Genomic DNA, 288,358 nt, shown 5'->3' with positions numbered 1-288,358 from the left:
TTTTATGTCTACATTTTCTTTCCTGGGATAAATCACAGGTTAATCTTCCAGAGCTTGCTTTTTTTTTCCCCCCAAGTATATTTGGACAAAGGTATAATTGATTATCTTTATGGCCATTTATACTTTGAAGTGGTATTTAAAATATCAGTATTTCTATGGGCTCATTTTATTTCAATGAACATGGAGGATTTGTATATAATAGATATACTTGGCTCCATGCCTGCAGTGCATTTTGCACAGGTCCTCTTTCTCTTTCTAAATAGACCAACGACACAGTACCACTAAATTCATTAAGGAAGGACAGACAACGTTATTCAAGTGAAATGCCACACGAGTGCTTTTAAAATGCAATGTTTACTGTCTTTTTCCAACAGTTAATAACAGGCTGATGAGAATTTAGCGTGCAGGGAGGGGAGACCTGCAAGACTTCATAAGCGCTATTGATTTTTCTTAAGTGCTGAAGCTTTTAAAGGGGTTCCTACAAAGGCACTTGCTATATGGAACAGGACTCTGTGCTTTGTCAATTTAGCCAGACAGCAGAAGAAAGATATAGACTGAAAAAGTCAAAGAAATGGAGAGACCTCTGGGGCCAATAAAAGTGAAGCTAGGTTCCTCCCAAATTGCTTTGTAAACAATTGGAAAGGCATCACAACCATTCAGCTTCACTCCGATGGAGAATCTTATGCAGGAGGTGTTGTCAGTCCCACTCTTAAAAGGTTGCAGAGAGAGACCCAGGTTAAGTTATACTTCAAAACTCCTCAGAAACTGGAGATACAGCCAGTCACATTCATAACCTCAGACCAATATCAACCATATGCATGGCAAAAATCTCTCTCATAGAGCCAAATTCACAAATAATGCCACAATGCTAAATTATCTGGTTCAACCTCCCATTACACTTGCTGTTCCCTTTCTGACAGATTACTGCATGTGGCACTTGGCTTACCATGAAGTGTATACTTTCCCAAGGCCAATTGGTGAGCAAGAGATCCATCAAGGCTCCTGAAATGCATTTTCAAAGAGGTTAAAGTGATCTGGTGATGTGCTGAATTTGAAGTGTTTTTCTACTTAGAAAACCAAAGTCCAGAAGACAGCAATTTAAAATGAGGTTAGGAAGTTATTTACAATATATTTGTTCTTTTTACATGGTCAAAAGCATGTTTTGAGGCTTTTTGTGAATGTTTTGACAATGTGAAATGAAGTATTAATAAATTAAACTGAGCTAGTTCAAAACACTTACTGACCTTTTAACTTTTCATGGGGTAAGTACAGATCAGATATCAAAGCTGAAAATCAGAGTATTTGTTATAAACAATTTACAGGGATGTTAGAGATGCAGCAATAGGCCAGAAATGTGGTACTTATGTAGTCTATAAACAAATTCTTCACTAGCTGAAAACAAGCCCAGATTTTTGCCTCAAGCATGCTTTAATCTGTACAAGGAAAATAGTTTCTGCTTTGGTTTTGCATAAAATTACAGCACTACAGAAAGACATATTTGTTGGGGAAGATGAAACAGGAAAGCCTTATAAATATGATTGCCTGACAAAAGATTTTGGGAATATGAAAACTACAGGCGACATCGAAATGAAAGCCACTTTTGAAATACCAAGTCTTAGTTACTGAACAACTGGAAAACAATGGTATGGCCGACTGAAGGTAATCCCCTCTTGATGGAACAATACCCTCTGCTTGCAAACAGGTCCAAGGGTCAGAGCAGACCCTACTAGCTCAGCAGAAGGGGTCCAAAGAGTAGTTTTTAGAAGTTAAGATGTAACACTCTATGGTAATTATAGGCTGTATGTAAATGCTATAGGATTTGTATCTTGTATTAGATTGGTTAGTGACAATTAGAATATTCAGTACAGAAGATGATTTATTGTATTGTAACCAGGACTTCACCATTCTATTCCATTCCATTCTATTCTCATCACTTCTTCTTCACTCTCATTCCTCTCGCCCTCTCTTACCCGCTTACTCTCTTGCTCTCTTGGGCCTGCTCAGAGCTGCCAGCTGCAGCTCTAAGCAGTGCCCCTATACCCACACCCTTTGCAATAAACCGCATGCCCCAAGATCTGCTTATAGAGATCTCCCGACCGAACCCACACCCCAAGCTCCCTACACATATTGGCTGTGTATAAATACATCTATCCTAACCTTTGAGGGTTTAGGCAAGATTTGCATGTATCGTGAAATTTGGTCTTTCCAATAAATCAGTAAACATCAGGAACTCTCACAGTGCTTGCTTAAGTTTCGTTTTAATTTTGAAAGATCGAAATTGAAAATTTTTAGAAGTGAAGTTTTGTGGTAAAATCTAAATCAGGAAAGCAAGGCAGGGGCTGAAAAGACAGTTTGCCACCTAGATTTTTTTTTTCCTTAGCAGCTGTGGGATGTTGTCAGAGCTATTCCTGAAGTCTCCAGTCTCTAGTAAGGTTATGTAAACTTTAATGGACAAAGTACTAACTCTCCTAGGCTCTCCTTGCTTTTGTTACATAAATCATGTTACATTGAGGGACTAGGAAACCCAAAAAAGATTAGTGCAGTGTGGAACAAGTAACATAGGATCATGGAGCTGTAGAAAGTGAATACAGCAAAATGCAAGACAGGAACAGGAACAGCCTGTATCCAGTAATGGAGGTAAAGAAGAAGGCAGAAGAAAAGTTCATATCCTCAGGTAAATACTATGACATGTGGAACTCCTGCTGCTTTTTTGAGAAAATTGATTAAATCTTACCGAGTTAAAGCACTCAGAAAAAAAAAAAAATAATAAAAAGGCACCTCAACTTTTCAGACAGATCTGTTAATAAATAACCTGAATTGCATTGGAAGTGGTTTTTATTCTCATGTAAATAGTAGTGAACAGTCTTTTTCAGAGAAAAAAAGACTCTTATGAATAAAAGACTCTCTAAGATCCTGCGAACCAAAGTGTGAAATTAGCATTATAGCAGCCTTTCAGGACCTAAAGGGGGCCTACAAGAAAGATGGAGAGAGACTTTTTCCAGGGGCAAGTAGGGACTGGACAAGAGGGGATGACCTTAAGCTGAAGGAGGGTAGGTTTAGATTAGATATCGGGAAGAAATTCTTTACTGTGAGGGTGGTGAGGTACTGGAACAAGATGCCAAGGCAAGTCATGGATGCCTCATCCCTGGAAGTGTTCAAAGCCAGGTTGGATGGGTCTTTGAGCAACCTGGGCTAGTGGAAGGTGTCCCTGCCCATGGCAGGGCATTGGAATGAGATGAGTCTTTATTTACAGTCCCTTCCAAACCAGACCACTCTATGATTCTATGACAAATTAAGTTTAACTTTTTAGTCTAACTTTTTCCTTTTGCCAAAAGCTTTGCCAACAAAATGAACCCCCTGTTGCCAACATCCTCTGAATTACTGTAGGGAGTGTACACATATACTTGCACACTTCTACACTTGGATATTTTCAATTACCTGATCTGTACTTCAGCTTTTTGACACACCTACCTTATTTTTCATGGAGAAAAATAATTATGAAATTATTAAGAGAGTTCACACAGAAAGGACTGCCAATCAAAATGTAACATATTGAAAAGGTCAAGTACTTCACTTTAATACATTCAGAGTCAGAGCTCTCTTTGTTCTTCAGTTTCTTCAATGCTACAATTAATTCAATTAAAGTAACTTTAAAGCTAAGAAGTGTTGTCATAGATCATAACCTTTAGAAATGTCTGCATTCTTTCTTACACGTTTACCTTACTTAGCATATTTTAATGATATCTCAAGGAAGAGCTGTGTTAAGTGCTCCTGGCTTCTAAAATAAAAAGGTAAAATTAATAAATAAGGAAGCTGTCAAAAGCATGCAGAAAGATTTAGAGGTATTATATTTAAAGATCAATACCCATTCATACAGTGAACTGGACACAGAAAGATAGAGACATAGGAAAAAATACAGTATTGGGAAAAAATTAATACAGTAAAGTGTTTAATATATCTCCCATCAGCATCCCTGCACTTTCTGTCAAGAGAGGATGATGGCTGTAGGGTGGGTTAAAGGAGATAACAGGATGAAAAGAAGGGAGGAGGAAGCATATACCTGGAAATTTGGGTGACTGCCCTATGTGAGGAGCTGAGCAGCTGACCTCCTAACTTTGGTCTGGGTGATCTGTCAAAACATCTGAGGAAAACAACGTTGGGTCATTCCATCATTTTGAACAAGACTGGCATGGCAATGTTGTATGACAATCAGCACCGAAAAAGGTGGTAGAATACCCTGTTAGGCAGGCAACGTGTCTGTCCTGATCCTTTCACCCTTATGGAGCTATCTCAGGAAATGGGAATGCTGCTGCCATCCACTCTGCAGGAGGACCAAACTGGTTCCAATGGATCAAACCATCTCCAACTGGCCTAAACCAGATCAAATCAGTCCCAACCTGTTCCAACAGGTTCAAACACATTTAAAACAGATCAAATCAAATAAAACCAGTTCAAACTGCTCCCAACTGGTTCAAACCATTTGAAACTGGTTCCAACCAGAACAGGCCAGTTTAAAATGGACTAAATTCATTCCAACTGGATAAGCCAGTTTCAACCAGCTTGAACCAAATCCAACCAGTTTCAACTAGATCAAACCAGTTCAGAGGGGTTCCAGCCAGTCCTAACTCATTTAAACCAGATTAAACTGGTTCCAACCAGTTCCAGCCGGTTCAAACTGGAACAAATAATCTAAAACCAGTTTAAACTGGTTTAAAACCAGTTGAAATGGGATTAACCTGGTTGCAACTGGATCAAACAGGTTCCAAACAGTTTAAATCAGATAAAACCAGTTCAAACCTGTTCCAAACTGTTGTAACTAGTTTAAACAGGGTTAAAATGGTTCCAACCAGTTCACACCAGTTCCATCTGCTTTAAACTAGATCAAAACAGTTCTAGCCAAATTAAACCAGACTAAACTGGCTCTGACTGGTTCAAACCAATTTTAACCAGATCAAACCAGATAAAACTGGTTCAAACGAGTTCTATTCAGTTCAAGCCATGTTACACTTGACTAAACTCGTTCCAACCACCCACCTTGGTGACCTCCAAATCTGGGAAGCAAAAAACACCTAAAACAGCCAGAAAAGCCAACCCCCTCTACCTCCTGTCACTAAAACCAAGCTACTTCCAGGAATCAAAGGCTGTTACCCGTGAAAGCATTTTCAGCCGGGAAACAGTCACTGCTTTCCTCAGCTCCCTTAAACGAACAGAACAACTGGCAACAGATGCGACATTTTCCAACCTTTTATCATCCCCTTGATCCCTCAGAGGGGATGGTAATTTCCAGACTGAAAAACACTGGTCCAAAGAATTTTTTTTTCAGATTATTTGCAAGAAGAACTTAAGAATTACAGTCAAATACTTTATAAACCAGGGTTCATCTGCCTCTTTTTTGACCCCACACGTTACTGGCTCGTGCTAAACAAGAAGGTAGAAGGTAAAAACACTCTCTTCTCATATGTGGACTCCTCCAATCAAGTGTCACTTGGTAGGTTATGTTCTGCAGGTTAGGAAATGCGAGTTTAAAACAAAGTGGATTTTTATGTTCCTTGTACCACCCTGGGACAGTCTTCCCTGCCATGTTGAAAGGAGTGGAATAAAAAGACCCACCTCAAAAAGGAGTCATTCCTTTCTCCAAAATACTGATGCATTTCTTAGGCAAGAATTACACCCAGTTGTATTTAGATATAGAAATACTTTTCCCTTCCCTCCTCTGTGTCAAAGTCTATAACACCCCTGAATACCAAAATAAAACAGCAAAACAAAATATGGATTATTTGTGTTCACACTCTGTATTGTTTAGAAGCAAAAGTATTTTTCAGAGGACCCTTTTTTTTGGTGCAATTACTAATAAAATTTGCAATTTACACAAATATACCACTGTTTGTTCAAACATGGCATCTCTGGAAGGCATTAGTTCAAAGATACTGTATTGATTTAAATTGAAATTAATTACCTTTCAGGGAAAATGCATTAACTTCAGTGGAGAGACATGGCAGTGAATATAAATGAAAAAAAAAATTATTTCACTAGACTATTTTGGCCTCTGTTCACATGATTTTTTTCTTCTTTTTTTATTTTTCCTTTCGTAAAATAAATTGAATCCAAATCAACACTAGCTTGTGACATTGTATATGTATGACTTTCAACAAGGATGAAAAAAAGATGGAGAAATAGAAGAGGTATGAAATATGAATCAGATGGCCTTAAGGTCCTTCATTTCCCCAAGGATTTTGCCTACCTACCCTTATTTATTGTCTGATTTAATAGACACTTGAGGAATTTTATTTTATTATTTTGGGGGAGGGAAGAGTAAATCAATTTAAGCACTTAATGGGATTTCTGCTTTAAATAGTCCTGTGAGCAGACTGATTAATGTATTTTATTTTGTGTATCTTCCAGAGCAATGAAGCCGTGTGATTTTTGTCCCACATTGCTTCTCATACATAATATTTTTATGAGAGTCCCCACTAAAGAATATATACTTCAAGTCAGAATTTTTCTCTACTTCCTGAAATTGAATTTGCATCTTAATCTTGCAAATAAGACTTGGTGTACCAGAGCTAATAATTTGTATTCTGAGGATAACATAACAAGAAGATGAACAACAACCACAAAAAAAGTATATGTGTGCATGTATATATATTTATATATACCTATATGTATTTATATAATCGTTTTAGGTAAATCTGTTTTACTCACAAATGTGAAGTCATTATAATACATGGGAAAATGTGGACTAGTCAAGTAAGATGTCAGCGTTAAGAGCTTTCATCAAACTGAAGGGAGGAGCTGACATCTTTTCTACAACTCAGGTCAGTATTATACAGCCCCTGCATTAAACTGCACTTGTATTAAATTGTGACTTTAATTGGAATTTTTGTATCAGTATATTTAAATTCAAACAAACTCCATTCATTATTCCCTCTGTGCTTCTCGGCTACCATTTTGGCAATATTGTGACGAGTTGGAATTCTGTGGTTCCTCTTTGGTCAACAGAAACTTATTTTTTATTGATTTCATTTTGAGTCTTTATTCTCCAGCTAATCTTTCTTGGAGGTCATCCCAACAAGTGGACTCAAGCCTTGAAGCAGGGAACAAGCTCTGCTCTGACATGGAAAAAGGAGGGTGAGTGATTGCATTGGTTTTGAGAGTCCGAGGGCAGCAAAGAGAAGGAAGAGCTGACTGTAGGAAAGACAATGGAGAAGTCATCCCATTAGGAACGTGAATGTAAAAACAAGCTGGTAAAGAAAATGCAGTCACTGGAGACTCTTAAAGTGTATGTCTTCGTACTCATGAACCAGTCATGGTATGGAAAGTGTTGAAAGTGGAAATTCTGACAGCAGAGAATTTTGAAGAAACCAGCCTGCTGAAGAGCAAACTGAACTTCATTTGTTACCTTGATGAGGCTGTGTTCATTAAACCAGAAGATGCAATTAAAGCTGTAGATAATAACTTGTTAACTCAATCACAAAAATCTTATCAGAAGATAATTCTGAGCCTCTCTATTTTCCTAATGAGTGCACAGCCGCTGACTGAGTCACCCAGAAATGTTTTAGCACAAGGTAAAAGAGAACAATTTGGGTGATTTTGTATTGAGCACTGTTTTTCATCTCAGCATCAGTCTCTTGCCTTTGAACCCTGTCTCAAGAATGAAATACAATGGTTTGATTTTCATTAATGGCATTTAATGATACACACCCTGATGATACACCTAAAATTAAGATTTCAACGCATCACATGGAACTAACTGGAAGTTCACTCATATTTCAAAGAGGTGAAATTACTTAATGGTAGTTCCCCATTGGTTTCTTCTCCAATGTCTGGAGCATATATCCATATATTTGCAGGGATCGTACAGCCAGCCACTTGATGTCACCATAACTCCACAGAAATAGTGCTCTTCATGCACTAACAGGGTGCAAATAAGTGGCTGAAGTAGAAATGTGCTGGGAATTAATGTTTCTGTCACTCGACATATGGGGTAGATAGACGATGTGCATCATCACATTTATTCTCCTCTGCACAAAGAGAAAGGGTAGCTAAAGAAAAACTCCTTTTTGTGTTTGCACTAAAGATTACTTTTAATTAGGAAACTTGTCTGAGAGAAATTAGATTTTTTTTTTTTTTTAAGAATGAAAATTATTGGTGAGGAAAGAATACTGGCAAAATCAGTAACACTGTAATAAACTGAAAAAGTTAAGAGCCTTCTTTGGGTCAGAAATATTTGTTGTTGCTGAGTACAATTTTTCTTTGTTGTTATTAGACACTGAAAAAATATATTTTGGACTTTTCTGGAAATCCTTTGTATATGTGAAAAACCCCAGGTTTTTGAATCCAATGTCAGGATTCAGTTTAGCAAAAGGATTTATGCCTTTTAATATTGCAACAAAGGCCAGAATCATACCTTACTTGAAAATTGCATTTATTAAAAATGTGATTTTCATGGGTTTTATTCAGTTTATGATGCAAAAGTGCAACTGATGCACTCAAGATAATTCATCTTTAGGTCCTTTATAAAGGAAAAGTAAAAGGCAGTCTTTTAACCTGAAATTTTAATAAATTAAGGATAAGCAGTGGATGTGCTTGCTAATATCCAGCCATCTACCATAAAATAAAGTCAATTTGAGCCATATCAGTTTCTACTCAGCTGGTAACTTGCTTTTCTCTCCAATATATATGTTATGTTTCTACAAACAATATATTTAAGCAATAAAAGCAGAGGAACAGAGCTTCTTCTGAGAATTAACAGCCTCCTGGGAGCCAGTGATCCACAACCCTGGAGAGTGTCATTAAACCCCAAAGAAATGTTCAGTGCTGAAGTTGTTATTGATATGAGCTGAAAATGTGTGTATTTATCTGCAGAAAAGGACAGGGCAGGCAGAGTATTTGGAATTTATATTTCTACATGTGACATTGTCTTTAGCAAACCAAGTAAATGATGCTACTATTATAAGACGAATGTCATTGGTAACTGTCCATTCCAGAAATTTCAGTCCTTGGTAGAACATGATGAAATGTATTTGGTTATGTGGTTCTTGGAAGAATCTACTAACATGACACTCAGAAAAGACTGATAAATTGTTCTGAGGGAAGAGGATAAACAAGCAAAACCAAATGGATTATAAAGCTGCCTGATAAACTGAGGAGTCAAGGGCAGAAGAAAAAAGAATCGGGAAGAATAAATTAGAGGCAGCAAAAAAGTTGGAGAACAAGAATAAAATAAATCTGGCTTCACATTTTGGTAGTTTTCTCTGTAGATTTGTGTGCAAAAACAGAACTACTCTAACACCAAGATATAGACTTGCCTAATGGATATATTTCAGATGAAGTTTCCTTTTGGATGACTGACTCTATTCCAACATTATCCATGTGGATAAATTTAATATGTTGTTTATTTATTTATTTTCCCCCAAGAGTGGTGTTCTATCTTGGAAAAGCAGAAATTCAGCAATTTCTACAAGAAATTGGAAACTACGTTAGACTTCATGGATCATTGACTTGAAGAGGCTAAGCAGAGTAACAATATGCTTTGTAAAGGACAGAGCACTTTCAGAGGTATGGTTTTCCTTCTTTTTCTGATTTATTTCTCTTCTCCCAGCATCTGAGGGGCTTTTTAGGTATTCAGCTGCAACTACTTTCCCTCTACTGGTTTTTTGAATTTAAAAAGTACCCAAACTTGTTTTCTAAACAGAAGTTATGTCTTGAAAAAAAGGATTTAATTTTAATTGTTGATAATATTAAATCTCTTGACAGAGATCATGACAGGATATTCTGGTGCAGAATAAGGAGCTAACATGGTTTTATTAATTAAATCTCCCTTGGTAGCTATGGGGCATTGCTTCACCTATCCAGACCAGATTTAACTTCTTTGAGGACTTCTTTAACTTCTTTAGGGCTTTCTTTGAAGTATTACTGAACTTCAAAACTTAGGAGCTTGTGTCTTCTCTAGTCTTGAAGTATATCAGGTACTGGATGCCAAGGCAAGCTACCCAGTATGAGAGAAAAGCCTGACCTTAGATTTTTCATTCAGCCTAGGGCTATCTGAAGGTGGAAAAGAAGGCTCTGAGACTAGATGGAGATGTAACAAAAGCTATTAAAAAAAAAGCCCCTGGCAAAATATTATGTTCAATATTCTGAAATCCAAGTCCTTAACATAAAGCTTGAAAAAGATGCAGCAGGAAAGAAGCTATACAAATGGCAAATGTATTCCTCTGTACATAAGAAATATGGGCATTGAAAGTGACTGGTTTTTTATGCATTCTACGCACTACTGTAGCAAAACATATGATATTGGGGTAACATATTTTACAGTCAAATCTTTTTCATTCAGCCTCATACAGGGTTATGACCATCAGTACACATATATATGGCTATAAAAGTGTCCTGTAAATAAATTGTAGTTTTAATTTCTATTCATGGTAAGAGCAACATATATTTTAACTAATATATAAAATACCAAGCCGTGGAGACACTATAAAGGACCTTAGAAAAAGATAAGCTGTTCAAAATCCTGAGTTTTTTATGGTTAATCATAAACCATGAATAAGTGCATTCATGTATATTTCACATTGCTTATTGATGCCTCACTACTGTTATCAGTTAAAGTTTCATATCAGCAAAACCATAAACATAATTCAAAAAGAATAATCAGGAATTTATTGCCACTAATAAAAAAAATTCAAAACAGAAAATGCAATTTTCTATGATGTCTCACAGTGCTTATAATTAATTTGAGATAGAAATTGAAATTAAATTACACATTATATCCAATAGAGGCTTTTTGGGGAACCCATCAATAGGTCATTTTTCTGAAGGGTATGTTTACAATTGCACGTTGATGAAACACATGCATTAGAATGCAAATGCAAGGAAGAGAGTCTGGAAAAACGTGCAAGGGCCATGTTCCCCTCATGGTAAGAGTACTCTGACTTTTGTGCATATTCTTAATCTTTCTGGCATCTCCTTCCTGAAAACATAATTCCACGTGCATTAAAGCTCTTGGCAAGATTATAATTACCATCAATGGTTTTCAAGAAGGCCCCGAGATACTAATAGATTCTTCTATTAGCAGGTGTGAACGACTCTTCCCATCCTATTTGCTCTAATTTTACAGAATAGTTAATAACTTGAGGCATAATCAAATATAATTTTTCCTGATTTTACACTTGAATCTAATCCCACTGACTTGAGTGGAGCAGATCCTGATCTATGCTCCTGTGAAGGAAGTTATCAAAATCAGATTCCAACCTTTTTGACAAGGTTTTTGCTAATGTCTCTACTACCAATTACCTTCTAGTTTTTCTTACCATATATTTTTCATTTCACAATTGTACTAAAACTACCTAGTAAAATATTTACATTTATGAGAATATTAATTATGGTCCTGTACTTTATTATTTTTAGAAGATACAAACACTCTTAAACTAATGTTTATATTTTCTTTCTAAATAGAAATGCTTTCTTAAATATCATTCCTTAAGAAGTCTTTAGATTAGATTACAGTCTAGTCTTTTTGAAAAAGATTTTAAAAAAATGTTCAGAACTAAGGTTTTCTGAATTGCAAATTAGGGTCACAACGTTATAAATAACTGAGGTAGTATCTGTTTCAGTAGGTCTCCATGCTTTCTGTGCTGGAATTGCAGTGTACTCATCCCGGAAATTCTCACTTGTGTACCATCAATCTGCATAGTTTAGTCTGTTTTGAGAAATGGAGTCTCTACCGGTCTATCCATGTGTGTGTGTACTTTTATCTTCTGCAAGGAGACGTCTTGAGTGCCACGTAATCCTTATGCCTTTTCCTGGTCTTAAAATCAAGAGTCAAACATGGTTAGAAGGGAAAAAGGGATTTTACCTTGGTATTTATTTTAAGGATCCTTAGGTGCATACATCCAGGTTGAATGCACCCCAATGCCCACCGCAATGCACACCCCCAAAAGATCAGGTATAACATTATAGGTGTTACTAATTAGCATAGCTATCAAAAATTCCCCAATGAGAGGCTCGAATGAGTCCCCCTCCCCAAGGAAGCTTCCCCTGGATGGTTCTATCTTAGTTTGCAGAATGTGTTCTGGAGAGGACCTTGGGGTCTGGGGCACACTGATCCCTAGCTGTGACGCTTCTAAAATGTTTAGTCTCTCAGCTTGACAAACAAGTCCAAGAATGTAGGCAAAAAGCACTAAGAATACAGAAGTTGTAAAAAGGTATAACAGGGGTATAAAAGAAAAGACAAATAATCTTAATGGCATCAGTCCCACAAAAGTTAATTTTATGGTTCAATGAATTCTCAGGCCACATTCTTCCAGCCCTGCGAATAGCAGCTGGCCTGTTTGCATGAGCAGGAATTGTGCTTTCTAGAAAGGAAGGAGGTTTTTCATGACCAATTTAATCCCTCAATTTGGGGGAAATTGGGCCAAATTCACAGCTCTCCAAGTTTCTGAGATTCTGAAGAGTTACAGAACTGCTGATTACTGCAGATCAAGTAACTTTCTTTAGCAGAGAAAAACTTCAATGGTCCATTCTGCCCCTGTGATTTTCTTCTAGTATTCCTTACCCACAGTCATCTGCTTGGCATTTCTTCTAGTTTTTTACTGCTTATGTGCATTTTCTCCTCATAGGAATAGCATCTTCACTTTTTCTGCTTAATGCCATTCTCATTACTAATCTAGCACCCCGGTTTGGAGGCCTTGCACATGATTAGATTTTGTGAGTAGGCACTTTACCAAAACGCTGTCCAAGTTCCGATAGCATGAATCTCTTAAAATGCAATAGACTAAAAAGCATGCACTTGTACTCATTAATATAATGCTATTCCAGCAGAAAAACTCTAACATTTTCTTAGGTTATGTTCATTTGTGTAGTTTCAATGAAACTAATTCAATTACACCTTATGACTATTTAATGGAATCTATTTTTCTAACGCTCTTTTTATATTTTCCTCACTACTGCAGGTGTTAAAAAGAAGAAGACTTTAATATTTTTAAAGATTTTTAAGAACGGATAAGTACTTTATTATGTGTGATGAGTACTACCTTTTCAACATGGGCATCTTTTAGGACCTTTGTAGTGACAAATGCCACTTTCTGACAAATGTCAGAAATAGGACTAACAGCACTGTGACTATTACCAACTCATACGTGTAACGATAACATGCACAGAGATCCACAGAACAGCTTTTTCCTTCCTTCTAACTAACATTTATATAAAGAAGATAAAGACCTCCCTCACGTCTCATTTTTCTCTTGAACACCTCCAAACTTCCAGTATTTAATTTTAAGCCATATTTTCTTGATCACTGATCAGCCTTTTTGTTATTCTCCTATCACTGACTGGCAGGTCCGAATTTTTATTCCAGTGCAGTCGCAGAGCCGCGGGCAGACAATTTATGATCTGCGTGGTGCAAAGGTTATGCTCCATGTTTTACTGACAAACTCACACTTTATATCCCAGTAGCGTGCCAGTCTTTCTGAAAACAACATGACATTGTCACACTGAGTTTTCAATATATTCCCTTCCTACAGGTCTTTTGTGGACAGCCAGTAATTTTGAGGTGGTGCCCATTCACAATGTAAGAATTCATTACATGCCTATACAAGGGGAGACTTTTTAAAATCAAACCATGTGCTTCTGGTTTTCTTTTTTTGACTGATTTCTCCAGACTGTCAGAATCATTTTACATTTGAACCCATCTCCTAAAGGACTGCCAGCTTTCCAGAATGGGTGGCATCTCTAAAGTCAACGTTCCTACTCTCTTCTACTGGTTGGCTCATTAAAAGAAAATAGTACAAGGCACAGAACAAACTTTTCAGGAATTATTAACATATTATTCCAGTTTGGTAATGCATAATATTAAGTACCCCTTGAGTATGTTTTTCCATCTGTTTATTTTAGTACTTTCTACCTATTCTTTTTCTACCTATTTCCACACCGCACACTTTTCCCCTTTCTTGGTGTTGATAGTGTGCATGACACAGAGTTGACCACTGAAGAAGTGTGATTCATTTTTGATTGATAATCTAATTTTCTGTTTATATTTTCTAGACAAAACTAATATGTTTATGAGATTGTTGATTTGAACTTTGACCCATAAATTTTAATGATTAAATAAATAGGGCCACTGTACATATGGCATGATTTAATGTCAATTTTTGCTACTTAACATATCAGAATGTTCTCCTAATTTAAACTTAATGAATGATGAAAATCACACTTTTTGGACAAATGCAATTATTATTATTACTTTAATATGAATCACTTTTGAGACTAGCTTTTGGATATAATCTTTGGTTACTTAACAACTCTTTTTCAGTTCCAGCAGATATGGAAAGGTATTCTCCACTTATCTGCATCTAATATGGGTCTTAATACATTTTATTAGACCACCAGAAAGAAGAGTCACACCAGTCCTCTTATCTGATTAAAATATTCTGCATCTGCTTTGGCTGCTACTGCTAACTAAGGTACAGTGGAGAATTTTCCATCCTTTTTTGTTCAAGCAACACACGAAATTTGTAAACAATAAAACATGATTTAAACCTGATTTTTTTTCCCAGTTCTGCAATTCTACCAGAAAATATTTTGTTAGTCAATTTACCCTCTTTTTTCAGCCTCATCTCAGCTTTCTCTTATTCTCTCATTTCTACTATGTCATTGTACTCGATCCTTGATAACAACTTTTTAAAAAAAATTCTGGTAACTTTTGATGAACTCACTGGAATGAAGTATTCATGTATTCAAGAAGGTGTCCTCCAAAATAAAAGATGCTCTAGTTTTGGTAAAAATAATTTTCAGTCCAGTAAAGACAATTTGATATATTGTGCTTAATTTTTCATTGTAACCATAGAATCGCCTGGATTGAAAGGGACCATAAAGATCATCCAGTCCCAACCCCCCACCATGGGCAGGGACACCTTGTGCTAGACTGCACTGTTCAGAGCTGCATCTGACCTGGCCTTGGACACTTCCAGGGATGGGGCATCTACAGCTTCTCTGGGAAACCTGTGCCAGGGCCTCATCACCCTCTTAGTAAAGAAATTTTTCCTAATATCTAATCTAAACCTACTCTCAGTTTGAAGCCATTCCCCATTGTCCTGTCACTCCAGGCCCCCATAAATAACCTCTCTCAATCTCTCTTGTGGGCTCCCTTCAGGTACTGGAAGGCTGCAATTAGGTCATCCTAAAGCCTTCTCTTTTCCAGGCTGAACAGCCTCATTTTTCTCAGCCTTTCTTTGTAGGAAAGGTGCTCCATCTGCCCAATCAACTTGGGGCCTCCTCTGAGCTGGCTCCAACAGGTCCCTGTCCTTCCTGTGCTGGGACCCCAGAGCTGGATGCAGCACTGCAGGTGGGGTCTCAGCAGAGCGGGGCAGAGGGGCAAAACCAGCTCCCTTGACCTGCTATTAATAATAATGCTTTTGAAAACTTAAATGTGGCAAATTGTATTCTCTTTCTTCCCACAGCAATCACATTTATATTTTCTTTCTTCTACAAGTTATTCTAGCAGTGAAACATGATAACTCACCATTGTTTCCTATGAAACTATATGAAATGGAAAGATACACCCACACTGCTACAAAGCTGCTGCAGAGCATGGGTGGCTCTCTGAGAAGTACCAGGCATGTAAATAGAACTGTTCATTTTTGGTTTGGATTACTGTAAGCCTTCCCAGACTCCGATAAAATGCCTTGAGGCAATTCTTCAGAAAACAGAATAGAAAAGATGAAAAAAAAATTATAAAATATTTCCACAAATGTTGGAAAGTGAAATAAACTTGTCCAGCAAAAACACTGAACAAACTCTGGACTGATCCACCACAGATCAGAAAACAAGAACTCTGCCTCTCCCTCTCTCTGGTGCAGCCTAAATTTAAACTTGATAAAACTCTACTGAGGGTAGTAGCATTAAAGCAGAAATTTGTTCCAGTACTTCCAGTCTCCTTGAGAGAGAAGAACATTTCTCAAATGGCCAATCTATTTGAATTAAATTAGGTGAACTTAACATTCATTTCAAAACCTTTTGTTCCTCCTCTTGTCAGCCTTGCAACGCAGGGAGCATAACTCCTGTCTTTGGGGAGCTGTTGCTACCAATGTAATTTAGATCAGCCTAGGTGACTGCTGTTAAGATGCATAAATGAAGCTCAGCCAGCCCCAGGAATAAGGAATCAGACTGCTCCTTTCAGCACTTTGCCTCTTCTTCCTCCCTTATTATAGTCTAAAATCCAATTTTAAAACACCAGATGCAGTAACTTTTATCATTTCTGGGTTTTTTATGTCTATTCCACAGCCTCCATAGGCTTTCATTCTCAATTTTATGTATTTTCATAAATCCTCCTTTCCTCTGCTGTTTATGCTTTCAAGTCATTCACAAGTCTCTCCTTCCATTTTGTGTTAAGTCCCTTCAAACACAGAATTTAAAGGTTTCTCCATCATCCTAGCTCCATTTTTACCCTTGGAAGCCTGTATGTAGTTTGCAGTTATGACAAGTGGCTGACTGTATGCATCATAATTTATTGTAAGTCACTTATATTGGATTTCAGAGTATTATTATACAATAAATTACGGGAAGTTCACAGACTGCTCGCAGAGGCAGGTGAGCTGTGGGCAGAAGGTCTTTCCTACCAGTTCTGCCACCAGCATGGCAATCTCCAGTGGAGCAGACTGATAGATATTTACCCTAAGCAGCTGAACCCAGATGTCCTGGAATTAATTTGTCAGAGTCCAGTTCTACATGAAAAGCACAAGATTTATACATTGGGCTTCTGTGTATAACAAATGGGAGGAGAGTTTCTGCAGTGATCTGGAGAACTGGTTAATGGTGACAAACAAAAAACAAAATGTCACCAAAGCACTATGCACAGAATTTTTCACCAATGTAGAAATGGTTCTGAGTCAGAAAACTATGTGGAATAAAGCAAAGTCTTTAATTTATCTGAGCAGTTAATTTAAGCTGTCATAATTAACACCTATTGTGTTTGAGAAATTTCTTTGCTCAGGGAGTCATACTTAAAAGTGCTTAGACAGCACAAGTTTAAAAGAGGAAAATTTGCTTGAAAAGATTTAGAGCTAGCTCTTTAGCTGTGACAGACTGGAACAGTTCCATTATTGCCTGTGGAGTTAGCTGGATTTATACCTGGCAAGGTTAGGGCTGACAGTGTCTAACACATCATTTTCCAAGACAAAATTGTGAATGGTGATCCCTGTCTTTTCCCACATTCCTTTTTTCAATATCAGTAGTTTATTATTTTAAACTGCTATTTATTTTAATTGGCTTATGAGCTGCTTTTTTCTAAATCAATGCATTCTTGTTACATTTTTAAAATCTTTTCAGAATATCTGTCATATGCAATTGCTTATCAAATCCATCCAAGTACTCTAAAGCCAAATCAACTTGATGACTTGGATGAGTAGAAATAACCTGAATCATTTCCACAGCTACAAAGCTAGGACTTGAAAAAAACACCAAACAAATATTGGAAATAATTTATTTAAATATAAATTTTAATCACAAATGTTTTAGAAAGAATATTTGCATGTGTGTTTTCATACACATATAGGTAACTTCTATGCAACAAAAAGGGAGGGGAATTTCACTGGCTTATTGATTTTAGCTCCATGGGACTCTGTTTGCTAAATGGATAGTTCTAATTAACTCAATTTGTCTATCACATGCAAACATTACCTGTGGATACTAACATAATCTGATAGATTAAAGTACATATTTAATCTTTATAGTGTCACATTTTATGCTATACCATAGATCCTGTTTGTTTATGGAAAATGTCCACGATATCCTCTACTTCATCTTAAAGTTCAAAATCATTTAGTATAAATCCTTCATATTAATCTGAGAGGAGTCCAAAGAGTGGGTGAGTACAAACTTCAGGAAAGTCTTTGTGGTGAAAAGATAACTAATACTTTAAAAAAAACATGTAAATCTGTTTCCTTTTTTAATAATGAAAAGTTTTAATGTGTTTTTAACTTATTTTTATTAGTTGAAGTATAACATCATAATTACACTTTCTCTACTACAATAAAAACTTGCCTCCTGGTCCACAAGACACTGAAATGATTTTACCATTAAAAACATTGGGATACCATCAGCTTTGGCAAAGTGTTTTGCTAGAAAGGCAAAGCATTTTAAGGACAATGTAGAATTACTATGTGCTGTGCTACCATATCTAAAATGTTCATTGTAATTTTCTCAATTTTGAAAGTAATTTCCCTTCCATGATGTGTTAGGTCTACAGATCTATCAGTTCAGGTGGAACAGAGAAAATCAGGCTAAAGACAAACTCAGATTTTATTTATAAACCCTAAGAGTGCTTTTCTCTTTCCCATACTTTAAGAAATGCAAACAATAGAGACCAGTAATTGCAAAAAAAAACCCCAAACAAAATGAAACAAAAACCCCCTCCTCTTGTCTGCCATTATATGCAAGAAACATCATAAAGCATTTTTTTAAACATGATACCATTTGATGATATTGAATTAGTTTAGGTTCTCCACTGAAAATCAGTGCCATCATATTGGTCATAATTTTTAACTGCTCTGATTCCTGTCATTTTAGAGAGAGAACTTCATAGTGATAAAAAGCTGTTCCAGATGTGGCAGAACTTCAAGGTGAGGTTAGGCTAATTAATGACTAGTTTATTCATACATAGAAAGAAAGAAAAAAAGCCTAGATCTCAGATCTTGTATAAATATTTAAACATATGAACTAAATGGTTTTTTTTGCTTCTGATGTATTTATGTGTATGCATCGCATTTAGATATAGTTTGAAGTATACACAGCTTAATTTCCATTTTAAATGTCTGAAACATTCTGTGGTGGAAAATTTCAATATTGGAAATAATGTTTACCTTAAGTAGTTTCTTCCTGTACTGAGAGACGAAGAACTTCTTATTGATATGAACTTTACTTGTATAAAGAAACCAAGAAAAATAATTAAAAGCCATATTGCAAGTACTGGACAAATGCTGCCACACCATTTAATTCCCAAGGTTTTGCAAACCAAAATATGGTGTGCATGAGAAAGAATGTAAAAGAAATAATTAGATGCAAAGAAATAAATGGAACTGCTAAAAAAATGAGTGCCTAGCTTATAAATGCAAACCTCAGGAAGGTATCATGATCTTTCTTTCTTTTATTCTTTCTTTCCTGCAACAATCAAAAAGAATGTCATAATCTTAAATAAATTAAGCAAATGTTTTTTGTGCCTGAGAATGCTGAAATATATGGATAAAAAGATTTTATTCTAGTTTCTGAAAGGCCTGGCATGAACTATCTTTAGGAACTACCTTTAAGTAGTAAGTCTGTTTATAACAGCCAGCAGGAGATAGAAAATTGATTAAATACATTTCAGGGCTTCAGTGATTCTTTATCTGTCTCAGCTGAATTTAAATGTGTCTGTTTATAGAGACAAGTGTCATAAGTGGCTATTTTTTTTTGTTTTCTTTAGTTTTGTTTCTCTTTTAGCAGACCAATTATCTGAGAGATAATTATGTAATTTACAATCTGTGAGTTGCCTGTTTTTCCCCACAGAAAAATCAATTTCACTGAACTCTATTGTTCAGGCAGCAATTTAAGTCTTATTCCACTGCTTCATAATCAAACATATTTATTGTCATATTCAAGTCAGAGGAATGTTAGACATTCATCCTTCTTGCCTCCAGCTCATCAGCAATAAGTTTTGGTCTTACAGCTATTTCTGGCAATGGTGCTTATTTCTTTTAGGGCTCCAGGTACGCTCTGCTATAAAAATCTCCTTATCACTGGCAAGTCTTGGAGTTTCTTATATTTTTGAATACACATCTCAAATTGGATTTCTGACCTTGGGAGGCATCCTCTCCAGCAGAGACCATCCAATATGTGCTATTAAAAAAAAAAAAAAAAAAAAAAAAGAAGATGTGACCATGGTCGTTTCCTCACTTACAGGGTAAATTTTTAATAAGCTTTTCCAGCAAATCCCTGGGAACATCTTAGCATGTAATTGCCAGGTGGGCCAGCTGGCTGGAGGTAGAGAAGCTGCATCCACTTGGCTGCCAGCAAGATCTCAGGAGAAAAGTGCAAGCCAATTTTTCCACATGAAAATTCAGGCAACTTTTGTGGCTCATCCCTGGATATGAAACCAGCAAGTGGAGACTGCACAGCACTGCTGGCAAATCAGTGTGTTCTGCCAGATTTTAACTGAATTTAGGGATGCTTTTTGGATTGAGAATCAGAAACAAACCTCAAAGAGGAGCTACTCCACATGGACCAATTTCTGTTTTTCTGCTTTCCTCTGAGTGACAGCTTATACATAATCCATGTAAATAAAAGAGTGAAAAAAATCTTGTTTCTTTACTAATTTCCTTCATTACTGTTTAGCCAATAAGTGGATAACTGACACAGACAGATTTTACTCTCATCTTCCCATATGCAGGATAGGCTGTTGCTGAATCTAATGGAAAGGAACTTGTCCTTTAGGTTTAGCATTGCAGTTTCTGACTCTACTCTCAGGTAAGAGATTAATCAAATATCAGTTTTGAGTGACTAGGGAAAAAATCTGCAATGTGTAATTTGAAGAAATTGGCAGATCTTCTTCTAGCATTGTTTGACTTAATTAGAATATCTAGTTGGAGTTGATAAGAGAAATAAGGACACTTCCAATGAAATTCTATGCTTATAATCCTTTAAAAATACCAAAATTCAGAGGAAATTTCAATAGAAAAGAAAGAGAAGAGTTAAGATCTGTAACTGATGTACTAAATTCCAGAAGACGCTTCTCAAAAAGGTGCTTGCAATCCCATTCTCTATATTCCTGACTGTAGAATAATCCAAGAAAACAGATTTGGAAATAACAAATAAACAACTTCCATAATGCAAGTGTAAAAAATTGCATTTTTAGAAAATGGAATAACCACACTATTGAACACCTAGAATTTGAAAATCACTTTTAGTTTTGATGGGCAATTTGAATAGCGCTGTTGACTCCTTATCCTTTAGTGAGTTCATATTATGAACAATTCATACAAGCCAAAAAATGTGGGCTGAGGCTCCCGGCTGAAACACGATTGCAGTCAAGATTTCCTTTCTTATTCCCTCTGTCCTGAATTTCTTTCCCTATTGAACAAATTTTCCATGTCCCCAAGATGCAGACAGAAAACTTTGGACAGTTAAAGGGTCCATTACAGTCCTGAGATGTTTGGGCCCATCAGTACTAAGGGTTACACTTATACAGGGCTATCTCAGCATCATAAAAAGTAAGATTTGAAAAAACTGGATGTGTTTCTCAAAAGTATTTAGATAGGAAAGAAGAAAATATCAACAAAAATTAGCAGAATTCTGTAGATTTGGAGGATGCTAAGTAAGAAAACAAATAGCCTTGAAAAGTTTCTGCTAAGGAATACAGATGTTTACTTTCTAGGGAGTTTTCTAATGAAATTTCTAAAGTCAGGTTATGCCTAAAAAAAAAAATTGAATCTTTTTAGCTACAACTGAAGAATTTATTCAGAGGATTTGGTCTCTTCAGGAATCTTATCAGGGAATAATGAGATGTAATACCTCATAAATTATAAAACAAGCATGGATTTTTGAAGTGATGTGACTTTTGAAATATTTGTAAGCTGTCAAAAAACCTTCCTAATTCTAATCATTTACAAGCAAAAAAGAAAAACCAAAAAACCAATCCAAAAAAAAAAAAAAAAAAAAACCCAAAACCCCAAACTAACAAACAAACAAACAAACAAAAAAAAACCACTAAAAAACCCACCAAGAACCAAACTCACACTTCAGGAATCATTTATGAATAGAACATTTGGATCCTGTGTGGAGGCACAGAGTTTTGCAGATCCAGGCAAAGACTAAGGGTCCTGTAGTTCTCAGCTATTAACATAATACTTCAGCCCTTTAGTCCAAAATTTCCAGATGTTCAGAAAGACTGTCAGGCTGCTCAAAGCCCTTCTGTCCTGAACAGATGGCAGAGTTTAAGTGCCCAGTGTGTGCACAGAGATGTGCTAGAGTGCTCTCATTCCCCTGCGCAGCAGGGAGTGGCTCAGTGTGTGATGGAGCCCCTTGAGTTCCACTGAAGATTACTTGTAGAGTCAATCTACGACCAGGATGTGTCAGAGTCGCTGTGTTTGTGCTGGCTGCTTGCCCTGCACAGCTCTGGTATGTCTCTCCATGCCAGAGTGTGCTGGATTTCCCAAATGTGCAGGGTGGAAGCTGTCACCACACAGCCCCTCCAGCAAATCACGTGGCACTGGGGTTTTGTGCCACTGTTCAGGGCAGGGGTTGTCTGTGCTTCAGTATTTTCACTTTCATCTCTTCTGCCTCTGAAAATAGAATCCTGAGGACTTCATCCATCCAGAGACAAGCGGGTATTTTATTGCTACTATCCTTTGACAGAGTAGTGCTAATTATGAGGGTATGTCAAGCTTAGAATAAGTAAAAGAAAATCCAAAAGCAATGTGCTAAATTAATATGGAAGTGAGGGCCATGGAGTTTATTTAACTTTTATAGACAATTAAGGACATGCCATTTGAACTGAGATCTGAGTAGAAAACCAGACTTAGAGCCAGGCTAACAAAAGAGCCCAGTAAGATGAGAGAGGCCATGCTGCAACCAAAGAAGAAATCTGAGGACCACTTGCAGTGTTTTAAAACTGCATCCAGGGATAGTGCCTTAAGAGTCAATTGATACCTGGAAAGATAAATATTGCCGTAGGTCAGTTGTGTTTTGACTGTTCCTGCTAAAATGCTTTCAGGTGAAATACTGGTGTTTATGTCTTGAGTAAATGAGTACATCACCCACTGCTCAGAGTTGTCAGTTCCATTTCCCTGTCTTGGAAAACTCTCTGTTTTGTTCAGCTTTCAGCTCATGAGAAAAGTTAGATTTTGGGCCTATAATAGAGCACAAAGCCATGACAATGTGTGAATTTTCCAGATGTGGCACACACAGATAGCAAGTACACATGGGACACAATGGGCCTGCTTCTTTGTATAATGGTGTTTATGAAAAAAAACCTCCAACAATTAACATGTATGCTACTAAAACAAAAGAAAACTTCAGTGCCAACTCTGGAAGGTGAAGAAAGACCAAGACAAAAAGACCTGGAAGTTCCACAGATTAGGTTGTCTAAGGCTGAGCTGTTATTTTAACTGTAGTCTCCAGATCCATAGAAACAATCTTTGTGTGCCTATTCTGTCTAACTAAATTAAGAAATTATTTTTTCAGAGCTTCTGTCCCAGGTTCTATAAGAGAAGGCTGCTAAAGCATGTGGTATCACGTGTATTTATCATACAGACAGAAAAATATGAATATTCATTTCTTATTGCAAAACTGCTAAATTTGTTTCCATAGTTTCTCAGTATAGAAATTACATTGTTGTCTTGATGTTTGTTTTAAGTATGACCATTTCCTTTAGGAAAATCCTTATATGAAACTATGTTTGTTTCTTTTTTCAGCCTTTTTTTTTTCTTCTCAAGCTTGTTTCCAAGCTACAGTTCAACAGACTATTCAAGAAAATATAGCCCACGCTACTAAAACTTATTGATTACTGTATCAATTATAAACTTACAGTCAGTTATCTGGTCTAACAGATTTCTCTTTTCCCTACCAGCTCAAGAAACACTAGGAAAAATACCATGTCTAGACTGTGTGGATCTCTGTGAGAGTGGGGTTTAATTTGGCAGAAGCTAAGTGTATGTGGTAGTACCATCTGCAAGTAGAGAAAGAATAGTCTGTCCATGCATAATAAAGTTGGTCACCCAGATCCTATAGGACAGCAAATATTTGTACCTCTGAAGAAGTAAATAGGGTTGAAAAAGCTTCTGAGAGAGGTTCATAGCTCCCTTGAATTGTACAATTATTTCTTCTTGCATGGTTTGTTCTGCATCCAAACCATACTTGGATTTCTGCACTCACTAGATGCTCAGCTGGTGTAGGTTCATCCCCTCAGGAGAATATTTGCATGTTGCATGCCCTTACTTTTCTGGCTTGTTTTTACTGCAGTGAAGCTGCACCTGATTTACATTGTATGAGAGAAGGCAAAACAAGCACAGCACACACAACTTACTAAATGATTCATAATCACATGGCAGTGTTCTCTGCGTACTTAGTACTGCTCTTTCAGAGTGCTCCATTCCAAGCAGAAAGAAAGAATTTATCTTCAGAAAGACACTCAATAGAACATGGTTTGTTCATTTGCCAGCAAGACTCTGGGCTGATCATGTACACAGACCTTCAAGTAATTTAATAGGAAGAGGGAAGACCTAAAACATGCTTTTTCCCCTTTGATTTCAGCAGCAGTTCAAGCAATATATAAATCAAGATTTGCTTTAGCCAGTTCCTGTTTGCTTTCTATTCTCTCTCTGAAAATTACTTTTTAGCTGTATATGTCCCTTTGGGTTCCATTGTCAAAGTATGTCATTACAAAGGAAGAAATGCAACCAGTGGAAGGAAATGCTCAGATGGCAAAATGATTTTGAAAGCACAGATTCAATATATGTAAACACAGATAGAAAATATTCCCCTGAATATTCCCCTGGAAACCTCCTGGAATTGGAGGCCAATCACCTGCTGGAAGTGGAGCCTTGCAATGCTGTCATATCACAGAAAACAAACAAAAGAATAACCTACTCCCCAGTCTCTGAGACAAAACACAACTTAACAGAAAACTGTGTGAATACCTGGTGAAACTTTGCAGTCTTATTCTGGATTTTCTATAAAGCTTCTTGACCTGCTAAATTCAGCCATAGGATTAAGTGCATAACTGAATAAGCACAGAAGAAAAGGGTCCACAAAGAAAAATAGAACTACTGTAGAATTCAACCTATTACTTTAAATGGCTCACTCTCCAGTCTCAGATTAACACTTCTTTCATTGTGACATCTGTAATTTGCAACACTGGATATGCAAAAGTAATGATATATGTTTTTTAAAGAAATATTAGCAAATTTGAGTCAGACAGATACTTCCTTTCCTTAAACAAGGGCTGCTTGGGTGCTATGGATTATCTGCTAACCCGAGGGTGCAACCAAGGGTGTTCAGGATTCCTCAGGTGTGCTCAGTGTGGGACATGGGATCCCCATGTCCCTGGACTCTTGGAGAAGAGCCACCAAGGGCTGCTCTCCTTACACTGCTCCTGGGATGACTGCTGTGTGCCCACGGAAAACCTTGAACACTTTAACTCTACATCACCAAACTGCCGAGCCCCTAATGAAAGAAAAAGCTCACATGGTCAGAGGTAGGATATTTTTTCCAACGGGTATTTTTGGAGCTGGGTATATCCCAAATTCAAGATGCCCTTTGCCACTAACCACAGGAACATTCCTCTATTACTGCTTTAAATAGAAAAAGGCACTGTGTCAGTGCATGTGCATCAAATAACACCCTGTTCTCATCACTCAAAAGGTGTGTATTACACCATAAAACGACTGCAATACAGCATGAGAGTTCACAGCCACAGACTGGTACTCTGTGTGGCAGTTTGTACTGTAGTTACTCAATTTACACATGATTCCACACGGTGCTATCATCAGTCATTTCCTCCAACAATCACTAGCATAGGCTAGGAAGAATAATTCTTTCCTCTCCAGAGATTCAAAATCTAACTACAATTGGTGGAGTGCCAGTGCCAAGAGAAAGCCTGATATTTGTTTATTCCATCTTATATTGGTTATATTGCATCTCACTACCTGTTCTAATTATTGTTCTATTATGTATTCATCCATTATTATTATTATTATTATTATTATTAACTACATCTATTTTTATTATATAACTTAGATTCCAATATATGTTTCAAGACACAGGTAAGTACTGCTAAGATGAAATAGGAAACAATCCTTCAATTATTAAAATGGGTACAATTACCTTATAAAAGATCATTACTTCACTATTTCACTGTCTTGGAGAATCTCCCCATGTTTTATACTTTGCTGGGTTTTTTGCTTTTTTGTTTTGTTTTGCATTACTTTTTCTGCATTACCGGTTTTATTACCAAAGTCTCTCATAAATTCTACTTTCCCATGGGCTTTTGATGGTCCGGGTCAGTACTTCAAATTCTAAACCTGGTTAGATCAGGGTTATGTTAAGGGCATTGAGCCATTCATTCCATCAGGATTAGGAAATGATTGTGTATTTATGTAGAGTCCTAAACCAGGGCCCGTTAACTTGAGTTGAAGTGCAACTGGTTATGGACATAATCCAGTGCTGTGCTCAACTGAGACTTTGTCAACTTCCATGATCAGAGCAGAAATGAAAACCAGAAAAAAGGTAATGGGATGAAAACAGTGAATGATAACAATTATGTTGGGAATGTACCGTTAAGGAACTTGGAGTTATGCTCATCACAGAATATCATATTTCTGATGAGAGTTAATTAGAGGTTGATCTGTAATTCTTCAAATCTCTCAAAATGTTAATATTTTATAGGGTCCTTTCCTACTGAAATGCCACAAACCCTTTTCACTATTATGCAAATTAAGAATATACAGATTTCCAGCAAGGAGGCAGCATACTGACTTTCATTCTGTGAGTCTGTGGGGAAACAAAACCCCCAATAATTATGTTGTGTATGGAAAAGAGGGTAAGCACAGAAACAAGCAAAAAAAAAAAAGAAAAAACATCAAGGAAAATACCTCTGGGTACTAAATAATTCCTCTTAACATTTTTATTACTTAGAGAAAAAACTAACAGACTTAAACATTCACCCAACTGCAAGATGCACCTGATTCCTGCAAACACCTAAAAGCTAATACATTTCAGGTGAACATACTTATAAAGTACATACACAACAAACAAAAATCAGATCCATACTCACAAGCTACTGCTAATATACAAGCTGTTTGATCATATATTTCACTCAGGTCTTTGAGGCTTTACCTTTGCACAAGCAGGAGTTGATTTCTTCACTTTTAAGCGATGATATGTTTAATCATATTTACCTTGGTCTCTCTCCTCTTGTTTGTCCCTCCACCCATGCCCAGGACTGGCACCGTGATCTAACAGCCTTTTGGGGTTGAAAACCAAAATTGTAGCTTTCCAGCTGCACATGGAAGACCTGTCTCCAGCTATTTTTCTAATAGTCATCAAATAACTGTGTGGTGCATGGCAGAAGGATACAGCTTCCAGCAAGGACAAACCTCTGTACCCACAGAGAAAAGAACAGTTTTCCCTTGTGCTGAGGGCTTGATGGTATTTTTACTGCTACTTCCCATACATTTTTACACTGCAGAATCACTCATTTGTATGAATAGATAATTTATTAAGACTGGTTTTTTGTTTTTTTTTTTTTTACCAAGAAGCAACTTCCACACTTGCAAATGGTCTGAAAATACAGGTTATTTGAAAAACAAGAAATGTATTAAATTTCAGTGGTGACATAATGCACTGTGGAGTAATTCAAAAGATGTCTTACCTACAATGTGCAGGTAATAATGTCTGTACCACAGACAGAACCAGTCTGGATGTTCTTGAATGCACAGGGCATTGACCTTGACTCAGAAAATTACTTCAGTACATGCAGAACTAAACCACATGAATAAAACCTCAAGGAAACTAATCATAACTTTGAAATTAGACATCTATTTAAACTGCTAGTTGAGTCTCCCTAGAGAATTTTAAGAAAGAGCTTTTAGTTCATCACTGCTTTTCTTATGTAATTACTGCACTTACAGAACAGGATATGAGTCTTTTTAGAATGATAATGTTTAAAAAAGTCTCTCTCCTTGCTTCATTATTGTACAGTATAGATGCCAACATATTTAGTAAATCGAGATTAAAATCAAAACTCCTGGTGTTTCCATAATTATGTCTACCGATATTTACCAGAATTTCTGTGCTTTTGCCAATGTTACGAGGCAGAATAATGGACAAGGATGTAGAATCAATTCTTTCTGAGCTGCAGCAGTGTGTATCTACTGAATAATTTGTTTAGGCCAGCTTTACTGGCAAGTCCTTCTCATTCTGCTCTTCATCCCTAAGGAAAATGAAACTGTTTCCACTTCAAAAAAACTATGGAAGTCACTCCTGGGTTTGTAATTAATTTCTGGGTTTTGTTACACAAATCCCAAACTTTTTACCAGCTTTTCAAAAGCCAGATGTTCCTGGCAAAGGAGTGTGTTCTCTGAGCCCACAGCTGATTGAAGGCATGCCAGGATGTTATAATCCTGTTTTGGCTTGCTTTCCTAGCCAAAAGAGCCCCAGAGTCACTAACTGTCCTGATAAACAGCTCTTCTGAAACTTTTATTATGAAAGCAAATAATAAATAAAAAATGACCTACCATCCTAAAGCATAAAACAATGTGCAATAGTGCTACTGCTCATTAAAATTCACTTTGGCTTAGATCAAATGGTTAATCATTAAATACAGTTATATGATTGCATATAGATAAACAACAAAGTAAAGTTTGGAAAATACAGGGGGAATACACTTTGTTCTTAAAAACTAAAAGTGCAAGATTAAACCATTATCCAAGTAATACAGCAACCATAAACTTGCTCACCATACATCTCTTCTGAAGACTTACATGGACAAAATATTTTTCATAGTATAGACACATTTACAGCCTAAACCAGGAATTGAAAATAATAGTTATCAAAAAGAAATGTATCTTTTATAAAAAGTAGAAGCACATCTACTCTCTCATCAGGGATAGCATATCATGTATGTTGTTTTATGTGCACCTATTTCACTTGTAATTATAACTCACGGGTCTGCTTTCCCATTCATTTTGTATTGCTGCAGCTAAAGGTTCAGCCAGCCTAAATGTAAGTAAATAGAATTTATGCGTATCTAATCTGGGTGATAACCAATTTTTCACTGGAGTGAATATCACACAGGTAAGTGTACCCACTTTTTTCTTTACCACTGTGCCAGTGGATATGACTATCAATTTAAATATTAATGAAATGAAAAAATAAAATGTATATAGTGAATAATGATTTCATTATTTTAGCAGTCTAACAGATCTGTGAAGCCGTAGGTGCCTTAAAGACACGTAGACGTCTCAAAATGAGACAGTTCTCATGTATCAAATTAGTTGTGTCATGTCCTTGGCACTTCAAAAATCTTGGGATAGGGCTGCTGTCCTACAAATGCCAATGCAATAAGGCTAGCACTGACCTTCTGCATAAACCACGTCAGCAGAAGTGCGATGGCTTCGCGAGAGAACCCCGGGAGAGCCCTCCAGGGGTGATTAATACTGAGTCAGGAGCCATAACTCTGATGAGCCTTTAATACAGTAAACCAACAGAAGCAGTTAAGGGCATTGTCTGAGAGAAACAGAGAGGAATTTAATCAAGTTGCTAATATACTTTGACCAGGACTCTCAGGTGCTCTTAAATGGAAAGACAGTCTTAGAGGGATTGAGACATTTCAGCTCATGGCTCTTAGGGGGCCAGTTTCTCTTACAGCCCTGCTGAAAACAGAGAGCAGTGCCTTGGTAAGCATCCATCACTTCTGCAAGGCAAAATGATATTTTGCATTCACGTTACTCAGTTTGGGTTACATGGTGTGATCTGCTGAAGGACAGAGGGCAGAAAGGCTGTATTCAGAAGACTAATGTAGTTTAGCAAAGTAAATTTCCCCTCCTACAGTCAGTATTCCATGGAGAATCCTGTTCAGGGAATATTCAAGCTACAGCCTCCTCCCTATTGTTAAAAATATTTTGCAACTGAACAAAAAATACCAACAGGGACTGTGCAGGCAAAGCATTGCCTCCAACACTGAAAGCATGGGAATCCTGAAATGTGACAGCACTGCAAATCCAGAGCCCTGGCACTCATCTGGGTTGCCAAAAGCTTATGGGCTAAGATAATGGCTGCATCCATTTATACTTATTAACTAATTGTACTCGGATCTTAATGCCAAAAGATGAAATACTCTCATATTATTCCATGCTGGCAACAGCATAGTGGCACAGGAAAGGATTCAGATCTATCAGGAGCACTGAATTACATTAAACCAGACATATTTTGTAAATCTACTGACATCTCTACACTAATTCAATGAGAAAATGTACTCAGACATGCAAAAGCAGCCAGCAGTCACTCACTGATACTGCAAATATATGAACAGCAGGCAAACCTAGAGACACTTTCTAGAGCATTCTATGCCTTTTGTTAGAAGATGTTATTGATCTCAATGGACTGTAAATGAGAAGGGGATTTAAAAACAGTTCTATTTCTGTTCTTGGAGTAATTTTCTAATTAAATTGGTATGTCTTAAAAAAATTCTTTCATCCTCTTTTCCAATGAACACCCTGTTGGTATCTTTAGAGTGCCAGTGACTCACTTCTTTCTAAATACAGCATTGTCTCAAAAAATAACTTTGCATATTGCACTATGAAAAATGTACTGAAGTCAGTAAGTCTTAAAGTCATTGGCAAAATTTTCCACTAAGATCTACATTAATTGAGCTCTGTACAAGCAGTGACTTCCAAAATACTCCAATATTATTATAGAAAGAGCTAGACATTTGAAGGTAAGTGTGTGCTCGATACAGAGCTTTTCAATATGCAATTAATAGTGAAGAACTAACATTTGTAGTATTTTCCTAGTGAAGTAAACTGTATTCTGCACTATTCAATGGGAATTTTCTCGTTTTTCCTGAGGATTTCCAGTTCCCAGTTGCAAGGAGATGAAGCTTAGCACTGCAAGAAGAAATAGTCTGGGACTGTGATGGATGGCCTATTGAAACATCGGCAGATAATGGGTTTGTTCACCAGGTAAGTCCAAATCCTGAGCAGATAATGGGTTTGTTCACCAGGTAAGTCCAAATCCTGAAAGCATTATATGAATATACAACTTCTCTAACACAGGCAGCCTCAGCTGCTGTAAAACAGGTGTTCACTGGGGTAAATCTAGACAGAGATAGAAATACTCGGGTGATTACACTCTGACAGACATGCTAAGTTTTGATGAATGTTTTCCATAGATGTGCCAGTGCAATAGATGTCTGTGTTGGCTCTAATGAGTGCTGACTTTTCAGTTTCAAATAGTTTTTAATGATATTTTACTTTTATGTTGAGCAATATGACACATAAAATCAAAGTATCTGTGAGTGATTTCCTCTCATTTTGCATTAGGAAAGGGAGAGAAAGTATAGATCAGGTTGGTAGGACCAGTAGTTTCTGTTCTGCAAAAAATGAATTAAAATTTGTTGAAATGAATTTTGGATTAAGTTCAGTGACTCCATAAACCATCAAAATGGCATGCAGCATCAGCAAGAATGATTTCTGCTGAGCAGACTGCTAAGAAATTAGCAGAGATTCTAGAACTATATCTTTTCAAATATACCAAGATTAGAATAAAATCTGATTCCTGCTGCCTCTGTGCAGAAACAAAAGAGCTTCTCTTTTCATCTCCATTGAACAAATAAGGCCATGAAAAATAATTTAGTTTGAATGCTTATCTTCCCACTGTCCGCACAAATATTATTTTATCTATTTTGATTTTTAGAGGTAACAGGCTATCAGATTGTGTTTAAAGCATACAATTTTTGCAAGGAAAAGTTAGACTGCAGCCAAAATGGATCATCTCTTAATCACGCCTATCCAGGGGTATACAAATCATTTGCAGATGGGTTCCTTGATCTCAACACTGGAACCTGAGAGTAACATTATACGTAATGGTATGCATCATATTTCTACATGGGATTTCAGTTTCCTGAATTATTTGATCACTTAAAATTTTGGTCCCACATCTAACTGTCCATCCGATTCCTTCCATCACAGAAATGCATCTTCATGCCCTATCTGAAGAAGCCCCGTACGTCAGAGGAAAATAAAGAAGCCTCTAGAAGAACTCTGGTCTGAAAAGTAGGGAAGTCTAAGGACTGCAGCCACTGGTTTTGAAGTAGATAAATCCTAAGAGAGTGGTCTATGTCCTGAAGTTTTCTAACACATGAACTTGAATGCGGTGGGACTCTCCAGTTGCTGGAGATGCATCTGCAATCTCTGCATCATCTGGAATGATTTAATGTGCTGCCTGGTCAGCCACTGTGGATCCTGCTGTGGCAACAGCTGCTCACTCTTGTTGAGCAGGTTCTGCAGCCATGTCTAGGGGAATGCTGATCATGACAGCTCTGTCCCTGATGCCTGCCTGACCTCCTACCTCTGGATTTTCCCTGCCTGGTCAATCCCATCACGTTCCTTCTCCACATTCCTGCATTCCTGTTGGACATCCATGAGGTTCTGGACTAATGCTTCCTTAAGTCTTTGGGAATACTGATTGGAAGCAAGTGAATGGAGACTTCAACCATCTTTGATTATCCAAAGCAACTGGTGTTACTCAGTACTGCCAACATGGATTGGCATGTTTGTGTGGCCGGGTAGACAAACAGAAAGTTCACCATCATGTCAGTTTGACAAAATGGACAGCAATGTCCTTGCAGCTCTTCCACTGTACTACATATGCTCTGCAAAAGGGAATCAGCATTCCCAAGACCAGAAGAATAAAGGAAATGGATTAAAAGAGAAAAAAAAAAAAAACCCTCAAAGCTTCAATAAATATGGCCCATCATGAGGGTATAAATTCACAAGGACTAGCATGCTAGCAACGCTCTTAGCATGCTCTGGAGCACTGACCTACAGCTTGCCTTTCCTCTAGTTTATTTTACCTAGAGATTCAAAAGAATATCCATGTCTGGAAGCAAAAAATATATGAACCTGAAGAAAGTTATAGTATTCTGCTTAGCACAACACTCATGTTATGCTTAGTATGCAGATTAAAATAAATCTGCTCGTCAGTTTTATCAGTCACTTCAGGCATGACTCGTGTGAGGAACCTACTGAAATCAAACATAACATTTCATTATTTTTCAGCTGGCTATGGTTAGGGAGTAATTCAAATATCACTAAAGACCAAAAAAAAAAAAAAAAAAAACCCCTTCAAACCAGCCAACCAATCAAAAAAGAAAAAAACCCCACACCCACCACATCCACCTACATGTTTACACGTATCCATATTTATATGTATGTATGGCTATGTATTCAGAATCATGTATATGAAACTAGATTTAAAATAAATATTTCCTCAGGCTATTGGAATCTCTAGCAATTAATTAGCTATAAAGCTCTCTAATCTTGCACAAAACAGGAAAAAATTATGAGCCAAGATGATTTGGACAACTAAGCCAAAAGAGACAGGGAGAAGAGAAATGAAATTGGCAGGACCTACATTTTAATTTTCTTGATACCATGAGTGAAATTTCCGCTGTAAAAAAAGAAAATAATTTTTTAAATGAGCTATTTAAATTAAAACATGACTTGGTCAAGTACCAGCAACTAAATGAAAAATTAAGTGTGAGGGATCTGAGGAAAAGCCATTTAAGTGACACAGTCTTGTTTCCTTGTCACTTTTCTGGGCTGATAAAGGCACTCAGCATTTCAGACATTACAGAGCTTTTCCTTTTTGGTGAAGCTTTTGGGCACAGCTGCTGTCAGGTGCAATTTCCCTAACCCTTCAAACCTAAAATAAAAAATAATTACATAAAGAACGGAAATGAATTTCTGTCTTAAGTGCAAGTTTCTGCAGAATGCTGAGCTCAATTGGATTCTCACTGACCACGAGCATGAGCCATGAGGAGCACAAGTAGTACAGAGACTGAAAACAGTGTAACCAATATAGTGCATGGTGGGACAGATGTGGTTTGGACTTTTACTTTCCTAAACCACAAGTGCATGCAAGTACAGGCATTTTTCATGAAGCAACACTTAAATATCTAAAATACAGACATATATATATAGTTGTGTATATACATAAGATTCATAATGTATTTGCCTGTTAAAAATGGCTTTCAAGTTAACTATTAGTACTTAACTTCCACATATACACCTACTGATTTTGTAATTTTTCTCTCATTCATGTACTTATATTAACACTTCACAATTTCTTTTTTTTTTTTTTCCCCCCATGTATTGGAGGTGTTGTGACTTGAATACAAATCTTACCTCATCTTTGAAAGAAAACAAGGATATTGTTCTTCTGACACTTCGATGATAATATTTCTCAGACTGGAGACACACATCTTTCCATATGATTAAAGATATGTGAACAACATTTATTTAAATGTTATCACTACATTAGGCTGGCATCAGGATGATAGTTAGGTCTGATTTACAGAAGCATGACATACAACCTTTTTCAGGAAGAGGTTTTCTCAGCAATACCATACAATACATCATTTTAATGTGTACAGTTCAGTATATATATCTGTCCACCAACACCTTGATACTCTAGGTAGCTTATTGCAATTAATTCTACCCATTGTTAGGAACGGTAATTAACTAATTTGCAACTTTCAGCTACTCAAATCTATTTTTATGTAACTCTTGTTACAGTATGAATAAAAAATTAAGCTGGATTCATGTGAAAATTTGCATAGAAAAAAGATGAACAAAATTAACATCTAATTAAGGTAGACTTCTGAAGGAAAGAATGCCAACGTTTATACTTTAGTTTATTCTGAAGTCTTAATCTGTGCTCTAAGGCTGCACTGAGGTCAGTAAATATACTTCCCTGTGTGTCCCAGTAATTGAATCCCCAGTTGTTTGGACAGGTGATATGGTGAGAGGTAGCTTTTTTCTCATCATTGACAAACTGGGTGCTCTTCCATCAGCCACATTGGATATGATCTAAACAGTATCAGGGACCAAGCTGGCACTGCTCAATCAGAAGAAATAAATGCTTTATCCCTGTAGAAAATAATAAATATTTTTCCTCTAGGTACTTTGGCAGTATTTCCTGTTTTTTCAGTTGGCTTATCTTCTATGCAAGCAATAATATTTGCAATCTTTATTTGTACAATGCCTCCTTAACACAGTGAAACGTTGACCTTGGTTCTTCTGTCAGCAAAAAAAACCCCAACATGATAATGGTGAACAATAATGAAATAATTAGCTTGTCTCTTGAATTACAAGATAAAATACAGATGTGCCTCTCTTATTTGATCAGGACAAAGTTCAGAAAGATTTTTGGAAGTAAAAGGAACCAAGCTTTTTATTGTGTCTGTCTGAATAGAGACAGAAAAGTGAGAATCTTTACTAAGGAAGAGCCTGTCCTTTCCTCTTCTCCATTCACCTTCCCCCTCCATCTACTGTCTAGGTGCAGGTTGGACAATATTAACATAGAAATCAAAAAGTCCACTTTCACTTCAATACAGGTGACTGGAAAAAGTTATGCTAACCAGCAGAGCTGTGACAACGTGCTGTGCACAGAGCATCTTCACAGAAGAAGAGAAAATTTGGATGTTCACTGCTGAGATGACTTAAGGAATACATGAAAACACATATATGCTACTGGAAATTGCTTTTAGGACTGTGGCTCCTGAGTGGAAATGTATAAAAATAATATGATGAAAATGAAGAATGTGAAGGAACAAGAAGATGAAACTGTGTCTGCTTACCCCCCACCAAAAAATCCCCAAACAGATTCTAAGTAAATGGCACGGCAACACTCGGCAGAAATATGGTTTAAGCACAACCCATATTCTGATAGGAACTAGAAACCCTGACTTTGCCTCTCATTCATGCAGAGAATGAATTCTGATGACTGACTGGTTTTTTGTGTTCCATTGATCATTTCAGGTCCATCTGTCTTTTCCCTCTCATCTGTGCAAAGCAGGGATTTTGCCATGCTTAGCAATTTCTTTAGTATACATTTACAAAGGCAGTGAGGGACTTCCCTACTGCCTGCCACTACACATCACTGACTTTTATCAGTCACATAAGCTTATTATCATCTTTGCCATTTTTTTTTCCTAAAATGGAGCCTTCTCTGCAACAGCATTCAAAGTGAATATTTGGTAGTTTATAATTTACTCCAAAATTTCCAGTTTTTATTTCTGGGGCAGCATCAGTCTATCCAAGCACTACTGCATATAACTTTTGCTCCTCAGACGAGATGGGCTTCTAATTAGAAGTCAGAAATTGCATTTTACCTATATTTCCTATTCAGGTACATGGGAGGACTGTCTGCCATGCAAAGGACCCCAAACTGGAGCTGTAGGAAGGAGTAGCAGAGAGAAAGCATCATGAACTGACCTCCAGCCCCATTCCTCACACCTCTGTGCCTCTCAGAGGGGAGGAGGAAGAAGAATAGTAAGTGAAGTTGAGACTGAGAAGGAGCAGGGCTGGGGAGAAGGTGTTTTTAGTTTTGTTTTTATTTCTCACTCTTGCACTCTGTTATAAATCGGCAATGAATTAATGTTCCCAAATGGAATCTGTTTTGCCTGTGATGGTAATTGGTAAGTGATCTCCCTGTCCTTACTTTTATCCTTGAGGTTTTCCATCATATTTCCTCCCCATCTTGCTGATGAGAAGGTGAGAGCGTCTCTGGCAGCCAGCTAAGGTCAAGTTGCCACAGCTGAGAAACATCAGGATCTGATTACAGTAAATGAAATTTCTGGAGACACCTAAACTTGTGGTTGATGGAAAAACTGAGATCTGATGAGAAAAAAGTGTCTGAAAACTGTGTGAGAAAGCTTAGGTAAATTTGAGAATTGCTACTAGAATTTGCAAACAGGATGTCATAGAAAAGGAGTTTCCAAAATGGATTGTGAGGTTAGACTTTTTTCCTGCTTCTAAGGGGAAAACTGAGTAAATGCTGCAAATTCCCTGACTACCTCTTCAATTTTCAGTGTTTAAATGTGTGAGTTTTGCATGTCTGCTGCACTATCCAGGTGGCTTTAATTGTAAAGGAAAGCTGAGAGATATTTGCCATTCAGTCAAGGGGCTGTAAGGGCAGCAGGTATAAACACACCACATTTCCAAACAAAGGAGTGACCGCAGATTTAATGGCTGAAATTCCTCAACTTCCCATTCGTGTCACTAATTTCTTTAAAATACAACCTTTACATGTTTAACAGTGTGATAGTTGGGGTTTGCAAAGGAGTTTTTCACAACTTAAGCAATTCACCGTTAATTCAGCAAGAAGTATGCAGCATTCTCAGGATTTCACATTTCTTGGCCTGGACTGTGGGGATTTGAGGCCCTGGCTGGTCAGCTGTAGTTAAAAAAAAAAGCTTTTTGCTGGTTGGACAGTGAAATAAGGATCTGATTCAGCTGCAGGGAGAGCCCCTGGCTGGCTGGCTGGATGGTGACAGAAGTGCACTAGACTATTTTTAAGAAAGGAAACATGTTTCTTTAGCATGAACAGAGGATGAGCTCATGTTATTTGACTTGTGCTGGTCTATGCCACATGTAAATTATGACATTTTCTTCTTCAGAAGAAAATCCTAGTTAAACTCTGAATACCACAAAATTTTAAAACCTAGAAGGAATACACATGGTGCTTATGAACCATCTCATGGTTGATCGTGACTTACACATGTTTTAAATTGTGAAGGCTTTAGTCTTGCAGGTTGGGAGTGTCCCTTAAAATTAAACAAGAGTTGTATAGAACATTGTGGAATTCTTTAGAAATTAGAGCAAGTACCTATAGATTAAGAATATTTTGGTGGTTCTTGAGCTATTTTATGCCACTCAATTTAAGATACAGGGAGCTATAACCTCAAACCTAATAAGGTCACTTGTATTGGTGGAAAAGGAGAGCTTCAATCTTGTATTTCATGAGAAGACAAATTCACCTCTGTGTGATAACAAGCCTGGTGGGCAAATTAGTTGATTGACCCCAAGTCACTTCTGACTTCTGTAAGAGTTAAAGACAGTGATCTCTCTCTTGAAACCAACATTCAAAAATTTTCTGCTTTAATGTTTTTTTTTCCTAGTAAAAATAGCTGTGACATGAGTCTTGTGTGTTTCAGATAAGCTGTGCTAAATACCAAATCCAAGTATGATGAAACAACATAGAATAATCTTGTCTGCTTTAAGATTTATCAAAAGAGGAACTTAAAATTAAGTTTAGTAAAAGCACCACCTAATTTTCAGTATTAAAAAGAGAAATCTTAGAGGCACACTGATTAGGCTTTAAGCCTCGTCATATTATTCTTAAAAAACCCCCTATGCAAGTAGACTGCTTGTTTCATCACCAGACATGCTACTGATGAAAACCAGGAATAGCAGAGGAACTACTATGTAAAAGCCTCCATTTCTCTGTAAGGCAACAGAAGCCTTTGGTCTGTCATAACTCAGAATATACAAATGTGAGCACTTGCAGCAAAGAACCTATTAACTGGCTTGAATTTCACCACAAAATTTACTCAGCATTTAGGGGAGACTCTGAGATTTGGGTTTTTTTCTCATCTACTCTCCCTTCCCCAATTTTAAAGAGATTAGCCAAAGGGTGGCATTTTACAATGGTAGTATTGACAAAGGTTGACTGTTTTGCTTTAGAACTCTAAATTTCTGTAATCTGTTTTTAAACAGTGGTTAAATAAGCAAGAATTTTAGTACAGATCTCCAGATATTTGATCATGCTTAAAGCCAATTAAACTGCACACTCAAGATATAAAATAGAAGTAATGTTATTAAATTCAAAGGGGAAAAAAATCTGCTCTGCTCATCCCTGAATTGGTCAGACAGTTAGATTAGGTGACTACTGTAGGTCTTGATAGCCAAACTATCCTATCCTATCCTATCCTAGCCTATCCTAGCCTATCCTATGCTATCCTATCCTATCTCACATAAAAGGTATGGTGGATTTTCACAAGTCTACAAAAAATATCCTCATTGCAAATCTTTCCTAAAAAAAGTATTTCTGTGATTAGTAAATTGCTGCTACAATTTTCAATTATACTACTGGATTTTTGAATCATAAAATTAAGGCTGATGTCTTCTCAAATGCGTCAAGGTCAAGCATTATCTAAGAGTTTCAAAGAAGCTGCTACTCTAGGGGGGCAGTGCATAAAGATATGCTGTAAGGTGTCAGACTACTTTTGTGAAGTCAGAAAACAATAATGGAATTTGTACTTTCTGTAAGGGCAATACAATCAAACTTTCTGAAAGTGTGTCATTAACAGTTTTGGACAATCATTCCAAATTGACTTTGACAATCTAAATAAGGCAACTTCATCTTTTAAAAGATTTCTAAATCGAGACCTACTTTTGTCTGCCTCCCTTTATTCATTTGTTAAATGGTCTTGTATTTGATTTCAGGCCAGCTTAGCTTCTGTACCCACTTTCCACAAAATGATGCTGAAATTTTATTTCTTTATTAATTTTATTGCTTAATGTGAGAACTTGCAACATGAAAACTTCTCTGCCTGAGACCTCAAGCAGCCACATTACTGTGGGGTGAGAAGTTACCATGTGCTGGCAAATCCACAATAAATATCTATTTGAATGCTCTTAGCCTGTGGCAAATGCAGTGTAATTTAAGTTAGCATGAAAGAAGGCTAAGCAAACTCAATTTATTTTACATTTGCCATGGGCTAAACGAATTCACAGTGGACAGTTGCTGTAGATCAGCTGCGGTATTTATGAAAGCAATTCTTTTGTCAGTAAGACTGGTGTGAAATCAGGGAACAATCAGGATAGAAATCTGTAATTCTGGTATTGCAGAATACAAGTATCCAGGTAGTCTATGAAGTCATCATTCCCTCAGTGTGAAATACTAGAACAAGTATACGTGATGGGAAGAAGAAGAGTTTTGGAGAAGTGATGTTTGTGACAGGTATCGTAAGGTTTTTAACTGGAGCCAGAATAGTTCTTTCATTGCCAAGCAAACATCAGAAAAAGAAAACCAAAACCAGAGACATCACTTTTGCCATTTCAAGTAAAATTACAGATTTAAAAGTATAAGGAATGGAATTATACAAAATACCAACTTTTTCTTCCTGGAAATGAATGGAAATGTGCCAGTGATTCTACTGGGAGCAAAGGTGTGTTCTGTTCTGTGTCTGTTTCTTGGCTTCTGTTAGTTTTGCTCAGCACTGTACAGCCACACATTTTAAACATTGACGCTGTAGCCTCCTGAAGTGTAAAAATAGGACTGTTGTCACCTTTCTTGCTGTCATGTAAACACCTTCTTAATGAACAGATTAAATAGACTATTCTATAGAAAAATTCTACAATGTGAGGCAATGTAATTTTGCTTGTAGGAGGCCATGAAGATGCTCAGAGGGCTGGAGCACCTCTCCTGTGGGGACAGGCTGAGAGAGTTGGGATTGTTCAGCCTGGAGAGAAGAAGGTTCTGGAGAGACCTTATGACACCTTCCAGTACCTAAAGCAGGCCTACAAGAGAGCTGGAGAGGGATTTACTACAAGGGCATGTAGTCATAGGACAAGGGCTAACAGCTTTGATCTGAATGAGCAGATTTAGGTTAGTTATGAGGAAGAAATTCTTTGTTGTGAGGATGGTGAGGCCCTGGCACAGGTTACCCAGAGAAGCTGTGGGTGCCCCACCGCTGGAAGTGTTCAAGGCCAGGCTGGATGGAGCTCTGAGCAACCTGGTCTAGTGAAAGGTGTCCGTGCCCATGGCTGGGGGCTTGGAACTAGAGGATCTTTAAGGTCCCTTTCAACCCAAACCATTCAGTGGTTCTGTGATTCTATGATAATGAAAGAGATTTTGGCAAAAACCCCTTTGGCTTAATAGTTTTTCTCCTCATCTTTTTCATCTCCTTTCTCTAGTGTACTTGCAGTGAAACTTCCTTTGATGCTTAAATGTGGATCAAATTTTCAAATTAACTGATAATGTTCATCTATCACAGCAGGCACATGCAACCCTTAGGTGTTGGTCTCCTCTATTGCCTCTGTTGGAAATAGAGCATATTGTATACATACACTAGAAATTTAAGGAGGTTTTAAATACTATGAACAAAGAGCTGATAAGGTTAGAGAGACAGATAGGTTAAGAACATGAGAGATGTCCCGCACCTTCTGCAAAGCTGGTAGGCAAATTCCTGCTGGACACCCCCACACACTTGTCTGTAAATTATGTTTGGATCAAAGGTATTTAAACTTCAGCCAGCTTAAGGAGTGGGCAAAATCGGTTCAACCATCTGCATCTAGGATTTGTATCTACAGCATACTACTAATCTCTCTGCCTTTCAGTTTCCTACTCTGTAAAAAGATGGTATTACTTTCATTAAAAAAAAAAAAATCAAACCAGAATATTTGCTATGAAAGAGCAAAATGTTCAATGAAAAAAGATGATCCTATTCAAGAATGAGAAGATAACTGCTAGGCTGTAGAGAAACAGTCATTTTTCTGTCTTTTTCTGCAGCTATTTATCATTCAGTGTGTGACAGCTTCAGCAGGACGTAGACAGTGCCCTCAAACTGCAACATCCATAAATGAATGTTTGCAGTACTTTCCTGGATACAAAGATTATCCTCGAGCAAGGAGAAATGATGACTGAGATAGCTCACCTCCCGATGTGAGTAAATAAGCTATTTGTCACTTGAAGCAAGGACTAGTTGGGAACATAATACAGCAGCAGGGCTGGGGGTTGGGAATAGAGGGAAATGCCTTGCTACAATTAAATTACAAGTCCACAGAGCAGGGAAAAATTAAGTAAACCTGCCCATTTCAAATCTCCTCTTGGAAACCAGGAGGCTGTTTTCACCTGCTGCAGGTTGTATTTTGCAAATTCCTACTTCTTTACCTAAATCTTTTAAAATAGTCTTTAAAGGACTCATGACACAAGTTTAGACATAGGATTTGAAGATAAGTTTGAGGACAGTCTAACTACCAGTTAATCATGATGACATGGTGGCTGGAAAGTAGGAGAAGATCTAAACATTTTATATGTTTTACATGTATTTCTTCTGGTACAGTTTGCTAAAAGGCACTGGCAAAACCAGGATACTGGAAAGGATGATATTCAAGCTTGATTTTTTCTGTTTTTTCCCCACAAACTTCTCCAACATGAGTCCTTCCCACAGGCTACAGTTCTTCACAAACTGCTGTGGTACACATCCTTTTCCTTGGGCCCCAGTCCTTCAGGAACACTCTGCTCCAGCATGGGTCTCCCATTTTTGCTGCCAGAAAACTTGCTCCTGTGTGGGCTCCTCTCCATGGGGTCCCCCTCAGGCTGCATCTTCCCTCAGTGCACATCCACCGTCTCTGGCGTGGGATCCACCAAAGGCTGTTGTATGGATATCTGCTCCACTGTGGTCCTCCAGAGGCTGCAGGGAAATGCCTTCTCCATCCTGGTCTTCTCCTGGAGCCACAGGGGAACCCCTGCTCTGGCACCTGGATCACCTTCTCTGTGTCCAGCATGGGTCAGCTCCAGCCACTTCTCAGAGACTGCTCAGCAGCGCCCACCAGACCCTGAGCACCTTACCCAGTACTCTGCTGTCCAATGATGCCCTGCCTTAACAGGTCATCTGATTGAAAACCATGAAATACTTGTGAAATAGGTTTGGGTCTGCATTTCCAAATATATTTATACAGTAGATAATATAAAGATAAATTCCTCTCTTTAGAGTAACAGAGAAGAGCACTTTGCTGCAAGATAAATATCACTTAAGTCAATGTGATTATATTTTAAGATGAATAAAAGCAGTGAAATGTGGCCCTATACTAAATGAACAATTTTCTTGGATAAAACTATAAATATATTCTAGGGACAAATCTAGAAAACTCTTCACATTTTTCATCCTCTCCCATCTCAATCCACAATCTACCTTTGGTGATCCTCAAATGTTTATTGCATCTGATAGAGGTTCTTTAAAAAGTAGATGATCATCTCTTTGGGACATGTGCCAGACTAGCAATATCCCAAAAACTTTAGTCCATAAGCCTTAAGAAGTGTTGCTGGCACTGGTGGCTGAGGCACTTAATTTAATGAGACGGGCTTGCCATTGCTGAAACTGCTAAATGTGTTTTCAGCAGAGCCAAGGAAAAATCTAATTCATTAGACCTCTGACTGTGTTCAACTATTGTTATTGTGCTGCAACATTTTGAATATAAATACAAAAGGCCCACAGAAAGCAGTATTTCACTGCTTGAATTTGCACATATTGCTGAAGGCCATTTCAGTTCTCCTGCTGATGTGCTGCATTGCCTTCCTGGCTGCCACAGCAGAGCATATGATTATATACCTGAAGCCTATAAAACTATGACAAAACACACAGTTGTTAGAGCATGTAACTATTGTCCTCTGTAATGACAAATGACAGCACACTTTTGCAGTAGGGTGGCTTGTCTCTGCTAATACAGACACTAACACAGTTATAAGAAAAAGAAAAGCAAAAAATAATAGTGCCATCATTAATAATTGAGTCTGAAATAGGCAGAAAATTAGATCAGAGCACTTGCAAAAAAATTGTCAATCCCCTAGCACATGTTTTGCCTTTATTTCTTTCATAAGAACAAACAGATGTGAAGGAAAATTATGACTAAGACAATGAGGAATTAAAATCTGAATATTTCAGCTATTGAATATTAGCCTATAACACTTCTGGGTTAAGATATGGAATTTCTTCATACAGCAGTATAGTATTTCTCAAATAAAGTGAAGTGAAAATATGTATCTAGATTGAATTTCAGTAAAAAAATGACATTTCTTACAGAATCCCGTAGCATCCCAGTCATAACTGATCATACCACCACCAGCTTTATAGTAGTGAACTCTACCAGAAAAGATGAATCATGTGAACTGTTCCTGCAGCTTTCTCAGTTTCTGTCACATTCCAGTTTGTTATTCATTTGCATTTTATCTTTAGAAAGACAAAGGTCAAAAGTTCAACATCTTGTATAAGGGGATGCAAGAGGTGTGCAGCTAGATTTCAGTAAAATACAACCCCAGGCCTCCTCCTTCTTCAATGTTGGCAAAACTCCCATTCCTGCCCCTCTAACCTCTCTGATCTTGATTCTTTTCCTCCCTTGCACAAATGGTCCTTATCATAGCAGACACTTGACAGCTCTCTGGAAAGAGGCATCCCAGTATGCCTCCCAGAAGTTGCCACAAAACTCCAGATTATTGTGCAGCACCAAAATGTCATAGTTATTAGAGCTCATTTCATTATTAACTGTGGGGAGGAATTGGTTGTTTCTTCCTTAAAATCCTCATGAATGACTCATTTTCAAAACTGCTTGTCTGCAAGCATTACAAACTTTGTATCTATAAGCTAAATTCTCACTTCTGTCTCAGACTATATGCAGGCTATGGTATATGTATAATGTATAAAGCTTACTGTACTCTTTATTTCCTGTCCAGCTAAACTATTTAGAATAAAAATACAGAAAATAATCAAAACAAATAATTAATTTCCACATTTCTGAGATCCTGTTACTGACACCCAACTTCATTCCTCTATGCTTGGAGATGTCTTTATTTTAACAGAGGCTATGGCACTGACTGTGGATGCCAGAAGTGGAACTGCATAATGTCTTTATGTTTCAGTGTGAATGGCCTTGTTAAAGAGTCCTATCAGTAACAGCCTTGTGATTTTTCCAGTGCATTATTTGCACACAGTTCTCAAACAAATTCCCCAAAGGAGGTGCACAGATCTTGAAGAGTTCCTGTCTTGTGTCTTCACTTACCACTTAGCTGCTTAAAAGCCAGTCCTACCTGGAAAGAATATCCTTTTCCCATTGCCATTGGAATCAGAGAACTCGTACAGATGCCACAAAGCTCTGAGAATTCTTTTATGACATCACCAGTGAGTAACACTGCAGAAGACATTTTGTGGCAACTTCTATGCTTCTTCTTCCATTTTTGACATGTGCATTGTACTGTCTGTAATATTGCCTTGAAAACTTAAAAGCTCCCTGATTGTTTTATTTTTCAAACCTCTCAGTCCAAATATATGTACATGCAAATCCAAAAGGTTTAAGCTCAGAATACTACATAGAAAGACCTGGTTCAGATCTGGTTCGATGGTTAAACTCCTGACACTGCCATGATACTGAAATGATTACTTTCTCAGTACTATACCATGGTGGTTTGTAGCTATTAAATATCTTCCTTGGAATGAACCTTTGAGATTCATACTCCCTCTCAGTCCCTGATTTAGAATATCATTGAGTTTCACTGTAATTTTTGAGATACACTAAAATGTTCTGCAGCAATTATGAGGGGCCAAAGTTGAACAAACCCATGGAATTTTAATGAGTTTCAGTGGTAATTATTTTTAATTGACTTCCATCTCATTAGAGTACCAGGTGGCAGCTATGTAACCTCACCATGGATGCTGATTGTCTACATGGCCACGTATTTCTCTGCAGACACTAATGAACAGACATATCCACAGCCTCTGTAGTGGTCTGCTAGCAGCAATTTGCCTGCTCCTTTGAACAAGAAGAGTCTGACTCTGACCTCACCCACACTAAAACTAGCTGCAAGGATATAACTGCTTCATACAGCTTCCAGTGCACCTTTTTTAACAACAATCAAAAATAACATACACAGGTGCAAATATATTAAGTTCTGTTTCTACTGTGAACTGATTAAACTTTTACTTACCACTTTAAAAACAGAGAATCATCCCAGTTCCCTGTTCACACAGCAATATAGCAAAAAAACCAGAACGTTCCTCTACACTTCCCTCCCTTCTACAAGAAGTTTTTATTAATATTATTAATTATTAATGGTGGCTTTAAAAAAGAGTCAATTTTTCATGTGATGAGAAGAGAGAATTTCAAATAGAAAAAAGCAATAACAACTGAGGTTTGCCCTATGTGTCTGTTGATTGCCAGAGGAATTCATATGTTGTTATTTACTGAGGAAAAAAACCCAAACCCAAGAGAAACCAAAACCAAACAACCTAGCTTTGGTTTAAGAAAGAAACATAACACTGTGAATTTAATTCCACAGTTATAGAAAAAGGTTCATCTTTGTAGGATCAATACTTTTTAATATAAGCAGATTAGAGACTTGCATATAAAAACATACACTACAGGAAAAAAATCTAATCTATAAAGTAACCTCTTCTTCTTACTTCTGTAATAAAATGATTGTTCCACCCTGTTATTAAGGCTGTTAAAGAGTTCTGGTGTTCCAGATGCCTGAAATCAAAATTATTCCTATTTAAATGATACATTACCAATGACAAAGTTCTAGCTGCTATCTAATAACTTTGCAATATCTAACAGCCCATGGTGAAATACATGTAAAGTTTTTTAACTGCTGTTAAAAACTGCTATTAAAAACTGATGGGTTTTAATAGAAAGAAGCTCTAGGAGGTAAGACATGTAATGAAGTATCATAAGGTTCTCTTCTTTCTGTCCAGATAGATGGTGACTTCTTTATACTTTCTCTTTTTTAAGAACTAAATTCTACAGAATAACTGATCAATGTATTTCATGTGTCTTTTTTCCTTACCTGTATATTTTACCTTCTTCTCAGGTATTTATTTCAGACCCTTCCACTAGAGAGTTAGAAAATTTTATGTTTCATATTAATAATATACATATATCTGGTGTTGGTTTTCTGCTCCTAATTGAGCCTTAAAGCCACTGTTTCTTTTAATTAAAATACCTTCTTCCCTTGGGACAAGGCAGTGAATAGCCCAAAGCATTGTCATCTCAGAAAATGTCTCTTACCCTAGATATCATTAAGAAAATATGGATTTTATCATGACCTGGAGCATTTTGTCAGGCTCTAAACTGGTTATCTTTAACTATATTCTTTAGCCAAAAGTTCCTTCTGCCTTCGAGTTCCTGCACTATGACATGACTAAATAACCAATGGTCTTACTAAACCTACAAACCATGCTTCTGGAAATCAAGGTGTTGCAAGCTGGGTCTGTTACTGCTTGAAAACCTTGGATTAGAAAACTTTTTTTTTCTTTTTTCATATTGAAATTGTACAATTTTTACTCAAAACCCCTTTTAATTTCTGTATATGCTGGATTTTTTTTTACAACAGTCCTATTAGAAAACTAATCATAATGAACTTTCTTGGTGCTTGACAACGGATTCATGAGAGAGAACAGTTACGTATGTTCCTTTTTATCCAAGAGGCTATAATAAGTACTGCAGATTAGATTAGTGTTCACAGCAACAATTTTTCCATTCATTTCTGAGGAGTTGGGATAATTAAGAGAAAAGAAGAGCAGTAGGTGTCTGAACTATTGTTGGAGTCAAAGACAGACTTATACAAGAAAGAGTCAGAAATGGATATTGCCTAAAAAATGCAAATGAATTCAACATCATGTCCTCTGTCCCCCATGCAACGTGAGTGGATGACATTTAGTTGGTGTCTTCATGGTTTAGAAGAACAGCCTGGTCTATTCTTATGACCTACATCATCATCCAAACATAATTTATCAAAATCATTCATTTGCAGATACAGATCACAAATAACTCCAAACTCAAAGAAATGTTGCACCGCGCTTCAAGCCATACAAGCAAAAAAAAAAGTAAATTTAGGAATAATCTCACTTTAAGTAAAACCAATTTTTATAAGCGTAAGGAGACTTAAAGCTTGCCCTGGAATAGTCTACAAAAGAAGTGTGGAAAATGCAGTAAAGCTTCTACATGAAAGGCTGCAGGTGAGTTTGCATTAATCAGGGAAGGTTTTGCAGTTCAAGCAGCACTCTCTCCTTTGCAAATGTGTATTTCTTCTGTTATTACCTTACAATTGTGTCAGGACTTTGTGTATCAGCACAGCTTGAACTCATCAGTAGCTAAGCTTGTTATGGATAATCTTATTTATTCTACCACCTCTCTGCAAGATAATCACATTATGGTTCTCTCAAGGGCTTATCACCTTGAATCCACCCAGGACCTGCAACATGCACACAGAGGGAGAAAGAGATGCACAGATGAAAAACCCAGCTAAATGTCTTTTCTCTGTGTTTGCAATGATTACATCCAGACTGAAAATTATTACTGCTACTATTAAGTCTTTCTGAAGAACAGAATTAATTGGCATAACAATGAAATATAAATGTTATGAATGACACTTTTGATAAGGAATGAACATTTACATTTTCTATTAAAAGTATAGAGAGCCTACTATATTAAAAAATGCTCTTATCTGTAATGATTTAACAATAATCCCAAAGACTACAGATATGATTTCTCTAAGAAGACCAAGATAATATTTGCCATTCGATAAGGCACTGTATAAAAGGGACACTTCCCTCCAACCTTTTAATAAAGGTATGAAAAAGTGCAATACATTTGTTGAGTAACTGAAAACTGGACATTGAAATGAATTTAATGAAATTCTGCTAGACATTTTGCTCAGTGCCCAAATATTTGAGGAGACAGAATTGCCTGTTATTTCATCACTTGGTGTTCTAATCTAGATTGGATTAAATGCTATTATGTATTGTGCTTAAATCGATCTTCCACTGGCAAAGAGATGTATTAGTATGTTCCTTTTTATAGAATCCAATATTATGCACAAAAATATAATTGTTATGAATGTAACAGCTTTTTTTTTCCAAAAGCATGCCAAATAAAGGGATCAGAGCCTGTCCTTTAATATGCTTGGAAAACACTTCACAAACCAATTCATCCAGGGAATTCATATTATCCATTAGGACTTCCCTTTGAAGATGGACTTTGACCCTTTGAGTAGTTTGATCCTATTTGATCCAATATGATGATTAAATCAGTAAAATTAAGCAGCAGCTCTGTGTCTTCATTGTGTTCTCAGACTAATTTTCCTCTCACTTGTGTCTATTAAGACTCTCTTAAATACATGAGTCTCACTGCACACAGTTCAATATGTCTCCATTTTCATATGTTGCCAGTCAGCAGAAGTTCTGTAAAATACGGAACCAACTTCTGTCTCCAGAAGCACTTGTGTATTAGTAGAAATTTGGTGTCCCTGTGGGCAGAACATAACCCTAAATGCCAGAAGCTTTTTATTTGGCTGTAGTCTTGTGTGGCTCACGCGGGTATTAGTTTATATTAGTAAACATCAAATACTTCATTCCCATCTATATAACTGCTCCTTACTTAAGCACAAACGTTAGCACACCCTGTGCAGTGTGGAGGGTGATTAAGTGTGAAGTGCTATTTTGAATTTCAAGTAGATCCTTCTGAATGAAGTACAACACGCTGTGCAAAGTAAAAAGATCCAAGTGTTTGATTGGGTCTTCCTTTCTTTTCTGCATAGAGAAGAATTCTCTGTGTTGAGAAAAGAAGACACTGACATGTCTTAAACCAGAAAAAAAATCAAGCCACAGAATTTTTCAAAAGATATTTTGTGATTTAGATGTAATTCTTTTAAATGTTTGTTTACACAGTACTGTTTTGTGACATAACTCTGCTGTGATATACAGCAGAAAAAACGTATGGCAATGAAATGAGATTGTTATGATCTACTTTTTTTCTAAATATTTTCCAAACATAGAAAAGCATATCTAAAAATTCACCAAAAGTTCACCAAAAAATATCGTTTATTGAGGAAGATAAAGACACTTGTTCACCGAAGCTAACATGAGTAGTACCAGAAAAAACACATGTTACAGTCAAGGAGCCAAAAAGAGTCAAAGTTATGAGATTCCAGTATAGCTTTACTTCACCCTCCTCATGGTCAAACATTATTAGACTTTATTTTCATATGTAGAGTTCCTCATTGTATTTTCCACATAACCCACCCTTCATTTACAATTTGGAAGGGGTTTTAAACACTGGCAAAGGGGATGGTCTAGGCACCAGGTCCTATTCGTAAGGCAATTTAATATGTCTCTCCTGAAATTCCTAGAAGAGAATTACACAATGTTTCGTTCTCTAAATAACCTTTCTGGATCAGAAAGCTAAGTAGGACAAATGATGGCTTATTGGGCAGCTAAGGATCAAGCAAATTAGTTTTTTGTTTGCTTTGTTTGAGCTTGCTTTTAACCTCATTTTAAATACCTGGGGTAGGGGTGAATGATAAAAGGAAAAATGCTAGAGACTGGGGGGAATATAGGAAGTGGGAGCCAGAGAAAGTACAACCATTTAGGCTGGAAAAGACCCCTGAGATCTTCAAGTCCAACTATTAACCCAACACCACCATGTTCACCATGAGACCTAAGGGTTATGAGGAAATCGATAAAGAATATTTTGGGCTTTGTTCTTCTATTTTACCTATAATTCAATCATTCATAGATGCTTTAGCTGGGTCATTCACTGACTGTGCTATGGTAACCACCCAGAACGTCGGAGTGCTCAGCATGCTCAGTCCCACAGGACTGGCAACAGACCTGAGCTGGCTGCCTCAAGCATGGCATGGAGCAGTATTCCTTAACTGAAGCTTTCTAATTAATTTTTAATGGTCCCTGTGCATCTCACCTTACCCTCATCAAGGGCTTTTTTATTTGGTGTACCCCTGCTCCTTGTTAGTCCAAGAAGAGGAGAGCTGACCCATCATCAAATATTTATGTTTACAACCAGATGCTCAACAGCTTATTTGAGAAAAATGTCACGGACCCCTCTGCCCCTCCTGTGTGCACAGAAATCAGTGATCCCACATGCAGGTTACTGAACTTTCAAAGTGTGGCTGGTGACTTGCACATAGCACACCCTGTGAGAAGGTAGGAACTTAGCATCTTTTAGAAGACACATCTTGGCTTTTCATCACAGAAGAGAGATTTTCTTTCTAGACTTCACTACTGAGAAATGAAATGATAAAAAGAGCAAATCTCATTCTCCAATTTCTCTCCCTGTGGCAGTATCTCACCGATTTTCCTTGATGAACTAGAAAGTCTTAGATGACTTATAGGAGTTTTAAGGAACCTTCTATTTTCTCTGCAGTGTAGTCACCTTTTTTCCAGATTTCAACTTTTTGCTTAGAAATAAGAATCCCAGATATAATTCTAGTAAAGAAAGTCTGTGTTACTCATCAAACCATCAATACAGCTCAAAACTAAACACAAATTGTTTTCTTTGCTTGGATCTCTCTGCTCACTGATTTAAACCGACCAGTTAAAACAAAGAGGTGTTTCAGGCCCTTAGTTCTTCTTCAGTATTTAAGAATGTTGCTTCCTGTTGCTAATCTGTATATCCTATAGCTTCTTTTAGTTACTGATCCCCTGTATCTGTAGCAAATGCAAAAGTTAATAAAATACTGCAGACAGATTTGCCTTGTAGCAAAGTCCGGACTGCTTATTTTCAATCCAACATTCTCACAAACTCAAACTTTTTCTTTAGTGGCCATTTTTTATTTTTTTCCATACTGCAATCTTTATTAACACAAATCTCAAATATTGCCACTAAGTGTACTTTGCTTACATGCTGATACACATTTCTGAAGAGAATCCACAAAGATCAATAATTAAAAATAAAATGGTCTATTTTAACTTACAATACTCAAGCTAAAAAGAAATTTATAAAATTAAAAGGGTAATTTTTACAGAGATTTTAATATATGGCATTCTATGATTTCAGATCTTTTACTTGAATATACACTTTTGTATTATAAAGGCCAGAACTTCTGCCAGTGTAAATAATAATAGTTCCCATACTTTGGGCATATGGTTTATTGGAACTAAGAGTCTGTGCTTATAAACTAAAATGATTCTTTAATGAAATTCAAAAGACTTATTTTTTCTTGGGTTTTTGTTTGTTTGTTTGCTTCTTTTTGTTTAGTTTTTTCTTTTTTTTTTTTTTAGTTCGGGTACACATGTGGCTGAAACATCTCTGCAAATATACATACACATCAGTGTTTACAGGCAATCCCAGGGAAGACCAGTTAAAGAAATATCACTATGTTAAGCCCCAATTTCTGACACCCACAACCGAAAGTCTCCAAGGAGTAGCTCTCTGACAACCCCAGGAAACAACTGCAGTTGCTGCAGTGTAATACACTGAAGCAAAATCAGTTAGAAGCTTCAAATATTTCTGTTCTCTCCTACAGATAGGAGAGCCTCCTGGCCCCTTCACACAAACATTGTCACATAAAAACAAGCAATAGGGGTCACAGTTTAGTCTAGAAGCTGTGAATTTCTGATGGATTCTGTCTAACAGAGACAAAAGTCTCCTTTGCTTCCCTCTTCCCTTCAGGCACCTTTGGATAGCAGCTCTAAGGCTTGTCTAGTCCAACCTTGTAAGGGTAGACATCCAGGTTCCAATGTGATCAATCATCCCACATACTCTTGTAAATTCTGTGTCACCAGAATAACCACTACCTAAATAAAACAAATGAAATTCCCAGGCTGTTGTTAAGGTGAACCTGGATCCTCTGGAGCTGCCCCTATGTACTGGTGGAGTCTCTGTGACTCTTAGACTCTCTTAAGGAAGGAATTGTGTCTTTCCTTTGCATCTTTATACAGCACTTAATACCCTATCAATGCTTGCTATGTAATTAATAGAAACATCAACTAATTATATATCTTTATTGAATTTGTTATGCTAAATACATGGATAGAATGCTTTAACTGGTCACGCTGGACGAATGATGGGTGAGTGAAGCTCCTACTTTGGAAGTTTCCACTTTGTCAAGACTGACAACAGTTCTTCTTGTCTTCAGAATTGAAGGTACTTAGAGAAGAAGTGCATTTAAGGCTGATACAGTAAATTCATTAAATTTATTATATCAATAATTTCAGTAGAAAACATTCCTGTACTAGCATACAGATGAAAAATATATCTTTTTCATACATTTATTCTTAACTGCACCACTCTTTCTCACCACTGACAATTTTGCTGGGTAAATAATCATATTGTTTCTATGTGCCCGTATGCAAGTTACTCAGAGCATTATTTACAAATACTGAATGATTTAAATAAAAAAGGCAAATCAAAGCCTACCAAAAAAAATCCAGGAGAAGAGACCAAGCTTTAAAATATCCCTTAAAATTCTACCCAGTAGGAGGCTGAAATTTCCACCTAGTATCAATGTCTACACATGTCTACACATGTCTACATGTGTCAAAGCATACCAGAATGAAATATAAGAATGAAACATCCCTCAAGAGCAGTGCAGCCCTGAAATCCAGGGACAGATGCAGAAGAAAACAGAGTAATTCTGGCTGTGATCCTTGTTTCTCTGGGAAAATATTCCAGAGTCTCCTCTCTTGTTCCACTGCTCACTGCTGTCATGGGGGTAAACAAAAATTACTCCATGCATATAACAGACTCAGACAAACTGTAATTCACATCCAAAACAAAAAGCAAAAATTAACAAACAGTGGGTTAACCACGGCAATGCTCCAGTGACATTTTATAGGATATAGGTCCATTGTTGCCAGTCAGGGACATTATTCAGTTTGCTTCACCCAAAAGATTGAAGTATCACCCCAGGGCGTCCAGCACAAAAATAGTCACTCACCTGAGCATGGGGGAATGAGAGGGTGGGGGGCACTCAGGCATAGGAAGTGTCTGGGGAGAATCCCAATCCCACGGGAGAGCTTCCAATCATAGAGCCACTGCTTCGAGGAAAACCACTTCAGGGGGTTTCTGCCAGGGGCATTGTGGTGCGCACGCCACAGCCAAGGTGAGACAATAAGGCTGTGAAAAGCTGGTGGGCACCATGACTCTATAAGCTCCACAGTGGCCTGAAGGAAATAGTGCATGAATAAACGATTTAAAACTAATAACCAAATATTATTTATATTGCTTTACAAATATTGCAGTAAATGAAAGATCAGAATCCGCCAGAATTTGATAACAGTCTCAAAACTAGATCCGCTATGCACTAAAGGGTTTACCATCAGGGATTATACCTCTTTTTTCTACTTTGATTCATTAGTGGTTTATTGTATCTGATCTTTTCATTCTCTGTGTTTTAGCTCTCCATGAATCTGCTGCTCAGGTCTACTGGATGGCTGGGCTAACAAAGACTACAGGTATCAGTGTGTGAATTCCTAGCCTAGTTTCTAAAGGCATACTACAAGACAAAATTTTAAATATTGTCTGTTTTGCAGCTTCTTTGTTAGAGACATTTCTATACTATAGGCACCCATATACAAATGCATTAAAAATTTAATCTTTCATGAAATATTTTTTAAAGATAACTTCATGTTACAATATAATTAAATTCAGTTTTACAGAAGATAAACTGTATACAAACTGCTGCTTTTATGATTCTGTGAACTAGGACATAATCCATGTTGCTTATTAAAGGGTGTTTATTGAAGCCTGAGCATTTATGTTGCCAATCTGCCGTTATTTCTTTATATTTTTAGTGAGAGAAAACTTGAAGATTGAAGAGGATCTGTAAACAAACAGGCAAACTAATAACAAATTGCAACTTAGGCTAAGCCTAAAAGGTTTGAAAGCTTTCAGTAACTTTTTTCAACAAAACCCACTGAGTCACAACCACCTACCCAAAGAATCCAAAATCTATTACTAGAGTAGAAAAATACACCAACCAAAATTTTATTGCTGTTTATGACAGTGGCTCACAGATTAAAGTAGTAACAATGAAAACTAAACCTGAAGTGGTTACTTGCACAGCCTCCTAGGATAGATCCCTAACGAATATAAGCCAACATAAAACTGCTCACTAAAACAGGAACAGGCTGCTAGAGATCAGCCTCTGAGCTCAAAAGATTAGGGATTTTCTTCCTGTATCTGTGATTTTTTGGTACTGCTTACAAGCAAGCTTTGCACTTGTGAGGAAAAGTCTTGTAACTTGCACTTTATCGTTGTTTCTGCCAGGATGGGAATTTTCTAAAAGTCTTTTGTACGGAGCCCTAACAGAAAAACCCATGCATCATTCAGCTTGCCTCATTCATAGAAGTAGTGCATTTACTATATTAAGATAACCTTTTAAGGAACGAACTAATTAAAAAAATTGAATGAAGGCAAAACAAATCATTGGCACTTTAATCTAATTATAACAGAAAACGCTGTGTTAACTGCTGATCCTCAGAGAAAACCAAAACCAGCAAGAGGAAAATATTACCACTCAATAAAAGTCTTGGCAACTTCCCACTGAGACCTGAAGTACAATATATACACATCAAACACTCACCAACTTATTGGATCATTAGGTAAAAGCCAGAGTCAGTTGAATAGAGTGCTGCTCTCTTTAAAGCTGAAATATTTCCTGGTACAATAAATAAAGCAGGCACAAATAACTCCACATAATAGGAATCATTAGGAATAACAAATATTAGAAAGGAATGTGCTAAACCATCTCGCTTTGAAAAGTTTCACTGTGAAGCTAACTTTTCTTTGTCATAATGTTCAAGAAATAATAGCAGTCCAAACAATGTTACTTTCCTTCTTCTGTAAACACAGAAACCAGAATGTCGAGGACATGAAATTCAAATGTTTCTCAGTGGAACTGGAAGAATGCAGATGGAAAGGAAAATGGCATCTGAAGATGTTATTGCAAGTAACTCCCATTGCATAAATGTAGAAATAATGGAATAGTTTTTCTTAACTTTCTGTTATTTGAAAAAAATTTTTTATCCCTCCCCTTAAACTACTACTATCCATCTATCTACCTATCTATCTTCCAGAAATCCTTCTGATTTTGCTCCATCCACACCTTCCAGAGCCCCTTGTTCTTACTTCCCTTTCCCTTTATAACAATTTAGCACATCTCACAGCAATTCTGTTTCTGCCTCCTTTAGGGAGTCCTCTCTTCGCACTTCACCACCAAACTGCCTTCCCTGACTAATCCCTCAGCTCCATTTCATGATACTCCTCTCATGCCTTGTTTCCCAAGTCTCCTTTTCCCTCTTTCCACATCCACCCTTCCTTTTCTCCTTGCTGTTTATGACTGGGAGGTGAAGACAACCTCTGCACTGACCTAATGAAAATAACTCCTGAAGATCCTCTCCAAGAAGATAGGCATATTCCAACAAACCAAATACTATCTCAATGGAGACAAAATGCCCTTTTCCATTACATTCACTTATTTTTTTTTCCTTTAAACTCTTTTAATATTCTTGCTGGGTATTTTCAAAAAAAAAAAAAAAAATCATGCTTGGAAAATTGTAAGAACTAGATTAATCAACTATTAGTGACTGAGAGTGAGTGAGGAGGTGTGAATTCCCCTGACTTCTGCAATGCACTGTCTAGGTCAGCTGCTATCAACAGCTGCAGATCTGTTGACAGCCAGGGACTTAGGAGGATTTATGCCATTTAGAGAACTACTCCAGTATTTGGAATGCAAGAAAAATTGTGAGCCCATCTGAGTCCTGTGTGGAGCCAAAGTCAAACAATTTATTTTCAAGCATTTGTTCATGACAAACCAGGAAAACAGACTTTTTAGCAGCAATCAATTACATTTTATATATTTTTTTCTTCTTATACAATGACCAAAAGTTACATAGCTTTCATTTAACCATTGTTTTTACTTGAATAGTTTAAAATAGAATAAAAAGACACAATGAAAATACCATCTTGCATACATTTACTTTCTTTTGATAACAAAACCTATTTGTTGTTCAACCCTCTCTCACTGTTAAACTCCTTGAAAGCCATAAGGCACAGGTAACAGGCAAGCTCTAATATTATAGCATTTGTAATTAATTAGATTTGCAGGACTTGGAAACAAAACGAAAAAAGAAATGTGCAATATTGTCATTAACTATTAACTGGACTGTCTTTATGTACAACTGTGAGTATAGTTCTTTGCTTTATGTTCTGTCTTTTGCATGAAGCCTTATTCAACAAAACCTCTGTCACATTCAAATGATGAAAACCAGTTTTCTTGCACTCAGTATTGTAGAAAATGTGTTCATCTTCTCATCCAGAATGAAAGTGTTGATGGAACATGAGGGAAAATAATAGATTACTTGGACAAAAATCTTTTTTGTGGGATAATTTTCTTGATCTAAGTTACAGTGGTTGTGTTCATGAGCTCCAGAGGGGGTGGAATTCAGAGATAAAGAAAAGAGATTTGAGCAAGGTGTCTTCTTGTATCTTTGAAGCCTGTAATATGCACAGCTCAAACTCAGAGACAGCAATGAAATTTGGATGGGAAATACTCTTTTTTTTTACTTAATTGTTGTTTAGTTCAAGAAATCAGAGAGTACCCTCTTGAAATAACTTAGGAAATATTGGCTTCATGTCTTTATCCAGAATATACTACCAAAAAAAATGATTTAAAAAAGTTAAGTACACTTGCAGACGAGATTTTAAGATAACACATTATGTTTCAAAAATCTGCTTTCCCACAAAAAAAAAAAAAAGAAAAACAAACAAAAAAGAGAAAACAAACAAAAAAGCCCCAAACAACCAAAAAACAACCCCAAAAACCCCAAAAACCATGCCACTCAAAATCAACAATGTCCTACATTTCAAAGGCTAAGCAGGGGTCGAAACATCCAAGCTTTAAGGTACCTCTTCTTAATAGGCAAAGTGTAGTTTTCTGTTCCATTTCTTCCTGTTTTCACCTGCTTGTAGGGCAGTACTGTCTTTGTAACACAGTCAATTATACTCTGTAGGCATTCTCTGGGTGTTTCAGCCCAAATTCTTTTTGTTAAAAATGTGTTGTAGCGTTTCAGTGTCCCAGCACCTCCTGTAGGTGTTCAGGGTGGCAAGGATGCTTAGTATCCAGCAGAGCTACATAAAGAAAATTCCTCTGGAATGCTCTGGTTGTGGGTCTCCAGCAAGGAGATCAATAGACACAAGCATTGCAGCCTCCTTGCCTTGGGGAAAAGGAAAAAATTCACATAAGCAGAATCAATGGCAATGTAATATGGATGGACAAGAATAAGATCAGAATATTTACCAAAGCTCACAGCCAAATGGATTTTGTTTATTCCTCACACAATACAACATCACTACCATTTTTACTGTGCAAAGTTATGGTTTTGATAAAATTTTCTCCCCCGCACCCAACAATCCAAAGAAAATCTATCTTCCTTATCAAACATTGGCATGTGAAAATGCTTATAAATTTATGGGTTATAAAACATGGATGTAAATTCATAGTTCAGAAAAATCACACATTCTCAGAATGCTTTCTAGTTCCCCATCTGCAATATAAAGTCAGACTGATCGTTCTAAATCAAAATTGCATTTTTCTGACACTTCATCTCTTTGTCATGTTTTCTCCTCACAATATCTGTGCTACAAAACTCCCTTTCTTTATCCATTTATAGCATCATAGGACACACATCAATTTTACAGGTAACAAGACTGATACATATGAAAAAAAATCTTATAAATCACATTTGTGAAGGGAAAACTGTGTTAAACACCACAGTCATTTAAAGAAAACCAATTTGTTTTGCAATTTTTTTCAGCAGATGTGTAATATTTTGAAATCAGGCTCTGTCGGACATACTTATTGTGATGTTGTATATGATGTGCAATGCACATAAAGATGTGATAGGGTGTATTTTTCCTCAGGAAGGTAAGCAGCCTGGCTATTCTCAAGTGCTGAAATACCTCTAAGTATTCTTTTCTTCTCTCTCATTATAAATTTTCTTACATGTTAAGCAACTCATTTGTCCCCTCTGACAACAGACAAAGAGTGAGTATCTTGCAATTCTGACAACTGCTTTCCTCCTCCAGTGAATTTGGATCCCAACAACCTTCCTAACTGGGCATAACATCATGAGTGAATGGGTCGCTCCAAACACACTCTGATCTCTTCCTGCTTTCTGCTATACAACAAATGCTAGTTGTCTCTACATATCTCTACTGAATTTTAATAATCCAAAGGCAATAGTTTCAGTGATTTTGAGAACTGTTCATTCAGAAAAGTTTTCACCCCTCAGAAATGTTTGCTTTTGCCATTACCATAAACAAACACATAAAATGGATTGTGGGAAAAAAAGGCTGGGGGTAAAATTAAAGAAAAATGGCAAGTTACATAGTTATAACAGTACAGAAAATGTAGTGGGAAATGTGGTTGCTACTTCCTCGATGGAAAGTGTTGAGCATGCCCAACTTCCCCACACAACACGTGCTAAGGGGGAATGAAGCAGAGGGGTGGAGCAGAGTGGAGACACTGTGGCCAGGCTCTTGAAATCCTCGCAGAGAACTCAGTGCTACCTTTTAGCTGACAAGCTACAGAGCAGCTGTGAACCAAGGGAGATAAAAGAAGATCAGCAACCGTGGCAAAATCACTCTCCTGGGATGTAATACTGATGCACATCTCCATCCCAAGGTTACCTGCCTCCAAGGTACAACCACACCTCACTGAGCATTATGTGTGACTAGAGTCACTCAAGCTCCACCTAATCGTAAAGAAACACTTTAAAAGTAAGTTAAGAATGGAGAGGAGTCAGAGTAGACTCCTTCATAACTTCTGGGATCGAGCTGAACTTGTCTTCTCCCTAATAATAGGGTTGCCTGTTGGGTAAGAACCATCCTCTATGAGCACTGAATGATTACCTGGAGCTAGATTTTGTTAGGGATTAGAGCTGGTCTGTGTGTTGCTTTGAATACATTTTTGCAATCAGATACCACCAGCAATCCTCAAACCTCAACCTGTCACAATGTTATTAATAAAGATCGCTCTTTCATGAGCTGTGAGTCCTTCAAGGGAGTTAGCACTTGTTGGCAGCTGGGAACACACACAAATAAAAATATGGAGAGAGAAGGGGGTTGCTTTTATGCTCTGTGTGTGTGCCTGAATCAGTCAGTGAAACTGCCCTCCTACTCAGTGGGCTGCTCAGTGAAGGGTCCCCAAAAGAGGATGCTGACAAACTGATTGGCCACAAGGGGCTTGGCTTTCCTGGGGTGCTGACAGACTGATCAAACACAAAAGGTTTGGGGATCAAAATTTGCACTGTGTCTCGTTTACTTGTATGCTTAACTAAATCCACAGAGATGACTGTGAGGTGGAGTTAGCATACAAAACAATCCATCCCTATTTCCAGAATATTTCAATTAGCTAAACTGTTTAATGTACTCAAGTGGTAGTTCCATGTGGATAATGATTCCACAGAATTAAGTGTCTTTTTAGAGAAGTCCCTGGATTAATAAGAATGAGGAATAAAAACAACCCTTGGCTATCAGCAGCCCATCCCAGATGAGAAAAGACAATTCTGTCCCTTTACATTTCAACAAAACTTGATAGACTTGCATCTTGAAACACTTCATTATTCTTTTCAGGAGAAGCAATATCTTTGATTCCTTATTCAGTTTGACACTCAGCTTTTCATCCCTTATTCCCCAAGGCTTGCCTCAGAAAGATGAAGAGAATATTTTCCCATTCCAGTAGTGACCAGCATAGAGTTAGACAAAATTCTCAGCAACAATTAAAGGAATATCAGGCTGGGGCTTGGGGTCTAGTAAATTCACCTGTCTCATTTCATTGTACCTAAGGTACCTCCTGTTTCTACTCCCGCTCCTTTAACAACATTGCTTTGCATGAATCACAGATTTTTTAGGGCTGAGAAGAACCTCTGGAGACCATCTGGTCCAACCCTTCTACCAAGGCAGTAACCCAGAGCAGGTGACACAGGAATGTGTCCAGGTGGGTTTGAAAGTCTCCAGAGAGGGAGAATCCATGACCTCCCTGGGAGCTGTTCCAATTCTCTGCCACCCTCAATGCAAAGAAGCTCTTCCTCTTGTTGAGGTGGAACGTCTGGTGTTTTATTTTATGCCCTTGCCCCTCATCCTGTCGCTGAGCACCACTTAAAAGAGTCTGGCACCATGCTCTTGACAACCACCTGTGAGACATTTATATGCATTGATGAGACCCCCTCTCAGGCTTCTCTTCTCTAGATTAAAGAAAAATATATATATAATGAAACTATACCTGCTTTTTTAATCCCCGTTATTGCACCTCTGGAAATCCTACGCTGATATCAATCAGCAAAATGAGCAATTAAATTCTGTTATTAAGTAATTTCAGAAGCTGAGGATCTGTCTTTCTGAAGTGAGGCTGCTGCTGGTCTGGAGTTTTAACAAGAGGTTGCACTAACATGCAAGAAGTATGTCAGAACATTAATTTTAAAATGATGAAAACCCATAAAGGCTATTGAAAATGGAAATTTTATTCACACTCAAAGTCAATTTATGCTCTGAGTTAATAATGAAATCCAAAACCTGAAGAGTCTTCTGATGTTATAAGTACCCTTTAGATCTTTTTGTATAGCTGTTACATCCTGTGGAGGGGAAATCTATTTATTTTGATATAGGTGCACAGCAAAATAGCACAGTTAACACAGCGCAGCAGTGGTACAGGGTCTTCGGAGTGATTCTCCACCCTTCTCATACCAGCCTAACTCTATTGACATGCAGGTCATTAAAGCAAAATTCACACCCCTGCTCTTGGCATGCACAGGCCTATGCATCACTTAAATCCCTCTTCAACTCCATAAATGGGGCTTTAAGAGGATTTATGGGGTGTGCAGCCTTAGGAGCCTTCCAGGCTGGCAGGTGAACGTCACCACTAATTTGCTTCACCTCTGGAAATGCTTGAAACAAAGTTTCAGCAACTTCTGTTGTTTTGTTCCTTGAAACAGGTTCAGCAAAGCTTGGCAGGACTCTTTTGCTCCTGTCTATGCTTGATCTCATTTCTGGATCCTGGCATGAAACTACGGTTCAGGCTTTATAAAAATTGTGAAAAATCAAGACCTAAAAGAGGTACAGGTCATTTTTAAACGTAAATAAATTAATTAAAAAGTCATTTGTGGATACTTATTTTACTACCATGCTCTTCAGCTTCTGAAGAAGAACTCTTCCAAATATTCTTAAAGATTACTAATTAGATCATACAGCATCATGCTTTTTTATTGTTTAGTCAGAATTTGTGGAACGCAGTAGCTTATGTAGTCTTTGCCAGTGGATGATGGTTTGGCCCTTTCTTTACATTTGCAAAGTTTGCAATCTTCCAAACTCACTTTATCGTGCTTTTCATATTTTACATTGTTCTACGAACTTTTTGTTTAAATGCATCATTATCCTTGGATTCTGTCTTCCTTATTTCATACAAGACATGAACAGTCGGATGGGCAGTCATATCCTGTTTTGCAAGGGTAAGATAGACAAATATTTTTGAAATCTGCCTTGCCTAATAGAATTTGTCTCATCTTGAATGTGACCTGACCCCATGCAACTAAATACCAATATTTAACACCTGTTTGGGTCCTGCAATTTTGAATTGGCATATTTTGATCTGGCAAACTGTGAACTTTTATCACCAAGATTGTCAATCAACTTTTCCCTTTAGCAAATAATAAATTAAAAAAAAAAAGTCCAAATAGTTCTTTCATAGGAAAACTTCAAAAAAAGAAAAAAAATTAACCATTGGAGTGTCAGGTCAGATCATGACCCTTTCTGCTGAGGAGCTGTTCTGCGCCTTAGGTGCAGTTCCTTGGGGTCATTAGATCAATCTGTCAATGCAGTTGTTACCAGTAACATGAATCAGAACCTGGCACTACCTAAGTGTGTCTATCTTTCTATACAGTATTTTGTGTGGACCTCTCTGCAGAAAATCAACCTCCACTGATAACTGAGTTTCCACTCTTTTCTGTATTCAGTCTTTCAAGAGTGTGATGCCACTAATCACTGGTTTCCAAAAAAATGTCAAACCACTCTACTATTTACTTCCACTTCTTTTTAATGAAATGGCATCTGCAACAAGAAAGAGGATATTTCAGAGCTCGTTCTCTGAAAATATGGTATTTATCAAGTGAGAGATTAAAAAAGCTAATTTCATTCCTTCTTTTTTAATCACTGCTACTGGGGCTCTGGACCATATCAAGAGGGATTCTGACAGTTTAGTATTAGTGGGAGAAGGAAGGAGAAAAATCTATCAGCAGTGAATGATTGTATTTAAGGTTGACAATGATGAAATAGTAGAGGCCGTGCTACAATTTCTGCTCCTTCATTTGTCTTTGTTGATAAAATGAGCACTGTCAGAGGCTCAAGCTCACAACAAATTTAACGTGACTCTGTTTATTCCCGCACTAAACAAGGTTTTCACATGATCAGATGATAAATGCAAAGCTCTGGGATAACCCTTCCTTCTGTTTAACAGAGACATGCAATTTTCTCACTTTATTTTTTTTCCCCATTAAAGGAATGAAGATGGAAAATAGCTAAGTAGATTTTTTCAGCAAGATATTTCATAAAATAGCATAAATTCTCCAAAAGTAATACTAGAGTATAATATAACCAGTCTTTGAACACCTTTTCCAGAACAGTCTTCTGCCCTTGTTAAAAAATATATATATTCATTATTAATTCCTACTGTTTGATAGACTTCTCACCTTGTATTTCAAAGGTGCCTCTTCAAACTACAGGTTGAAAGAAGTTTGCTGAGAAAAATGAGAAGGATAAATTGAGAGGGAGCTGAAATAATGCAAGCCTGTTAAAACCACTTATGGGATTGAACTCAGGACAGCTTCCTCATCATACAATTGGCTTTTGTTCTGTGCAAAACTGATTTGCCAAATACCATTCTATACAAAAATACATCATGCCTAAAAGAGACACACTGAAAGGGTTGAAACACCAACCCATGTTCTATAAAACACATATATAAGAGCACACAGGGGATGCTATCCAGTTTCATTTTAAAAATAAGGATATAAATCTAAAAGTAGTCCTTATCAGATCTCTATGATATTCTGCAAACCTTCCTTGCTTTATGCTGATCAAACCATAGCATGAAGCTGACTTGACAGACTATTCAATAACCTCAAATTCATATTTCATACACTCAGTGTCATTTTTTCCCAGCATTTTTCAATACCAGAACATGGTAAGAACTTTGCTTCTGTCTCTCAGGTGATTTCTGGATATTATTTCAGTCAGCAACTGGTTTCCATGTAGTAGTAGTAGTAGTAGTAGTAGTAGTTCACTCATTGAAACTCCTCTGAACTCAAAGTCTCTTTTCTGCCTTTCAAGAGGGGTGTGATAACATGGTATTTAAAGTGGGGAAGTTCCTTGGTAAAAAATTAAATATAGACCATTGCTTTTTATTATCAAAATTCCATTACATAAATTATTTACTTTCACAGTTTCATTCTGGGTGGAATTTCTGTAAGAACGTCTGAATTTGTACAGAGGTACAGGTGAGAAAAGAATGAGAGAAAGTGCACTATTGTGTTCCTTTTTTTTCATGTTACATTGATGATAGGGGCCAGGGGATGAGGGAGCTGGAGAATAAAATTTGTATTTGCAGAAACTTTATTTTCTCACACACAATAAACTTTATATTAATATTTAAAGCAAGCATGACAAAATTTGTGTTATGCATTATCTACCCTTTGTGGAAAGCTTAATTTTTTAACAAGGAACAATGTCCATTCTAGGTTGTCACTGAAAACATGACATGTTTCTAGTTTTTATATCTGATTATCTATTTCTTGTAAATATTATCAAGTATCTTGATAATGATTAAACATTGTCTTAAGTAGAAACAGAGTCCCTTTTGAACAGCAGTTTTCTAGCTATATTTCTGAGCTGTGCTTTCTAGCCCCATAACCACACTCATACAATACCTCAGGTTAAATTAATCTGTCGTTACCTTTTCTTTTTAGTGGATGTGTGGGCCAATCTATTTTTGCATTTGCATTACTTGCTATGATATCCACTCAATTCATTTTGGAGGTATTAAATTAAATAACAAATCTGACTAATCTGCATCCCTTTAAAAATACCCAGTACAAGTAGTTCATAAAGGAGTCTTTATAACTCTCTTTAAAAAAAAAAAAAAAAAAAGTAATATTAAATTTAAAAAAATCAGATAAGTAGTGTTTTGATGATGAGGGAAACATATTTACCCTCCAAACGGGTAAAACCACCACACTAATCTTTATCAGGAAGATGAAAACCAAACACCTAACCAAATAAACACCACTAAACAAACAAACCACCATCAAACCCTAATTTATTACTCTTATCACTTCCAATACCCTCTCAGCAATATTATTCCTGATGCAAGAAATAAAATTACTGTATGGCTTAGCTGGGCAAGTTTATTGGGAGATGCAAGTTTGAACGGAATAAAAATGTATACCCAACCACTGTGCTTCAATGACATTCTACCTACCAGTTTTGGCTGTGTGAGCCACCTTCCACAACCCACCGCAGCTCACCAGGCCTTTCGCTGTGGGCAGCTGGTCTGTGCTAAGTCGGGTTGACTCCAACACTGAGCTGAGATACATCAATGATGAAGTTTGCCTGTGTTCTTCAGAAGCCAGAAGCTGTTTCACTGTTCATTCACCATTTACTTTGTTGTGAAAAACACAGTTAGTTGGCGGTGTGTGTGTTTATAATTACATGTAGCAATATTCCTTTGATTTATAGGATTTATAGAGGCACATTTGCAGATGGAGATGAATCAAAGGACATATATACGGTTTATATATGTCCTGTGATTCATCTCCATCTGCAAATGTGCCTCTATATATATGTATATATATACTGGATTTCTAAGACAAAGCAATAAGTTGATCTGCCAGTTAAAGGCTTACTTCCTAGGGTGACACACTGAGCACTGGAAATAAAACTAAAAAAAAGGAAGCTCAGGACAGCTTCAGTGGATGAAATTAAAGGAGGAATTCCAGGCACTTTCCTAACTAGGTGGGTGTTACAAACAGCACCCAAGGAAGGCTCCCGAGGGTGGATCTGTTCCGGGATTATTCCCACCCGCCCCCGCGGGTGCGCGGTCCCTCCGGTGGCTCATGGATCCGTTCCTGGATTCCCACCCGGCATTCCCACCCGGACCCCTCCCGCGATTCCCGCCCGGACCATTCCCGCGATTCCCATCCGGACCCCTCCCGCGATTCCCGCCCGGATCCATCCCGCAATTCCCGCCCGGATGTCCCCCGGGATTCCCTCCCGGATCCATGCCGCGATTCCCGCCCGGATGTCCCCCTGGATTCCCGCCCGGATCCATCTCGGGATTCCCTCCCGGATCCATGCCGCGATTCCCTCCCGGATCCATCCCGGGATTCCCGCCCGGATCCATCCCGGGATTCCCGCCCGCTCCCGCGGCGCCGCCGGCGCGAGCGCACAGCGCCACCTGGCGGGGCCAGCGGGCTCCGGCCCCTCAGGCCCTTCCCGCCGCGAGAGTTTCTCGGGATAATTATTTTCTCTAAAATACCGATCTTCGGGCTGAGGAATATTTCTGCTTTTGGAGATGCCGTAGTTTTCCTGCTTTTTACGGGTGATACGTGTCTGTGCCAGCAAAGCCGATGAACGGAGTAATTTACTTCCTGAAGTTTTATCCGTGTAACACTGAAGGAAGGCTCATTACATGCCTTTTCTGTTCTCTTAGAAAATTTAAAGAAGCCAAAAGGGCTTCCAATTCATGTAAAATGGTTTTGTGCACCTAAAAGTTTTGGGCAAAGCAGGACCCAGGAGCAGCTCCATCCCTCTGGATGATGAGCAGGATTTGCTCCTGGAAAAACCTTGTTCCTTTTGTTGTACCTCAACTTACCTATATGTTAATATTGCTTAGAGAGACCACAGACAAATATCCAGCATAATTAAAGCTCACCTGTCAACTTTAAACTCTGGAAATTATCACATTTCATTTCCAGCATAATCAAAGGGATTTTTTTTCCCAGGGTGAGTTGTCTTGAGTTTTTGGTACTGCAGACAACTTTTGATTATGAGGGTAGCACGGTGTTTGAATTTAAAAAGCAAACACGAGATACAATCTGTGTTAAACAACATCCTCTAAAGCAAATACAAACCAACCAGAACAAACAGCTTCAGGCAAATTAGCAAAGTAAACAACAGAAAGCAAAGAGAGCAAGAGAAGACCAGAGAGAGGCTGTGTTGCACTTTCTTTGGAGGTCTTAAAGGGTTTCAGCAACTCCCAGCTCCATCTGTCTGCAGAAAATCAGGTTTTTGCCACTGGCACGAGTATTAAAATTCTGCCATGGGACTGGGAGAGATGATGCTCATGGTGCTTTGTAACTCCCTAATTAGTTTCTCTCCTGCCAAAGAACACAACATCAGCATATTTTAGTACAATAACTAGTCTCAGACAATTTCTCAATCACTCCTCAGGATGTGACTCTGACATGTAATCCACTGACACCAGCTCCTGAACTGCTGATTTCACTAGAGCTCCACTAGTGCAGAAATCATCATTCATTGATAGCTTTGCACAGACAGAGTGTTCTGTCTAGACTTTGCTGGTGGAGGCTTAATATTCTGCAAAGTAATTTCACTCTTTCCACAGATATGTGAGTATTGGTCTTATGTGCTTAACCTAGCACTTACCTATCTATTAGTTAGATTTTTTCCTGAGGCTCTGAATTATCAATTTTTACTTCATTATTGTCATTTTTTTTTCTCCAATAAAAAATTAAGCCAAGATGAAAAGCTTTTTCAAAAGGTGGACTGCCTTGCTAACTACTTGCAAGTACATACTGTTAAAGCACAGTTGTGAGTTAGACTGGATAATTCATGGGTTTTTGTTTGTCTCTGAACACACTACTTCAGTTGTGAAGAATTGGGGGAGTAAGATACACTGCCTCAGTTCCCAAGAAATTTTGATGTAGGACCATTAGGTTTTTAAAAAAAATCTTAAACAGGTACTGAAGAAAATGCTACTGACTGTACAAATTATATTTTAACAGAAGAATTGTAAGATGTAATTTTCTATGTGTGTTAATCTGAATGATACTACAGATAAGGATGCAATGTTCTTTAGTTCCAAGAGACACTCAGCATCTTTTAGAAACACAACCAATCCTGTAACAAAAGGCTCCATTATTTTTCTACTTTATGTATTTCCCTTTCAAATCTAATGATTTTCAGAAGTTGTTAGGGTTATGGGGTCAATAGACAGTGTAAGAGTCCAGTAGGTGTATGAGAAAGCAGAGCTATGAAAAGCAGTCATGAGGAAGAACATAAAAAACAATTGCCCAAAAAATGTTGGAACTATAGTTATGTGTGGTTGTTGTTTCATAAAACAGGGCACTCAGACAAGGAAAAGCATCCTCAGGCTCTGCAATGGCCAGTCAGGACAATGTTTGTCCCTTTTAGGGCTGTGGGAGAAAGCTCAGTGCATGAATACCAAAGACATCTGTTTACAATCAAAATTCAGAAGGCTTGTGAGAGCAGAACTAGGCTACACCCACTATTTCATATTGCTGTTTTCTCTGGGCTCTGCAACCTGGCTTTAGAGCTTGCTTCTGTGATGGAGGTGCTTGGTGCTCTTCCTCACACCTGCAAATTGCTCTAGCCCTTTCCTATAGCTAGGCACTATCCTTTACAATTAGAATTACAAATTATTTCCTCAGTGGTGGTGGGTTGTTCTTGGCCAGCTGCCAACTGCCCACCCAGTCACCTTCTCACCCCACTCCTCAACAGGATGGGACAAAGGGGAGTAAGACTGGCAAGCTCATGGGTCAAGATGAAGGCAGGGTGATCACTGTCACAGACAAAGGCAGACTTGGCTTGAGGAAAAATAATTAACTTTATTGGTGGTTAAAATAGATTTCAATGGTGAGAAAAAAAGACAAAACTAAAACTCCTCAACTGCTTTCTCCCAGCCTCACCTTCACTCCTTCATCACTGATCCTCAACCTGTCTCACTGTGAGTGGTGTTGGGAGGATGGGGAATGAGGGCTGTGGCCAGTCCCTGACAGCTCCTGTCCCGGTTTGAGACAAATCTGGAGGAACGTCCGAAATGAATGTCCTCTGATAGAAGGCAGGTTACAGCCACCCCTCCCCCACCAGGTTCAGAAAGAATCTTCATCGGAGGAAAGTGAAAAAAAGGTATTTATTCAACAAGCAGAGTGCACGGAGGCACGGAAAAAGAATAATGCTAAGTAATAAAACCTCTCACTATGGAGAGAACCTGGGTAGATTTCAGAGTTCTTTGTGGGTGTGGCTTTCTCCTCTCCGGAGCTGGCGTTTGGTGTGGGCCCCTGAAGAAGAAGAAGAAGAAGAAGAAAGAAGAAGAAGAAGATGAAGAAGAAGAAGAAGAAAGAAGAAGAAAGAAGAAAGAAGAAGAATAAGAAAGAAGAAGAAGAAAGAAGAAGAAGAAAGAAGAAGAAAGAAGAAGAAGAAGAAGAAGAAAGAAGAAGAAGAAAGAAGAAGAAAGAAGAAGAAAGAAGAAGAAAGAAGAAGAAGAAGAAAGAAGAAGAAAGAAGAAGAAAGAAGAAGAAGTAGCCAAAGTTCCAGGAAAAATCTCTCTTGCCTCAGCTAGCAGACTAGCATAAAAGCAAAGGAGTTTAATTCTCCGTCTCTCCTGAGAAAAGGAGCCAAGAGCTGGCTAAAAGCTTCCTCTGCTCTGTAGCAGCAGGAATGCAGGCAGGTGTATGTCTGTGTCCTTGAACACGAAACCACTCATTTGGGATTTTTTTTTCTCCCTTTCTCTCAGACCCAGCTTAAAGACACAGGAAGGCACAGGATTCATGTCTGGCATAGGGCAGACAATAGGGAATGGAGTATCATACAGGCACCCCATGACACACCTCTCTGCCACTCCTTTCTCCTCACACTTTTCTCCTGCTCCAGCCTGGGTGCAGTGGGGATACCTGCTCAACCATGGTCTCTCCAGGGGCTGCAGGGTAACCCCCACTCTGGGACCTGGATCACCTCCTCCTCCAGCTCACCCTGCTTCCTTTGGGGTCCACAGGGATGTCTCTCACACCTTTCCCCTTGTTCCACACAACCTTTCTGTCCCTACACCTTCCCCGAGGTGTCACCGTCCTGGCTGTGGGGCTCAGTATTTCTCAACAAAAAGTGGTCAGAAATATTTCAGAGATGGTAAATCAAAATCAAAAAAAGCTGCACTTTAATATCCTTTTCAGCAAGATGAACTGCATCAGTCAGATCACTTTTTTTATGGGACCAGCTTTAGACATTTCCAAACCCAGACTTCAACAGTTTTCAACATACTTCCACCTCTGGAGCTGCCTGTGAGCTGAACCGAGGAGCTGGACAACTGGTGAGGAGAATTACTGGGGAGGAGAAATGTGTGGCCTTTCGGAGGTGACAAGGGTTCTTGAGCTGCTTTTGCTGCAAAAGCCACTGATGTCTGAATCTTACAAACAATTTCAAGAAGAGTTTCCTAAAAATTATTCCTGGCCTAATGGGAAAGGACACAAGGCCATGGGGAGCCATTCGATGGCTCACTGCTGCTACTGGCTCCTCCCCTCTTCTTTTGCTCTCCTTGCTCTGGCCACTGCTCCTCCACATCCCTTGCCAGAGTTCTTCCCAAGCTGATTTGGATCATTGAAGATTGCAAAAAATTGTTTGAGAATTAGGCTGCTTTAATTCACTAGTTCAGAATAAAGAGATCAGTTTATAGTATGGATGAAGGGAACATCAGATGCAGAGGAAAAAATGGGACAGGACTGCTACCAAAAATTTAGAAAATTATGTAAAATAGAATGGAGAGAAAGGCACAAAATGAAGGGAGAGAGCCTCCCCTTCTGGGGAGGAGGAGCCATTAGGCTGCCCATGCTGTCCAGAGACCATGTTCCATCCGCACTTTTCTGCTCTTCCTTGAGTTGGCAGCTGGATTTTAAAAATGCTTAGTCATTGCCAGCTTTGCAAACATATCACTTAATCCTTTTGTACACTAGACAGAAATTACTTCCCTGTAAAGAGACATTAAGATCTGTCTTCACTCACCAAGTCAGGTATCAGTAGCTGAAAAAGACAAGTTTTGCTTGGAATTTTCTCTTTTTGCTGTTTCAAGAAGTGCTATTTTGTATTGATTTTGTGAAAAACAAGGTAGCATTCATTCAAAACAATGACTTGTCAAATAAATCTGAAATCACACCAGCACACTTCTCAGACTGTCCTCTTCAGATTTCTACTCACACATTTGTGAACTTTGGTCATCCTGGAAATGTTGGAAAGTCAAACCCAAGACACATTGCAGCTCCTGCTGGTGGCCCTGCCATGGTTAGCACTTCTGCACATATCTTGCACTGCTGTCTGTCAAAAGACAAGAGGCATATAAAGACATCAGATAAACAAGATTTTCAGCTTAGCAGATGTAAATTCTATGTAAAAGAGTAATTAGAAAAATAAAAACAAAAGCCAAATTCAAAATGTTTCTCTTCTTTTTTTGGCCATTTGTTATAATTTAAGTGAGATCTTTCTTTTTGTGAACTGATTACTGCTTTCCTGTACAATCCTCTCATGCCAAAATGACAACCAAGGATGGATGAATCCAAAACAGTCATATTTTTTACATGCTTTAGCTTCAACAGGGCCAGATTTCTGAACATTAGGAATAAAAAATGAGAAGAGAAAAACAGACTTTTTCATTTTTGATAAATTATCAAAATGGACATCTGAGACAGTCCATTCATTCTAAAAATTCATTACCAAGTACTAGATTAATTCTCACTTAGAACTGAGAGGACCAATGCACACCAAACTCTCACCTGAATTTAAAGCTCTTTTTTTTTTTAAATGCTCACCCTTTATTTTTCATTTCACTCGTGCTAGTTTTGCAGTGCTTAAAGCTCCTGGTGGCTCTGGAGCCTGAACACTGAAATACCATTGAGCAAATGGTTTTTTTTATCTTTCTGGGCAGCTGGGTGTGGGATCCACCTGAACAAATTCCTATAAAATACTGTATGTCCCAGGAGATTTATGTAGATTGGATAAGCTTCAGGTAAACTTTTGAACCAAATTTTACGTCTTTAGAGGATTACCTGTAAGCTATTTTTAATTATTTCAGTGACATTATTAATGCATTTCATAACACAGTTAAGTTCTTTTGTGCTTTTATAACGAAAAATGCCACAAATTGCTTCAGTTTTGGGGAATGTTGTGATTAACACAGAAGTATATATAGAAGAAAAAGTAGTATTCATTGTCATTTAAAACTGGCTCAACTATCAAACAATGGTATTTCAGATCACAGAATCAGACGTTTCCCAAGCTTGGAAAATTTGAAATCTCAAATATTGACATTACTCTGATGTTTTCAAAAATTAAATAACAGGTTTCTGTTTCATTCCACTTTACTATATTTCTGCAAGTAATTAATATTCCAGGTAACTTCTGTCATTGGAAAGGTAGTAAGACCTTAGGTTTCACTGTTATTGTGATGAAATTAATTTGAACAAGAGATGTCTTCAATGCTTGTGGTAAGGGTGACCATGGCATTTTAAATGCTTTGTATGGCAGAAGAGAGGGTCCCAGCCTGTGGAATGAAGGTATGTGTAAGAAACTGTAGTAATTCCATATTAACCCCAGTGTTATTCTTGAAACTTGGAAAAGTCCAGATATTTCATCTGAAATTCTCTCTACTCAGTCTGTTTTCTGATCTACAAAGGAACAAGCACTTTCTGACGAAGGGGGTTATGCACTTACACGTCACAGAGCATCTGCACCAGGGTGCTGTGTCCAGAGCAGTGAGACAAACAGGTAAAAAAATCAGTGACGACCTTGGTTTTAGGGAATCTTGGCCAAGGGTATAGGGTGATTTCAATCATAGTTTTCAGTATCTGAAGCACAAAAGGAGAAACTATGTAATATGCTAAAGTGCCTGGATATTAGTCATGTCACACAGTTGAAAATCACTGTCTTAACAACTCACTTCCATATGGGTGGTTAATTAGGTCAACAGTGTACTGTGTTTTCAAGTTAAGCACTTTGTAACTGGATAAAAAGGTGGCTTTGCCTGTGGGTTATGTTAGTTCCTGTTGCTATTCTAGAAAATAGTTAGATCAGAGAGCTGAATACTTATCAGGCAGGATGCAATGTAGCCAGTTCAGCTCAGCACCCAAAATATAAGGGCTGAATTTGAACAGTGTTTTACCCTTGAGAGCTTACAGCAGCAAAAGACAAGCAGCAAATGTCATCTTCCCACAGCAGCAAATATTTTCAACAGATCTTGTTCTAATTTTGATGACAAACCCTCTTGGAAAGCCCTGTTTCTTCCAAAAGTAGGTGCACTGAAGTAGGTTGATTTTTTTTTTTTTTCTCCCCTGAGCCAACAGCCAGAACATTCACACAAAAAAAAAAGTTGGTCCAGATGTGTTAGACATGTTTTTAGTCTGTTATACCTGCACAAAGATTTAAAGGAAGATGCTATTGTACTGTAAAAGAACTAGAGGGTAGCATTGTATAGAGTAGTGGAAGCTATCCTAACTAGAATGCTTCACATCCACTTATAGAGCTGCTGAACTTCAAAGAAATCAATTACAAGCCCAGGATTCCCATGGAAACCTAATGAAAACAAACACAAGATACAAAAGAAAATTAGGCTTGGAGGGATCAAAAGGAGAGCTCTAGTTATAGAAGTAACACATCATTGGAGGGAGATGTTAAACTGTATAAAGAGTCAGCACCCACCTAGTGTGTCTCATAAAATTCTACATTCTAAGGGGGAAGTTCAACTGTCTAACCTGCAGATGTGTGTCTCTGACAAGTGATTTAAGTAAAGCTCCTTGTGGTCTCTGAAACGTTAAATGTATTCTCTTCAGGAATCTTTTAGGCTCCCAAGCATACTTACCTCCAGACACAGTATTCAGCTGGTGTGTCCTGGAGAGAGTGGAATTTGAGTTAAAAGTGTTAATTTTAGCACGATTCTTCTTATTTTCCCCATCTGATCTCTTCCTCCCTTCACCTCTCCTGCTGTTATCGCAGGAATAAAAGGAAGTGCAATAAACCAGGCTCCGTTCTGGAGCAGCAATCCTATTGTGCTTTGGTTTTAAAAGCAGTTATATCCTGATATAACAGGAAAACTAGAGGGATACCAGAAGATGGAGATGTATCATTTTAATGCAGAGAGAAACAAGAAACGACATGATTTTACCAGATTTTACCAAGGACTCTCTCATTATATTGCTGAGAGATACTGGTTGTTTAGAATAAATCAGTTTTAAGTTGAATGAGTTACACTGAGTTATAATGCTGTGTGATATAGAATGTAGTAGCTAAAACTTCAGGCTGCAAGCTGAGAATTAACACCTAGGTATGTTTTCAGATAGAATAGAGTTAATTTTCTCAGTAGTTTTCCTAGAAGCTGGTATAATGCTGTGTTTTGTCTTTAGTATGAGAAGAATATTAATAACACACTGATGTTTTTGTTGTTGCTAACATTTATCCTAAGTGTAGGCCTTCTTTAGTTTCCCGTGCTCTGCTGGCGGGCAGGGGCACTGGAACCACAGAGCAGAATATAAGGAGGATACAGTTGTCAGCAGAAGCTGCAACTTGACAAGGTAATTACAATTAATGGCCAGCCTGCATGGACACAGAGAAAGAACCCAGTAAGGTGTTAGAAGATCAGAGGCTAAAAATTACCTCTGTGCCAAGAGGCACTTGAAGAGTGTGTGAGGGGCAGGTGTAGAAGTTTTAAGGGTATAATTGCCCAGGGATTTCTTTGTTCTGGGTCTCCCTCCAGAGGCACCCAGAGCAAGCTGATCTGCTGGTTGGAACCGTTTTGAACCAGTTGGAGCTGGTTGGAATCAAGCTGAACCGGTCAGAACTGGTCTAAACTGGTTTGATCAAATTTAATTCTGCAGTGAGCCAAGGACAGGTAGCAGAAGCACGAGCACTTGGCAAGGGTGAGTGCACAAGGAGCAGATTGAGTATCTGATGTGTGCAGCACATCTGGGAAGAGGGGAATGAGTCAGAGAGACCTTGGCAAATTAGAGGGATGCTGTGGCCCTGAAGGGTGGCCAGAGTGAAAGGCCAGATTTGATGGACCCTAAAACTATGTGTGAGAAGGACTGCTCACCAGAGGTAAAGAGACAATGGGAAAAGTGAGAGGAAACTCAAAACAGTGATGGAATATGAACAACTCGGGGAAAGCCAATTCTGCCAAAGAATATTTAGCAATTTATGCTCCCAAAAAGGGAATCATAAACTGTTGCCCAACATGCCAGAAGTTACCAAGTATCAGACTGAGCTCAGAGTTAGGAGGATGGCCATGGACCTACTTCCCTTTTCAGTGACTGTACACAAACTCTGCAGATGTGCTACCTATGGCTGGATTCAAACATTTACTGGTGATAATAGAGCAGCTGTCAGGCTGGCTGAAGCCTTTCTAACAAGGAGGGCTGACACAAGAGCAGTAGTAAAGCCTTGCTGAAGGAATTCATACCTAGACATGAGGTTCCAGAGTCAACTGAATCAGAGGCACTCATTTTAGAGGGAATATAATCGATTAGGTGTATAAGATTTTGGGGACAGAGGGGCTCTTCAGAAGGCACCTACCAGGAACTTATATCCCAACTGAGGCCAGCTTGTTGGATGGAGTTGGATGCTTGACCCACTATGAGTAGTGAATAATCAGTTTGTAGTTACTGACTTGAGAATCCTTTGTGATTTTACATTGATAATAATTTCCCCACCTTGACAATCTTGTTAGCCTTAATTCTGGAATAGTTTATTACTTGTAATAATGTATGTAAGGGAAGTGGTGAAATGCCTTGAAAAGCTTCTGTTTTCCCTTTTAGTGTGTTAGCAGGTGTGCTCAGTTAAAACAAAGGGAGAAGAACTGTTGAGGAGCATTCGGTGAGGGTAGCTGGGGTAGCTGCAGATCAGGCTCTGGGCGGGGCCCGAGAAAAGAGGCTGTGAACCACCAACACTTTGCACAGCAAAGGGCCTGGGGACAGGGGGACAGAGGGACACTGAGAGGCATGGCAGAAGCCGACTGTCCCCGAACTTTTGCACACTGAGGCCGTGAGGATTTAAAAGCCCAGAGGTTCCTTTATTCAGGAATAAATGAATTTATTTTCAGTCACCAGCTCAGGTGGTACGGGTGTGACTGCCAGAGTGCTCCTGCATGGTCGGATAGGGAAGTTTCCTTAACATAAAAAAAGATAAAAATTATTTGAGTATATTACTCCCTACCTGTTACTCACTCAGTTTCATTTAATCATCCAGCCTCTGTAGGTGTCCAAGGCAACCCTTCAAAATTTGATTTATTTTTGGTCTCATTTAGAGGTTGTCATACAGTTGAAATGTGTTAGTTCCAAATAGCAAGAGTTCCAGAAATGCACAGAACAGAACATATCAATTCAGTTGCTCTCTACTGGAAGAATAAAATACTCTAAAATGATATGTTGTGATATGTTTGAAACATGAAAGACTGAACATGCTGGAAATAAATTAAATTCTTTAAAATATTCCTACTGTTCCAGCTCTCCAGTTCTTTTCTGATTCCCTGCATTTAGTCTTGTTAGACATGAATGAGAATTCTTATAATACCAAAGAATTTTAGTTCACTAAAGAAAGAGGTGTTTTTCCCCTTCATTGCTAAACTCTGCCCAAAATAATACTTTCAAACTTTTCCTCAAATGGAACAGCAACCCCATTTCAATGATACATAGAGGGTTTTTTTCAGTTTCTTCTCCCTTCTATCATCTCCACAACTTTTCATGCTACACTTTTTAGCTGGAGTCACAGACCTGAGACAAGTAATTTAGGAAACGCAGAGGGTCAGGATGTACCAATTGGACTCGGAGAATTCGGTCTAATGGGTGCAAATTTGCTTAAGCAACAAGGTCACCAGATCTGATTTTTTTCCTGGGTTTTGTTTGTGGGGTTTGCTGTTTTTTTGGTTTTTTTTTTCTTGCTGATTTATTTTATCTTTGGAAGTTTTATCTGAGTTCCAGACTTTGTCTTTTCCTCTGGGTTGCTATACAGGCTGTATCCCTGATTGAATGAGTTCCAGAAATCTCAGTCCAATACTCAACAGGCTTGTAAAGATCGTGTGTCTGTGCAAGTGCAGATCTTCTCCCTGGGCTTCTGCTCTTGTGCAGTGGCTCTAATCTGTCTGGAAAACTATGAACAAATTGCACATGTATCACACAGCTGGCTTTCACATGAGCTACAACCCTTATGTGTTTGGAATGGATCAGATAATGCATTAGCACACTGAAATTCAGTAGAGAAATATGGAAAATATCAATTACTTTCCTTCTTTTCCCTCAGTAGATTAAACTCATATATTCCCTTTCCAGGAAAACACCTTTACCATGCAGTCTTGTTTTGGAAAGCAGGGCAGAGAGCAACCCTTTCATCTAGTCTGCTATATTTTTTAATTGTCCTTTTCTAATGCATTATATGCAGGATGTAAAACTGCAGAGAGATAAAGCTTGCCTAAAAGGAATATTTTTCCCCCGAAGACAGTGGAATGATAGCATTAATCTAAGGGGATGAAGTCTGCTCTACCCAATGAAAGGGCTTTACTTTTCAACAGAAGGCTGAAACTCACACCCTGAACAGTCCCCAGCCAGAACTGCTTTGTGCTGCATAATTTACTCCCACATCACTTACTCCAGTGAGCAGGATATTCACTTGAGAAGCAAGTTACAATTACAAGTTACAGGGGATTCCAGTTTATGTTCCCTGTGAGCACTTGTGCTACAGAACAAGCCAGTGCCAGCTGGAGAAATTTATGTTGGCTGGATGAGAGTAGCTGGGATGTCAGTGGCTAAGGGAGCAGCCACAAGCAGGGGTGGGAGAAGAGGCCTTTTTAAAACCCCTCAGGCAGAAGCTGGAAGCTACTTTCACTTCCAGGGCTGGTGGGAGAGGCCACAGTCCTTTTTGTCTCACTTGAGCTTTAGATTTCAGAGGGAGGGAAGGAAAATAAAGATATTAGGAATTTACCCCCTCAGAAAAGAGCTAAAATTACTCTTTTTTATGTAGGGGGAAAAAAAAAAAAAAAAAAAAGAACAACAGCACTTCAGGTTTTTGTTTAGGGGGAGAAGGAGAAGAGGTAAATTCTATTTAAATTAAACCATGCTGGAATGTTTTTCCGGTGTCTGAGTTCAGCTACCAACCCATTGCTTATTTGCCTATTACCGGGGTTTCCTGACTTAGGACTAAACAAACTGTGTGAAAAAAAAGAACATAAAATCTAGTTAATTCCATTAGCAGCATGGAATATTGCAACTTTGACTTCTTTTATGGCATGGCCCCAAATATTTCAAAATTGCTACTGGTATTTGATGAGAATAGAACATACACCTGACTAAATAATGAAAAAGGGTGTAAAGCTGACAAACTGTAAGCTATAGCTCTTAGCACAACAAACAGAGCTATAAAGCAGTGGGAGATCAAATGCAATAAACCAAAAAAGCTGTTCTTACTGGTGCTGAATGTGACGTGCATAAGGTCCCTGAGAAAGATATGTATGTTTGCAAAAATCTTACACTAGGGACTTTAAGTACTGGGAGTCATCTTCTGTGAGCCAAACTTGCCTGGCTGCCACAAAAGGGGTTTCAAATGCCTTCTATCATCTGTGAAAGAGCCAGCATAGCTGGTAAGGTGAAGGCAAACCCCTGGTAACTCAGCCCAGTCCCACTGCCTCAAAGCAGGAGTCTGATTCTCTGGTGAACTTCCTGGCCTTGCTTATGCCAGCTCAAATTTGCATTAAGTAATTTTACATTCAGTTTATATCTGCATGAAGAGCTGAACAAACTTTCCCCATCACATATCCCAGATACATCAGCTCACTGTGTGATGTATCAAAAAAACCAAAAAAAACCCCAATCAAATAAGTGAAATATGTTTACATGGTGGTCAGAAAGAGTCCATTTCAGAGCTGAATTTCATGCCACTTCTGGCAAGGGAAAACAAATTGTGATTGGGAAGCCACTTCTTGGCCAAACCAAGCTTCTTTTGAGGCTTGACCATCTGCAGCAAAAATGGAGATCTGGAACAGAGTAGATTTTAGAATGTGGAACCAAGCCAATAGAGAGTCAATTATACATTCTGGCCCATAAAATATGTACTTTAAATTAATTTTAAGAAAGCAGCATGCGTGTTTTTGACAGTGGCAAATTGCCCATATGTGTTAACATTTGGGTGCCACTAAAAGCACCTTGAGCTTTAGCAAACTTGAAAAGTTTGGACTATTTGCTAATACTTCAGGAAATTTCTCTCCCTCTCACTGGACCTTCATTTTTGAAAGACAAGATTTAAGTTGTTCTCCATTTCTTCAGTTTGAGAAGATGCATGACACTTAGTTTCAAGATATGGAAACATATCAGAAAAAAATATGGCTGATGTAATAATGTGATTTCAAGTAATTTCAGTTCATTCTTAACAAGGAAAATACCTTTTGGGAGGGAGCTGAAAAGGAGTCTAAAAAAGGAGCACATCCTTCTCATGTGAGTAGTGAGGATTTTTGCCCTTTCCAATTTTTGAGTCATTCAGAGGAGAAATATGCCCAGCTAGACCTGCCACAGTAAATTTTCTAAAACTGTTAAGTTAAAACCAGGCCTATTACTCTCATATTTATTCTGTAACATTGTGCCTATAGGGGCAGTGGCATACAGTTTTATCTGCAATATTATTTTTCTGGCATTTGTGACAAACTATAAACTATAGGACTGAATTTTTAAATGGAGACTTTTCCCATTATTAATCAAGTGAAAGTAGGATTTGGCTCTTGTAAACTAGCAGCAAGCTTGCTCTCAAGCCATATTTCCAGTAGCTCTCATTTTGCTGCAGATGTAAATTCAGAGAGATATATGTTTCTCTCATCCCAGTGCTACCACTGAATTAAAATATCAGCAATATCTATGAATTAAATGAGCTTCATCAACACTTTTTACAGCAGTTGAGATAGCATTTTATATTTTTTGTTTACAAACAGCAATAAATATACTCATGTCTATTGATCTTTATTATTGTTAAGATTTATCAAGCAGCACTTATGCTCCTGGCCTTGCACAAAAGGTAAAGCAAGAAAAAAACCTATGAATCCTCTACATGCAGTTTCTACAAAATAGATTATCTAACAAATTATTAAAAAGGAAGAGTCAAGAAATCAGCCCGAATCAGAATTTAAACATGTAGCCCATAATTATACTTTATTTTCTTCTTTCCCTCTTCCCTGCCACCATGTGGAATTTACTCACACCCACCTCGAAGTCTGGCAGCATTAAATTGAAGATCTATCTACATATAAAAAACCTAAAGCCTTCCCTCTTCACCTGTCATCTGGATGAAGTCACACCTCAAAAAGACCAATGCTTTTCAGAAAGGCAAAGCTTTGGCTGAGGGTTGTTTTTCTAGATGTAGCACAATCCTACTAATTTTAATGGAGCATGACAAGTAACTGGAGGCAGAGTCTGATCATTAATTTGGGGTTAGAACCACTTTATTCTTACATTTAAGCATTTTATTCAGTGTTTCCTGTCCAAAACATTATACCTGCCCAAATTAAATTGCTTCAAGATTAATTTAGTTAAAGTGGTGTGAAACTCCTGTGTAGACACTCTTATATTGTTTTAAACCTGAAACATCAACCTTGGTTAAATTGATTTCTCACAAGATTAAGCAAAATCAATATATCACCCATTTTTAACTTGTTTAGGAGCATCCACTAAGTAAATTAGTTTAAAAACCTAATAATTTAACAACATGTGCTGAGACCAGTATTTATCATCATGATCACTATTGTATTCTTGTTTCCTTTGAAGCTGGTAACTCAGATCTTGTACCCAATCTGGCATAGTGTTGTCATTGAGGCACTCCTGGGTACAGTCACAGGGATTGTAGCATTAGAACAGAGCAAGTCTGCATGAAAGTGTGGCCTTACTTTGAATTAACAGTCCTAAATAGTGGATTGACCACGTTTGGGATTTTCTGTGCATAAATGTTAAATTTTCATTTTTCATTTAAAAAGGTCCATTTACACTGAGCACTGTTTTGAAATGGAAACAGTGAAAACATTTCCAGGGGAAAAGGAGGTTCGGAGAGACGGTGCTACAACTACTTGAAAGGAGATTGTAGCCAGGTGGGGTTGATCTCTTCTCCCAGGAAATCAGCAATAGGATGGGAGGAAATGGCCTCAAACTGCATCAGGGGAGGTTTAGGTTGGACAAATTCTTGTCAAAATTATTTTTAAATTGCTGTCCCTAATGTACTAACCCATATATGGTGAAATGACAAAGGGAAAAAAAAAAAGTGATACAAGAATCAAGATGAAGACTTGAGCTTCTAATGGATTAAAACAAACAAAATTAGGAAAGGCAAAAATATCACCAAAACCAAGTGCCTTATGTGCAGAGATAATGAAATTATAAGTAGCTGATACACAGCTTCAAACAGAGCAGCATCTTCCCAGTGAGGTGCAGGAAAACATGTTGTTTCTTTTTGCTGATTCTCAAGGTCTCATTCCTTGGCAAGTGCAAAGGCACACCACACCAGGCAGCTCCTGTGGAAAGGAGCCATGTGAGTTTGACAGCTCCACTAAAGAAAGAGAAAATCTCTTTCTGGGTACCATGCTATAGCCAATATATGGCACAAGCTTGAGAAGGGAAAAAGTAATTAAATTCTTATGATAAAATCTAAATTTGATTTTACTGTGGAATAGGTTGTGATTTAATTGATCTAATCTTTAAAATACCACTGTAAGCAATGAGTTATATCTTACTTATTTCATATTTTTGCAATCAAGAAGCCTTTTGAAGATATGCACCTGTCATTTTCAATATTGAATTAGGAAGCTCTTGTCTTTGATAGCCACATAATATATGAAGGATAGTGAATCCTTTTCCGTTTTATTCCAGTAAAAATCTACCAGTCCCCAAGAAATTCATACCATCAAAGATTTCTTTTGTGTTAAGATTTAAAAATGAACAGAATCTTTAAGGAAAATGGCAGGACATTAAAATAGGAGGAGGAAAACAGGATTTCCCAGCTAAGTAAATCTGTACTTCTTGTAAACATTATGCAGATTTTGCATGAAGATGTCTCCTGTCATAGCACAGTATGATTGACAAAAATGATCCAGGATCCAGACAGAAGAGCACAGAGTAAAAAAACATTGGGGCGGGGGACAGGCAGAGGGCAGGAATCCTTTTAGATTGACCTTTAGCTGATAAATTGGTGATGTCCTCATTAGCAGCAACCCTGCTGCTTGCCCTCAATAAAAGATAATGTCCTGTTGTTAACACTATTCCCGTTTCTGTGATTTAGAGCTGCTATTACAGTGCAGATTCCATTTAAATGGATTAAGGTTTAAATGAAGACAAAATATTTTTGGGTCTGCAGTGTTTGTCTCTGAACCAAGTGGTTCACTTTCATTGCCTGTGACTGGAAATTGGCAGGCTATAGGAGAATTTACCAGATCACATTAGAGCCAAGGTTTTCACAAAGTATTACCTATACAAAACCCAGTTTAGTTAGTATGCTCTCAGTAATATTTCACAGGCAGTTAGTCTGCTTATGATAAACTTTTTAATGCACATAATAATAACCCACATCATCATCCTTCCTAAGGAAAAAAAAAAACCAACCTTTACTAGAATTCCAGTAATATCTTAGTATGCAAAATTTGTGACGTTCAGAATGTAGCAAGGTAATGAATCAGATTAACTACTACAGGCAACAGATACATGATGCTAAAAATACAGAAAGAGATGCCATTACTGATCTGTGACTTGACTGGGCAAGTCTTTTGTTGCTTTCTGAAGAATTGTTTTAAACAAAGAAGCTTAAGCCTTCCAATTTGCTCCCCAGATGTGCTTACATTTCAATACTGTACCCTGGGAGTCAATTTGTATTTTCAAGACAAATGACTGAACTTCTACAGAACAAAGATGTTTAGCACTCTCTCTCATCAACTGTAATTATAGAGTTATTTTAAATACACACTGAGATAGATTATAGAGTCCTTTATTAACAATAGCTCTTAACATAACAAAATTCTTCATGTTGGTTGAAATCTAATGAATAATGGGAAGTATCATGACACAACAGAAAGCAATGTTGTCACAGGAAAGAGCAGATGATTTTAAAAATCTGATCTATTATTTCTGTGTTCTTTGCCCTTTTCACTTGTATGTATGATCCACTGCACAGTCCTCCACTCAGCTTTGATCAAATGCACACCAACTAGCTGAAACCATCCCAAGAGCAACTTTCCATTGCAGGGATGTTCCTACACATAAAAATCTATTTCCAATTCAAGAAAATAAATACGAAAATATTTTTGTTTCCAGGTAGGTGAAAGCAAATGGACATTGTCCCGATCTGGTGAGACCCAGTAGCATGGTCTGTGTGGACACCAATCACCAGTGTGATCCTTTGGAACTGCTGGGACCTGAGCCCACCTGTGGGAATTACACTGGGGGTAGGCAGGAGGCAAATTTCCCCTTTTCACTGCCTGGAGGTTGGAGATGGGAGAAGAGGCTGAAGCAGCACAACTCCATCATCTTCCCTCCCTCTTTGGAGCAGGGCTGCACACAGGCAGCAGCACCCCCAGCCCAGAAAATACAGTGCTGGAGGACACCAGATCAACCACCTCCAGAATTCTGTTGTGAACGGGCTCTTCAAATCCCAAATCTCTCAAATGGGGGACTCCCATTCCCCTCAGCTTTCTGCATCTTCCAGAAGAAAGAACAAGTGATCTCCACTCTCTCTTCAGGCATGTTTTCTGCAGCTTTTTGAGCTCTCAGTCCCCCAGGTAATCAGTTCTCACATGTGCCATTTCTCTTTCACTATGCTAAACAGGGCTTTAATTAAAAGGTTTGCTGTTTCATCCTGGATTGTTTTTCCAGAAAAAAAAAAAAGCACACAATTGCAAGAAGCAGCTGTCACTCCACAGAAAGATATGCATGTAACAGATGGGTGGACTTGAATAACAATATCCAAAAGACTTGAAAAATGTGAAATTATTCAAAGCGACTTGCAATTGGAACTCGTTTCCTTTGAGAAATTTGGTTGGAGAGGCAGGTGTGAGGGACGGTCCCCTTTGACATAAATTAGTTTAAATAATGCTTTAAATTAGTTTAAATAGTGCTTTCTTCCAGTGGTTTCTATCTGACAGTAGAAAAAAATCCCATCTCTGTTACCCTGGAGAAAGCACAACCTCGATTTGTTGTCCCAAATATGGGCTGTTTTGCCTGGTTTGCAAGAAGCCAATCCACACACAGAGTCAAGATATTTATTTCATGTCTGTGCTGAGCTGGGTGCTAGGTGGTAAATCCACGCAGCTGGCACAGCCTCAGCGTGCCAGCTACTTGCTTTCGTAGGCTTCCAACAGGGAAGGTTCAACATTTCCCACATATGCAACAAGCTAAAGCTCTAAGCAATGGCTACAGTTTCCTTTGTTTCCATTTCATTATCCTGATTATTAAAATCCTCAAGTATTTTACTGTGCATCCGCTATGGGGAAGGAGTTTATGTGAGATGGGGGATTCTACAGGTGGGTATTTCAACGTGCTCATGACTAAATGTTAGCACAAAACTCAAGTAAAACTCTTCTTTGGCTCTATCAGCAGCTTGTTATGGTGTTATCTCCTTTCTTGATTAGATTTCTGATGTGATCCTATTATTGCTGTTCAAGTCTTGGCTCCTAGTTCCTACTTGCAGAGATAAGGTGTATTATGTATGCAACAGATTTGCTAGAAGCTCAAGTTTTTGCAGGATTACTACTCATATCCAGAGCTTCTGGAACTTTGTTAAACTCCATTTTCCCACTTTCTGGGGAGTATCATATCTGCATTAAATGGTCCAGCACTGCTACTAGATGTAGGATAAATTTGTCAGGAGAAATGACTGTCTGTCACTTGGTGCTGAAAACCTGAAATTCAGAATCTGCACAATTTTAATTATTCAAAGTTATCATTGAATAGTCCTGCCTTAGTTTTGTGGTTGTTTTTATGAACTTTAAGTATACTTAGATGAGGACAGAATTGTATCTTTATGTAATTTCATAAAAATTAGATTTTTTAAAAAAATATTATTTCATGATGATCACAGCTCTTACAATGACATAGTCCCTGTCATGTATTCACATTTAAAGAAAAAAATATTTCTACTTGTGACATCCCACCCTTAGGGGGAAGGGAGCACTCAAGACTCATAAATGCTTGTGGTTGAAAGGAGTGGCAAAAGTAAGAGGATCCAGAAAAAATCACAAAGTTTTATTAGTAAATTCACATTTGGCATGAAAATTTATGTTAGTCCCTGACCTACTCCATAAGCACATGGCAGTGGATTTTGGATAAAAGGGAAGAGAGAAAGGAAGAGAGTAATGAGAGAGAGAGATTGAGAGGGGTTTTTTTTTAACTTCCCCTCCAAAAAATTAAAGATCACTGTTTGACAAGGTGCCCTTTGAAGACATAATTCAGAGGATTAAAGATGCACTTACAATTATTCACTTATATATATGTGATTTCTTTCTCTCTGTATTTAACACTAGGAAGTTACTTTATAATTTTATGAATTTAGCAGGAGTGAGAAAAAATCTCTTTAAATTAATCATGTAATAACTTCTACTGTCCTATTCCTATAGTTACCCTTGTTATTTTGATTACCAAAAAATAGCTTTAAAAATGCAAATGTTTTGGTATTAACTTCATAGAAGCAACAGAACTGTGTTGGAACAACTGAAATGCAATATAAATGTCAAATGCTATCAAAAATTAGAAGTTTTAAAAGGCTCTGTAAAACAAGTTTTCAGTGTTAACCTGAACCTCAAAGGAATATTTTAGTGGTGGATTTTTTTTTTTTGAAGTTGATCAATATTGCCATTAGTGATAATTTTGGATTATTGCATGAAAAAATCAACTAGTGTCAGTTAAATTAATAATAATTTCTATCCCTAAGCTTTTCAGGAAGTATTGCTGCCTTCAGCATATTCAGGAACTAAAGAATGCCTAAACTTTTTATGATGATCAGAGGTATGTCCTGGCTTACAGAAACCACTGGCAATATTCCCACTGCCTCTGGGTATGTTTTCCTTTATTTCCCTAATTGTTCTGGTGTTGGCAGTTTCTCACTCAAAGTGTTCCTCTTGTTCTCTCAAGAAGAGTTGGATGTAATCTAGATTTTTCTTAATATTTGGTTAACAGCATAATCTACACACACTGACACTCTAAAAGCCATGAATAGGACTAGACCCAATGCAGAATTATGGGTTGGGAACACGCCATCAGAGCTACTGAAAGTCTTCAAATACTGTGATGTACTTTTTGTCAAACTGTTTCTAAAAAATAGTGTCAGATAATTTGGACACTGAGAGTACAATGGCTGCTTGTACTACTAAGGGACATAGAAAAGTATCAGGGGAAGGCCAAGTCATTCCTACTAACATCTGACACCCTGCCTGTTATGATCTGGTTTAAACCCAGAAAAGCAAAGCAAGCTAAGTCTCTGTGCATAAACCGGAAAGAACTTAGAAGGTTCAAAATATTCCCAGAAATGAGACTAAAACCAAATGAGGTTAAATGTTGATGCCAAAAAATTGATGTATTTTGTTTAATAGTAGAGAGGCAAAGAGAGGCAAAGAGAAAGAAAGAAAGAAAGAAAGAAAGAAAGAAAGAAAGATAAAGAAAAGAGGGAAAGAAGGAAAGAAGGAAAGAAGGAAAGAAGGAAAGAAGGAAAGAAGGAAAGAAGGAAAGAAGGAAAGAAGGAAAGAAAAATGGGGGGTGGGGGAACAGGGAGAGGTGACAGGGGTTAGGTGGAAGCAGATCACCCATCTGAGGGTCCCAATGACACCTCGTTGCTCCCCTCCATCTGCTCTGCTGGTGGTGAGGGTCCCCTGTCGCTGCTGTGGCCACGCTGCCACAGAGCACAGAATCCCGTGGATTAATACACGCTGTGGGCCAGGTGGGAACGCCCACGTGTCTCCCTTGCAGGGGCCAGCTTGACACTGTCCCCTGCAACACTGAGGGTCTGTTGCATCATCTCTGGTGCTCTGGGGCAGGGTCTGGGCACCCCTTTGAGGGGGGCCCCTGTGATGGGCCATGTCACCCCTTCTGCTGTGGATGAGCTTCCCCCCCTCCCCCGGTGAGGACCCCTCAGCTGGGCTCCTCTGCACAGGGGAGGATGGGCAGTCACTGCACCTCTGACCAGAGGCTTTTCCCAGACACCCAAAGCCTCTCCTCCCTGCACCCCTTGCTACCCCAGGTCTGTTCGAGCCTGGCAGCTGATAGCCCTGGGGCTGTGGTCTCCACCTTGGAGGTGTTAAGCCTGTGCTTTGTGAATGTCCCCAGCCCTGAGTTGTTACTTTATCTTATCTTCATCAGTGAGCGGTGTAAGGCCTCAGTCAGGACCTCATTCAGGGTGCGGTAGTCTTCTCTGCAGCTTTTGTAATACAGTTTTAAAAGTCCTTCAAGAAAATGTTTAAGTCATAAATTATAATATTTCAGTCTCTGACACTGTGCCCAGATGATTATGGCGTGTCCTTGGCACTACCTGCATGCAGAATAAAACAGAACCCTGCAAAACCATCTCAACAGAGCAAAACACTAAGAAAATACCAAACAACACTCCCCCAAACAAACAAACCCCCAAACCAAACAACAAACCCCACAACAAAAAGACACTCCCACCCAAAAAATAAATAGTTCTTTCAGGTCCCTTTTCTCCCTCAACCACTTTTCTAATAAGAGGCCGTTTAATTACCAGCTTAATTTCAACAAACCAAATAGGTAAAGAATAAATTATAGATTTTTTCAGGCAATTGATCTCATTTTAGACCATAGGCTCCTTGTTTCCTTTTTCTTCTCCTCCAACTATTTGCTGCTGATATGCGAGCTGAATTAAGCAACTTAGGAGTTTTTTGTTTTGTTTTGTTTTTTTTTTTCTTTTAAAGAAAATTGGGGTATGACAGTTAGTATTGGATTCTGTTGACCTTCCTCTGCAAATAAATATCTTGAATCCTTTCTGGATTTCTCCAGTGACATTAGTCTACTAATTGCAGCACTTGATTTTCTATTGTGATGAATCTTTGAAAAATCAGTTTTACATGTATGCCTGTATTTCACAGACAATACGTGGAAAAGCAGCAGTGTAATAAAGCTCAAAAACAGAAGTTTAGTTTTTGGACTGAGAAAAAAATAAAGTGGAAAAGTGGAGAAAAATCACCTGTGGGTTTGGGAGGTTTTTGCTTGTTGGTTTTGTTTTTCAAACAAAAAGAAGCGTTGTTCTCGACTTCAGCAGAATCATGAGAGACATAGGGTCTTCTGGTAGTGTTACACAAGTGCAGGTAAGAGCTGAGCAAGAAAGAGCAAGCATTTCTGGAGCTGTAAAGGTGCTTGATTCTTTCTCTCAAGTTAGTCTTGAAGGTTTAATTCTGAAGTGTTTTAAAGGTCACAACACTGGAAGAAAAAGCAGCAATCCACATGCAGCTTTTTCCTAGCACTTGCAGTGAAAGTCTAACCTATGGTTCACACAGGCTTGTGAACACTCACGGAAAACCCCTTGCCTCGTATGTGAGCAGCTCCTGAGGGAGAATTAGTCATTTCACACAGCACTAATGATAGCTTGCCAGTGGTAAATTAATGGCATCCTTGGGGAAAGAGGTAATAACATTTTTTCTTATTAACCTAACTGGCTGCAGGACTCTGCTCTAGTTCTGTTCAAATTCATCAGCAAAACCATTTTTTGTACATTGCCTTGAGTTGGAAATTTTGATTCTCAGAGCTGAGAGGGCAAAAGGCAGTTTCTGGTGTTCTGCTGGTTTCTGTAATTACCTGTGATCACAAACTACATTTATTCTCCTAAGATGTAGCTTTAATATAGAATCCAATGATATTCCATACATCCTCAAAATAAATTTTTCCATCAACAAATCATTCACTTAGCTTTTTAAAGTCAATCATTCATCTCCATTATGAAAAACACTGTAGAAACCAAAGCTGAGTTAGGAAAATGAATCATAAAGGAGCATCTACAGGTTAGAACAACACAGTTCTCCAGATAAAGTCTTTATAGGCTTATGCATTTAATATGCACTGCCTTTTCAGCCATGGAGAACAATACTTTGCCTCAAAAGATTGAGTCCTATGAGAAGAAATTGAATTGAACAGAAAAGAAAATGAGAGTATGGACGTTTTCTTTTAGAAAACTTTGTTCATTATACAGTACTATGCTACATGCGCACTCTTAGAAAGGAGTAGGAAAATGTTCCTGGGAAATTCTGTGCAGTATAATGTCAAAATTCAGTGGAATTGAAAGAAGTTTATGCTACCTACCAAAAAAATGCACTTAGGTTTCCAGAATAGAGAAAGGACACATTTAGTCGTGCTTTCTCTAAAGAATCTCTGTAGTACAGTTCTTTAACACTATCAACTAAATTTTGATGTGTTACTAATAAACGTGCCTCAAGTGTTGAAGTTTGTTATCTGTAGCATTCTGAAATTACTGCCTCATATGAAATATGAATTTTACCAACAAACAGCAATGCTACCTGTCAGACAAAGGAAGTGAAGATGAACTTCATACAAAAGTTAAATCCTGTTTATTTTTCTCCTGAGGATGGATCCTCTGGGCCACATCCTGACTCTTCATTTGTGTTTGAGATTGTAAGGCTTTGCCTATGTGAAGGTGAAATCACAAGCTTTAGGAATCAGTCCACTTGTTTCAGTAATTGCTGTAATTGAGCTAAGATGAGCAATTCTTGGTCCCCACTTAAAAGCTGAGGGAAAATTTGCCTTGGTGAATTGCAGCACCACTACTTAGGCTGCAATTTGATGATAAGAGTGTCATGAGGGTAGGAGTGTCAGCTCTGAGCAACATCAACTGTGAGAACAGAAATTAAACTAGAATGGTATTGCAAACTAACTCTGGAGAGGTGTATTTAGAAAATTAATTCTCTTATTAAGCTAATTCTCTGTTAAAGCACCTCGCATTTTTCTTTATAAGTCAATACAAGTCACTTCACATCCTAATACCCATGAGAACTTTAGAAAACTCCATTTAAAATTCATGTGAGACTATTATCTAATGATTCATTTCATTAATAACTCATCTCCCTGGTTTCTAGGCCACAAATGCTCCAGACTCTGCAAGCTTATCCCAGTTGTTCATAAGAACATTTTAATTGCCTTGTTTTTGGCAAACATGGAAGGCTGGATTAGTCTATGAAATGCATGACAGTAGTGCCACAGGAAGCTTTAAGCACATACAAAGGAAATCCACATGTAATAATGATGCAGCATAGCTCCTGCTGCTATCCACAGGAAACCAACCTCTATTTTAACCATCTCACTTTTTAAATATATAGTAAGAAATCTAGCAACAAAAAATGTATAGCTACTACTATGAGAAAATAAAAGCTGATAACTATTTAAAGGATGATAAAAAAGGAGGCTAAAGACAAACTGAAGAAAACCTTAATTATAAATTCTCAAATTTCTTCTTAGGTATGTACTTCTAAAAGCAGAGCTCTTAAATGCATCAGGAACTTGGTATTACTTACAACTGTTCTGAGTAAAATCTCATGTAAGGAGTTGATACATCGTGTCAGCAAGAAAGCTCCAAGTGTTTAACAATGCCTCCTCCTGCAGATGGATAATCCCATAAAACACACAGTGCTCTTCCGACCCTCTCCTCAGGGAATTCTGTGAGTAGCAGGAGTGGCTCCCAACTGCAGAACAGGTTTGGGTCTGCAAATACATCTTATGTGGGTGAGGTGCAGGTAAGGACATTTCTTTTTTTAGTAGATGTTTAAATAAACAAGTCAGACTTAGCTACATGTTTCACATCTGAATTAACAGTAAAACTGGGCTTAGTGAAACTAATTATACTGTCCTTTCTATACCAAAGATAGGTCTCCTGCTTTCTCTGCAAGGAAGCACAACATTCAAAGTTTTTTTAAAGATAAAGGTACAGAAAGCAAAGTTCAGTCATACTGAGACAATCTCATACTTGAAGTTCCACTGATAGCTGGATGTAGAATTGCTTCCCCCCTGCATACACAGACACGCTTAATGGAAGCCCAGTCTCTTTTGAGCTCATCCAGGGACTGCTGCAGCACATTTAACATCTCATAAACCCCAGTTTGTCAAGCTGCCAGAAGAATGGACAGATCTCCTGGTGGCATCCAATGGATGCTCAAATACAGATGAGGAACAGAGAACCGGTACACAATCCCTCCTTTCCATCCCTGTACTTGTTTTAAAAATATGACAAGATCCATTTGAGGCTTTATCCATGAAGCTTTATGTCTCAGAAATTGATTGAATAAGAAGTGCTGTAATTTTTTCAAGTGGGTGCCACTCAGATTTTCATTGGTGTTGAATGGAGCCCCAGCACTTTGTGTTTGGTCAAGAGTTAGATGTGCTCTGCAGACTCCTCCTCCTGTCTCACTCCACATGAGTTTCTGCAGAAGATTATCTAACTCAATACGAAAGTTGTTCAGGGAAAAGCAGTTGTTACATTTCTGTTGTGAAAACAGCCTGAATAAAAAGCCTTACATGGTAAATGTACCTGAATGACCTGGGAACAGCATGAGGAGCATTCATTTGCATCTTACATATTTAATTGAAGCATCTCATAGTGCTTTGGACCCCTATAGTAATTCAAAAGTGAGCTAAACCCAAGGAATTACTGTATTTCTAAACAAATCATTTTGAATAGACAGTGTCGTAACCAGAGGAGAGTCATTAAGTTGAAAATCCATGCTGAGCTGTAAAGTGCATTATATATTCCTTGATGTATTACCAGAAAAATACTTATTAAAGCAAAGTAGGGTAGAATATTCAATTAACTCTACATCCATACAAATTGATTTTCTACTGATATTGAATATTTAGAAACTTTTTCAAATATATTTAAAAGGTTTAATATTAAAAAATAGAGTAACCACAAAATCCCAAAACCAAAAACCAAAATACAACAACAAACCACAGAAAGTAATTGTATATTTTTAAATGCAATACAGGCTTTGTTAGGTTCCCCCAAATCTCACAAAGAAAATAGAAAGTGTTGATTTCTAGTAGTACTTCAAAGAAACTGATAGACTGTTTTACAGCAGGATCTTATTATTTATTGATTTTTCATTTAATTAATGTATTTAGTTAAAAAAAACCCCAAGTGATTTAGGTAAAATAAGATAAAAAGAGAAAATGTTTATTCTGGCTTCCATAGTTTGCCTCTCAAATATATTCTTCTAATAAATTAATCATACTAGTCCCAGTGCAATATTACCTCACCTGAAACTGTTGAAATATGAATAAAAACATTTCCATTGTCACCTGCTGGAAAGAAGAAAATGTCTTTAATTTGTCACCCCCCTGTTGAGCTGTGTCCACCTATTAACTGAAAGTAACACTAAAAGATACAAGTATCAGGTGTGTATTTCTTTTAAAATAAGTTGCAGTCACAAAATTACATATAACTTTTATATTTTCCCTAAACCAAAGAAGTATTGTTCACTAAAACCTTTCCTGTGGGAAGAAACCAGTGGCCTTTGCAATCCCCTTCAAGTCCCAATGGCCATTTGAGACTTTTAAATGGTTTTAAATGATAGCTTAGAAACCATGCGCTGTGAAAAGCACAAACCTGTGTTGTTGCTTTGGTTTTTTTCCAAATTTTAAAAACTTGTTTCCAATTCCTAATTAAAGATCTAAATTTTTATTTCATTAGAACGGATGGGGTTTTTTTATGGTGTTGAAGAGTTTATCAGATCTGGCTGCTGAATCCAAAGCTCACTTATGTGGGGTTTGCAGATTCAATTGCAACATTGGATGCTGTAACCTTCTTTAAGACTAAAGTGCCTGTGTAAGCTGCAATGTAAATATATACATTTTCAGATACATATTTTGAAATAAAATTAATTGAAGAAGTGAAGAGTTAGAAACCCAAATCCAAGTGTCTAAACTTTATTTAAACATATTACCTTTGAGTTATTTTACATTTCTGTTTAAAGAAAACTGCCTAACATTGCCATCAAAGCTGGTGAGATAGCTACATAAGAGAATCCAAATACTAATTTAGAAACACCCAGTTCTATAAAGAATTTAACTTCAGTGAGCAGAATTCTTCTAGCCCATGTGTGCAGAATCTGAAGCCGCCCTTTTACCCCCAGCAGCAGACAGGGCACACAGAGCTGCCTCTACACCAGCAGCAAAGAGGCTGCTGAGCTATTCCTCTTTATCCCATAGAGCAGGGGTCAGGAACGTCAGCACAGACGCTCCTCCATTTCACAGGTCTTCACTCTCACCTGATATTTACAGAGCACTTAATTGTTTCCTAATTTACACCCTTTTCCCTGACTCATTTTGTACGTTTTCCTGAAATGCGTTTTCTATACATGGCTATAATTTAGAGTCTTTTATCTCCTAGCATTTAAGGTGCATTAAGATTTATTAAAAAAACAGAATAAATATTTAGAACAATTAAAGGAGGCTCGGAGAGGAGGCAAAGTGAAAGGAAAAAGACAAACGGCATTTCAGGGATTAGTTTTGATTTACAGTATGAAGAAAAAATGAGTAAATACATGCCTTTGTTTTGGAACGTTGACATGGAATTGTAGAGGTGAATTTTCAACAAGCAATCCCTCAGTCATCACTCAGTCCTGGCTCAATCCTCAGTCACCTGGATAGGTATTGTTATTCATAAAGAATAATCACAAACAATGAATTATCTGAAGCTCGAACAGCGGGAATTGGTGAAAATATTTATAAAAAAGACTACATTTTTATTTTCATGGGTCAGAAGGTAAAGTCTGACTCTTTTTTTTAATATAAGATTATAAACATGAGTGGCAAATAGACGTGAAAATTGTAACACAATTCACTAAACAATTTCAAAAAGCATCTAAGCTCTTCAGAATATTTTTTACCTGGTGGAATTTTTCCCTGTTAAACAAAGTAAAATTTCTCCATCAGTTCAGGATTACGTAATCAATATGGTAGAGTTTGTGCTGAGATGCTCCCTGGATATTATCTGAGGGAGGAAAAGTCAAGGTCCACCTTTCAAGCTTCAGCAACCAAAAGAATTACAAAAATTGCAAGTTTGCCTGTATCTCACCTACCCTAGTTCGTTTACTGTATCACATTTCTTCACCTTTGGGGCTGATAAGGATTAAGCAGTAAAGGTAAAAAAAATCAAACGGCCTCAGATTAAAAAACGTTTAGTGACACACTGAGAACACCTCATCCGTTAAGTCTGTGTAAATCCAACAATATTTTTCCATCCATGTTCACTTCTGTCTAATTAAAGAAAATCTCACCTTGTTCAAGTGCAGTAAATACCAATTTAGAATTGTTTGCTTGTTTGAAGTCCCAGGCTAGCACAGGTACGCAACAAATCATATGACTGGACTGTGTTGGACTGCAAAAACTAATCACAAGATTCTGCCTCCTTTGATTGTCAGTGTTAATAAAGGGCATAGGGAAAAGCACACTAGAGAAAAATAGTTAAGAAGAACAGAGAAGCATAAAGGGCTTGTGTTCAACTCTTCTTTACCATTTGCAATTAGCCTGCAACTATTGGTGTTGCCCAGGACTTTAATGCTAAAGATGACACAGATAAGAAAGCAAAAAAACCTTAACAAGCTAGAATTTAATATTGGAATTTTTTGTATGTTTATTTATATGTTGTAAAGAGCTTGGAGAAAATCTTAAGAGTCTACAGAATGACTGGTTTCTACTGAGAAATAGGTACTCCTGTTCCCCATCAAGTGACACAAAAGATATTCATGTTATTTGTACAAGGTGTAGAGAGGAGCTTTATGGGGTTAGGGGAGACAGAGCAATTGAAAGCAACTAAGATAATTAGATTTCACCTCTCTACAGTGGCTGTATAGAAAGTAAACATTAATTCCATACAAATAGGTGGTACTACCATGTCCCACAGCTGCAAAAAACACACTCATAGTTCATTTGGACTGAAGAGTCTTCAAATCACCAGGTGGTTTAAAAGATGCTGTAAAAGCTGCCTATGATGAAACATTTTTCTTCAGTTTCCCAAACTACAGAATAAGTAACCAGCAAAAGTTGTGACAGTAGAACAAATAAATATTCCAAATAAACATTCTCTTCTCTTCTCTTCTCTTCTCTTCTCTTCTCTTTTCTCTTCTCTGATTGTGAAAAGAGTATAAATATCATTGCAGGCATGTAACTACGAGAAAAATATTTAAGAAATGCCTTCTGTGAGCTCTGTGCTAGGCCTAGTATTAAGTGTTTGGGGTTATAAATACCTGTGATGAGATACCATCATGGAGGAGGTAGCTGCATTAAAAAAAAAAGGCTATTTATCAATAAGTAAGAGGAAAATAAATAAACATTTACTCTTTCCATAGGAAGTGAATAGTAATTTTACTGAACACCAGAGTTATAGAAAATATAATAAAATGAAAGAAAACAAATTAACATAATATGTATTCCAAATCTAGCCAAGCTCAGAAGAGAATAGGAGGTAATTATTTTCAGATTGCATAGTTGATGTGGAAAACTTCAAATGCAATTGTTTATTTATTAGTTATTTATAAGATCAAGGAACTGCAACTTCATCTGGTTTAGGAAGAAAATCTACCTTCATTATCACATTTTTCTTTTTGTGAAATTTTTCTAGCATCATGCATATTTATATTCATCATATTTGTATTGATGTCTTTATTTGTAAGGGAGAGTAATGGAATTTTTTAATACATTTTTGTCTCATACATTGAATGCAACATATTTAAATTGTTGTGCTTCTAGAGAATATTTTATTATACACATTAATTTCAGTAGTGTCTTCATGCAAAACCCACTTAAATTTGTCATAAATTAAAATAATAGCAAAACTTACTTAAAACTAAAAAGGTTAAAGCTGTTCTTGAAAGAGCAATGATTATTAGTTTCAAACATATGATTTCCATCACAAGATTAAACCTATGCAAAAGACCTGAAAACATACTTCTGCTGCTAGTAAATAACAGATCAATCAAAAAGCAATATAACTGAATGATCAAGCTGTAAAAAAATCCAAAACAAGAGAATGTGGATGCCACTTTGTCTAGCTCATATTTTTTAAAAACATTAATTTCTTAAAAGGAAGAGCTGACCATTTTATTGACTTTTTCTGTAACTGGGGAGGTTTGGCTATTAGAACCCTTTTTTCAATAACAACCTTGAGATGAGACAGTGCTTTAATGGTCTCTTAATACATTTGCCTAAGAGAAACACCATAATGGGATCTGAAATAACCAGTATAAAAAACCAAATAGGTATTCTTAGGGAAGCACAAACCCAACTGTCCAAGAACATATTTCAGGGGGCTAAAAGACTTGTCCGCACTAAAATCTCCTAAGGAGTGTGAAGGTGTATTATGAAGTGTGAGGGAGAATTGATTTTCCTTTTTGTAGCTGTATAACACAGAAGGCCAGTCATTTAATTTGTTACCATAAAGTCAATAAGCCCTGGTTTTGAACCAAGAGTAATGCTGGAGAATACACAAACAGCTGCAGAGGAATGAGACAGTGGGGAAGAATATTTCTGGTGAAAAAACTTTACTTTAAAGATAATCAATATCTTTATTCTTTTAATTTATAGGGTTTTATTTCTAATAAAGGCTCATGGTGGTAGGAGCACTGGTAGCTTCAGAAGGTTCCATCAAGCCCTTGCTGTACTGTATTATTATTCCATGCAAAAAGCAGAATATTGACAGGAATTTGCTAGACACTGTGGTAAGCAGCCTTGATTAAGCATTCGATTAATATTTCCTGTTCCTACTAAAGTTGTGGATTTTTAGATGAGTGAAAAATTGTCGAAGACAGTGCATGTAATTGCTGAAGTAAAGAAGGAGAGAGGAAGCAGGAAGAGGTTAGTCCCCCATCTTAGGGCAAAATTAGTCAAAATGAGAAAAGTAAACTGCACAAATTGTGTGTATTAAAGCGTAATAAGTAAAATATAAGTTTGGAGTTTCTTTTAAGTGCCACTACTGAAATTAAGCAGTCTGACCAGAAAGAGTGCTACCAAACATCAGCCGGGGCTCACATGGGCTCAAAATACCTTTCAAAGAAGAACAAAGTAAACTTTATCTTTTCATGCAGGAGTTCCTAATCATTGCTATTACAGGTCGTTTTGCAATAGCATGAAGACAGAAGAAGATTAGAATTGAATGGCATTTTTTTTTAAAAAACCCAATCCCTGCTATAAACATTTAAAAAGCTGCTAAATTGATGAGGAATAATCTTCTCAACAATCTCCAAAGATGCAGAGATTGCAAAAGAGCTGTGGCTTTTTTCCTTAAGGAAAGAAAACCCCCTAATGACACAAATTATCTAATTAGCAGATCTTTTTTAAAACCAGGGGGTAAAAAAGCAAGAGTGCTTCGTATTGTTTTACAATAGCTGTGGAAAGACCAATGAAAACTCCAATATATAGTCTTCTGACAAAGAAAATTAATGATTAGCAGCATTTACTATTGATGACACCCACTGCTTGCCTGGGCAACCAAAGTCACAATTATTTGACCCTTTGGTTTTGTAACACTGTCTTCTCTTGTCTCTTTTTCCTCATAGACCTCTTCCTTCCGAGTCAAAGACCAGAAAATATCGTATATAGTGTGTTAGCACAAATGAAATCAGTTTAAAAATCCCAATTATGAGAGGTTTTCCATTGCCCCTCAGACATCAGAGATTAACTACAAGGTTCATAGGTCATTTCAATCCTTTCCAAATGTGTCATGGCTTTAATCATCTTCCCCAGTGTCCCAAGGAGGAGGGCGAGGGATGGATAATGATATAGCAAGGGATTAGCTTGTTGCTCAGTTTATGCTTCAAATTGTGTGGTTGAATTCACAGTGTCACAGACTGGGTCAGCAATAATTAGCAGTATTTTCATAGTGCTCACTAACAAAAAAGAAAAAATGGTCCTTGGAGCATTGCCCTTATGGAGGCACAAAGGGCATGTGCTCTGGTTATGTTTTTGGTGACAGGTCACATGTACTGCAGACAGCAGAGACATTTTTTGTTTTAGGGGAAAACAAGATAATAATTTATCAGGCAGGAAGATATTAACTGCGGTATAACAAGAAAATTATATTTTCCACCTTTATATTTAATTGCATTAATTTAAAACCCGGGCTAGACTATACGAGCCACTGAATCTGTTGTCATATTAAAAAAAAAAAAAAAAAAAAAAAAAGACTGGATTTTGAGAGATATATGGTCTAGAGAAACAAGTCAAATTATATTTACACAAATGACAAAGAGCAAAACAACAAAGTATTTTTAAATGCTGAATATGCCAGAAATCACTTTTAAAAATAAGCCGCTTAGATAAACCTGCAGGCAAGCAAAATATAAAAAACAATAAAGTGATGTTCCAATAAGAATTTTTACAGATTTCCCTATTAATAAAATAGTAATTCTGTGATTGTTTTCTCCTTATAGTTTTTTACATGAGTACTACAAGCAAATTATTTTATTCACAAACATTCCAGAAAAATTTTTATTACATTCATCAAGCAATTTTGTCTGTTTTAAACATCTAACTGTTGTAGGTTATGGGTGTGGGTTCGGCAATCACGGTGGGCGCCAGACTGTAGGTTACGGGGGTTCTGGGGTCCAGTCGGGACGGCCGGACGTAGACGGTGACGGATGGAGACGAGAGATCTCTATAGGCAGGTCTTGGGACACAGTCGGTTTATTGTAAAGGGCGTGGGTATTGGGGCACTGCTCAGAGCTGGTAGACTCAGCTCTGAGCAGGCCCAAGAGAGCAAGAGAGTGAACGGGTGAGAGAGAGAGAGAGAGAGAGAGTAGGAGCAAGAGTAGAAGTGGAAGAGAGGAATGAATAGAAGAGAGAATGAATAGAAGTGAGAATGAGAATGAGAATGAGAATGAGAATGAGAGAATGAGAATGTCTGAAGTCCTGGTTACAATATAATAAATCATCTGCACTGAATATTCTAATTGTCACTAACCAATCTAATACAAGATACAAATCCTATAGCATTTACATGCAGCCTATAAGAGTTCTTATATTACCATAGAGTGTTACATCTTAACTTCTAAAAACTACTCTTTGGACCCCTTCTGCTGAGCTAGTAGGGTCTGCTCTGACCCTTGGACCTGTTTGCAAGCAGAGGGTATTGTTCCATCAAGAGGGGATTACTTCAGTCGGCCATACCATTGTTTTCTAGTTGTTCAGTAACTAAGACGTGGTATTTCAAAAGTGGCTTTCATTTCGATGTTGCCTGTAGTTTTCATATTCCCAAAATCTTTTGTCAGGCAATCATATTTCCAAGGCTTTCCTGTTTCATCTTCCCCAACAAACTGTGAGTATTTTTATTGGAGAGCTGAGCTATCTGCTTACAAGAAAAGAAAAAAGACAGTTCCTTGCACTGAATTAATCCAGCAGCACATCTCAGGTTCTGATTTTCAGACAAAGAGCTTGAAGTGCAGTTGGTATGATTAGACATTGTCATGCCAATTACTCACATGGAAAGTTCAGCACAAAAACATTGGAAAGCAAGAATTCTGCTTCACTTTCTCAGTTTTATCACCATGTCAACTTTGTCTCCACCACACCAAAGTAACTTCTGCTGCTTTCCTTCCTACTGCACCCCTCAGTCTTCCTCTGGGAGGACTCTGGGGCAGGAATTATTCACCCCTCTGCAGCTCAGGGCTCTTTCTACCTCTGGACTTTGCTTTAGCACAGCAGAACCCTGAAGTCTTCCATAAGCCAATGTAGTGAAGAAAAAAAGGAAAAAAACCCATGTGTATGAAAAGGATAAAAGCAAATAAACAAACAGAAACCTAAGGTCTGCTTGGGAAGTATTCAGTATAATATTTTAAATTTGTCTCATCTTTCAAATGTGCACTAGGGAAATAAAATATTTCTTCCTGACTCCGTGTATTTTGTCCAGCTACCTTGAGTCATGTTATTTTGTGAATCCTTTCAGTGAAACTTGAATTTGCAGCAAACCATTTTATGGGCACTCTGGATTTTCTCATTACTGAGTGTAGGTTTGTAGATTTTCTTTTACCTGGGGTAAAGTATTGTTGGCAAATTGGACTAGGAAATATATTCTGTGTTCCTTCTAGACCTCCTCACGTTCTTGCCCCCAGCAGATCTCAGGTGGCTCTGAGTCCCACTGAAAAAACCCACAATCAATGTGAGTGATGGCTCAATGCAGAAACTTTCAGGGCATTTGAACAAAAGAAAAAGGAAAGATCATGCTTTGGGCACTTTCAAAACCTTAGAGCAAACAAACATCAGAACTTTCCCTTTCTCAAATTACATTTTGCTTTCAATTCTACCGACTTAAAAAAAAACCCACTGAGATGATCATAAATTTTGAATTAAGAATTGATTACTATTGACCTAAAAAAAGAAAGGCTAAATTTTATTTGCAGTACCAAAAATTGTCAAGGAAAAAAAAATATTTCCCAAAAAAACCAAAAGACATTTAAGCTGCTTTTGATCTTATTGTCATAGATTAATGAACAGTGGCAGTCTAAAAAGCAAAAAAGGTATCATTAGAAAAAAATATCAGATTATTCCATGGACTTTCTTTCATGCACAATTGTTAATGCATATTGTGGGTGTTGAAGGACACACTAACCTTATGCAAAAATGCTTAATTAAACTGTTTTTATGGTATGTTTTCTGCAGGTTTTTTTTTTTTTGATAGCTCAATTATATTTTTCTAAATAATTTCAAGAAGGCAGGGAATGGTTATCAAAGAACAGCTGTGGCAAAGTGATTGGTTGATGATAGGAGCAACCATAATAGATTAAAATAAAAGTACTATTAATGCACACAAAAGACCATTTAGATCTTTGCATGCAGGAATATTTTACATACCAACTATGAATATTCTGGTGAAAGGACAGAACGTCCTGCGCTTGAATCTCTGCGAGATTTACTGAAGAATTTACTTTGAAATGGCAATGGTAGAAAACCTGAAAATAAAGTTTCCTCAATATCATGTTGCTGCTCATCTTCCTTTTTGGATTAATGGTCAGCTACACCTGTTTTCTTCAATAGTATTGGCATCAGCAATGGGTTAACCTATGTTGTGGAAGAGAATCTCAGGTGAAGACCATAAAATTTAGGCTGCAGTTCCTTGTACTTCTGGAATTAAGAGAAAATAAAAATGAACCTATTTTTTTGGCATACAAAATTTTTGTAATTCTACCCCAGAACATGGTAATTATATTTCTATTTTGGAGCACCCTGTTTCACAAAATCTGTGTTCCAGGGTTTTGGTTTTCCAGTATCTTCTACAGAAAGATAAAATGGCTATGGCTTACTTTTCATATATCTTTCTGTAAAAACAAAGTTACCCATGCAAAATTCAACAACAATAACAAAAAAAATTAAAGAGAGTGCAATGGATGTTCTGCTTCATTACACTTGTAACAAATCATTATCATATAAAAATGAGGAAAAGCAAATTGCATTAAGAAATCAGAAAGATTAAGACACCAGTGATTTTAATCAGTTTTACAACTTTTCATGTCACTTGTAGACAATTCAAACTGTCAAGCATATCCCAATAAAGAAAATCTAAAATGGCAAATTACCTTTTAAGATGGAATTTATTACTAAGAAAGCATAATCACATAATATTGCTCTCTGTTATATTAAAAATTAATTGAGAAATGATTCATTTGTTGCAAGTGTAACACATGCTCAAAATCCAAAATTAAATATAGCTTTAATTTATTACAGTTGAAATTAACTATTTAGGTTATATGATGGAATAAATATTAGTGGTGAATTCTTAACTTATGAAATTATATGTTCAATTCTACATTGAAAGAGCTATGAGGAATGAAAATCTTCAATATTAATGCAGTTAAAAGTAATTAACTGACCATAGATTTTATCTTAACCTTCTCTATTGTATATACACAGTTTGGGCTTGGGTGGGAGTATACAGAAAACAGCTATTCTTGTCTCTTTTACCTGTTTTGAGTTCTCCTTGCTGAAGGGAATTAAGCATAGGAGTCAGTTGATTTTGATTATTCTTTAAAGTATTTGCACAGTTCAAAACATCATTTTCTCTCCAAGTGTTGCCTGTGCTACACATATCCAAGAGAAGTAGAAACTTCAGTAATGCTCCATATCATGTCTCCATTTAATGACTGCTCTTTTTTTAGATCTCACTTATCAGTAGAGATTTATTTACCATGGATAGGAATAACTCTGTTCACTAATTCCCAACACAACTGGAGGATTAATTTTTATTTGCTGATTTGTATGGATACATGACAGAAAACTGTAGAGGTAATGGAGATGTTAATCTGGTTATATCTTCAGCTTCTACAACTTAGACATGAATTGCAACAGAAAAAAACCCAAACAAACAAACAAACAAGCAAAAAGAACTGAAGCATTACTGACACTGAACTGCACACAATGGAATTGTGTTTTACAAGCAATTACCTCAATAAGTATTTAGTAAGAGTTTTCAATCAATAAATAATTGTGGAAATGTTGAGGTCTTGAAATTTCCTAAGTTCTCCACAAATTATTTGTTCTTCCTATTCCACACTCAAAGGAAAAGAAAATTAAAACAAAGCATTTATAACTATATAAACTAGTTTGCAGATTAAAGACTTTTAAAATAAAGGATACCTAAAATAAGACATGAAGAGGTCTGTAATTGATTCAGTATTTGCACCAGTTTAGTAAAATAGAAGTATTTTAAAAACATTTGACTAAAGTTAAATATTAAAACATCCATAGGGAAAACAAAATCATTTGGAATTTATGTAAAGCACATGGTTCTGAGAGGTATTTTTTCTGACTAGCAGCACTCTATTAAGACTAATTTCCTTTACACTTTACAAGAAGACTGAAACCCAAGAGAAACAGTCCCTGACACCTTTTATCTGTTGCCACTTGCTCTCATGACCTTTTTATCCCCCCCTTCTTGTTTCAGCAGAAGTGTCTGGGTGGCCACGGGGTAATGTGAATGCAAGTTAAAACTAGCCCAGAAATAAATAAATAGAAAGAAATAAAAATTCAGAATTGCTCTTTTCAGTAATGATAGTACTAGCAAAAGGTTCATGAAAGCTATCCTGCACCCCTTACAGCTTCTTTACTAATTTTTCTTGCTTTGGGTTTTTTATTTTCTTCTTATTGTTCTGTTAAATGTTTAAATCCTTATTTAAGCAGATAAGCTTAAGTGAGACTGACAGGCCTGTAGTTTCTGGGGTTCTCCTTCTTTGGGATAGCATGAACCAGCTTCTGGTCCCAGATGGGACCTCTCTGGTTCTCAGGACTGCTCAAAAGTCATTGAGTCCTCAAAGATCATCTTCATCATCTTTCTGTATCTATATGTAGCACAATTGCTTATCTTCTTGAAGACAATCAAGAATAGATGGATTTGGGAAGTTGCTCTGGTCTGGCCATAGTGAACCAGAAATTGCATTTGAGCAAGAGGTAATGCTTTGATATCAGAGTCCCCTATGCACAACCCTGTGCACCTCTTTTTCTAGAGAAATGAGGAATTAATGTGAGCAGAGAGACTGAGAATGAGGGTGCTGAGCAAAGACTTAACAGCTGTGGGTTCAAAGCTCAAAATCAACCCCCAAAAAACCTCTTACCTTGAATGACTTGATTTTGTAGTCTTTGAGGAGCTCTTTTGGAGGAGAAAGGCAGAAAAAGGTGCTTTCCATTGTCATCCCTGCAGAAAGCAGGCTACAGAGGACAAGGATTGGCTGCTCACAGAAGAAGAATGAAAAGAATTTGATGATACTTTTAGCAGAACACTGATGTTCTGAGTTAGTGCTACCATGGCCAAACTCTTGTTTCTTTTCATTCAGATTTTTTTTTTCTTCTTTCCAGCTAAGAGTTATACCCAAGAATTAAAAACAGGTGGTTTTTGAGGTTCTGAGGGAGGATAGTGACCTCCACTCTCTGTGGCACCTTGAGGATCACACAGATACTGACAACCAGATCAGTATTAGGTTCTGGTATGAAATATCTCAGCAGAAAACTTTGAGCTCAGCAGTGAGTGGATGGCTTATGTCTGACACAAAAGCTGAAGGCAGAGGTGGGAAGGGGTTTGGAGTTGATAGTTTGAAAACAACTTCCCCCAGGAAGTTTGTCTTGATTAGAACCAGATGGCAGTTGAGCCTTGGCCCAGATGAGAGGAACTCTGGAAAGGTCTCCAACTAGAACTTGTAAATGTGACAAAGAAATATTGATAAGGGTGACAGGGGATTGTGAGGATTAATTCTGCAGAGCCCTTTAGAGGGGCTTGTGTGTTTTAGGAGCGCCTGGAAACCTCAGAGAACTGCTGAAAGGAAGGATGGAGGCAGCTCTTTGGAGTTACTGACTCACCTGGACACCTTCATCCAAAACATTGCTTTGGAAGTGGGCCACATCCTGTCCCCTTCCACATCCTCATTTGCTGTGAGAAATGCAGTAAAAGACACAGAGTTCTCACTACTCTCCCCTTAAAATTTTATTTCTAAAGTATTCAAGCAGTGACTAGGAAGTGGATTAATTATATCACTTTAACATCGTGTGTCCAAGTAAATATAGACTTAGTATCACGAATACCTTTCTCATTTCTACCTCTACCTTCCCCTAAAAACCCAGGAAGCAGTGTAAAAAAAATTAAAAAAAACACAACAAACCCAATTTTATCATCTTTCTTTCACTTAATAAACATGCTATGGTTTGTTTTCTCATTAATTAATTGCCCCAGAGTTGGGGTTTTTTTGCTTTTGTTTTGTTTTTTTCACTTTCCTGCAAATAGAAAAACAAGCACTCTCCTGCTACTGCAAGACAGCATCACTGTGAAGGGTTTCTGGAAGCACAATCTGCACTGAATTAAGCTTGAAGGGGAATTTCACCAGAAACAGGCTGCTCTCTGGGATTAATAAAAGCTCAGCCCCTGTTCTGTGGTATACAACAGTCTTATTCAACAGCAGTGTTTCAAATTATTATTCACTATTTTGAAGACTGAATTGACGTCCCTCTGACCCAAACCGAACATTTCCTTTCACTGGAGTTTAGCTCAGAAGTGAAAAGTTCCATTTCAACACTGAATTTCAGGCTCTCTGAATTTTTTATTTTGCCAATACTAATGATTTTCATACTTTCAAAAGATATACAGCAGTTTCTTCTGCTAAAGCTGCTCCAGCAGAATTGCCTTTGACATGTCATCTTAAAGTACATATTGTAAATAGAAGAATTGCTAAACAAAGCAACAGCAGCTCTGTTTGAGAGCATAAAATCTGCACGAAGCTGTACATTTCATACCAGGAATCTTTACTGTGGGAGTTGCAGCTCCTCAACTAATTCAATTTGTGAGCATAATATTGAATATTAACATGAAGCTAAAACATTGTTCTGGTGCATACTAGAGCTTTATAGTTCAAAAAAGCTTCAAAATATTCAAGTGAAACCAAATCAAACTGTCATTTTAGAATGTATAGCTGAATAATATCCATAATGAAATGAATTGTATTAAATAAAAAGCACTCTTATTTCTCTATTGGCAACATAGAAGTTAACTTGAGGGAAGCTATAATATTTATATGCAGCTGTAGTAGTTATTTTACTTTACATTTGCATATTAAAACCTGCATTCCAGCAAAGCAAATGACTTTGATAAATTGCCTTATATGTAATTATTGAATATTCTTATGCATCTTAAAAGACTTCAAACACTTTTAAAATTAATCTGAAATTTCACACAAGGATAATTTTTATACCCTTTAATTTTTTTAAGCATTTCTCTTTTCTCAGAGAGAATTGTCAATGAATCTTGTCATATACTTTTAAATTAAAAAGTGTATGAAATGAAAATTTGGTTTGTTTTTTCAGTCTGTTGTTCCTTCTCATTATTGACTGATATGCCTTCAAAACTTGTTTATTTTTATACATTTTCAAGAATGGTGATTCCTGAAATAGCAGTATTTTACAGTCCTAGGTTTGTGGTACTTTTTCTTCCCTTGAACACTGGAAGCTTAGGTTCTGTATTATTTTTCAGACTAGCCATGTACAGATGTATGTCATGGGAGTATTTCTGGTATTATCACAGAAAATTTCTTCCATATCATTTGCTATTTCTGGGAATATGAGCAAAAAACACTCTCTAACCTCATGCTAGGAGAGAAAATAAATACCATCACCATCCCTCTCATGGTTTTATAAACGAAGACGTCAAATATCTGCCTTCATGTGATTTATATGGACTTTTTATCACATTTTGTATAATTTTCTTTTTTCCAGCCATCAATATCCTAGTCGAAGTAGTCAGCCCTCCTGGAGAAGCTGCTCCCTCCCTTTTGCCCTTTCTATTTTAGCAGCTCTGAACGGGGAAATCAGAACTACATATGCAGAATGGCCAAGATATGGGGACACCATGGGTTTATGTAGTGTCCTAATCATGTCCTAATTTGTTACTTATTCCTTTACATCCCAAAAAAACTGTCATTTATTGTGTTTTCTTGGCCCTTACTGAGGGCAGACATTTGTCTCTTGGTTTACATGGGTGTTACTAAGGGCACTACACAGCTCCTCCATGATCACCTTTCCTTGTCCCAATCCCCTTTAGAAAGTGGCCCACAGCAGAACAGATACCAGCTGGGTCTAGCACACAGAAACTACATGCTGTGCTGATATTGTTGAGTAATTACTTGCCTTTGTGGGCAGAAATTCCTACCAAAATGCACAGTTCTTTTCATAAAGATCAACCTTTGGAAAACTTCCTCTGCTGTGCCCAAACAAGGCACACTTCCTGTGCCTCCATGAAACTGAGCCAAAAATTCCTCACCAGAAACCATTTGCTCTTTCATGCATCCTCTCTACATGATGGAAATACATGAGAGTTGGGAAACTTGGCAGTAGTTGAAAAAAGGACTTGTCTTATGTTGATATTCTTTCCAGTGGAGTGACAATATCTCAAAGCTGAGCCAATATCCCAAATCTGGTATTAATCTCCATTGTAAAAAAATGAAACATTTATTCAGTGAGCAATTTAAGCCTGGCCTATGTCATACTCAGGGAGACTTTGCTGTGCTACATGTCAGTAATAAGGAAAAGAAAAGAAAAAATAAAAAAAAATTCCCCTGAATATTCTGGAGTGATGATGGAGGTTTTGCACAAACTGGCACTGCTTCTGAGGAAAAGTCTTTAAGGTGAAGTTCCTGTTGTATATCACTGTAAATATCTTTCTTTTTCTTTTTAAATCCCGCTTGTTTCTCTGTCTCAGCTGATTTTTTTTCCTGTGGTCTATGGATTTCAAGAATTATTTCTTTTTCTTTTATCGTTACTACATACCCTGTGCCTTAAATACACTGAGTATAGATTCTGTTGAGTCTAAACGCAAGACAAATCTAAGTGGGAATATAAATGAATACAAGGTAAGGACATTTAGAGAAGTCTTTTAAAATAAAAAGTAATATTTTGAACTAAATGCCTCATGCAACAGAATTATTTTGCTCTGGATGCAAACTAATCTTCAGAGGGTTTTTTTCTGTTTTTGTTGTTGTTTTATTCTTTTGTTGTTGTTGGTTTTTTTTTTTAATTAACTCGTCAACTTGATATTTGTTTAAGCTTTCATTCTTTTTAGGTTTTGACTATGTAGTCAAAACTGCTGCCAGTAGTAATTGTACGTCCTTCCTTAGTGATACCCAATAAATCACTAACATCTTCTCTCTTTGCTGAATATTAAAAGGTTGTTGCCAGTATGGTAACAGATTTGCATTTCAGATATCTGTTTAAAACAGTCACCAAAATACAAAATTTTATGGTGTCAAACCCACGACTTTCTGGTTCCTTTGTCTATAGCAAGCTGAAACTCTTAGCCATTTTAGGGTGGTATCATTTTCCTCTGAAGGTCAGATATGTATTAATCTTCTAAAGGATGACTTTAAGTCTTGATTGTTGTAAAGGAGTTTTTTATTAAGTTCTTTCATAGGCTTTGTCTGACTGAATCTGACAAATGTGTCTAATGCAAAAGCTAGTACATTCTCACACAAAAAAATGCTTAGGCCACAGTTCTTCTTGAAACAAAAAGCATAAAATTGTATTTTCCAATAATAAATACTAATTCTAGGGTATAATTTTTCATTGAAAGAGGAATCCATAGACAACTTTGTGCTTGCAGAATAATTTTTAAAGAAAATAAAAGTGAACTAAATGGTGTCAGTTTTTCAACTTTGCTGATTTATTTCTCCTGTTTCTCCCAGAAACTTGTTTTCATTCTTCTTGTAAACTTTCCCAAGACCAAGAATAAGCTATTCTGTATTGCTCATTAGACTTACCAACTTTCCCAACAGATAACCAGGAAAGTCCTCTCCCTTTTTAGAAAAAACATCTACGCCCTAACAAAATCAGTCAATGCAACAGCCGTTCTCCTCTCCTCTATCATCACAATATATATTATTGTCTATAGTCTAAAAGTAGATATCCATCCTTAATTTTAGCAAATAAATCAGTTCTGAGTAGAATAACAGGGAGAAGAATGAAAAAAATGCAACGGATGTGTGCCTCTGGTTTATAATAGAAGCACTATCTGTTTGTTAATTTACATTGATTAAAGTGTCTGTTAAATATCCCATGAAGCAATTTAGAGAAGGCCATGAACTAATTTAAGCGATATAAGTTAATTTTGAATAGAACTTGATGCAGGTGTCAAGATAGAAGAGAGGCTGGAATGAGATGGTCTTTATGGTCCCTCTCAACCCAAACTGTTCTAAGATTCCATGGTCTTGTTCCCTCTACTGAACTTTCCCACACCTGGGACCCATGGCCATGCTCCTAGAACATGATTGCTGTAGACATATTCTGAATAGCTGCCCACTAGGGAATACGTCCTCATCTTCTTAATAATACAGAGGATTTTCCTATGCAAAGAATTTAATCCCTAATTTGTTGTAAATGCTCTAGAAATTACAGGCTTTCACACATGTGCTAATGAAGGCCTGTGTCCTGAGAATAAAAAGAAAACTGAGTCTTCTTATACAAGAACAACAAAATTTACCATCATTTGCCATCTTCACCTCAATCAAGCTCTGCTCCACTGAAGAAGCTCCATTAAAGACTTCTGATACTGGCTGTGTCACCACAGGGCAAGGCTTTAGAATTCTGCAGAAAGACTTAATCAGAATGAAAACATATTTGGACAACACCCACCAAACAGCTCCATGATGCTGGAAGGGAAGGAGAGAGGTGGTTTGCTGTCAATGCTTTCACTGCTTCTTGTGGAGGTTAGGACAGAGATGCCAGCAAGCCCTGGTGTTTCTGGGACAGGCATCAGACCTAAGGGGAGGAGAGCACAGCACTGGAACAGAGGGTTGAGTCCTCTCCACAAGCAAGGATATACAATTACCTCAGAATAGCAAAGAAGAGATTAATTAGTGTATCAGCACTCTTCCCAAAAAAGGGACATTTTTCTTTGTGTAATGACATTTCTTCCTCAGCATCTTGGGTGCCATTTTTCATGGTGACCTTCATGAGGAGCACAAATCTACAAACTCAAGGTTTTCAGCAAAGATTTTGGCAAACTTCCCCTTCAAGAGATATAATACACCCCATCTATTCATTTCTTGCTTTGAATATGCATAACTCTTGCTTGCCTCCATTAGCATGACTCCTTAATAGTCAATGCTATTTATGCAATCTATATGTTTATGCAAAAAAGAAGAAAGTGCTTTTTCACAGAAGAAAGTAGACTTAATGAAATGTAAATCAAACCCACAAAGATAAGAAACAGTTCAAGTCTCACTGCAGAAATACTGATGGCAGAAGCACAATGATCCCAGGCTTTATTGCTGTTATTTTCTCTGTGACCAACACGTTATTGTTGTAACATGAGGATGGGCTATGGTAGTGCAAAGAAGTCAACATCCAGTGTTTGCATTTAGAGTACAACATTAAAATGCAGGAGAAAAATCAAGTATTTTATCATCAGGATGAAGATTTGAGGTGGTTTTCCTGCTCTGCTTTGAATAAGAAGGATGATGGTATGACACCAGAGGTGGGGGGATGGGGAGGGAGAAGCTTATACTTACAGATTATATGTGACAACCAGATAATCACAGAATTATTCAGGTTGGAAAAGACCTTTAAGGTCATTGAGTCCAACTGTAAACCCAGCTCTGCCAAGCCCACCACTAAACCGTCTCCCTAAGCAGCGCATCCACACATCTTTCAAATGCCTCCAGGGATGGTGGCTCCACCACTTCCTTGAACAGCCTGTTCCAATGCCTGTGAATTCAGTGAAGAATTTTTTCCTGATATCCAATCTAAACCCCCCCGTGGCACAACTTGAGGCCGTGTCCTCTTGTGCTAAAGTAATTCTGGGGGGTTTTTTTGAGGGGGAGACTTCCTTTAAATCCATTATGTAGTCTGACCCATTTATGACACAGGAATTCTCTTTGGACCATACTTTATGGAAACAGGGAAAAGAACAGCACAGCCTAACCAGTGAAAAAAACCCCAAAAAACAGAACACCACATTGGTAATATCTTTATATTATTAACAAAATATATTACAAGCATCAGGTAGGCCACAGCTTTACCTTCCACAAAGTTAAACATTTTATTGGAAAGAGTTTTCTCCAGTTGTTGTTGATCAGACATTTAAGTGTGCATCCTGGACGCAACCCTGATATTTTTAGTTCCTTTTCATTTTAAAATCAGTAAGAAAAATAGAGAATTTTTTTTAATGAACCCAGTGATTCCATGGATCTTTTCTAGGCTGTAGGATGACTGAACTCCAGTTCCCAAGATAAACTACAGAATAATTTTTTTCAAGAAAATTATGATTTTCTGTAAATCACAGTTCCCTTCAAAAGCCAATCTGACAAAATCAGCTTTTGATGAGCTCTGAGCACCATTTCTTCTTAGCCTACTCTTTCTTTGTTCCTCCCTGCTGTCTGTTCTGTGAAATCATGCCTGAAAGCTGTAAGTGTAATACACTTACCAGTCATACAATTTTAAACAGAGTTGTGCTATCTAACAGCTTTGTGAGCTTGGAGTGTGCCCATGATTCCTGAGATACACAGAGCAAGAGACCTAAACTGTGCCCTTATCTTTGCATGACTGTTATTTCTTACTAAGGTAGGTATTTGAAAAGAAAACTAATCTGGTGATAGTTCTGATACCTATTTCTGATTATTTCTGATAATAGTAACTCTTTTACCCAATAGTAATTTATAATTTTATTCTCTGGCATGTGGACAAATATTTCTCTTCTTAAAAAGTATTTTTTTTTCTCTTTTTTGTCCAAGACCTAAAACTAACCAAACCAGTCTTCTCAACCATAGTGCATTTTGCCTGTCACAGAGAGTGAATTTAATTGTGCTAATTAAAGCTGAAAATCAAACACAGATCTGACCATATAAAGGCAAACAAGCCCATTCTTGTTAAAACTGAGAAAATGTGAAGGTCACAACTTACATATTAATATATTCTTCCATGTGACCTTCAGTTGTAAACAAAGAATATTAAACGCTGTTATTCATCTTCTGCTAATGAACATATATTACTCTGGAGTCTAATGAATAGATAAAGCATCTCCGTTCATCAAATATTTATAAAAGTAATATTTTCTGTGCTTACCAATTAAAAGGGTATTTTATTACACATTTAGAGCACACCAGCTTCAAAGTCCTTGGAGACTAGGTGCTTGAGAGTGGCAGGAAATGAAGACTGGTCTTCAAGTCATTATCTTCACATGGCTATGTTCAATAAACAAATAAGAAAATGTAATAATAAATATAATATTAAGTCAAATGAATAATCAATGGGTTTACTTATTCCTCACTCAGTCCCTGGTCTGGCAGTAGCTGATGATTTCATTATTCTCTGAAGATGTCTAAATAGTAATCTACATCAAAACTATTTGCAAAGAATTTGCCCCTACTCTCATTCCATTAGAGATCTTTAGATCACCATCATCGAGATAAACACAATACATTAATTTTAAAGTATATAAATATGTATCTCTACACCTATAAGCAGTATTTAATATCATGAAAGCATACAATATAATATTTACATAGAACAAATAAAAATATTCACATGCCTACGTGGCTTGCAGAGGCCATCCCAATCCTCGTACCTGAAAAAAGTGGAATATCTCAGGGGCACGAGGTCTCCACAGCAAGCTGAAATACTTATGGTAGGTGGTATTCAGGCAGGCATGTTAATACAAAATAAGTGCAATGAATAATCTGTGTGGATCTTAAAGTTTGTAAACATGTCACCTTCAGTTTATGAACATGCCAGGAACTTCTGCATAGATTTCAGCAGCCTAATATTTTCTCTTCTGTTTCTGTTAGCTTGCATGAAAATAACTGTCACATAAATCACAATTTACCCAGTCTTTGAAACTTTTACATTACTAATATATAGGGCACAGAATATTTTATCCGTGCAATAAATACTTTTCTTGGAAGGTGAAAGGCTAAAAATTCCCAAGCAACAAGCTTTTATGATTAGATTACCTTCAGCGAATGTGTGAGCAATAAATTTCATAAACACCAGTTTGGACATTTTTCTTGTTTGTGTCTGGCATCAGATGGTGGAAGCTGCCTTTCCTTCACAAGCACATACTTGGAACACCCAAAAGAGTCAGCCCTAGGAATCTTTTAAAATTGAAATATTGCTTCGGCTTTTGTTGCATTAAGCTGGTAAGAGCAAACAAGGATTTATTGGGCAATTTACAAGGGAAAAAAAAGGTCATTTTCCTCCAGTGCAGGCCACTGGTGCCCTCTGCTGTCACTCTGCCGAGTATCACGGGTTCGCTGTGTTTCTCTCCAGTCCCACTCAAATTGTTTCCAAACCTCTGTTATTCTTTCACAATTACGCTTGGAAGCTACCGTGCAAATGTAAAAATTAGTGGCTTCTTTTTCCCTTTCAGCTTGTGCTGCCTCCATCAAAAAATAAATGTTCCAGACAAAGAGTTTCATAATTTATCTGCCCTCTGTGGTTATGGAGCATCGTACCCACACACAGCAAATAGCTGAACACAGAGTCTGGAATTTTTCTCTGTGTCCTGAGGTTTTTCTGCAGCCTTAAGAAATCAGTTGGCATCCTGTTCAAAACTTTCTCAGTCTGCATTCCCAATAAGACAACGAAAGCATTTTTAATGACCTTAACACACTCTGCAGCTGCCTCAAAAGCCACTGCTGTCTTATGGCTGTCTGCCCATATATTAACACATCTATGGTTAAAACTAAAAGCCTTCAAATCTCATGGCAGCCCCAATGCTAGATAACTCCTCAGGAGGAAAGATGTGCATAGCAATGAACAGCTTTATCCAGAAGTCTTTAACTTCAGAGGAAATTTAAGTAAACTTCCCCATCCACATCAAAATTCAGAGGTGGCTACAGGCCACAGCTGCCACCTCAGTAAAAGCTTTTCTCTGATAATGAAGCTGATCTATACTGGTGTTCAGACAGCATGATGATGAATGTGTCAAAGAATTCAGGTCCCATTATCAGCAAGGTAAGAAGAGTTAAGAAATAGGCACAAAAGTTTTGTTGATGCTCTGAAGGCAGCATGTTACACCTGGTAATGTTCACTACATCTGCTTGTCCATGGCACTGAGTTTCTCAAAGATCTGAAAGCACAGCTAATCCCATTCTTGAAGAAAATTATGCAGGAGGGTGAGAATCAGAAGGATGATCTGAGTCCAGGTGTACATATTTAACTTTTAGCCCACGGAGATTTTTGAAAAATGCAGGAGATTAACAGAGATCGCTTCTCTATGAACTGTATTATTTGAGAGTTTGTATTACTTCCTTTTTACTGGGTGGAGTTCTCCCACTCTGTGTTTGACTAGAAATAAAGACCATTGACCAGGAACAGTGTGTCAGAGGCACTGAGAGTTTTGGCTTTCAGAATATACTCACAGTCTACAGGCAAAAAAATCAAAAGGGAGTAACTTCTTGAGTCATGAGTATGTATGACCCTTTTTGTGGCACAGCCAGTTGTTTTTTATTTGTCTCAAAGAAGAACATACTGGATCTTTTGCATAACTAGAAGTAAATGAAAGGAATAACAAATACAGAAATAGACTTCTTAAATTTTGGAACATTTTTTATACATTTCATTTGAAAGTATCCCTTAAAGGCTTTTCTGAGTTCATGTTTATCCTGAGACATGTTTGCACATGAACCCTTCTTTTCACCTAAATTCGGAGTTCTTCCCATCCTTTATACTTCATTCAATTTATATTTTAATATATTTATGATTAAAAAGCAAAGTCTATTCAAGAAGAGCTTCTACCTTTAACCACCTTACCTCAGAATCCTCACTTTTTCTGCAGAGTGCAAACATCCATAATATGTCTCTCCATATGAAGAGGCAAGGAACTTGAATTCAAAATGCCTGAAATAAAGGACAAACTAAATAAAACCATCCTTGTGTCTCAGCAAAACTAATTTAAATTTCCTAATGTAACAAAGCAGCTGTGAATCTCCTGCCTGGAGGCACAGGCACTGTGCACACTTAACAAATGGCCGAGCAGATGCCCCTCTTTGGATCCTCAGGAGACAGGAGGTGTTGTTTTTTTGTGCAACACATTGCTACCTTTGGTGCCTCAGAAAATTACTACTGAGATCCCTCTGCATAATAGCCAGAGCTGCTTAGGTATTCACACTAAGAGCTACAAAGTTTTATGTATTCTAGTCTGGAGCACAGCTGCCTACTTTTCATAGCGTCCATCCTTTTTGTGAGTCTTAAATTACCCCAAAATTGCTACTTACTTCAGGATTTGCCATTCCTGCAGCTTCAATCTAATTTCCTCCCAGTATAGAACAGGCAGCCATCTGAAATGGCTGGAGCACTAGTTGGGCTGGCTAAAAATATTTTCACAGGTGTGATATTTCCTGCTCCAGAAGCTTAAAGCATCTTAATGCTGGAGGAGTGCTGGGGGGAGTTCTCACTGGCAGCTTCCCTGGTGCCATTTTGAGATCTCTGCGATCTCTTTTCTAAGAAAAGTTGGTTCTTACTCACAGCATGAGAGAGTGACCTTTTTTTTACTGCCAGGTCAATAAGAAAGGTAAGGTCTGTTATCACATCTAACAGAAAGGTTTAGGGGAAACATAGCTCACTACAATGGACTTCCTCTGTCCATTGGTAGGAGCATTTCATGTCCTGTTCAGCGAATTTATGAGCAGTGTGACCAAATAAACCTGCAGAACACATTTATGACTCCCTCATTGGTGCACTGTTTCCTCTCTCATATAGGTGTATATTTATATACATGTATATATATATATATGTATATATGTATATATATGTATATGCCCACATTAGTCCATATTCCATGTTCTAGAAGAAATGTAAGACTTTGTTCTGTTGATAAATCACTGTCCACTTTTGTCTGCATTATTTTTCCACCCTTTTTCACAAAATGAGCCCTATCTTAAATACACCTTCCAGGGCTATATATGCAGTTCACATTTATTACTCAGAATCCTGCTTAACCATTATTGGACATGTGGACTGAACCATTTCTCCTTTAGAGACTGAAATATATTCCTTTCCACTATTGTTGTTCTTGAGAGCTACAGTTATTGGACGTGGGGCTTTGTGGTTTGGGTGAATTATTGACTCCTTTATTACTGCATCATAAAATCTGTAACTACACTTTCCTAAATGCTCTCACGTCTCTCTCACTGCCCAAACAGCTAAAATACATGAGGCAATCTGTGATGAGAGAAAACGAGGTGTGTGAAGGACCAGAACTAGAAATCTCATTAGGTGCCCTATAGTTCAGGGACACAGCACACAGTTTATGTTTTCTTTCAGAACACAAAATTTGAGATACAGTGTTCCTTCTGAATAGAAATGAGGTATTTTAAAGTTCTAGGAGGCTTAGGGGAAGGAGGTTGTTTTTGTGGGTGTTTTTTGGGGGAAGGGAACAACATAATATAAGACAATTTCAGCCTGTTGGATCTTTAATAAGCAAGAAAGTCCGTGAATTTTGGATCATTACAAACAGAGAACCATTACGCACTTTTGTTTTGCAAGCTGAGATTGCATTCTTGTCCCGTAGCTCATTAAAATGATGAAAAATCAAACTATTCAAGGGGAAAAAAGAAGAAAAAAACAAGAAAAAAGAAAAAGCAAATTTTCTGCTGTACCAGCTCACATAGAGATTAGGTAATAACCGGAATTAATCTAAGACTGAGGGTGAGGCCAGAGGGTGAAATGTTCCCTGATAGTGTCAGCAAGCAGTTAGATCATCTCATCTCAGCTGTGAAACCTCACCTGAGAAAAAACCCACAACACAAGCAGAAGTCCTGCGAAAATAAAAAAAAAAAAAAAGCATTTTACAAAGAAGCAATGGAGCAGTGGACAAGAAAGAAACAAAATTTTAAACTTTTCATTTCAATCTTCCCTGCCCAGAGCTTCTGATCATCTGCATGTTAACGAAACTCCCTTAAGAGATCAAAAGTCCTTTTGCATGTCTTGCTATTCTCATGTTAAAAAAAAAAAAAAAAAAAAGTAATTCTGATCAACAAGAAATCCATCGCATCCTTCAAATTATTAGGAAATGGATAGTGGAATTTTGTGGGTGCTTATTCAATTAACATAGAGTAAAATGTATGGATGATTTATCCAGGCAGGTACAGCCATGCTGTGGAAGTTCCAATTATGTATAACTGCAATCAGTCTCCTTCAGCATCCTCAAAATGAAATGATACTTTTGAGTTTAAAATAGTAAACATCTCTAAAAATTAAGGTCCTATAGAAATGTTATAAAGATTGTGTTGGATCTTGCTAGTTCACGGCTGAAAGTTTCTGAACTTGCAGATTTAGATTTACAATTGTTGAGCAGATGAGATCAACACACTGACACAAAGGCACAGAACACTTTTCAAGAAGCTGATTTAATCTGAACAATGTTTGGTACAACCAGATCTATGTTTTATTATGCTAAACTTAATTCCTGTAGCAGAATGCCTGATGTCGATAAGAAGTCCTTTTTTTGAATCCTATCAGTTTCTGGCTGCTTCAGACATTATGGCAAACTTGAATTCTCCTACTGCAAGAAAATAAAATGAGAGTGGAATTGTGCCATTTAATCTAGTTGGTTCCCAAAAGTTTAAGTCAACTTCAGAACTTCCTCAAGAAAAATTGTGTGGAATTTTCACCTATTACTCTTCTGGCATGAGTTTAACATAAAGAATTTCCTTTTTGCAGCAATGGGAAACTAAGCAATAACTAGTGATAACTTAAGCTAGCACAAAACCAAAAGGTTTATCTGGTAATATGAGGACTTCAGGGGAAAAAAAGCTGTCAGGATATTCCTACAATTTACTGAATAGGCTTAGAGGGAAAAAAGAAAAAAAGACAAATGCAATGATCAGAATAGCCGTGAGAATGTGAATTTTGAAGCAGAAAGGATATAAAATGTGCCAGACCTCAAATCGAGAGACCTGACCTTATTTACTGATCGAGTTTTGTAAACCCAGCATGAAACCCATGGATACAAATCAGTTTGGAGGAATTTGCCTTGCCACCCTACAGCTGGGGTGATGATGTGAGTGGCAAGCACACACTGCATTGCATGACAAACAAAATTTGTCTTTTTTGAAGCACACGGACACGCTCAAATGTAATGAAACATCCAGGGCCAGATCTACTGAGATCAAAAGAGTGTGATACTTGCTATTAGACTTATTTATACAAACCTCACACTGACCTTCAGAGGAACCTCTGTCTCAGAGGTAGCACAGCACTCTCTGTGTTTCCTTGTCAAATGCTTTTAGTTAATGATGGTGATTTGAAAATATCTAACTCATAGTATGGACTGAAAAATAACCTTTCTTTCAGAAGTAGCATATGAGTAATTGTACTCTGTGTGATATACCTAAGACTGTTTCTTTTGGAAGACATTAGCTTTTCTTTAATTTTTCAGAGCTCAGCTAAGCAAACCCTCCAGTTAATATTCCTCCTCTTCCTCAAGATTTCATATCTTATGAAAAATGAAATTCTAGTATAAGACTTAATGAGTAAAAAACTAATTATACTTTTTTAGTATGAATGTTTTTAAGCTTTGTCACAATTACTGCTGACATTAGGTGAAAGAAAATTGTCTGCATGCATCATAGCTTACCCCAGTTCATCTCATAATCACCTTCAAGCAAGTGACTGAACATTTAATCCTAATAAACTGCTAGAGAGTGAGGTGGTAGAATCTTTTGGCTTCACTGCTCACAAGTGATCTCTGGGTAGCGAGGTTATTTCCAGCTATCCTGCTGTGAAATGTACTGCTATTAAATCTTGCACATGAACATCAAGGGAAAACACAAAGAGTGGCGATGATTTTTCTTTGAGATTTTTAAAACTTTGGGCTAGTTAAGACTTTTCCTTTTTTCTACTTATTACTTACTGTAGCTGCAAAAATGTTCATAGTTTACAAAACAAATTAAAGCTCTTAGCTGCTTGCTTTTTCATAGTCCTGAATGACCATCAACCACTCAGCTCGTTTCTTCTCTTGTACAACGTTAATGATCTTACTTCTTTCTCTCGCAGAGCTGTCCTTTTACATTTGTGCAGATAAAGGACCCCAAAACATAGAAATGTGCTTTTTCTCTTCCTTTATTACTCGTATCTCCCTTCTACTGCGTGAAATCTAGTTCCCATCAAAAAAGTTCACATTAAAACAGCACAACCTCAGAAGGAAAACCTTTGGGGGTTGTTTTTATGTTCCAGATAAAGAGTTTTAAATGGTATGCTTTTATCCATACCACTCCAAACATCACTGAGAAAATCTGCCAGGACTTAAGTATTTTATGATCTGTCTACTTTAAACTAGGAAGTGAAAAAACATTGAAATTTATCACTGTTTTCAAAACTTCAGTTTTAGTTATTTTATGTCTCAAGCTTTGAGTGTTCTGAAGTCTGTATCAGTTTAATCACTTGTCAAAACTTCTCCCGAAAGTTTTAAAAAAGGGCAAGATACTGTAGAGTTTGGCACTTTAGAAACTGTGCAACTTAGACAATTTGACAATTTTTAGCTCAAGCTTTCTGCTGAAGACACAGATGTAACAGACACTTCAGAAGAAGATGTCTTACTGAAAAAAAGGACTGATTTGCCACAAATAGTAAATTTTGCTGAACTATTTCACTTTGATTGTCTTCTTAGTTGCCCCACCATAAGTCAAAAGCAACCCTGCTGGAATTCCTGTCTTTCAACGGAGAGAGGAGAATCAAGTCCAAACAGTAACTGGAGAGGTTATAAACACAAAATCAATTGCTGAAGTAAATAATAAAATAATAAAAAAGAAAAATACACAGCACTGTCTGCAGAAAATGGAAGTTTTGCCATAGTAAAGTTTGGACTTGGCAAAATTTGAGCAGAACCTTGTAAAAAAGTTACAATGATGTTTTCTTACTTTTCAAATAATTGCTGAGTGGCTGGTTGTCCTTTATCAAAAACAAAGGTCATTACAGATACTAGGAAAAAAAAAAAAGGCATCTTCTCGCTTCGATTTTCCATCCAGAAATGTCCCTGTTTATAGTTAGTGAAATGTGGAAAGGCAGGTCTAGAGGAGAAAGAGGCACAATGAAAGGACGGAAGTGGCATCAGCCCTAGAACAGAGGACATGCGAGTTTAGCAAAGGCACGTCATCCCTACCATCAGAAGAATCCAGGAGATCCTAAAATCTAGAGCCTGTTGCTAAAAAAAAGCAGTTTTCATTTGCAAAAAGGAAGAAGAACAGTGCAACCAAACCTACAGTGCCAGTATTCAAAAGAGCAAATATGTTACTAAGGGTGAGATTTAGAAGAATATTGTCAAATTAACTTTAACGATACAAACAGAGTGATGAGTTAATGTCACAAATTGTGGTCAGTTTTTTGTTTGGTTGGTTTGGGGTTTTTTTTAATTTGTTTGTTTGTTTGTTTATTTTTTTCTTTTTTTGGGGTTTTGGTTTGGTTGGTTAGTTGGTTTCTGTGGTTTTTTTGTGGTGTTTTTTTTGTTGTTGTTTTGTTTTTTTGGGGGGGTTGGGGCTTTTTTTTTTTTTTTTTTGGTTGATTGGCTTTTGGTTTTTTGGGGAGTATCCTCTAGTAAGAAATTTACTCAGTCTTAACAGCACATGATGTTAAACCAATATTTTACAGACATCCATCTCACCAGGGCATTGGAGAAGATCTTGGATTTTGCCTGGAAGATTCCAGGGGCAAGGAAAAGACAGAGATAAAATTTTATGATCTGTATTTTAACGAATAGAGCAAGCTTCCACTGACACTTGGGATTTATAATCCTTAGGACATGAGCATCTTTTCCTGTGCACTTTCAAAGAGAGGATATTAGATGGATTTTGCTGTGGGTACAGCTGAAAGAGAACAACTCTGAAGGTCTGAGTCACACCACAAATGATGTAGAAGTCATTCCCAGCTGAGTAACTCTCTTCTCATGTGGGCACAAGCATTGATATACAATGCACATGAGAATGACTATTTAATTTAATACAAATATTGCATGAAGTATATTCAACCTTTTCAATTTTCTCGTTTTCAGGCTCGGCAGAATCACAGAATCATTTAGGTTGGAAAAAACCTCCAAGACCACTGAGTCCAAACTTTGAGCAATAAGTGGTTATCTAATTAGCCAGATATTCTTAAATAAGTATTCATGCTTCATTAAAATAAAACTAAATTATAAATATACAAAGAATTTATTTTTTCCCAAAAAAAAATGCACTTAAAAAGGAACATTTCCAGTTTGGACCTCTTAATGATCAATAGATTTGAAGGTTAAGTTGTTTAATGAAAGAAGGCATTATCCTAAACCAGCAGAATAATTACTGTGTTAGGAAATCTACCAGGCAAAAAGGCTACTACTAAAAGTAAAAGTCAGAATTTCATGTAGATACTATGCAACAGATGGCTGAAACCCAGGCTAACTGAGATAATTAGGAAAGGAGAAGATCTCAAGAGTTTGGTAAATTGGCTCTTTTCTTCCTGTTGGATATACACCAGTTCTGATACTGTGGGAAACTGATGAGCACCTCCTACAATGAAGATGCTCAAAAGCGTCATTTTCTCTACTACTTCATGAGAGACTGAGTTTTGTCTGTCTGGAACTGGCAGGTAGATACAAATGAAGCCATCAAACCCAGCCTGTGAGCTTCACACTACAATCAATCTGAATGTAAAGGTGAACTGAAGTCAATATTGATAAATATGGGAGAAAAGCACTAAAAGAATAAAAAAGGAAAGGATAATCCTATTTGGTCCCCATGTTACTGGTCATATGTTTTATTCTGTATGTATATTTTTACTTTAAAGGTGTGGAAGGAGGAAAGAATGTAGAAAGTAGATAACAAACTGCAAACTAAAAAAGGAAATACACATGAATATAGATGAAAGATATCTGTAAAAACAAAGTGATAGGATCTAAACCTCATTATTTTGGAAAACACTCACACATTTGGATCCTGAATATCATCTAAGCAGTTTATTAGAATATACATCTCCTTTCTGCATCTTGCTTTATCAAAATGCTTTATATACTGTTTTCTGGAGCAATTCATGGTTAGATAAGTTTTGACTAGTTATTACTAGAAAAACAGAAAGGAGAAATAATTGATTGTCAGAGTATTCAGAAAGTAATTTCTATGCTTATTGCAATAATACAAAATGCTCAGGTTAAAAATAAAAAGATGAAAAATAGACAATTTTTAAGCTGATAAACATTCTATGTGATTCTGTAATTGTTTTTTATCATGCAGTGTTTTGACAAATTATGATGGTTTCAGACCAGTACAGAGCAGTTAATGGAAACTTAGTTCTATCAGAAAGGCACAAGTACTCAATGTATCACTTAAAATGACAGTATTTCTTCAAGCAACTTGTAACGGAGGCTCAATTGCTAGTTTTCATATGTTCTTACTAATGAACAGATAGATGTATTCACATAATGTTTGCTCTGTTGCTGACATTTGTAATAATGCCCACTATTCTTCAAGCACAATTTTTAAAGCACCTCTTTGTATTTTGAAGCTTGCCAAGGACTGTGGTGTTTCTTTCGCCCAACCCAGAACACAAGGTTTTACTTGAAACAAGGTTTTGGTTCAAATGTTGAGATGCTCTTTTCACCACAAGTCTAATGAAGACAACTAACAAAGCAAAGCCTTGACATTTTGCAGCTAAAGCTAAAATGATCTAATGGCTTGTTGTCACTGAAAAAGTCCATTTATGTCCTGGTATTTCTGCCATTTTCATTTCACCAGAGCTGTCCCTGAATGATATGATGCAGAGAATCGGTGCAGAGTGCACTTCTCATTTCTGTCATGTAAAATTGATTTTTGGCTTGCTTACCTCCCTGACTCAGTTCATCAGGGAGTCCAAGGAGCACCAGGGGTGGTTCAAAGTGCTGAGGGCTGCAATGACACCGGTTAAAAAAAAATACAAATAAAAAATGAGATAAAGGATCAGTTTTAGAGTGGGCCAAGTAAAGCAGAATGTTTTGCCAATATTTCTTCATGAAAGATACTTGAAATCAGATTTTTTAAAAGTCAAATGTTTGTTGTAACAGCAATCAAAGAAGCAAAAGGGGTAAGAAAAGTGTAACTTGCATGGAAAAAATTTACAGGACTGGTTTCTTTAGCAACGTGGTTTTGAACTGTCACATAAAAGAGCTTTTGGAGACTGAATTACAAATGTGTTACTCTCTTTCTTTCTGCCCTTCATTTCCATCTTTACTAAGTCCCACTAAGCTATGTGCAGTTTTGTCTGGGTGAGAACTGTACAATAACAGAACCAGAAGCAACTTAAAACTGATCCATTCTACTTAAAATCCTTTACCAAGCCTGAGTTTACCTTTTGAGAGCTCCTGCTTCTGTTCCTGACACGCACCTGTTTCCTTATAATCCTAAATTCATTCACGTTGGCATGGGGAACAATTCAGTAGGGACAAACATTCATATGTGAAGCACATAAAGAAGGAAATTTCTAGTAGTTCTAAGAATATGTTGGGAAATTAAGTTAATTCATTTTTGTATGCCAACAGTTTTCTGTGGTCCTTATTACTTCAGAAACAATTTAAAATATATTCTGCTGGGAGGAGCCTTTTGGAATATGCTCTCTTTTAGCAGATGTATCATAAGCTTACAAAAGAATTCTGTGTAATGAGAAATTTGGTTGAAAAAAATCAAAATCTAATAAATTAACTACAATTAAGTGTGAACTCAGGAGTTTTCTGCTATTTTAATAAATCTTGCCATACTGGTGGCAAGAATTGAAAATCAGAGTCAGCAGAGTTAAACTGATGGAGCAGCTTTGACAGCAGCAGCAGGGTTAAAATAGAACCCTGTAGTCACAACATGGCTTTTACACATGGAAAAATCACAGTGGAGGAAGATTGATGGGAGGCCTGTGCAAGACTTCTATTCAAGGGATTGTTCATTTTCTGTGCAATGTAAAGTCACCTGAGGAAGAGAAAAGGTGAGGAATTTACTGAAGGAAAGGAATGAGACAAGACATGGAGAGATGTAAGGGAAGAAATTTTACTGGATCATATATGGTGTTAGAAATGAAAATGGTGGTTCATAAGTAAACCCCCATATCTCTAATGAGGGTTACTTTTTTTTCTAAATTATTTTAGGCCTATAATTATATTTATATTAACTAACTGTATGGGTTTTTATGAAGCTGTTTCAACTCAGGTCCTTCCTGCTCAGTGTTTGCACAATGCACGGGCAGAACACCACTGTTATACATTTCTACATTCAGGGTCTGCAGACCTGACTCCTCTCCACCATAAGACGAGGCCAGTCCCATTGGAATCAACCAAAGAGCTGTATAGGATCAAAAGCTCCCTCTCTTTCCAGCCTGAAAGATCATTGCACAAAGGACTGTGCACCATTACCTCCCATCCTTTATCAGTTTGAGCACCCAAGTCAAATGCTTTAAGAAAGCCAAGCGCTGTTTTAGCAACAAAAAAAACAGATTTTGAAAAGTCTTTAGCTGAGCTGGGCTACACCTCAGCTTATGTTGGTTCTTGCATCCTGTGGGATAAGCTTTGGTTTTCTCCTTATGAATCAAAGCTAAGGAGCAAGATTGTCCCAAGAGAAGTTTTCAGAAAAAAAAAATATCATATGGTCTTCCTGTATTCCAAATCATGTTTAGATGTTAAACCATAACAATGGTAAGTACTTCAGTTCTTAAAAGTGCTAACCAAACATAAACTCATTTCTTCAAAAGTAGGAATTCATTGGCCATTGGGAAGTCATTGATTTATGATACTGTAGAAATTTCCAGTGTAAGGTTTGATTTTGTGCTTGCCTTTAAAAGCAAACAAAAAAGCAAAAAAACCCAAAAAACCTTAAAGATTCAAGACTGTCAGAAGCCTCCTAAAATGGCTCTGTTTAATCTGTAATCAAAAATTAACTCACAACATATTTCTGTCACTTCAACCTGCACGAAAAGTATCCAGCCATTCTACCTTCTCAGGAGTGTCTCATTTATTTCTCTGACTACAGATGAAAGCTTTCTACAAAGTTTTTTCCCTTCTAAAAACATGAGTTTATGACTTCAGAATTAAATCAGATCTGAAAATCACCATGAAGGTAGAAGTGTATCTTAATAGATGGTTAAATACAGATATAATGCTCTTTTCTAGGATTTATTTTCATAGCAATTCAACAATCACATACCGTACTCAGTCTCTCTGTGTGTCTTGAGACTATATTGTTCCTACTTACATTGATTTTGAATTATTTCTTAGTCATTGTTTAGCCTGCCACTGGTAAATAAAGAGCCCAGAAATTACGATGGAAATTGTGACATCAGTTTTTGTATAAAATGCACAGGCCATCTTGTTCTCTTGCACTGCAAAGGAGGTGTTGATTTCTCTAATTCTCAGGAGGAACGAGAGCTAAGAGCTATGCAGGTGTTAAGTGGGAGTGACACAAACACTATGAGGAGCTGGGACAGTCAGCTTGTACCTCACTGCCAACTGTCTTGCTCCATTACAGCCTGACAGCCTTTAATAAAGTCAGGTTCTTGCTGTATGGGTCTTAGCAAGTTCAAAGAAGTTGTGTAATTCTTTCTTGACAATGGCATTGTAGGCACTTGTCTTTCCTCCTGCTGTGTCACTGATGAAGTTTGATGTTGCCTCTAAACTGTGTCAAGCTGTAAGATACTTCTCCCAGGGCTACAGCTACCTAATTCATCAGCCTGAGTTACATGTGTTGTGTCAGTAGAATTTAATTCCAAGTATTCCTTTTTAAGAATAGGTTTCCTGTATAAATACAGTGGCCATAATTTGGAAGTTTCTTCCATTAAAAAAAAAACAAACCACAAACAAGAAAACCCACCCTGTCTGAAAGATATTTCCATACTTTCCAAATATTTGTTTTGAATTCTAGTGGGGAAAACTACTGAAACTCATTATTTTGCAAGGCAGGAAGAAATGTCAAGGAAACATCTTCGTAGTTACAAAAGAAAGCTACACTCCTCTATTAGTAATTACAACCACCAAACAATGATTTTGATAAATAAATAATGAAAAAGTGATTACTTTAAAATTAAATTCATTTACCTGACCCAGGTTGACCCAGGCATCTACCCTGACTTTTATGTATCCAGCTTCACAAAAACAGGATGTAATTGCTGGCATTTATTGCAAATTTCTATCAAGGGAGCTCAAAAAAAGGACATGAGATTGGCTTATGAAACTGTCATGAGCAAGCTAACATGTCACAGAAAACATGTTTTCCAGGTAAGTTGAATATATGTAAAGCCATTCTTAATTCTTCAAAGTTTAGGTTTTTTAGTTTTTTTGTATTGCCTCTGGCTGATGTGCTGTTTTACCTTGGTAAAATCCAATCCCCAAAACATCACATCTGACTTGCAAGAGCATGAAAATAACAACCTTGGCAACTAGTTTGGAGACTGAAACCCTTCACACCCTAACGCTCACTTAAGCAAGTGTTTCTTAGTTATTTGCTCTCTAGAGCAAAACTGTTGATACTCAAGCTGCCTTTCCGCTTTTATCAGTACACAACTAAAAACAATTTACTTCCAAAGGTGTGTATTTCATATAATTCCATGCCCATGTTGTACCACTTTGAAAACTTACATAAGAAAGCTGAAGTTATGGGCTACTGAAAATCCAAACCTCTTCTCTACAACAAGTTAGCAAACCATTATCAGATATCTATCAGTAAAATATCAGTCATATAAAGTATGAATCATAAAATTCATGAAAGGTGCACAAACATCATAATTTGCTTTTTCTGTTCCTTTTCATGGCTCATAACAGCCCTTCAGCTCAACAAGATGCATGACTACATGCTAAGGACAATCACAGTGTGCATGGCAAGGCCAACCAGAGATTTCAGCTTGCATGGAAAGCAAAGGCATTTTTTTCCAAAATATGCACTAGCAGTATCATTACAGTCTGGACTGGAAGTTATCTTGATTTCATGTTAAGAAAAAATAAAGCTTTGTGGTTTTAGGCAGACTTTGGGAAAGGAAATATATTTTAAAGAGATGTTCTGCATCTGTGGAAGGAGGAGTGAGAGGAGGGAAGTGAAGGAGAGCCTGTGAAGAAGGGAAGTATGGGGGGAAGCTGTTCTATGATTCGGTTTAAGTCTCATTACTCTACTTTGATTTGGTTGGTAATTAAACTATTGCCCCCAAGTTGAGTCTGTTTTGTTGGTGACAGTAATTGCTGAGTGATCTCCCCCTGCCCTTATCCCGGCCCACCCATGAGTCTTTTGTTGCATTTTCTCTGCCCTGTCCAGCTGAGGAGAGGAGTGACAGAGCAGCTTTGGTGGGCACCATGGCATTCAGCCAAGTCAGTCCAACCCAACATTGCCTGCCCTTGGTAATCTCTTTTCTTCCCCAAGAAAAACAGAGAGTTTTCTGAAGAGGGGAGAGAGAAGGATGAAAAAGGGAAGGTAAAAATCTCTTTATTTCTTTTTCATGCACACACGTTTAAAATCCATCACTTTTGAGTGTCAGAGGAGTGCTTGTCAGTAATAATCACTCTTATTTTTCTCTCCCCTCAGATGCAAAATTCTTTGGCTGTTGAGTTGTACTCTCTTTAAATCATAAGCTGGAGCAAAGTTTGTTTTAATTCTTCAGTCATAAGAATCCTGAGGCACTTCTAGGCAATATTAGTAATCATTATTGACAATTTTCCTGAATTGATCAATAAAGAAATAGTCAACCATGTTCAGATTGACAGCTCTAATATCAAACTAACTTGTTGATATTGGCAAGGAATTCTTGCAGGTTTTATTTCTGGCTGAAGATTTAGACTCAAATATCTGAACTCTATTTACATTTCATTTAATAGTAAGAAAGAAGGCTCATAAAAATAATAAGGAAAGAAATTAATGGTTGCTTTGTTTTTGAAGGGAGAAATCTTAAATCTGGAAGGACAATTATACAGCTCATAGAGCTGAATGATCACACCACACAAAATGCATTATGTATTTTGCTCTGATGCCTTTTTTCAGAGCAAAAGCTAAATTTGTTTCTCTGATGCCTCATGATTTAAGAGGGATGAAATCACAGAGTATGACAGTTTGCTACACACCAGGAGAAATCTTCTTAGACAATGCAAAAACTTACCAGCTTGAAAAGAACAAAGAGATTCTGCCTGCACAGGAAACACAATAAAACATTTATATTTGTCTCAATGCAAAGTAGCTTTTTTTCACCGTACTACAATTTAAAATCCAAAGTCTTTGGTTCACTTGCTGAGAAGGTGCAAAGAGAAGGATATTATCCATAGGTTATCAAGCTGCTGCCCCTTGTCTGTGCCACGTTTACTGCCTTGTATATGCTTTTACCTTGTGGTAAATGCAAGTTCTATCATCACTACTTTGAACTGTAGTTTCATATACTTACATTGTGTTTCCAAAACCAAAAATGGCCTGTGCAACACAGGCAAATATTTATTTTCTGATGTATTCTTAGCATAAGTATGGTAACAAATAATCAACTCAAACTTTCAGATTGCAGGGAGATGAGAGCAAGGATGGTTTTCTTCCTTGTTTTGGGAAATACCCAGTAGGGTTACAAGTCACTGCTTCAGGGAATTTTTCACACTAGCAATCTTTATGCATCATTGAGTAGACTTCATTTTAGCACCTGTTTCAAGCCCAGGAAATACAGCAGTAAACCAAGTGTTTTAAAATACCTATTTTTATTATTATTTCAGATTTGTCATCATTCATGCTGAAGCTCTTTTAAAATGGGAAAAAAAAGTAATTGAAATAGGTCATTTATAGTGGTTGCAGGAAAAGCTATACAGGGCTTATTGTGATTTGTTTTGGTTAGTTAGCTGATGGCAAAGTTCCTTGGGAATTAAGGAAGGAAAGAGAGAGAGAAAACCAGAAAAATGCTTGTTTTAAGACAAGGACAAAACATTTAGGTACCGCTTATTTTGTATTTACAGATTATACCTTTAGTACTCGGCCAGTTATCCTGTCAACTCGAGCTTTAGAACATAAATTTTGAGCTGAGATATTCAGAGAAGTAACTCAATATAATCAAACTGAACACACGAAATAATGAGACTAATTATTCTTCTTGTGGGCCTAATTTATCATTTGTGTCTGGTCATGTCAGGTTGCATCGGTTTGACTGCTGGGATGCTCTGAAATGTGTGGAGTTCAGGTGCCGCTCACACCAAACAGGCACCCACTGAAGTGTGTTTGTCCAGAAGGGAACCACTGGTTCACCTCCAAAGAAATCAAGCAGTAGGATAAAAATCAAGGGTGATGATGATGAGTAATCAAATCTCAATCCCAAACTGGGATTAGAAGACAGGCACATCTGCTAATACAGATGTACACCTTCTTTCCAGGAGAGATAGCAGTTGAGGGATGATTTAGGAATTTTCCATCAACTCTGAAAAGCAGATTTTATACTTTCCCTTAATAATCAAATACATTAATATGCATATTTGAAGCAATATTTTGCTTTGGTTAATAATGTACTGGTAATAATAAATGCTGCAAAGCTCAGCCTCCACAGGTTGTTAGCACATATGTCAGTTTTGTACTAAAATTGAGATTTTAATGTCATAAACAATTTAAAATCTCTTGGACACCTAGAGTAAATATACAGTGTTTGAAAGAAAGGGCCAAGGAATAAGTCTGAGGACTGAACTCATGACTATCCACCATGTTTCCTTGTTAGCTCAATTTCTCACACATTTTTGGACTCCTCTAACTAACTCTAAGACCAATTTCCTACAGACAAAACTAGCCATAAACTGTCTGAAGACAACTAGCCCATGCTAATTATTTCCCTAACCAGTAACTGGTACCCTGAGCTTCCTTTCAAAAAAAAAAATTACTTAAAACAGGCCAAACAAAAGACCATAAAACCCCAACTTTGCACATGTATGTGTTTATATAAATATGTATTTTGCAGATATATAGTACAAGCATTTTCCTCTTTATGTATACATATTTTAATTTTAAAATAAAATAACTATTGCCAGACCTACCTCTCTTTTATTTAACAATTATCAGAGATGCCAGGTGTCTCACACTGTAAAGTTTCAATTGCTTTTAAAGACGTTCTCTTCTTCTGGTTATACTGAGATTAAATGAAGTTAAAATATGACACACCTTGGAAAGCAAAAGCCTCAGAGGACCTTTTTTCCATCCCACTTATTTTTTTTCTTTCAAAGGGCCTTTCCTTCTCTCTCATTTGCAATAAATGCCAAGCACTAAGGCCTGTAGCACTCATATACTTGCGCCACTACTCCTAAGCACTTCAGGAGGGTGACGTGTTCTGCATACTGTCACATCAGTTGATTCTGTTAATTTTCAGAGGGACTAACTAGACTAATGGTTAAAGGGATAAATATGAGATACATTTGAGACTGATGCCTCAATAAGCAAGCTTTAGGAAAACTGCAAAGCCATGCAATACACTAATAAGAGGCCACCTGCCTGACTCCTGTGGGCCAGCTGCACGCTCCAGTGATTTTCCAGGGTGGGTATGATGTTAACTACATGGCAGAGAGCATGCTGGGGCCATCACACAGAGAGCAGTGATCCATGTCTCTGTTGTAGCAGGAGAAAAACAAAATAAGAAAAATGACATTTCAAGTCTGCGAGTGCCCATTCTCACCCTTGACACAGTGCTTGGTGCACTGTTCTAAATAGCATTTTAGAGCTAATGGAGTTCTCTGAATCCTATTTGCAAATTTACTTTAAGAAAGAAAAATTACAGGATCCTGGTCATAGTTGGATGAGTGGGACAAACCAATACAGCATTCAGACAGCATTTTAATGCTTGAATTTTGTGCTTTTGAAGGTGTTAGGCATCTGCTGCTGCACCAGTATTTTAAAATGCAAAAGAAGCGGAAATAGTATTTTTTCTTCTGGCAAGTGGCTACTGATGTTGTTCATCTTAGTACCATTTTCTTCATTTGCATCAGTAGATAATTATTTGAGGAATTATCTTTCTTATAATTCTCCTTTGAAAGCAAAACCTAGGCATTTACTTTCCAAACAAAACACAAAATGTTGTCTCCTGTAGTTTGGCTGCAAAGTCTTAGAGAGGAAGTAATTTGCATTAGAAGCAGGCTATTCAAGGCAGTTCTTGTTGGAATAAACTTTGGAAAATAACTGCTCTATACTTCGGGGGATCTGCTTCTAACAGATGGAAGGACAGTGTTCTGATGTTTCTGCTACCTCTGATGGAGGTGGTGGAAATGTCCCAGAACCAGAGGTGTCCACAATGAGTGTCCCCAGTTACAGCTGCTGGGAGAACCTCTGGAGGCCTGGAGGCTCTTCTCTCACCTCTGATCCTGGCTAATTGCTATAATCCTTTATAATCCCTCTTCACAATTTCCCCCTAACAGCAGAAGACAATAGGGAAGAATATTCCAGTAGCTAGAGTAGTTGTATTAGACCAGTAAAAAATAACTTATACAGAAGTCTGAGCAGGGTGCTTACAGAGCATCCTTAAACTCCTCTGGCAGGTGGGGCCTTTGTGCAGATTGAAAATCTGTCCAGTACTTAGTCATCTGGCAATCAGGTCATTACTAAAATGTGAAATGCCAGCAGGAGGATTATGGAAGTACTGGGATAGATTCGGACATCTTTACAAGTTGCCTGGAGAAGAGAACAACCCCCACCTGGCTACAGACTCCTCTCAGGCAGGTGTACAAAGCAGTAAGGTGTCCTCTGAGACTCTTTTTCCACAGGCTAAACAGCCCCAGCTCCCTCAGCTGCTCCTCATGTTCCCGACAATTCACCAGCTCTGTTGCCCTCTCTGGACCTGCTCCAACACCTCAATGTCTTTCCTGGATTGAGGGGCCCAGAACTGGACATAGCACTCAAGGTGTGCCCTCCCCAGTGCCCAGCACAGGGGGACAATCACTGCCCTGGTCCTGATGCCACACTATTGCTGATACAGGCCAGGTGCCATTGGCCTTCCTGGCCACCTGGGTGCTGCTGGCTCATGTTCAGCCACTGTCAATCAGCACCCACATTAATCAGTAGCATGCCCTCATCCAACAGGTCATTCAACTATCTTCCCTCCTAAAAAAACCAAACCAAACCAAAAACCACAAAAAAAAAAAAAAACCTGCAACACGCGCACACACTGCCCTCCTCTACCTCTTTTGGCCTGTCCTGTATGTGCAAAACCAAGTATTTTAATGAGATATGCCTAGAAGTCTTAGCCAAATTAACACCCCTACCTGATAGGGCTTTTCCCCCACCCTTTTAGTGTAAGGAACAGTGTTTCCTCTTTGTGATTCATACAGATGAGATTGATAGATATGGAGGGGGAAAAAATGTGATATCTCTACAGACAGCAGAAACTTATGGAGATTTACTTCATGTTCACTATGACATCTGTTTGGGACATAAAAAACACTTGCAGAGTTTCAATCCAGTGTTTTTAACATGTGATAATAAATTCTTTTTTTTGTAGGTTATATTTCAAACCTTAAATATTTCAAATTCCAGCCCACTTCTTTCCAAGAGTGAGAAGTACTGAGCAAACTGCAAGAGCAGACATTCCAAAGATTTAGGGTACTTCAAATGTGGTACATCCATTTTTACAGTAGTTTTTATAGCAATTAGCCTGACATTCAGCTGGGTTTAAAATACAGAAATTCAATTCAGGACACTCGTCAATACAAAACTGAAAGCCAAAGTGTAAGTGATGTTCTGCAAGATGATATAATGGAACCTTGCCTATCAAATCATCTGAACAGAACAGATCTTTCTGCTGTAGCTACAGTTTCTTCAAGGCCTTTGGCATAACACCATGATTCAGAACAAAAGGTACACATATAAAATTTGGCCACAACAGTAATGTAACCACTTATCAAGTCTAAACTTTAAAAGGAAAGGAAAAAAAAAGAGATATATGCTGAAGGGAGCTTCCTGCAGAGTCCAGTCTGTTCATCAAATTTAAAGGAAAATTGAGAAATGATTGAGAGCTTAGCTGGAAGTCACCATTGGAATGAGATGGTAAAGTCAAGGAGAGAGTGTGCAGGAAAAGATGTTAAGATCTTTAAAACAAGACTTAGGGTCTTCCTAAAACACTGAAATTGAAAGGTCATGGTTATGACTAGTGAATCCTCTGGGTCTATTTTTATTTCTCATTGTCTGTACTATCTTCAGTATTTAATACCTGTACTATATGATAATATTTTAAATCTCATGTTTCTTGTTTTCAATTAGTTGATTTTACTCTTTTCTTGTGGTTGATCAGAAAAGATTTTCAGTTAAAAGAAAAAGCAAAACCACAAAAAAAACCTTACCAAAGCACTTGCCATTAAAACAAGAGACTTTGGATATGAAATACCTCTAGGACAAATCCGTGCATTTAGTCTTCATTGCTCATGAGATTCAGACCCAGCAGAGGTGAAGATTTATGGGGAGCAGCTGCGGTCACTTGGTCTGTTCAGCCTGGAGGAGACTGAGGGGAGACCTCACTGCAGTTACAAATTCCTCATGAGAGGAAGAGGAAGGGCAGGTACCAATCTCTTCTCTGTGGTGCCCAGTGACATGACCTGAGGGAATGGCCTGAACCTGTGTCAGGGGAGGTTTAGGTAGGATATCAGGAAAAGGTTCTTCACCCAGAAAGTGGTCGGGCACTGGAAGAGAGTCCCCAGGGCAGTGGTCACAGCACCAAACCTTCTGGAGTTTAAGAAGTGTTGGAAAATACTCTTGGGTTCATTGTGTGACTCCTGAGGATGTTGTCTGCGGGGCCTGGAGTTGGACTCAATGATCCTTGTGGGTCCCTTCCAACTCTGGATACTCTGTGATTCTGTGAAAAGAGTCGCTTAGTTTTCATGAGCACCACTTGAAGGGCTATGGTATGCATAGATTAAATTATCATATTAAATGATCAAAAGGTCCCTTAAGATCTCTTAGTTCTTACATATAATTCAGTTACATACAAATGTAACTGAAAAAATCAAAGTCCAGGGCAATTTAAATGTTTTAAACATTCAGGTTCTGATTGACAGGCTTGCAACTGTCACTAATATTTAAAACTCAAGTAATATAGTTCATCACATCTGAAATTACACTCATGGATAAACCACATTTATAAAACTGATGAGCTAAATTATCAATTAACATCCAAAAACTACAGGATCTGAATGTCAAATGTACAATAGTAGAAGACTGTCACAGGACTACTGAGGGATGACTAATGGAAATATTTTGCAAGTCTTGGCTAACAGCTTCCCCTTCCTATCTGTTTCAGGGCTAGGCATCACTGCACTGACACACTGACTTCTCCTTTGCCCAGACTCCACATCTCCCTGCATTACCCAGTAAGTTTTAGAGATAATATTTAAAGGTTCATTCATTAAGCTTTCTTCCCTTAAGGGATACAGACAATTTTTGCAAACTCCTAGGAGAGTTTAGGGATGGTATTTTTTAGTTCTGTAATAAGGTAGGGTTAAACTGTTTTCCTCACTGCTGCTTCTCAGAGTGTATCTGCTTAAAGTGCACAGTAATAGAAAAAGGGTTGTATTACTCAGACTAGGAAGAAGGCCACAGACATATCCATCATTCTTAAGCCAAAGGCTGAGAGACACAAGAATTAGTCCATCATTTTTTCCAGGGGTAGCAGGAAAGAAATAATGCTCAAGGCTTTTTTCCTTCTAATCTTGCAGGGAAATTTTCTATGAAGCTTCATTCGGAGTCTGTAAGTATGGACACGACATGGAATGTCCCTTAATTTGAAATGGGATGCAACTCATACCAGCAGATCTTGACTGTGGACAACAAATGAAATATGCTCTACATACTGATATGTGGTGGGAGAAGAGAGGCCAGGCAGGGAATGGGGTAAGAATTTACACTGTGACAAACAGCCAGCAGCACATTCTCTTCACATCTTGGTGAAACCATAGGGAGAAATGCACAGCACTGTTTACCTGTGACACCATTTGCTTTCTCCTTTCCACACAGAACAGGGCTTTTTCTTTTTTAAGGCAAAAAAGCACATTTCAATTGGATCAAGAATAAAAGTGATTGACATTAATTTATTTTTTAAAAATGCAAAATAATTTAGGCTGCAAAGAGTGATTTCTTGATGTCTTGCTATTAACTTTGTGTGAGAAACAGTAGTGCAGTCCAGGCAAATCACCAAACTTAAATGGCAACATGTAGTAGTAATTTTTCCATTGGAAAAGGGGAAATCTATTGATTTGCCTATTTTTAAGAGTTTTCATTCTTCCCATGAACATGGGGATAATCAACCAAGTCCATAAAGCTCCCTATGTTCTGAACAAAATTAGGATGTGAAGAGATGGTCTCTCAGCAGATGTACAAAATGGAACACTTTCTAAAATAAAAACTAATAAAATTTAAGAAGTATAAACATACTTTCCATTTCATAGCTTTGGAAAAAAGTATGAACATTGTACATTTTAGCACCATGTAGGGAGATAAGATCTGTGCAGTAAATTAATTTTCTCTTTTTGTAACAAAAAGAGCATAAACCCTGCAGAGAATGTTTGAGAGCTGATGCGATGGATCACAGTGCACTTGCTCTATTATGACTGTATTATGCAAATGTTTTCATGCAGCCTTTTAAAACGTATATGACAAAACCATTTCTGATGATGCACTGTACATAGAGACAGATTCTTGACTTCATTCAACCCCAATGACTTCTGTAAAAACATGTGGGTTTATTAAGTAAATAAATACTTCTAAATAATTCTATTATAAAAAGAGAATTACTATTTGTAAAAATATAAGAAAAGGCAATCCAACAAAAAACCAGTAGATATTCTTGAACACTAATAGCAGTGTTTATGCTACCATTGCTCATTCTTTTGTTTGCATAAGTAAATAGAAAATTAGGAGTAAATAATGCAGAAATGGGATCAGCCACATACAAATATCCAGAATTATCTTCAGATTGTGTCTCAACACAATCTCATGATCAGCAAAGCCCTTTTGAAAGACTGATCAGGTAACCCAATCCAAAATTAATTTGTCTCTCCCAGACTTAAATATCTTCTGTTGGGAAGACAATAATTAAACACATAAACACATTCAAGGAAACTTTACTGGGAAAAAAAGTTGTATCAGTCCTAATTTGTATTATTAACTTTTCATCTCTGTCACCTAAGTTTGAGCATACCACGTGCATTCTCAAAACTCAGAGCCCCTTAAAAGTATTAGAGAAACAAATCTGGAAGAAAAACTCAAATCTCTTTGGAGAGATTCAAGGAAGAGAACTCTGTGCTTGACTACTGAACAAAGCTGATCAAAAGTTCTTCAAAATTTGAGGAAGTGTTGAAGATCAAAATGCCAAAGTTGTATGAAATATACTAGAGGAAATAAGGGGAAGCAAAACTACTAAACAAGCTATGGGGTTGTACAAGAAACCGGATGGAAGAGAGGACTCAGCATTAGTGCAGCAACCTTGAGAGAGCTCAGGGTGGTGATGGGCAGTGGCTCTTGCAAGGACCAAGTAGCAGATTTTTCACTTGCCCCCTGAACCCAAACTAAATTGTAACTTCAGCCCTTTTAGCTGTGAAGGGCAATATTATGCAGGTCCTGCACAAGGGTGAGGGCAATCCCAAGCACAAGCACAGGCCTGGTGAAGAGTTGGTTGAGAGCAGCCCTTAAGGAGAAGAACTCAGGGCTGTTGGTGGAAGGGAAGCTCCACGTGAGCTGACAGTGTGCACTTGCAGCCCAGAAAGTCAACTCTATCCTGGGCTGCATCCAAAGCCCCGTGGGCAGCAGGGCAGGGAGGGGATCCTGCCCCTCTGCCCTGCTCTGCTGAGACCCCACCTGCAGTGCTGCATCCAGCTCTGGGGTCCCAGCACAGGAAGCACAGGGACCTGTTGGAGTCAGCCTAGAGGATGCCACAAAGATGCTCAGAGGGCTGGAGCACCTCTCCTAGGAGGACAGGATGAGACAGATGGGGCTGCTCATCCTGGAGAAGAGAAGGTTCTGGGGAGACCTTAAAGAAGCCTTTCAGTACCTATAGGGAGCCTACAAGAAAGTAAGAAAGGGACTTTTTACAAGAGCATGATAGGACAAGGCAGAATGGTTTTAAACTGAAGCAGGGTAGGTTTAGAGTAGCTTTTAGGAAGAAATATTTTACTGTGAGGGTGATGAAGCTCTGGAAGAGGTTACTCAGAGAAGCTGTGGTTGCCCCACCCCAAGGCCAGGTTGGGTGAGCTCTGAGCACCTTGGTCTAGTGAAATATGTCTGTGCCATGGCAGGGGGTTTGAAATGAGATGATCTTTTAGGTCTCTTCAAACCCAGACCATTTTATGATTCTATGATTACCTATGCTTCTTAGGTCCAACTCAGATCTGACAGTGCCCAGTTCCCAGACACTTAGGTGTTCCCTGAACTGAAAGGGCAGGGAAAATATCATCTTTAGTTAACATACTTTAAAGTTAGCCAAGTACTGGATAATCCAAAAAGAACTGAATTTAGTGAAACCTGTTTGAACTTCTGAGTATGGTGCAGGAAGAAAAACAAAGAGACCACCTTTTCCCCAAATATCTACACTTATTCACAATACAGGTGGTAATGAATTTTCTGTCACTATTAAACTGAAATAGATTTGAGTAGCTGAAAGGCTCCATATTCCATTACCAAGTCTTCCAGCCCATTCTAAAAAGCAATCTGCCATGTACTAAATTGAAAATACTGTCTGATTTGCTGATACATCAAAACTTCACAATTCCAAAAAGTTCTCAGAGTGACAGCTGTGATGAGTTGTTTGCTGCAGTGATATATTGCTGTAGAGAGCAGAGTGAGGAACAGGAAAAACAGGACAAAAAGAAGGTCACTAAGCCAAGAGCTAAAGAAGTATTTAGAAAAACAAAGGTTTCCTTTTAAACTTCAGTTTACTGACACCAACTCTGACAGCAAATATTTAATAAGGCATGGCCACAATGCAGCTGGTCATTCCTTCTATGCCCAAGCAGTGTGTGCATAGGAGCATGTTGCCCTAAACTGATACATATAATTTCAGCTGAAAACTATGATTTTCTGACCATTTGCTGAAGAGAACTAACATATCTAAATTGCTGAGTCTAAGAGATGCATTCAAAAATCCCAGCTTGTTTTTTTTTCACAATCAGAGGTGAACATTTTAGAAAGTGAACATGTAAATAAGTATAAAACAGATGTACATATTTGTACTTCCAGGAGCTAATTGAAGTACATTAACACTAGGCAGGATGCTCAATAGTACTAGACAGGATGAATTCTCAGCAGCAGAAATCACTCATCATGGGGCCTGGAAGCAGCAGCATATTCAAACCCAAATTAGTGTTTGTTTATGTCTGAACCACTTAGGCACATTCCACCATCATTTATCTTCTTGCTTTCTTATTTAAAACGACACCTACAACGTTTATCTGCAGGGCTCACTGGAGTGCTTATATTTAAGAGGATAACCTATTCTAGTCCTTTCTTTTCGGTCTCTTCTGTTGTGTGGTGCCATTGCTCTGGGAGCAGAGGTTTGTGTTGTGGGCAGAGTCTTCTTGTTGAACAGACCCTTTATTCCTTCTCCAAAGTAAGCTGTAGCCTACTTCTGGAAAAGGTCTTTCAGAAGCAATGGATATCCCTTAATACTCTTTTGCCAGGCTGTGGTTACTTGATTTAAAAGTAAGGTACTGAAGAGTCAGAGAGATTATGCAGTTTACACAAGGTAACACACGGTGAGTTTGTGCTACAGAGAGAACTCAGGCGTTTCTCCGGATGGTATGTGTTCAAGAACAGCTTCTAGCTCTCACACAAAACACAATTAAGCACATCCCACACTGAGTCTGAGCTTTCTTTAAATTAGATGAGGAATTTCCAGGATATTTCTTCTGTGAAGCCCTATCCTAGACACAGAACAGGAAAACAATCCTTGGAGGGCATTTGGAGGCCTGTTGACCACACTGGGTGAAACAAAGATTGGTGTTTCAATCAAAAAGGTGGTGTGGGGTTTGTTTTGGGGTTTTTTGGTTGGCTGGGTTTTATTTGTTGGGTTTTGTTGGGTTTTTTCCCTTCGATCTGGAGTAAGTAAAGTCATGGAATTAGTTTTTATGTTTTAGATGACATTGTCATGGAAACACAAAGAAAATAAACCATACCAAAAGAGTCAGAGAAACCTATTTAAGACATAAGAGGAAAATATCTTCCTCAACATGTGGGAGGATTTGCTAGTGAACAAGAAAACTGAGCAAAGGGGATTCTCTGTGAAGGGCAGGAGTAGTCAACACTACGGCCTTTTAATGAGGTGTGAAAAAATAAGGAATGAGCTTCAGGGAGTTAGAGGAAGCATTTTGTACAGGTACTTGAAAATCCCTGGGAATGAGATCAGGGTTAGTTGTACATCTTCAGGCTGTATGTTGGCGTCTATGCTCTCATTTCTTCCTTTTTTCCTTTCTTTCAGATTAGGAAGAAACTAAGGTTTCTACCCTTCTCCAGAAGAATAAGGAACCCTAAAAATGTACTAGGTTGTGTTTGTGTTCAGTACACAGAAATATACATCTGGCAGAGCAAGAGTAAAAATTACTGCAGTACTTAACTGGAAGAGACTTGCATTGAAGGACAACCTTTCTCCCTACTTGGCTTGGATTTTAATAATGTATGGTTAAACTTCAGTTTTGCTACCTGCAAATTCCTGCAGTATTATTGATGTTCAATATCATTGATACTGATATTTTCTGTCCCAGCAGGTGTCATGACAGTAACTGTGATCTCTAGAATTGCCTGTTTCAGTCTGAGAGTGAGCTTAACAAAATAAAATATTATGCTGGATATATAATTAAAAAAATAAATTATCTCTTCCACTGTAAACTAGGCATCATTTTCCATTTTTCCTTCAGCTTCATAAAATCAAAAAATGGGCACACATTCTCATAAAAATGCCTCTGGAGGGAGACACAGCCCAAAAAGTAGCTTATACCTGATATAAGAAGAATAGAATTAATGTGTTCGCGAAATCTGAGGATATCTACTTTAAAATGTACATCAAAACATACAAAATAATCTAGTCTGGCTGGGTCTGAATTCTGCAGAATTTCTTTAACTCTTTATCTTACACTTCATGAAAAACAATTTGCTGCACTGAGTTAGTTAAATGCTGCATTTAAAATAAGAATAATGATTAAAAGAATTAGAATGCTTCCCTTCTACTTTTCCAGCCTTTTCATAATGGGCTTTTGACATGTAAGAGATCCCTGTTTTGCTTGATTACCTTCATTTCTTTGAACCCTGCCACTGATCATATAAAATCTGATATTCACTCTGTATGAGACCAGCCTCTTACTGATACAAAGTCACAGATGATCAGGCTCTTTTGCTGCTTTCATTATCATATATGCTTTAAAATATAATAAGTCAGCACAGATTTTTGTGGGCACATGCAAATTACTGAACGTGCTCATAAACTTTTTGCTGTGAAACAGGAAATCACTAGGTTTTGGGTTGGGTTTTTTTGGGGGGCAGGGTTTGAGATAACTGTTTAGTTTTCCTACTATAATTAGAACCTTTTTGTCCTATACCATGAATTTATACAATGACAATGTCAGAATTTTTCCGGTCTTGTTAGGTACATTGTGTCCTGTCTGTCTGCATCAGCACAAGCATATATTGGCTGACAGAACAAAGACAGATAAACTATAGACAGGCAACATTTCCTCAGCAAAAATAGCATGGAAAGGAGCAGTTTAGGGCGTGATTCATTGGATCTGGAAGAACTTATGTATTAACATTTTCACATATGTAGTAATTATCTAGATTTCACACTGAAGCCCCTTTTTTCCCCCTCAAACAACCAAGACCATATGCAAATAATTCCCACGTCATTTGGCCAATTGGATACCACTGAAGAACAGTAATAGAGAGAATAGCAAAAAAGAGCTGCATTATCATGCAACTAAGGTGCGTAAAGGTGTTTCCAAGACATCTATCTTGTGGTGAGCTCACTTTATCTGGCTGCCAAACCACCCAGCTGCTTTCCCACTGCCCCTCCTCAAAGGACAGGGAGGAGAAAAATAAGATTGAAAAGCTTGTCTTTGCAACAGACTTGACTTGAAGGCTGTGGTCAGTTCATGACAACTCCCATCTGCAGTTACTTCATCCTCATAATTTTCTTCTGCTGCAGTGTGGTTACAGATGAGCCATGGTCACCCCTCACAGCCCCTACCAGACCCTGGGCACCTACAGTCAATACCTCAGATTTCCAGATTTTTCTGAGAGCCTTAAAATCAACCAAGATCAACTGGTTTTTAAAGTGTCTTTATTTTTTCAAACCAGGATGATGGAAAAGGCAATACATTCCTGGCTTAGAAAGATACATTCCCATTATATACGCAATAAAGACAAAACATTCCTGAGAACTCAAGTCATTCACCCAGAAAGGAAAGGTGTTCTTGTGCAATGTACCCAAATTTGTGCTTTCCTACAGAGGTGTCCTACAGAGTAAGATGAGAACACCATGTGTGAGGAAACATGGCGTTTATGATTCTCTCAGAACAAATACAGGATTCAGACTAAGATTCCAGTCCCTCTACCCTGCTCCTTTTTGTTGAAAGGTCAAACTTTTTCAACCTCTGCCTGTGGCTGAAGCGCACTGGGCACAGTGGCAAGGCACATCTGAACACATGTGAGCTGGAAACTCCTGTAAACTACAGTGATTTGCCCTTTTTGAAGAACCCTAGGAATGGGAGCATGAGAGAACTGCCACAGTCCTCTGGATCAAAGCATTCCACAAAGCACACATTCTCACTATGGAGGTGATGCTGGCATCCCATGGTATCCATACACCAAGATGAATTTCTCCTGCAAGTTTTCAGTTCCCCGTCAGTGTTCAGAGAAGCCATGATCATAAATGCAAGAAATAACTATATAGTTCTATTTAATACACAGCACTGGGCTTCTTTGAGGGGGATTCATAGTTTGACTTCCTAAATGCAGAAATTATGCAGACCTATTCAGTCCTGAAAAACAGAAGCTAAGTGGGCACTTTTAGACAGCTATGAAATAGGCACTGCATGATTCTACACACCACAAGGCAAAGGGCTGCTGATTCTTTATCACCATGCTTTGCAAAACAGGTGTAAAATGCTAATCATTTATGTAATACTTCATTACACTTCTTTTGCAAAAATGAAATGGCTTCATAGCACAAGGTTCATCTCATTAAAAAAAAAAAAAAAGAGGAAGATCTAAGATCAAAGGGATCGATTCCTCCCTATCTGTGTATAAATATTTAATCTGTTTATAGTAAAAGTGGGAAAAAATAAATTATTTCAAACCCTAGGAATAATGCATCACTGGTAGGCTGCACAAACTCAGAGTAAGAAAATTACAAGGCAACTCAGAGTAGGAAAATTACAAGGCAAAGGGCAGCAGAGCATCAAATGTGTTCAAGAAAACAAAACCAAATTAATCAAACAAAAACCCCCAGCCAAAACCAAAACAACAAAACCAACCAAAACCCAAGATACCTACCCTCCAAAGCCCAAATACAGAGAGAAATTGAATTTTGACCTTGTAAATTTAGACAAGATTTCCTGGTATCATGCTTAAAAAGTATGGACATTTACTCCAAATTCTCTGCCTAGGTTTGGGTTTTTTTTTCAATTGCAGTTACTACATATCTCCCCACAGGATCTGGAGTTTGTTGTAATATGTGGAAGGAGGTTCAGAAATAAAACCTACCACAGAGAACAATGTCTTTTTTGTATTCCAAAGGGTTTTCCAGGCAAGGATAACAGATTTAGTCTCTGAAAAAATATTGCTTTTCAAGACAGTTGCATTTAGGAGAGGAAGGAGTAGGTAAATGCAAGCTACAATCAATATCCTCAAATATCCCAGGGAAATTTTCCACTGCCACCAGCTCACCTGCAGCAGAGCAGCACCTCTGAGCCTGTACCATGGGGCATACAGGATCACAGGTTTTGGAACTGAGTCTAATCCTTAACTCAGCACTGCCAGGCCCACCACCAAACCATATCCCCAAGTGCCATGTCTGTGCCTTTTGAACACTTTCAGAAACAGTGATTGCACCACTTCCCCGATCAGCCTGTTCTAATGCCTGACCACCTCTTCAGTGAAGATATTTTCCCTAATGTCCCATCTAAACTTCCGCTAGTGCAACTTGAGGCTGTGCCCTCTTGTTCTGCTGTTTGTTGGTCAGTATAAGATACCAACCCCACCTGGCTACAAACTCCTTTCAGGCCTCCTCTGAGACTCCTTTACCTCAGGCTAAACACCCCCAGCTCCCTCAGCCACTCCTCAGCAGACTTGTGCTCCAGACCCTTCCCCAGCTCTGTTGCCCTTCTCTGGACACTCTCCAGCCCCTCAATGTCTTTCTGGTGGTGAGAAGTGCAAAATTGAACACAGGGCGCAAGATGTGCCCTCACCAGTGCCCAGCACAGGGGACAGTCACTGCCCTGGTCCTGCTGCCACACTATTGCTGATACAGGCCAGGTGCCATTGGCCTTCTTGGCCACCTGGGCACTCCTGGTTCATGTTCAGCCGCTGTTAACCAGCACCCCAGGTCCTTTTCCACTGAGCAGCTTTCCAATCACTCTGTCCCCAGCCTGGAACACTGCCTGGGGGTGTTGTGACCCAAGTTCAGGACCTGGCACTTGGCCTTGTTATACCTCATACCATATACAACACACCACACCAAGCAGGTCTTGATCAAAACCAGGCCACTGAACCTGTTCTATTAACAAAAATCTCTCTGCAAGTTTTCTGTAAATGTAGTAAGTGAGGCTCTCACAGCCTAATTTACATGGGTTTCATATGATCTTCCGCTAATATGGATAAATGAGAAACAATTAACTGTGTGACAGAGCCAGAAGATTAAAATCAGCCAAGGAGGAAGGTTAGCATAGTGATACTTGTACTAACCAGCAGGGCTTCAGTTCGTTAAGCAGTGGGATATCTTTGTGCACATTTGCTCCAGATCAATTATAAGGTGTTTGGAGGAGGCCCAGTGTACATTCGTCAGCTGCTGAATAGTCACATGAGGCTGTGCAGGTACATCATTGATCCTGGCAGAGAAGCATTTGCAGCAAAGAGTTACTGTGCTGTGATCTGTGACACATACACCATTCCCCTCCCTCCCCCGCTGCCACCTTCACAGTGTAACACCTGCAGGGTTTTTGTCACATGGAATTAGTAGGAATGAAGATTAGAGTCCTTATTTAGAGATGGATCCTAATGTACTGGAGAATGTGTAATCATATATTATATTAAACTCATATCCTAATCATAGCCTAGTCAAAACATATAGATAAGGGGAGGAAGGGAGGGAGCAAGGAAATGGGAAGATGCGGAAGGAACATGCAAGAATCAGCAATGAAATAGCTCTGTAAATATCTGTACAGGAAATGCAATTTCCTACTCCAAGCCTCTGCTTTTTAGGCTAAGAGAATTTCGCTGGCGAGACTACAGCTTTGAGAAATTCAACACATCTTTCAGAATTTGTGTTAATTGTTTTATTCCTTTGATCACCTCTGGAAATACTTGCTACGCCAAATGACATGCTGAACTTTCTCACTCTAATATAATGCAGTATTTACTTTGCATGTATATACATTACCAAATGTGCCTGCAATAACTTCTGAAGTAATTTTGTTGTTTCTAAATCTTTGTTTGCATTTCTTATTCAGTATATGAAATCCACCTTTTCTCTTCCTACTCTGACCTTATCTTATCCCCAAATATATCAGCTGACAGATGAAGCTCTCATACGAATTCCCTGTGCAGGAACAGAAGCCTGGCAGTTATTGTGAGAGGAATTCAATATCTACAGAGAGGAAGATTTCAAAAGGATGAATGAGAATTTTTACCTCAAATTGCATTTTCTATTAAATACAGCAGTCCCTAAAAACGGAATGGCCCTGAATACAAGACAACCTCTGGTTTTTGCATGCATTTATTTCACTGCATGAAGATTACTTCTTACCTCCCCTCACCACCCCCTACCCTTCTCCTCTCTCATCTACTCCCTACACATTGCATCCTTCAATCAAGAATTCCATCTCAGATTTCTTGACCTTGCCTCCCTCCTATTGAACATCTCCACTCATCCCACTTTTAGATAAAACGTGCTCTGTGTCACACCTATCCTATGTCTGTATCTATCCTATATCCTATCTGTCTCACACCTATGTCTTAAGCTGCAGAGTGTTATCTTCCCTGTGTTAATTTTCTGACTGTGCTGTGGAGGAGGTGTTGGAGGTGTCTATCACTGGCATATGCTTTGTCTGTGGGCTTTCCTGAGCATGAGTCATCATCTCCCAAATCACCTCTTCCTGACTCTTTCAGCAAAGTGTGATTTCTCTTTTTAACCATATTCAAAACAGATGGGGCAGGAAAAGGGAAAACAAACTGAACCGATAAATAAACTGGAGCAAGGACTGAAATCCACTGCTTTATATATCCTATGGCCATTTGATAAAAGAATCTGCTTCTGCCTCTCTCATTAACCATTTTGTAACATAATTTGAGTGGGAGGAGTGAAGGAGTCCCATCTCAGACTGTTACCCTGTTGAATACTAGGAGATGTACATTCTTGGAAGGACAGTATTTGATAAATACAAATTAAACAGCACCAGAGAACAACATCCCTTCTCAGAACCCCATTTTTCAAGAGCCTAGGTCTTGCTGGAAGAGTTTTAGTCCCTCTGAAAACAGTTTTCTAATAATTTTACCTTCCTCTTCTCTTGGACAGTTTTACTGGAGTGCAGTAAGAAGTTATCCTTTCTTAATCACAAAAGTAACTTTCAGTTGATGGGGCAGAGACGGCTTCACTGTGGATCTACAACATCTCAGGCTGTTGCTTGTAAACTCTGACATTTACAGGCTTTAAGGTTTTGTAGAAGCTGCATTCGTCTCTTTGCAGATCTGTGTCTATTCAGATTGATAATAATGAGAATTCTTAGGGTTATTACAATCTCTAAATAATATATCTGCTGTGGCTAACAAATAGCTTCACTGTAGTCTATTAGCTATTTATTAACATAACTAAAATTAATTAGGAAGTGGCTTATTCATGCAATCAAAAAAATCAGTTGAGAAAGATGAATAGAATTTATGTTTTACCTATTTTCTTGAGAGATAAGCAGATACATCATGACAATTAATGTGTCTGTTGCTAATTAAAAAACAATCTTCGCAATGGTAATTTCTGTTGTAATTTTACATTTGGGTGGCTCGTACTAAATTAGGCAGGCTTTCAACTCTGTGAGCTAATTTTTGCTTACCTTGTTTTTCTCTCCTCCTCCTTTATGTTTATGATTCCTATCATCATCATTACCCTGAGCTATTTGCCATGTAGCACTACTTTTTACTGTACAAAGACTTATTTTTAAAAGGCACTTTCGTATATAATGCTCTATGCCACATTGCTCTACAATGTAATTTCAGACAACAATACCAAAGCTGCACAGCATGAAGGAAGGAAAACAGTGAATTATGGCATTTTCTGCATCTGACTGAAGAAGTAGAAGGATTAGGCTGGATGCCAGTAGGAAAAATAAAAAAGTTAAAGCCACAGACTAAGGAGAAAAGATGTATTTTCTGATCCATTGCTGCATAGCAGATCACAAAAAAACAGAAAGAGAAAATGTGGGAGTAGCTCTTTAACAGTTTCTGCCCCTAAATTTGGGCAATTTACACTACTTCCAAAAAGCCTTCAGTTTGCTTATTCCAAGGTTGATTTGCAGGTCTGAGGTATCAAGAGACACTAAACTGAGGATTAGCAATCCTAACCAGGATGGAGTGGTTTATAAAATAATATTAGTCCTACTTAGACTATAGATTTTCTGGGTAGATGATATCAGAAGTAAAATAGCAAGAAAAGGATTAGGGCAAGATCTTCTGGGTGAAGGGGAATGCTGTTGAACTCTCAAAGAAACACCAAGGAGAGAATAAAGTTGAAAATTTCCAGTCACAGATTTTTCTTCATAGAGATGGTCCAGATGGATTCTGTCTAGGTCTGGTTGTATGTAAGTTTAGCCTATGGAAAAATTCATAACTTATAAGAGGACTGATGCAAAGCATGTGAAAATGATTTGGAGTGTTTCTATTGACTTTAATTGGCTTGGATGAACTTTTAAAAACTCAGCAGTATTTCCCAGCTGACAAGCAAATGGTGCATTACCCTTTTCCAAACACAGTGTATCTCCCTGTTTATCCTCTTCTCTTTTTATTTCTATTTCGTGGTAAAAGATATTTGGTGTTGACACTTGGACCACAAAGCTTGCAGTACACCAGAGAGCTGGGAGGAAGGAAACTCCTCTGCACAGCTCTGCCATTCAGACTCTTCAGTGACACTCATGACAGCTTTGCTAACATCATGGTTGGGCAGAAACTTCACCATGTAAAACTGTGAAAGGAATAATGTAATGACTGAAATTGTATAAACCCAGTTCTCAGAGACCATGTTCTGCTCTTGTGTTTCCTTAGCAAATTGGATGATTGTAAAAAATAATAACACTTAAAAGATGAACCTGGACCTAGTTCAACCTTTTCCTACTTGCAAACCTTTTCAAGAGATGGGGTTGCACTGGGTGACATAACAGCACCTTAATGATTCCATGATTCTATGAATATTGCTAGTGGTCAGTAAGGATGCGTAGTAATTCCCTTACCTTGAAATTCAGGTTAAACTTGAGGACATAAGTCCCTTCTATTTTCCTGAAGAGGAAAATGGACCTCTTGGAATGGACCTTAAAGATCACCTTGTTCCAATCTCCTTTCATTAGATCACATTGGTCAAAGTCCCATCCAACCTGTCTTTGAACACTTCCAGGGATGGGGCATCCACAGTATCCCTGGGCAGGCCGTTCCAGTGTCTCACCAACATTTGTCAACTCTTCTATATTTGTATTTTCTACAGTAAATATGGCATACCAAGTCTGAGCATATTTGAGCCAGAAGCCTAAAGCTGAAACTATGGAACTCTGGTAGTATAAGCAATTTTTTTAACCTCCTTTTTTTAAATTCCAAATAGTTTTCCCAAGTAAAAAAGGAATGGAGGACACCAAATCTCTCTGGAGCAATGGTGAGCTTGAGATTCAAAGGAACAACAACCCTGGGACTTCGGGCTGTCAGAAAAAAACATTGATATATGATCTCCTGAGAAATACAATAACTTCAGACTACCAAGGTTCTGACTTTTTTCCTGGCCCTTAGAACCCTTTGATTTTTTTTTGTTTAATTTTTTATATTTAATTAAATCTCCCATGCTTCCCTTTCAAACATTTATTTTAATAAAACTTTCCAGTTCTCTGAGTTTTCCAAATGCTCTCAACTTTGGCTTAATATTATAATGGAAGTACTGGATGAACACTGAACTCCAGCAGTCTGAAGGGTGACGAGGATAAATATGGAACTTAATGGTGGATAACTGACTTTGATGCAGTTTCATCAATCAGAAAGAGATAAACTACTTTCTCCTCTTGCGGTAACCCTTTTTAAGAAAAATGTATTGATTTTTTTTTTCATCAGATAGACATATTAACCAGCAAGGCAGACAATGCATTCTTCTGTCTTCAGGGGCATTTCGAGCAGAGATTGATTTTTTTTGGCTCTATGGGAAAGCAGTCACTATTGAATGATAAACTCCAAAAAAAAAGTCTCCTTCCTCTTGCACTCCTGCCAGAAGCACAGAATTAACTTTCACAAAATTTAATTTATGAAAGATAAGAAAAAGAATGCTTCTCCCCTCCACACCCCTCCCAGTAAAACTTTTGATTTGTGGGCACAGGAATGCATGGTAGGAGAGTAGATATGCTAGTGTAAAATTAAAGAGAAGCATATTTGATTGCTGTAATCTTCCATTAATGAGCCTATCTGTACAGTAATTGGGTGATACAGCCCACTCAGGTCCCTTTGTGACAGATCATTAAAGATCCCATGGCACTCTTCACAAGGGTAGACTTACCCTCCCTGTCCTTGCCAAATTCAATCACAAGTGATAATTTTGTTCTGCCTATCTATATTTTCCCTGCCGTTTTATCTGGATAAGACTTTGCTTTTCATTTCCTGTACAAAAACTGTTGTATAATGTTTCTGTGTGCTATTAGAGAGCTGCGGTTTTCCATTCTGAAGATTACAATATCAGATGAAATTATTTCTGTATTATGGATATGACAAAATGTTACAATAGTCTTTTGAACATTCGTGTTACTTACTTAGGTGCATAAGAATAGGTCTATTTAATTCTCAGCTGAAAAGTGGGGCTACAATAGGACAACTGCTTTCCCCTGTTTTGATGGCTCCAATTTGGAAACCTTGTAGAAAAGAGCAGAATTCGACCTGCAGAATCAGCATAATTTGAGAACGTGATTGAGCCGAGAGAAACAAAATGTTTAAAAAAATAGTGGTTGCAGAGGAATTGCAGTGCTGCCAAGTGATCTGAGCACCATGGATGCATGAACTTTTGATGCACCTGTACACTTGCAAAATGACATACTTCTTATATTGACTTCCATAAGTTTAATACATAATTATGCCTAGAAAAGTTAACTATGTTGTAGAATAAAATTGTAGTTGGTGCAATGGTAGTTTCTAAGGCAAGCCATGTGGTCTTCCTGGAGGAAAGACTGGAAACTGTGCTCTAGTCCTGACTCACAATAAAGCCTGGTTGTTGAGAAATTCTTGACTTCAATACAACTTCATAAACCATGGTAACTGTTCTGGTAGGAAAGTTGTAACTAATTAATGTGTAGGGTTTTTTTTTTCTTTTTGGCTACTCACCCACTGAAGAAGGCAGAAATTTAAGTTCTGCTTTTAAAAAAAATTGCCTCAGAAGTACAATAAAACACCTTGTGGTATGATGGGTAACCTTGCTTGTTTCTCTTTGCAAGGAGTTTGCTAAAAGCATATTATAAAAAAATGAATCTGTATAGAGCTTTTTTTCCCCATGTTTTCAGGCAAATTATCCCCTAACTTTCTATCCAGTGGTCTTTTCTTCGCGGAATATTCACTGCATACCATCTTAATGAAAACATCTCTAAAAAATTTGTGTTGAGCAGTCACTGTGGTGCTATAGCAATGTCTTGGATTTACATACCAAAACCCCATCCCAGTCTGGAATTGGCATCACATGAAGAGTTGCACAACACAGCTGTGAAAGCAGTGCAGAAACCAAAAGCAGGAACAGCTTGTCTTAGTGTTTCCACCAAAGAAATGCTGTCAAGTTGTGTGACAATTTAAGGGCCAGATTATGAACAGCAGCCCTTGAAGCACAGGGAGATGTGGGATGCTGAAGAGAAGGAACACAACAAAGCAGAGCTGCTATTGCAGCTTCTCTCTTCTTTCAGATTATTGGGAAAGGAGGCAGGTCCAAAAGCCAGGCTCATAAGAGTAAGCAACCCCAAGGGATGTGTGACAAGCTCCTCAGCATTATTAAGACTTTCTTTGCACTGTTTTTATCTGCCCACCTACTTGCATCCTAATTCCACTTTCACATGAGCAACACGGGCTACAATACCAAACTTTGCCACACTGACTGGAATCAAGTGACAGAGGATGGAGAGGCAGAAGGAAGGGAGGACTTCTCTGAGACCTTTCAACCTGTTAGAAAGATTTAGAGGGCCCCAGTTCCCTTCTTCATTAAATCACCTTTTCCACCAATCTTTGCATAATAAGTCAAATATATGTAACACTGAGACACATTCCAACCTAGATGGAGATTTTATAATAATTTAAGAGATGGGTGCTGAAAGTGCATTTTTGAGAATTGGAAAAATTGTATAGTACCTTAGTGCTGCAGAGATGAATTGAGGAGCATCTTTGAAATTTCCATATCACCTGTGAAGAAACCCCAAATCAGAAAAAGTAAGTTATGAAAACAGCATTTTCTCATAGGTTTTTTGCTTCCTTTTACAGGCAGAATAACATAAGGGAAGTCAGTCTTTTATAAGAACAAAATGTAAAGAGTTTTGATTACAAAAGAACTCATAAATTCAAGCCTGCTCATACCTCAGTGGATTATTCAACTCTAATTAGGATATAATTTAAGTCATTAGCAAGACAAATGTTCAGATTGAAATGGAAAATAGCTTATGTTTATACAATGAAGTTTTAATATTAAAGGTTCTTAGAAATGAAATGCCTAAATTCCCAGTTGGGAAAATATGTCTTTTTTTGCTGTTGGACTGTGATCAGTTTTTTAATTTCTCAAAGATCATACAAGTTTAATCAACTCTTGAACTTATTAGAAAGCCATGAGATCATGACATTTCAAACCTTAAACTAAAACTGTACATTTGTTTGCAAATTAAACAAAGAATTCCCAGTCTCAAATATTAATCTCCAAACATAGATTTAAATCAAATGATGCCTAATTCCTTTGGTATTTGGCCCATAACAAATTGCTAAAAATTTAATAAGCTAGATTTAATGTCTGGGAGATTTTTTCATAGCAAACTATATTAAAAAATATAACATTTGTCATACACTTAGACTTTGAAATAGACATTTTCTGAAGTAAATATCCAAAGGTCTTTTCCTATTGTATAATCTTCTAGTCAGGGAAGAGTTCAGGGTTTCCTTACAGTCATACCTCTCTCTCAAGACCATACTTTCTGTACTTCTACATTTTCTTAAGCGTAGTTCAAGCTATAGTTTTGTTTGAATGAAACTCTAACACTTGTGCACAGTGTCTATATGTGGTTTTAAGTTCCATCTCATCTAAATATCTCAGCCGAGACTATGGTGATAATCTCAAACACTGAAGCTTGAAGCTTACTGAAACTGATGGAAGCAGACTCTCACCTTGCATACTACAGCCTAAGAAACCACGTTTCAGGTGAGTATTACAAAATTATTTCCCTGCTTTTCAGTAACAAAATTACTTTCAGGAAGCAAGTTCTTTAAAAAAGAAAAAAAAAATCTACCAGAAATATTCCCCTCCTCTCTTCCCTAACCCCTGATATTATTCATGTCTAGAGGAAAAAGAAAGGGAAAACAAACAAAAAAAAACCTCACAAAAAAACCAACTATATTTCTTAATTTTTGACTAACTAGATTCCTACTTTCTGAAATCTTTCCAGGAGCATAAATCATACGGATAAAACTATAAATCAGTGATACATACTAGTTTATCACTTGCATACAATTCTGTTGACTACAAGCTAAGAACTCCTGTCCTGTTCCTTCTTCTATTTGGTTCCAAAGGGGACAATCCAGATGACCTCCCACACAGAGAAGAGACTCTTCATGATATGACAAAATTCGTGTCTGATTTTTTGGTTGAGGTAAAAGCTGTATTTGATCAAAATAACATTATGCATGGTTTTTGAAGAAGGTAAATAATCCATAGTTAATAGAAAAAATCTGAACAAAAATCATAGTCATATTGAAAAGCTGTAAATGCAGTCTAATAGGTGCTCTTTACTTTAGGATTTTCAGAGTCTGTTACAGATTCTAGGAAGTTCACTCAGCATAACTTTCTCTGCAGAAGTAAAGGGCCTGAGCTCCAGGCACAGAGTGTTGGAAAGGAGCCGTGGTTTCACAGTGAGTTTCCAGCAGGAACCGTACCTGCTTCAGAGGAAGTTCCCCTCCACCATACTTGTGCAGTTGCCCATACACTGCACTGGTGAGACTGGGGTGCAATACTGAAATAAATGTTTTCTTGAGATGCCTCTCATAAACTATTAGTGAGAATAACTTCTCACCTTTGTTCACTCTTGTTAATAAGGATGATGAAGGAAGTTCAGGCTCTGAACTCTGTATTTCCCTCAGTAGGTCTTAAGTAAATTTTTCTTTATGGATTGACTGGATTAAAAAATGCTACTTAGGTGTCTCACTCAAAAACATATATTTGAGCTAAAGTTGAGTTGGATACATACTGTGGGATCTTACAGCTCAAGGTCCGTCCCTGCTGGGATGTTTTTTGCTGGTTTGGTTGTTTTGGTTGTTTTTTTTGTTGCCTTTTTAAACTGTACACTGGATTATTATTTGCTGTTTTTTTGGCCTCTGCAGTGGCTTGAGAAGTAGCATTAATGTGTGAAGGTAAATAAGAGAAATTTATGCACACAGATCTTCCAGCTTGTTCTTCAGCGCTCTGATATAATGCACATATCAACAGAAAGTCTTTGCATAGTTCACTAACTGATTTTTTCCTCAGGATCATCTTTACTATCCATATGGTATCAGCAATGGCTAGGAAAGGCTGCCTGTGGAGTCCATCCTGCAGTTTCTGTACTGGCAGTATTGTATCAGGCAGCAGTTTGATTTTAAGTGGAGTTGAATAAATGATGCCAGGAGTGCATTTGCTCAGCTCCTTGCAAGTGACCCCCACTTAAGGCTGTTATTTCTACCTTTTGTGCTCACGGGCTGGTGTTACTTGAATTCACTGAGACAGAAGTGGTTAACTCTCCAATCCACTTTCGAAGACAGATATTGAATGACCTTTAAACGCTACCTTGCTGCCATGTACACATTAGGAGAGGATTAATGCTTAAAGCTCACCTGCTGACCTGCAGGGGCAATACCTACAGTGGCACCTGCAGTGGTCTCTGTAGCTGACCAAAATCACTGGTACTTTGATATTCTAGCAGAATTTCCCCTGCTTCTAATTTATAATCTATATTAAATGCTTTTTGATGTTAATAAAAAGGTACAATGAAGCAGAAACAATGGAAAGTTCTCAAAAACCCCCTGTAATTCAAAATTGCTTTCCAAAAATCACTGAGATTTGTATATGTACACAAGGAAAACAAATACTCTGAGATACTTCCTTACTCTTGTGTGAAATTCTGACATTCTAGCCAGAAAAGAATAAATATGTGAGACATAAAAATCTTTTATTGTTATGTTACTCTGTAGGAGAATACAAGCATTGGATTTTTTTTTCCCCATTCTTGCTGAAATGAAATTCATCAGACTAAAATCCAAACACTTGTCAGAAAGGATAGCTTTTACATGTTTGTGTCTGGGAACCACTGAAGCTATTGATTTTTAAATTTAAGAGTCTTGTCTTTTTGGGTGCTTGGAAAGGTTTCAAGACTGCTGGAACTTACTAGTCTCAGCTTAAGCAGAGAGTAGATTGTAGTACTATAATAATTTTATTTAGTTTTAGAAAACAACGATTTCAGAGCAGTCTGTGAACAAAGCACATTTTGCGAGTACAAGAGGAAAAAGAAACCTCGCCAATGCCCAAGAGTGTAACTCACCAGTTCCACTGAGATTCTTCCTTAAATTATTAAAGTGCTCAACAGACATGAGTAGAGGAAAGGAATTCAAACATTTGATTGTTTTGCAGAATTTTAGGAAGGGGTGGATGCGTCTTTGAGAGATTCTTAAGATGCTCAGGAGAACTTTCCTCACCTTGAAAATCTACTCTGTATCACAGGTGGTTTTTTCTCCAGTTACGTCTGATTTCCCCAGTCACAACTTTCCACTCACAGAAGAGGGTTGGCATCATGCAGACCCCAGTGCAGCAATTGTGAAGTGTTTCCTGGTAATTACTACACACTTTTTGTGGTTTTACTTATATAAGATCATCTTCAGAATCTTTCCACGCAAGATCAAGCTCCCCTAGGAGCTTAACCTAAGATTAAAATTTAGTCACAAATAGAAGCCATTAAAGTAGGACTGAGAAGATGAGATAAACTCCTCTGTTTGTGGCAAAAGGGAAGTCACCGAGAGGTCAGATTTGCACTATATGTTGGCTGACTCCCCCCCTCAATTTATCATAAGAAAATAAATCAAGTCCCACTGAAAAAGATTCAATTTACATGATGTTGTGTTCGTAAAATGGTAAGTTTGCAAATTAATTATTTGACTGGAAGGGAAAAATGTTGAATAAACTACACCAGGGAGTTTTGCTGCTCAGGTACACCACACCTAGATTTAATTTCCAAAGGAAGCACTTAACACAGAAAAGGCAGCACTTCTGCACCAGTGCAAATCTGTGCCATAGATATCTGAAGAATCAATCAGGACTGAATTCTTTGCTTCAACTGAAGCAATTTTGGAAAATGTTTCAAATGAGAAAGCTGCATAGAATTGGTTTGCTCACCCAGTAACAAACTGGAAAATTCCTTTTCGTTTGTGTGGGAGCCAGCAGTGCCTGTCTAAGGTTCAAATCAACTTCTGAGGGTAAAGATAAATTCTCCAACACATCAGGTCTGCTTTAATAGTCTAATCAGTTCCATCTGTAACAGACTTTAAACAATATCAATTTCTAAAGAACCCAGGAATGAAAATCAGACATCTGGCAATGAGGACTTAAGAGACACACACCCCTCTTCTGCAGAGACATCTGAAAACCAGGCAAACATGGGGAAAAAGGGTTATTATTTCTTATGTTTAAGGTTGTGTAATTGTTCAATGTGGTATAAATTAGAACATATGAAAAAAGTTAAATCCTCAATGCTAGAAGGGCTTGAAAGTGGAATTCAATTTAGGACTTAACAGTCTGGGAATTGAATAATAAGTTTGTCAAATATATGGTTTATGGTCAATAAAAATAACTTGTTTTATGACGAATTAAGCAAATGATGAGAAAATTAAAAATTAAAGTATTTTGGTCTGATCCTATTAAAAGCTATTTAACTATCTGAAAATTCACACCAGTTTGATGTACAAGAAGAAAGCAACACTAACAAAAACATTTTCAAAGTAAGCAGTTTACATTATATTATTTAGATAGAAAAAAAAAAACGCCTTTCCACTTTGACTAGTTACACATCCATTTTTTAATTCGTAGATTTTTCTGGCTAACAGCCAAAAATATCAACCATTATCCCAATGCAGCTTTTAGACCAATATGTACTTTCCAATATTAAAGAGTCCCATGAGCAGCAGCACCAATAAATCTGGGGGTCTACTAACGTGATTATTAAATTTCTGTAAATTGCTCCAGTCTAGCTCACCCAGTTGCCCATTTCTTAATGTTGGGAATTTCAGTCCAGTAGCATCCTCAGTTGCAGCCTTTATTCCCCAACATACTCTTTCCTTCTTCACCCCAATGACACCTTTACCTTTCAGTGCTCCCCACTGACCAGCTGAGGAAGTCACAGCACAGGCTTGAGGGATGCACTTGCAGTCTTTATCTTCCCAGCAGGACAATCACTACACACAAGTGGATTAGGGAATTTTTAAGCCCAGACTGAAGATGTCAGTTTAGTGAGGGCACTTGCTCTAAATCTCAATTTTCCTCCACCCCAATTTTCCCTCTCACACGCAAATCCTTGCTCCCCTCTTCCCTTTGTGAAATTGCTTCAAAAAGGGGATGGGGACAAGAGCATTACACAAAGTCAAGGATATCTGATAAAAAAGACTCATGTCTGCATTAGAAATTATTAGAGAACTTCAGTTTGCAAAACACCACATAAGAAAACACACAGATGATAAACAGTATTAAAACCAAAATTAAACTAAAGTAACACACTGCTTTTCAAAACACTTCCCTGAACTGACTGGCAGAATGAAAATTCATTGCATAGGTTGTTCAACCTATATTGCTGATCACTGTCAGACTGGCAATATACCGTTCAATTAATAGCTGCAATACATTATTCAGCCTAAAATACAGCTGCTGAAAAGTGGAAAAGACCCCCAATGGTTTCTAAATGAATTTTCTAAATGAAATTCAGAAATATAATTCATAACATATTCAACAAATGCTGTCTAAGTTGCCTTCTTATAGGTGCAGATATTTATTTGTATTCCAGATACCTATGCTTTTTGTTTCCTAAGAGGAATTCTCAGAAACTAACTTTCCATGTAATCAGTTGTGTTTATTATTATCAAAAGAATATTAATTTTAGTCCATTTTGAAACAAAGTTACAAAATAACCCCCACAATAAAGAAAAACTCAAAACCAAAGAACCCCCACACAGCAAGAAACACAAACAAAAAATCTAACTAACTAACAAAACCCCAAAACCCAAAAAATCTCTTAGAATACAAACCAGAGAAGTGAAATGGAACTTTCTCACTGCTTTGGACACAGACCAATCTCAACTGAGAAACCCTTAATGTTGTGCAAGCACTTTTAAAACTAACCAAAACGTTGGTGTGTTATCAACACTCTGATAGCCAAAAATCCAGAACAACACAAGAACAAGATGGGCTGCTTTGAAAAAAGTTGCTTTGCACTTGGCCAAAGAGAATTATTTATGTGTTTGAATCCAGTTGTGTCCTGATAAATGCTAAGGCTAATGCAAAATCCAGGCTGACATGTTAAAACAAATATCACAACAATGAGAGGCAAATAACAAGGTTAAAATGCTGGTGGTCTGTTGACCTTACAGTTTTGACTTTTAACAAACCACCTGGATTTTGTAAAGCTCAGGACTGCAAAGAAAGCATTCACAGTAATCAAACACTACACAGAAATTATGGAACCAAGGCAAAAACCCAAAATAATCTTTAGACTTACAGCTTTCTTTCCACAGGACACCTCCAGCCCTGCTTAGTCCTTACTTTGTTGTTTGAGCAGCGGGGACAAAATTAAAACTCGCTCAAGCAGTTTCAACACCCAGGTGATATCAGGACTTAGGTTACTGCTGCAAAGAAGCCTTTGAGCTGAGCACTGCTTTGATGAGACAATTTCAGTAATATTCTGACCTGAATGTAGTCCATGGGAGTTTTACCACTGATTTCAGCAGAGCCAGGATTTCATGCAGTGAGTTACTATAATTTAGATTAGTCTTGCAACTTGCTCAGAAGCTGATTCAAAACACAGTGAAGCCAAAGAGAGCTGTATTTAATCAAGTTTAATCCAATTAGTTAATTGAACTTAATAGTATTTAAAAATTTTAATCAAAGCTAAGCAGATTTCTAAGGTTTTCCTAGGGGGCAAAACCTGTTCCATTCTAAATAATGTGTTATTCAAAGTCTGATGATTTTATGAAATACCTTTTAGCTCTTTGTATATAAGTTTATGGCAAGGGGCTATTTTTGGGTTTTTTAAAGAGTGCTTTTAGTTTTCCATGAATAAAAGGAGAAAAAAGACTAACAAACCTAATTTTTAAGTTATAGAAACTTTATTGGGTAGGATTTCCAAGACGTCTGTCTTCCCATATTGAATAAACCAGAAGAACCAGAAAGAGCTTGAAATGATCTTACAAGATATTTGCCCTTTATTAGAGTAGGATGTCCCTTACAGGTCTAATATCTATTTTATTAGATTTATTAGATAAGATTTATTAGATTATTATAAATTTTGGCAGTAATTAAATAGGCAGACAACCCAATTTTCAGTTACTGGACTTATATATTGTGTTGCTCTAGCCTCCCTATTGTATTCCTGTGCAAAGCAAACTTTTCCTTTTATTTTTTTTTTTAACGGAGACACTGTAAATTAAACCATTTGGCTAATCATGTGAGAAAACAGACTATTCTGAAGGTTTTCTGAAAAATGTGTTTCCTATAATTATGTTACAGAAATCATGCTATAAAATAAGATTAAATGTTTCTTGTTTAAAACCACCTGATACTAAAATACTCTCAGCTAAAAAGGAAATAATTTGAATCTGTGTTCCACAGAGAAGGCTCTAGTTGGACAATGTGACTTAGCTCTCATTAACAATTTAGTGAGTGTATTTAAGAGACAGCAGCTCAGTATGGCCGTGGATGTAGAGTAAGAACAGAACACTCCCAAATCAGAAATACCCTTCTGCTGATTTCTTTACCTCTTCCCATGCAAGTTCAGAATCTGACTTTTCCATTATTACTTCAGCACTGGGGACATCAAAGCATGAAGCAAAGAGTTTTGTCTTAGTGTACAAACTTTTGCTTTCCTTCTTCCCTGTGTGTATGAATGAGCTCATCACCAGAGACATCAGTTGTTTCTGGAGGCTTTGAGGTTCTGTAGCATTAAGCAATAATAGAGATAGTAATATCAGCTCTTGTATTGGATATCTACCATACCATTTATTCAAAAAGTAAATAAAGCCATATAAATTAAATAAGCTTTTATGATTAATAAAAAATGCACATATGGCAGTCTTATTAGTGTGGTGAAAGGCAGAATTTAAATTTCACAGCGAATGAAATCAGAGAGATTTATTTTCAGATTGAAAGTAAACAAATGGGTTTGATTTTTCTCTGCTCATGTAAATTGAAGTTCCTGAGCTGTTCAAAAATTAAGTTAACATCTGAGTCAGCAAACTTGCAAATCAATCCTAGAACTTGCTATTATCTTTCAGGCCCTGGAAGTGTTATACCTGGAGGTCCTTGGGCATTTTTTGCTTCTCTGCAGCACTCAAGATGTCATTCACTGTTCCAGGAGTTTACTCATCCATCCTCAGGGGCTTCCTCTCATCTTTGTCAGTGCAGGATTTTACTTCCCATTTGAAGACCAACTGGCCTAGGAAGCTGGTTTCAGAAGGAATAAAAGGATGAAAGGAAAAAGGACAAAAGTCTTGTGCAGTGTCATTTGGGGAGATCTGTGTCAGAAGAATGGGAAGAAACTGAGCGTCATCAGGCATTGTTTGCTTCGAGTCTCAGAAATTAGCATCACTTAGTAGGAAGTGTTCACTTCATCTGCCACTACAACATAACCAATAAATGTATTTCTATCACGAGCCACTAATTTCCTTGTACAAAAGCACTGAAAAATCAACCAGCTTCCAAACACAAAATGTTCCTGGATGCCTTAGTAGAGAAAAATCACCAAAGCTGGATGGTTGCTTTTTACAAAGCTTCATTTGAATGACATTGAGAAAGGTAAAGTGTTTATCACTATTAAATAACAATTATGGTTATGAATTAAATTGGGCTGTTTTACTAACATAGCATACTATGTCATGTGTCTGTCTACTGAGTTTAGAGAGTATTATCCTTTGATCACATTTTATATTAATATGTTTAAGAAATAATTCCTTTTTTAACAAGTATCAAAATGCTACTTAGTCTATAGAAAAAATAGTTCTTGTAAAGATGTAAATTCAGTAATGAATTTCTAGCATTTCTGAATTCACATATTTGCATCCATTCCAGGACTTTCCTCAGCTTTTCTAAAATAAAATAGGAAAAAGCAGTAGGGGAGAGCACTTCCTAAAGCAAGATTGCCTTCAAAGCCCATTCTGATTTGATAATTGAGGTAGATAATCTTATTCCATTCATCTGAATAGAAAAAATGTAAATTTAAATTAATATTCAAACTAAATAATTTTAAAATTAGTCAGGACATGTGGAAACAGTACATGCAATATTATTATTAGTGTCTTAATTTGCTAAAATGGATTTAAAAGAATATGATCAAACCTGATTAAAAGCGTGGCAAGTTAACTGCAACCATGGGTCTAAGTGCTTTCCTGAGTTGGTAACGAATGGAACACATAATAGCTCATGCTTTTTGCATCCACCTATTATCTTTAATTAATTTGTTAATAGTTTCTCTTAATAAAACTGAAAGATGGATAGGAACATTCCCATCAAGAATAAAATAGAAAGTACAATAATTTACACTACTTAAACATTTAAAATTTATCGTTTGTATCTTAAAAATTTATTCATAAATGTTCCCACACACTGCAAGCTCTAAATGCATTTTCCCATTATTATATCTCAGTAATGAAGCAGACATGAAAATATTATTGATATTATCCAAAAGAGGATGCAATATTTTTTGAAAGATTTACTACAGTAAGGCCAGCCACAGACTTCACATATGATCTTTACACTGTTATTAGATCCAAATCTCAGAAATTACTCAGGCAGCTGGTGGCTGGTAAAATCAATGTGAGACAGTTGCCTAAAAAAGGAGCCGAAAGTTTAAATATCTTCATGTTTCTGACCCTTAAGCTCGGTGAGAAAGTTCATCTAAAAATTACACATTCAGTTTAATCTAATTACCAAGGCTCCTTTTTTAGTTCAGAATAAAAAGTCAGATGAAATGGCTCCCCACTGGAATTTCTATCCATTGAACCCGTGAATAAAAAAGTAAAAAACCTAATTGGTCCAATTCTTTTTGAGTGCTTTTGGAGAAAGGCAAGATGAATTTCACCCTCAGTGCTTTCTTTTTCTGTCCTTAACCTAGGATAGTAAGAGAGGGGTTCTGTGCCTGGCAGTCAGGTGTGGAAGAATCCTTGTCTGAGCAGCGGAGGAATCAAGGGGTAGGAGTCTTGTACCTATCCCACAGCAGCCTTCTTTTCTACAGATGGAGATGTGTTTGGAAAATGTGTGAGGTCCATATACATTCCCACATGCTAAAAGGAGGAAAGGTTTCATCCAGGATCTCCAAATCAATTTATCAACAAAATTTTCTAGGATAATCCACCTGTGGAGGACACAGACTAAAACATTGGTCCCCAGAATATTAAATGAGGAAGACACAGCTTCTCCCCTCACATCCTCTCTGGTACTGAGCTCATGCTTTAGAAAGTGTCAAGGAGCATGACCCCTATAAAAGCTGTGACTCCTCATAATGCTCTCCTGATGGGAACAAAGTGCTGTGACCATTTTTAGGGGATTCTGTGCCACTTATCACAAAACTACAGCAGATGTTTTCTGATAAGGTACTCCTCCTCTCCAGTTCATGACCAATTGGTCCTCCATGACTCTATTCCTTAAAAATGTTTTTCTCCTAGGCAGGTCAACCAAGATGGTTATGGAACCTCCATCCTGAGAAAAATTCAGTGCTTAACTGTGTATGACTGAGCAAACTGATATGACTTGAGACTTGCTTCTAACTTCAAAGCCAGCTGTGCCCTGAGTGGGAGCTGGAACCAGGTGACCTCCAGAAATCCTTTCATTCTTTTTTTTTTTTTTTTTTTTTGGAGTTATATATTTGTCTTTGATAATTGTTGGTCAATTATCCAATTCAGCCCCCATTTTAATTTATCAAGTAAAAAATGATGAGAGCTGTTGATGTTTGAAATCAACCAAGAATCAAATAATATTAAGACCACCACTGCTTGATTCTAACACACATAAACCTTAACTCATACAAAACTGCTATGACTGTTTCAGGAAGGAGCATATAATTTCTTCTTTCTCCCAACCCCTGCCCATTCATGCATTCAGCTGATCCCTGTGGTGACTCAGAGTTGCATAGGATTTCTGGCAGTGAGTTATTTCAGAATCTCTCAGTCATATGGAGAAATTCCCCTATATTCTTTATTTCAAACCTATCAAAACAATTGTGATTTTACTCCCATACAAACCAAAGCATTCTTAGTACCTCAAACTCTTGCAGAATTAAGCCCATAATTTGACATGGAAATGCTTTGTTGGAATTTTTGCTGAGTTTTATCTTAATTTTTTTTTAAATACTTTTTTTCTTTTTTTTTTGTCCTGGCTAGCAGGACATGTAAAGTGAATGAAAGCTAAAATAGACTTTAGTTATCATAAAGGCAGAGCAATTGATTTTCAGGGACTGCCAATCAATGACAATTTTAAATCTGCCTAGTACCTCCAGTCATTCAGGTGTTTAGGGATTCTGAGTTTTCCTGAGATCAATGATTAGAAATATTAATAGGCTTTAAAGAACTTTTTAGTTCCTATGAAATTGTCACTAAATTGAAGCAATGTGGAAGTCTCAAAGTAAAAAAGAAAACCAAACCATTTTCCATCTTGCAAATTCAGTATACAGCCAAAAAGGAACTGAATTTAATCCAAGAAAAGAGAGATCTGTTTTACTTTGGACACTGATTAAACACCTGTTTAAAATATCAAGTATTTTACTCTTGGTCATTAAATAATGACAAAGAAATGCTTCCTTTTGTATTGCAGTTTGGAGGTTCTCAGTGCAAAGTGATGACTCCAGAGACAAAATCATTTTAAAGCAAGTTCTGATAGGGCTTTATCCAAAGAAATAGGTATTTTCCCTCTCCAGAACTTGTGAGATGCTATTGAGTTTCACTAATGTAGGACTGCGTAACTAAGAAAATGAGACTGAAAATTGAGTTTTTTAAAAGGACCAAATTAGATATTCATTAAGCCAAAATTCAAAGAAAAATATCATATCAAATACTAAAATTCCATCTTCATTCCACAGCAGAACTCAGAAATAAAAAGTAACAGGAAAAAAAAAAAAAAAAAAAAAAAAAGCGGGATTTCCTAGGTTTTTTTTTTTTATTATTTATATTGATTTTTGCCTATGAAGTATCTAACTAAGCTAAGGAAAGTCAAAAGCACAGAAAATACACCACTGGTAAAGTGAGGAAGACTTAAAGAAGAGAGTTATTCTCATAATTGTATGTTGTATGGGACCATAACTAGATAGAAATAAAATTCTTTTAATGGGCATACTAGAATCTGTACTCTTAATCACTGATAATGATTTCATAATTTCATAATTTCAAAATTGAAAAAAAAAGTATGATTTTGTATTCACAAACATTTTAATCAGCCAATATAAAAGATTTTATCTCCTAAGATGTACTACCCAAGGTACCTGTTTATGTCTTGGAAATATTAAGAGACATTTCTGAAAGCTGGAACAATGTCTTTAATGTTATTCAAAAGAAGAAAGAAGGATGATTTTGTTGCTAAAAGCAGACATTAATATTTGAAAAGTCTTATAAATTCCATCCATGAACCTGGGAAGATTTTTTTATTTATCTTGCAATTTCTGGCGAAGTTAACATGAAGAATTATACTCTCTTCCGTCCCTCCACTTCTTCTCACTTAATGTTTCCTTTCTATTTCTTTAACGTCTTCTCCTTTCCCCTGGTTGTGAGGTCCCTGTGAACTGTATCATTTATATAGAGGAAGTTTAGAAATATTTCCAATTCTGTGGAAGTCAGCATGGCAAAAAAGCATAATCTCAATGTCACTTGACGCTCCATTTAGCAGGACCAAATGGATTAAAATAGCATTAAGGACCGTGTTAAAGATTTATGAATTGACTGACAGATCATGCAAAAAGCTTTTAAATGAAGAAATCAAAAAACCTCCATTCCCACTCCACATTTTTAGTTGAGCTTTGTGGATCTGATATCTTTTTCTTCCTTTGGTGATCTGGATGAATAAGATTAATAACCAGTAAAAGCTGTCTGTAACAAAGGTAAATTGGAAATAATTGAGAGGATATGACAGGTATATAAGATGTAGCTTCATACAGAGATAGATGCTGTCCTGGGAAGCAATTACTCTGGGAAGGATTTAAGGGCTGTGAGGGCAGGCAGTAACTAACACGAGTCCCCAGTGGAATAAGGCTGCACAAAGGGCCAGAGATGGATGGAAATACAGACCAAGTAATGAGAGGGATGGAGGAATAATTTTACCTCAGTCTGTGGCATCAGTGAGACAGCTGATGTAACACTACACATCACTTTTGATCCCCATAAATAGTGACTATTGAGTAACAACCATAACAACAATTCAGGGCCTAGGGAAAAAGCTGTTTAGTGAGAGACTGAAAGACCTCAGTCTGTATAATTTCTAACAAAAAATAATGTACCATTACTCTATAAGTGTCTGCACGCATACACACACAGAGACAAAATTAATGGATATTAAGGAGCTTTTTAACCCACATAACAAATATAATTTATAAATTACCTACTAAAATAAATGACAGTGCTAGTAACTAAAAAGCGAAAGGTCTGGAGCCTTCATCCTTCAAGAGTTTCATAATCAGACAGGAACTTCCTGAAATGTATGATATAATAAAGCTTATTCTATTGGATTTCAGATAAAGATGATTTTCAATGGTCTAAGCATACAAGAATAAGAGAAAAATAGTCCAGGTCACCTCTTTTCTGTTCTTAACCACTATGAAGCTGAATACCTTCACACATTCAGAACATTTTTAACGCTTGCCATAGACTTTGTTAGAAAATGCCTGACTTAAAAGAAATAAAAGGTAAAACATGGACCATATTTAACTGAATAATGTGAGGTAGTGTGAGACTCATAATGACTGACCTCACAGGTATTTCTGGGGAAAAAGTAGACATCACTGAAAAATATGTGTTAATAACCATGAAAAAACCTTCAGCATTGAGGCACATGATCCACTGAGGAGGCAATTTCCTCCCCAGAGCTCCCTGAGGCCACTGGAGGCTGGGATTGCATGGGTTCCATGCCACCTCAAGCCAAAGTTAGGGAAGGCGGACCCCTAGGATTTGTTGTTCTTCCAGATCACCTACCTGGCACCAGCACTCACACAGCATGGAAGGAAAACATGCCCCAAGAATTTAATGTGACATTTGTTTTGATTTCATACATGCTGAAAGTCAAGTTCAAGGAACCTGCAGACACCAACCTCATCCATCCTGAAACTTAAAGGTCTCTTTGGCCCACTATTTAGAAAAAAGTCTCCATTTTTCCCTGTATTCCTTTTGGGTCTTTTCACAGAAGCTCAAACCCCTCTCTGGTCTTACATGCTGAGATACAACCTGTTGTTTCCCCAGTACAGAGGCCTGACACAATGACTCATAGCTGAGTCAAGCTATGAACCTGATTCATGAACAACATTGATTTAAGAACAATTACTACTTCTCTTTTTTTTAATTTTTTTTTTTATCCTGCACGTTGCTACCAGAACTCCTCTCCTATCTTAAACATCCAGCACTCATATGAATGTTATCTTTTGCTTGATCTATAGAAACTTATTTAGCCTCCAGACAGAGACAAACCAGAATAGAACAGAAAATGGTCTGCTAAATTCTGTGAGATACTTTTCCCTTCTCCCTACTTACCCAGGGCCCTAGAATATAACTAAACCTTTGTCCTCAAAACACCAGTGTTGTTTTCCTTCCTCAAAAGGAGTTAGACCCCTTTTTTAAGGAACAGCAAGATTGGTGTGAGTTAGGCAATGCAGTTGGATTATGCAGTGGCCCTTTTCCAGCTGTGCTGTATCCAGTCTCTTCACTACAGCAGCCAAGATGAATTACTGAAGAGCAGCAACACATCTTCTGCCTTTTTCCAGCTCTGACACTTGTAAGTCTTTCCTCACTGACTCACTAACCAAGCAGAAATCTACCTGGTTATTCCACTAAGTAGATTTTTCAATGGGCTAATTAAATTAGCTGATGGAGAGGTCCCATGGGCATAAGAACCAGTATAAAATCATCACCTGCCCATAGCTGACAAATGGTGGCCCATCCAGGACCCTCCCTTCCAGGAGTAACAAGAGTAAAATTGTCACTCTGCATCTCGGTGAATTATATTCCAAACACGATTGATTCAAACACAATTCCTTTATTTGTTCTTCCTGCAATCTTAAGTGGCATTTCTTATTCAGATCATTTAATTGATCTGAGGCGATCACTGACTCATAACAGCAGTCATGCAAGCAGATCCCACTCCCTGGTGCTCTCTCAGTGATTCTTTTCTTTGGCAGGGAAGAGAAGTGTCACTGATAAAAGACCTGTAATAGAATGAAAACAAGGGTGGTTAAATGCATTTGTATTGTTGCAGCCTTTTTAATACTGACTACACTTAAGTTTGATTCTTACTGAACTGATGCCAGTGATTTCAGAAATATTGGAGGGAGGGGTGGAAGGGCAGGAAGGAAAAAGAAGTAGAGGTGTCCAAAGCTGAATTTTTTCATTTTAACAGTGATAAGATTAGAGGTTAAAGTAAAGGTTTTCATCCTGGTATCCTTTTATTGCATATTAGTTCTCTCCTGAAGAAATATACCCAAATGATATTCCTTAAAAATAACGTAGCATTCACTTCATATTTTGTTGTGAATTGATAAACTACATAAGTAAAAAGTCTTGGTTGACTTCTGATAACCAGAGAGTAAAGACTAAATTAGATTTCAGCTTATCAGTCCATGATGAAAAGTCTTAGAAAAGTAAGCACTGTTTTAATTAATTCAGACAGCATTTTTTTCCAGTTTCTGGTTGCAACTGGAGTATGTATGCATGTGGATGTGGATATCTGTGTGTATGAGAAGGAAAAAGGGAAATAGAGTCACTTTATCCTGTGAGCTGTGAAATATTTCCTGCTGAGGGTCAGTGCCTATAGCAGACCTTCAGGAGCTCAATATGCCAAAATGGTCCTGTCTGAACAAAGCACAGGTCTTATCAGCCACCCATTCATTTTTCAACTGCTACTTCCTACCTTCAATTGATTTTAAAGAAAAAAAAAAAGCTTTAGTTTTATCTTAAATATACTGTTAATTTACCTGTCTTAGAGCAAGCAGGAACTAAAAACCTGACGGATGCATCAGTAACCCCATGGTTCAGCTGATTGTCAAAAAAAAACCAAACCAAAATGCATTTGCTTCATATGAACAGTCAAAATAATGAAAGCCAGTTGTGAAGACTGACAGATAAAAACGATAAATTGTGGAAGTAATAAAATTGTCACAAGGGAAAGACCACAAGGAAGATTTAATGAGACAGAAGAGACAAGTAAGTAAATTATTTATTTGAAGTCTCCATTCAGACATGACATGCTTCACTATCTTTCATTAAGCTTATGCATAGGTCTGACCTGCTGTGCTGGATGTAGTCACTGTTCTGTCTTCTTCCCTAAATTCATGACATTTATTGCAGACTAATCATGAGCACTTGTTTTACTGATAATTTATTGTCTTCATGGTGTTGGCCAATACAGATAGACTCAGCCTATACTCAACAGATAATTACCTAATGAAAAACCACTCTATAAAAATGATAAAGGGAATTTTTTTCTGCATAGACACCTGAGGCCCTCAAACAGCATGGTTCAGGTGGTGGGCATACAGTCTGAAGATATTATACCAGATTTCAATTATTTTCACTCAAATTATTTATTCTTTGGTAAAAATATATCCATCTGGATTTGATGGGTCAAATGCATGCCAGCAACTCCACAAGCATAGGGAAGCATATAAATGGTTTATACTTGGGTTACTGAGAAGTCATGGAATATTTGTGCTCTTGGACTTTTTGGATGGCAAGATGGATAGAGATTGATACTTTAGATGCAATTAAAGCAGTGGTCTTCAGGCCCTGTTTCCTTTTCATTTGGTTCAGATATATGATGGGCAACCTTTCATTAGCAAAAGGCTGGAGTGATGAGCTTGGCTTTGGGATGTTTAACAGAAGAACTCATTCCCCACTTTAGATTCCCAAGCACCAGAGTGTTTTTTCCATCTAGCCTACTGGGGTGTGAGAAGGAAAATGTGGCAAATTATTTTACAGACAGGGAATAATTTTAATGAGCTATAACTTATTGCACAATGAGTGTTCCAGTCACCTAGACTGAGGGGACAGGCCAGAGAGAAATTTGCTTCTTCATTTGATTATTGCCTGGCTCTTCTTTGTAGCTCGGGGAGCTACTCTGTGAGACAATTTGCCAGTGGTTTGAAGGATAGTTGGGAGCATGAAATCTACTGAGCAGACTGAAGCCTCATTTCAAACATATCATGGAAAACTAGTGGCCATTTTATTTCTGCAGTGCTTCTTCTCACAATGATTTTGCTTAGAACACCTTTATGAATTAAAGCAATTCCAAGCAATTTCCTTAGCCTGGAAGCACAGTGAGCTGCCAACACAGAATATACCACAAATTTTACATAGCCTGTTGCTGGTCTTTAGTGAACCAACTCTCAAATCAATTACCTCTGCTGGCAAGGAAACCTTAACACTCTAAATAATTTAAAGTGCAAACTGTGTGGCATGCAATTCCTTTCATCAGCAGTAAGATTGATTTCACCTTGTGGTATCTCTGCCCTGCAGAAATGGCCTTTTTTAGTTAAGTTTTCAAAGTTATCACAATAAAGCAGTAAAGTCTGCAACGTGCAACACAAGTTACATCTGTTCTTCTCAGATCAGATAGGCAGTCATTAGTCAAAGTAAAAAATGACCAAAAAGGCAGCACTGAACAATTTTTTCCATTCCCTGTTAGACCTGCAAAAGGAGTTTATAGAAAATACCTTATTTTAAGCATTGATAATGTTTAGCACTTATTCAGGATGACTTTCAGAAGGAAAAGGAGATTATTTCAGAGTGCATGTAGAGTTTAGTCACAATAAATTCATTTCATGTAATTTTATAAATATGCTTGCCAAAATAACCTAAGCAAATCTGATGTTCCAAACAGATCTGTACTGGTCAGCTACACAGATGTGCCTTTTGTGAAATTAAGGGCGGACTGTGAGCTCCTTATCTAACCCCACTTACCTCAGGATGGTTACGAAAATTTCTCCATTCTCTTTCCCAGATCCATTTATCAGAAAAAACCTCAAACTAAGAATGCCTTTCCCACTGTTGTTTCCCCATGGCTTCACTTGGCACCCAAGTGTTAGGAAAGAAAAGTTTCACAGCTACTACTTATTTATTTAGAATATTCTTTTAGATTAAAGCCAACTTTCTTTGGCTACTTTGACAAAATACTGCACTAGCAGGGTCTGCTTCCTACAACAATCTCAACAGATTTGAGGGAAAAAATCCCATTCTTCTTTAACAAAAATGAAAAATTGCTGCTTGTTATTAAGCCTATAAAAATTGAACTGCCTTTGCTGTAATAGAATATTCAATTGGTTTCAGCAGATAAAGTACAAATTTAAAAAAAGGAAAAAAGAAGAAAAAGGAAAAGATTAGTTTACTTACTTAGCTTTAGGATTACAGTCAAGGGCACTCTAATAAAGTACACATTTCTCTGCTTATGGAATAGCCTTTGAAAGCTGAATGGTGAATGTGTTTTACAAACACGATCTGTGGGTTCAGAAAGAAAGAGGTTTTGTACAATTGAATCTGTATGGCTTCCTATTCCATTACTGATATTGTGTATGCATAGGGTTTTGGTTTTTTGTTTTTTTTTTAATTAGGATTTTTTGCAAACCTTGCAGATGTAAAAAGAAGTCCTTGGACAAAATTAGGCAGGAATTTTAACAGAGAGAATTTTGCCTGTGCTATGTATAGTGGTCTTAATTTCTAGACCAGCTCGCCTGCAGAATCAGGCAAGCTGATCAAATCTGAGTTATCACATTGTAGATGACCATTTTTCCACTTACTTCAATCTTTGAAGTAGGACCTTTTTCAGTAACTTAAGAGTAGTTCAAATGAATACAAACCTGAATGTTTCACAGAACACCCCCAAACCAAAAAGGTCATTCAGTCACTTTTTCCAGTTCTATGAATACATGGGAATTACTCAAAACTGGAAGTTCAAGTACAAGCCAATGCTTCCATCAAACCATGTATACCAAAGCTGTGCTGCAAGATTTCTAGCTCTACTCACTGTGCTAGCTGAACTGTGTTGTCTGAAGGCCCACGACCTCTATTTATTCACCAGAATTACACAGTTCTGTGTAAAGGGCCAAAAGGTAACATTGTTAAACAACAGAAAATATGACACTGCATGTATTTACAGTTTTAACCTTTGAATAAACTGACCACTTAGATCAACGCTTTGCTCTGCTGCCACAGCAAACCAGAGTGCAAGTTAGAATCTAGCTTCATATTCAAACATGATTTTTGTCATGTGTATCCCTGGGATTGCAGAAGGAAGAGATGTTCTCATGAGGCCTCTTTATGAGGCTCTATTTGCCTAGAGCCTCATAAAATTATTGCTACTGTCTTTTGGTTTTCTGAAAAAAGGGAGACAGCAAAACCATAAAATGGTCTGACAGATTCAACTTCAAAAGACTAAGAACCTTTTCAATTGCATTTTGGATCTTACTTAAGTATATACTTACCAAGAAAAAATTAATGCCTTGTTCCAAGTACTCAATTGCTCTAAGGCAAAAGACATTATTTTTAGCCAGTTCTATAGAAACATAGTAATTTTGAGAGATTCAATTTGATAATTTAGGTGCAAATTTTGCTCTTCTTGCTGTGTACATATTTTTGCTGTGAAGAAAGTGATTTAGCTAAATTGAATTTTTTAAATGGGTACTTAGATTATTCAGGTGATAAGACTAGCATATAATTGATTTTTTTTAATTTTTTTTTTAAACAATAAAATGTTGCCAAAAATCTGGTAGTGGACAACAATTGAAGGGGAAAATTTCATCCTGGTTTTTACTTATCCACTATCTTATGAGACAGTTGAAATTAGACTCTTTCTATCATTTCTAGAATATATGTTTTCCATATCCATGTAAAAGTTCTCTTTGTGAGAACCTCCCTAAACTTCTGTAATAAACTTTCACAGCAGCAACTCTGACAGGCTAATTAAATGTTTCGTGCCATGGATTATTTTTTTCAATTTGAATTGTATTCTGTTTCAGTTTCATCAACTGTTCTGACAGTGTATAAAGCAGCATTGGATTTATCTTCTTTATCTCACCCTCCTTTAAATTTATTTTCATACAAAGCCTGACCTACTCACCAGTTGCATTAAGTAGAAGGAACTGCATTTCAAAAATCATATAGACTAAATTTGTTCACACGATGGATTTAGGAAGTCTTACATGCAAATAGTCTTTTATTTTCTTTCATACTCATGATCAGCTTCCTGGAGATTTTAGCTCCTGTGACATCATCACAGTCCATAGGAAGAAGACAGTGAGTTGTGCCATCAACATTTACAAACAGACAGTTTCTCAAAATACTGATTTTCAGTGAAATCCTTCTGCTTGTTTGCTTTCAGAGTAAATAGTGTTGCAAACAGTATACTCCTATAACACACGTGACTAAGTCAGTAGGTACTGTTCTCTTCATTCACTCTTCTGCTAATTAAAAAAAAAATTCTATATTTCTCTTAAAATTTACAACTTAAGTATGTGGTATGGACATTACTGAGAGCCTTTCTCACAAATTACAATGTAGAACAAATGTCAGGTGCAGCAGTCAATAGGGGAAAAAATGAGGTAAGACCAAATCAAAATAAACTCTCATGTAAATTATTAATCAATTGCTTTAGAGCTTTGGTGGTTTTACACTTACAGCCTATGCTTTTCTCACTGGGGATTCACATGAGGTTGTCAGAAGAAGGCCATAAATGCAAACCGACCAAATACCTGTGGTCTGACCTCAGACATATTAGTAAAATTAGGTTTCATAGGAATAAGTTCCCCTTTAAATGGGAACTGTCTATATCTTTTAAGTCAATAAACTCCCTCAGGCTAACACCACCTCTGCTGCCCAACCTTCAATTCTTCTCTTGAACTTCAGAGACCAGGGATGTGAATTACTGCACTGATGAATAATGATTATTCACCACAATGGTCTTTCCTAAAAAAGCAAGTTGTCTCACTGGACAGGACATAAATATTAATAAGTGTCATCATTGTAGGAATCAGTGGCAAGATCAGAGAACTAAGAAGTATCCACAACCTCTGTAGTAGAGCTTGCCTAAGGGGAAATGATACTACCTGGTCCTTGATGAACCTGTGTATCTACAAAAAAGGTAGAAAGAGAATCTCAGAATTCAAAGAGGAATAATTTACAAAGGTTATACAGTTTGCATTTGTGGGGCAACCATTTACTACATCCTCCATTTTAAAAGTAAAACAGAGTTTTAAACAAACAGAACACTCAAAAATATTTTGGTTCAGTTTGTTGGAGTGAAAGAGGACTTCCACTTTAAAGGCTATGCTGAGTTTAAATTTAGCACAAGACACACCTTGCACTGTGCCCAGATTGCAACAAAAGGAGCATAAATGAGTGGCTCTCTATTGCCTTTCATCTCCTCTCATCACGTGCTCACCTCTCCTTCTCTAGGCTCTGAATCCTGGGAAATATTTGGAAGCTTCTCAAACCACGATACAAGTGAGAAATTCCCTGAACTGCACCAAATATCTCCTCCCCACCCCTCTTCATCAGAATGCTGAAGGCTATGCTGGATACTCTTACGGGTTTCCCCACAGGAAAAAAAAAAAAACAAGGAGGTGCTACTGAGTACTTAAAATCTGATTGATAAAATATTATTCAGGGAATTAAAAGACCCAAGTTCAAATCTTCACTGTCTTTTTTGATCCAGACATTTAATCCCAAACTTTGTAACCTGAATCAGTTCTGGGACTGAAACTTCCCTTCTCTACATCTGGAGCTGTGTGATCTAGTGTATAACTGATACAACTCTGGATAATTTTTGAAAAATAAGTGAAATACCAGTTACCAAAAGGTTAAAAAATTTCCACCTGGAATCAAAGAGATAGGATCAGGCCATATATTCAGTCTATTGTGTAATTCCTTTAGCCCCACAAACTAGATATTTAGTGGGAAAAAATTGCACAAATGTCCATCATCAGAGAGCCACAGTAAAAAAGTAAGGGTTTTTTCGTGATGTATTTTATTCCATTCACTGTTAAAAGTTTTCCATGGACACAATCAAAGGTTTTAGATTTTGGACCCATAGTTTGTCAACGTTTCATTTAGGAGAATTCTCTCTAATCACCTCTTGGGGACCACAGCAGCAAAACCAAGTGTTAGAAAAAAAATGAAAGAATGAGAGCTGAGACCTAGTATTGAGAAGACAGGTTTGAACAAATGAATTACTATAGTTAATCTGAGATACACTTCTAAAGCTGAGACAAGTTTTAGAGACAGTGGGGGAAAAAAAAAAGGGCTTTAGAAGAAATTGTATTAAAAATCTAATGCTTTCTGGAAGAGTTTTGAATGGGTTTAAAGGAAGGAAAATGAGAGCAAAAGAGTATCAAGTCATGAAAAAATAACATTTTTCTGAGGTGGTTTAGCAATACTTATTGTTTTTTTCTTTCAGCTGCCTTTCTGATTTCCTGTGAAATGTTGAATACTGTGTAGGCAATTAACCTTTTTGATGAATGTCTAATTTTGGTAGTTAAATTTAGTTCTACATTTCCACGTTCATAATAGGTAATATCACATTTGTTTTCTTCTCATTTTTTGTTATATTTTATATGAAACTGTGGTCAGCTTAGTGTACCAGAAACACTTGCATTTCCATAATATTTTTGCAGATGCTAAAGTCAGGTATAATGTAAGCCAAAATACAGATTCAATACATGTGTCTGGATCTACTACCTATTCTTTGTTTACTTATGTATCTACTCTTTGCTTACTTACATATGCATTTGCTGTGAGGATAAAAGAGAGATTGATCCAAATGTTTTATGTTTGTGTTGAATTTTCCATGCATTTACACAAATACACCCACTGACTTACCTGTGTTTATTTCTTGGTAATCCATGGTTACTATTTCTTAACCCATTTGCTATTTAAAATGAGGAAACATTATTAGGGTTCCTTGCAGTTCTTGTTTCCTAGCAACAGAATTTCTTCTTAAATTGACCATTGTATTTTCTGTGGATTGTGTAAAGCTCACATAGGCTTTTTACAGAATTCAGATATATCTTAGCACTAACTCAATCTGTGTGTTTGAATTTTTATCAGATATTAATTTAGTTCTTGAATTGGCCAAGTGATTATAGCATTAGGTTTAATAAAAACTAAGCTCTTTACTATATTAACATTTCAATAATCTATTTTAATCAAGAAATGAGAAAAAAAAGGTATTCCTTTGAAACTTTACTGAAATATCATTTTGACAATGTTTTTAGGCATGCTTCTGAGTACCTATTTGCAGGATGGTGGAAGTTATTGTTTCCCTCCAGTTTCCCAAAAGGTCAGGTCAGCTTAATATAAGACCCTGATTCTTGGTCTAAAACAATATTTTGCTAATAAATCAACATATTTACAGCTAATGCTTACAAATGATGCAAGGAACACACCATTTCCAGAAGAAAGAGCCTTGGCAGACCCTGCTGGCAGTCATTGTGGAGGAAATTCATAGGAATCTTCATCTGGAACAGTCCCAAAGGTGCACTGTGTGGGCTAAGTAGAGTTCTCCTCACTAGCTGTGTAAATCTTAAATTCATAATGAAATAAAATTACATAAAATTAAGATTATCAGCCTCTGACATTAATGTATGCTTTTAATATATGGAAATTTTTAACCTATCCTATGGTACAGTAAATTCCAACAGGTATTCATTGACAGCAAGAGGTTAAGGAGTTAGACACATGGTATTAGAGAGTCCAGATTAAATGCTATACTGGACCCTGTCTCTCCTTCACCTTGTATGAAACAACCTGAGACATGAAACACTAACTTTCCTATTTCACTGGTATTTATGTAAAAAAGAATTGAGTGACACTTGAGCTAAATTAATGCACTCAAGTCTTTGCCTTCCTAACTGACTTTCTTTCAAAATATGTATTTTGTTTTATTAGTTTGTTTTTTTCTCATTGTTGCTCTTTGGTCTGATGGAACACATTATTTCTATCTAATTTAAATATACTTTAATTGTACTTAAGATTAATGCTTCTTTTCTTTAAACATATCCTTAGACCATCAGTAAGGTTAGACCTCTTCTGAAAAATTCTATCCAAGAACTTACAAAAACCTATTTGACTACCAATCTTCTTATTCAGCTTTGTGCAATTGTACTGAAATAAATTTGAGGAAGTCTAAGCCCATAAAATGCATTAAAAATTTTTAAGGAGGGGCCTGATATACAAGAAAAGCCCAGGGAGAGTTCCAGAAGACAATTGTGTTGGTACTCCTCTCTCTGTCAAAATACAGATTGTTTCATTTTATCTGCTTGGGGGGGGGGGTCCCTCAGTACAAACATGAGTGACCATAAAAGTGTTTTTGGTGACCTGTGTGAGTTTTCCCCATTGCTTCTATATCAGCATTTAATGCCTGTTTGTTAAAGAAAAAAAATAAACCAAAAGACATACGCAGAGATACAGAGAAAAAGAGAAAGAGAAAGAGAAAAAGAAAAAGAAAAAGAAAAAGAAAAAGAAAAAGAAAAAGAAAAAGAAAAAGAAAGAAAAGGAAAAGGAAAAGGAAAAGGAAAAAAGGCAAAGAGGAAAAGGAAAAAAGGCAAAAATGAAAAGGAAAAGGAAAAAGGAAAAGGGAAAGGAAAAGGGAAAGGAAAAGAGGAAAAGGAAAAGGAAAAAGGAAAAGGAAAAGGAAAAGGAAAAGGAAAAGGAAAAGGAAAAGGAAAAGGAAAAAGGAAAAGGAAAAGGAAAAGGAAAAGGAAGGAAAAAGGCTGGATTACAAACGATGTACAAGAATATCTGTCACATGATTCCACTTTTTCTTCCATACAACTCTGAAGGTAAATCTAAAACAATGGCAAGCATTAGAGATCATATTATCTAGAAAGCTCCTGATAGCTGGACAGTCAGAAATAACAGGTTGCTAAATGCCTCCAACCTGAGGAGTAGACTGACTGGACGTTCCAGTTTCGACATACAGCTGTGTTTACAAACGGACTCACAAGTGTAGAAATGAAAGAGAAAATTCAAGAGGTGTTTCTAGGCTCTTGTTGCTTATGAGACCAGTTCTTTCATCCATGTATTCTGAGCATCTGTCTTATTCTTTGTCTCCTTGAAAGGAAATATTAAGAATTTTGATGGAAAAAGTGAAAAGAATGGGATAAAAGAAAATAGAGCAGATTTCTTAAAATATAATTTAGGTGTTGACCATTGCCCTGTGCTCGCATTTTTCTTCCACCTTCAGTACTAATAAACACAAACATATTCAATGTAATATAGATGTTTATCCATGTTACAGCTGGATGGATTTGCATCAGTATGATCCTCCAACTTGTGGTGAAAACAACTGGAAAACATTAATTCCAATTTATTTCAATTCACAGGATTTATTGCCATCATAGAGAAGCAACAAAATGTCTACATAAGCTGTCAGCCTAAAATATAGTATGGTGACTACACTTCATAGAATATATGTGTATTATGTGTCATGTGTCACAGTTTGTTTGATTTTGTCCATTTTCCTTGCTAATGGGCAATACAGATAAATTACCCACAGGTGTAGCATAACCCATGGAGTCACAAGGGAAGGAAAATAAAGGAGTAGACCTGCTTTCTTTGGCCCTGACTGCATATAACTGGTAATAGAGCCAATATGGGAAAGTAAGTGCTCTAAAGCTTTAATTTGACAACATGATCACCATTATTACTTACCTTATATTCACTTAGTCATATCTTCCACATTTTCAGGGATGGGTCAATACTTCATACTTTTGGTTCACAGTAGTCTTTACTCTCAATTTACTCTCAAACTGGTGACTGAAGAGCATTTCTTTAGGTTACATGTTTTGTAATAAATGTAAATGGCATGGTTTTATTCTTTGTCCATGAAAAAAATGGTGAGCTGGATGTCTCATGACTAACCTTGTCATGACTAACGTTGTATTAAAAACCTAAATAAACAACACTGTTTGAAATTTATTCATAACCCACTTGCATAATAAGCTTACTGGAGCATATGCTTTTCTGTACTAATGTGCTCAGAATACACCAAAGGTTCAGTTTGATTGATTTCTGGAGTTTGAAAAAGCCGAGACAAATTACATCCTTTGTAAAGCTCCTTTTGAATCCCAAATAGTATGGAGCTGGATAGCACTGTTCTGGGGGATCGGACAAGGGTGGCCTAGTTAAAAATTCCATAGAAATGAATGGCCTTGGATCTTCTGAAAAACCCTTTTCTTTCAGATTATAAACAAAGGAGATTGGTCTGGGGTTTTCCTTGTTTGTTTTGTTGTGTTGTTTGGGTTTTTCTTTGTTTTGTTTTCAAATTAACTCTAAAATGCTCTATTCTATAATTACTGCTGCTTCTGGAAAATCTGTATGTTGGTTGTTGATGAGCAGCCTGTTCAGTGGGACAGAGAGTTTGTAGAATCATAGAACAGTTTCGGTAGGAAAACATCTTAAAAAGTCATCAAGTTCAACCCTGTAAAAATGAGCAGGGACATTTTCAACCAGAACATGCTCATCTTCAAGCTGAACAAACTGGGGAGAGTCCGGACAACAGCCACAGCAATGGCTCTGGGGAACATACTGGAAATATTGACTTTGCCTAATGTGAGGAAGGAAAAGCTAACAGAGCGTCTCTACAGTCTCTCACCACTCACAGGGTGGCTGTCTGTCAGGATCCAGTTATTGTGGTTCTTAGAAATACCTCTGCCCGAATTAAGGTGCAAATGAGACCAGTCAATAGTATGGGTTTTATTTGATAGTAAATATGAGAGAAAGAGAGAAAAAAGAAAGAAAATAGGATAGAAAATAGGTGGGGGGGACAGAAAGAGAGTGGACAGAATAAGGAAAATATCACCGCTCCGTGGATCCCCACCATGTTCCGCTGATCCTCTCCAGCTGGTGTTCTTGGTGGTGAAGGTCCCCCCAGAAAGCACAGAATCGGATGGGTTTATATACCCTCGAGCCAGGTAGCAATGTCCAGGCATGTCCCCCTGGGGGAGGGGGGCAGTCTCTCACTGCCGACTCTGGATCTGTTGCATCTGGTAGTGCCAAGCCTCTGGGGAGCACTTTGAGGGGTCTTTGATGGATTGTGACTCCCTCTTGGCTGTCTCTCACAGGAAAGTCCCATGGATGTGCCCTGTGGGGTTGGGGGTTCCACAGCTGGGCCAGTTTGTGTAATGGAGGATGGGTGTTTATTGGCTCTCACCAGAGGTTGCACCGTGCACCCAAAACCTCCTCCTCCCCCCTCGGTTCAGGGAGAGTCTGTGTAAACCTGGCTTCTGTGAGCTGTGCTCTCCCCTCACCCCAAACTCAGCCTGGGATAGTTGCAGCTGGTGGCTTTGGCCTTTTGTGGATGCACACCTTTCCCTCAGCCTGAGATGATTGAACAATGCATTTCCCTTTATCTAATCAGCAGTGTGACTTTCAGTTCAAAGTCCGACTCTTCAGGGAAGCTTCTTTGGTTGTAGCTTCTTTATAAGGAGAAAAACTTTATATCAATGTTTGAGGCATGAACTATTTTCAGTCTCTGACACTGTCATGGAGAAGATAGAGCCAGGCTTTTCTCAGGGGTGCACAGTGAAGAGGCAACAGGCACAACTACGCACTGACACTATATAAAAAGACATTTCTCCTTATGGGTTCCAGCAGAGCAGTGGAACAGGCTGGCTAGAGAATCTGTGTGTTCTCCACCCTCGGAGATTTTCACAACTCAACTGGACGAGGCTTGGACCACTCTCTCTAGCTTGAGTGTTGGATCTAAGTCCAAAATTAGCCATGTTCTTTGGAGGGGGATTGACAAAGTGACCCCCAGTGGCCACCTACAAACTCAATTATGCAATGATTCTGTTGAAAGTGTTTAAATTTAGAGCACAGTCTTTTGGTATATGATAAGTTAGACAGATCAGGGATTTGAATTTCATTTCACATATGCCAGATAACAACCTTGTACCACTGAGAACAGAGTTGCTCAAGGTAATTATATGTAAATGAATTTTTAAGCAGCCTGAATTACCTGCTTTAACTGCTCATGCTGGAAAAAGCCCACAAGTGAGATTAACTTTTTTTTTTTTATATAATTTTCTGCTCCCACAGCAAATTGAGACAGGTTTTTATTTTTATAAGAAGACCAACTGAAGCCCTCACAAAGCTCATCTCCTTTGAATCTGAGAGGAACTCCAAAGTCCAGTTGTATTAGGCCTTCACCTTTTAGACCTTTCCACTTGTGAGAAAAACAGTATTTGCACCTTGATGGTGATGCAACCTGGGCACACAGCTGTGAATATTTTTAGTGTAGACATAACCTACATGATTAGCTAACAAGGAGAAGTCATTGGAGTTTAATGATCATTAAATCCAACACACAAACACTTCAGATCATGATTAGACTTTCTGAAATGGGAATAGCCTCAGAGTGTTGCATCTGAGTATTCCTGACTCAGATGTTTGAGTAAATGGCCATGTTCTCCTGCACTGGACCTCAGGGGGCAGCCTTTACTAATTGCCTCTTTTTCAACCAAAGTTCCTCATTCATAAAAACAATGATGTAAAAAGAGGAGGCATGAGAGTGAATTAATGGAGTTTCACACTCCAAAAGATAAAAATAATTGGTTTATATATTTATACTATTAGGAATTATTTCTAAATATTGATTATACTGATATTATTAAAATAACAGACATTATTACATAACTATTCCTATAATATTCATAAAGGCTTATATACTTATATCATTTAACACTGTTGAATTAATTTTAGTCACTCTCTATTTGCAACATTTGCACTTCCAGCAAAGATAATAAAGGAAAGATAGGAAGTGCACTTGCAAATGCTATTTGCCATGCAGAATTTACTGGAGGATTTTGTATTCTCCTTGTTAACTGTGACTAAAAATAGGAATGCTGCTGCCTTTCCACTGTGTGGATTTCAAAAGAGGTTTGAATTTTTATTCTGTTGTCTTTATAAGAAAGGAACATGTAATGGATAACAGTGACTAGGATCAAAAGGAGAGCTGTGGGTTTTGTTCTCAGTAATAATAATCACAACTGCAAAGCAGATGACTGCTTTATAATTCTTTCACCTGTAAAAAACTTGGTTATGGCAGCAAGGCTCTGTTTCTAAGCCTCATTTTTGCTAGTTCATTTCACCATAGCACATTTCAGGCAAAACAGGGAAAATAAAATCCACTGAGTTAGGAGAGTTCCACTACTTTTTTTTTTTTTTTTAATTTAATTTGTAGCTCAGGTTGCTGTTATTCTGAGAAATTACAGGCAAACAAAACTCATGCATACTGCAATAATCATAAAATGTCTTGGGTTGGAAAGGTCTCCACCACCCACACAGGAAAGAATTTCTTCCTAATATCTAATCCAAATATCTCCTGGTTTAGTTTGAAACCATTCTCCCTTGTCCTAATATGACGTGCCCATGTAAAAAGTCACTCTCCTTTTTTTATAAGCCCCCTTTAGGTACTGGAAAGCTGCTATAAGATCCCAAGACAGAGCCCTGAGGGGCTGTCCAGTCTCTAACTGGGCATAGAGACACTGACCACAACTCAGTGGCTGCATCCATCCAGCCAATTCCTTATCCAATGAACAGCCCACACCTCAAATCTGTGACTCCAAATTGGAGGTAAGTGTCTATTATATACCATTAATGTTTGATTAAAGAGTATCTAATGTTTCTCTACTGCTTCTCTTCCTCCTTAATTATTAGTTGGGCTGAGAAACTGCTGCCTGAGCTCAAATCATCAGCAACATAGGAAGAGATGGAGAGGCACACTAGCCTAGATTTTCTTGAGAATATGATATTCAGTGTGAATTTATTGCAATCTACTCTGCTTCCAGGAGTCTCTTAATTTAATATTGCCTTTTCTTGATGCTGTCTTTTCTGTGTATGTCTCATTAGGAGCCTATGTGTTTGTTTTCTAGTCCTGCAGTTATTTGGTAATTGTCTTGTAAAGGTCCATTCTTATCTTTGGTAGATTATCCCCAAAAATTATGCTTCTATTTTTCTTCTGGAATGTCTATTTTCTAAATAAACCTGTTACTTGCTAATAAGTAAGCAAAATATTGGTTTGTTTCGCTTTCTTTATTTTGGTCATTATTTTTCCTTGGTTTCCACTTTGAGGTTTACTCAGCCTACTTAGAGACTATCAGCCAACTAAATTTTCTTCATTTCCTCCCTTCCCTTCCTCCTCTGTTATGGACTTTCAAACATAACTACACGTGGAATATGCCTAGTTTTTCTGTTATATATCTTGAAGAACAGCTTCAGCCACCCTTAGTTCCAATGAGGAGCATTCACTTACAGGACAACTTGGGGGAATATGTATGTCTGAGTAACTGTGAACCCTTTAGCCCCTCTGGTAAGCAATCTAGCCCTTAATCTGTTCCCTAATTCCCTTAGTCATCATTACAGATTCCTTGGTTTTACAGACATCTCAGAGTGCTGCAATCTCATGTACCACAGATACAGAAATGGAGTTTTTTAATCGCTGAGATGTGAATTTAATAGTTCCTTCATATTTTGCCTTCCCCGCTAGATGTAAGAGGCTGATAATTCTTGCAAAGTTTAAATCTATTTCAGAGGCAATTTATTTCAGTAGACTTTATTTCTTTTTTTATTAGTCTGTGGCAGTTTAATTTAAGATTTAGAAGCTGAAAGTGCACTTTTTGTAAAAACAGAAGATAGATATCTACTATACATCACAACATAGCCATTAATAAAACAAATATGTGTATTCACATGTAGAAATCCCCCTCTAAACTTAATTTATTGTATATTCACAAATAATAAACATGCACAGAGCTTTTATACTGCTATGTAAGACTCTCACAAAAATGTAAAGTCTGTATCAATATGATATATTCAAGTAGATCATTGGTATTTACTGAATTTAGGCTTTCCTGGTTAAAGCCAAATCATCCACCTACTTTGGCTTAATTTTATGTTATTTTTACCCTTGAAAATTATAGAAATATTTACAATACAATATTCCTTTATAAGGAAAGATTCCAAAAAACAGGGGGTATATAAATTAACCACAAAAGACAGCTCTGTCTCCTATAACATCTTGTCTTTTTGTGGAAGAGGGGAGAGAGCCTGCATCAGCACTTTGCACAGCGGGGGGAAAGCTGCTCCAGGGCTAAAGGACAGTTTCACACATGTAACTGCACAAACCAAAATGGTAGGATTTCTATACTAGCAAACTGATGACACAGTCTTTAAGTGAATTATAATGATAGGCTTTGTATGCTGCAACTTCTTGCTTTTTCTATTTCAGTGGGTTGGGTAAACATCATTCAACTGTATTTCCATAAACTAGAATTTCTCTCCTCACACATATTACAGTAATTTTCATCTGCGTTTCCTTTGTTCCATGGTTTGAAAACTGTCCATTTTATTGCTATTATCTTTAAACAATATTTTTTCGTACAATTTTCAAAGCTAAAATGCAAATACTTAGGCAATATGTCTGAAGAGAAAGACACACAAAACCCCCTAAACAACTAAGCCATGCTAACAAACATCAGCTTTGAAACTTTCTACTTAAGCAAATTTCAATAACCAGCTGTGTTTTGGTACAAATTCATTCCCTAAATATAGACTTACAAGACTGGTCACCCTTCTCTAAACTAGAAATGTTTATTCAGAATGAAAGGATGTTCTGTTTAGATTTGCTCTGATTAGATAACATATATGGAAATTATAGGTAATCAGAACACTTATCTAATTCATGTATTATGATACTTTTGTAATTTCAAGCTTCTATCCAGATAGCAGCTATCAGCTGAAACACCAAACTATTCCAGCTGTCACAAGAGGAATCACTCTAAGACATCTTCAAATCAAAGAAACTGGAATGTGCTGGTACATGAAAGAGAAAAACTCATAATAACAGAGAGCATGCACTGAATCCATAGACATCCCTGTTCCAGCATTGAGCTTTTTTCTAGACAGGTTTGGGAGGCAATATGAGGACAACATCTTTTGAAGGAGCTGCAGAAGTACTTAAGATTACATAATTTGTGAAATTATTGAATTGTTCATAGATTTCCATTTTCAAAAGTTTGTCTTTCTTTTGAAGTCCCTGTATGACTTCTTCATGCCTATATTTCTTTTCAAAGGGTCTGAAGTCTGCCAACTCGCCTATTGATGCCATCTGGATTTTCTTCAGAGCAAGGACACTGACACAAAACTTCACATGTATTTATCCAGTCTGGATGCCTTAATTTTCCATACTCTGTATGAAGAGCCATAATGGGACCTGATTCTTGTTGTCTGTCTTCCAGTAGTCAATTTCTTTTAATATTCATCAGAGATCCCAAAACTGAGGCAAATAAATCCCTTATTTTTTTATGAGGTTCTCAGTCTAGAGAGTCCTTGTGTCTCTAAACTTCATACTTGCAGTCTGTCTATCCAAATTCACAGCCAAGTTTCAAACTGGATATGGCTTTCTACTTCAATACCTCAATTAAATAACTCCTATATAACACTGGTTAAAAGTGAAGTTATATACTCCTTTTCTCTGCTTTGCAAAATTTTTCTGCAATTGAAAGTTTAAAAGGACTTTGAACCTGTCAGTTCAAAGGTGACATAGATGAACGAATAATATTCCCAGACTGCAGAGGTTAACATCTGCTGAAAAAGAGTGAGGAAAATTTTACATTTCTCTACAAAAATGCTCATGTAGGACAATATAACTGCAAGTGTTGGAGATACAATCCCGAGAGGCCAAAAAAGAATTTTTGTTGTGTCTAAGAAAGGAGTTCTGTTTCCGACAGGAAAATATCTTTCTAAATGTAGCTTGAAAAAAAACTATAACATCTATAGAAAAAAAGTGATTCTTTGTATTGATTTCTTTAACAGCAAATCAGGTGAGAAAGGGAAGAACCAGTACCTTGTATATACTTAATCTATGAGCAATTTAACTTAAAAATTTCTGAGCTATGTTAAAATAGGCAATTCTTTCATACACAAGCTTAACTTCCATTTAATTTAATGCCACTTCTCCTAGCTGCTATAATTAGGAAAATCAGGAATAGAATAACTTGAGAGACTGCAGTTGTCACATTAATTGTTGCCAGTTTCTCCCCTAAAGAGACACAAGAATTTTAGTTTAACGAGGAATTTTTGTTTGATTGGTCTTTTATTTTTTAGATCCAATTTATGTAGCACCAACATGTATACAACTAAAATAGCAGATTACTACATCACCTGCTAGATTGTTCACTTCAGTTCTTTTCTCCCATTTTGACTGACCTAGAAAATGAAAAATGGAGTCCCTCTTTAAATACATGATGGAAAAATACAATGATACACACTTGTTTCTTCTTTACAGAAAGGGTTGTATATATCTCAGGCCTTGTAAATGCATTTGTATACAGCCCCAACTACATTTATTAAAAGAAAAAACAAAATCACATACAGTATTTTTCGAGCCTAACCATGACACGAGCACCAAATATACAGTATATTTCAGCAATTTAATATTAAGAAATTACTCATCTTCCAGCCTTATGCTTCAGGTAGCATTTTGACAGAAGAAGCTACCAGAAAAAGAGTTATGACAGGCTTATTCTGTTATCAAATAACTTATTCTGAAAATGCCATTAAGTTTAATAGGAGGCAGCAACTTTTCTACCAGATGGACTGGAATATTAGAGGGAAATCTGCCCCATTTTCTTAACCACAGAATGAACATTTCCTGAAGCACCATTATACATAATTTCTGATAAAAGGTTACAATAGCAGGCTAAAGTCTGCTTCTATTTGTGGTGCCACCTTTACCTCTAAAAAGTTAGAATCAAAAAGATTCATTCTTTAACTCTGATTCGATTTATAAATGGTCTTACCTGTTCTTTCTTCTCAGCAACTTACACTACAAATATGAAACTGCAAATGTCTCATTCTTAAAGTACTTCAGGTGCTGTGAAGTAATGAAATCACTGCGTTACTCAGGATTCACAATGCAGATCTTTTAAAATTTGCTTATCAACAAACTCTTACTTATTTAAGGGGTGTGAAGGAAACAATTTTTAGTGAGACAGTATTGAAAAAAGATTAAAACTTTATAGTAATATTTGTAGTAATTTTCATAGAGACCTTAGGAGCGTATATTACATTCCTCCTATGTTTCATCATAAAATAATACTTTACATAGTTCTTTTCTTGCAATAGTTCCCAAAATAACACAAATGACCCTCTCTTCATATTACCCAACAAAATGCAGGTCAAATTATTACATCAACATTTAACAAAATACATTATTTTAAAAATAAAAAAATCTATACTCACATAATTCTTATTGACTCACACGTAGTAGTATGTAACATATTATGAAACTCAAACATGACTGATTGCTTACATATCTCTGAAGACAAAGCAGATGTTTAGCTGTGGTAAATTATTCCTGTTAAGTCTTGATAACCTTCCATCGACTTTCATGGGTAATGCATCAGCCCTTAAAAGAGTGAAAAGAGAAAAATTTATGGATCCCACAACAACAACTGTGAGGTTAGGTGAGATTATTTCCGCTGAACATACTTATAATGAGCAGTGGTCCTTTAATCCTTTCCCTCTCTGCAAAAAAAGAAAACAAGCAGGTTTTGTTGTTGTTGTTGTTGTTTTTTACTTTAACAATAGGTTTACAGTGTTATTTAAACCAGTGTTTAATTGTCAAATTGTTATCATGATCACAAAAAATGTTCAATATTGTGGCTTTAGGCCACTTACTGGATTTACAATGGAGAGTGGTCCTGAAGGATGGACACATCTGTAGAGAACAAGTGTAAGGGATACAGATCTTTGAGTAAAAATGTTTGTTTGTAAGGATGTAATTCCTAGTTTTTCTCTTTACATAATATTTTATTTTCTGTCAGAAATTTATGAATTCTTTTCACTGAGTTAATCTTCATAAGATGTGCTGTCTGATAACACTTCCAGCTAGGGGAACTTTTTCCTTTGCTCTTTTTAGTGTAGTGTTTAATAAGAGAAATAACACTTTAGTTGGTTTATTTGGGCTTTAAAATATATTTCTAAAAGCAAACCTTCCTTCCAGTTTTATAGCTATTATTTGCACCATGCACGTGTTGAACCCAAACCCTCTATTTCTGGGAGGTTCCCACTTGTAATGAGGTATTTTCATTGCCTCTTAAGTCCCTACAAACAATAATAAAGTTAAGTAATTTACTAAAGATTCAAGATCTGTTAGCCAGTGGTCGATGTTATTTGCTTTAATTAAAATTTCTGACAATGTTTATTGGAGAAATATATTGTTAAAGCAAGGGAAAAAAACGTTTGTGGAACAGTGACCCAGCTTGAAAAATCACATTATAAGACCCTCCTGACACTGTAGGAGGGTAAATATGCAAGTGGCAGTGATTTACTAGTGTTTGTCTTTCAGCTGGGAAATTAAACAAATGTTACTGGATTTCTTCTTTCTTAAGTATTCTGTTTAGTGGTAGGAGAACAGCAGTTTAAAATGATTTTTCTGCATCCCCTACCCAGTAGTCTTTAAATGTGGGGGTTCATTTCAATGTAATCAAATGTAGAGCTTTAAAAAAAAAAATCAGGCACTTTAGAAATGACAAACACGAAAGGCAACAGGCCAGTGAGACACTCATCCTGAGGGGGTACAGCACCATCCATATAAATCACTTACATGATTTCCAGGGCAGAACAAGAAATTTGCAGCTGAAGTCATTGTCCCTGATCCTGGCCAAGAATTATCATCTTCTCACTCAAAGCTACCAACCACTCCTAAGCAACTACTCAGTCACTTGTACTGATGCTTCCAAAATAATTTCCATCAAAATTATTGAAGTTAAGTTTAAATACATTATATTTGCAAACCCTAAAGCATTTTGCTTGGCCTTGGCCTGAAAGGGTTTCAATAAGGTTGTTAGCTGATAAAGATACTAACATCTAGAAAGAAAAAATGATAAGCCATGGTGGACAGGCTGCAGACTGTCTTCATTCAGCACAGAAAGATCTGGAAGGAAAATTGTGGTCAGCAATAATGTAAGACTCAATGCTGGAGAGAGAAAAGTGCTATTTAATAAGAGAGCTACATCACAAACACGAAAAGATACTCTGTGGCTAGGAGGCAGGAATATGATTTGGGCAGGCCAGATTCTGATTCAGGCTTCACATCTTTTTTTCTCATTTTGACCAGCAAAATTACACTAAATCATGATTTTTACCTTTTCATATTGAAATTTCCTTTGGAAAAAAAAAGCGAAAAAAAACCAAAACCAAATTTTTATTGTGTCTTTTGACTAGACAGATGCTCAGGGCTTGTTTATTTTTCTTTTTTTTAAATTTCACAACCACAGAACAAGCATGGAACAAACACCTATAAAATAATGGGACTCACACAAAGGAATGCAAAGGATTTCCTACCTTTGGCTCTCTATTGCTACTGTAGAGCATACTAACTCTTGGGATCTGTCTTATTTATGAAAGAAGATCTTCAAAACCAATAAAAGTTTTATCAAAATTACCTTTGTATCAGAGATTTACACTGTGTTCTTCACACAGCTTTTAATCAGCTAGATATTAAGCCTAAAATATTATAAGTCTTTATGGAAAATTTCTCAAGCATTTTTCACTATCTTCAAGTAAATATATAATGAAAAGTGTTCATACCATTCATTCAAGAATAATTTACGTGAGATTTACAAAACATGCAGTTATGAATGAACATTTTTAACCAAAGGATCAAATGATGTCATGCTGAGCAGAATCTGGAGCTGGGGGAGTACTAGTTTTGCACTATAAGATGGATGCAAAGGAAAAAATGTCATATATAAGTGAGAGGAACTATTATTTTTCTGTATCACCGTTTTGTATTTTGTCCCTTTTTCTGACAAGCTGCAAGTTCCCCTCACTGGCATGAGGTGCACAGATCTTTTACTAGGATGTTCAAGACTTAGAAAGGACAGAGTGGCAGGACCTGGGAAACAAAACAGGCCAGGAAAGGTATTTTGCAACAGAAAACCTAAAGGATACTTAAAAGTTTGAAGATATACAGGGACATTACTGATAAGTTTATTTATATGTGTGTCTTTGGGTTCAAACAAAGGAAATTCTGTCAATTACTGTTCCTTGTAAGTTGACTTGCAGAAAATACATTCTTCAAAGTGACTGTACACAAAATCCCTGAGCAGCTCAAACTGAGTCACTGCAGCAGTCCCAGGGAAAGAACCCTCAGAATTTACAGGTGTGAAGTCCTGAGACTAAGCCCACAGGATAGTATGCATTTAGCCCAAAAAGTCCTCGAAGGGCACTTTCAGAGGCCTACAAAACAAAAGTTCATCTTGTTTCAGGTTTACCTGATGACTTAAGTGTTATTTATCAGGGCATTGCCCAAACACAACTGCCAGGGTAAATAAAGTGTTCTCACTGACTTCTGCTGAAGTCTGTAGGAATTGTGGGTATCCAAGCCTTTCCCTGCAACAAATAAAACCTAGCATCAGTCACTAAAGATCATTAGAAACCAGGTAGCTATGGCAAGTCCATCTCACTAAAATTATTTTCCTGAGAAACAGTTTTACAGCAGCCAAGAAGTGATTGCAGGGCTAACTGATTGCAATGGTAACTGCCAGCAAAGTGGATTTGTTTGTAAATACACATCCCAGAGGGGCCAGTCTGTTGCTGGAGCACAGAAAATATACATGTTAACTCCTCTTTATGCTAAATCTTACACATATTATGACTGATCTTCAGTTTAAAGGTATTTGTGAAATGGTAGACACGGCACAGAGTAGCAATAATGGAATAAAATGCCTCTGCAATATTCATTTGCTGTCTACAAGAGGGGATCTATGCAGTGATTCATCTTTCCACGAGTTACATGCAAAGATAATTTTAATTCCCAAAGCAAAGCAAGTACATCAGAGAGGAAAGTAGCTGCTTGCAAAACAACTCTGCCCTAACAATTCTTTATAATGATGTGAAATTTCAGCGCTTAACATCATTAAGTGAGCAATTTCCCAACATGACCCTTATGGGTTTTTTATGTTCCCGTTACTGAGGAAACTACTAACTTCAGCTGTAAAGTGAGATAGTTATCTTTCATAGCTCTGAACAAATATGAATCCATAGAAGAATCACTTATAAGATACAGCAGGAAGATATGTCATCTAGATAGACTATGTTTAGTGTGAAGTGAGGAAGGGAACTTCCAAAATCAAACCTATGGCTAATCTTAGTATTTAAAACTGAGATTTTCTAAAAGAACAAACCAAACAACAACAAAAAAATCCCCTATCAAAAACACACAAAACAATTAACATTTTTTTCAAGAAATTCCTATTCCCCCAGTTTCACATGACTTCTAGTCCTTCAGAGCACCCACCATTATTACTAATACCTGAGATCAGTATTTTTCAGCAGATTTCCTTGCACATAGGTTGATTGGAGATGTCTTAATTTTCTCAGGAGTGCAGAACGACCTCACCCTGGTTTATGACATCCCTGTGAAAACTGAGTTTCCTTTGTTAAACCTGGAAATTATTCCTTTAGCAGAAAGATGAACTGCACTACATTCAAATGGAATGCTCTGCTTATTGTATTTCACAAGAGTTTTGAAAAGTTTTCTAAGGAACAGCTAGAGAATCATATGATCCATCTTCTAATCACTTCTGACATTTGACAGAGATGTGTGGGAGAAAGGTGGGGTGGTGGAATATACTCAGATGCTGCTTTTAGGCTAAATATCATTTGAATAGTAATTACTGGTGCTTAAGGTGGAATATTAATGGCACTCAGACTATTAGGATAATGTATAACATTATGTGTTATACACAAATGCCACACAGGCTTGCAAGACCATTAGGACTTGCTGCATTAAGGGGAAACCCACTCACTCAAGAGCTTGTTCGTGACCAATTCATTCCTCTTGCCTTTGACTGTGGTCTGCTGGAGACTGAAAACATTTAAAGAGAAGCAGTGGAGAAAAACTGTGCTTGTAAAAACCATGTACTCAAGAGCTAAATAACATGCAATATCATTTGAAAGATTCTCTTAATCTAATTTCCTCTGTTTCCATACATCAAAAGTAGATTACAATTTTAAGTTTCATGCTACAATTACTCATAGGGCTTATCTGCAAAATGAAATTCAAGAACATGACATGAACATAATGTGCTGGCAGAAGACACCGAGATGCAGCTAATCTGCCTCATATCACACTTTATGTCACTGTCCCCATTCATAAGAGGGAATGCATTTGCTGGGAGATATGTTGTGAGCACAGTCATGCTTTCTTTGCAATCCTTGACAAGATCTCCCCCCCCTCAGTGTAAAGCTGTACATTAACTGTTATCTTCTCTGTTAGAAGTAGGACAACCCAAACAAAAGTCTGTCTGGAATATGTTTTTCTTTGCAGCTTTTATCAGAAAGGCATTGACATGTAAATGCACAACAAAAAAAAACATGACCTCAGGTCTTGCAGGTCCTCAAGTCCTTTGTTATCCACGAAAATAGTGTGTGAAAACCTTAGTTCAAATGGCACCAGATTAACTTGTCTTGTTTAAACACAAATACTACAAAAAGCATTATAAAGAAAGTTTACCAGATGCAATTTCACAGAAATATGAGATGAGAGCACAGACTGTGATAGCATACCTGCATTTGTACACTAAATAGGATGTAATAAAGAAGGGCAGGGACCTGAGTTTTATTATGTTTAGAAATCTTAAGTACTTTCAATTTTTTTGAGACTTTTTGTTCACTCTCTTGTTTACCAGTGCCTCCTGAAATACCTAAATCTGTGTTCTTTAAATGGTGTAATCAGAAATTTTGGAACAAAATGGAGAAAAAAAGTGTTCAAATTATCTCCTTTCCAACAATTCTAGTTTAAGGGGATACCAGCCACTGCAAGTATTCTGCTGGTGTCAAGGATATGTTCTGTTCACATCCAATCCAGGAAACATTATTTAGGATTTTACAGAAATCTACCATTACCAGAAGCTCCATTTAGAAGACAACAAGAAGCCAAACCTCATTTATGCAATGTATTCTCAACAAGCCAGCTGTCAAGTTGTATTTCTATTTCTGGTATATGTCAGTTGTGCAAGAGTTTAACAGCAGCAAAACCACAGCAGAAATAGCAAATGATAGAGATCAATCAACTTTTTAAAATTCCATGATGTACATCTGTGCAATAAACACCAATCAACCAAAATAAACTGAGGTATTTTCGTTATATCTTGCAGTATGAGCTATTCATAGAATAAAGATATTTTCTTAAAAACACCCCAAACTAAATATTTCTATTTTTCATAATGAATATTCCACCATCAGTATCATAGTTTAGAACCTCTCAATCGCCATTGCTGTCATGTAATATTTAAGTCAGTAAGTTGTGTTCTTGGTATCTGGAGAAGTAAAGAAATGCTAACTGATTTCTAACTGACTTTTTTTCAAAGGAAAATTCTTGTACAGAACAGAACGGAATTTAAGTCTTACAATAGTATTCACTAGACTAATCTCGCTTATTTGGTAGGGGGTTGCTATTCTCAGGTATTGTAAAAAAATTGAGGAAGTTTTGAGGTTGGTTTAGTTTACACCAGGTTTCAGAAAATGAAATTATTAAAAAATAGATTATTACACCACATGAATACACTAATTTCCCAAGTTAACTGTATCAAACTATATATATATTTCATTTCTTTTCATTTGCTTCCTGGTCTTCATTCTGGGTTTGCTTGTTATGCGTATTTGTTGTACTACAAGTAGGTTATGGTAAAAAATCTTACCTAATTAGAGAAATTGTACTTCTTCCCTTCAAGTAAAATGCACAACTCTTCTTGTGGCAGGAAAATGGTTAATGGTTTTTTTTAAAAACAGGGGAAAATTGTGAGATAAGCATCCAGGAAATTACCTTGCCTCTTTCAAATACAAGTATAACAACTGGTCCTCCACCAAAACTTAATTCTATGCTGCCTTCTTCAAATTAACAGTATTTACTTCATTCTTTTTTGTTCTTGGATTTTGCAACAGGACTTTAAAAGGGAATTATTGCCTTCAGGATTGTGACCTCCTCTGTCAAAGTGCCAGATCAGAGTATTTAAGTAGAAAATAGAAGACATGCAGAATTTGATTCCCCATTAGGATTACTGGTTATATGGGGCACACAGCAGGCGTAGATGGCATCAAAATGCACCGTTCACAGTCTTCCCAAGTGAGAATTGCTCCTGAGTGATTGGAAATATGTTACTGATTATGGCAGGAGGTTTTCTGATTTCCATTGTCTCTTCTGAGAAAAAACTCATGTCCTGTTTTTTTGACTAAGGACTACACACTCAAACTGCTTGACATAATGGTCTCTTCTATACAGACAACAATATTTTAATTGCCAGATCATTGAGGCACTTTGGTTTAGTACAGATGTGTATAATTCTTCTTGGCCAGTTCCTCAGTTATTCCCCTAAATTGCCTGTACTTTCCTGGAGTTAATTGTGCAGAGTATAATGTAAATTTGGCTGGTTTTGTCATAGCTCACCATCACTGGAAAATCTCCAGTGGCTGAAAAGTGGGTTTAATGAAGCACCTGACCTTTCACTAAGTCATCTCCAGGCTTGTTAGCTCTCATGTTAATGACAGAGTTGGAATAGATACTTTGTTATGTGCCAGGGGGCACATGTACACACAGCATTATACGAGAACAAAACATCGCTGAGATAATCTTATAAAGCATTCCTTAGCTTGGAACTTGCAGAACTAAAGGCAACCTTATTTGCTGTACAGATAGAAAAAGAGGTGAATTACAGTTTAATTGCTGTATTATTCTCCATTTTTACCTACAGGAGCCAAAGGCATTTACTCGTAAAAGTACTTTTATTGTATCCCCCAATTACTGTGTAGGACTAAACATGATTTTTTTCTCTTTTTTTTTTTTTGTGGTTTAACCTTGGTAGGCAGCTAAACATCACACAGCCACTTACCCCACAGTGAGGTGGGGAAAGAATTGGGAGGGCAAAAGTGAGAAAGTTCATGGACTGAGAGAAAACCAGTTCAACATGCAAACAAAGTAGAATAAAGAATTCATTCACTGCTTGCCATGGCCAGGAAGGTGTTCAGCCATGCCCAGCAGAGCAGGGCTCCATCCCACATAACAGTGACTTTTTCAATGCCTTTTCAGATCACATGCTGAGAAAAAGTTCAGTGATTTTCTGTGTCCACATCAGACTTTTCAGGATGTAGGTTGTTCTTTTTTCTATCAAAATAGGAAGCAGGTAAAAATTTACTTTCAAATACTCACTGAATTCATTAGCATGCCTGTAGTTTGGCCTCCAAAGTGTTGAAATTCTGTTGGAATTAAAGAAACACCTACGACTCATCGAATATTTAAAAACTACAAAGAGCTATGGTACATTTGTAGAAAGACTCAGGTGAGTTAACTGGAAACATATAAAAGATGCCCTTGTTTCAGTCTCTCCCTAACCCACTTTGGTTCCTGTGTCTGGCTCTGTAGAAGGAAATTGTGCCTTGCTCTTAGAAAGCCCTGAGCTCTTTTGGCTCAAGTAATCTTGGCAGACTTCAGCCTGAGGCAGAGATCAGCTCAGGAAATTTGAGGAATGAACAAAGGGCTCCTATTTTACAAACCGTTAGTGAGGCAGCGTTACCAGCCACACATAATTAGAAGTCTGGGGGTTTTTTTGCCTTTCTCTGTTTGATTGCTTCTCTTTTCTGTTCTGTAACATAGAGCAGCTATTATCAACAGACAGGGGATGGGATCTTTAAAACGACATTGTCTGTTTGAAAGGTCTATTAATTTCTTTTTACAAAAGCTATCAGCTTTTGGCTATCTTGTGCGGATTTTCACAGTTTTGTTTCAATTCCCTTATGTCAACCACATTAGTTGTAAAGCTAACCTTGAAAGCAAGTGATAAAAGGTAATAAAAGTCAATTAATCCAGGTAGTTAAAAACCTTCATTTAAAAGGCTTTTAGCTGCAATATTTCTATAATTTAAAGATAAAACTATTAAAATGTTTTTCCAGATTTGTTGTTTCCTGAAAGCTTACACAAATAGGGATTTACATCATAGAAAAAAATGCTTGCCTTACTTAATTGTATACTATGTTCTCTCTAAAGTAAAAATTAATTGCACAGAAATTTTAAATAGGCTCCACATAGAAATTTTGCATGTACATTATACTGAGCAAAATAATACCACACAGATAAAATATGACTATTTCTTTCCTTTGAAGTTTCAAGTATACTCACTGAGACATAAAAATTCCTGATTTAATAAGACCAAAACTAATTCGGTTCAGTTATTTTCAAAATCAGGAGAACCAAATATTCGTGTGTGACCATCCTGAACTTGCCTTGGCAAACCAAACTGTCTTTAACTGAGTGAGGGGGAAAAATTTTTAAGGAACAAACACAAGAAAATCTACTAACTTAAAAAAAAAACCAACAAACTGAGGACTAGAATGCCAATTTTCAAAACTGTCACCCTGGTCAATATTAGTTTCAAAATTATTCCTAAAAGATCTCATTGTTAAATAGACAACCACCTATTTTTTTTTTTGTATTTTTAATTTGTTCATTTACATTTGGCTTTAGATGTCTTGATCATAATGAAATTACCGAAGTAAGAAAGTATTTAAAATGAATCATGGAGTTTTAAAGTTTGATTTCACAATTTCCCTTTCTAGAGGTTCAGGTAAAAGAAAAGTTAAATTCATAAATACATCGATGCTCGCATTTTGAAATAGAAAAAATGAATGGTGCTATGCTGATGAATGAGAAAATCCTGCACCAATATTTCACAATTTGTCAGGCCCTTATTGTCATTAACAAATGAAGGCTTTAGGGTATATTGTTCTTCTAAGGTAAACTCTGCATAACAGGTGGTTTTCCTCCTGATATGACTAGTATTAAAATGTCTAGTGAGCATCATGGTATTTCTCAGTCCTCCTAAACTAAATATGTCAGACATAATATGGGCAGAAGGCCCTTAAATAGAAACAACATAGGCAGCTGCATCTGAGCAGGATCCAGATCTCAGGCTCACACTTGGCTATGACACCTGCTTGCTCTGGGACTTGGGGCAACTCATCCTCATCTCATTTTCTTTCACCGTGTAATTGTTCTTGTCTACTAAAATTGTAAAAGTTCTTTGGCCCAGGCTTTCTCTTACAGCATTTCTACACTACTGAAATCAGAATGCATGTATCTGTACTGCTGTCCAGTACTGAAATGCATCTGACATCTCAGAAAATACATAACTCATTTATATAGTGTGCTGAATCACTAAATCTGAATGTAAATTACAAATTCACCACAATTATTTTTCCCAGTTGCGTGCCATCATCCTCGAAGAATGTATATGATGCATGCCCACAGTGGCTCTCCAACACAGGTTTTTATTTCAGTAGTTCTTAATGATCTTTTAAACTTGATTTATTACATAAACATGTAATATACCATTTACAGAAGTGATATATTTCCCACTAAATTTGGTTAAACTCCTTCTGAGTATAATAGAAACTGAAGGAACATGGCACCTTGTAATTATGCAGCCCTTTTCTAGCCTGAAACCTGGAATAACCTTAGCAAGTCTCTCTGATTATATTTGCTCTGCTGGGAGGGAACTAACATTGGGAAATGGAAGTTTTTGAAGTCTGTCTTATTTTTTATGATGTTGCTTGAACCAGGCATACAAAATATAAGTAATAGTAGTAATCAGATTTAAAATCAGCAAAATATAGTGTGTATATATATATATACACCCCATGAGGTTAAAAACTCCACATAATTTATACATTTACTCGAAATATAAAACCAGAGAAAACAAATATCTACACACACACATAAATATAAATAAAACATACAAGTAGTAAGCAGATGATTAATTTACATTTTCCTCTCTTAACCATAGGGTTGTTCATCTCACAAATCATATTTCTGTGGGAAATGAAAGGTGCACTGCTGCCAGCATTTTGTAAGAAATAATGACACACTTTACTACTTGTAAGTGCTGACTGAGTGCTTCTGCTTTTCCTTCCCAAGGTGACTGTAACACAGATTGATGAAAGATTTGGGAGGACTGCAAAGGTTAAAGATGCAGACCTGGAGCTAGAAGGCAGCCCTGACACTGATGGAATACAATACAATGAGAGTAGCCACATTATTGTCCCATCCTCTGATAACCAGTGTAATATGAAAACTGACTAGAGGAGAAGGGAACAAATTAAATCCATTAATCAAGCATATCTGTGCTAAACAGTTGCTCTGAAGAGACGAACAAATGAAAAATTTACTGTTTGTTTCTATGCTTGCTACCACCAGAGAAAAAAATTAATTATAAGGCTGTGGCTCAACTATTAGTTAAGTTTTTTCTTGAGAAAACTATTTATTGCTTTGTCAAAGAGCAAATGAACCTCATTAGGGAGATTAGTTTCAGCTGATCATTTTGCATTAGGACAGTCTAATAATATACCCTTTAAAGATACATTCAAGGAAATAGCTTCAAAGAAATAGAGTCCATTCTGTTGTATGAGACTTCAATCAGAAATATATGATTTGTCACTAGCTAAAAGTCAGCTTAATTTTCTTCATATTGCCCTGGTAAAGTGGTTATTCAGTTGTCTGCAGTCAGTTGTTTGTCAGGTATTCACAATGGAGTCTCTCTAGTCAAGGGGTCTCACAACTCACTCACAAAATTCCTCTCTTGAAGTGCATTATCTGAAATCTATCTAGTTCTTGAAACAACCCAAAACCCCTAAATAGGGATTGAGGGGCAGGGGGGCTTGGGGTGTGTGTATTTTTTTACGAAAATAAAATTACACTCTGATTGAAATTCAGTTAAATTCTTCCAAAAATTTCTTTTTATAAAGTGAAGGAAGATATAAGGAAGTTCTCTAATCTACAGAGCAAAGAGTACAGGCTGTTTTCATATATTGCTCTGTCTTCCTGCTGGAAACTTATGAAAGCAGTCCCTCCCTTTTGGGAAGAAGACAAGCCAGCTCTCTATGAACTGGAAGCCTTCAAGGCAAATTATTACCTGCAGAATGTCAGAGAAGTTATGCATCTACCAGCTGAAATGGGTGAGGGTTTGAAGTGCAGCATTTTTGCCAAAGTTTTTAATCTCTTTTTTCAAGAAGGAAGTTCTTCACAGTGGAAGTCTCTGGTTTGCAATGTGTTCTGCTGCAGTGCTGGGTTCCTCATGATGTAAAAGCCTCCATGGGGGAATTGAACTGAAATCATGAAGATAAAACAGCCAGATTTCACACTATAATTAGCTTGTCACTACTCAATTGACCTGATTCCCACTGGAAGTCTAGAGGCAAAGAAGCAGTTGTCAAATATCACAGCTAAGGAAGTCTGCTTCCATTGTTTTAAGGTCTCATGAGTATTAGTTTTGATGAGCAAACCTAGAGGAAGAGCTTACAAAGCTCTTGGTACATTTGAGAAATGCTTTCTTCCCTAGGGAAGTGTGTCTCATACTGCAATAACAATCTGCTATTAGTTTTCACATTGCAACACTGATAGTGTGCATTTTCCTGCCCGGAAACTTATTTTCAAAAACCTTGAATAAAACTATGCTTTGCCTGTTCTGCTGGAACTGAACAAAAGGCTAAAATGTTACTGATGGGACGGAGAAGGAGGAGTTATAACAGCACACGGAAACACAGATATGCTGAACTCCACGGGCCTGATTTTCTTAGACCAACTAAGAATTGCTCTATCCCATTATTAGTCATCCATAGAGCAGCACAACATGGATTCTCAACTGCTGAAACCCCAATATTTAAAGACAAAATTTTGTTCAGCTATGAATGGAGTCATTTGCCAGCGATCTCTGACAAACGGTACGGCAGGCCCGGACAAGCGTTCCAGGAGCTTTTATTAGTTTATCAGTCTCACATCCAGAGTTGAGACAAAATTGGTACAGAGCTCATGCTGACACAGAGACATCCCCCTATTTCCTGGTTGCAAAGCATTCTTAAAAGCCTTTTGGCCAATAACGTGCTTCTAAACGTTACAGACATCTGTCTTAACCTATCTATAATACCACACATACCTCCATTGTACACAATAGTCACTTGTTATACCTTGTATAATAACGTACAACATCCCATTATTAAGCTTAAACTTATCTCTCTAACTAAATATACTTTTTGCAACTTCAATATCCATCTAGGCCAAGCCTAAGAACTAACCATTGTCTTTTAATGTCCTTGCTGCTTATAACTATCTTCTTCTAATTTTCCCAGGCAAAGCTGAATTCTAAATCACTTGCTTTATTTCCTGAGGCCTGCTTCTGTTTCTCACACCTAAAATCCTTTTGACTTTTTGTGATTCCCCACAGTCATTCATGGTTCAACACCAAACTCCACCCAAAAACCAAGCACCCCTCCAAAAAAAACCCCCTCTACTAGAAGATTAAAGGACTTAATTTCAAATACAGTTTGTTTAACTATTAAAAACCATCCGGAGCAGAACAGAAAGTCTGGCCTGGAGTCCCCATTACCTTCTGACGAAGTCATTTAGCTGAGTTTCTTTTTACAGATTAAAATTCAGTAGACGTTAACCCAACAAAAGCAGCTCTAGAGATCCCTGATAGTCACTCTTGAAACTTACATTCAGTTGCAAAACTGCTTTTCATACAATAGGGGCTGATGATTCCTGGTGGTAATGTTCAATACTATCAAGATTTAACTGCAGACCTCACACTCATATTGTAGGTTCAGGCATTCCTGCAGTTCAAACAAGACGACCTTGTCTGTACATTGTTTTAACTCCCATTTAACTCCATTTTGCTAACAAATCCATCCAGCCTCAAGCTATTTTAGCAGGAAAGAATATATTCAATAGAAGTCTCACATGGTGTTTCAGTGCTCACCTTTCATAATGCACCTCCGTGCTAAGTGTCCAGAGGTTATCTTTAACCATATTTCTCTTTTGGGTGCATGGCAGGATAAAATCGTTGATATTATGTCCTTAGCAGGAGATGGCTGCAGTAGCCTGTATTCCCCATGGTGTCGTTTGACAGATTGAAGTGTGAATGGTGATATCTGGAAGGTAATGTGTCATGGGCATAAAGGCCCATGATTCAAAACCTCCCTTGTTTTTTTTCCCACTGCTGGAGCACTTAGACATTCTTAGTAAGAATTCAAGTCATCCTTTGTGGAAACAACACTTTAAAGGTTATCCTGAAGAGCTTTCTCTTTTTATTGCAGTAAATCTTCTGTGAGTTACAGGCAACCGACTACCATAAAAAGGCAATATTTTCTGCAGTCTGTACAGCCTCTGATGATTCTGGCCCATAGCTGCATTCATGATTTTGAATGATAAAAGTAGCTTCCACTTTCTGCATGAAGAACATGTTGTATAGATGATGCAAACGGAGGTGGCATGTAATGAAACTATCTGAAATATCTATTACTGTGAGAGAAGTTTGCAAGTCAAGGAAGGTGACTAGAGAAACATAATAATGGCAACAGTAAGTATGAGTGAAACAATAATTTGGACTACTGATGCTTAGCCACAAATGATAAAAAGCATGTTTGGGTTTCCTCCTAAATGATACGGAAGTGTGTGTGTGTCTAAGTAAATGAACTAGAAAATGGATAGTGGATGCTATTATATCTACGGCATTTCATAGACCTGAATAGCAGCAAATGATGGATTCACAGAAAATGTGTAAATAAAATGGAAATAACACTTTATTTACGCAGATGTCTTATTGAAATTGAGAGATTAATGAAGAATGAAGAACCTGCAAGCCCAGGATATTTGAATTTTGAAGAATCACAATAGATTACATATAAATTAATAATAAATATTAATATTTAATAAATTAAATATTAATAAATATTTATATTTAATAAATTAAAGGTTGCTTTAAAATGAGATTGAAAAGACAGATTTCAAATTAACTTTCCACTGACAGTACTGTTGTCTATGATGTGAATAGTTGGAGTTGGTAGACTGAAAAAGGCAAATCTTGAAACTCAGTGTATCGTTTTAGAAGGTAATTGTTTCACTTTTTTTCTGTGTCGGATGAAGTATTTTCTGTTATTTTTTACATGAAGTGCTCATAAAAGTCTCTATATTTCAAGGCAGAATAAGAAGATAAATATTGGGGGGGTATGCATTCAAAAATATTAATTGACATTTTTTTTCTCCCTTGATTTACAGAGTCATGGCATATTAGATTAGACTTTGGACTCACTGAAATGTTTGCATTTTTGTCACCTGCCTTACCAAAACAATCTGTTGTAGTCTCATTTCAGAAAACTATGTTGACACAAACTCTTTTTACAGGTTTGTTGACTGAAAACTGAAGTGTTTGTTTTAGATTTCTTCAATTTGTTCTGGTACAATGACATCTCTTGGGGCTTTCTTCATAGCTTTCAAGATAATTTTGTATTTCTCAACAGGTTAACCTGATATGCAATGGGTTTGACTGCCTGCTAGATATGGAGTCTTCAAAAAATCGTTTATGACTAAATTTTTGAGACTATCATCTGACAAATGTGCTTGTATGAGCATTTCATCAGAAAGCTCAAGTGACACCTAGAAGCATAATCCATCTTAATTCAGAGATGCACCTTGAGGTAGCTCCACCACTCTCTCCCCAAACATGCAAACCTAATCAGGTTTGAATCTTGAAAGATTTTAGTTCGCATTAATCAGTTAGAGGAGAAAAAGTTAAAATACCTCAGGAAGGTCTCTGGAGAATTCATCTTCCCTGAACAAGGAGGAGATTTTATTGCAAAGGGCACAGCAGTGTCTCTGGACACACTCCTGGCACTGCTGCAGGCATCTCTACAGCCACAGTCACAAGATTTCTCCTCTTTCTGCTCTCAGAGCTGTCAAGAAACTCTGTGAGACACCAGCTTTGGTCACATTAAGTGAATTAATAACCTTAAACTGCAAACACACTGTAATCCCTTACAAATTCCCACTCCTGCCAAGATCAAGTTCAAGCTTCTTCCCCAGTCAAGAAATTTGACCACTAAACTGTTCTTTCTTTATTACAAACAAATTAATTTCGGCCTTCAGGACTCATTAACTTTTCTTCCTTCAGAAACAGCTGATTCCTAATGGTGCTGACCTAAAATATTTCTAATTTTAATAAACTCATGTATCTCAGTGAGGGCTGAAAGATTAATTTCTTACAGGAATTTATTAATAATCCTCTCTTTCACATAAATAGTTTGCTTTATTAATTTGTTTATTTTTAGCTTTGACCAGTGAAGGCATTTTGCCCTGTAGTGTTAAACCTAGAATAGCGAAACATTATACAAAACCCAAAAATTTCTTGAGTCTCATCAATTATTCCGTTCTAGTTTGTACTACTATTTGAGATAGTTTTTATCTAAGTTGTTTATTTCTTTAATAATATAAGGAACTGCTTCTCATACATTAAAAGTTAATATCTAAGGAAGAGTAATGTTAATATATGCTAATGTTAATGTATGCTAATCTCTAATACTACCAACTAAAAAATGCAACTAATATTATCAAATGTATGATAATTTCAAAGACTGTCTGAAGATCCTAATTCTCCAACTATTAAACCAAAATCAAAATCAAGACGTATGTCAAAAATGCTTTTGTTAAATAGATTCATTACATCTAAAGTAGATAACAGATAAAAAGAGCAAATCAAAATCAGATATTTTTCTCATAGAACTTCATATTGGACAGTAGAATTTCATATTGCATGAGAAAGGAATAGAATTCAAAAGCAAAAATCAAATAAAATTTTTCTTAATATCCAATATCAATATTTGCTACACTTTAAAGACTTTCTCATAAAAAACTGAAGCTTTGTTCACTGGTTAAGCTAAATTATAAGCAACAAGAATTTGATTGCAGCTGTTCCCATCTGGAGTGATTCCACAGATTTTAGTGAGACAGAATAGCAATAACAAAGTCTAGAGTATTACAGTTTAAGTCAACATCTCATGAGGATTCACACTGAAGAAACTTAAATCAGGATGTGGACACTGATGATTAAAAAAAAAAAAATAAACAAAACCAACTAAACAAAACCCTAATCTCAAACAACTAACAAACAAATAAATCTACAAAATTAGTAAAAGGAAGTGTTGGTTGTTTTTTTTTTTAAGTTACTTTTGTGAAATTTATATTCTCTTTAAGAACCTTCTAAATAAGGTTCTGATTTTGGTTCTACTTAATCACAAGGCCAGCTTCTGCAACCTCTACTTATCTGCTGATAACTTATTCAATATCTTTCATTTAACAGCAGTATTAAAAATCAGGTGTAAGCAAAAGACAGATGGTTGGGGGCTACATTCTATATTCCAGACAGGTCTATTATACTCCCTTCTCCTATGTATCACCTATTCATTTTTCATAGTTGTGCTGTTCTGTACTGAAACTGAATGAATTTAAAACAAAATGAAAATAATGTTAGCCACGTCTCCAAGGTGGATGGAATCTAGCAGGAGCTCAATGTTTGCAGAACTTGTGCAGGTGCCTAACTACAAGAAGGATTTTTTTCTGAAAATCTTAATCACAGGAAATATTTCTCTGCTGTAACAAGTAAAAAAATAAATGAGATTATGAAAACCAGAAACTATTTCATTTTCACTTGGTTAAATTTCTAGACAGGTAAAATTAAGATAAATGTGCTCCAAGTCAGGCTTCTCATTTTGACATTCTTATTACAAATAGTATAAATTATAAGGAGCCCTCCTTAAGATCTGAGGAAAAGGCCTCTCCCATTAGGATTTACACATTTATGATCATCATCATCATGGCTTTTTTGTTGTTTTTTCAAGGCAAACTTTGAAGAATTTTTTTTCCTGGAGATAAAGATACTCTCTTTCCCTGTGGAAATTCTAGTTCTTTTTCAAAGCCCACCACCCAGAACACTGCTATCATGTGGATATGCAACTCTCAGCCTCATACTGGTGCAAACTAAGCTATTCCTAATTTTGACACCTTTTCCACATTTCTTTTTATTATCTACAAACACTACATCATGTTGTGTCTTGGGCCATGGTGCTATAGTTGGTTTAGGTACAATGTGGACAGTGCACATTTGGCTTATGTGCCCGTTCCCTTATTCAAGGGACTCAACATCTTCATTAAGAGCATTGCATTCATAAGCACAGGAGAGGCCACTGAAAACTGATTATCCCTGCAAAAAAGGACCTACAGGGTTTGAGGGGACCTACAGGGAAATTAAGGAAGAAAAATTACACTATGTTGTTCCTTGCACAGGTGGATATTGCAAACCCCTGCAGGAACTCTGTAGAAAAGTGAAGTGATGAGAAGTAACAGGGCATTACAAAATGGTGTTTTGGCATGGGACCTAAGATTTTCTCACCCCCCCCACCTTCCTTTTTTTTACCTCCTATGGAAAAAAAAACTTTCAAAATAAATTTGTGTTTGAAAAAAAGAAGTGTTCAAGTAAAGGTGTGAAATAGAAAACTTAAGTATAAGTGATTAAAAGTTCTTTAAAGAAACACAGTATTCCAACAGTACATAGTGAGTAGACAAAAAAAGATAAATAGAGTTTTTCATACTTTCATTTAATGTATTAATGATTTAGGTTGAAAAAACTGTAAAACAATGCCATTCAAATTCCAGGCATTCAATTAATTAATAATTTGAAATTACACTGCAAAATGCTATAATAAAATGCTTATAAATAAGTACCCCACATTTGAAAGTAGTCATTTATCATTTTCACATCATATTCAGCTTTGTCCTTTTACCAGCTGACAAACCATTGGAGAAAACAAACAAAACCACAAAGAAATGTCAATATTTTAGCTGTGTTAACTGTAAAGAATTTACCCTGAATATGTAGATGCCTTTCTGCATCATTCCAGGAATAGAGACCTAATATAGATGAGTATTTATACATACCTTGGGACTTGTTTAGAATTCTGTAAGACTGTTCCACAAAGGCTTAGGCTGGCCAAGGAGATGTTCCCTTGAGTGCAGAGGAAGCGTGGGATGCCTGGCTGACACCAGGCTGGGTGGGATCCAGTAATGAACTTGTCACAGCAGCAAGGAAAGGAGGAGAGGTTGTAATCTGAAGACAATAAATAAAAGCTAACAAAGAAATTTGACAGCTACTTCCAGTGTTGTCACAATTAGTTAGACACAACTAAAGGAGAAATATTACATACATAAACACCTTATTACTCTAAGAAACTGTTTTCTTGTAGAGCAAGCAAGCAATACCCCCAAAATTCATGTAAAATGAAGGAATGTCACACAGAGTTCTGCTGGGCACAACAAAAACAGCAACAAAACAAGGCTGCATGGATGGCTTCATTTGCTCTGAGGAACGCCAAGCAACATGGAAAAGTGTTGAAAAAGTTCTCTTGTCAGGGAAAACTTGAATCTTGAAGGATAACTAGGAACAGCAGGAACTTTTGCTCAAATTGCTTATTCTTTGAAATAGCAAGGAGTTGCATGTCAATCCATGAAACCTGACTGTATCTGACACCATCGACTGAGTGATGTTTAGACTGAGTCCACAGTGGATATGGCTGGTTGGGCCAGCCCCTTATCACAGCATCTGGTGAGCAGAATTGTCAGTCTGATATCACCTAGCACCGTGTGTGTAAGGTGGTTGTCAGTAAAGGAGAATTTTATTTTTATTTTTCTTGCTTGATCTAATACCCTGCCCTTGAAGCTCGGTATTCACTGAGTCACGTGTAGGCAGCAATACAAATGAGATTATTTTTTCTAGCTCGTGCCAACAAAAGTTGGGAGTCTTTATCTCCAGTTTTTGATTCATAGATAGAGACAAAAGATATTGTGAATTTAATAAGGCAGATGGTGTAAACAAAACAGCACTGCACCAGTGCTGATTTTCACTGGATATTTTAGTGCAATCTCTACCTCTTACACTTCTAACTTTTCAAACAAATCAGATCACCTCTTCACTTTGGATGCCAGTTGGATTTTGACAGGTAAAACATGACATGATGTCCATGTAGCGTGAATAACTCTAAGACCTTCTTGCTCCAAATATTATTTCTGTAACTGCAATTGTTTGAAGAACCTAATTTTCATTACAAATAGGCAAATGTTTGTGTAAGAGCATCCTAGATTGATGCTCATTAATGCTGGAAGGCAGCTATGACTGCCTCATCTCTGATTCACATTGAGGCACTGCACCTTCTCATGGTTTCAAAGTCAAAACCTCCCAGTCTAGATATGAGATGTATTTAATCTTCAAACAAGCCTCAGAACAGCCCATCTCTCTTCTGTCTTTATCAGCATGAGCTCGGTGACACCAGGTTCTTCGTCAACATTAACAGCGTCTCCTGAGTGAATCTCTAAGAAGTAGAATGAAGGGAAACTGAAAGTAAAATATGCCTACCTGGGTAGGTGGCAAGAACACAAAATTTAGGGCACAGCGTGCTGCTTTGTTGGCGTCATCTATTTTGGATTAAACAAAAAAGAGCAGGGGGAAGTAATGTTTCTGAAGAACATTATGTAGAATCTTGCCAAGGCTATAAGACCTTTGGTCCGGGTCCTGACTCTGAGGAACTCTTCTCTACTGCACATTTTTCATCATTTTAGGCCAAAGTAAAAAGTGACCTACAAGGAATTTCATCGTATCTCCTGCTAAGATTATTTTAAAGAAGATATGTTTTAACATAAAGGAGCATTTTCCTCCTAACCAGTTTGAATGAAATTCATTGCATGTATTTCTGAACATTTCTTCTTATCATGACTGATGCCTTTGGTGATATTCTTTCCTCTGGTAAAAAGGGAGGAATATCTAAATATTTAAAAGTCAATATGTTTTCCTATTTTTAACCAACTCAGAAGCTTCTATAGCTTTATTTTCTGTTGTTTTCTAAAGTTAATTCTACTTTTCAAACAAATGAATTAAGAAATATTTAAAGAGAGAAAATTATTTTGAAGTGAAGAAGAAAAATATATTTTATATTCTGTCCTTTGCCAAACTTTTTTTTTTTTTTTTTAAGAGTAAACTAAAATTTGGCCATCCTATTTGGCCATAAGAAACATCAGTAATAATCCAACAAGCAAAATCCAGTGTTGGCATACTCAAAATCCTTTACACACAAAAAGCACATAGAAATATTATTACAGAATTTCTGAGCAAACATGCATTTCATAGTCCCAGAATATTGCAAACAGTATTTGAAGTACAACCTTTAAATTAAACCTACCAGGTAATGAGGCTGCTTTATCCAAGACTTTCTCACATAACTTTTTCCTGTTCTTCTTTTTAAACCTCAGATTAACACACTGAGCTGCTGGCAATATTTAAGCTCTAAAAGCTTTTTACAAAAAGTCCTGTTTTTGTCGAAGAAATGTTTTGATGGGCTGAATATTTTAGTGATGAGCCTAAACAACATCTCAAACTACGTCTGAAGGTGATATATATTGCATTTCATTTCAGGTGCTCGTCTTGGTCCTCTTGCATGAAACCACACAACCTCTCAGAGGCAAGAGAGAAACATATTTGGGGGAAGGAGGCTGATTGGGTTGTTCTTAAATTGTTCCTCTCTTTTCAACATTTTAAGAGCTAGCTAGGCATCTAATGTCACCAAGCACAAACTTCTTCAATGCTGTGCCTTCACCCAAAATCCTTTTCAATAAAACAAATGATGTAAAAATAAGCTCTTCTTAGTAGATTAATAATTTCAGAAGATATATATGAAAAGTCATGATGGAAAGCAAACTTTGACAACAAAGTTCAACATTGTTGTCCTGAAATATTCTGTGTTCTTCAACATAAACATTACAGTTATTCATACTTAAATACTTGGCGTACAGGTTCCCATTCTGTTTTGTACTCTGTGTTGAGCACAATTGTCATATTTTGAAAGGGGTGAATGGTGAGGAAAAGGACAAGAGGGGAAACAATGTGGTGGATTCTAAAAAGCTACACAACGCCAAGGGAAAAGAGAACAAGTTCATGAAAAGTGGAAGACCACAATGAATTATTAATTATACACTTACTTACAGCCATCCCCGGGTCAGACAGTCCCTGAGCAGCAAAATGGTGGAGACTGGGAGACCCTTCTGGGACATATCACTCTGTCCATGCTCTTTTTTTGCTCTGATCCTTAGGCAGCCTATATTAGTCATTCTCCAAGACAGGATACAGGACTACCTGGATTCATACAACAGATATCAATATTACAGCTCAAAAACATTCCTATTTATTTATATATATAGTTATTTCATATATGTAGTTAGGCTTTTACGAATGCTATACCATTCGTTTTAGGATCACTAATAAAGTATATCTTGTTCACCTTATGTGCAGCTTTATTCCCTTAAAACCTGCTTCAGGAAAGAATAAAAATCCTGCCAGACTGCAAACTTTTAGTAATTTAAAGAACAAAGCCTTACAGTCCCAACAAAGTTGTCAGACAGAAGTAAAACAAAATGATCAATGCCACAAAGCACTAGTTTTCTCCCTTATGCTATATCTGGAAGGAGCAATAAAAAAATTACTTCCTGGCAGAACTGCTGTCATAATTCTGTGGATATTTTTCTTTAAAATAATGAAAATTAAGTAACTCTTAGGCAACAGATATTTGAATAATAATCCACACAAATGGTGTTCATATACCCATGAAGTATCACTGCTAAGCCTGGAAAGATAGTTTCAGTAACTAAATGGTCATATATTTTATAGGTCACATAGATGAAAAATAAGAGATGTGGAATTACAGAATTTACCGAGTTGGACGGGACCCACAAGGATCATCAAGTGCAACTCCTGGCCCTGCACAAGACACCCCAAGAGTCATACTATGTGTCTGAGAGCACTGCCAAAGACTTTTTGAACTCTGCCAGGTTGGTGCTGTGACCACTGCCCTGGGGAGCCTGTTCCAGTGCCCAACCACCCTCTGGGAGAAGAACCTTTTCCTGGTATCCTACCTAAACCTCCCCTGACACAACTTTAGGTCATTCCCTCAGGTCCTGTCACTGGTAACTGAGTGAAGAGATCAGTATCTGCCCCTCCTCTTCCTCTCGTGAGGATGTTTTAGACCACAATAAGTTCTCCCCTCAGCCTCCTCTTCCTCAGACTGAACAGACCAAGCGACCTTAGATGCTCCCCGTATGGCTTCCCCTCCGGATCCCTTCACCATCCTCATGGTCCTCCTTTGGACACTGTCTCATAGCTTTACATCCTTATCATTTACATCCTTGTCACATCTTTTGGAGTGAGATTATCAATATAACAATTGCTATATGTGCATCCCTCACTGAATTTTAAACATTTAGATATAAACATTTAATTTTCTCATTCTAATACCTTGTTTAATGTGTCAGCAGCACCCTACACAATCATTCCTAGTAAAAGTGAGTTCCAAAGTTATGTCTAGTCCACTACCCCATATTTTGAAGGTGGCCAGCAGAGGATGTCTGGAGAAGCACTCAGGGACAGAGTACTCAAATTCTGCTGAATTCTCTGGCAGCTTCCAATTTTCCATGTTCTACAGATTTTCTGAGACAGAATAAATATTAAATATCAATAATGAATCTTTATTAATGCCGTTGTACTTAAAATAGTTATATTTAATAGCTCGTGCTCGCTTTTTATTTCATCTGTGTTTGCGATCATTTCAGAACCGGTCTAATGCCACAGCATCCTATTGAAATGCAATTCACTCTTTATCTACCCATTACGTGAATAAGCATCTACTTTGTTCCAGTTAACAATCACTCCCTCCTTTTTTATGAGAGACATTCTTCATTTCCTTTGTTGCAGTCTTGATTTTACAGTCCTATGTCATATTCCCCCTTCAGTGCTCTCTCTTTCATTCTGAAGAGTCCTTGTCTATAAAATTATTCTTCGTACAGAAACCATTCCACAACTCTGTTGATTTCCCTTCTATTTTTCTAGTTCTACTGTTCCATTTTTAGATAAATTATCTTGACAGCAAAAGATAATCTTATGGATAAAGCATTAGAGTATGGTCCTGGAAAAAGGAGCTATATTTCTGTTTGCGTCACAGATCTTATGCATTATTCAGTCTTCTTGTCTGCTTAATTCTGAGTAACCGTTCACCGCTAAGTGAAAATATTCTTCAGCAACACGGAACATTTCTGCTTCCAGCACGTAGAATAGAACCACTACAGGATATTTTTACATGAAATTATTACTTAAATGGCACTATGGCATGAGTTTAATTTGGGTGTTTTTTAAAACTAATTGAGAACCTCACGCATTTGGAACAGACCCTAAAGAGTCTGAGAGACAATATGGTACATTCAGAAGGAGCTCTACTTCAGTGTCTGTGCCTCTCTCTTGTTTTGAACAGCAGCTTTTCAGAAGCTGTTTCCAAACTATAAATAACTCCTAACTTTGCATAAACTTGTGATAAAAGTCCAATATTCTAGATGGTTATGTAAGTTAAAACAGACCCATGTCCCACTTAGGTCATATACACTTGGATATTAAAAAGGTGTAAAAACCAGATGAGCAAACACACAGTTCTCAATTTCCACACTGCAGGTGAATTACTTTCATAAATGAGAACTCACTGATTTCTCCTAATAGAGAAGCACTATTCATTTCATGCCCTAAAAATGGGTAATGCAGAGAAATCTAGAGAGAACATTGCATTTTCCTTTTGTGAATGAGTGGCAATTTCTCCAGTGATATCCACTGATATCTGAATTCTATCATCGAAATGGCATCAATTACATCACCTTTCATGGCAAACCTGCCTTTATAAACAATATGAGGCTTTTATTTTTTTTCTTTTCTAGATTTACTTTTACTAAGAGAGAGAAGTTTCAGCAAAATCTGTGGCATGATGCCAGAAAGGCAAACAAGAAGGATGTCAAACTAAATGAAAGAGCAGTTGAACTCCAAGCCTCATATTAAAGCATTACTTTCTAATCAGTGGATAATATCTCAGAATCTCTGTGCCTTCACACAGACCCTTAGGCATCTCAGCTGGAGTCCAACAAGCCCTAAGGCTTTACCCACACTCACAGCTTCAAACTTAATTTATGTACAAAAAAGGGACTAAGAAAAATCCTCTGTAGGAGTCAAAAACCTTTTATGAATTTGGGGGGGGATTTGTAATATTTCCAATGCAAAATGCTTGGTGTAGTTAGTAAAGGCAGGGAAATACTGTAAAGCTTATTTCTCTCTCTTCTTTATGCATTTATTCACATGGACTTTCAAATATGCTGTGGCATAATATCAAAACATGTCCTAAATATTTAACAGCTACTTATTTAATTCAGAAAAGTCTCCCAATAACTAAAAAAAATAGTAATTAAAAAATTCAATTGTATACATAGGTGAGATTATGTTCAGTTGGTTTCTCTGTGAGTATACAAATTGGGAGTTTTGGGTTGTTTCACTGAATGCACAGATAATGTTTCCAGGACTCCATGTGCAAACCAGCACATTGAGCCAGAGGTCCCACTGTTGGGTTTGGTCCATCATTACTGAGGACAAGACAACAAAACAGGAATTCCTTTTGCACTAAATGCTTTCCTGGGTCACTGCCAGGAGACAGACAGCCTTTCCAACTTCAGTGAAATACTCCAGGTACTTCTCTTTGGGAGGAGGAAAGACACAACCAGGTTTTCCCCCAGTATGATCAACAAGTCAGCTCCATCCACAGCAACAACTGTTAAAACATCAAGAGCTGTCAGTACTTTGGGCATCAGATTACATAGACAGGAAAGGAAAGCAAAACTGGACAGTCACATCTTCCAAGGATGACTGCTCTCCTCACAAACTCACATCAATCTCACAGCAGAGTGCCATAGTTAACCATTCTATTTTCCTGGCTTTCATTTAATTTGATTTTCCACTTAGGGAATGACTGCACTTAATTGATCCATGTAAGCCCATCTCAGTGGAAGAAGTGAAGTCTACAAAATTCATCAGGGAAAAGCTAATGAAATTATTAGACACGAGCATCTCCCAGACATGGCCCAGTAAATTTTTATTTCATTTTAAAATGAAAGATACTGAACCAAGGACTATTTGAGGGAAGGCATAAATAAATAAAATATGGATGATTTGCTACAGAACTATTGAAAATAGAATTTGAAAAGTGCTTGGGTACAATCTTAGATGAGGTAAAAGCTTGTGATGTAACATGCATTACAAATGATCGACACTACAAGAATACTGGTATCCCTTCATTTTATGCAAAGAAACAAAAGATACCCTGTAAATTAACAACTATTGCCATTATTCCAATATTTTCCACTACTTACTCTAAGATGACCCAGACAATGAAGCTTTCAAGATAACTTCATTTTTGAGGGTGCAAACACCATTTACTATTTTCAGGTATATTATTAACAACCCCAAAAGTATCAGTAACAGTCATATTTGTTCTTACTTCCAATTCTTTCAGTCTTTTGCTTTTGAACAAAAATGTGTTTAGGCATAAAATAAGTACTTTTTAGAAGGTATTTTCCTAAAAGTATTTATGGTCTATATATGTGAGAAATAAAATTTAAGCAATTCCATCATATTCTGAAATTCTGCTTTAAAATAATCCTATTTAAATTAAACTTCATTTTTGTCCACATTATTGCTCCATATGTCCAGATATCAGGAGTGTTGTATTTTTTTTTTCTTCTTATTAAAGAAAAAGTAAAGTTTGTGTATATCTCTCTTTGACTATGACTGCACAAACACAGAGGTTTTCAGCCATCTGAAATTTTGCCCTGCAAGACTCTGCATCACATCTTTCAACAGCATCTTTCAACACAAAAATTAGTAAAAATTACTTTGTTTCACCATGGTTGCATTTTTACTGAACAGTACCAGCAGAGCTGCTTGCACTTCTTCGAGACCAAATTCACAGATAATGTGAAACCTCTTAAAGGACCTTCAAGAGACCAAAGATGATGTGATGAAAATCTAAACTGGAAAAACCTCTTGCCCTTACTTGTGTTGCACAGGATTTCTCTCTTCACTGTTTGCCAAATTCTGATAAGCAGATGAGCTCATCTGCCTCTCCTCAAATCTCTGCATCCTCACAGTCAGTGAAATATAACTTGCTTTGCAATAAACAGAAGACTCTGGGATTAGCTGCCAACACAATCTACTTTATGGGGAATCGTCAAATGAACTGAGACACCATCTCAACTCTTTTATACATATTTTAAAAAGTTTCTGGCCTTTTCTCCATGAAACTATAGAGCTGGCTCACAAAAAAAAAAATTAATTCTGCTGTGCAGAAACAAAATTCTAATTCTGCTGTCCATCTGGATGCTGTCGCTCACATACTGAGCTGTGAATTCCCTTCCTAACCTGCAGATGGATCTCAGCATTAGCTGTCAGGGCCCAGCACCTGGGATTTCTAAAGCCACCTCCCAGATCACCTGCTGTTCTCACCTGCTACTAATTATCCATTCTTATTCATTATCCATATTAACAGCAATATTATTATTGAAATCAATAATAATATTAAGACAATAAGTCTAAAGATGCAACATCTCTATAGACCATTTTGGATCAGTACTTACCACATAAAAGTCAGTCTTTCTCCTTTCCCCTTCTTTGTGTAAAGACATTAAAATAAATATATATACATTTTCACTTTTGCAGTATCAACAGACAAGGATAGTGTCATGAACGTGTCTTGTCTCTGCAAATTCCAGGTAAATTATTTACTTATTCAGACTGTTGCATATGTTTGTTTATACATATAAACATTAGTTTGACATCTCTTATTTTAGCTTTCCAGTTTGCAGCTCTTCACTTCTACAGTGCAAGGACTTTGTGCCTTTAATTGGCTCAGCCTCTGATTCAATATTTGCGTGTGCCAGCTCTGTGGAAACAAGGCATGGCAATGTTTCACTTTTATCTGTAGAACTTCTTTTTTTCCTGTAATACTGTTGGTCCTTTCAAGGTTCTTCAAAGAAGTTTCATCATCTTTTGTTTTTTACAGTGCACAGCACCAAAATATCTGTGGAAGATCTAATAATGAGATAAGTTTGCTGTTATAGTTATTTTTCACCTTGAATGATATATTGCCTGAAAGTACATTTCTAACTAGGAAGCCAGTGTGAATAAATGCATAGTGTGTTATTCTCCTTTAAAAGGGTGCTGACAGTTATGTGTTGTGTATGAAATTGCATCTATATATAAAGCACTTATATCTATTTTTAGGTTCCATAGATTACCAGATTTACTCACCCCTAATCCAGCCTCCATTTATTGTATTCAGGGTATTATAAACTTGCTATAAACTTGCACAGAAATCTGGCTTTGGCAACAAGAATTTTGTCCACAATGACATGAGCTGTGGCACAGATCAAAACACCTGGTGTTGACCCTTCAAATCTGTCCTTCCTCACAACATCACCTGTGGGCATTATGGACCACCATGGACTGCATAGTCACAGACAGAGGGCTGCTGTAGGTATGGCAGAAGGACACCTGTAAAGGACTGATGTCTATAATCTGGGACTTTATTTTCCTTTGACACAAAAAATGACCATATCCCTCTGGGAATCATTGACTGCAGGGCTTGTGGCAGGACTTCATCACCTTTGGCCCATGGGAATGATAAACTATCAATGCAAACCTTTTGGGACAAAGAGGTATGTGGAAATTCTTTGTCTTAACTGCGCTGTGCCTTCAACAGTCTTTGACATGTTGTCAGGAGGTGGCTGCTGCAGGGAGCTGCATCCTGCTTCTGGGCAGTCCTGGAGTAGGAATCCCACAGCAATAATGGGGGCTCCAGGAGCTGGGAGTTCAGACCTGCAGCTGGCTTGATGCTGCACTGATGCCTGAAGAGCACTTAAAAGTCTCCCCAGGAGCTGCAAATCTTCTAAGCTTCCAATCTTCCAATGCCCAGAGATTCCTCAGGAATTTTGTACTGGTCTTCTTGAGCTTAAAGCAGCTCTGCTTGTTAGTCTGCTCATGCCCAGCAGCATCCTGCAGTCTGCACCCTCCAGGTGTGCCCCTGGATGATTGAGCAATGCATGGCTCTCCAGTGGCACAGAATTTGGAAAGATTAGGAAAAGTCCTCGGGTGCACTGGTTGTTCCTCTCTGCCTCTTCTGGGAGGTGAAGAAGAGCTGCAACAGGCACTATTGTTTAGAGTTTATTAGTAAGATTAATTTCCCTATAATTCACTTTCTTTCTATAACAAAATTTGTTATTAGACTACTGTTACTAAAACTTAAAATGTACTAGATGCCTCCATTTAGGAAATCCCATATGGCTTTGTTTTTACTGTTCTTCTCATGGACAAAAAATCCAAAAAATTGAATTTGGTTTTAGTGTTACACACACACAGCAAGCTGCAAACTGCACTGCAGCAGCTTTGGCTGTGTAACAAAAGGCCATCCAAACTTCACTGATGAATGGCTAATAGATGCATTGAAGATAAATCTAATTTCTATCTCAAAATCCAGTTTATAAACCATCCCAAAAGAAAAATTTGCTGTTTGAAACATTTAAGCATCAAATATAATCAGTGGTCTCCTAATTTTTTAAAATACTTCCTGAAAACTACATTAAAGCACAGTAGAAAAGCTCGCAGGAAAAAATATGATAATCGATAGTGGAAATATTAAAAAATCCAATCATATATCCTTCTAAAAATATTCCCTTTATGTCATTAACCTTGTCAATCATTCCTTTAAATAAATCCCTGTTTAAAAATAAGAAAAATAAGGAAATGTACAGGTATGTACTCCTGGAGTGACTTCACAAATTGATTAATTTTTGAAACATTTTACTCTGATTAATGAGAACAAGACAGCTGAAATATGTGAACTGAAGACACAAATATACTCTACTTTTATATACTGCCATTTTTCAAACTGTATTTTCTGGGGATTATTTAGACTTAAATACCTGATACCTTGCATGAAATCTGGCAACTCCAGGATTGTTATTAAAATCATTATGGCAAGACATTTTATTACTGCTGTTATGAAAATAAAGTAATAGGTGGATTTACAGCTCTGATGTACATCACCTCACTAATATGTGTAGATCTTGAACTTACAGAGGTGAATCCCTCCATCTGTACTCTAGGAGAACTAAAATCTATTCAAAGATTCCACAGGGGCACCAAAAGAGCACAAAATTCCTTCATCCCAAGCTCATTACAGCACAGGGTATTGGTGTATTAGTTATTAATATAACTCCACATTCCTACACTGTGATCAGTGCGAGTGAATGACAGATTCCAAGAACCACATCAAAAGATGCAACAAGAAGCCAGCATTTGCAGTTAAAAAGGTAGAGATGACTGAGTTTCCAGGGGTTTACTTTAAATATTTAAAAATATTTTTTTACTCTTGAGATTATTTTTTCTGTAGGTAAGAAATTTGAACAATTTTCTCCTACACAAAAGTAAACATGCAATTATTTCAAGTGTGTTTTACCTTTAAAATTCCACTTTCAAAGCAGTGGTATGAATAGGATCCACTGAGAAATGGGGTGTTTCTTGCCAGGAAAGCTGGGACAAAGTTTGCAATAAGAGAGTTTTACTGGTTTTTGACATATGATTTTTTTCCTTGATGTTGTTGTTCTGAAGGTGATATATCAGGACTGTGACTCCATTCATGTCATATGGAGTATGACTATTCATACTCCATAAAACTTATTAATAAAATTATCCTCACTGGTGATACAGATGGCAAAAATAAGCCTACACTGAAGCTGATGGGAGTTTTGTGTACATGAAAGCTACAAGATATAGGTGTTAATAATTATCATCTTTAAATCTAACTTCCTTTTCTATGTCTTTGTAAGGAATTCAAAGTCATCTGGAAGGTATTTGATATGTAAATTCCAAGGGCTGCCCAAATCCAGTAGCTGAAGCTGAAACTTGGTATGAATAAAAAAGAAATGAAAGATTTTTCTGAGAGAGAAAAGTAGTTTGTGCTTCAGCCTTAAATGATCCTGATATCTGATACAATGGAAAAGCTGAAGAAGAGATTAGCCATTTGAAAAATGACCATTTCAGAGCTTTCATTGATTTCTTAAAGGTCTATTCACTAAAAATACATTTAAGACATAAATGGCCAAGATCCTACTGGTAGGTCATTACTTGCATTTGAACTGCTTGTAGTCTGCTGCCTCAAAACAGCAAAAAAAATATTGCTGCTCTAGTAATGAGTTAGTATTTGCTGTAACTGTGGGATGGCACATGCAGGCACATGCAGCAGGATTCAGTATAGCTGTGTGCATAAAAATAAAATGGTGCTACACTCTACAGTTATTTAAATATCACTAAGGATGCCTGGTGGACAGTAGCCTAGATCTTTATTTTACAGAAACATAATGCCCTTTGGAAGGAAAGATGTGCCCAAAGGTCCAGCAGCTAGGGCAACATGGTCAGAGGCAGTGTTGGATTCAGTAGTGTGGGAAAGCAAATGTAGTAAAGAAGAGGAGATAACAACTTATCTGCAGCAAATGGCTGACATCTGATCTATTTGGATTGCTACATTATTGTATCAGTATCAGATTACTATTTTCTGGTTAGCTGCTAGACAGAATACCTGATATTTTGAAGACAGATGATGTCCTAAAAGACAAGAAATAGAAAGTATATTGACATTTTTTAGAAAGAAAACAAATTCTGGGATGAATAAGCAAACGAAATACACAACACGTGAAAGATTACAAGTGAACAAGTAGCAGCTGTCAAGAGCATATAATTATATAATTTTTATCTAAATTTTTTTTGAAACAAGTTAAAAAGTCTAGGGATAAAGTGTAAAAACAACACCATGAAACCAAACAGTGGGGATAAGATGCTGTTGCTTAAACATAGTATTCCTTAGCATGCAGGCCTCCAAGACAACCATACAAGGCTGGCAGAAGTGACTCTCAACCCAAGTGAGACCTGCTGTCCTCTACGTGGGAGCTGGAAGCCAGGCAGGATATTTTACACAGCTGAATGCAAATAAACCACACTGAATTTCTCAAAGCTTTGTGCTATTTGCAAACATGCCAGGTGATACTGGCCCTCTATTCAACACGGCGAGGTCACACCTGTCCATGGCTGGGCTCATCAGCACAGAGAGATGGGCAAACTGCAGAGCCCAGGGAAGGGCCAAAAAGAAAGGCAAGGGATTGAAGCATCTCTCCTGTGAGGAAAAGCTGAGTGTGGGACAGTTGAGCCTGGAGAAATCTCAGGGGGAATCTCATTTGTCGCACTGAGTACTGACCAAGTGCCATCTTGCAAAGACTTCTGTTGTAAGCAATGAATGTAACACACTATCCCTGAAATTACTGCACAGCCTGTGAGAATGATTAATTTTTCTGTGAGATTACGAGGTAGTTAATTAATCTGAGTCAAAGTTAATTAAAATTTCACTCCCATAAGAAAAGTGTTGGTCCATTTAGCATATGTCAGTCTTTTTCAGCTAATGACCTCAAAAAGAAAATATTATGCATTCTCGAAGTTTATTTTTAATAGCTGTGGAATTCCTGTATATAATCCTCTGCTCAAGGAAAACAAAGGTTAAGTTTAGTATCTCTTATTATACAGGTAATTTTACTTAACAACAGTGAGACTAAATACTGCTAGGTAATTGTGACATCAGAGCTAATGAGTCAATCAGATTTGTATGCAGAATTTCTGGTGGTTTGTAATATATCTAGAGTCTGAGGGAGTCTGAGTACAGGCATTAGAAATGGGATGAGGAGAGTCCTCAGCTCTGTTTTCATGGAATTTAAAAATCACTTCGCCACAGTTCCTGAAAGTCTCTCTTTCACACCATTCCCTCTGCCTGGGAAGCAGCAGCACGAAGAGAAAATCTAATCATACACATCCACAGAGCTTATAGAAATTGTGAGTTGCAGATTGAGCTCTCCCTTTTGCCCTTATACAACATCCTGATGTCAGTAATATTTCAAACATGGGGTCTTATGCATCATCAAGGTGCTTTGGCTATTTAGAGGCAAAACAACCATAAAACCCAGCTCAGCTGGCTGGCATGCTCTACTTCCTTTTAGCCTGTTGGTGAATCTGCTCTTAAAGTTGAAATAAATTATGATATAAGATACTAGGAAAAACCAGAACTGATACAGAAATATCTTCTTATTCCTGTACATTATTAGTATTTTAAGTCCTGAATTAATTTAAATAGAGTAAAACAAATAAGTAAACATACTCCTTAGACTATTTAGGATAGGAAGAAGTTCTTTAAGCACAAAAGCATCAAAAGGATGTGATAATTCTCCCAGAATAATTGTAATAAACTAAAAAAATATCTAAGCTTCACACAAAACAATGTTATCCCTCATGTGTAGTCCTATCATGAAAAAAATAATTTGAGGAAATTGGAAGGTGGCAACAAATAAAATTAATTGTAGAACATTTAAAAAAAAAGGGATAACTAGGAGATGAAAATCATCTTGGACCCTAACATATGCTAAAACTTCAGGAATACAAAACTATTTTTGCAAATATTTAGGTGCATAATACACAGACTTAAAAATACTATTTCTGAGAAATCTATGAATAAACATATTCTGGCATTTCCAATAAAGCCTTCAACATCCTTTCTTGTTTTATCTTAAGTCACCTTTATCTTTTCTTATTCCATCAGTTTACTTAAAGTATTTGAATACACTGAAGGAAAAACTGTGATTTCGTTTGCACAATAAGAAGCGGAAAGAGGGTTTTTTAGTTTCATTTTTTGTCAAAAAGTTTGGGTTTAGTTACAGGACAGGAATCTGTAGAGAAACTTGTCAGAAATATGTGTTTATGTAATGTATATATTTTAGTTGTTTGTCTGGGGTTTTTTTTTTTTTCAGAGTAAACTATTTTTATTTGAAATATAGAAGCCAAAATTTAGTAATTTCAAAGTGTAGCAGGTTGATCATGACTGGATGCCAGGCACCCACCAAAGTCTCTCTATCACTTTTTTTCTACAGCTGGACAGGGGAGAAAAAATATAACAAAGGGTTCATGAGCTAAGGTAAGGACAGAGAGAGAGCATTTACCAAATACCATCATGAGCAAAGCAGGCTCAACTTCGAAATATTAATTGAAATCATTAAAATCAGAGCAGGATACTGGGAAGTAAAATAAGACCTTAAAAAATCCTTCCCCCCACTTCCCATTTCCCTGCTCTACCTTCTCCCCCCATTGGTGCTGGGAGCTGAGAATGGGGGTTATGGTCAGTTCATCACCCGTAGCTTCTGCTGCTCAGGGAGAGGATTTGTTCCCCTGATCCACTGTGGGGTCCCTCCCACAGGAACAATTCTCTGTGAACTTCCTCAATATAAGTCCATCCCACGGACAACAGTCCTCCCCAAACTGCTGCAACTCGTCCATGGAGTCAGTCCTTCAGGCACAGCCTGTTCCAGCACGGGCACCCCATGGGGTCACAAGTCAGGAAACCTGCTCCAGCCTGGGCTCCTCTCTCCACAGGTCTGCAGGTCCCTGCCAGGATTCTGCTCCAGCACAGGTCTTCCACAGGGTCACAGCCTCCTCTCAGCATTCATCTGGCTCTGGCATGAGCTCCTCCAGGTGCTGCAGGTGGATCTCTGCTCCCCCGTGCCCTCCACGTGCTGCAGGGGCACAGCTGCCTCACCTCGGTCTCAGCAGAGGCTGCAGGGGAATCTCATCCCCTGGTGCCTGCAGCACCTCCTGCCCCTCCTTCTGCACTCACCTGGGTGTCTGCAGAGCTGTTCCTCTCACATGTGCTCACCCTGCTCTTTTCTGGCCACAATTACATCTGCACAACAGCTTTTTTTCCTATTTAAATCTGTTATCACAGGCCATTACTATCATTCCTGATGGGCTCAGCCTTGGCCAGCTGCAGGTCCATCTTGGAGCCATCTGGCATTGGCTCAGCTGGACATGGAGGAAGCTTCTGGTGGCTTCTCAGAGCAGCCACCCCTGCAGACCCCCTGCCACCCAAGCCTGGCCATGCAAACCCAATACAAAAAGAGGACTTAGGGGAGAAAATGTGGCACCCACCAAAATTTAGGCCTGCAATTTCCTCAGCTATTTATTAACGAGTTCTAGTATTGTGCTGTGTTAGGTCTAGACATTAAAACACAAAAATGATTCATAGTTTTTGTTATTATAAAAGGAGTGGTGAAGAACTGAATTAACATAATTTAAAATTATATAATAAGAACAATCCCATATAATGATTATCCTTCACAAGAATGCAAAAACCACCATGGCATTTGAATTTTTTAACTAAAATACTCTTTTGAAGAAATGGGTAACTGCAGCCAGTTAGGGTTATTAACTGCAGACAAGCACAACAGAAATTTCTTCAAGTGTGCTTCTAGCTTCTCTGGTTCCTGGCACTGCATCCTGCAATCCTGCCAGGACACCCTGCCTGCCTTGGTGAAAGGACCACGGTGTCTCAAAAATCCCAGACCAGACTGGAGTTAAGGGGACTGAGTAGAAATGTTAAATGAAGACTGCACTGTGATCTAATTTTAAAGAACTCTAAAGCAATGGAAGTGTGTTTTTTAGGCACAATGTTACACAGAAGCTAATTCCTGTTGTTGATAGTGATCTCTCATACACTGCAGCTGAGTGTTGGTAATCCAAACCAAATTCCCAGGCTGTAGGTGGGAGCATAAACTAGTTAGGAAGGTTCAGTGTAAGCATCAGTCCAAGGTCTAAAGGGTTTATGACTTGAAACAAGCTTAGCTAATTGCTAATCAATGGGCTGAGAGTCATGCTTTTAACCAGGATATAGAGAATAGTAAACCTGAGGGTAAAAAAGAGAAGTTAAAATATGTAGCCTAAAATGATAAACTAGGTCTAATACAGCAATTTACAGAAAAAAGATGTCTCTCTTCAACAGAGGGAAATATTTTTCTGCATGTATCATCACAAAATGAATCTTTACCCTTCCCTGATAACAAAGCAGAAAAAAAAATGGTAAAAATTGTGATCCATATTTAAGCTATGCAAACTCACCCTTGAAAAAAAATGAGTTATTTTCTGCTTGCTCTATTTAGTAATATGCTTGCAAATACATAGCAATAACTTAATTACACTGAAGCTTCTTGAATGAGATGTTTTGAAGCAGCTCACAAAATGCATATGAAGTTACAACAGTACAACTTATTGTGGCTTATATAGCAAAATTTGGTCTTTTGCTCTTTTGATGGATGAAGTAGATATAGTTAAAACAAAGACTCAGAAGATAGGTGTTTGAAATGAAGCAGGCAAGGTGAATTTGCATATCAGCTTGAGAATACAGATGGAAATGAAGGTGTATTTAATCAGCCACTTTATATTAACATTATTGATTATCTAAAGGCTTCTGGTTGTCACAGTAAATGTCAGATGCTCTAATTAGATTACTGTACAACTGGTATATGAACTAATTGCACAGGGGACGGCATATAAAACAAATGCAGTCTTTGTTTTACCCACATCTTTTTTTCTTTTCTTCCCCCTCAACCAATCTTTTACATCTGCTGGACAATGACAGCACAAAATACAGTTTCTGAATGCAGATTTGTTTTGGGATGTCCAACAACTTTAAGTATGCAGACAGTGTGATTCCTATCTCTGGTTTACCATTGGGAATATAAAGCCTTGCAGAAAGATTAATTACAGCTTACATCAATTTTGGCCTCTAGATGTCATGTAAAGTACATAACACCAAAGAGGAAGCATAAGAATTTCGATATCCATCAGAGAAAAAAGAGAGAATCACAGGTAGGTAGCGGAATTTTATGGGATTTAGTGGAATAGAGTTGGTTTACTGTTTGCATCCTTTCAGGTAACTAAAATTCCTAAAATTAAGTGGGAAGCAGGAAGAAGGAAGAAATAAGTTCAAAGAACATGTTACTGATTGAAGAACTACTTCTATAAATCAGCAAGATTTGAGAAAATAATAAACAACATTCAAGAACTCACAGATTCCATACCACTGTTTTACAAGGTCCAAACTGGTATAGAAAATAAAATATCACTCAAGGATGCAATAGGACTATAGTTATATAACTGACCTTTTGCAAACTCTACCTGCAGTTCCAAGCCTGTCTCAAAATACTTTTGATAACACTCATAACACAATTTCACTCATAAAATAATTCCCTAAATATTTTAGCTGCAATTTTAAAATGCACAGTGAAAAGCCCATAAAACTACTTTGCTCCACTACAGCATTTATCCAAGGATCTTAAAATGCATTAGTCATGCAAGTACCATATAAAGTAAATAATTAGAGTTATATTCATTTTTGCAGGTCGGTGAGCAGAAAAAAGTTATTGAAATGCAGGTCCAAACTCTAATTCCAAATTGATACCAAGGCCAGGAAAGGAAACTCAAAATCTTTTTCCCACTGAATTAAACTTTCATTATCAAACATAAAATATGTGACAGGAAATCCATTTAGATTCTGTAAGTGATCCTGCATGTAGGGTTTCTAAGAGATCATGCTTTTCTATACTCTGGAGAGCTGCAGGTGCCTGCAGACCCAGCTGTCAACAGCAGACACCTTCTCATCCTTATGGGCACTGTGCATCCCCACAACACCAAACACCCACGTTAAGCTGAGGCTTAAACAAAGTGTACATCCTAAAGGGTGAGTCCTGCACAGGAGCCAGTAGGGTAAAGCTGACCTTATCCTCAAGGCCAAAACCCTGGTCTTTGTAAGCTGTGCAATGCTAGGGGCTCTCCATTGCTTCTCCTCTCTTTGGCCTTATCAGCCCTTTATCTCCTAACTGTCCTGCAGCTTCTGCCTTTTCCTGTCTTACATGCTTCTGCTAAGGTTATCCCCAGGACTATCAACCTGCCAACAACAAAATTTTATCTCCCATCTTCTATTCCCACTGACTGACAACCACAGAGTTGCCAAGCACAGAGTAAGTTAGGACCTAAGCTGGGATCCAAGAACATTGTGCCAGTTGTTCGCCTCCTGGTAAAGGTTATTTCAAAATGACACCACAAGTTACTATTAAATGCTTCTTAGAGTACGATAGTTCTTTCATACTGCTCTAAGTGCCCATTTTTCAATTTCTCTCTCCTCCCAGTAAAACAACTTTTTTCCTTTGGAGAGAAAAAATGCATTAATCAAAACTGGCTGCAACAGACTGACCATGCTGATCACACTTAATAGATCTAATCCTTTAAGTATGCATTTTCCAGGACTTAAGGAATAATGAGATTAGCCTCCACTTACAACCAATACATTCTGCTTGAAAGTTCCAAGTGCCTCCAATGCATAAATACACTCAGCCTTGATACACAACATTGAGTATTTTTAATCAGCCTTTGGTATGTTTACACACTCATAGCTTTATTTCACTTCTATTAATAGTAGAGAGTGGAAGAGAAGCGTTTCAAGAAAAGGCAGTGCTTGCCTTGTTGTAACTCACAAAATTGAACCCTGATCTTCACCTTGCTTTTTGCCATGCTATTGTCTCAGTCTGATGAATGTTAAGTGTTAAGTAAAAACCACCTTTAAGAAAATTACCTCCAGGATCAGCTTCTTGCTGTTGCACCCCAACCAGGTCAGCCACTTTCCATCAGTCTGTGCAAACTCTCTGTAGATGACATGAGTCCAGTTCCAAGCCCTTCTTTTACCATGAAAGAAACCATAAAATCGCGGATGACTTTGTTCTCATGCAGACAACTTCTGCATCCTACGAGAAATCTCATTTTTCAACTTTGCACTAGCAATGCACAGTAAATACTTGAATCAGCCCATTAAACAAAGATGTGAAGTAGATTCTAACACAAAATGAAATTCTGTATGACAATATGGTAACACTTCTGCAAATGTGTGGGGTACATGTTAACACCTAGATTTTTCGACCTTTTGTGGTCAAAATCATCTGCTCAGTTTGGCTGGGTCTATTCCAAGAAGCTTCAGATTTCTGCTAAACTGGACTTCTGCACATCAAGTCTTTGTAGGGTGAGTTCACAAGCTCCCCAGTAACAGTTTATGAGAGAAAAGGATTGTCCACAAACATAAAAAGTGTGGGGGGAAAAAAATGAAAGGATTAAGAAAGAAATAATTTTAAAAGTGTGGTTTTTTTCTCCTGTAAAAGATTCTAACTTTGAAAAGGAAATAGTTTCTAGAAAATTAAACAGTAAAATACAAATGAATTTTTAAAACACCAGTTAATATTTTGTGTCTTGAAATTAATTAAATTAAAATATATTTCAGGCATACAAAGTGCCTTTTACTCAATTTAATCACTGGTTAATTTGATCCTTCATTTAATTTGATCAAAACCCCAGGAATCAAATCAGCTGTATTAAAAATAGCAAAACTTTCACTCCTTATTTTGATTAATTTTGATCACCTTAGGCAAGTAATATCACATAATTCAATCGCTGGTTATAGTACATTGCCATTTTAATTAATTATGAAAATGAAAAAAATTAAGTGTGAACAGAGATAAGAGCCCAAGGAAGAAAATGTATTTATAACAAAAGGACACTTACAACTCAATGGTGTGATATTAAGACATTGCTACTAAAATTCGAGTTTTACCATTTGTCATTGCAACCCACTCGCTTCCTGCTCAAGCCCAATGCGGAACTTCACCTCGGACTGTGTTGTAAGTGCAGGAAGACCAAAATTCAATAAAAAGAGGTGCCACCTCTTGAGATTTCCTTCCATGGAGAAGCCACTCGTACAGTGATAAGCAGCATTTTAGCCTTGTAGGGAATTTCAGTCCTGCCTTGAGGCAAATCTCCTCAGACAGGCTGCTGTTGCTGCTTTCCCACCTCTTCAGGGAAAATTTTCTACCAGAACTGGCTCAGGAATGAAATGAAATTATTTAAACAAAGCTGAGAAGAGAAGAGGGGGAAGCATCCAGCATGCTTTTCATCCAGGGATGCTTTTCATCCCTCTTGCTCCATTCTTCTTTCCTTTTCACTGCCCCCAGCGTCTGGATGGAGAAGCAAAAGAGGTCATGCTGGTGGCTCAGGAGAGAAAAGTAGAATCCGTGAAGACGTGCTCAGGCTGGAAGCACTCAGAATAATGCAAAAGACTGGTGCCACAATTAATTACTGGTCAAGCAGACTAATATTATGTAGATAAGTGATTCTGTACCTTCTCTCCATAAATATGGCAGGAATGCCAAAATAAGTGGTGCACATAAATAATTCCATATCCAGGGAACCACGAGAATGATAGCAATAACAACCACTACCACCACCAGGATGTATAATAAAACCAAAGAAACTGTTAAAAAAATAAGTGTGGGGTCTTCTTACCTGTTTATTTCCTTGTTTTCCTTTTTTATTTCTTTCTTGTTTTGCTTTGTTTTTCTAGGGTTAATCACATTGAATCACCAGTCTCTTAATATGAACACATTTGTTCAAAACTTGTGGAAACCTGAGATAAAATTTGTCACCTCCCAGTTAGGCACCAGGTAAAATTTTTAGAGTCCAACATTTTGCAAATTAAGATCTGTTGAGAGCTGCCCTTGAGGGGAAGTATTCAGAGCACCAATCACTTTCCTTGATACATGTGTTACTAACAAAAATGGAAATGTCCTGTGTGTATTAAGACTGATCAGTACAAACATGCAAAGCCTTTTGTAATGACGCATCAAAACACTGAAATATATTTTCCTCCTATCATACTCAACTTTTTGACTCATAACTGGGCCCCTATTTTCTTCAGTAAACAGTGTTATAACTCTTGTGATGCATAAGTGCAACGGTAGCAAAAAATTTCTAGGTATAACAAGACCCAGAGCAACAGAGAATAAAGCAGTTCCCACTATTTGTCTTCCCCGAGAGAAGGAAATATTTTGGAAGCATCTTTTCAGACTCAATAGATCAATCTAAACCTGTGACATTTCATAGCTAACTATTTTTTCTTTCTTTTTACTTAATTAAATTCTGAATTTTTATTCCATTGCTCAATTCAGATTGCAATGCAAAAAAGCTCTGAATTATTGGATTATTGCTCAGAATCCTGAACCATTTAAAACCCTAGCCTGGCAGCAGCATATGTAGCCCAGTAGCAGATTCTGTGCATCATGTTCATTTTGGGACTAACTGAAAAAAAAGTAGTCACATTAAATACACTTTTTAAACTTTTACTTAATTTCATTCAAGTTGCCATAGGCATGGTATATTTTCTTGTTTAGCTACCCCAGCTACTCTCTGTCCATCCACAGAAAGTTCTCATTGAGATTGTTCTCTTTCCACATTCCCAGCCCAACCCTTTAGATTAAAGACCATTTTCTTCCAGCACAAAACAATATTCTAATGACAGCCTGTGATAGGTTTTATGCTGTTGATGTTTCTCATAACCTAAACAGGTTGTAAATGTTCCTCATTGCTGGAAGGTTCCCACAAAGGAAACATTCCCAGTGCCCTTACAAATGATTTCTGTACATTCAGGCATTTTCAGTGAAAAGCTTTGATAGTGGAGGGAAATTCTCTCAAAAGTCGGGGCATACATCCAACTGGATCCATCCTGAGTTGTTCAACTTTACCTGCATTTGTCCTGTACTTCCCTCAGGATCAGAGCTGTTGTCCAGCACAACATACACTAAGATTCATCTGGTAAAATTAGTAATTGTTCAAATAAGAAGGAGATTATTTTTAAAGACAGTCTATATTAAAAGGCAATTTCAGATCCAAAATTTCTTTTTAAAAGCCCTAACTTGTTTAGAATAATGGACAAACAACTTTGCCCAGCTTTTGCAGTATGTCCTTTTTGCGCTTTTTGTTGTGTTTTTGGGTTTTTTTCTTATGTGACATCTGTAAAGACAACTAAGATGATAGGGACTAAGAAATAACCCTTCAAAAGTAAGAGAACATAGACTGCAAATAAGAACAAGTTTGCGACTCTAAAAGACAGCGTAAGAGACAGGAACAATACTGGAACAAAACTTAGTGAGGCTTTGAAAAACAAAGGAAAATAATGAATTAATGTCAAGATTTTTTCCTGATTGCTGTATATTTTCTCCCACCAGCAGGTACTGTTCTAGAGAAATGGAATAAACTTATCACTTATTTCCTGGACTGTGTCTTCCCTGTCTTAAGGACCTGTGGTATTTTAAGTTTTCCATGTTTAAAACCAAACAGTTGAAATTGGTTATTTGGGGGTGTTGGGGTTTTAGTTTAGTCTTAGGTTTTCCTGTTAAAGGAATTTTCTCCCATATGCATGTTGCTAGGGGACAAATAGCTGTACTTAAGAAAGACAAAAAGGGGAGTGGGACGGGCCTGGCTACTCTTTTGTCTACACCTGGGTGTGGGGACAGTTCGCTCTGAGCGTCCGGAGAGAGAAGCTGCAGAGAAAGGAGCTGCTGCTGCTTTCTTTTTGGCCGTTCTTTCTTCCTGCTGGAAGCAACGCCGGGACCCCAAAAGCCGCTTTTCCCTGCCCTGCTGGAGACCGAGCTGTGGCTGTCCTGCTCCGCTGCTGCTTCGAGCTTTCGCTACGCTGTAGCCCTGCTCGCCCTGCCTGCCTGGGCCTCCGTGGTTTTTTTCCCATCTGGATACATCTCGTCTGCCACCCGGGATTTGCGTCCGTCCCTGCCGTTTCAGCCTGCCGTTTCAGCCTGCTGTTCCTGAGAGCCCGGGATCGGCTGCCCAGCGGTTTGTGAAGCCTTTGTTCCATCCCTTCCCGGGATCCCAGGGCACCAGAGCCGCGGGTTTCCCGAGCTCGCTCCGGAGCGCCCCCTGCAGCCGCGGGGGAACCATCGCACCTGCCCTGCTCACCGGGAGCCGCCAGCGCCCCTGCCGGCTGCGAGCGGAACTGCACCCGAGGGGAAATAGCCTGACAGCCGAGAAGGCTGGGACTGGGTTTGTGATTGCTGTTACTGCCATAGTTGTTGTTGTTTTGTTTGACTGGTTATATACATATATATATATAGTAAAGAACTGTTATTCCTATTTCCCACATCTTCGCCTAAAGGCTCTTGATTTCAAAATATAATAACTTGGAGGGAAAAGGGGTTATATCTGCCACTTCAAGGGGGGCCTCTGCCTTCCTTAGCAGACACCTGTCTTTCAAAACCGAGACAGATCTTGGCGCCCAACGTGGGGCTTGAGGGCATTAAGAGATAGAGGTGAAAAAGGAATAACAGTTCCTCGATAACTTTATTTTGTGTGCTGGATATTGGAACCTTGTTAGGCAGCACTATGTGGTCTAGTTTACCCTGGTTTGGGTGGCATGTAGCCGTGGCTATATTCTTCCCCTTTGCAGCTCCTTACTTGAATATGGGTCCTCTGACTAAGGCTACCATTGCTGTTATCCAGCTTGCGTTATGGGTCGAGAAGGTGAGGAATTCATGGGTTTTTAACTTCCTCCGGAATGTGGGCACATGGATAAACAGCTATCACACACTGAGCACATGTTTTTGGGGTTATGTTAACAATGGTACCTTCTGTGAGGAAATGACACCAGGGGAAGTTTTCTCCCAACCCCTCAACCAGTTCTTTGGGCCCACCCCATCAATTTTCGAAGGGTTTAAATTCCCTCTGAATACTAACCACCTGCTGCTGATAGGCCTACTCTATTTAGCATTCAAGGATAAGTTGAGATTAGCTTGGATATCTACCCGGACACCAGCCCCAGAGACTAGAGATCCTGCCCCAGAACCTGACATGGCCCCAGAGAGTAGAGTTCCTACCCCAGAGCCTGATCCTGCTCCAGAGCCTGACACGGCCCCAGACACTAGAGATCCTACCCCAGAACCTGACACGGCCCCAGACACTAGAGATCCTACCCCAGAGCCAGAGCCTGCCACAGCCCCAGACACTAGAGATCCCGCCCCACAGACTGATACTGCCCAACAGTCCACCTCAGAAATGGACTACCCAAACTGGGTGGGGGTACTGGCAAAAGGGATGCAGGAGATGTGCCAAGAGATGGGTCAGGTGCGCCAGGGGATATGCCAGGAGATGGGTCAGGTGCGCCAGGAGATATGCCAGGAGATGGGCCAGGTGCGCAAGGAGATGTGCCAGGAGATGGGCCAGGTGCGCCAGGAGATATGCCAATTGCTAAGGGAATACACCTCCTCAGCTAGTGAAAAACCCTCTCCCTGCCCCAAAGAGGGTGAGTCCGATGGTGCAGCAGTGGAACCCACGGATGTTACAACCGTCCAGGCTTCAGCTGAACCACAAGGACAACCACAGCCAGCAGCAGTCGCCCCTGTGCAAAGGAGGAAGTATAAGACCAAATCAGTACGACCAGTTAATGATGATGGGCAACCAGGGCCCTCACAACCAGCAGGAGAGCCAGAGCCAGAAATCATTACTGAGTCCCTGTCGCACGACAGTCTCCGTGCTATGCGAAACGACATTGTGCGAAGGGGGCGTGAGCCTTATACCACCTGGCTGCTTCGGGTTTGGGACCTTATGGGCACAAGTGTGCAACTCGATAGTGGTGAGGCAAGGTATCTGGGATCGTTGACCCAGGACCCAGGTGTGGACCAGATATTTGTGAGGGAGCCAGGGCCTCTCTCTCTCTGGGAGCGGCTCTTAATGAGTGTGAGAGAAAGGTTCATTCACAAAGAAAGAATGCAGGAGTATCATCATAGAATGCAGTGGAAGACACTCGAGCAAGGGATCCAACAGCTAAGAGAGGTGGCAATATTAGAGGTACTCTTTGGGAAGGATGGACAGCATGATAATGACCCCGATAAGGTCAGGTGCACAGGACAGATGATGTGGAACCTGGCAAGGCTAGGGCCATCGCAATACACCACCTTCATTGCAACGATTGATGCTGACAATACCCGAGAAACAGTGGGCTCTGTTGCCAACAGGCTCAGGCATTATGACAGCATGATCAATGGCCCGCTGAAAGCTCATGTCTCTGCTGTGGTCCAGGACCTCAAAGAGGAGATGAAGGAGAAGATGGAGGAGATGAGGGAGGAGATGAGGAGGGTCAGTGTGGCACCAGTGCGAGTCACAGGCCCCCAAGTCAGAGCCCGTCGTCCCCCTGCTAGAGAGAGAGGGTACACCCCACGAGCTGAGCTGTGGTTTTTCCTGTGTGAGCATGGGGAAGACATGAGAAGGTGGGATGGGAAACCCACCTCTGCCCTGGCAGCGCGGGTGCGTGAACTCAAGGAGGGAGGCACTAACCGAGGGGGTTCCGCTAAGGTGAAGGTAGCCTCAGCCTCCCGTGACCGAGCTGCCAGGCATTACAGAAGGGAGGATGATATGTCGGATCCCCTTGAAGGTACCTCGAGCATGTACGCCCAGGGAAAGAATGATAACCAGGGCTAGAGGGGCCCTGCCTCTAGCCAGGAAGAGGCACGGGAGAACCGAGTTTTCTGGACGGTGTGGATCCGATGGCCTGGCACATCAGAGCCACAAAAATATGATGCATTGGTTGATACTGGGGCACAGTGTACTTTAATGCCATCGGGACATGTGGGGGCAGAACCTGTATCCATTGCTGGGGTGACCGGGGGATCACAGCAGTTGACCCTTTTGGAAGCTGAGGTGAGCCTGACTGGGAAGGAGTGGCAAAAGCATCCGATTGTGACCGGCCCAGAGGCCCCGTGTATTCTGGGCATAGACTTCCTCCGGAATGGCTACTACAAAGACCCAAAAGGACTCAGGTGGGCATTTGGGATTGCTGCTGTGGAGGCAGAGGGCATTAGGCAACTGAACACCCTGCCTGGACTATCAGAGAATCCTTCTGCAGTTGGGCTCCTGAAAGTGGAAGAGCAACGAGTGCCAATTGCCACCTCGACAGTGCACCGCCGGCAGTATCGGACAAATCGAGATGCTGTGATCCCCATCCACAAGATGATCCGCGAGCTGGAGAGTCAAGGGGTGGTCAGCAAGACCCACTCACCCTTCAACAGCCCCATCTGGCCTGTGCGCAAGTCTGACGGGGAATGGAGATTGACTGTGGACTATCGTGCCCTGAATGAAGTGACTCCACCGCTGAGCGCTGCCGTGCCAGACATGTTGGAGCTCCAGTACGAGCTGGAGTCCAAAGCAGCAAAGTGGTACGCCACTATTGACATTGCCAATGCATTCTTCTCCATTCCTCTGGCAGCAGAGTGCAGGCCTCAGTTTGCCTTCACCTGGAGGGGCGTGCAGTACACCTGGAACCGACTGCCCCAGGGGTGGAAGCACAGTCCCACCATCTGTCATGGACTGATCCAGACTGCACTAGAAAAGAGTGAGGCTCCAGAACATCTGCAGTACATTGATGACATCATTGTGTGGGGGAACACTGCAACCGAAGTGTTTGAGAAAGGAGAGAGAATAATTCAAATTCTCCTGCAAGCTGGTTTTGCCATCAAGAAGAGCAAGGTCAAGGGACCTGCCCGAGAGATCCAGTTCCTGGGAGTAAAGTGGCAAGATGGACGACGTCAGATTCCCACTGAGGTCATCAATAAGATCACAGCAATGTCTCCGCCGACCAACAAGAAGGAAACACAAGCTTTCCTAGGTGCTATAGGTTTCTGGAGGATGCACATTCCCGAGTACAGCCAGATCGTGAGTCCTCTCTACCTGGTTACCCGCAAGAAGAATGATTTCCACTGGGGCCCTGAACAGCAGCAAGCCTTCGCCCAGATCAAACAGGAAATTGCTCACGCCGTAGCCCTTGGCCCAGTCAGGACAGGACCAGAGGTGAAGAACGTGCTCTACTCTGCAGCCGGGAACAATGGTCTGTCCTGGAGCCTCTGGCAGAAGGTGCCTGGTGAGACTCGGGGCCGACCACTGGGATTCTGGAGCCGAAGCTACAGAGGGTCTGAAGCCAACTACACTCCCACCGAGAAGGAAATCCTGGCAGCTTATGAAGGAGTCCAGGCTGCCTCAGAAGTAATCGGCACTGAGGCACAACTCCTCCTGGCACCCCGACTACCGGTGCTGGGGTGGATGTTCAAAGGAAAGGTTCCCTCCACGCATCACGCCACCGACGCTACTTGGAGCAAATGGATTGCCCTCATCACGCAGCGCGCCCGAATTGGAAACCCAAGTCGCCCTGGGATCTTGGAAATAATTACAAACTGGCCAGAAGGTGAGACTTTTGGGTTATCTTCTGAAGAAGAAGAGGAGCAGGTGACACGTGCCGAAGAAGCCCCACCATATAACGAGCTACCAGAGAGTGAAAGACAATACGCCCTCTTCACTGATGGTTCCTGCCGAATTGTAGGCGCTAGCCGGAAATGGAAAGCCGCTGTATGGAGCCCCACACGACAAGTTGCACAGGCCACTGAAGGAGAAGGTGGATCGAGCCAATTTGCTGAGCTCAAAGCTGTCCAATTAGCTCTGGACATAGCTGAAAGAGAGAAGTGGCCAAAGCTCTACCTCTACACCGATTCATGGATGGTAGCCAATGCTCTGTGGGGTTGGCTGGAAAGGTGGAAGGCGGCAAACTGGCAGCGCAGAGGAAAACCAATCTGGGCTGCTGAAGAGTGGAAAGACATTGCCACTCGGGTAGAGAAGCTATCCGTGAAGGTCCGTCATGTAGATGCTCACATTCCCAAAAGCCGGGCTAATGAAGAACATCGTAACAACAAACAGGTAGATCAGGCTGCGAAAATAGAGGTGTCCCAGATAGACTTGGATTGGCAACATAAAGGAGAACTGTTCCTAGCTCGATGGGCCCATGATGCCTCAGGTCATCAGGGCAGAGATGCCACCTATAAGTGGGCACGAGACCGAGGGGTGGATCTAACCATGGACAGTATCTCCCAGGTTATCCATGACTGTGAGACATGCGCTGCGATCAAGCAGGCCAAGCGGGTGAAGCCTCTGTGGTATGGCGGGCGATGGTCCAAATACAAGTATGGGGAGGCCTGGCAGATTGATTACATCACACTGCCTCAAACCTGCCAAGGCAAGCGCTATGTGCTCACAATGGTAGAAGCCACCACTGGGTGGCTGGAGACCTACCCTGTGCCTCATGCTACTGCCCGGAACACCATCCTGGGCCTGGAAAAGCAAGTCCTTTGGAGGCATGGCACCCCTGAGAGAATCGAGTCTGACAATGGGACTCATTTCAAGAACAGCCTTATAAACACCTGGGCTAGAGAACATGGCATAGAGTGGGTGTACCACATCCCTTACCATGCACCAGCAGCTGGGAAGGTTGAGCGGTGTAATGGACTGCTTAAAACCACCTTGAAGGCACTGGGTGGGGGGACTTTCAAAAACTGGGAGATGCATTTAGCAAGAGCCACCTGGTTAGTTAACACTCGAGGTTCCACCAGCCGAGCAGGCCCTGCCCAATCCGAACCCCTACAAACAACAGATGGAGATAAGGTTCCAGTGGTGCACATGAGAGGTATGCTTGGAAAAACTGTTTGGGTAAAGTCTGCCTTGAGCAAAGACAAACCCATCCGTGGGGTTGTTTTTGCTCAGGGACCAGGTTGCACCTGGTGGGTGATGCAAAAGGATGGAGAGACCCGATGCTTACCTCAAGAGGACCTTGTTTTAGGGTGAACTACCCATGGCTCTGCACTTGTATCAATATCAGCATGTATATTTGTATATAATTTGGGTAATGCATAGATTTATATGGTTAAAAAAAAAAAAAGTTAAGTTTCATGTAACATGTTAGTATGGGAAAAAATTCGGGGTGGATAATGTTGGGGTTTTAGTTTAGTCTTAGGTTTTCCTGTTAAAGGAATTTTCTCCCATATGCATGTTGCTAGGGGACAAATAGCTGTACTTAAGAAAGACAAAAAGGGGAGTGGGACGGGCCTGGCTACTCTTTTGTCTACACCTGGGTGTGGGGACAGTTCGCTCTGAGCGTCCGGAGAGAGAAGCTGCAGAGAAAGGAGCTGCTGCTGCTTTCTTTTTGGCCGTTCTTTCTTCCTGCTGGAAGCAACGCCGGGACCCCAAAAGCCGCTTTTCCCTGCCCTGCTGGAGACCGAGCTGTGGCTGTCCTGCTCCGCTGCTGCTTCGAGCTTTCGCTACGCTGTAGCCCTGCTCGCCCTGCCTGCCTGGGCCTCCGTGGTTTTTTTCCCATCTGGATACATCTCGTCTGCCACCCGGGATTTGCGTCCGTCCCTGCCGTTTCAGCCTGCCGTTTCAGCCTGCTGTTCCTGAGAGCCCGGGATCGGCTGCCCAGCGGTTTGTGAAGCCTTTGTTCCATCCCTTCCCGGGATCCCAGGGCACCAGAGCCGCGGGTTTCCCGAGCTCGCTCCGGAGCGCCCCCTGCAGCCGCGGGGGAACCATCGCACCTGCCCTGCTCACCGGGAGCCGCCAGCGCCCCTGCCGGCTGCGAGCGGAACTGCACCCGAGGGGAAATAGCCTGACAGCCGAGAAGGCTGGGACTGGGTTTGTGATTGCTGTTACTGCCATAGTTGTTGTTGTTTTGTTTGACTGGTTATATACATATATATATATAGTAAAGAACTGTTATTCCTATTTCCCACATCTTCGCCTAAAGGCTCTTGATTTCAAAATATAATAACTTGGAGGGAAAAGGGGTTATATCTGCCACTTCAAGGGGGGCCTCTGCCTTCCTTAGCAGACACCTGTCTTTCAAAACCGAGACAGGGGGAAACATAATTTTAAGTATTTTTAAAGGTATTAAAATGCAACAAAATATGGATTTAAATAATTTTCAAATATACTTTTATTACTTTTCAAATTTAATTACTGTAAGAACAGTATCACTATATTAAAACCTAATTACCTTATACTCTTTCTGGCTTCATGACAATGCTCATAAAATGCTTAATATTCATGTAACATGCTACTTCACCCTGTAATATCACCATATTTATGGAAAGAAATTGTAATCCTCTTTACTGGCTCAGGTTAATTCCAATAAAATATTAAATCCATTTTCTAATCTAAATGAGTTCATTAGGAGAGGCATGGTACTGAGAATACCAAACTCTCTACAGAGTTCGGCTTCATTACATTTCAGTACTGTGCATTTCCAGAGCTGTTGTATTACATTTATGAGGATTTATCTGTACTGTTCCAAAAACATTCATCCTAATTCTACTCCTTCTGTGCATGCTAATCATGAATATGTTAAGTGGAAATACTAAGCCAGCAGCCAATCTCATCCCCAGATGGGTTCAAGTTATGATTACAGACGCAAATTTGCCATGAGCACTCATAAAACTGTGCCAGAGAAGAGGAAATGAAGGTTTGGAGATTCTTTTTTTCCCCATTTTTTTTCTTCACCCCCCTGCTACCTTTTTTTTTTTTTTTTTTTTTTTACTTTTTAGTATAGTGGGGGGAAAAAATCTTTGCCAGGGAGGAGAAATGTCATAGCACATTTAGATGGTTATTTCCAGTCCGTGAAAATGATTTGCCTTGTGTTAAGCAGTGAAATGTAATGCATGGAACAACTTTAAACAATACAAACCAAACTCCTTTGACTGACCCCTGGTATCTTCATCTAGTTTAAGGGCACCCCTCCACAAAATATTTACACAGATCCCAAAATACAGCTCAAACTTCAGAGTGTAAGTGAAACAAATATCTTCATTAAAAGCAGTGGAAAAGATTCTTTTTACCAGGTCTTCTAGAGCATCACCATCAGGAGTTACTCTCTCAGATAAAATTTTTAGTTTTAAGGAAGAAATCATAAACTAAGGTGCAGACAATTCTTTATATTCAAGCGCCATGTGTTGTGTGTATGAACTGCCAGTCAGCAGCAAAGGGTGACCTTTATCCTCAAACTTTTTCCCTTTCTCTTCAGGAGAACTAAAGCAAGACTTGCTTTGCACAGTTAATTTGGTTTTATCTCTGTCATATACCACCAGCAAGACAAGGAAACCTTTAATGGCCAGATATATATGTAGATGCCCTACTGAAATATGGACAACATGGGCCAGCAGGGACCTTTTTGATCTGCAAGTGGCAGCTCTGTACAGAATTGTGAGAACACATCTATTCTCGAGGAGAGGAACACTCCTTTAAGCTCATCCCCAGAATTAGAACAAGTAGAAGGAAATAAATTAGCTCTGCCCTTTACTTCTGAATCATAAAATCATTCAGGTTGGAATAGAATGGACGTGAGTGGCTGGTTATCGGCGGGACACACACAAGGAATAACTTGGCCAACTTTAGGTGACTGGCCGCTGGTTGTCACTGTTGCTCCACAAAACAGGAGCTGCAGAGGCGAACTTGCAAAAGTAGTTCTCGCAGCAAAAAGTTGCAGACTTTTGGTTGATCCCTTCGTGTGGCCTAAGGTAAAAGCATCCACTGAATTTTAATAGCTTTCAAAGCTAGAATGAGGTGCTAAAAAGAAGAGCAGCTTGTCAAACAAAAAGTGACCTGACAATTGGAATTTTGTTTTTGTTATGACAAAACAGACCTGAATATACACAGAAGAAAATTAAATTAAATGCTAAAAAACAAAAAACAAACAAACAAACAAACCACCACCCATATTTTAATCACAACTTTTTAATTCCCTTTTAAAGTCCATATGCAATTTAAAGGTTATGTTACACCAATTTAAAGCTCAACCATGCAAATACTTCTAAATACAATGCTCACCCCAAACCAATCTTATTTCACAGCAGTTGTTACTCTCTTTCCATAATCCCTGCATATTATGGAGCTGAATTCCAAGCATGCAAATATCAGTGCTTCCCTGAGCAGTACCAGTGAGAAATTTGCTTAGAGTATTTACAGTTTTCAGCTACTAACACAAACCACCCAGTGGCACTATTCTGAGTGACAAGCACTGAGTCAATACAGTTTCCAAGGTCAACTCATTAGTTTGCAATTGCCACAGAATCAGACCAAACTGGTTGTGAATCTGGTCTAGCACTTAGTCCCTATATTCTTCTGAGTAGCTTCTCCTCTGAAGATGAAGAGATGACCAATTATTTCACTTAAATGAAAAATACTATTTTTTAAATCAAGGGGAGAAACTTGCAGGGATTCTCTGCAATTAAATATTGGACTTGATGATCTTAGAGGTCTTTTCCAAACTAAACAATTCTATGATTCTATTATGTCCCACTTTATTCTGCTAAGAATTTTCATACAGGTATCTTATACCACTGAAATGCTTGAGTTTCACAACAATTTGAGTTGAATTTTCACTTTAACCAGGAAGAAAAAGAAGGAGAAAATATTTGGATAAAAGAAAGGATACAAGTTCCAGGTTGGCTCTCATGGGTTCTTGTTTGAATTTTCTTTACTTAAATATATATTAAGTTTTTAAAATCAAGTTTTTTAAAATCAAGGAGCACAATTTTACTGCCTTTTTATAAGGCATATTCTTGAAAAAGAGGAAACTGAAGTTTACCAAAATTAAAGAGCATGCTTTCACACTAATATCTCACTGCTAAATAAAACATTCACTGCTAAATAGCAGCACCTGCTAAATGATAAGGAATATACATTTTGCTGCTGTATGTTTATATTTCATTTAAGTAATAAGCTAAAAGGTAACTAATAGTGACAGATCAAACATACTTCATGGGTATTTCCAGAGTTGACCAGCAACACTTATCTTCAGATAGCTGCTCCTTGAAACCCATTTTGTCTTTTTTTTTTTTACAGTTTTCTCTTACTTTCACTGTTTTAATGAGCTATTTGTTCATATATCCTTAGTTAAGCAAAAACTCATCTGCCACACTTATATTTCTAAAACAACCAGTGCTAAGTTCCCTCACAGCCAGTGTCTCTGGGCCCAGACAGTGACTTCAGTGACTGCTATTTTGGCTTGTACTGATGAGTATCAATTAACCGTACCAAACCTCCCAAGTTCACAATGCTAAAAGATGTGACTTTGAGTGCAATAAGTCACAAGGCACAAAACCAATTTAAAAAGCATAAAGCTGAAAACAAGGCTGGTAACTGATGGAATCCCCACAATGATTGAGAAAAGAAGGACTAAGAGACACCATGACTAAGCTTTCTGTCCCATCACACACAGGTTTCTGCCTTAAGATGAAGCATCAGCTGCAGTTTGCCACAGGCACAGGGCTCCCCAAGCAATCCAGCTGTGGTACATGAGTTATTGGCTTGTTAAAAAAAAACCAAACAAAACAATACTTTGATTGTATGGTACTGTGGAATAATTTAAGAAGAGCTCATAATCTGCCCAGCATACAGGATAGTGGGTCCCTTTCTACCTTTCTGTTCTGTGCCCTGCCTAAACTTTAATACTTAATTCCTGCTGCTTACGAAGCACAAAAGAGTTGGCAGGGCTGCAGAGGAGTATAAAATTTTGCAGTGGCTTTCACATGTGTCTGAGTACCCAACAGAGAGTATATTAAGGAGATTATTCAATTATTGCATAAATTGGAGTCATCTTTTGCAGCCTACTGTGATCTTAGAAACTCCATTCCTTAAATTTAAAAAAAAAAAAAATCCTAAAAAAGTATTTTATTTGTAAGTATAATAATAGGGGCAAAAATACTTCAACCCCAGAAAGCTATTTTAAAGCCCTTTGTAAAGTATGTGAATTACAGGTTATTCACAACCTGATTACATTTCACTACATTGTATAGTAGTTAGCTTTCTTCTGACAGTAAGGGGTTTGTAAAAATGTCCTCTTCTATTTTCAGATAAGGAGACTGAATTTCTATAATCAATCTTTTTACTGTGATACTTTCAGTCAGTAAGGAGCTACTGCATATGGACGAAGCAACTTTTATATGTTTATTTGGAGGGACTCTCAGTAGGGGTTTATAAATACCTTGCCCAGCAGCTCCCTGAGGAGAAGGTACATCAAAACCAAGCTGTGACATCAAATTGAGAGATAAATCCACACCAAGGCAGATTTCAGAGCTGCAGAGCTCCATTCCAACAGAGAAGTGATGAGAGGCTGCAGAGTCCGGTCAGGCTCCAAATCTGGAAGCTATGCTGTCAGATTTGGGGACAGACAAAGGAATTTTGCTGTCCAGGAACCAGAAGAAGATGCCCCTGGGGCAAAACCAGCTGTGGTAGTTACATAATTGTGGGTGTAAAGATGACTTTCTTTTACAATATTTAAGGATTTCAGTGACGTGAATGACTTGAATGGGTGTTTGGAGTATGGACACGGGAGAAGAGAAGAGAAGAAAAGAGAAAAGAGAAGAGAAGAGAAGAGAAAAGAGAAGAGAAGAAAAGAAAAGAGAAAAGAGAAGAGAAGAAAAGAGAAAAGTCCCTGGAACTCTAAGTGACACTTTAGTTCAGGCTAGACCTTCATTGGCATTTTTGTCCAAGGGTATACAGACAATGATTTTATTAAATGCGGCTACTAATTTCCAGAGGCTGATTAATGACCTGTTCTTTTGTAAGATGTTATTTTAAAACACACATGTAGCAAATCTTAAACCCTACTTCAGCAAGCCATTAAGCAAATGCTTATCTATTTGACTGTACCAGGAGCAGAGCTGGACAACTGATATATGTAAGTTAAAACCCAGATGGAAATTCAAGGATGAGGCCAAAATGAGCATAAAAGCTTTTCTGAATAGGATTTTTTAAAGGAACTTCTGTTTTAAAAGAAGAGTTACAAAATTATAGCTAGCAGACAATAATGTGTTAAGAAATAAATCTGCAGTTTAAAATAACAATTAAAGACATGTAAGACTAATCACAATCTCATTGCTAATTCACTATTGACACTGGTTTCTCAAATTGCTGATTTCCCCACTGCCTGCAGAGGAGGGCCATGAAGATGCTCAGAGGGCTGGAACAACTCTCCTGTGAAGACAAAGTTGAGGTTGTTCAGCCTGGAGAAGAGAAGGCCCAAGAGAGACCCATTCCAGTACCTAAAGGGGGACTACAGGAAAGATGGGGACAAACCTTTTAGCTGGGCCTCTTGTGATAGGACAAGGGGGAATGGCTTTAAACTGAGAGACAGTAGGTTTAGATCAGATATTTGGAAGAAGTTCTTTACTGTGAGGGTGCCAAGGCACTGGAACTGGTTGCTCGGATGGGGCTCTGAGCAACCTGGTCTAGTGGAAGGTGTCCCTGCCCATTCCAGCTGGAAACTACCAACCTCTTAAAATCATTTGACCTGAGGAGAAGATTCATTTCAGTCATCTTTTTGACTGGTATCTACAGGGTCCAACCAAAAATAAGTTTAGCAACCAAACTGTGAAGAAATCAGTGCAACAGGGCAGTGAAGGGGGACAGTAGGTAGTGTTGAAGCAAGAGACTGCCTAGTACATATATTTCAACCTGGCAGCAGTGACTTTTAAGTAGGACTAATCAGTTAAGCTATCAATTAAAGATGAGGCTTGACTGCATCTACTAATGAGAAAAAACAAGGTATCATTATGAGCTGTCAGGATATTACTATTTATTTTCTGTGCAAAAAAAAAAAAAAGTTTCTCCAAATAGCACAAGAGGGAACAAAAGAGAAACAGACTATATGGAGACATAGGACTGAAAAAGAGATAGAAAAAGGCTGGCAGCCACTTGCATGTCTCATTATGTGCTTATGTTATTTATAAAAGGTGCTTTATTTTGTGCTTTGAGAGCATTTCCCGCTATTCAGGAATAGGAGCACTAAAGCAAACTTCTTGAGGAAAAGAACCACACAACCCAACAATAAGTGCCGTGTGATTTTCCTCATCAAATCAATCTGTTTTGGGAGGTGGCAGCCAGGTTAACCACCACTCCTACTTGATTTTTGCAGAGCTAAATTATGCATGAACACTGAAGGCACTGGAGAAACCATCACTAAGATAGAACTACTCTTTGCAATGAATTCATTGATGTGAGAGGAAAAATACATAATCAAAGGAGGGGGGAGGGAATGGCACAAGCAGTGTCAGACAAGTTGAACTCAAAGCAGCAGAAGACCTTAACTCTGTTTTAATTCTATAGATTTATATTTATGCCTGACTCCCTATTACATTTTTCATTAAATCCATTAGAAACAGTTATCTAAAACAAGGACATAGTCAAAACAATTATGTGACTACCTGCCTTCTCTATTTTCCAAAACCAGCTCTTCTTCCAGACTCTTTCTTTACTTATATAGGTACAACACAAGCTATCATAACAAAAACAGTTGTAGAAAGTATTTTATTATTTAACTTCAGTAACACGTTAAAAAATGTGGATTCTTTGGTATCCAGCAGATATTAACTGGTTTAGATATTTATGAAAATGTACCTGTTATTGTTACCCATTAGGGGGGTTGGTTGAGGATTTGGGGTTTTTTCCTTACTTCCCATAAAATGTCAAAACCACTCAACTATGATTTTGTACAGTCACATGATATTGCATTTCTCCTATTAATAGATATCTCCTTTTTTTTCAGGTAAAAAATATATTGTTCACATAATGGAAGTTAAAATCTTTAAAAAGAACTAAAGGAACTCCATACTTTATCATGTGGTGATTGTTCATCCCAGGACCCTACCATATTCCATTGAAAGGTAATATTACTTTTGATACTGTCTAAAAAATCAGTATTTACCAGCTACAGCATTAAAAAGAACATCAAGACATTATACTACCTCTACCTGCTGAGATTCTTTTCTCTTATATTAATTAAATTATGAATAATTCCCATCCACTTGGTATTAACTCTGAAAGAAATTCCAGAGGGAACCAGCCCAGAGGGCCAGAAAAAAAGGAAACTCTTAAGCAGGCAGAGCAGAAATTCAGGCTACATTGGAATTATCAGAGTCTTTCCTTGCTGAATGTACCTCAAACCTCTACCTCTGCTGGCCCCAGGATGGTCACAAGGTGTAAAGGCATCCACCGAGGTGGCATTATACAAAAGATGCATTGCTGTGATCAAATTGCATGCTTTAAGAAAGCACAATTTAATAAAAAAGATGATATTATGATGTACGATAAAGTACCTAGTAAACAAGGTTTTAAGATGAGAGGATAGGGAACATTGGCTAAACCTCTTAAGTATGAGAAATAAAGTAACATTAAAATGTAAAGCCTTTTCTACACACAAAAGGTGTACAAAAGAGAGAGGGAAGTGAAATTTCACAGTAATTGTAAATTTTAAAACTGTGAGAGGAAATCGGAATCCAGTACTTTAATTACTCTTTATGACTCCATCTTGACTCAGGAGCAATATTTTTTCTTGAAATATTTTCTGTGGACTTATTTAAAGGCAGCATTGCCCATGGAATACAAAACTTAGTCTGGAAGTTAATCATGGTAAAGCTTCAGCCCATCCACCTGGCCTCAGCAGGTCCCTACACCTGGGAGCACCTCTGGCTCCAGATTCCTTTTTCCCTGCCATGGGCACAACGAGCTCTTCAGACACATTACAAACACCAGGCACCAATCTCAGCTTCTTTTTCTAGCTGCTGCCACAGTGCTAATGCCAAAAGCAAGGGCAGAAAATGAAATATTCTTTTCACCTATTGCTCAGCAGCGCTCTGAGGCTTCCCAGGTAAGATCTGAGACTCAAAAAAGCAAACTAATCTAGCAAAGCCTTCTAGTTTTTGGTCTTTGGCAGCTCTAGCTACATATTTTGTTAGAATAAGGAATTATATAAACCCATCAGCTCCTGTTTATTTTCATGATGATTTTTTTTTAAGTGACTAACACTGAAGTAGGATTAATTTAAAACATTAACCTTCTCAAAATACTGGTCTCCTACAGAAAAAACTCAACCTGCATATGACATATTACACAAGCTACACAGTGATATGCCTTACTATGCAAAAAGATACATCCCAGGAAAAACTAGAAAAAGCTGGACAAAAATGTAACCTGAATATTTTCTCAGATGGAACTCTCAAGTTATTTGCTAAAAATCAGAAGCCAGACTTAGTGGCAAGCTTCTGGAAACTTGCACAGCTCTGATAAGAAAGGACATCTTTCATAAATATTCATTAAAAATTACCTTTTCTGGATCATGAATTTTTCAAGCAGACACTGGTTTGACCTCTGCAAGGAACAAAACCCAGCCCATAGCAGAATGTCTCCATTTTCTCACCAAACAAAAAAAAACAAAAAAAACAAACAAACAAACAAACAAAAAAAAAAACAAAAAAAAACAAAACAAAACAAAAAAAAAATAAAAAAAAACCCAACAAACCAACAATGAACCAACAATGAAAAACCCAAAAAAACCCCCCACCAAACAAGAAACCAGCTGGCTTTTCTTGTTGAGCATCTACTTTTTTTCCATTAAATAAAGCCCTGGGTCAGTTAGCTTTGCAACCAAGCATCCAAACATTAATATTAAATTCAAATTACAGTCTTTAAATTCCAGAGTGTTACCTCATTATTTTCTTGAAAAATTGATTGTGAGGCAAGACAATGATTTGCATTTTTAACAATTTTCTAATCTAGCTTCACCATTCCTCACACATCTTTCAGTTCAAACAAGACAGTTGTAACTGGTAATCTTAAAGCACTTCATTGACACCTCCTGAGCTAGGAAGACAGGAATGCATTTTTAAGTCTTCTCAAGCAGCTTCTTCCTGCTGGGAACTGGGGACTCCCCTTGCACAGGTGTTATCACACCAGGTAAAACAGGCAGATTATTCAGTGCCATCATCACTGGCTGGCAAGAAAGGTATAAATGGGTGCTGGGACAGCTGAACTCAGGTGTGCTGTGCTGAAGAACTCCTGACTGCCTGTGATCTCTCCCCAGGGACTGTTTCACAGGGGTGTTTCAATCTAATCAGCTAGTAAAGACTTGCAATACACTTTTTAAACAACCTTAATTTTAAACCATCATCATAACATTTGCAGCTTCATCCCTTTTGCTTTTCACCTTTACCCTAACACCTTGATGCACAGACCAAAACACCGCCAGCCGATGCAGGCAGAAGCAGTGGGCATTTTACCTCAGCTCCATACACAAACTGGCTCCAAAAAAGAGAATTATCCCTTGTAACAGTATTTTGACTTGGCTGGTCAAAAAAAGAGAGTATCATCATGCTTTGTGCATCTTCCTATAGTGGTATCATCATAATTTCTCCTTATAATCTCTTTATTGGGAGGTTACTTGAAAACTAAGGATGGAAATGAGACATTTTCTTGTATGATTTCTCCTAGTCTTAGGAATCTGAATGGGTGATGTGTTAAGCAAAATATAACAGACACTTTCTCTTCAGATGCTCTGTTCAATTCCTCCTCTCCCCCCAGCTTGTAGCAGACAAACCCTATGAACATAGATCTAAATGTAATAGAACCACAGCTAACAGGGGAAAAAAAAATAGGAAGCTGCAGACTTTAAATTTTGGCATGCTTTTATAAAATTCTGCTTACTACACCGTTCTCAAACACCATAATTCATTTAAGCAAAACTGCATGATTTATTGCTTAAGATGAACATAAAATCCTTCCAGTGCACAAACTTATTGGGACATGCTAGCAGGGCTTAAGCTGTGTATTCACAGAGCTTCAGCAACAAAAACAATTATATGGGGAGAGGTTGAATTGTGTCTATCTCGAGTAGCAGGGCAGGACCAGGCATAAAGCTGCATCAGCACACTACAACCCAGGCACAGTAATAGCCACATGCTAAAAAATGATTGAAAAATGTTCAGCATGGGAGGGGACTTTTAGAGAGTTTAATCTTGTTCACTTAACTCTTTGTTTTTACATGCATTTCTTTAGTTTGCCAATGACAGAAAAAAAATGAAAGAAATTACGGTCTGAATGCCAAAATAGAGTGGTTTGTTTGGTATAGAGGACAGAAATGTGTCAGGGGCCTTTATTACATTTTACATGTCGCTGCTTATGTGCAGAGAGAGCGAGAGGGAGAGGAAATGAAGCAACCCAGTTGCCAGAGAATCAAGATGTGGCAAATAATATATGCTCCCCTTTTCAAAGGCAAGGTGCATATACACATACAGGCTATTCATTGTGAACAACAGAATTGCTATTTGCCTATTTCAAATGGAATCCAAATGTGCCAAGCACAGCAAGAATACTGAGAGCAAAGAGTGCTTAATATTCTAGCCCAGCTCACTGTAAAAAGCACTGAATTGACAGAGCAGTGTTCTGTAGAGCAACATGATGTGTCTGCTTTAAATGGAGAATAATGGATTTAAGTTTAGTGCAGAACTAAAGGGCTCAATTACTATTCATGAATTCTGAAATGTTCTACTACAGAAACTCCTTTTGCATGAAATGTTCATCAGAATCAACGTGTGGAACTACAAAAAGTAAACCTTGCCCCCTCACGCAATACAGTACTTACCTAGATTTGTGGATTTACAAAGAGCATTGTTGTGGCATTTATCTAAAGCCACCTAGACTACAGAATAAACTATTTTAAATGTGCTTCAGAGGGTTGCTGTAGGGAAAGATGCTCTACTAGTGACATTTTTTGTTGCTTTTAGATAACTACTTCACCATTTGCCTACCCTAAGATGGGACCAATGCTTCAGGAAAGCTTATTTCCATGAGGTCTCAAGGGAGCCTTTTGGGCAGCAATGTGAGAAGGACAGTTTGCAAGCCCTTTGAAGGGTTTCTCTGACATAGCTGGATTTTTTCTACAAATTGCATTACCACCCAGAGCTCCAGTAATCTCTTTTTGTTCTTTCTGTAAATATTCAAAAACTCAATCTTCATTCAGCCCAAAGTCAGAAGCAGTACCTACATCCTGTACAATTCAGCATTTCACTGGAAATACAGGGTTTATCCCAAAATTCAGAAGCCTCATCAGCTTCCACAGGTTTAGTCTGTAAAGTTTGTATGCAACATGGGGTTTGATAGGTTGCTAAAATGCAATCAGAGAATTGTCTTCTCTCTTGTGTTGCATATACAGGCAGGTATTGATGTCTCATAGAACTATTTTTGAAACCTAAGCACGTGACTCTTCAGATATGGTTGCCTGCAGTTTGCAGTACTCATTATAATTATGACTAATCACAAGGAATATTTTTGCTCAGAATGGGAAAAAAAGTAGTGCAACCTGTCTTTAATATAAGATGTTGCTGGTATATCCCTTCTAATTATGTTCAAGTGATAATCTCCCTTAAAAATTCATATATCTTTTCTTTCTTTGTAACAAAAGGCCAAATGAATCATCTCTCGGCTTGGAAAACATCTGCCATTCAATATCTATTAGCATATAAAGGATGACAGTTCTTCAAACATTTGTGTATCCTGCATTATAATTGAGATTAGCACAGGAATTTTTTTTGTTTGTTTATTTCCCCAAAACACTATCTTTTAAAGAGTGGAAAGTTTGGTGTGCTTTCTGAATGTTCAGATGACTGTCAGTCCTGAAGGGCTTCCAGGGGCTTTGTGTTAACAATCTCCTTCTGTTTGCATATTCCATCCCTCAAAGCAGCACATGTATAATTTTCTCATCATTGTGTGCCATCTGGAGTATATTGCTCGAACTGCAGGTTGAAAATAAGGTCTAAGGAGAATTTTCATTGCTTATATCTGGAAATATTATCTATTTCAAGGCCTTTTTCTTGTATAACATATCTGAAGTTTGGTTAGGACTTTGCCAGCATTTACAGTACTGTAGGAACTTCATTTGGGAAATCAGGTTTTTTTTTTACCCTGTCTGCTGTCCTTTTCTTTCACAGTGAACTAGAATCCAGGAGAGATGAAAACCAAATCTGATGCCTACCCCTAAATTTTCATGATACCTCGACTAAGTAGCACAAGCTATGAACAAAACCAGCCATGACTGCTTATTTACACTTCCAGTTCTGAAAAATTAAAGGGAAAGTGAAGTAAAAAAACACTGACAAAGAAATTGCAATGAACTGATGACAGTCATCCAGGGTCACTTGACAAAGAAACTTGAAAGCTGTATTAGCTCCCTTTTAAGTTTTAAGTCATGTTTTGAGGAAGAAGACCAAGAGCAGTCTGGAAATAACTACAGGAGCAGAGATGTCTTAACTAATTGCAAGTTCAACCGAAGAAGGAAACTTCACAGGAAAAAAGGCTTCTGCTCCCAGGGAAATGCCACAGGGAATGAAACCCTGACTCCTTAAACAGCCACAGCCTAAGGCCAAAGAAGAGAAAAAGCAGACACATGATACACTCTCATCCTTTAAATGAGCTCTACCTTTCCTTACACTAAGAGGGAGCTCTTTTTCTTCTTTTTTGTTTTCTCTTTTTTGTTTTACACATAAAATCTGTGAGTGTCTTAATTTGTTTCAAAACCAGGTATTTCTAAAAGGGGAAAGTGCAGTGCATGTGAATTGCTCTGGCGCACCAGAGAAGGTTGGGTTGGATCTGGGTATCTATAGGAGCTGGATCCAAGATCCTGCTTTCTAAGGGTCTCACTGACCCATGATGTGGGAGCCAAGCTTAGAAATATTGTGAGCATGCCTTTGTAGCTGAACTTCCACAAGGCTGTATGGCAAAGAGGTTCAACTAAAATTTTAATGTTTAGAGGGGCTAAATTTCAAAATTTCAAAAATCTTTCATTGCAAGGAATCAGACAAAAGGTATAAAGTCAGTTTGGTATGACAGCTCCTTCATCAGGTAAGAAAATATGATTTAAAGGAGGCAGCTTTTGCTCTCCACACCATGGTACTGAATGGGGACTGCTGTGTTACCTTGAATTCTTTAATGCACCTTGGTTAAATAGTGACAAAGACTAGACTCAGACAATTTATTTTATGCAATCTAATGTTGCTGGACTACAGCTGAGATTACTTGAGGTAGGAAAATTTATCAGGATTCATCCAGTTGAAACAGTATAGATTAACTCTGTTGCCATAGAAACATATGATTTTGGCATAGCAAACACAAGAACAGTACATCGAGCCTGGTATTTCACTTCTACTAAGGACTATCACCTGATTATTCAAGGGATGATTATAATAAAATGTATATAATATGCACCTCTTCATAAATTTGAGGTTATTAAAACAGCATTCTTGGAGTTACCAAAAAGTAGTGCAAAATTACTTCATATTATTCTATGCACACTGAAAAGCACAAAAACTGCAATAATTAAATGTATGCAAGTATCCTAATTTTCTGTAATATGAAACTTCTGATAATTTTTTTTCCTGACAGATAATTATTTGAATTTATTTGGACAACTCTCAGACATCTTCAATAATATTTTGTAAATGCAAACCTTCTTGCAAAAAACAAGGTTGAGTACTAAATCATATTAGTAGCTCAACCATTTTTCTCTTATATGTCTTTAACACTTTGAGTGGTCTTCAAGTTTGCTGTCTTCCTACAAATTAATTTATTTAAAATAATTTTTCCGCTACTATGTCTAACAGAATTTCCTTTCTTGACCCATTTCTTCACATGTGGGACACACAGAAACTGGCAGCTGTTTAAACCAGAAGCAGCCATTTGTGGAATGTGGTCCAACATTTTGTACAGCAGAAGCACTGCCCCTTATTTCAGCCATTCCTGCGTGGAATTCAGCTCACAGCTGAGTGACGCTGCAGCTTTCAGACAAACACTAACTCTCAATTTACACCTCTGTCAAAATGAAGTAGCACATACCTTTCTAATCTGTTCTACTGGTTAATCACTAAATATTTTGAATCTTAGTACTAGTTTAAACTTAACTGCCTAGTTTTCAGAAATTGCAAGTTTTTATATCTTCAGCTAGCAAATTTCAGAGAAGAGTAACATTGGGCATCTTCCTCATGGGTAACAGGTTAGTGACTCAAAAAAACTTTTTTATTAACAGTTTTTTCCAAATAAATGATTCAAATATGTTCTAAAGTATATGCAAAAAAATTAAGCCAGTTCCGTTTTTCACTTTACAGATTTTCATTTTAGATTGCAAGCAAAATTTAAACAAGTATGCTCTAGAAAGAATGAGATACAGGTAACGGTAAGTCTGTGACACTGGATTCTACATTTTAATTCTGGAGCACCTTCATATTAAAGAGACATTCATTCTAATAAGAAATGTAACTCAGAATCTGCAAAGTTTTGAGACAATATTCACTGGACTAAACATGTTTTTTCACCCCATATTAGATGGCTCTTCCTTTTCTCTTTGGTAAACCACACCAGTATTAAACACAGAGGAAAGCTCACAAGTGATCAGAATTACACCATCTCTATTTTCGTGTGTGCAGTCTTTTATTACTCTTCTTATATAGGAGCTGTGGTTGGAAAGCTCACTATATTATATATATCTCATTGCAAGCATAGGAAACATCAGGTAGACAAAGTTTCAAAATGTGCTACACTTTTCAAGCAAGAAAATTCATGTATATAAACACCCATGATTCCACCTGAACTTAGTGACTCTTATAGAGAATACATTGTTTAATTCTATGGGTATTTTGGGGCCTCAGCAAAGAAAATACCAAATATCTTTAAAATATTCTGCCTCAGTAGGAGACTGGAAATGTACATTATTTAAAAGGCTTTTTTTGAAAGGTGGCTTTTTGATAAGATGAAATCTCTTTATTCTAAAGAAAAATTATTATTATTATATTGAACATTTTTCTTAATATTGTAGGCTGACTATAAAGTCTTTTTATTTCATGCCTCCAAAATCTTTCCAAAATAAGTAGTATTTTGGTGGGATGACATCATCCAAATGCCAGATGCTCACCCAGCAGTTTTCATTTGCTCTCCTCAACAGGACAGTGGGAGAAAATAAGACAGAAAAACACATGGGGCAAGATAAACATCTTATCAGTATCCACTGTGGACAAAATAGATTTGCCTTGGGGGATATTGAATTAATTTGTTGTTAATCAAAATAACTTTGGGTTGTGAGGAACAAGGACAAAAAAATAAACACCTTCAGAATCTTGCCCAGGCTCAACTTCACTCCAATATTCCCGCTCCTCTACCTCTCCCAACACAAGCAGAGCAGGGGAAGGGGAATGGGGGCCATGGTCAGTCTATAGTAAGTTTTCTCTGCTGCTCCACCTTCCTCACACTTCTCCCTTGCTCTGGCATGTGGACAGCCAATAGCAATTTTTAACCAGCTACTTTTTAGACACACTCACTATCTATTAAAAATATAGACCAAAGTTTGATCAATTTCTGATTTGGAAATAAGGTAATGCTAGACAGATTTTAGAGCAGACCTGTCAGAACCCACACATATGTTTCTTTAGAACCATGTTCTGCTTTCACATGTGTTTTTCTATCTCACAGTTGTCTGCCATCTGGGTATGCTGCATCCTTCAATCCACTGAGGCATCTTTTAAACCAGATCAAATTAAGTTCTTCAGGACCATTCCTTCACCATTATCTCCAAGCATTCTACCCACTGGCATGTCACCTCTTAAATCCAGGCAGCTAACACAGCTAATACATATTTCAGAATGTGACAAAAAAACCAACCAACCCACCAGACATAGCTACTGTATTCCAATGACAGGACAAAACTAATTGCTTTGATACCGGAAAGTGTTTCACCAAAAAAAAAAAGAAAGGACTGCTTAAAAAGCAAACAAGCAAAGCACCTACAAAGTGGATCACATCACCATTTAGCTATTGAAAATGTGAGGAGTTAAATGATTTGTACTTACAAAATATTATGTCTTCAGTAGTTCACAACAGGAATTGCTCTAAAGTTTGCTTTTCACTCTGCTTGAAACAGAATAGATCCGTTGTGAATCAGCAAAAACAATTAGTTTTTCCTAGGAGTTTTTACTATTTTGAACCTGATTCCCCACAGCAGCATTGGCTCCCCATTGACCTGCACAGGTGGCCAGCTCCCAGCCTGACAGCTTCCTAAATCGGTCTCACTGGCAAGGGGACAACTGACAGCTAAATCACAGTTCCTATATGACACTTACTGCACAGGAGACAATTAGTAAGGGCTCGAACAGGTGACTTCCAGAACTTCTCTTCCAACCTGAATCTTCCTGTGTTTCTCACAATCATTTTCCCTGGCAGAACAACTCCTCTAGTCACAGGCAGATGCATCAGCAGCTATCCAGGCACCTCTGAACCTAAACTGTTCCAGAAAATCTCCAGGCTCTGCCTAAATATGAAGATGGCCCTAATGATGCTGCCGGTAGTGTCATTCAAAAGAATGAAGAGAGATTTTTGAAGGGGGATTCTGCTTCCTTCTACTGTTCCTTTTAGGCTCAGGATGTGTTATCACCAAAACTGCTGCAATCAACTTTAGTAGACTTAAAAGATACTTTTGTTAAAATTATCCTTTTCTGCCACACACTTTCTCATGAGGCACTCACATACTTCACCACCACAACCTGTGAATACAATTATTCAAAAGCTTATGCAATTATGTTTGCTTTTCAACAGACATCTAGCACATGTGACTGCCAGCTTCATGCTCTCTTGCTGTTACTTACCATAGTCACGGAAAGTCCAATGTCTAAATTTTCTAAGAGGCCTTTATATGTAGGAATACAATTATTCCTCTCCTCACTGTTTCCCAACCCCTTCTCCATAGACAGTGAGTTGGGGAAATGAAAAGCTGTCTGGACACAGTCCTGGGCAGCTGGTTCTAGATGGCACTGCTTGAGCAGGATGGGTTGGACCAGAAGATCTTCCGATGTCCCATCCAACCTCAACCATTCTCTAGTTCTGTGAGTTTGGAGCCTTGACACTTCACATCTCGTGAGGACTTGTGCCATAGGACTTTCAGGCTCTTAAGGGGTTGAGATATGCTTGTTTCCACTCTCATGAAAGGTGACAGCACTGAACAAACAAGTTTAGCAGTACACTCAGGCACTGGTAAATTAGAGCACCCAGAAGCATAAATAACTGCAGTCTAAATATCTTTAAACTTGTAACCAGAGCTAAAATGTTGTTACTTCAGTCAACATGCAAAAAAAATTTGCATTTTCCAGGAGACATTTCTTATCTGGAGTTATATTTTTTAAAGTTGATTCAAGCATTCTCTGACAACCATAAAAAAAGAATACAAGTGAAATTTCTCTGGCTTCTATCCATAAAACTCTCTATTGATGTGGTTAATCTTTAGATGTTACCCTTCTTTTGAGGTCACAAACTTAACAGTGATATCTGCATTACTGTAGAGTGGTAAAGTACTAGAATCTATGTAATAACTTAAGGTTTTTTAAAAAATATTGCACCTTGTCATGGCAAGAGCCACCTACCATACTGAACAGATTATTTTGTAAATGTTTGAGTTTATTTTTCAGTTCAGTCTGGAACATAAATACAGCTGATGGATGTACACAAGAATTACTGTAAATTAAATTTTTTACTTTTTTTTTTCAAATCTTCTGGAGGGAAAAATTTTGTACAACAATTCTATTGATGCCTTAGGTTTTAACTTTTATATTTTCCAAATCCTTTACTGCTTAGTGTGTAACTCTGAAGTTTCTTGTAGCCTGTTAATTTCTGCTCTCTCATGCTAAGCAGACATAACAAAGCCTCTCCAGGTCTGCTCTCCAAGGACACCAAGACTGTCCTAGGCCCAAGAAGTATAAACCAAAAGCTTCTGAGAGGGGGGCAAGATGAGGGGAAATTACATCATTAACTGAAGCTTTAACTGGAGAATTAACCCTGATATGCAAATGAACCAAACCTATAAAAGTGTAAAGAACTCGTCACCTTTCATCCATCTTGGGATCCATTTTGACAGTAGCCTCTGGCCCCCAAGGGGTACCTTTGAAGGCCTTTCAAATAAATACCTACCTTATTCCCTTACTCCTGTCTAGTCTCTGTTTCTAGGAGGCCTCTTAAGGCATCACTATCATTTCATTTTACAAGAAACATCTGGGGAAATTACTTTTAATCTATGTGAAACCATACACCTAGTGTTTTGAAAATGGCAAAAAAAGTCTATAGTTCTTTATTTCCAAAGAAACCACCTTTGTTACTGACGTGTTTCACAGCACAACTGACAAAACTCAGGAAAGGGAGACAGATAATGGCAGATATTCTCAGTCCATATATAAGCAAGTACGTATGCATCCAACCTTGCAAGAAAGTCCTTTTGCCCTTCCAGTGTCTCATTTTAGATGATAATAATACATGTAAACCTTCTTCACATTAAAGAAAAAAAACCAAAATATGCTCAGTAAATTTAACACCTGTGGAATATTTAAGCATCTAAGATTTGAACTCCTTCTTGTGTCCTTCCCCATGAAGTATTTACTTTAAGTCTTGTGTATGCAGCTCTGATTTATCTGTTGAGGTGGGCAAACGAGTATTCAAACAAATATATGTGGCTTCTAATGCTGGCCCTGCAGCAGCCAAAGTATAAAATGCATCAGCCCTACATGACAAGTTCCATCTCTGGGGTTTTTTTGACAATATCCCAACATCGTCACCAGGAACTAGAGGGGAGAGAAGCACACAATGAATTTTCATTTTAGAATGTGGATACACTCCAGCTGAGAGTCCAGATGCTTCTAGACTTCTTCCCACAATGACATCTTTTCAATGGAAAAATCATAATAAATGTTTTTAGACTAAAATCAGGATTCCTTAGGATTTATTCTGAGGTGATTGTGGCTTTCTACTCTTTTGGTTTCCTACAGCAGTATCTCAAGCGATTTGGGAATGAATTGTATTACTGAATGACAAAAATGTAGCTAAGTCCAGAAGACTTGTGCACCGTTTTAGAAATTTTGATGGAAATATAAATTTAAGGCCATTTCGCAGGTTCTCTCTTTTATTTCACACAGTATTTCTTTCAAAGGGTGCTTGTTAGAGCAGTGCTCCCTATTCTGGCCCCAGGTCCCCGAGGAGCTCATCAGTGGTCCTTCAGGGATCAATGGAAGACTTTTACTTAACTGTGAAACTGAGCCACCGTTTACAAACAGGGGCCCTTCCAGGACAGGAGAGGTCGTTTCCAGGGAGGTTTAAAGTGAAAAGAAGGAAATCAATACATAGTTTTAAAAATAACTCTGTTCAGAGAAGAGGGGAAGCAACCATACAATGGGACATTTTTTAATTGTTTACTGTGTGTGTTACAGTGTCAGGCAGCAAGTACAGCATTTTCTATGCCACACATGAAGCAGAAGGCATTTTTCACAATGGAAAACAACGCCAATAAGTGGCATAATTTTAGCATCTTCCAAAAACAGCAATAATTTTAAGGAAAGGAAGAAATATATAAAAAAAAATGGAAATAAATGCTAAAACCCATGCAAATTATCAGCTCCAGTTTCAAACTTTATCCCACTGAGTTATCTGACTTTGGTTTTCATTGAGCAGAGGACAGTCTCACAAGTTTACATTAAATGGTTTGTGTTTACCTGAACTGGTTTGTAGAATCACACTATAATCAGCCTGGAGGCAGTGGGGGGAGCAGCAGTCAGAACCAGGTTTTCACAGGTTGATCAGCTGGTTGCATGAATTCTGACAAATACAAAATGATTCACAGCTCTCATTTTGGAAAATCCAGCCCTCTCTGTTTCCATTCCCATATCCTCCTGAACTGTAACAATCCATTGGTAAATGCCTAACTTGCCCCCAAATTCTTTTGAGAATTTACCCAGAGTACTTCTCAGATTATGGCAGTATATCTGAAACCTGTGATACAGACATGAAAATGCAGAGTCTGCATTAAAAAACGATTTTATTTTTGAGATCTTGGCATAAATTAGTGCTTGCAGGGAAGAGGGGATCAAAGATCCTTGCAATGACACCTTCAGTAAGGTCAGGCAAGACCCCCTGAACTGCTGCTCTGCTTGGCTCCAATAATCCAGCTGGCACATGGTTTTAGCATGACCTCTCTGGCACATGTAGGATTCATTGCAACTGGAAAATTTAAACTCCATTAAAAACACCTCCTAAGTACCTTACATACAAAAGACTGTTCTCCATGACCTTTTCTGCCTCTGCAGGAACAGTTTCTATTGACTATTTACAAGTGTCTTATCTCTGTACAATTTAATCAGTTTTGCAGCAGAAACCCCCTGGGGCAGTGTTGGAAGGAAGGTTCAGATTCTCCACCACAGATGTTGATCACCACATTTAAGGACAAAATTCAGTCGATGCACAACAAATCCGAAGAATTTCTGTTATTTGTTTGGATTTTTTTTCAGAAGACTTCATTGAATTTATGTAATTAAAGTATTTATCAAAACATCATCAGAATACATCTGTTAAAAAGCATCTGTACCTGAGACAACAAAATATTTCTGCAGCACATGCTGCACACGAAATGCAGCAGTTACCCACAGAGCACAAGGGAAATTTTCTCCCATTGCCGACTTCATTTTATACTAGCTTATTTTTCACCTTTTAAGAACTTCTATCCTCTTTATCACTGAAGAAAAACACAAGGTCCATAAAGTAAAACCTCTGTAAATTAGTATCAATGTTAATATTTAACAATAGTCACAAATTCCTGGTTGTAGGTTTTTCTTCTTGTCTTCTTTGTTTTAACAATCAGTAAAATGTTAGTTAAAACAAAAAAAAAGAAAAAAATACCCCCAAAATCAGCAGTGAAACCAACTGAAACAAATCCAGAATGGGAAAGAATGGGGGGAAAATTGCTGTAATATAAACAGCAAATAAACAAACACACCTAAGCAAAGATTCCTAAAATACCAAAGGGTCACAAAAGTCTCATCCCATTCTCAAAAGACACAAAGGAGTAGTAAGTAGCAAGGACTCAGTGAATTTAGAGAAGCCTCCTTTTTTACAAGGGCATGTGGTGATAGAACAAGAGATTCAAACTGAAAGAGAATGGGTTTAAATTATTTTTTTAGATTTTAATTTTTTTTTTTTTTTTTTTTTTTTCAGAACACCACTTCTACTTTTCCAATGCCAGAAAATGAGAAAGGAAATAGGCAGGAAAGGTTTTTTCTTTATCTCAGCAATCAAACTACACAGTTGTTGAACAAATCTGTGTTTTCAACTCCCATGAAAACTGCCAGTATAAGATGGTTAACTCAACTGTATAGATAATTGGCCTTAGGAGACTGGGAAGGCTGTTTTGAGAAGGCTGCTGCTCTCACTGAAGGATTTTAGCACCGCGACAGAGACAAGCTTCTGCATCATTCAAAACTCTTCTGTCATCTGTGCGTTAAGTATTTCAATAATTGTCTCTTTGTTTTGCCCATACTAAATTTGTTTGTATTGTTATTTTGAGGCAAAAAAACCCAACTGATTCATGTGGCCTCCCTGGTGGAAAAAAACCACGGAGCCTCCTGCAAGTGCTGAAAGAAGGGAACCAATGCAGGGACAAGAATGATGAAGTTGAAATTTAGAAAATACTGGGAGAACATGATGCAAGAAACCTACTTTTACTTGATCTCCCAGAGGGAGCTGTGTAGGGTTTGCTACAATTAAAAGTTGGCTAAAATCCAGCCTGGAAATGCAGACCTTTCTGCAACGACACTGAGGTTGGGGAAAAATTTGGATATAAATTTTACTCACCTTTTCTGCTTAACCTGGCTTGTCTGGCTTTCTTGCTTTAAAAAGTTAAACCAACTAGTTTACAGTCTAAAACCCCATGAATTTTCTCTAACATGAAAATGTTTTGATCTTCCTTGGGAAGCTCACTCTCAGAAAAAAAAAAAAAAAAAAAGAATTAAAAAAAGGTCTAGACAGGTCTGCCTGTATGTTTGGGGCCTCATCATAGTTATCTATCTTCCTGTATTACCAGGCACAGGGCAGCTGTCAGTGGTGACCCTCTGTCCCTACAGGCCATGCCAGGGTACATCTGGTACAAGAAAGGAGCAGAAGAACAAATCTAAAAACAGAACAGAAGAGAAAGATGAGGAGTGAAGAGAATATGGATCTGTGCAATCTAGGAAGTGCAGCAGCCAACTGGAAGAAATTAATGTAGGAGCTCTGTCTTCTTATGAAATCAGGTAGAGACACACTAAAGAAAACTCTTTTCTCCTAACATAACCTTTCAGATAATCAAAAGTTGTTTAGATGGATCAAAGAAGTGAAAACCAATTACCAGTTTAGCCTATAAAAATTTGAAAACACAGCTCTCTAAAAGAATTATTTTAGAAAGTGAAGAAGTTCTTCTGAGAACTCCAGGAGAGGAAGAAACTTGCGTAGGAAACTTGTGAAAATTTTTCAACGAATCTGAAATCCAGTCAAAGTCCTGTTGAAATAGAGAGTTTATGAAAACATAAACTGAAGTCAAACAGTAATGGTATTAGAAATCAACATCTGAGAAAGACAGTGCTTTGATATCTTAATTAATATTAATAAAATTATTAAAGAATTAATTAATTAATTAAAGAAAGCAGCATCATAAAGAATAGAATGAAAACAAGTGGACATAAAATGATGGCCCTGGCTATTAAACATCAGAGTTTTTACAATAGGAAAAAGAAAACAGAGATGAAGTCTAAAGAGAGAAATCTGCAAAATGCAACTGGAATGAGTTGATATAGGATAGCATGAAAGGTTATTCAAAATCTTGACAAGGAAATAAACCTGGAGCAGTACTCTATGCTTGGATGGAGTCATTATACTTGAAATGAAAACATGTTGCAGAAGTCTGCAGTCAAAGAACTGAAACTACCTAAAAAACCAAATATAAATCTCATGCACAGTGAACAAAACTCAAAATTCCTTTATGGGAACTGCTCAAGAGAAATCCACATTCAGAGGTTGTACTTATATCCTTAAGTATGAAAAACCTTCATGATGCACAGTTTACACTGATAAATAAATTAATATCTGTAGTTCCTTGAATGAATGGTTTAGATAGAAAACAAGATCATGCATAACACTCATGCATGTTGGAGTCGACACCTGGGTGGGGGTGAGAACAGACTGTGGACTACAACTTAATTATGGATGTAGAACTTGTGTTAATTCATGCAATTTTAAGTGTACCTTAAAACTCAAGATTAAGTACATACATTTCACAGGCCTGCAAAAACGAATGTAGGGAGAATCATAGAACCATGGAATGGTTTGGATTAGAAGGGACCTTAAAGATCATCTAGTTTCTGCTACAGGCAGAGACACCTTCTACTAGACCGGGTTGCTCAGACCCCCATCCATTCCTGGCTTCCAGGAATGGGACACTCACAGCTTCTCTGGGCAATCTGTGCCAGTGCCTCACCACCCCCACAGTAAAGAATTTTTTCCTAATATCTAAACCTACTTTCTTTCCATTTGAAGCCATTCCCCCTTGTCCTGTTGCTAAATGCGACTGTGAATTATCTCTCCATCTTTCTTGTGGGCTCCTGACAGGCACTGAAAAGCCACAGTTAGGTCACCATGAAGCCTTCTGTGTTCCAGACTGAACAATCCCAATTCTCTCAGCCTTTCCTCAAAGCAGAGGTGCTCCAGCCCTCTGATCATCTTTGTGGCCTCCTCTGGGCTGGCTCCAGCAGGTCCCTGTCCTTCCTGTGCTGGGACCCCAGAGCTGGATGCAGCACTGCAGGTGGGGTCTCAGCAGAGCGGGGCAGAGGGGCAGAATCCCCTCCCTGCCCTGCTGCCCACGGAGCTTTGGATGCAGCCCAGCACACGGGGGGTTCTGGGCTCCCAGAGCACACGGCCGGGGCATGTCCAGCCTCTCACCCACCAGAACCCCCAAGTCCTTCTCCCAGGGCTGCTCCGGATGTGTTCAGCCCCAGCCTGGATCGATCCCAGGCATTGCCCTGACCCAGGTGCACCACCTTGGAGCTGGGTCTTGTTAAACCTCATGAGATTCCCATGGGCCACTTGCTGAGCTTGTCCAGGTCTCTCTGGTTGGCATCCTGTCCTTCAGGTGTGTCAACAGCAAATTTGCTCAGGATGCTCTCTATTCCTCCACCTATGTCATTAACAAAGATTTTAAAAAACACCAGTCCCAGTGTGGAGCCCTGAGGGACACCACTTGTCCCTGAAAAAAGATTATTGATAGCTGGCCACCTGAGGTAATTTTTGCAGACACAAGTGAGTACACATATGCTACTCAGAACAGATAAACCGGAAAGGGCAAGAAAGAGTAAATCTTTTCACTTTGCTCCTGACTTCTGCACAGGAAAGAGAAGCCACTCTGTTTCTTCCAGAAAAGAAGATGGAAAAAGAAATGAACATTCAGAATCTAAGGTCTGACCCAGAGAAGACAGGAGAGGAGATGCTGCATGCAACAACCAGGAGAGAGCTAAACCCCCTGAGATACTTTGGATGCTTCAGGGCAGGGTGAGCTCACAGGCTGCCTGTGATGTCTTGACACAAAACTCAGAGTTGCAGTCCCAGCTCTCTTTTCTCTCCTGCTTGCTGCCTTGAGACACATCTCCCGTGTGCCCAGCAGCATCCACTGAAGGTCAGGCAGTCCCACGCTGCCTCCCTCCTCCTGCTTCTCCTCACTGCTCCTGTGCCTTGCCTCGCATGTGGAAACTGGCTTTCCTCCAGGGAGGCAGGTCAACACAGTCATCTGGCAGAAAACATGTTGCTTTAGCAGGTTTGTTTTCCACTAGTGAAGCAGCTGAGCAATCCCAGTTTGCAGAGCCTCTCTTACGGTTTAGTTAACCTGATGCATTCATTAATGACCCCCTTTTTCAGTTCTGACAAAATCCTGATCAGGTAAAACTGGAATAACTACAGTAAGATCCACACCTAGAGTGGGAAAAAAAAAAAACTTCTGCCCAGAAAGGAGTGAGGAGTTGAGAAATGGAAAAAAAAAAAAAAATTCAATCACCAAACCACCAGGAATCACAAATCTCTGGACTAAATTTTCAACAGTGTCAACCAATTAGAATGTCAAAAATCCAATGTTGGATATTTTTTAAAGGGTTCTGCACTGGCCTAACTTCTTTCCTCGCTGAAATCTCACCTTGGGATATTTCATGGACAAAATTTGCCCTGGCACAAGAAAATGTGAGTTGCAGTACATAAGTGGCATGTAAAATGTGGAGAAGGTGAGAATGAGCAAATCAATTCACTGCTCATTGGAAACTGGTTTTTCCAAGGTCTGGTCACCTAAGCAACCTAATTATGCTATGCATGCAATCTGCTTCCACTGAAGATTCCATATTGATCTTTTTTTTTGTGACTGCTATGTACAGAGACATAGACCACTTCTGGTGTCTGGACAAGAGCCATGTCCTTCTAAAATAGATGAGGTTTACTATTATTCTATGCAAGAAAGTAGAAAGAATTGTAACTCAGGCTGTCTGATTTACCATTGGGATCTTGTATACTCTCTCTTTCCTATGGGTGTATATATATATATATATATATGTACATCTATATTTTATTTATTTATATATATATATATATAGATACTTTTATATATATTTATTTATTTACTTATTTATTTATAACCCATTATTTTTTTTTCCTTATTTCTTTTTCCTTTAGGAAAAATGCTATTTGGCTGAAGTTAAATATTTTGTGAAAATGAATACATTTCAATTAAACATTTGCTAGGATGAATTCTTATACACAGAAATTTTGGATGGAGAGCTAGGAAAGGATGGATTGTGGAAAGAATCCCTCAGATCTGAAGTAACAATTGCTTGAATCAGAATGGGCAGAAATTAATAGAACCTCTCTGCTCCAAAAGAGGGAAAGCATAGAAACTAGCTCAGCCATCCTCACTCCATGCTTTAAATACTCAGTAGTAGCCTGTTTGAAGTCTTTCTTCCTCTGTGAAAACCTGGTCTCACATTCATTTCATTGCAAAATGAAACAGGCTTCAATATTTCATAAAATTGATTTGCTTTTCCACTTTAATTATAACAGTGCCTTACTTAGATAGGTGGCCAGCTTTTTGTCGCAACACAAGCAATGTCTTGTTTGAGAAAATCCTTCCTACTCTACAGTAATTGGAAAGATGTAGCCCACACTAAACATCCTCCAAGTCAGGCAACAAAAGAAATGGGTGCAATGCACAGCTACATTTCTGCTTGCAGGTGGTCCCCTGCTATTTCATTTATTTGAAGAAATGAACATTCAAAGAATCATGATGATCTCCTTAGATTTTAAAAAAAGAGCCCTTGGGTAGAATAGTGAATCAGTCAGGTGGGACAGGTATCTTTATCAGTGCGCTAACATTATATATATATATGTATATATAAAATCTAGGTGGCATCAGTGCAATGCTGGTAAAGATCATGAGTAAAACACCTTATTGTCTCAAGCTAGGAACTCCAACCCAGAAGCGTAGTTGAAAACTTCCATTAACTCTTGTTCTGTACATGTTTCCAGTGAATTCTACTTCTTAAGATAGGTATGATTTTAAAATAACATAATCTAAACCAATTCCTTCCTTAACTCTTTTTAAATGTTTGTCAGAAAAGTAACTTTTGGTTGGCTTTTATTTTTCTGAAAACTGCTGCCTATTATTACACTAATAGCTGTAAGGTTCATGCTATTGAAAGGATCTCCTAAAACGTTCAAACGTTTATTACAATAATTTCTGTAATGGTATATATTAAAAAGAAAGAAAAAAACATGAATATGTACTCTCACTTCTTTTCGAAGGTCGTAACTAACACTGTTAAGCAGATGTTCTAGTCTAGTATGAATGCTGAGGAGGGGGGGGCCGAGAAAAAAAAAAAGGGAAAGAACCATCTAAAGGAATGCTAATTAAAATGTGACAACAATTGATCGCGGCCTTTCACTGGGGGCACTTTAAAAAATTTTTGCATTTGACCTTCACTGCTAAGGCACACGAACTATGAATTCGTAGCATAACTAATTAGCGATTGATCGCGCCGTGTTTGCAGCTGCGGGAGCCGGGCGGAGTGCGCAGTTCCTCCCGGGGCCAGCTCCGTGCGCTGCAGCCCCAGCAATCGGGGCAGCCTGCGCTGCTCGCTCCGCGTCATCCCGCCCTGGCACGGGGCAGGAATGATCCCCCACACACGGGTGTGTGGGGAGGGGCTCTCGCACAGCTCCTCACAGGGCGGCACTGCTCAGTTCTTTTCTCTTGGGGGAGAGCGAAGAAAACGAAAAGAGAAAGAAAGGGGGGGGAAGTAATTGAAGAGGCATTTAACAGACCTGAAAAGCTGCTCTCGTGAGAAGCCGGGGTGCGAGCGTGGCCCTGTGAGGTGCGGGCAGCGCCCCTTCCATTGCCGAGCCATGCCAGGCACACCGGTATCCCTAAGGGAGGGCAGGCGGCACATCCCCTTTCCGCAACAGGCTGCCCATCGGCGCCCTCACCTTTCATGCAAAAGCCGTGTGTTTTAGCAAAACATGCAACCTATATGAGAGCAAGGTGTGTTCAAGGAGTTCCCACCACGGGCCGGGTTCTTTTCTCCACATCACACTGGCGTTCTGGAGTGATGTTTCCTGTTTCTGGATGCTGCTCTGCTCTGATGAGATGTAGCGACCAGCAAGTGCAGCGTGTGCTGCCTTGTGATTGAAGGAGTAGAAATGTTGGCACAGGTTACAGGTACACAAATTATAAGTAAAATGTCATAATAGGTTCATACTTAGTCAAACCTAATTTAAGCCCTTATCCTTGAAGGTTCTGTCATGCATAGGCCAAAGGAAGGTATCCATACAATACAATGTTGAAGCAATTGCACAGTAATGCCTACTCAAAATGTGGAAATGAAATAGGGATTGATCAGCCAGGAAAATAGGAGGCTTAGGGGTGACCTAATTGGGGCCCTATGGTACCTGAAGGGAGCATATAAGAAAGATAGAGAGGGACTTTTTACAAGGGCCTGTAGTAACAGGACAAGGGGGGAGGGATTCAAACTAAAAGAGAGTAGGCTTAAATTAGACATTAGAGGGTGGTGAGGGCCTGGCACAGGTTGCCCAGAGAAGCTGTGGATGCTCCATCTCTGGAAGCATTCAAGGACAGGCTGGATGAAACTCTGAGCAACCTGGGATATGGAAGGTGTCCCTGTCCATGGCAGGGGAGTTGGAATGAGATGATCATGAAAGTCCCTTCTAACTCAGGCCATTCTACTATTCTATGTTTGCGGATTGGCTTATAAATGTGTTCTTACTCTTTTTGTTTGGAACCAGGTATCTGTTGACTTAATTCTATGTTCCCATGTTATCACACAAAAAAAGATGGCAGGAAATCAATTTTTGCTCATCTTCTCCCATTCACCGCTCCACAGGTTTCTTCTACATTTGTCGGCTCTTTCACGTTGTGTTTTCCAGAAAGAAGACAAATTGCTCATTCACGCCATCTGCTGGAGTTCTACAAATAATAGGAGTCAAAATGGGACCTTTAATAGCAACAGCCTAATGAGCTCCACATCTCCCCAAAGTGGGTCGAAGCTCCTCAAAGCTTTCCTGAGAGGATCCTAAGCCTTAGCTAAGTCATACACATACAGTGACAAGAAGTACACTGAATGCAAGTTGCCCAATTTTCAGGAAAAAAACCCTCTACTGAGCAGTGGTTGAGCAGCACAATAATGTCTTTGGGGAGATAAATCATAGAACTATATAAATTTGGTAAAATTAGGAACTTGAAAAAAAAAGAATGGAAATTTTATCAAAACCAACGTCTTGGAAAATATTAATAGAGAATTAATTGGCTGTTCTAGACATGTGTATTTCAACAAAAAAGACTGAAGAAATCAAAAGATTGCTATAGGCTGCTTGGTTTTCCTGATGTTGTGGAAGTAGTAAGCAGGTGGTTTAATGCATTTTTTCAAAGATGTGCAGACTTCCAACTTTTTCTGTTATTGGTAGGATTTAAGCATCTTAAAGTGTTTATATATCTGCTTATATGTGGGGTTGCATTTTTTTTCAATATTAAAAAACAAAAAAGCCCTCAAGTACTATTCAGAGAGCTTAGAGGCTGTCTTGCCTGCTATTTAGCAACATTGTCTCTTTTCCCTACAAGCAGAAAGATACAGTGATATTACGCAATAGTTTATTTTACCTTTGGGACATGAAAATCTTTCTGCTTAACAGAGTTACAAAGCCATCAAGAAATCTAAAATGACTGGCAAAGATATCAATGTTTTTTCCATATTGAGTGGGTCATAACAGGGCAGCAAAATGACATGGTAATGAAAATCAAATGTCAGCCAGAACATTTATAGGGGACATTATTACTTACCCTGAGTAGGAGTTAAAAAAAACCGTGCTGCCTTTGGTTAACTTATTAACCAGAGCATTCAGATGTATATAAACTAAGAAACTGATCCTAGGAATTATCCTTTCTGTGACCAAATAAAACATCAGTTCAGGACTTTCCTTCCTTTTTAGCTCTAGTTTAGGGCACGGATACGAAGAGCTTCCAAACCATATCTCTAGGACGCCGAGGCAGTAGAATTGCAGCCACACACAGCTTGGTAGGGATGTACCAGTCCAACTCCACTCACAAGCTCCTCCAGAGCAAGCACAGGCTGCATTGCAATACTAGATTATGATTTCATGAAATACTAGGTTCACCAAACTGTAATACTAAAAATCCTTGAAGAGTTGATAATAAAATATTGGAATATTCTGATGCGTGAGGCTTCACGGATAAAGAATATTAAATTCTCTATACAACACAGATGAGTTAGTCACAGAAATGAATATTGCATTACTTTGAAATGCTGAACACCTTGATCACAAATCTGTCACAGAAAGGGTTTCAAAAAGGAGGCAGCAATAATAGCAGGCAGCTGTAATTCTCCAGTGTTGAATTCCCTCCAGAGACAGAAAAAACATCATTTAATGCCTATTTCTCTAAGTCATGGAAAACATAAAAAATGAAGCCAACAATAATGGTAAAAAACAGCACAAGAACTTACATTGTAAATTAGAGCTTTAGATAAATGTTATCTGAGTGATTGCTCAAAGAGCAATAGCTCTCAAAATAATTTCTAAGCAATACACAGCTTCAGTATTGACCCCAGTGATCTGATTCTTACCTACTACAGTGTACACAAATCTTTTGTGCAGGATCCATATCCAGATTCTTCACAGGCCCCTACTCTGAGAAAATTCTCTTTCTTAAGATTATTCAGTTTATAATTTACGACAAAAAAAAAAAGTATGGATTTCTCTCTAAGCTTCTCTTCAAACTGTGGGTTGTCAATCACTGAAAGAAAAAAACAAGGGAGGGAGGGGGATGGAGGGAAGAGGAAAAAAGGCATTCACATTTCCACACACAAAGGTGTAGAAGGTATTCCCTGTGATGGGTACATCAGACACTGCTTTCTGAAATCAAATCCCCAAATTCACCCTCCCCCTTCCTGTCTGTCTTTCATTATGTACTGTTTGTCATATTCTCTTTTTCCGTCTGGTGGCAGTTGTGTACATTTAATGAATCTTCCAAAACTTTCAGCTTTGTATCCTTCTTTGGTTCCTCAGTTCATTTGCTGTTAACTTCTTAAAAGCTTTTCTCAGAGGCAGTCACTGAGGCGACACGTTTCCACTCTGCAGGTGTAAGGCAGGCATTACTGCTGCTCCCCGTGTTGCTTGCCCTGCTCTAAACCCCAGTTTTATGGCTTTTAGATTACAGTAATAGGCACACACTCTATGGAACAATATTCACAAATGACCCCATGGTTCAGTATTGCTGCATCCCATATGTTTGCTTATGGCAATAAATCCAATTGCATTACTTCAGCTATGGCAGATTTATACCTATTTCCTATCAGTCAATGAATTGACTTTAAAATTTTCTTCAGAGTTTTTCATTACCCGTCTGAATCATCCCTTTCATACCTATCAAAATTGGTCTCCATTGATACATACCCTCAGTCCTTACTTTCTAATAATAAATCTCAAATTCATCAGCCCCCTTGCCAGGCCTCTCATCCATGAGTAGCAGAGCATTCACCTGTTATGCCCCTGAGCTGTGGAATTCCCTGAACTCAAGTCTTATCTCCAAATCCCCCGAGCTTTTCTAATCCCTCTTTGATTCACACTTATTAAAAATTACTTTTCATATTTGATCCATTACTGACACATGCTGTAGGCTTTACTAACATAAAAATAGTTCTATTTTCTTTATAGATGATGCACTGACAATGTCAAGACAAAAAAAAAAAAAAAAGCCTCTTTATTGGTTTTATATATAGATTGCAAGACTTGCTTTTCTCTATCTTTCTTTTTTGGGGTTAAGCATCAGATCATCTGCTTAGGCTGTGCTGTCCAGATCTCAGCTCTGAGAATAAAAGTAGAAATTCCTATTGCTATTAGTAACATATCATGAATCAAATGCAGACTACTGAGTAGGCATATCATAAAAATCTAATTTGTAGTAAAGGCATTTTACAAAACATTAGCACCTAATTATCCCTATGGCCTAATTGGGTTCTCTGCTCAAGAAAACTGAAGCAGAGTGAGAAAACATTCCAGGGCATTACTGAAGGGACTCAGGTGTTCCAGTGTCCAAACTCTGGGCTGGGACAAGGTCTTTTGTCAGCAGTGGGTACACCTGTGTCTTTCCTGTGCACACTCAGACTGCTGTTTATCAGTTTGAAAACACACATCTTATTACAGGAGCCCACACATTATTTGAGTGCTTTGAGGTGAAGCACAAGCAACTCTGAAGCATATTTGGACTGTAACTCCTGAGGGCAGGCATTATCTTGACCCAGGATCTGCATCCAAGTGACCTAAGTTTCATCTCACGCCTTCAGGGTGAAGTGATAGATTTGAAAGCAGGTTTAGCCCAGAGGAACACGTTTGTGGGAAGTGTGTATGAGAGCAAGATTTCTTTTCTGATCACGTGAAATGGCTGCACTTGTAATTATTTTTATTCTCTGAGTTTACTAAACTTAATAAACTGTGAGTTTTCAGTGATTTTTCAAGCCTTGCACATTCCACTGAACTCCATGCAACAGGGAGTGACTGCTCAGCTCTGGCTGCTCTCTGAGCACACACCTGGGAACACTGACTTCCCATGTCTGGGACATGGAAAGAATTGCCATGGGGTGCTTGTTGTTCTGTTACCAGAAATAATGAATAGCACTGGTGAAGGGAAAACTCAGAACAAACAGAAAAATGATGATGATTTCTCCTTCATATTTATATTCTCCCCTAGTTAAACAGTCTGTGACATGGCACAACAGGGTGCATATATTTATCATACTAATCTTTACTGGTTGAGTTCTAAGTCCAAGGTTTGGTCTGAGTCTAATAACAAGTTACCAGCTCGATTTATGGCAATGCATTTACTCACATAACTTATCTGTGCATTGAACTTGCTTTAGTGCTCCGGAACTTCTTCACTGTTTTCTGGTTTCTTTAAAATCAGCATCATGGTTGAGAGAGCTTTCCAACAAGTCCTTTAAATACTCAGGTGCATGTTATCTGGCCCTGCAAATTCAAAAAACACTTTAACTCTGACAGTTGTCATTTCATGATCTCCCAGTTTATTGCTCGAGAAGAAAGTAGTCCTTACACTGTCAGATGTAACTATATCATGCTGGTTCTTTCCAAACCAGAACAGAAATATTTATTGGGTTCTTTTAACTTTTCTGCACCCTGGTTGACAGCTTTACCTCCTTGTCTAGGATAATCTGTGCACCACTCTCAGTCTTCCATGTTTCTGCTGTACTGAAAGGATTTCCTGCTCTTCACCTCACATTGTCATTCTCTCTAACTTTTCCACACATATCTATAACTCCTAATTAGTAAAAAATTATTCCTCCAACAGCTTCTCAGCTCTCAAAATATTTTATGGTGGGTTTAATGAAGAACACTATTCCCTTTCAACTGGTGAAGCTTTCTCACACCATTTCGAAAATGTAATTTTCCTTTGCAACTCTGCAAAAGGAAAAGGTTCAACCTTAACTACAGTTTTTCACAGTACACTCCTGAAGCGAGTTTATTACCAGCTGAAGACAATGCCTCTTCATACTTAACAAACAGAACCATACATACATTTTCATTCAGAATTTGATATTTATTTCGTTAAGCATTTTACATTTTATTTTAATTCATAATGGATAAATACTGAAAACAGAGAGAGTGCTGGTGTGAACTCTTTTTCTGCCAGAAGTGATTATTTATGGAAATTTTTAAATGGTAAATAGAAAATTTTAAAGGAAAATGTGCCTTTGGCAAGCAGCTCTCTCCTTTTTCACTTTTACTTGTTTTAAAAGTAATGAGGATCTGCCCCTGCCCTGTCTATCAGATGTTACAACATTAGGCCATGTTCAGGTTTTCTTTTCAGCACCTCTGATGCAAAAGTCAATTAGTAGTGGTATGGTAGAAGGTAAAAAAGGAACCACATCTGGGGTTTTTTTGGTGAAAGACAGAAAAGCATGTCTTGCATCACTCCACAAAGGTCTGTTGAACAGACTCCTTTACATATTGAGCCAGAACACCTGCTTTAAACTGGTGGTGGCATCAGAAGACAATTAACTTCTTCCTGTGGTCTGTTTAATTCCCCACAGCACCATTCTGCTTGCTGCATCAGGGAATGTCAAAGGGAATGGCCCCAATGCCATGTGCCCCGGGGGCACTGTGCCATCCCTCCAGGGTTTGAGTGTTAAATGCCCACCACTGTGAGTTCAGGCATTTCAGGGATCCAGCTACTTATGCTGTGGATAGTAGGCAAGGGACAACAGCATTTAGGGCTTTGAACTTACTGTTTAGAAACTGTAGGAGGGAAAGTGTCTGTTTAGTTTAAGTTTCTGGAGGGAGAAGCTCCTCCAAGCACAACAGGCAACTCAGGAGTACATACACAAGTGGCTGTTTAAAAATTTAACAAGCAGGCAGTGGAGGCTGCTGTAATAGGTTGATCAAAGGCAAGAGCCAGCATCCTGACAGTGAATGAGTGGTAACAGCTATGATGGGGTTGGACTCTAAAGGACCTGGAAGGCAAAAGCAGTTATTTCTGATGCAACACAGGAAAAGGAAAGATGCCAGAAAAGGACAGTGAAAGAAACTGATCTTTTCAGTATTATCCACCATAGCAATTTGTGAGACTGATATGTTGTCCAGAGGCCTCTCTAGCCAAAGTGAGCAGACTGTGGGCCTGACTGCCAAGTGAGGGTTAGAACAGCAGGCAGGGGCTCTTCTATTCCTACTGAGCTTTCCTGACGGCTCCCTGAATGCAGGTGCCAGAGGTGGAGACAGAAGTGAGCTTAAGGAAAACATATAGCTAATTAGATGAGAGAAAGAGGGAAATAAATGTTTGCAAAAAAAAAAAAAAAAAAAAAAAACAAAAAACCTGGGATCAAACAGCAGGAAGGACACAAGAAAAATAAGCTTTGAGAAGCATCTGAAGAAAGCAGGAAGGGGCCAGCAGGATTAGACCCCTTGTCAGCTTTTCCCTTACTGCTCAAAGCCCCATTACTTCAGTTATTTCATTGCAGTGGCTCATCCCTCACCTGCTACAAAGGACTGCAGTGGAATAAGGATCTCGAGGTGGGGAGCACCAAGGCCAGTTTATGCCAGCCTCAGGTGAGGCTGACAGAACACTGCCAGTCAGCAGGCAGTCACCCATCCTCATTTGGCACAAGCAATCACTATAACTTAGCAAAACCCTCTGCTGGTTGTTGATAATCTGGGAATCTTCTCTGAACAGCAAACTATTGCCTTTTTTTCTTTCTAATGAACTATTTAATTTTTTCCAATGTTCTGCTTAGTCATTCTAAAATATTCCTCTTCCCATTAGCTATACAACACATGGCACAGTGGGAGTACTCTGTGGTTACAGACTAATTCTAAAACCAATTTAAATCAGTGTGGATGTAATTTACCATGTATATGCCTCTAACATTCCCTAGGCTGTTGTACCCTTTATTACAGTCAGGGAAGCCTTTTACTGTAGTTCTTCAGTTTTCCACACATTATTATTTTTAAATAATGTATTACAGACACTTATGATTCTTAAAGAAAACAAATCCACTTACATCTCTACATCCTGTGAACATGCTAAGTTTATTCTTGCATAAGATTTTGGGTCTAGTTCTTGCTTACAATTTTTGTGAAATATTATAGTGTCAAGAGGAAAGATGAAAAGAATAGTTCTGTTTATACATCAAAAGAGTCAGAGGACAATCCATTGAGAACAGAGGCAAGAAATCCAGGGAAAGTACGAATCTGAGGACAAATATGGATGACAACATCAGAGGCAACAGCTCAGGGAACAGAGCTTTGGCTGGAAACAAGACTAAAAGGCTTAGAAATAATTTGGAAAAGTAGATTACCAGGTATTGAAGCTAAATTTTAGAAAATCTGGAACGGAAACACAGTTGAGAGGACCTGGGCAGGGCCAAATCCTGCAAGGGAAGGAAAGATAAATTGGGAAAGTTACTTTTGTCACTCTTTGCATGGAATGAATTTGCAGGAAACTTTACCTAGATAGGTGAAATGAGAGGATAGGAGAAAAGTTTTGAGATCTTACCTCTGGATCATCATCTGACAATCAAATTAGAAATGTTGCTACAAAAATTAAAAATGTGAGTAAACAATTTGACATTGGAAGAGGAGTGTTACCTTGCATAGAACCATACAGTACTTTATTATTTGAATATTTAAGTGACGATTTCTCTGAAAATAGAGAATTTAACCCACAAGTTGCCAAATACTTACAGAAAGAGATGACAAGTTGTAGAAGGGAATCTGAATTGAAAATGACCTTCCACTCTCCTGCATAGAGATACAACATATCTACAATTCCCCAAATCCAGTTGCTGCTTGATTTCATAATTTCTATCTATTTTTACCTGCATTAAAATCACAGTTAAAGTCAGCTTGAAGGTAGAAGCACTGTATTTATCTCTCATCTCAAATTTATACAATATTCTTAAGAAAGAAATCCCCAAACCCTGATCTATCTATTTTAGCTTTTGCTGCCTCTTCTGTCCCTCAGGAAGCAGGCTGAGTGCCAGGTCCTGTTGGATAACAAGGATGTAGGACTGGGACTTATTTTCATATATTTAGTTCTTTCTTATCAAATACTGATGCCAATTTGATGTATTTCTTATATCATTTCTGCCATCATCCAAGAGCATTTCACAAAGGCATTAAGGTATTATTTCCTGAGTCTCTGACAATATTGTTTGTTCATAAAAAAGATGAGGTTGCTGAGGGAAAGAGATTAAAAAGGCAAGTCTAAATTCTAATAGAAAAATTACACAACTGGGAGAACCCTACATATTATCCCTTCAAATAATGATGAGAGTGTCCTGAGGCGAGACAAATACATGAGTCAGTGAGCTGATAATCATTACATCAGAAATTAAGTTGCACATAGTACAATCATTGTTGAAAGAAGAAAGGGTTATCCAAACAGGTAAAACTGACATCCATAAAGTTCCCCAATGCTACAAAAATCTATTTCCTAGATTCTCAGACTGTAAAGTGTCCTGTGTTTTCTGATCAGTCTCGAAGACAGAAAAACTGAGTACTGCACAGTATCTCAGTAGCATTACTCTCGTGAGCAAAACAAACTTCTTGGATAAGACTTAAGTCATGATAGCAATTAGTAAACTATCAAAGTTACATTAATTTCACCAGTTTGGCTGGAAAAACATTCCTAATTGGTAAAATGTAACAACAAAACACCCAATTTAAAATATACATCCATATTTTCAATATATCAGAATGAAGATTCAGATTTTAGGTATCCTGAGTTGCAAATATTTTGGATGTTGTATCAAAGTGAGCATGTGAACCCTACACACGGAAGATGACAATGGGAAAAAAGCAGGTCAAACTTAACCCCTCTTATATCTTCACTGAAGCTTACAAGATGCCCAGAAAGTCAGGGAAGTCCCCAACAACTGGAAAGAGCATTCTGAGTAGACCTGCTTGCATTATCAGAGCCAGCTACAACTGCTTCTGTAGATGGAGGGTGAGATTTAGTCCATCAGCTGTCAAAAGTAAGAAGTAGAAAATAGCTTCAGCTAAAATAAAGTTACTTGCATTATTTCACATAAGGCCCTGTACATTACTGGAGGAAGGTTTAATTCCTTCCTTCCTCTTTGGGCTAGATTTCAAGCAACAAAATGAAAACAATCCCCATGAATTGGTCTCTCTATTTAATTTAGTTTCACTTGGATAAACTACCTATCTGATGGAGATAGTTAAAAGTTACAAGTATAATATTAATTAAGACAGGAAAAGCATTTCCTTAAATTTTAGCAGAAATGTTAGGAGTGTTTCAGTGCTAGGCACGATTATTGAAAAGGAAAACATACAGAACTTAAATGGGACAGTCATTTTAGAGTCCTTGCATTATTTTGTTTCTGCCTTGTTCATCACGAGCTGTCAGGTCATCCTTTTCATTACCATTTCCAAGGACTGTTCAGAGCACAGCTGCCTGGGATGTGGAGGAAGAGTTTCTTACCTTTGCTTTGAGTTCTTAGTTTCTAACAGAATAGTTTCTAATGAAAAACATTGAACAAGAATTTTGTAGAGAAATGTGTCATGTCCAGGATGACCTGTGACCAGAGCTCACTGCTGAGTTTAGATCCAGGATCTAAACCTCTTTTTTTCCCCACCCAGTTCAGAGCAAAAATCTGAACATGCACGTCTCAGATGCAAATTCTGACCAGGAGGAAATCTGTGCAGAGTAGGGGAAAACAGAAGAGGAATGAGGAAAAAAAAATCTCTCTTGCAGCTCCTCTTTACTCAACATATCATGTCAGCACCTCATAAAAGCCAACCTTCCTCACTCAGGTGTATATGCTCATAAGCACATTAAGCAACAGTGAGTTCAGCCTTTTGAGCACAGATCATCACAAAGTACATGCCAATAAACTTCATCTGCAGTGGGCAATAATATGGTTTTCTTTAAACTTTTCAAATATTTTTTTCAGAATTGGACAGCCAGAAACAAAACTGAAGGAAAGAGAGGTGTGGCTTTTTGGTTTTTTTACCAGGAACATCCAGCTGTCCCTTGTTAGGCATAACATATAACATAACATAACATAACATAACATAACATATAAAACCAGGGCTGATTCTTTTGCTCAGACATGGACTTGAAGAGGTCATCCAACTTAAAGATGCAGACTATGCCACCCAGAGTTAATTATATGAAACACAGGAAGCCTTTCCCACAAACCAGTTTTCAAAACATCCCTTGTGGCCCGGGATCAAACAAACAAAATAAGTCAGAGCAAGCACTCAAAAAAGCATGGAGAAATGCTACTGGGAAGTTGTTCGTACAGAAAGGGAGGTTTTGTGAGATTCTCACACAATTTAAAAAGTGGAAGATCCCAAAAATTAAATATTAGGAGGGTTTTTGTTTCACTGAAAGAAATGGTAGGTGAAGTGCAGTCAGAAGCAGCTATTTCCAGTTGTAGCACCAACAGCACCAGTGGAATCATACTGTCCTTCACTCATAGGCTTGAAAGAAACTTACCTTCAGGAAGTTGAAAACAAGCAGTGAAATTCAGGACATTTAAGGAGCAAAGAGCAGCTTACAGAAAAGCTAGAGAAAAGTTTTAGTCAATCTTTTACTATGAAGCAGGATAACATTTCCCCATCTCTGAGTGATTGTGCATCTCTGCTTAATAAATAGTGCAATAAAGAATAGGCTGCCAGCACATGTCAGAGCAGAGAAATGCATCCTGAGTTCCTGTTCCCACACAGGAGACAAGGAAAAGCTTGGGTCACCCACACTAGATCCAGGAATTTAAGTTGATGTCTGTTCATCAAACAATTTGAACAATGCTTCTTTTGACATGTAGATTGCTTCTTGAAAGACACCTGCTATATGCATTTTTTTCCTTCTTTTCACACCACTAGAAGTGGAAGAGCATTTTCATATCTGATTTTCTATTGAATTATTTTCTTAGTTTAGTTAGAGCAGGTAAAAAGATAAAGCACTGAATTATCCAGCTCCACATTTCTTAGCATTTCATTCATAAGGAAAAGCTTGTTTTTCAAGCTATCCCTGTCCATCTACTTTTCTGAACAAATACCAGCTTCTCTTGGGCTCTTCTCTTCCTCTTGTTTCTTTCTCTTAGCATGAACAACAGCCCAACAACAAATGTGCAGGCAAACAAACATTTTCACAACAGCTTTGACAACTGTTGAAATTAGGCCTTCTTCCCCTGCTTAAAAATGCTGAAATAACACAACCCAAGCCTGCCAAGTATGAGCCTCCCTGTTAAGCTGCGAGTTCATACTTGAGTAAAGTGAAGACAATCAGGAGCTCACCTTGAACTGCCTATGGCAGTAGGGGAAGGGAATGAGGTACCCCCAGAAATGCTGCCCTTTGTGTGAAGATAGGTCACAAGAGGAAGGGTGGAGGGGCTGACAGATGCAAATGCATGCATTTTGTTGCCACAAGGAAAAGGGTTTAGAGAAGGAGAAGAAATTACTGAGTTTCTTACATTCTTCACTGTTATAGTAGATTTTTGTCCACTCACAGCTATCAGTTCATTATTTCAGCTCCAGTCCTACCTGCCACGTTATTCAAGTACCATACAGTAAATTTGTGCTAGGCAGCTTCTCTCCTTTCTACTATTCATATTTTCTAAGGAGACAGCACCATTCTTACAAGAGGAGGCATTTAATTCACATCCCTGCCATGGGCTCCCTGTGTGACCAGAGACAAGCCACTTAACCTTTCAGTGCTTTGGTTTCCCCTTCTCTAAAATGGGAAGAATAATAATGCATTTCTTACCTTTTATTCATTTTGTCTGTTTAGACTGTAAGCTCTTTTAGGGTGGAGGTTATCTGCACTAAGTTACAGGACTGCAGCATTTATCAGTATAAAAATATCAGTTGCTCATTTAAAATAGTTCAGAATTTTTATTTTCATAGATGAACTGAAGTTCAGCACTATCTGAGCAAGTGCAAAATGTTCAAATGCTTTTTTAAAAAGCAAGAAAATTGCTCCACACTGCCTGTGCTTACAGATACTCTGCTGTCAGCCTGTAACAGCGGCGTTTAAGCGCTGCTGCTGTGCCTGGATTCCTGTTTTGTGACAGCTGAGAATCTTACAGATGGAGAGGGGATTAGGGACTGCCTTGTCTCTGAATTCCCTAGTTTTCTTGTTCAGTGCATTGTTAATGTGATTTTAATGTAGACTTGCAGTTATGTTCTTGCTTGATGCAGTGGTCTCAATATGCAGAGTAGCCATAAGAAACAAAATATTTCTTGTTTCAGTCCAGAAGGTGTCACAATTTGGGGGCTTAAACTGCTAATGCTTAAATGCAGCCAGCTACTTTGTATTACAAAGAGAAAGAAAAAGTGTGTGTGTACTGGCTTGCTAAGATCCCTGACTCCCTATTTACACTCACCTAGAATCAAGCACAGACCTTCCACCCTCAACAAGAAGACTTGTGGCTTTTTTTCGACTGGGGGAAATGGACACATTAGTCTACATTGAGTCTCAGCATGGAAAATGGTAGAATTGCCTGATAAGCTTGTGAAAATGGAAAAGCATTTGTCTTTTAGGCTACCAGCCTCATAGTCATGTCTGCAGGCTTTACTTCAGATGCCACAGTCAGAGTGGCTTTTTTCTCCTTATGTGAGCTCCAACCTCTCCAGGATAGCAGAGGACAAACGCTCCTGGGCTTGGAACCAATTTTAGGGAGTTCAGCAAGGTTGATTCACCCTTCCTAGTAAATTTATACTGAGATCTTTGGGAAGACAGGGAGAGAAAGGGAGTATGAGGGACTGGGATGAGGAAACGTGTCTTGTCCGACTACCAGCACTGTTGAATTATTAATGTTCTTTGTAACAGAGGCTGTACCATGGGTGACAAGAGCATTAGCAATTAGACATGTCACCACTATGAAAAGTATTTTCCCCTATTCTTAAGACAGCTAGGACATTCTTATAGTTGAAAGTTAAAAAATCTCAGACCCTACTGAGATATTTCCTGATTAGTTTTTTTTTTAACGTCACACTCAAATTTCTAATGCAATCTGAGTTTTGTGTCCAAGATGATGACTTGCATTTTCAGAAATAGCAAAGTTCCAAATCACAGGGACAATACAGCAACCATTTTAGATTTCACTCAATACTATATATTGCTGACGGCCCAGGTTTTCAGGAAGCTGGAAGTTTGCCTTTGAAGTGCAGGTAGGAAAACATATATTTCAAGAGTTTCAGATCCCAGCTTTATTTTCAATCATCCAAGACTCTTGTTTTTTCCCTTTAAATCTGTCCTCTGTCAGTTCTTTCTGGGTAGCTTCTTTCAGAACTGATCAGAAATAATCAAGTGACAGAGAACAAAAATTCTGGTGATATTCACAAGTATTCACAAAAATCAGAGGCTTAGAGCAGAGGTTTAATTCACACTCAAATATTTGAAATGTTACTCATCCTGATTTATAAGTGAGAGTGGGTTTACATCAAGGTTTTTATGATACACATTTAAAGCAGTCATACAAAAATAAGAGTTGGGATCAGCTGGAATGCAAAAAAACTAAGCAAACCCACTTTAAATAAATATATATCGTACTAAGAAGAGAAAATATTTGTTTGTATTTTATATATAGGTGTCTGTTTACCTCGACCAATGTGTGATTCTTGGAGTGTCCTGAACAGAGTCAGGAGTTGGACTTGATGGTTCTAATGGGTCCCTTCCTACAGAATATATTGTATGACCTATTCAAAGTTCTATCTGTTTCTTTGTTAAAAGAGCAGTGATGCATAGGAAATAATTTGGATATTTTTGTTCAAAAATTATCAGTATAAATAAGCATCATGGTTTGATACATAATAATAGTTTTACATGTAAACGGAGGCTCATTATTTGCTACAAATTTGGAAGAAAAGCAACATTTTTGTAGGGAGATACCATGCATCCATGAAATACTTGCTATAAAAAAACCTGTTTGTGTTGGAGAGGATGTTGTCTTTGGGTTCTTCTTCTTCAGGGCATCCTGACAACTGGGAGCTCCCTCCTTAACACAGAACGGTTCCTGTTCTATTAACAAGGAGAAAAGATGAGCCTGCACTTTCCCTCTCAGTGCAAAGAACCGTATTAATGCTGTGTAACTTCAGGCATAAATCCTAAACAAGTCCTGTGATCTGTAATCACCAGAACCACTACCAAAATCATTTGCTATCTAAGCAGAACAAGGAAGACAACAAACAGAAGGCAAATACTTATTTCTAAATATTTCATTGTAAGCACAAATTATCAGAGGAAAAGTGTCAGGGCTGGAAGCAGCAGAGAAAAGCTGTTCATTTAGTAAACAACTGTAGATGGTAAAATGTAATTATCACAAAAGCAAACTTTACTAAGGGGATAAGTGTGAGACTGTTACAGTAAAAGGTCTCTTTGCATTTCTAATCTGACAGGCTGAAAGTTCTCTGGAGAAAACAGTTCTTAATAAAACCACAGAGGCGAGAGGTTCTTTTCAGCTCTTGTTCTCCACTGAGCCTCTGGTAATAAGCTTACAAAGCAAATTAAACTTGTTTGTTTGCAGTAGTGACCACGTGTGGAAGATAAACAAAAGCCTTGCTCAGTATTTACTGGGAAAGTAATATAAGCAGATTTTAGAAAATTAATCATTCTTGACTCACAAGCTGAACTAATAATCTGGATCCCAATTCTTCTTTCAGCCTTTGAAAAACGTGACAACTCTTTAAAGTCACTTTTAGGGATGAAGTAAAATGCTCAAGAGGAGAAATAAAAGCCAAGCTCATTCCGTGACCAGCTTTCTAATCTTAAGCCTAGACACAGGAGACACCAGAAGCACCACCTCTTTTAAGAGCAACCATACACACACAGTTTCTGCCTACATTTTCCCTTGAGAGTAAATTCCTCATAAGAATCTTTAATACTGTAGATAAATTTATTGCAACATTTTAAATGGGAAACATAGTCTTCAGTTTCTACATTTTTATTTAAATATAGCCAACCCAGTCCTTGCCATACTGCTTACAAATCTATCATTTAGAGCTTTATTGCTACTCAGTTGCCAAAAATATGCATATGCAAAATTTGAATTGTGAAAAATATATCCTAACATGGGACTGGTGAACAAAAATTCCTACCCAGGGTCCTCATAGCTTCTGTGCCCTGAGTGGGCACAGAGTTGTATTAAAAACAAAGGGGAGACTCACACACAATGTCAACAATCAGAGCTGTAGATCTCAAAAGGACAAAAAAAAATAAAGTTGATAAAAAAATGTTAGATGCAAAATATTCCAAGTGCAACCCTCTACGAGGAGTTTTGGAGTAACCGGAAGCAATCTGTACTTCCACTTGCTTCCATTTCACAACAGAAATTGTGAAAATCCCTGCTCTAAAAAGTCCAGTCAGCTTTTGGAAGGTCCAAAAGGTCTTTTGAGAGAGAGTTGGAATTGTTTCACCAGTTTAGCCTGTTCATTTGGGAACAGACACTTTGATATTTTGAACACCTGCATTTGTTTCTTCCCCAGTCCCCAGGGTCCAGAAGAGCTTCCAACCACAAAATCACTTGCCTGTGTTATAAAACACCAACCTGCTCTTGGCAAGTTATCACAGCTCAGCAACAAGTGTTTGATTGACAAATCTGATGACATTGCTTCCCATTTCTTCCTTGATTCTATTGCTCTTTCTCAGGCAAAGCTCCCACTGAAGCTAAATGGAGCTATGCTCTGGTAAAAATGGTTGTTCCTAATTTAGCAGCTGTGCCTGTGTGTGTGGATTAGTGGTTTGTTTGTGGCATCTTAATCACATCTTCAGATATGATTAAGGAGCAAACATTGTCTTAAGTTTCAGGGCCATAATGCCCTATTGATTTTGAAACAAACTCCCCATTGATTTCAGCAGGAAACTCTACTTTTAAAATGAAAAAAAAGAAAGAAAAAAGAAAAAAAAAAATAATCAATGGCATATTATGGTCCTTGGAAGGTAAACAGGACAGGAGAAATCATTTGAAGATGTTTCAGGCATTACAGAGGGATTTTGTTTCAAAACATGAAGAAATAAGACTACTGCACTGTCTGAACTTTCTTATTGATTTCCAGGCTCAAACAATGTGTAAAGTAAAAACATGCAATGTTCATACTTGCCTGAGGGAAAGATAATAAAACCTGCTAAAGTTATGGTGCCAGGCATGTCCAGTGCACAGCTATAGCAAGATCTGTATGATGGTGAAGGCAGAGTGGGACTGTAGTTTTCTCCAGATCAGTTATTTCACTAGAGTTGGTCAGAGAAAATGTCTTTCCTCTAACACATAATCTCTGGGAATTTAAGTTTATTTAGGTTTGGCTTTGGGGATTTTTTTGTCTTTTTAACTAGAAATACATTTCTATTAGTGCACAACATTTAGGTTTGGAAGAGAGTTCTTTTAGAAAAATAAAATAAAATAAAACCAATTCCTAATGAAAATGGATAAAACCTTTAATTTGTATTACTGTAGGATTTTTCCAAAAGAAAGGAAAAAAAAAAGGTATTTAGTTATTTTATTAAAAAAATCTTGCACGCTTTTCCCGCAACTTCCTCTCTGTTGGTCCTGCGAGGAAATTGTAATGAGGAGCTACCAGACTCCAGCAGAGACCAGTTCTCCTCTCCAAGAGCATCTCTGAACCTCTCTCTCTCAAAGACCAGCAAAACTTTATGGTGCATTAGCCTGTCAAATAAAATCTCTAATATATGCTCTTCAATTCCCGGTTCCCTTGGTGCTTAGCTTTGCTACGCTGTAACTGTCCTCATCAGGTTATTCTCCGTGCTAATGCAGGTAATTTATTGTGGTCACTAGCCCTGTAAAAGCTCCGGAGCCTCTTGATGATGAGAGATGAGAGCCATCCATCCCACCCAGGAGCAGCGGAATCATCCCTAACCAAGCGTGGAGAACAAGGAGAGGCAGCCTGGGTCGACCTGAAGTCAGCCATGTGTGCTGTATCAAATAGCACTTAGACTCGGAGGCGAGCCCCTGTTGACACCTCCTCCCTCTGTTTGCTGCTGTTTCCACTCTCACCCAGCTTGGAAGAAGGGCTGGAGCTCTGCCCAAGTCCCTCTCTGCAGAGCCTGAAGCCTGACAAGCACATTTAATCCCCCACGTACAGACTGGAGTCAGGGCTGCCAGACTACAGCTCTCTCTCTAAAGCTGAACATTTCAGCTGCTACTGTCTGAAATGAAGGATTGAGGTCTCTACATGGGACTATAATAGACAAACTCTCTGGATATTGACATAGGTAGGTCTGCAACACACTTGGCAGAAGGTTACATGTTGCTTCTGACAATGTCAAACAGCATTATTCTCTCCACTTCCCTTTCTTTATTTGTGCTTGGATAGAAGATGTTTGATCTTCCTTCCTCAGGAAGATCAAATTCACATTCAAATTACAGCAAGAGAGGCGAGATGTATTCCTTTCATGTCCTGGCACAGTAGTAGCACTGAAAACTTAGAAGAAAAAGATTCCTGTGCCTGAAGAGTTTTCTAAAGATCCCACATCTTTGCTTCCCTCTCCCCATCCACCACCCCTGAAAGCAACAGCAAAAAACTCTGAACTGTACAAAGGGAATAAACATTAAATAGAGCTATTAAAAATCGGGTATGTTTTACTTTCCTTTGTGTTGGTTTTGCCACTAAGTCAACAAATACTGTTGTTATCCACAAATGCAGTGAAAGAAATGAATCTAAATGAACAACTGATTGCTAAAAATGAAGGTTCTTAGCAATCCACTCCACCCTGTGAAAATACTGGAGCATCCCTGTGAGGGTTTCTCTCCCTGCCCCAAGGGAGACAATCCATGCATCCACCCTGGCACCTTCTCCCCCTTCCAACCAGCTGCTGTGGCTCTCCCGGCTGCCCAGAAAGGACACCCCACCCTGCACTTCCATGGGACAGGTTCCCTAAGAAAACACACAACCCTCAGAAAAGGAAAGAGAGAAATTACTTTTCTAACACAATGGTGATGAAGGAACCTTCGCAGACCTTTCTTGAAATGCTCTGTGCTGAGTGTTCAAGGAGAAAATAAAAATGATTGAGATGTTATTTTGTCTCAAAGTGAGGCTGGAAATGCAGTAACATCTCCAATAAAACGCTCAAGGGGGTTTTCAGCTTGCAGTCTTAGCACATATTCATGATCAGTGAATAACCCATGGATTCCAAGGTCTGTAGAAATTCATGAACATGTTACCCTAGGACTGCACAAAAAAATAAAGAAGCTATCACAATCTCTTAGCTTACTGATGAGCTGTGAGTAAGTTTTTAATGACAGATGTACACAACAGATATAATAGTTATGAAAATGAATGTTAGTCAGGTAAGTGAAGGGAACTCATACAATACACATTTTAACAGTTTTGTATTTACCTGAGAGACTCAAATGGCTCCTCCAGAACAATTATGTCAATCCAGAAACAGCACATTCCAGGACAATGGTGTCCTAAGTAAAGAAAAGAAAAAGCATGTGTAAATATTCAGAATATTCCTGACACCGCAAGAACCCAATTCAGAATTCAAACCGAAGCTGTGTCCTGAATGCATTGCCCCAGAGATTGGCCTTCCCTGTGGCTCTGAGACCAGCTGAAAGCCAATTATAATATGTGATCCCTGGGAAAGAGGAAACTTCTTTTTTGTTATTCAAAACAGAATTCCTCTGTAACTGTGGCTGTAAAGTGACTTCTTGAATTTCTTTACATTTCAAATGCATCTGCTTCCTTGACTAGTAGCATTTAGTATTTAATAAGAGGATGAAAATGTGATTCCACTTTTAAAAAGGCTCCTGTTATAGGTGGTGAATTTCAAAGCACTCTACTTGTTTCTGCTGTTATTTTTGAGTGTGAATGTCACAGAATAATTCTGCTGTTATTTTTCCATGTTATTTCTTGAGTTAAAAGATCTGACTGCTATACATTCCAAGGTTGCTGATTTCCAGTGCAATTCTTATATATTCAAGCTTACATTATTTATACTGCTTTGTCTGCCACCTTCATACCCAGCTGTCTTCGTCTTAAAGTAAAATAAGGAACTTTTAGGCATGCTTTATACTTAAAACAATATCATATGGCACACAAAGTCCTTGTGCTGTCAAAGGACTACAACTCACAGACCAGCTTTGTTCTCTTATTTCAGTTTGGCTCTAAGCTGAAGTACCTGGGCATGTATTCTATTGTACTGCTTGCACTTGAAAATCACAGAGAAGAGGTATCAAGTGCAATATGGAATCAAATGTAATTAATCAAATGTGTCTGTAATCAGACAAGATGATCTAACTGAAAGATCATACAAGCTAGTGTCAGAAGCAAAAGACAGGTTAGCGAAACAAAATAAAACAAAAAAAGACAGCAAATGAATCAGAAGAACTACCCCATCATATGGAGTCTGTCACTGAACTAAGGTTACACAGCAACAACAGAACTGTCTTCAAATAATCCACCTCGGTAACATCATTGATTCTCCAGTTCAAAATGTTGCTGCTCTTTGGGGACTGGTGTTCAGAGCATCAAAAGTGCTCCCTTCAAAAAGGAGAACTCAGGTGGCTGAAACAATTCTGAGACCTCAAAAGACCTTTCAGCCTGTGGAGGAGCTGGATGGTATTTGCTGTGCAGCGCAGGGATTTGCAGAGGAGGCTCCCCTGGGGTTGAAGCTATCCATGGCCGTGGGCCTGGCCACCTGGGTGCAGGGCACAATAAGGAAGCTCTGCAGTGGAGGAGGCTGGCTGGCTCCAAAGAAAGTCAAGGCAAGAAAGAGGTGCTTGCAATAAGAAAAAATTCTCCATAAACCGAGGTCACACTTTCAAGGGAGCACTGTCAGCTTTCTTGCCTTTTTTTGAGGTTCTGGGCATTTTAAACAGGCTCTGGCAGAGGAATGACAGGTATTGGGTTTACTCTCTATAATATATGATAGCTTTCCCTAGAGTGCACATATTCACAAATAACAAGCAAAGCTTACCACTTCTTGGGCCTCCCATGAGAATCCCCCCGATACTTCTGAAAGACAGAGAGGTGCTGCCAAAGGAGATCACCTGGGTGGATTTTTATTGTTTGTGGTAGGAGAGGGTGGAGTCCTTTTCAATCCATTTCTTTGGACTTCATATAACTCAGGAAACAAAGTGGCAATCAGGTGATAGCTTATAGGACAGTCTATTTACTTCTGATTATTTGTTATTATGTTTATATTTCTATAATTTATTTACCTGTTAACTAAGAAAACACACAGTCAAACATTACAAAACTTGTGCAGAACTGAGCACCCAGTAAACAACTCCCCTATAGTGAAAGTTTAAAAAATAAGTACCTTATCAAAATCAGTAACTTCTAAAGCATCTATCAGTATCAATAACTTGTAAAAGATGGAAAAAACTGACTTTCCATATAGAGACCCCCATAGTAAGAATGAAGGGAATTTTTGACAACTTCATTCCCCTTCCCTGGGCGTACAGTGTCTAGTCACTGTAGTGCATATATTGAGTAATAAAAATGTAGACGGGTGATATAAACAAGATGTTCTTTAAGGTATGAATTTATTCTTATTCTTCACTGGTATTGAGACAGAATAAACATTTCCTCATCGACAAATGAAAATTATTTTTATGACAAAAGGAAGAAGGGATAGAGAAAAATGAATTACTTTTCTTCAGAAGGAAAGAAGTTTTCACCTGGGACACCCATGTTCCCTGACACAAAAGAATATTGAGTATTAATTCTGAAATAGCATTCAGACTTTATTACAGCATAGCTTCTAATAGGAATGGGTTGCATTCTGAGCCTGCAAAGTTGTACATGAAATAATCCTCTTCTTTCAAAATAAGTCTTAAAGGAAGTGAAGAAAATTCCATGTTTTCAAATGTTAACTATGTCTTAAAAGAGAGGCTGCATAGAGCTCTACCTTTGCATGGGATTGCTTTGGTGAGGCTAATTTCTCACAATTATACAACATCATGCAAACCACTGGGGATACTGATTCTATTATGTTTTATTGTTCCTGAGTTCAGTGAATTTCTTTAAAGAGACCATTTTACCAATCAAGCTAACAGCAGTTCCGAAAATGTTGTAGTAATCTGTATTCTTTATTAAGTATACATTTGCTGACTAAAGAAATGGCTCTTGTGTATTTCCATAGGATATATGGTGCTATATTTTTCTGCAAGTCTATTGCATGATTTGCTGCCACAAAGAAATGAGAGTTTTCACAATGAGCAAGATCCATCTGCAGAACCAAACCTCAATTCCACAGAACCCACCCGAGAAGGACCATAAAATAATTGTGTTCTGCTGTTCTTTATTAACGCTGAACATTTAAGTCTATTAAGATGCATTTCAATACCTCGTCCAAATGCAAATGCCTTTCAACCTTTTCAGAGCTGTAAGATTTATCGTAGTGTTTGAAGAATGATTGTGCTTTCTTTCTTACACAAACAGATTTGTTTTCATGGGTATGTTCCCAGCAATTAAGTAGCTATAATTCAGTGGGCTTGATGTACTCCTGTAAATGTTTGTGATGGAACTTGAGTAACAGCCCTGGCACATCGACTTTGATTTACTGAGAGATACTTGCAGGAATGCAGCCACAAATCTCACTGCAGTTCACATTGTTAACTACTGGAGTAATTACACAGTTAAAACACCATACAGTGCAGAGAGCAACTCAGTCTGCATCTCCTGTTACCAACAAGGATGTTGTTTTGTGGTAGCACATGGGGTGACACATGGCAAAAGGTAATGCTTATGAGCACATTTTCATCCCTGCTCTTCCATGATTCTACATCTCAGAAATTAGGTTGCAGAATTAATAAACTGAATGTGAACATGCAAACATGCCCTAGCATATGCAGATTTGAGAGGAAATTAACATTCAAATACAAGTTCAGATTGCATGTAAATTTGTGTAGGCCCTTAAACTTAGAGGATTTTTGCTAAATTTGAATGAAAATAGTCTGTGTTGTTGAGGCATCAAAACATCCCTCAAATCACAGCAAACAAAATGATACTACAATCAGTTCTTCTATTCATCACCGTCCGTTCCTTGTACCCACCACCACCCTGATAAGATGGCAAACACACTGCTACAGCCACTGCTTCTTCCATCTGTCACCCTGTTCCTTGTCCTCCCCTTCATTAGGACAGATTAGGAGCAGCTCCACTGAGTACAGCTGGCAGGGGAAGCATATATGCAGTAGGTCCACCCCACTACACCAGTAATTACTACACAGAAATGAAGGCAAAACACCTTCTTGGGCCCAAGCACTGATGAAGATATTTCCCAGTCACTGGCAAGGTTGAAGAGTAGCAAACTAATCCACAACAACACAACAAAGAAGTATGAAAAGAGTTTATGACATTGATCTCCCTGGTTCAGTATTGATTTTTTCCACCTATGGGGGCCCCAAATTATGTGAAGCCTCTAATAATACTTCTCCAAAAAGAAAATTCTTTGGTGTAAAAGAATTCCCCAGAACTGGAATGCCCAAGTTTTGTTTTTGTCAGCCTCAAATCTGAGCATGAGTAAAGATTCTACAAATAGGCAGGCTTTTGAAATGAGTAAAGTTGTGTCTGTATCAGTAAAGAATCCTTTTGAATTGAGTCTCTCTGATTGGATGTGAAACAGTAATCTGAAGTCAATAGATACCTGGAGGTATTTCTACTCCTCAGCAGCCTACAGAATGTGTTATTCCATTTATTTTCCTTGCACCCTGAAAGAAATATGTCTTACAAACCTAGAGGACAGGCTACATAATGTCATCCCTACAACTCTGAAACCCTTCTCTAAGGTTCAAGCATGGGAATTACTTGAAGCTAATTGGAAGAAGGAAAGATGCATTGGGTAATAAAATGAAGTCAGTGCAATATATGAGCACCAGGAAGACTCAGCACTGCTTTGAGAAAAACCTCTGCCTTCATTTTCAACTACCAACTTTCTAGAATTGTTGTGGCAAAATTACCCTTGAAGATAAATATGATTAGTCACTTAAAATATATTTCTGTATTAGGCAGGCTGCCGACTTGTAGGGTATGAAATTTTAACACAGAGTTAGGTATATCACCAGCTAGTCAGAAATAATTTCCCTAAATGACTCCCAGCCTCAGACTGGCTTTTCCAAGAGAAAGACCTTCAGCTAATGCTTCTCACAGTTATGAGGTCTCTGGGAAAAAAAGCCTTTTTCTAATTTGGGATGTGAATGGCAGCACAGCCTGGTTCTCAGGAGGATCCAGGAGTGCCAGGGCATCAAACAGGAGCCTGGCTTCCCTCCACCTAAACCAAAGATGAAACTTCCTTCTTCAAAATCTTCTCACCCTCATTGCCAGGTCCTCCGCCATGGGTAGCTTTCTGGAAAGGTTGGTAGCTAGAGCAGCATTAAACCAGGCCCCACAGAGGGGCACAGAAGGACCTCACAGTTCCAGAGCCTTCCTTGTGCTTTGCCTTGGGCCTACAGATAAAACCAACAGCTGGCAGGGAATATTCTAAGTCCACGAGAACTCACCAGAAGGAAAAAAACTTCTTCTTTCACTGACAGCAAAGGTCTCACGTGCTGAAATAATCTGACCTCCAGAGAGGTGAAGTCCCTCCTTCACTGGGTGGCTGAGTCCCCCGTAGCCTCTGTGCAGGTCAGTCACCAAGGCTTTCTGCAAACCTCTTGCCATGCCTGTCAATGTGATTTGAAGCAGAGACTTCAGGGCAGGCATCTGAAAAGCTCCTGCCAGAACATAAACACATTTTAACTTGTGCCACTTGAGCAGTTCTGTGAATCCATACTGTTCCGTAAATTCTTGTTTTGGAGAGCTGGCAAACAACATGATGTTTTTCACTTGTATTTAGAATATCTTAGCTCAAATAACTCCACCATTTTTAGAAGTAAAACTCACATAGCACTCTTTCTGTGAAGCTTTCCTTTACCAGACCATAATGCAATAATTACAAGGCGTCCTGTGTCTGGGAGCAATTTCAGGAACAGGTATTTTGGCTAAACATACTGAGGAAAATTCTTACATTGGATAATTCCACACAAGAACTTTAGCTGTATGTGAGTCACCCTTCCCTTGTGGTCTAGCTTTAACCTGAAAGCAAGATTTTTTTCCTGGAGCTAGTATAGAGCTTGCTTTCTCTTTTGCTGATGACAGGGGCTTCTTTGTTGTTGTGGTCATTTTCCACACTTGATACCTAAAGCATATTTTGCATAGTGGAATAAACAAGAAAACATGAAACACACATTTTTTACAACATGATTCTCTAAGGCTTTGGCCAAGCCTTCCTTCTGTTTTGCATGATTCCAGGACAACATTCTGAGTGAAAGAATCACACATTGCTAAAAAGATGAATCTTACATACGATTTAAAACTAGACACAGGTACATATAATGATCTTTTTCACTTGGTGCTATTTGAGGGACTATTACTCTGGCCTTTCAAATTATTCTGGTTTTCTAACCCTATCTGCCCATAATCTATAAATGTATACAGGACTATTTATAACAAAATAATCTGTAGTCACTCAATATATGAGTACTATTTCAACTTGAAATCTGTCTGCATATGACCAAAAAAAGGGAGAAATCTGAATGAAAATTACAAGTTCAACATCACAAGGTTTCTTAAGTCATGTAATTACACCAGTGAACACGGAGCTGAAGTTACACTAACTCATATCAATTGTCATAGAAAGACTTGACTCAAGTGGGTCCTCTACCCTGCAATCCCTTCCTAAATGTGTATTATTCAAGCTCAATAACTAATTTTGCTGGAATAGTCCAGAAGCCTTCGGATATCTGCTTAGAGTCATTACAGCTCTCCAGAATAGACATCATATTTGTATTATTTAAATAAAAACCATGGCCATGACCAAAGGGAAGGTTTTATACTATGCTCCCCAAGCAAGACTTAAGAGGTGACTCCAAATTAATGTTATTCCCTGAGAATTGATCAACCTTTATAAAAAGGAACAGTTAAATACATGTTCAGCAAAGATTTTCAATTTCTACCCCACATACAATCTGAGTGCAATAAGTGCCTCAGTTAAACAATGTTTTACATTGTATGATCTTCAAACTCTGAACGTAATATTTAAAACGTACTGGTTAACCTTGGCTATAGATTTTAAATTCTCTGCAACAGAACTGGCCAGCAGGTATCAGTGCATTCTACAAGATGGAGATTTTTACATTTATGCATAAAGGCACTGGAAAGATACGAAGTTTTCCTTGCAAGCTGTTCCACATGCTGACTGCTGCACAGAGTTTTACTGAGGCGAATGTAAGAGGTTATGAAAATGAGGTGTGCTTGAATCCCTTTAAGGATGCCTGAGCTATTTTGCAGACCTGCACTCTGTCAGGGGCATAAAGTTTAACTCTCAGAAAAATGGGGCACAAATCCTTTCCTTACTGAACATCACAAGGACATCTGGCTGGATTATGATCAGAGTTTATTTGAAGTGCTGCATGATGAAAAAAGCCCAAGAATCCAAAGATTTTGCAACCTGAAGCCTTGTTACATGCATTTGTTATTATGTTAAATTATCTATTTTTATAATCATAGTAGCACTTCTCCTAGGTCTCCACTAGAAAAAAAAAATGGAAAAAAGTCTTTACAAATTATTCTTGTGCCGTGATCTCTCTTTCCCCACATTCAGTAAAATCAAATTGCCAAAATGCAAACAGGCAAACATACAGTATTCCAAGTATTATGTGACAGATAAGGATGATTCTAAACCATTTTATTGTAACCTTAATTCCCCTGACATACTAAACTCAGAAATGAAACCACCCAAACCCTGTAACATCAGCTGCTGCTCAAAAACATGCAAATGAGATACTGTCTTCTGAATCCAGTGAGCTTATCTTGCCACTCATTTAAATGATTGCACAACTGGTATTACAATGGTGAATTTGGAGTGGCAAAACAAGGTTGCATCCTTTAAATTGTACCCATATATACACATACGTATATTTGACCTTGGAAAACTTATCAGAACACAATAGGCACCTCACTAGATCCACTTTTGTGTAATGTGAGTGCCCATTTTGGATGAGGTAGCTGGTGAAGAGCTGAGTTTTGGATTCAGTGTGAGAATAATGTTGAAAACACACTGATGTTTTGGTGCTGAGCAGTGTTTGCCCTAAGTCAAGGACTGGTTGGTGTCTCATGCTCTGCCTGTGAGGAGGGGCACAAGAAGCTGGGAGGGAGCATGGACAGGACAGCTGACCTGAACTGTTCTATGCCACAGAACAGCATACCTAGTATATAAACTGTGGGAGCTGGCTGGAAGGGGTTGTCACTGCTTGGGATGGGCAGGACATGAGTCAGCAGGTGGTGAGCAGTTGCATTGTACATCACTTGTATTTCTTGGGCTTTGTTCCTCTCTCCCTTTTTTTCATGTCCTTTTTCTTCTTCATTATTATTACTATTATTATTATTATTATTATTATTATTATTCATCAATGTTTTTCATTTATCAGACTGTTTTTGCCTGAACCCATGGGGTTTATCTTTTTTTCTGATTCTCCTCCTTCTCTCTACTTCCTGTGTGGTGCTTATTTGCCAGCCAGGGTTAAACCATGACAGTGAGGTAGACATCAATTTGACTTAATCTGTTCTGCCCTTTACTAGATTACAAACCCCTGCAGAATTAAATACTGTTAATGAGCTTTGGACTATATTCAGAAAGCCAGGTCTTGGAAAAAAAGGAGCTTCAGTTCAGGCAAACGCTTCAATACAAAGGTATATTAAAGTACAGAATGTGAGTGGATTTGGGGGAACAGAGTGATACCTACTGAGCCTCTTCAGAACCTTCAGGCTCGACACCACAATGCCATGTTAGTGCTCTTGACAGCTAAAAGGCGGCTGCATCGACCAGGGACCAGAAGAGAGGGGAAGAAAGGGAAGGAGAAGGAAAAGAAAAAACAATTTTCAAAAGACAGATATTGCTATTCCTATTGAATATAGGAAGTACAATTTTTAGTTTTCAGCTGCTAAATTTAGTTCACTGCCATCTCACTATCAGAAGAGAAAATAACTAAAACAAGTTTGTGAAAACAATCATGCAGGACCTCTCATGGGTTTGCATGGTTTGTTTTTTGGTTTTTTGTTGTTGGGGTTTTTTACATAAACCAGTTAGTGTCAATCCAGTCTGATGAGCTCATAAGAAACAATAAATGAAACTCCTACCTTTTCCAAATCACTCCTCTCCAAGCCAATCAGGTAGTTTAATTGAAAAATGTTAAAAGGAAAAAAAGATCATGATCATGATCTTTGTCTTTACAGATTTTGTATTAGGATACCACACAAGCTAAAAACTTACAATAATAAGCTGTGCTAAAGAAAATTAGGAAAAAAAATGGGATGAAAATAGAATGCAACAATCCCAGAACATGTTAAGTTTTTTCTTAAGGCAGCAGCTGTACTTTTTCTCGTGACATGTTCTGTTCTGTTTCTACTCACCCATTGGAGAGCTGCTGTCACAAGCCACAAATTCCTACCACGTTCTGTGG

At 37.9% G+C, this 288,358-nt stretch overlaps 1 long non-coding RNA gene across 2 annotated transcripts; it reads right to left on the bottom strand.

Moving 5' to 3' along the window:
• Positions 1-179,132: 179,132 nt before the first annotated feature.
• Positions 179,133-188,194, bottom strand: LOC125321593. 2 transcript variants are annotated; one of them, XR_007201605.1, is made up of 5 exons: positions 188,042-188,194; positions 184,034-184,129; positions 183,522-183,595; positions 182,884-182,928; positions 179,133-182,304 (listed from the first exon to the last, which is right to left on the bottom strand). It is a non-coding gene; the product is annotated as an uncharacterized LOC125321593 (long non-coding RNA). The 2 variants fall into 2 exon arrangements; XR_007201604.1 differs by lacking the exon at positions 179,133-182,304 and having other exon boundaries at positions 182,817-182,928.
• Positions 188,195-288,358: the final 100,164 nt, after the last annotated feature.

This window comes from Corvus hawaiiensis, chromosome 2, assembly GCF_020740725.1.
Source record: "Corvus hawaiiensis isolate bCorHaw1 chromosome 2, bCorHaw1.pri.cur, whole genome shotgun sequence".
NCBI classification, from domain to species: Eukaryota; Metazoa; Chordata; class Aves; order Passeriformes; family Corvidae; genus Corvus; species Corvus hawaiiensis.
Note: the sequence above shows the minus strand (reverse complement) of the source record. Positions and strands in the feature narration are given on the sequence as shown.